Source organism: Salmo salar, chromosome ssa27 (genome assembly GCF_905237065.1).
Source record: "Salmo salar chromosome ssa27, Ssal_v3.1, whole genome shotgun sequence".
Taxonomy (NCBI): domain Eukaryota; kingdom Metazoa; phylum Chordata; class Actinopteri; order Salmoniformes; family Salmonidae; genus Salmo; species Salmo salar.
This window is the reverse complement of record NC_059468.1, coordinates 22,451,361-22,715,000: the sequence shown is the minus strand read 5'-3', so window position 1 is coordinate 22,715,000 and position 263,640 is coordinate 22,451,361. Positions and strand designations below refer to the sequence as shown.

Below are 263,640 nucleotides of genomic sequence, written 5' to 3'. Positions count from 1 at the left end.
AGTCCGTCTGGTGTTCAACCTTCCCAAGTTCTCTCACGTCACCCCGCTCCTCCGCACACTCCACTGGCTTCCAGTTGAAGCTCGCATCTGCTACAAGACCATGGTGCTTGCCTACGGAGCTGTGAGGGGAACGGCACCTCCGTACCTTCAGGCTCTGATTAGTCGCTACACCCAAACAAGGGCACTGTGTTCATCCACCTCTGGCCTGCTCGCCTCCCTACCTCTGCGGAAGCACAGTTCCCGCTCAGCCCATTCAAAACTGTTCGCTGCTCTGGCACCCCAATGGTGGAACAAGCTCCCTCACGGCAGCAGGACAGCGGAGTCAATCACCACCTTCCGGAGACACCTGAAACCCCACCTCTTTAAGGAATACCTGGGATAGGATTAAGTAATCCTTCTAACCCCCTAACCTCCCCCCCAAAAATATATAGATGTACTATTGTAAAGTGGTTGTTCCACTGGATATCATAAGGTGAATGCATCAATTTGTAAGTCGCTCTGGATAAGAGTGTCTGCTAAATGACGTAAATGTAAATGTAAATGTAAAGTAACTATTTTTAGATTGATCAAGTGCAGATGAAGTAAATGGGATGAAAAGAGAAAGCCACGTTTAGATTATTGAGATGCAGCGATCTATCAGGTGATATTGCAGCCAAAGATCTGTATAACTAACCCAACATAGACCACAGTCTGTCATTTCCAATGGGAGCAAATTAATCATAGTGGGCAGAACAAGCAAGGAGGTGGACAGAGCCAAACATGAGATAGTGAAAACCTACAGTATAGGCATGTTCTAGCATGCATTTTTCCGTTAGGGAACGCATGCTATGTGAAGTGCCCGTGTGCAATAACTAAATTCACCCTTGCACTCTTTCTAAACAATGGCAATTTAAAAAAACTTGGCAAAGGGTAGTCTACAAAACTTAGTCCACTCTGTTCGTAACAGATTCTACTGTAGATCAAATGTTTAATTGAGAAGATTTGCAGAATGTTGGCCCAAATCCAACTCGCACCATCTTCTCCCACTGCCGGGTGCTGGGCTTCCTCTCGCCACCATATTTGGTAGTGAGTGAAAACGCCAACCGGATGCTTCACATTTATACATCCGGTGAAATATCTGTCTCATTGTTCTGTCTGTGGTGCAGCTGTGGAGTGTGCACTGGATTCGAATCTTATCAGCCATACGCGCCCCTTTTTTTTAGGTTAGCTAATTAGCTAAGCTAGTTTTAGCTGGGGAAAGTTTTTTTTGTTAGACCTAGATAGCTATAGTCTAAACTTGCTTTGTTATCCTATCTGTGTATAGTTACATTCCACCATGACGAACTGAACCAAAAGAGATAACCTATTATAATGGTGACTCCAAGGTATGGATGGTTGCTAAGTTACTTGCTAGCTAACGTCAGCTAACGGTTTAGCTAACTTTCTTAGCTAGCTAGCTATAAAATATATTTATCTATTTTTTGTCCGTCTTACCCTCACCTATTTCTCTTTCTCTCCCTAACCCATTTGTCTCCCCCTCTCTCTTTTCTCTCTCTCTCTCCCTTTACCTTTCCTCTCTCCCTCTCACTACGGTAGTTTTGAAACCCGACCCAAGGCCATACTAGGGTGGTGTTTTCGAGACTAATGTTGCTCCCTCACCCCCTCTTATCTATCACACCTCTTGCTGTAACACATTTAGCTAGCTAGCTACAGTATATAATCACTAATGTTATATCCCACTGTCTTCCACGTCCTCCCTGTGTGTCTGTCTGTTTGTCTGCAGCTGCATCTCTCCACCCTCCTCTCTGTCATACACACACATGTGCGCGCACACGCACACGCACACACACACACACACACACACACACACACACACACACACACACACACACACACACACACACACACACACAAACACATCCAGCAACCTATAATTAATATTTCTTATCCAATAATCCATAAGCAAGAGAGGCATCCTTATGCGACTGCATATACCTGCGGTGGAGGACTATGACAACAAACTGCACCTCAACGATAGAGAGCACTCCAACAGCAGGGGACTAGACATGTAGTCTGAGCTAACTACCCACTGGGCACACACTGGTAGAATCAACGTTGTTTCCACATTATTTCAATGAAATTACGTTTAACCAACATAGAATAGACGTTGAATTGATATGTGTTCCCAGTGGGTAGCTAGCTACATATGCTGCATCTTAATTTGGTCATCCTGTTGTTGCAGGATAAAAAAAAGTTTCTAATGATTACAATATCTACTTTAAAATGTCATACTTGATTTGCCCTAACAGAAAATCTATCAATCTCAAAAAAAATCTCCATTAATTGTAATCCACATAATAATTAATAGTTTCTGTTGCTGCAGGATTATTTTCCGGCTGTGAGTAACTGGAGCAAATTAAGATACTGCAGCTGTACAGTAACACCTGTTGCGCTTACGCTGATTTGGGGAGGGTAAAGGGATGTAGCCTCCCTGTATGCCATGAAACGGTTATTATGACCACTATGTGTACTTAAACCATAGTGTGTTATAACCTCTGCCAATGGGTTTGGACCTTTAAGGCACAGGTGTTAATGCGCTCACTCTGAAACCACAGAGTTTTGGCTCAAGTCCCTAGACCTCTGTCTATGACAATTCCTACCAGGCACATTTGAATAGCCTGTTATTAGACCAGTCCAAATCTAGCTGTAGTTTCATGAAACTAGTCCTACATTTTCCCAGTTGACAGTGTGTTTGACTGGAAGCAGGTGTGGCAGCATCTGCTCTAGCCGGCAAGTGCATAGTTAGGTGAATGGAGTAAATAGCTACAGCTAACAGCTGGCTGTCACTGTATGCCACTGGTGGTTGTTAGCGAGGTGGATGTTTCCCAACGCCTGCTGTGCTGCAACTATGTCAGAGTTATTATGCTTGTCAGGTAGGAAGCAGCACCAGTGTTTGGTCTATTTTCTGGGTCAGTGAAAGCGGAGAAGTTGGCTAGCTAAACGAGTGGACGCACACACACATACATACAGTACGTACACGTCCTTGTAGAGTTACAGTAAAGTTAAATCAAATCAAATCAAATTTATTTGTCACATACACATGGTTAGCAGATGCAAGTGTAGCGAAATGCTTGTGCTTCTAGTTCCGACCATGCAGTAATATCTAACAAGTAATCTAACCTAACAATTCCACAACAACTACCTTATACACACAAGTGTAAAGGAATGAATACGAATATGTACATACAAATATATAAATGAGTGATGGCCGAACAGCATAGGCAAGATGCAGTAGATGGTAAGAGTACAGTATATACATAGTATATACATATGAGATGTGTTATCTTTCTGAGAGTGGTGTGAACTGGGGGAGATAGACACACAGATATGATCAAACTCAGCTACAGCATAAACCAACCTCCAATTACAGTTGTAAAACACAGAGATTCTGGGTCGTTCCACCAATTTGGTACCTTTTGAATGTGTAATTTGGTAAAAAAAACTTTAGATCTAACCTAATTTTAACATTCTGTCAAAAAGACCACATTTTCCCATCTCGAGAGGTTAAATAAAAACAAATACTCTAGTAAGTGCCTATTAAGTGGCAAAAAAATATATTAACAGCCCAGCTAACAATTCTAGGGAGTGAGGACATTTTTGTAATGTTACCCGTAATATTCCCCTAGTGTTTGAGTGTTCAGTTTTCTGTTAGTTAGGGGAACATTCTATCTACTGTTTGTTAGCAAAACTCTACTGAGAACCTTTTAAACATGTTTTAGTGTTAAAGTTAGGAGAACATTAACTTAATGTCAAGCAGAAATGATCTAGTACATGATTACAATGTTCTCAGAACATACAACAATGTTCTAGACATATTTTATGGGACATTAATGTGTCCAGTTTTCTGAGGTTTAGGAAAATATTCCATCAACGTTCCACCAAACCAGTGGCGACCCGGGATTCAGGTTTTGAGCCCCACCTGTTTAGCAAATAAATATACAGTACTAGTCAAGGACACACCTACTCATTCCAGGATTTTTCTTTATTTTTAATATTTTCTACATTGTGGAATAATAGTGAAGACATCAAAACTATGAAATAACACATATGGAATCATGTTGTAACCAAAAAAGTGTTAAACAAATCAAAATATATTTTAGATTTTAGATTCTTCAAAGTAACCACCCTTTGCCTTGATGACAGCTTTGCACATGCTTTGCATTCCCTCAACCAGCTTCACATGGAATGCTTTTCCAATAGTCTTGAAGGAGTTCCCACATATGCTGAGCACTTGTTGGCTGCTTTTCCTTCACTCTGTGGTCCAACTCATCCCGAACCATCTCAATTGGGTTGAGGTCGGGTGATTGTGGAGGCTAGGTCATCTGATGCAGCACCATCACCATCAACACAATGACTGTAGTACTCGCGCTGCGAAAACACTCAACCACTGCTACTCCAACTTACGGGATATTTTGGCATGAATACGTGTCACATATCAGTTTGTTAACAATGTAAAAAATATATGTATCCTTGAGTTAACAAAGCCACATACAAACATGGTGTCTTTTTTGTTTTCTTGAGTAAGGCAGCTCCAAAATGCAGGTGTTTCAGCCTAGCTCAGTGCTTTCTGTGGTGGTGGTGGGGCAGCCAGTGGAAAATACGGAGCGTTGTGCCATGATTGGCTCAGTGTTCTGTAACTCATGGGGACACTACATCACCGCCAAGTCTAAGGTTAGACCTCAACATTTTCTAGCCCCTTGGGTGCTGCCATAGAGTTACATTAGAAGTGCCCATCCAAGAAGGCTCAAGGTCATTGGCCACAGATACAATTACGTCAAATCACAGTAGCTTAGATTGGATTGATCATGTCAACATCATACATTCAAAAACGTAGATAGCAGTCATCATCATGAATCAAGTCGACAATCTACTGACAAATCCTTTTTAATCTTTGTCATATGAATATAAATAATGGAGAGAAATTATAGATATGAGTATTGGTACTCATTGGCCATTGGACATAAACATTACACAACAAGTTGGAAATCGCAAATTAAAAAATGTGTGGTTCAGATTGAATCGGTGGCTAACTGCAAGCATTGCAAAGCAATCAATATCCTGCTATTCAGTGGAATGGGTGTATGGTCCAAGTCTGCGTTTAAGGGTCTCTTTTCCAAGCTTAAAAAAAGGATAAACATTCAACACTGGCCATGCTGTCAATCCAGCACGACTTCTGCCGCATTCAAAACAACTGGAAACTCGGAACTGGGAAATCTCAGACTTCAGTGAGTTCAAGACAACTGGGAACTCTGAAAAAAACAAGCTCCGAATGGAAAAATATGTTTTGAACGGTCATCCAACTTGGAATTGTAAGTCGGGAACTCTGGCCTCTTTCTAGAGCTCTGACCTGAAGATCACTGACATCATGATTCAACCTTGTTTTTTCTGAGTTCCCAGTTGTCTTCAAAGCACCATAAATCTAGAGAATGCCAGACTTTGATGACAAAATTTGCACAAAAGAAGGCCCGCCGCACCACCTTCCTGTTCAAGTGAACACGGAACAACAAGGTGAGTCCAAACATGTATTGTATGTTGCTGTTTAAATTATGTTATATTCCAGGGAGCTATGTATACTGTAGCTAAGAAAGTAATACTAAGTGTATGTTGTGTGGTAAGTTGTTAGTAGCCCATGTGCCTCTTCCTAATAATTTGGTCTCTTTTCAAATAGTTATATTGACTACGTCCATCCTTGCTCACTCATTATTGTCTTAATCGAAATTACGGATGACCTCTTATCCGCTCGTCGTCCCTTTATGCCATAGTTTGTACATCTCAATTGTCAGTAGAAACCACATTTGTTTAAGCAAGTCAGCCATATCAGCTATGTTTTTTTAAAAGGCAGTAAATGAGACTGAATGAACTGTTTCGCTGCCAGACAAGGCTCTACTGATAGCCAGGTGTAGCGTGATAAGGTGTTGGGACTGATGTTGAGACTCTGCTGTTGGGACAGTTTTATGTAGGCCCTAACAGTTTGTGGGCACTGTTTGTCACCGTTATCGTGCAATTAATGTATTGTTTGGTGTTGGGTAGTGGCTTTGCTGGCATGCATAAACATTTTTTTTTTTTTACCCCACCAAGATTGACATGCTAAAATCGCCACTGCACCAAACATACAAAGGAAATGGTTACCATGTTCTCAGAATATATGATATTAATGTTCTAGACACGTTTCATAGGACGTTGCAAGAACATTCATGTGTCCAGTTTTCTGAGGGCTAGGAAAATATTCCATCAACGTCCCACCAAACATGCACATGACATGGTATTTAAATGAGGGGCTATGTGTTCTATAGAAAATAATGAGGTGCATTATTTTCCAGAGAACGCATAGAGCCCCAAGTTGATTATCCCTTTTATACCATTACTATAATTTAACACATTTGCCGCAAGAAATGTGTTCAACATCCACTGAAGTAGCTGGCAAGTTTAGCTACAGTAGTTGCCTTGGTAACCAAAAAAACAGACTTGCTCATTTAGCTAATCAAACCATCAGTCCTAGCTTGCTATTATGAAAATCAAATTAAACAAAACCCATAGTGTTTTTACTTCGACTTTTGTTTTCAAATGCAGCTCAAACAAAACATGTAAAATGAACTATAGCCATTGAATTCTACCATTATATGGTAAAATTTGTAATTGAGTTTGTATTTGACTAAAATGTTGTTCTCTTCTCCTCTATTAACTCAAAATAATGGGAGCATTTCCACAAGGAAAAGGTAACACCGCTGACGTCCTTTCTTTGATTTTCGGCTTTACAATAGCCTATTGGAAAAGAGTTAGCCTACAGCATGAATACCGTTAGCATTAGACAAGGGTTTAAAAATATATATATACAACACGTCGGTAGAAATATGCTTCTGAATGTAATAAACAGGTCACATGAAAAAGTAACTGTAATAATATTACAATATTTGAAGACAGTAACTCGTTTTATTACTCCGTTACTCATAAAATTAATATATATCTGTAAGTAATATATTACCCCAAACATTGGTCCCAATTGATTCTGTTGTAATTTGTCCACATTACATTTGTTCAAATGTTGTTTTTTCCACATTAAAACTTTGAGATGGAACTATGTGTTTTTGTTTTGGTATAACTGGCATCATCATCGCTTAAATGTCCAATGTGAGAAAATACAGACATGCTACTGTAAATATACCAATTTGTGAGAATATGGCAACCGTGTTCTGGGTATGTTTCTATCAGAAGCAACCATACCACCTGAGCCATGTTTCAGAAACAAATTAGGAATGTTCCAGATAGAAATGCAATGACCAGAGATGATGTGATTCCGTATCAGAGACACATGTTTGTTCTACATGTTATATTGGGTGTAAAAGATGATAGAGAGTTCTCTTTGAGATGCTCAGCTATCTAGAATTCTATCAACTCCATCTTTCAATGAGAAACTAATTAAGTGATAATGCCCGAGAAGCCAGTGTTTTGGAGGATATATTGGCATGGGTGTTGTTAGGCCCGAGACGAAGTCGATATATCCTCCAAACACAGGCTTCGAGGGCATTATCACTTTCATTCAACGGGTTACCAATATATTCAAATAATGATTGACATATTTTCATTAAAAACGTTATTTTGATTAATTTATTAATACTATTTCATCCTTCCACAAGATATAGTCCCGACACAAATCTAGTGTTGCTACCCAAGCCGGCTGGTCGTTAGTTCTATCAGTTCGGTTGCCAGAGACGCGACCCAGTCATTTTCTCTTTTTGTTCTGTATCTACTGTATGGATGCGACCCAGTCATTCGTTTTAAATGTTCCATTGCCATACTATCTGGCAACGTTCTTATCCCTTGCTTGCTAGCTAGCCAACTACGGCTAACTTAGTCACATCAAACAGTGCAGCCAGAATAACAACAGTAGCTGCATTTGCATTTGTTTAAGCTGTTTTCTAGTGAAATTTATTTGGATACATCCATAACAATGAGTTAATGAGGCGCGATTTTGCCTGGTATAGAAGATGTGCTCTCTCGTCAGAAACATGTTGTTCAGAGGAGCTAGCCAACAACACAGCTAACACAATCACTTCCAACTGAAGCTGAAAGACTGCAAACTAGCTGCACTTTGTTTCGTTGTACCTTTTTTCAATTGACATTTCTGTGTATATATCCTTAAAAACGATGCCAGCTGATTTATGATTTCGACTGGTTGAGAAACACTGCCTGCCTGTCTGTCTCGTCCCAACTCCCGACAAGTTCATTACTATTGGACAGCTGGAGATAGAATTTGAATATTGAAACAATGTTGCAAATGTCGGAGAGACAGACAGCAAGGTTTATATAAATCTCCGTTGTTGAAAACGAAATGTTAGTCTAAAAGAAATGTGAGATAATGTCTAGATGCTTTTTATAGTGGAGATCAAGTTTATAAATTTCCTGGCTGGGCTGATGAGACAGTGGATTGTGCGGTTAGATGGAACAGAGTAAATAGGCATTTTAACGTCATAGATGTGCATTCAGGAATGTGCATTCAGGATTAGACCCACCCATGGTATATTTAAGCAATAAGGCACAAGTATGTGTGGCATATGGCTAATATACTACGGCTAAGTGCTGTTCTTGGCCATATACCACAAACCCCGAGGTGCCTCACTGCTATTATAAACTTACCAACGTAATTAGAGGAGTACAAATAACTATTTTGTCATACCCTTGGTATAAGTTCTGATATAGTACGGCTGTCAGCCAATCAGCATTCAGGGCGCAAACCACCCAGTTTTATAATTTTAATTAGATCAGATAGGTGTGTTGTAACTGTTGCCAAATAATGACATGAACATGTGCTGAACAAAAATATAAATGCAACATGCAACAATTTCAAAGATTTTACTGAGTTACAGTTCATATAAATAAATCAGTCAATTTAAATAAATAAATTATACCCTAATCGATGGATTTCACATGACTGGGAATACAGATATAAATCTGTTGGTCGCAGATACACTATATATACAAAAGTATGTGGACACCCCTTCATCTGAGTAAATTCAGCTATTTCAGCCACACCTGTTGCTGACAGGTGTATATAATCGAGCACACAGCTATGCAATCTCCATAGACAAACATTGGCAGTAGAATTGCCTTACTGAAGAGCTCAGTGACTTTCAATGTGGCACTGTCATAGGATGACACCTTTCCAAAAAGTCAGTTTGTCAAATTTCTGCCCTGTTAGAGCTGCCCCGGTCCACTATAAGTGCTGTTATTGTGAAGTGGGAACAGCCGTAAAGAGGTAGGCCACACAAGCTCACAGAACGGGACCGCCTAGCGCTGAACCACAGCGCACGTAAAAAATTATCTGTCCTCGGTTGAAACTCTACCACGTTCCAAACTGCCTGTGGAAGCAACGTCAGCACAGTAACTTTTCATGAAATGGGTTTCCATGGCCGGGCAACCACACACAAGCCTAAGATCACCATGGACATGCCAAGCGTCGGCTGGAGTGGTGTAAGCTCATTGGACTCTGGAAACGAGTTCTCTAGAGTGATGATTCACGCTTCACCATTTGGTTGTCCGACGGAAGAATATGGGTTTGGCGGATGCCAGGAGAACGCTACCTGCCCGAATGCATAGAGCCAACTGTAAAGTTTGGTGGGGGAGGAATAATGATCTGGGGCTGTTTTTTATAGTTCGGGTTAGGCCCCTTAGTTCCAGTAAAGGGAAATCTTAACGCAACAGCAATGACATTCTAGACAATTATGTGCTTCTTTGTGGCAACAGTTTGGGGAAGACCCTTTTCTGTTTCAACATGACAATGCCCCCGTGCACAAAGAGAGGTCCATACAGAAATGGTTTGTCGAGATTAGTGTGTAAGAACTTGACTGGCCTGCACAGAGCCCTGACCTCAACCCCATTGAAACACCTTTGGGATGAATTGGAATGCCGACTGCAAACCAGGTCTAATCGCCAGACATCAAAGCCCGACCTCACTAATGCTCGTGGCTGAATGGAAGCGGGTCCCTGCAGCAATGTTCCAGTGGAAAGCCTTCCCAGAAGAGTGGAGGCTGTTATAGCAGCAAAAGGGGGACAAACTCCATATTAATGCCCATGATTTTGGAATGAGATGTTTGACGAGCAGGTGTCAACATACTTTTGGTCATGTAGTGTACCTTTAAAAAAAAGGTAGGGACATGGATCAGAAAACCAGTCAATCTCTCCTGTGACCACCATTTGCCTCATGCAGCGCAACATCTCCTTCACATAGAGTTGATCAGGCTGTTGATTTTGACCTATGGAATGTTGTCCCACTCCTCTTCAATGGCTGTGCGAAGTTGTTGGATATTGGCCGGAACTGGAACACGCTGTAGTACGTGTCGATCCAGAGCATCCCAAACATGCTCAATGGGTGATATGTCTAATGAGTATGCAGGCCATGGAAGAACTGGGACATTTTCAGCTTCCAGGAATTGTGTACAAATACTTGTGAAGTGGGGCCGTGCATTATCATGCTGAAACATGAGGTGATGGCGGCGGATGAATGGCACAGTATCTCTGTGCATTCAAATTGCCATCAATGAAATACAATTGTGTTCATTGTCCGTAGGTTATAACAACCCATACCACAACTCCACCACCACCATGGGGCACTCTGTTCTCAACATCAGTAAACTGCTCACCCACACGACGCTATACACGTGGTCTGCTGTTGTGTGGCCGTTTCGATGTACTGACGTTGGAGGCGGCTTATGGTAGCGAAATTAACATTTGGTTCTCTGGCAACAGCTGTGGTGAACATTCCTGCAGTCAGCATGCCAAATGCACTCTCCCTCAAAACTAGAGACATCTGTGGCATTGTGTTGTGTGACAAAACTGCACATTTTAGAGTGGCCTTTTATTGTCCCCAGCAGAACGGGCGCCTGTGTAATGATCATGCTGTTTAATCAGTTTCTTGATATGCCACACCTGTCAGGTGGATGGATTATCCTAGCAAATGAGAAATGCTCACTAACAGGGATGTAAACACATGTGTGCACAACATTTGAGATAAATAATATTTTTGTGCGTATGGAACATTTTTGTGACATTTTATTTCAGCTCATGAAACATGGGACCAACACTTCACATGTTACGTTTATATTTTTGTTCAGTGTATATTGCTAAGAATGTGAGAGTAGAGTCACAAACCCAGGCCACCTTCACAAATGAGGAACACCCTAACCTTTATGGCATGTGCTTATTGGGCCTGTACAGTCAGGCCCTGTACAGAATAAACTCTGTAACTCCTCCTTTATTGGTACTGTGCAGATCTGAAACAACTTGATAGGTGTAAGCAATAGGGTAACTGCACTTTGAAGTAAATCTCAGCTCTGTTAAAAGTACAATAACATATTGTATTGATCATAGTGATTCAGGAGTATGATTAAAACATGTTAATATACCACCAACATTAGACAACTATACAGAAAGCCCTTACATTTCTGAAATAAGCAAATAAAATCAATGATGGGAGAATAGTCAACTTAACTAATACCTGACACGGACATGGTGGCGAAGCAGGACAATCGGAGTATGCTGAACCAAAAGGTTATGAGTTCAAATCCCAGATGAGTTCATGTTGACTAATAATTACTGTATAAATGGACATGCACAATGTAATCATGTGTGCCAAATATTGAAGTTGAAAACACTGTATGTCAAAAACACTGTGTGTGTGAGTATCCCTAACCTTGCAAACAGACAAAGAGCTATGAATGACTCAGTGGTTCACCAATTAGGGCCTTGATTGGCTTAGCAACAGTAATTGACCATAGCTCAGCATTCAACACCATAGCATCTCCCAAGCTCATCATTAAACTTGAGGCCCTGGGTCTCAACCCCATCCTGTGCAATTGGGTCCTGGACTTCCTGACGGGCCACCCCCAGGTGGTGAAGGTATCAAAACAACATCTCCACTTTGCTGATCCTCAAAACTGGGGCCCCACAAGGGTACGTGCTCATCCCCCTCCTGTACTCCCTGTTCCCCCATAACTGCGTGGCCATGCACGCCTCCAACTCAATCATCAAGTTTACAGACGACACAACAGTAGTAGGCTTGATTACCAACAATGATGAGACAGCCTACAGGGAGAAGGTGAGGGCTCTCTGAGTGTAGTGTCAGAAAAATAACCTCTCACTCAACGTCACCAAAACAAAGAGATGCTCGTGGACTTCAGGAAACAGCAGAGAGAGCATCCCCTATCCACATCGACGGTACAGCGGTGGAAAGTTTTAAGTTCCTCGGCGTAGATATCACTGACAAACTGAAATGATCCACCCACACAGATAGTTTGGTGAAGAAGGCGCAACAACCTTCTTCACCACACTGCGCCTCTTCAACCTCAGGAGGCTGAAGAAATGTGTCTTGTCACCTAAAACCTTCACAAACTTTTACAGATGCACAATTGAGAGCATCCTGTCAGGCTGCATCAACGCCTGGTACAGCAACTGCACTGCCCACAACCGCAGGGTTCTCCAGAGGGTGGTGCGGTCTGCATAACGCATCACCGGGGGCAAACTACCTGTCCTCCAGGACACCTACAGCACCCAATGCCACAGGAAGGCAAAAAAGATCATCAAGGACAACAACCACCTGAGCCACTGCCTCTTCACCCCGCTACCATCCAGAATGTGAGGTCAGTACAGGTGCATCAAGCTGGGACCAGAGACTGAAAAACAGCTTCTATCTCAAGGCCATCAGACTGTTAAACAGCCACCACTAGCACAGAGAGGCTGCTGTCTACATACAGACTTGATATCATTGGCCACTTTAATAAATGGAACACTAGTCACTTTAATAATGCCACTTTAATAATGTTTACATATCTTACATACTCATCTCATATGTATGTACAGTACTGTATTCTACACCATCTATTGCATCTTAGCTTATGCATCTCTGACATTAATCATCCATATATTTATATGTCCATATTCCATTCCTTTACCTAGATTTGTGTGTATTTGGTAGTTTTTGTGGAATTGTTAGATATTACTTGTTAGATATTGCTGCAATGTTGAAACTAGAAGCCCAAGAATTTCGCTACACTCACAATAACATCTGCGAACCATGTGTATGTGAATAAAATAAAAATGGGATTTGATTTGAAACGTGTCTAGAACATTAATATATTTTGTTATGATAACAAGGCAACCATGTTCTGTGTATGTTTGGTGGGACGTTGATGGAATATTCTCCTAACCGTAACAGGCTGGATATCTTCTTAAATCAGCCATGAATCCCCTTGTGACAGGTAGAATGGATGTTGTGTGCAACAGTGTCATAATCTTCGTCGTCTGAAGAGGAGAAATCATCGGACCAATATGCAGCGGGTATATTGCTCATCTTCGCATTTATTGAAGGTAAACACACTTAAACAAAATAACGACAATAACAGTCCAGTAAGGTGCACAGACTAAATCGGAAACAACCACCCACAAACACAAGAGAAAACGAACACACTAAATATGGCCTCCAATTAGAGACAACAACCACCAGCTGCCTCTAATTGGAGGTCATTGAAAAAACACAACATAGAAAGAGAAACCTAGAATAAACATAGAAATAGAAAATATAGAACATACATCAAAACCCCGAAACACACAAAACAAACACCCCCTGCCACGCCCTGACCAAACTACAATAACAAATAACCCCTTTTACTGGTCAGGACGTGACAAACAGGGAGTGGCAAATGAATGCAAGTGTTACTGGCCTCAGTCTGTAGCTGAGGTGGCCTGTAATAGTAAAAAGAACGGACACAAGTTTATGTCTACAAAGTTCTGGTGCTTTCTTATTCTTAAGAATGGTGCGAGCGCTTGGCCAGAACTTGCTGTTTCTCCAACTACCACAGTGCAAAATCACCATCTATTGGCCTGATGGAGTACTAATGCTAAAGCATGTAGAATATACAATTTAGATTAATTAAGACAAATACATAAACAAATTGGTTAAAAATAATAATAATAAAGGGGTGTCTGTGTTTAATGACTGTTTTCAAACCTTTACACTCTCCCCTCCTCTCTTTGATGACTCCTGGAATCTATTTGTTTGTCTGTCTGTAGTCAAGTCAATTTATAGTCAATGTCTAGCATGTCCAGACAAGTGTTTTTCCTTCGTGCCAGTAACCTCCTTGTAACACTGGTTAAGTCATCATGTTTCCATGCACCATGTAAGAATTGAGCACAACTGCGTTTGCTCCTTGTCTCCATGACTGGTATGACAGTTGTCCCAGACTCTCATAGCTAAAAATGTATCTGGCCTTCCAGTGCACATGGATCTTCTCACAGGTAAGTCTTCCTTTCCATTGACCTCTTGCTGCTGTACTAGCACAACATCTTGGAGTTCCTCCTACACTTCATCCTTCACTCCATGCTGTTCAGGTCCTTCAGACTGTTGCTAGATCTGTTCTATTTCCTGTGCTGCTGAAGGATCTGAGCTCCTGAGCTGTAGCTTGCAGTCTGGTACGCCACTCTGGTTGACTTGGTTGTGGTCTGACATTGCTCTGATAGACCCGAGGACTGTGCTTGTTAGTATAGTAGCTTTCCTCTTCATCTGAACTGTCAGATTCTTGGTCAATTAGGTTACTGTTTCTTTTTGTTTTTGTCTTGGTGTTTTCACAGGTTTGGTTGGAGTGGCTTGATGCACTGGCAAGTCATTTACAGGTAACAGGAGGTTCGGTGCAGCACACAAAGAGCTTTGTCTCCAGACTCTGACTGGATATTACACACTGGACCCTTTCTAATTCTTTCCACAACTCTGTGTACTGTCATCTCCCAGTAAGCATGGAGTTTCCCGGGACTACCTCTTTCCGGTAGGTTCCTCACAAGGACTCGATCACCTGGCTGTAGAGTTGCACCTTTTACACCTTTATCGTAGTACTACTTCCCTTTCGGGGAGGACTTTTGACTCTTCTCAAAAGCGATTTTGTATGCGTCTTGCATCTTTGTTGCCCACTTCTCTGCGAATATTTGTTGGGTTCTTGTCACTGTTTCTGGTTCGAGGTTGAATAGGAAGGCGTTGGGCTCTGCCATACAGGAGGAAAAATGGTGAGTATCCCATTGCCTCGTGCCTTGTACAGTTATAGGCATGGATGATGTTTGGTAGCTGGTCTTTCCACTCTGTCTTCTTCTCTTCTTGCAGAGTACGGAACATCTGTAGGAGTGTTCTATTCATCCTTTCAACAGGGTTACCTTGTGGATGGTATAGATAGGGTAGTTCGAGAGTGTGAGATCCATGCAAGCTGCTGGAGTCTCTGGAACAAGTTGTTCTCGAACTCTTGCCCTTGGTCGTGGTGAAGCTTACTAGGATAGCCAAACCGAGGAATGAAGTCTTGGAATATCTTCTCTGCTGCAGTTTTTCCTGACTTGTTCTTCGTTGGGTAGGCCTGTGCTAAGCGTGTGAAATGATTGACCAGTACAATAATATATTCATAGCCTCCTTTGCTTGGCTCAAGGTACATGTAGTCAATGGAGAGAAGCTCAAAAGGTGCACTGGTGGTGATAGAAACCATAGCTGCTTTCTCTGGAACACAGGGACATTTCTGCTTTATACATTCACACTGTCTGATCACATAGTCTTCTACTTCACGCTGCATGAATCGCCAGTAAAATGTATTTTTTTCCCATGACAAGTTTGTTCCACTCATGGACTAGTCTCCTCATTTCTGACCCCATGAGATTTTTCTCTTTCTCATTTGAATTCCATCTTTTGTTTTTCAGCGAGATGATTTTCTGATTGCAGCATAACACGTGCTGTGCTCTGGTAATACAGTATTACGTATAAAACATTTATACAAAATAAAAAAAACAGTACAATGTGGAATGTATCAAGAGAACTCGAAAATAAGTTGTTGAAATTGTAGGGTACTAGCTATAGGTAAGCACCATCTCTATATAGGTTTGTATTGTGTGATGTCAGGCACGCCTTCAGGTGACACACCACCCTCTCTACAGTTGACTTGCAGCGCAGCCACCCATGGAATATCCTCATTTTTCACTGCTCTGCTTCCTTGCCATACTGCTGAGATGATTTCTGGTGGCATAGATTCTGTGTATTCACCCACGTGGTTGTGGAGAACGACAGGACAACGAGACAGTGCATCAGCGTCTGCATTCATTTTCCCAGGCATGTATTTCAGGTTGAAGTGGAAGTCGACCAACTCTACGAGCCAGCGGTGACCTACTGCGTTGAGTCTCGCTGTGCTCAGAACATAGGTCAAAGGGTTGTTGTCTGTGTATACGGTAAAGGTGGGTGCATAGCACTATAGGTAGTCTCTAAATCGGTCACAGATTGCCCATTTAAGTGCTAAAAACTCAAGTTTGCCAGAGGGGAGAAGGTAGTTTTTCTCTGTTGGAGTTAGCGTTCTGGACCCATACCCGATTACAAGTAGTCTCCTGTTGGTAAAGGACAGCTCCTAGACCCTCATTGGAAGCGTCAGTGTGTAGCACAAATGGTAAATCACAGTCTGGGTATGCTAGTATGGGTGGATTGGTTAGCATGTCCACCAACTTAGCTATGATGGCTCTGTGTACAGCTGTCCACTGGACTGGTTTCTTGGGATGCCGTTGTCCATTGCTAACCTTTTTGGCCTGGGTTTTTCCTCTGGTTGATTTGGGCTTGGCAGTTTTCTCATTTTCTTCTGATGGACTTGGTAGCAGCTCTAATAGGGTTTGGCCATCCTGGAGAAATCTTGGACGAATGACCTGTAGTAGCCAAAGAATCCCAGCAGTGTTCTGACCTCTCCGACTGTCTGTGGCTCCCTCTCCTTTAGCCGCAACACAACCTCCAAAAGTATTTTGGGTTGATTTGTACTCCCTTGCTGGATACGATCCGACCTATAATAAAGGGGTGTCTGTTTTTCGTGACTTTGTTTTCAACCCATTACACTCTCCCATCCTCTCTTTGATCACTCCTTGGATCTATTTGTTACACAAGCTTCACAAATTGTTTTTAATTGTTTTCTAGCCTGTCTATTTATAACAGGGTTGACATGTTATGTTCGACCTGCTCAGTTTTCCACGACAAAACACCATAAAATGGCCAAAAATAGTAGAACCAGCCCAGCTAGCAGATTTGCTTCCTTTCAAGTTTTGGGAATGTATGTTTTTGGTTTCCCATTGGTTCTGGGAACAAAGCCATACGTTTCCCGACCGGTAAAACGAAACATTTTTAGGTTGCATGGAGGTTCTGAGAACCGTCTTCCTGAAAGTTTTCCTGGGAGGTTTTATTAACATTATAGGTTATTTCAAGGTAATTAGACAACATTCTGAGAACATGTTTCAATAAGACTTTTAATAACACTGCCAGTTTAGTTTGGATTAACCGTTTTGAACTCCAAGCACAGATAGGACACTGTGACTGCATGTAGACAGGCAGCCCAATTCTGATATTTTTCCCACTAATTGGTCTTTTGACCAATCACATCAGAACTTTTCACATCAAATCTTTTCAGAGCTGATCTGATTGATCAAAAGACCAATTAGTGAGAAGAAAATCAGAATTGGGTGGCCTGTCTAAACACAGCCATGGAAATGTGTTTGTTTAGTCATTAATCATGCAATACATTTATTTTATATTGTGACATGGCGTCAGTGAGATTCAAACCTGTGATCTTCTGTTTTCTATCTGTGGAATTAGTCCACTGCGCCAACGGGATGCCATGCTGGCATGCCATGTAATTTTTTTTTACTAATAAAAAGCTGTTCATTTTAGTCTATTCAAACAGACCCAATTTCAAAGGAAACAAGCACTCATTAAGATCAAACGTGATTAAGATCAAACAACACATCTGAACACACTTAACAAGATAGAGGATATAGAGAGTTTTGTTCACACTAAGCTATACATAATTGTTTTAAGAAGGTCATACAAAGGATCACTTATCTATTTGATTTTGAATTTTAAGACCCCTTGAAATATCAAAAAATAATAATTATTATGTGATGAAAAATGTTTTTGGGCTTTACTGCTGTTAGCCCATACAAACGCAATGAATAACAGATTCACTACATGAAACAACAGATAGTTTAGTGCTAAAATAAGGGGACTACCTCCATATACAGTATACTTCCATTCATTTATTCAACTGGTACCAGGGGACCATCAGATGAGTCTTGTGAGGCTTGTGGGCATCCTAGAGCAAAACAACTAACATGTATAGTACCAGTCAAAAGTTTGGACACGACTGCACTTGAAGAAACTTTCAAAGTTCTTGAACTTTTCCAGATTGACGGACCTTCATGTCTTAAGGTAATGATGAACTGTTGTTTCTCTTTGCTTATTTGAGCTGTTCATGCCATAATATGGACTTGGTCATTTAAAAAATAGGGCTATCTTCTGTATACCAACCCTACCTTGTCGCAACACAACTGATTGGCTCAAACGCATTAAGGATGAAAGAAATCCCACAAATTAACTTTTAACAAGGCACACCTGTTAATTGAAATGCATTCCAGGTGACTTCATCATGAAGCTGGTTGAGAGAATGCCGAGCGTGTGCAAAGCTGTCATCAAGGCAAAGGGTGGCTACTTTTAAGAATCTAAAATCTAAAAAATGTTTTTTTTTGTTTAACACTTTTTTGGTTACAACATGATTCCATATGTGTTATTTCAGTGTTTTGATGTCATCACTATTATTCTACAATTAAGAAAATAGTAAAAAATAAAGCAAAACCCTTGAATGAGTAGGTATGTCCAAACTTTTGACTGGTACTGTATGTGCTCGTTAGAGAGATGCACTTTTCACAGAGGGGTCATATTAGTGTGTTTCCCAAACTGTGCAGACGCTACAGACAGAAGTTGACAGATTAGCTGTACTAACTTCAGACGAGTCCCAAGACACTTGTGGAGGTCGTAGAGTTAAACGGAGAACACCATCATGATATTTTGTAGGCCAAACCGTTCGGATGCGGAAATCAACACTTAAATAACATTCTTTGAACGTTCTTTGAATGTTACAAAAAAATGTTTGTGGTTTTTATGGAAAGTTTTCTTAATGTTATGAGAACATAATTTTAAACAGGACCATGATTCCTCAGAAATCTTTATGCTAAAGTACTGAAATTCCCACAGAAGAACGTTGTTTCTTAAAGTTTTCTGAATGTTCTGAGAACATGACTTTAAATAGAACCACGGTGAAACCTGTTGGAAGCGTTACGCTGAAGTACTGAAATTCCCACCTTAGAAACACATGGTTCTCAGAACGTTATGTGCTAGCTGGGCGCTTACCTGCTTTTACTGTATGATTTAACTATTAGATGTTCAATGGTTCTTTAAGAAATATATTTTATAAGGAATAGTTTCACCATACTAAAATAAGAGTTGAGTTCATGTAACATGATTTGCCTTAAAATGAGGGACAGACTAATCACATTAAGTAAATAATCATCTTCAGAAATTACTTTGTCAAAGCAACAAAATAACTAGAGCTTTACAATGATGGTGAAACTTGGAGCAAAGGGATTAAGAGGGTTAAAATCTTCCTAGACGTGACACAGGTTTGACGGAGAGACGTGTATAAATGCAGAATTGTGGCACTTTAGCAAGCCTTTATTCATATAAAAAGCCTTTAATCATATATCTGATTTATTGAATTATCCACATAGTCTATGATCACTTTAATATATATTATAACAGGCTTTTCAAATTCAAGGTTGGGGAACAATTTCTACTAACAATATCAAAGGAATGCAAAAGGAACTCATATCATGTAACAAATATACAATTGTTTGGGTGAAAAGCTGTGTAATGGTGTTCTGGTAAGGTCTCTCTTCTCTCTCTCTCTCTCTCTCTCTCTCTCTCTCTCTCTCTCTCATTCATCATTCACTATCATCCTCTTTCTCTGTCCCTTTCCCCCCACCTCATTCCGTTTTTCTTCTCTCTCACCCCTTTCAGGAGTCTTCCAGGCCTGCACCTGTCTTGTCCTCATCAGAGAATGGCAGACGCCTGCCTCCCCTCCTCTCCTCTACAAACCTGGCAGGCAGTTTGCCTGCGTCTCTCACATCCACGCTGAGTTCTTCAGGAAAAAACGTGATAACACACAATGTGGAGGAGGGCTACGGATCAGTGGTTCCTGTGTGAGTATTCGCAACACCAGAGATAGAGAGGGAGCAGTGGGGAAAGGAAAGTGGTGGTCTTATCAATGTAAATATGTACGGACAGAACAACACACCCAACTGATATACAGTCAGTGTGGTGCTGAGCAGTAAAGATATTTAAAGATAGAGATGATTATAGATATAGAGTATATTCAAAGAGAGATTATATATTTAAAGATAGATAAATCTGACTTTATATTTTAAAATACAAAGATTGTAACTTTACACACTATGGACCACATGTTTGTGAGATACAGTTGAAGTTGGAAGTTTACATACACTTAGGTTGGAGTCATTAAAACACATTTTTCAACCACTCCACAAATGTCTTGTTAACAAACTATAGTTTTGGCAAGTCGGTTAGGACATCTACTTTGTGAATGACAGAAGTAATTTTTCTAACAATTGTTTACAGACCGATTATTTCACTTATAATTCACTGCATTACAATTCCAGTGGGTCAGAAGTTTACATACACTAAGTTGACTGTGCCTTTAAACAGCTTGGAAAATTCCAGAAAATGATGTCATGGCTTTAGAAGCTTCTGATAGGCTAATTGACATAATTTGAGTCAATTGGAGGTGTACCTGTGGATGTATTTCAAGGCCTACCTTCAAACTCAGTGCCTCTTTGCTTGACATCATGGGAAAATCAAAAGAAATCAGCCAAGACCTCAGAAAAAAATGGTAGACCTCCACAAGTCTGGTTCATCCTTGGGAGCAATTTCCAAACGCCTGAAGGTACCACGTTCATCTGTACAAACAATAGTACGCAAGTATAAACACCATGGGACCACGCAGCCGTCATACCGCTCAGGAAGGAGACGTGTTCGGTCTCCTAAAGATGAACGTACTTTGGTGAGAAAATCCCAGAACAACAGCAAAGAACCTTGTGAAGATGCTGGAGGAAACAGGTACCAAAACGAGTAAACGAGTCCTATATCGACATAATCTGAAAGGCCGCTCAGCAAGGAAGAAGCCACTGCTCCAAAACCTCCATAAAAAAAGTCAGACTACGGTTTGCAACTGCACATGGGGACAAAGATTGTACTTTTTGGAGAAATGTTCTCTGGTCTGATGAAACAAAAATAGAACTGTTCGGCCATAATGATCATCGTTATGTTTGGAGGAAAAAGGGGGAGACTTGAGAGCCGAAGAACACCACCCCAAACGTGAAGCACGGGGGTGGCAGCATCATGTTGTGGGGGTGCTTTGCTGCAGGAGGGACTGGTGCACTTCACAAAATAGATGGCATGATGAGGTAGGAAAATTAGGTGGATATATTGAAGCAACATCTCAAGACATCAGTCAGGAAGTTAAAGCTTGGTCGCAAATGGGTCTTCCAAATGGACAATGACCCCAAGCATACTTCCAAAGTTGTTGCAAAATGGCTTAAGGACAACAAAGTCAAGGTATTGGAGTGGCCATCACAAAGCCCTGACCTCAATCCAATAGAACATTTGTGGGCAGAACTGAAAAAGCATGTGCGAGCAAGGAGGCCTACAACCTGACTCTGTCAGGAGGGATGGGACAATATTCACAGACTGGGAATTTTTACTTAGATTAAATGTCAGGAATTGTGAAAAACTGAGTTTAAATGTATTTGGCTAAAGTGTATGTAAACTTCTGACTTCAACTGTACATAATAAAGTACAATATTTGATCAAACTACCTCTTTATCAAACTACTTAGTGGACTTTCAGTGCAATCATAAATAGTTGACTTTCAACGACACGAGGCACATTGGTTCACTTATATACAAATGTTTTAATGAGTAAGAAAATGATGGCGTCAAAACATGGAAACATTCTCCTGTTGTTGATATTGTTTTCTCGTTTTCTTACAAAAGTCCAGTAGCTCTTGATTCCCCGACTGCTCTTGAGGTCCACGTCGCTTTCTGCTCCAGAGCCATAGAGAGAGGCTAGCCATAGACAGTTTGGCAAACTATCCTTCATGTTGGCAGCACATTTTAATTAGATTTCTGACTAAAAGTACTGTAATAGTGAAAGGACTATCGGTGCCAAGATGGCTTCGACTATCTGTGTCTGCACTGCACCACTCGACCGCTCAGGCAGTCAATGAAATCCACTCCAGGTAGAAATTTCCCTTGCGCACAGATCTAAGATCAGCTTACCCTAAACACATCCTAACCTTAACCATTAGGGGAGAGGGGAATGCAAAACTGACCTAAGATCAGTATCTAGGGACAACGTTACCCTGTGAAGTTCAGTTACTACTGTGTCCAGCTAAGGAGGAACGATGCAGGTAATACTGTATGTACAGCCGTCTGTCTGTTGTTCTAAATGTTGTCTGTCTGCCATTCTGTCTGGTTCAGATGAAGTGGTCTGGAGTTACTGTTGTAAACAAAGTCAGTTGTTTGATACGTTCTACTACAGCAGGCAGTACTGTGTGTTACGTGTGTGTAAGTTCTCGTATGTTTGTGTGTGCTTTATTTGTGCATGCACGTATGTGTGTGTGTATGTGTGTGCAAGTCTATCTGTGTGTATGTAGATACATTTGTTTGTATAGTTTAAGTGTGTTTGCATGTGTGTGTGTATGTGTAATGTTCAGTGTATGATGTTCAAGGCATCACAGTCCCTTGAGACAGCGATCTGGTCATCTCTGTGTGTACGAAGAAGGTTTTGAGCTCTCCCTTCCCCTTCACGTTGATGATGCCTCGACACGAACACATGTAGCCCAGCGTCGCTAGGATACGACTTGTCTCCTCAGTTACCTGGAAGCAGGGAAAACATACAGTTATGAATATAACTACTATTCCCTGAAGGAGGGAACATATTATGGGGAGTCAACGACCAGTCCTATTCACCAGAGGAAAACTGAAATCACGGAAGCTCCGCCTTCCTGGCTATAATATCAGGGCTCGCATTCATTCCTTCAATTCAGTAACGCTCAGGCACATGCGAACTGGCACCGAGTGCCCCAGCTGAAACCGTGCCAGACAGAGCAGTAATGCCAGAACCCGCCACTGGACGGAGCACTCTGCCAGTCTCCCTACATTATGTCCTGAAAGGACCGAGCACCACCATGAGGACTGGGATAATTTTTGTTGTTGTTGTCATGCTTGTTTTCAAATCCACCACTCTTGACAACCGTGTGTCTGAACGCGCGGGAGGAACTGTGTTTATTATGCCCACACCTGGACGATACCGCTCTCTCGATACCCCTGAACCCCAAGGAACCTTGGGTTGAAACAATGTGCTTTCATGGTACCGCATTTCTGATACCCGGCCCACACCGGGTTTGGGGACTTCGGCAACCAGTAACTTTTCCTGACAGCCAGGATAGTACCGCGGGACAGACGCAGCACAAAAACAGCCATAGCACAGATTTTGCCGAGAAGCTCTGAATCCAACTCTTCGCCTCCACGGTCTTATTTAGCTCATGTAGCATATCGATATGATGATACTGCTGTAGCATTGTGACCACATTTAACGACCGGGCCACCACACCCTCAGCCTGATACAGGTTGTCCAGGTGATCCGCTGAGAACTGTCACTGTATATTCAGAGAACGGTGCTAGGATTAAGCCCCTTGTTAGCATCTGGAGCTAAGTAACTCACCAGCTTAACATCCATCAGCGGTGGGAAAATGAGGCCCACCTCCTCAATACCCTCTACTTCAGGGATCATCAACTAGATTCAGCCGCGGGTCAATTTCTTCTTGAGCTGATAGTCGGGGCGCCGGAACATAATAACAACGAATTTGAACACCGCAAATTGACCACAAGAAGCCCAAACATATATAATATTTGACTAAAACATAACAATTTCAAACAATGCTAACATTTTTAAACCATCACGTGTCTCTCTATTATGTGGAGGAACACTTTGGAACAGATTTACAAAACTAAAATCACTTGGAACAGATTTCCTGGTGCTTTTACAGTCTTTTATGTCCATCAATAAAAATAAATATACAGTTGAAGTCGGAAGTTTACATACACTTAGGCTGGAGTCATTAAAACTCGTTTTTCAACCACTTCACAAATTTCTTGTTATCAAACTATAGTTTTGGCAAGTCGGTTAGGACATCTACTTTGTGCATGACACAAGTAATTTTTCCAACAATTGTTTACAGACAGATTATTTCACTTATAATTCACTGTATCACAATTCCAGTGGGTCAGAAGTTTACATACACTAAGTTGACTGTGCCTTAACTTCTTTGGGATAGGTGGCAGTATTTTCACGGCCGGATAAAAAACATACCCGATTTAATCTGGTTACTATTCCTGCCCAGAAACTAGAATATGCATATAATTAGTATATTTGTATAGAAAACACTCTAAAGTTTCTAAAACTGTTTGAATGGTGTCTGTGAGTATAACAGAACTCATATGGCAGGCCAAAACCTGAGAAGATTCCATACAGGAAGTGCCCTGTCTGACAATTTGTTGTCCTTCTGTTGCATCTCTATCGAAAATACAGCATCTGTGCTGTAACGTGACATTTTCTAAGGCTTCCATTGGCTTGCTAAAGCTGCCAGAAAGTGGAATGGGGTGTCTGCTGTCTCTGGGCGAAGAACAGCAGGAGAATTTGTAAGTGGTCAGCCTGGGGACAGTGACACTGGAGATGCGCAGTCACGAGACTACTCAATTTTTTTCTTTCAGCCTTTGAATGAATACAACGTCGCCCGGTTGGAATATTATCGCTATTTTACGAGAAAAATTGCATAAAAATTGATTTTAAACAGCGGTTGACATGCTTCGAAGTACGGTAATGGAATATTTTGAATTTTTTTGTCACGAAATGCGCTCGCACATCACCCTTCGGATAGTGACCTGAACGCACGAACAAAACGGAGCTATTTGAATATAACTATGGATTATTTGGAACCAAAACAACATTTGTTGTTGAAGTAGAAGTCCTGGGAGTGTATTCTGACGAAGAACAGCAAAGGTAATCAAATTTTTCTAATAGTAATTCTGAGTTTAGTGAGACACAAACTTGGTGGGTGCCAAAATAGCTAGCCGTGATGGCCGAGCTATGTACTCAGAATATTGCAAAATGTGCTTTCGCCGAAAAGCTATTTTAAAATCTGACACCGCGATTGCATAAAGGAGTTCTGTATCTATAATTCTTAAAATAATTGTTATGTATTTTGTGAACGTTTATCATGAGTAATTTAGTAAATTCACCGGAAGTTTTCGGTGGGTATGCTAGTTCTGAACATCACATGCTAATGTAAAAAGCTGTTTTTTGATATAAATATGAACTTGATTGAACAAAACATGCATGTATTGTATAACATAATGTCCTAGGAGGTCATCTGATGAAGATCATCAAAGGTTAGTGCTGCATTTAGCTGTGGTTTTGGTTTTTGTGACATATATGCTTGCTTTGAAAATGGCTGTGTGATTATTTTTGGCAGGGTACTCTCCTGACATAATCTAATGTTTTGCTTTCGCTGTAAAGCCTTTTTGAAATCGGACAATGTGGTTAGATTAACAAGAGTCTTATCTTTAAAATGGTGTAAAATAGTTGATTGTTTGAGAAAATTGAATTGTGGTATTTTAGTTGGTTTTGTATTTCGCGCCGTGCGATACCATTGGCTGTTGGCTAGGGGTTCCGCAGGCGGAACGGGGTTCCGCTAGCGGAACGTCTGTCCTGAACAGGTTAAACAGCTTGGAAAATTCCAGAAACTGATGTCATGGCTTTAGAAGCTTCTGATAGGCTAATTGACATCATTTGAGTCAATTGGAGGTGTACCTGTGGATGTATTTCAAGGCCTACCTTCAAACTCAGTGCCTCTTTGCTTGACATCATGGGAAAATCCAAAGAAATAAGCCAAGACCTCAGAAAAAAATGGTAGACCTCCACAAGTCTGGTTCATCCTTGGGAGCAATTTCCAAACGCCTGAAGGTACCACGTTCATCTGTACAAACAATAGTACGCAAGTATAAACACCATGGGACCACGCAGCCGTCATACCGCTCTATCAACTAGAGATGAACGTACTTTGGTGCGAAAAGTGCGAATCAATCTCAGAATAACAGCAAAGGACCTTGTGAAGATGCTGGAGGAAACAGGTACAAAAGTATCTATATCCACAGTAAAACAAGTCCTACATCGACATAACCTGAAAGGCCGCTCAGCAAGGAAGAAGCTTCTGCTCCAAAACCACCATAAAAAAGCCAGACTATGGTTTGCAACTGCACATGGGGACAAAGATCGTACCTTTTGGAGAAATGTCTCTGGTCTGATGAAACAAAAATAGAACTGTTTGGCCATAATGACCATCGTTATGTTTGGAGGAAAAAAAGGGGAGGCTTGCAAGCGAAGAACACCATCCCAACCGTGAAGCACGGGGGTGGCAGCATCATGTTGTGGGGGTGCTTTGCTGCAGGAGGGACTGGTGCACTTCACAAAATAGATGGCATTATGAGGGAGGAAAATTATGTGGCTATATTGAAGCAACATCTCAAGACATCAGTCAGGAAGTTAAAGCTTGGTCGCAAATGGGTCTTCCATATGGGCAATGACCACAAGCATACTTCCAAAGGTTTGGCAAAATGGCTTAAGGACAACAAAGTCAAGGTATTGGAGTGGCCATCACAAAGCCCTGACCTCAATCCTATAGAACATTTGTGGGCAAAACTGAAAAAGGGTGTGTGAGCAAGGAGGCCTACAAACCTGACTCAGTTACACCAGCTCTGTCAGGAGGAATGGGACAAAATTCACCCAACTTATTGTGGGAAGCGTGTGGAAGGCTACCCAAAACATTTGACCCAAGTTAAACAATTTAAGGGCAATGCTACCAAATACTAATTGAGTGTGTGTAAACTTCTGACCCACTGGGAATGTGATGAAAGAAATAAAAGCTGAAATAAATCATTCTCTCTACTATTATTTTGACATTTCACATTCTTAAAATAAAGTGGTGATACTAACTGACCTAAGACAGGGAATTTTTACTTGGATTAAATGTCAGGAATTGTGAAAAACTTAGTTTAAATGTATTTGGCTAAGCTGTATGTAAACTTTCAACTTCAACTGTATATATGTATGTACTGTATGTATGTATATGTATATTGTGTATACTTTATTCAGAAAACCTACGGAGCCGAATAAGACAACCCACGGGCCGCCAGTTAGGAAACCCTGCTCTACATTCAAGAACTCGCTATAACCTGGTAGCACCAGCCTGGCTGAATGAGGGGAATCCAAGATCACCTTTATCTCATCTGCAAAATCTTTAAACAGGGGTAAGCAACGCTTCCCTTCCCATGAGTATCTTTCAATTTTCATTGTGAAACCACATGCCCTTGAGCACGGTCGGAGGTTCAAACTTGCCATTTTTAACTTACTCTTACCACTGGCCATCTTACTCAAGCAAAGAAGCACAGTCTACACAAGTAGAGCAGAAAGTAGTGGGTTTTTAGCAAACACAAAAAACAATACCAAGACCCAAAACTCGCAATATCTAGAGGGACAAGTACCCTCTCCCCACCAACAGACACCTAAGTCGGAGCCGAATCTCGTAGCCTCGTGTGCTTGAAAAGTTTGTAAATTGCGTGACACGTTCTTCCTTCAGGCGAGATGAAGAGCGAAGAATTGAGGAAATGAATGCGCGCCCTGGTATTATAGCCAGAAAGGCGGGGCTTCTGAGGGTGGTCGCGACATTCATTAGCCCGTTGGGCGTAATTTCTTCAGGTGATTATGATTGGTCGTTGACTCCCCATATTGTGTTATACCAAGTGACCGACTGAAAGGGAACACAAAGCAGCATGTCCAAACAAATCACATGTAGGCAGGATATTCTATAGAAGTACATATCTAACTCAAATTAATTTAATAAGATCTCTGTGGTAAATTCATTTTAATAACTGGAGACTTAATCAGGAAAGGAGAGTAGTCAAAGAGATAAGTTTATCGTGGCTTTGAGTATATTGTATAGTTCTGCATTATTATATATCCACATTTGCATAACATCTGCTCTGTACCTGTATACCGTACTCATTAACCCTGATCTATTTCTGCAGCGACCCCTAGTGGTATAAAATACAACTGCATTGAGCTATTATTACTGTAGCAGCGTTTCCCTAAGGGGTGCACATTTTGGGTGTTGCCCTAGAACTACACTGCTGATTCAAATAATCAAAGCTTAATGATGAGTTGATTATTCGAGTCAGGTGTGTAGTGCTAGGGAGAAAAATAAACAAGATAGAGTTTGGGAAACTTCTGTAGCATTACTATTCGTATAACTGTATTAATTGAGTACCTGTATTTTTCCCAGTACCCCAGTACTCTCCATCCTGCTGGCCACATTAACACTGTTCCCCCAGATATCATACTGAGGCTTTTGAGCTCCGATCACCCCTGCAATCACCGGACCATGGTTTATCCCTGACACAACCAGGAAGAAGGGTTAGAGGTCACATGTAAGACAGAGTCGGACTGTACCAATTACACTATACCGTCTCTCTCTCTCCTCTCTCCTTCTCTCCTGTCTCTCTCATACACACACGCACTCTCTCTCTCTCCCTCTCTCTTACCGACTCGTAGCCTGAAGTCATTGAAAGAGTGTTTGTTGATAACGTCTAGTTTCCCAACCAGAGCGAAGGCAAACTCCATCATTGTGCCGATGTGCATGTACTGACGGTCATGTTCCTGAGAGGTAGAAGATTGAGTGAGGGAGAAAGAAAAAATGGAAAGGAACAGAGAGAGGAAAGATACAAGGGAGACAGAAAAGGGCAAGAGAGAGGAGGGGGGTAGAGGAATGGAGAGAGAGGGAGAATCATTCAGTTGTTTAGCACCATCACACAGCTTTAAACCTGTAATTGGAGGTGAGTTGATGCTGTAGCTGAGTTTGATCATTTCTGTGGGTTTCAAATATATGTCATCCAGTTCCCACTGTGTGTGTGTGTGTGTGTGTGTGTGTGTGTGTGTGTGTGTGTGTGTGTGTGTGTGTGTGTGTGTGTGTGTGTGTGTGTGTGTGTGTGTGTGTGTGTGTGTGTGTGTGAGATGTACCTGTGTGTATTCAGGTCCAGGTGTTGCGTTGAGACCAGTAGCAGCCATATAAGTGCTGCCAATAGTCTTTATCTTCTCCACCCCGCTGAACTTAGGCTTGGACAGCAGCTATCACACAGAGATAGAGAGGGTAGAATTTAGCCTTGGACAGCAGCTGTCACACAGAGATAGAGAGGGTAGAATTTAGCCTTGGACAGCAGCTGTCACACAGACAGAGAGAGAGAGAGAGGGTAGAATTTAGCCTTGGACAGCAGCTGTCACACAGAGATAGAGAGGGTAGAATTTAGCCTTGGACAGCAGCTGTCACACACACAGAGAGAGAGAGATAGAGAGAGAGAGAGGGTAGACAATTAGCAAGAATACTGTAACAAGGGTGTTACAGACAGTTTGGTTACAGATGTATTCCTGTTATCAGTGAAGATGCTCTGTATTGTCTAACATCCCGTTATAATCAGTAGTAACGGATATATTATTACTGTGACACATTCCACAACAGCCCAACACACAGATGTGATTAGTAGCCAATGAGGACAGAGTAACTCACCTCGTCAAAGTCAGCGATGATCTCGTTGAGGAGTCTGAGACATTCCAGGCCCTCCTTGTTGACGTCTGACTCTGTGTAGAACTCCTTAAAGTCTGGGATGGAGGCGAACATCACACACACCGACTCATACGACTGGTGGTACAGATCCTGGAGAAACAAGCACACAGACACAGGTCAGTGGAATGGATCAGTGCTACTGGTTCCATATAGGGTTAGAATGTGTGGTTCTAAAGTTACTTCTAGAATGCATTCATTTTGTGTCTTCTTTGAAGAATTTTAGAATGGGAATGTGCTTCGTTCTATGATTGTGAGTTCTCAAGGTTCTGATGTCCTGTGAATGGTCGCTGCCTCACCTCGTTCTTCCAGTTACGTCCCAGGAAGTGTTCTGCAACATGGGCCGGTAGAACGTTCTCTAGTAGAACCCTGTTCAGGTTCTCCATGGTCTCAATCTCCTCACACTCTCTCTTGAACTTGTCCCTCCACAGGAAGTCCAACCTACAGTAATATTCATTCTGTTAACAGGAGGACACAGAGACGGTAAAGATATGGTGGTAATAAAGTAAATAATAAATCATTTTACTTTACTCTCTGAAATGACTAAGCTTGAGTGAAGGTTTACCAATAATAGCATCAATTAAGTGATGATATTTTATTACTGTAAATGTAGGAGGTCCATTTTTTATGAATTTGCTGAACAGATCAAGTTAATTAAAATGAGACTGGACTTGACTCACTGCTGACTAGACTTCTGAAACAATGAAATAATTGAAAACAGAACACATGGGTCAATGTGCTGCATGGTCAAACATATCGTTCTCAAAGTGTTTTTTAAATTTTTTATTGTCCACTTGGAGAGTCACTGCTTCAAGCTACATCTGTAATCTATAACTGTTCCTCTCACACATTCTCCTAACTTTAACGTCATGGACAAAATATCATATTTTGGGCATTTTCCTCCCCCATAGACCTACAATACTCCTACTGTCAACTAATCATCCCCCTTCCATCCAAAATTGAGATAATCTGATGGCAGAATAAGAGACTCTGTCCCAAATGGGACCCTTTTCTCTATATACAGTAGTGCACTACTTTTTACAAGGGCCCTGGTCAAAACTACTGCACTTTATAGGGATTAGAGTGCCGTTTGGGACGTAGAACTATCTCACCAACTGGCCCTTAAGAGCATGTTTTGTATTCATGGAAAATGAGCGCTCCGGTAAAAAGACAATGAAGCAGAGGATAGCGGCTTCACTCCAGGAAACGCTGAACACCAGCCTGATTAGCATAAAGTATAGGTGCTGGTTTCTCATTGGTTATTCGTGAGATGGTGGTCAAAACGCCCAGGTGTGTGTGTGTGTGTGTGTGTGTGTGTGTGTGTGTGTGTGTGTGTGTGTGTGTGTGTGTGTGTGTGTGTGTGTGTGTGTGTGTGTGTGTGTGTGTGTGTGTGTGTGTGTGTGTGTGTGTGTGTGTGTGCGCCCTGTATTAGAGCTTATGTGGGCCGGCGTTTATATACGTGTGTGTGTGTACTAGTTAGGTCATCCTTGTGAAGAGCTGAGAAAGCCTAGTAACTAGGTCAGGCAGGAACAGTGGTATTATCAGAGGCTGTTTAGAAGGTAATTACTGATGACGCTTAATGAATGAATCATTCATCTGTTCTTTAGGGATTCAGCATTACCTCATGTTTAGAGCCAAATGCTGCAAGGGAGAGACTATTTAACACCTCCAGAAAATATTTGCAATAAACAAAGGCTTACCATTGTAAAATCGTTTAAAATACAGCTAACCAAATACTGCAATTAAATGAAACATGTACGTCATCCCCAAAACACAGCCCCTACCCTACTGGTGACTATAACCCAGTTTGTCAACAGGGTGAACTGTATGGGCAGGCTCTTGTCCAATGGGAATGGTATATTTGGGTACACAAAACTGTCTCTGAAAAGCTCTGATGGATGGTACTCGAGAGCAGTGGCTTAGGCAAACATTTGATGATGGCAGGGCCAGCAAAAATGTAGGTCGGACAAAATTTAGGCACTCAAATCATAATTTCATTATCATAAAAGCATAGCCTATCCTATACCCTAGACAGCAAATTCTCCAATGTTAAATCATCACTGACATCAGGCCTTTAAGTGACATTATTGTCACGACTTCTGCAGAAGTCGATGCCTCTCAATCTGTGTTGATGTATGCGCACGTTAGTCTGGTTGCACTGGGTTATGTATACCCATTTTGTATTTTGTGTTCATTGTGCCGTGTGCTTTTGGTTCGCCTGAATAAAAGTCTCCGTGTGCTACCAAATACATGCTCTCCTGCGCCTGACTCCCTTGCAGCCACTTCCGCATACCTGACAACTATGCTGGCTTGTAAAGTGATGTTATTCCTACTGAAATACAGACAGTTAGCACATCCAACAGTTAGAATTTTTATTCATCTGCAACCTGCTTCCGAAATAATTGTCAGGATAAGGAATATTAAGAAAGGAGACTACCTAAACCATTTTAACTGTAACACCCACTTCAGTAATGGGTGCAATAAATCTAACTAACTGATTGAATTAGTTGATAAAAATGTATGCTATTTGTCTTTGTGTAGCATAAGATTAATAAATCAATCAATGTACATGTAAAAACACAGATATTAATTCAAAACAATCCTAAAAAGTCTAGCTGCAGTAGAGCACACTGTGAAATAAGATCATGATGGGCAACGTTTTGATGGGAACATTTTACTCTCCACTCGACACTGGTTATTAACACTAACACTAGGATTCTTTTACACCTGAGTGTTAATTTAACTCCTTATTCAACACTAGAAATGTTACACTGAAAAATCAATACTAGGTAACACTGGCCTATTTGCTTTGTACTTTAATCGATCGCACACAACAAACCATCTAATAAGTGATTTCACATTATAGATAAATAGTCTTGTAGGCCTACGTTAATCCATGAGTCTTGCTCTTAACATGCGACTCACATAGACCTACACATAATAAACCATAGGTCTATAAATAATAGACTGAGACTAGAGCATAATGTCCTGATATAACAGTAATAATCACAATAGGCAGCCATAGCCTACAGTGCCTTCAGAAAGTATTCATACCCCTTGACTTTTTCCACATTTGTTGTGTTATAGCCTAAATTCAAAATGGATTAAATTGCTTTTTTTCCTCACCCATCTTCACACAATACCTCATAATGACAAAGTGAAAAGATGTTTTTAGAAATGTTTGCAATTTATGTTAGAATTACTGTCACATCCTGACCATAGAGAGCTCTTATTTTCTATGGTAGAGTAGGTCAGGGCGTGACTGGGGGGTTTATCTAGTTTATTTATTTCTATGTTGTGTTCTAGTTTCTTTTTTCTATGTTGGGTTTTTTGTAAGATTCCCAATTAGAGGCAGCTGGTCATCGTTGTCACTAATTGGGGATCATATTTAAGTAGTTGTTTGCCCACCTGTGTTTGTCTTATTTTGAGTTAGTGCATGTTGCACCTCTGTCGTCACGTTTTGTTTATAGTTTATTGTATGTCTTGCATAGTTTCACATATTAGTAAAGATTTGGAACAATACTCACACTGTGCCTTGGTCCTTCTCTACAAACAATCGTGACAATTACTTTTGGCAGCGATTACAGCTGTGAGTCTTTCTGGGTAAATCTCAAAGAGCTTTGCACACCTGGATTGTACAATATTTGAAAATGTTTCTTTAAAAATATCTTCAAGCTTTTTTCAAGTTGGTTGTTGATCATGGATAGACAGACATTTTCAAGCCTTGCCATAGATTTTGAAGCTGATTTAAGTCAAAACTGTAACTAGGCCACTCAGGAGCATTCACTGTCTTCTTGGTAATCAACTCCAGTGTATATTTGGCCTTGTGTTTTAGGTTATTGTTCTGCTGAAAGGTGAATTTGTCTCCCAGTGTCTGTTGGAAAGCAGACTGAAACAGGTTTTCCTATAGCACTTACTTATCTCTATTCCGTTTCTTTTTATCTTAAAAAAAACTCCGTAATCCTTGACGATGACAAGCATACCCATAACATGATGCAGCCACCACCATGCTTGAAAATATGAAGAGTGGTACTCAGTGATGTGTTGAGTCGGATTTGCTCCAAACATAACGCTTTCCATTCAGGACATCAATTTCATTTTTTTTGCCACATTTTTTGCAGTTTTACTATTAATTTAGTATTGTGGAGTAAGTACAATGTTGTTGATCCATCCTCAGTTTTCTCCTATCACATCCATTAAGCTCTGTAACTGTTTTAAAGTCACCATTGGCCTGTTGGTGAAATCCCTGAACAGTTTCCCTCCTCTCCGGCAAGTAAGTGTCTTTGTAGTGACAAATACTTGTATGAGTGGGGTACAGAGATGAGGTAGTCATTCAGAAATCATGTTAAACCCTATTATATAAACTCCATGTGATGTATTATGTGACTTGTTAAGCTCATTTTTACTCCTAAACGTATTTAGGCTTGCCATAATAAATGGGTAGAATACTTATTAACTCAAGACATTTCAACTGTTAATTCTTAATTAATTAATAAACATTTCGAAAAACATAATTACACTTTGACATTATTTGCTATCGTGTGTAGAACGATGACACAAAATCGCTATTTAATCAGTTTTAAATTCCGTCTGTAAGACAACAAAATGTGAAAAATCATAGGCTATTTACATTGACTGTAAATAAATATTGTTTCATACATTTGCCAATTTTCTTCATGTAGGCCTACCTCTTATTATAAATGACATAGAGTCCCTATTTCAAAACTTGAGTCTCAAGCTAGGCTATATGATAACACTGATCAGTGGTCAGTTGTTGTATCTAGGCTATATGATAACACTGATCAGTGGTCAGTTGTTGTATCTAGGCTATATGATAACACTGATCAGTGGTCAGTTGTTGTATCTAGGCTATATGATAACACTGATCAGTGGTCAGTTGTTGTATCTAGGCTATATGATAACACTGATCAGTGGTCAGTTGTTGTATCTAGGCTATATGATAACACTGATCAGTGGTCAGTTGTTGTATCTAGGCTATATGATAACACTGATCAGTGGTCAGTTGTTGTATCTAGGCTATATGATAACACTGATCAGTGGTCCGTTGTTGTATCTAGGCTATATGATAACACTGATCAGTGGTCAGTTGTTGTATCTAGGCTATATGATAACACTGATCAGTGGTCAGTTGTTGTATCTAGGCTATATGATAACACTGGTCAGAGGTCAGTTGTTGTAGCCTACTACTTGCGAGCCACATCGGAGCTCCCGAGTGGCGCATCGGTCTAAGGCACTGCATCTCAATGCAAGAGGCGTCACTACAGTCCCTGGTTTGAATCCAGGCTGTATCACATCCGGCCATGATTGGGAGTCCCATAGGGCGGCGCACAATTGGGCCAACGTCGTCCAGGTTTGGCCGGGGTAGGCCATTATTGTAAATAAGAATTTGTTCTGAACTGACTTGCATAGTTAAATAAATACATTTAAAAAAATTGTTGTTGAAATAACTATTTTTTTTATTTCACTGGACTGATGGTCATGTCTCAGTGGAGGATGGGACAGAGTGCGAATTGAAGTGGAGAGGCGTGTTCCATGGTTTCTAAAAGTGTGGGAAAAAAACAGTGTTGTAGTGCTTATCGTTGTCTGATGGAAAACACTTTCTGTACATAGTCCCCCATAAGTATTGGCACAAATTCACTTATACAGTATGTGTATTAAGTACAGTGCCTTGCAAAAGTATTCATCCCCCTTGGCGTTTTTCCTATTTTGTTGCATTACAACCTGTAATTTAAATAGATTTTTATTCGGATTTCATGTAATGGACATACACAAAATAGTCCAAATTGGTGAAATGAAAAAAATTACTTGTTTCCAAAAATTCGAACAAATACAAATCGGAAAAGTGGTGCGTGCATATGTATTCATCCCCTTTGCTATGAAGCCCTTAAATAAGATCTGGTGCAATCAATTACCTTCAGAAGTCACATAATTAGTTAAATAAAGTCTACCTGTGTGCAATCTAAGTGTCACATGATCTGTCACATGATCTCGTTATATATACACCTGTTCTGAAAGGCCCCAGAGTCTGCAACACCACTAAGCAAGGGACACCACCAAGCAAGCAGCAGCATGAAGACCAGGAGCTCTCCAAACAGGTCAGGGACAAAGTTGTGGAGAAGTACAGATCGGGGTTGGGTTATAAAAAAATATCAGAAACTTTGAACATCCGACAGGGCTCCATTAAATCCATTATTAAAAAATGGAAAGAATATGGCACCACAACAAACCTGCCAAGAGAGGGCCGCCCACCAAAACTCATGGACCAGGCAAGGAGGGCAGTAATCAGAGAGGCAAGAAAGAGACCAAAGATAACCCTGAAGGAACTGCAAAGTTCCACAACAGAGATTGGAGTATCTGTCCATAGGACCACTATAAGCCGTACACACAGAGCTGGGCTTTACGGAAGAGTGGCCAGAAAAAAGCCATTACTAAAAGAAAAAAATAAGCAAACATGTTTGGTGTTCACCAAAAGGCATGTGGGAGACTCCCCAAACATATGGAAGAAGGTACTCTGGTAAAATGAGACTAAAATGTAGCTTTTTGGACATCAAGGAAAACACTGTGTCTAGCGCAAACCCAATACCTCTCAACTTGAAGGGGCTGGAGCAGTTTTGCCTTGAAGAATGGGTAAAAATCCCAGTGGCTAGATGTACCAAGCTTATAGACATACCCCTAGAGACTTGCAGCTGTAATTGCTGCAAAAGGTGGCTCTACAAAGTATTGACTTTGGGGGGGTGAATAGTTACGCACGCTCAGGTATTATTATTATTTTTTTACTTATTTCTTGTTTGTTTCACAAGAAAAAATATTTTGCATCTTCAAAGTGGGAGGCATATTGTGTCAATCAAATGATACAAACCCCCCAAAAATCTATTTTAATTCCAAGTTGTACAGCAACAAAATAGGACAAATGCCATGGGGTGTGAATACTTTTGCATGCCACTGTAGTCATACGCTTAGCATTTGGTCCCATGTTCCTATTACACCATGATTACATCAAGCTTGTGACTCTGCAAACTTCTTGGATGAATTTAATGTTTGTTTTGTGTGTGTTTTAGATTATTTTGTGCTCAGTATAAATGAATGGTAAATAATGTACTGTGTCATTTTGGAGTCACTTTTACTGTAAATAAGAATATAATACGTTTCTAAACACTTCGACATGGATGATTACGGATAATCCTGAATGAAGCATGAATAATGATCAGTGAGAAAATTACATTTCCCCCAAGAATGCTAACTGCCCCTGTTATTGTAATGGTGAGAGGTTAGCATATCTTGGGGGTATGATATTCGTGCCTCTCTAATTTAGGTAAAAAGACAAATAATGTCCCGTTTGGAACACTGACACATAGAGCAATCAATCAGATTGGGTGGGCCTGGCTCCCCAGTTGGTGGGATTGTGCCCACCCATGCCTAAGCCCCTGCCTCAGTGAAGAGACAGTACAACACCCTCCATCTTGCTGTCTCTCTCTGTCCTCCATCTGTGTGAATTACTGAGTTCTATTTTCACCTGCTACTATTGACGCAGGCAGAAGTCAGTTGTTATATAGTCAGTACATAGCTATCACGTAGATACTACATAGTTACAACATATTTAGTACATGGTCCATAGCTGCTGGTGATTCTCTGATCCACCTCTACGAAGACTCTGTATACTTCTGGCCCTTCTTTGGACACTGTGTTAACTAAGTTCCAAATGAGCTTCAATGCCATACAACTCTCCTTCCGTGGCCTCCAACTGCTCTTAAATGTAAGTCAAACTAAATGCATGCTCTTCAACCGATCGCTGCCCGCACCTGCCCGCCCATCCAGCATCACTACTCTGGACGGTTCTGACTTAGAATATGTGGACTGCTACAAATACCTAGGTGTCTGGTTAGACTGTAAACTCTCCTTCCAGACTCACATTAAGCATCTCCAATCCCAAATTAAATCTAGAATTGGCTTCATAATTCGCAACAAAGCCTCCTTCACTCATGCTGCCAAACATACCCTCGTAAAACTGACTATCCTACCGATCCTTGACTTCGGCGATGTCATTTACAAAATAGTCTCCAACACTCTAGTCAGCAAATTGGATGCAGTCTATCACAGTGCCATCCGTTTTGTCACCAAAGCCCCATACACTACCCACCACTGTGACCTGTATGCTCTCGTTGGCTGGCCCTCGCTTCATATTTGTTGCCAAACCCACTGGCTCCAGGTCATCTATAAGTCTTTGCTAGGTAACGCCCCGCCTTATCTCAGCTCACTGGTCACCATAGCAGCACCAACCCGTAGCGCGCGCTCCAGCAGGTATATCTCACTGGTCACCCCCAAAGCCAATTCCTCCTTTGGCTGCCTTTCCTTCCAGTTCTCTGCTGCCAATGACTGGAACGAATTGCAAAATCACTGAAGCTGGAGACTCATATCTCCCTCTAACTTTGAGCACCAGCTGTCAGAGCAGCTCTCAGATCACTGCACCTGTACATAGCCCATCTGTAAATAGCCCATCCAACTACCTCATCCCCATAAAGTTTTTTTTTCTCCTTTGCATCCCAGTATCTCTACTTGCACATTCATCTTCTGCACATCTATCACTCCAGTGTTTAATTGCTAAATTAATTATTTCACTATGGCCTATTTATTGCCTTACCTCCCTTATCTTACCTCATTTGCACACGCTGTGTATATAGACTTTTCTAATGTGTTATTGAATGTATGTTTGTTTATTCCATGTGTAACTCTGTGTTGTTGTTTGTGTCGCACTGCTTTGCTTTATCTTGGCCAGGTCACAGTTGTAAATGAGAACTTGTTCTCAACTGGCCTACCTGGTTAAATAAAGGTGAAATACATTTTTTTAAATAGCTATAACAGGTACTGTACCTGTCGTGCTAACACCAGTAGAGTGATGAAGAAGATGAAGAGAGAAACAGAACCCATCGTCTTCAGATCCTTTAGAATGCCTGGCCTGAGGAAAGAGGGATGAGAGAGAAAAAGAGAGATGAAAGAACAAAAACAAAACAATGAAAGTCTTTCACCACCATAAAGTGCAACTTTCAATCAATGTAATAACTTGATCGGTCTCAGGAGTGAATCCCCTGCTCTGTTCTCTCTCGCTCTCTCTCTCTCTCTCTCTAACCATCATTCATATCAGCAAAATAAATTCCACTCTATGAAGACAAAAACCCAATATCATAGAACCTGTCAGATCCGAACAACAATTACCCCGGCAACCGAGTTCTATTCCATAGCGACAACTTTTGATTGACAGTTGAAAGGAATATCGCTTTGACAGACATTCCCTAATGACTTTGTCTGTGGCTCTGAATATTGGGCTATTATTGCACAAATAACAGTAAGGGAAGAAACAGTGTTAACAGTGTGTGTGTGTGTGTGTGTGTGTGTGTGTGTGTGTGTGTGTGTGTGTGTGTGTGTGTGTGTGTGTGTGTGTGTGTGTTTGTTTTGTGTGTGTGGGTGGGTTGGTTGGTTTCTGTGTGCTTGTGTGTGTATGTGCCTCAACCCTACACACATATGCACAGTAATTCCCTGAAGGCTGTATGTCTATGGCTTCTACCATATATATTACATCAGGGCCGAAGGAAAGGAGTATTGTGTTAATACCAAGGTTTTCATAAAAGGAAAGCTGTCTCTCTAGCCTGTTCAGTGTGTGTGCATGTGTTTGTGTGTGTACCTATCCAGTGTCTGTGTGCTGTAGAGTGCAGTACTGTATCCGTCCAGCAGGTGTGCGTGTGTCTGGAGGATGATGATGTTGTAGGTCACCACGGCAACTAGCATGACAACCATCTTCAGCTCGTAGTTGATCCTCAGGAACACAGAACATGACACCAGACCCAGGATACAACAGTAGATAAAATACTACAGAGAGAGAGAGAGAGAGAGAGAGAGAGAGAGAGAGAGAGAGAGAGAGAGAGAGAGAGAGAGAGAGAGAGAGAGAGAGAAAAGGGGGAGAGAGAGAGAAGGAGGGCGGAGAAGGAGCGTGGGAGTGAGAGAGAGAGAGAGAGAAAAGGGGGAGAGGGGAGAAAGAGAGAGCGAGAGAGAGAGAGGAGGCGGGAGAGGGTGGATGGGAGGGAGAAAGAGGAGGGGAAAGGCATGAGAAGTCAATAAAATATTTTATCCAATCTTTTGAGATGATATACAGTGCCTTCAGAAAGTGCCTTGACTTTTTCCATATTTTGTTGTGCTATAACCTGAATTTAAAATTGACTACATTTAGATTTTGTCACTGGTTCTACACACAATACCCCCAAATGTCAATGTGGAATTATGATTTTAGAAATTCTTACAAGTTCATTAATAATGAAAAGCTGAAATGTCTTGAGTCAATAAATATTCAACCTCTTTGTTATGGCAAGCCTAAATAAGTTCAGGAGTAAAAATGTGTTCAGTAAGTCACATAATAAGTTGCATTCATTCACTCCGTGTGCAATACTAGTGTTTAACATGATTTTTGAATGACTACCTCATCTCTGTACCCCACACAATAATCTGTAAGTTCCCTCAGTCGAGCAGTGAATTTCAAACACAAATTCAACCACAAAGACCAGGGAGGTTTTCCAATGCCTCGCAAAGTAGGGCACCTATTGGTAGATGGGTCGAATAAAAAAGCAGACATTAAATATCCCTTATAGCATGGTGAAGTTATTAATTACACTTTGGATGGTGTATCAATACACCCAGTCACTACAAAGATACAGGCGTCCTTCCTAAATCAGCTGCCGGAGAGGAAGGAAACCGCTCAGGGATTTCACCATGAGGCCAATGGTGACTTTAAAACAGTTACAGAGCTTAATGGCTGTGATAGGAGAAAGCTGAGGATGGATCAACAACATTGTAGTTAATCCACAATACTAACCTAAATGACAGAGTGAAAAGAAGGAAGCCTGTACAGAATACAAATATTCCAAAACATGCATAAGGCACTAATGTAAAATTGCTAAAGATGTGACTAAGAAATTTACTTTTTGTCCTGAATACAAAGAGTTATGTTTGGGGCAAATCCAACAGAACACATCACTGAGTACCACTCTTCATATTTTCAAGCATGGTGGTGGCTGCATCATGTTATGGGTATGCTTGTCATCGGCAAGGACCAGGGAGTTAAAATAAATGGAATGGAGCTAAGCACAGGCAAAATCCTAGAGGAAAACCTTGTTCAGCCTGCTTTCCAACAGACACTGAGAGACAAATTCACCTTTCAGCAGGACAATAACCTAAAACAAGGCCAAATATACACTGGAGTATATTACCAAGCCAACATTGAATATTCATGAGTGGCCTAGTTACAGTTTTGACTCAACTCCGCTTGAAAATCTATGGCAAGACTTGAAAATGGCTGTCTCGCAATTATCAACAACCAACTTGACAGAGCTTGAAGAACTTTCAAAATAATAACGTGCAATTATTGTACAATCCAGGTGTGCAAAGCTCTTAGAGACTTACTCAGAAAGACGCACAGCTGTAATCTCTGCCAAAGGTAATTCAAACATGTATTGACTCAGGGGTGTGGATACTTATGTAAATTAGATATTTCTGTATTTCATTTTAAATAAATGTGTTTTAAATAAATGTGCACTTTGTCATTATAGGTTATTCGTTGGAGATAGGTGAGAAAATGTTTATATTTAATCCATTTTGAATTCAGGCTGTAACACAACAAAATGTGAAATAAGTCAAGGGATATGAAAACTTTCTGAAGGCTCTGTAGACAGATGGAGAGAGTCAAACAATAGACTAGACTCTACTTAATGAGTCTACATTAGCAAGCCATAACAACAGTTCCTCCCAAAAATGTCCAGTCAACATTTCCCCCCCAAAACTATAATGGACATCATATATCCTGGCCTATAAAAAATGGAATATGGCTCTTTATGGGCTGAGTATCACTTCACTGAGGGAGTATTATGGTCCATTAAGGGAGAGCTGGGCCAACACAGGGCAATGGATCAGAAAAAGTTACTGAACTAGAGGAAGGAGAGTAGGGAGCGAAGGAAGGAAGGAAGGAAGGAAGGAAGGAAGGAAGGAAGGAAGGAAGGAAGGAAGGAAGGAAGGAAGGAAGGAAGGAAGGAAGGAAGGAAGGAAGGAAGGAAGGAAGGAAGGAAGGAAGGAAGGAAGGAAGGAAAGAAAGAGTCAGCTATTAAGAGGGAAGTATATAGTATAACTGAATATGTGGAGAGCAGTGAATGAGGACTAGCTATTACTGGCTGACGAGGGTAAACACCATTCATTTAGAAGATAGGAGAAATGGGTCCGGGCTATTAGCAAAGAGAGGTGTCTAAGTGAAAAAAAAAGAGAGAAAAAATAAAGGAATATTACTGATGCAGAAAATAGATGGAATTGGCTCCCAGTCAAGACTAATGGTGAAGGGAGGTGTGTGAATGAAAGCCTGAACTAGAAGTAGGGGCCACATTAAATCAGATTTTGGGGTGAGAATGGCCACAGGGGCATATGCATCAGTCGTGAAAAGTGGATAACTACAATTATTCCAAAGAAATCGGTCCACTGTATAAAGAAAAACTATTTATAAAATAGGGGAATGAGATTGAGGTGTTGGACACTATGGAGGAGGGTAATGATGTGTAAGATATTATTGTTAACTATTAGATAAAGTTGTACACAGAAGGTAAAAAATTAAAATGAAAACTGTGTATGAAAATGGACTGGATCTGTTCATTCATTGTTTCTGTTCACTTATGAGTTCCTTGAGGTGTAAAACATCAGTAATGAGCTTGTCTAAGCCCTGTTCAGCAAGGCTGTTCTCTAGTGCTGATAAACACTAAATCAATACTAAATCTCAGGAGGACAGAGTTTTTGTTTCTAACAGACAGAGATGATCTTGCCTCAGATGTAGCTAGGAGTGAGTGATTATGTAGGCTGTGTGTGAAGTGTGTGAAGCAAGGCAGGAAGACTAGGGCTGTCGCACAAGTAATTCAAATGCAATTGAGGGAAAAACACCGTTACGACACCACACCAGATGCGAGCCAGTTTCCCATGAACTTGAACTACTTTTGACTATCGATATGAAGGAGAGGAGACAAGGAGAGAAAGCCACTTTAGACTATTGAGATACTATCCAAGTCAACAACCAGGCCACTTCTAGAGCCCTCTCAGTGTCACCACGACACATTGACAGCAGCACAGTGTCTCTCGGTTCTCTGTCAGCTGTTGTAAGCCTGCTGTGAAAAAACACTGAGTAGATCAACAGTCTACACAGTCACACACAAACACAAACGGTTTGATTGTGATTGATGTAACGCAACGTTTATGATAGACAATGTAAACAAACATTACTTTTGTGCCCCTGGTTAAAGAAATATGAGTGTTGACTTAACATGATTTACAAAGGAGTGACTTTTCTACTATGAACTAATAAAAACAGAACGCTAGTGACGAACGCTAACTTAATGAAATCCAATATTGGAACCATGGAATAATCCCCAAAATTCAGACTCTTCCAGAAAGGAAAGCAAAAGCTAATTTTTCACCTGAAGTATTGTAAATATTTGAAACCCAGGTCTGACCCAGAGTAGACGTTAGTAGCGTAGCCAGACATTTGTTGGTGGGTAGGCCTGCAGATATTTGGGTGGGTGAAAAAAAGTTACAATATATACAATACCAGTCAAAAATTTGGACACACCTACTCATTCAAGGGTTTTTCTTTATTTGTTACTATTTTCTACATTGAAGAATAATAGTGAAGACATCAAAACTATGAAATAACATAAATTGAATCATATAGTAACCAAAAAGTGTTAAACAATTTAGATTAATCAAAGTAGCCACCCTTTGCCTTGATGACAACTTTGTACACTCTTGGTATTCTCTCAACCAGCTTCATGAGGAATGATTTTCCAATAGTCTTGAAGGAGTTCCCACATATGCTGAGAACTTACTGTTTTTTCAGTTTTTCTTCACTCCGTGGACCAACTCATCCCAAACCATCTCAATTTGGTTGAGGTCGGTGATTGTGGAGGCCTGGTCATCTGACGCAGCACTCCATCACTCTCCTTCTTGGTCAAATAGCCCTTACACAGTGTGTTTTGGGTTATTGTCCTGTTGAAAAACAAATGATAGTCCCACTAAGCGCAAACCAGATGGGATGGAGTATCACTGCAGAATGCTGTGGTAGCCATGCTGGTTAAGTGGGCCATGAATTCTAAATAAATCACCAACAGTGTCACCAGCAAAGTACCCCCACACTATCACACCTCCTTCATGCTTCACGGTGGGAACCATACATGCGGAGATCATCCGTTCACCTCCTTCTCGTCTCACAAAGACACGGCGGTTGTAACCAAAAATCGCAAATTTGGACAGATTTCCAGACCAAAGGACAGATTTCCACCGGTCTTATGCCCATTGATCGTGTTTCTTGGCCCAAGCAAGTCTCTTCTTCTTATTGGTGTCCTTTAGTAGTGGTTTCTTTGCAGCAATTTGACCATGGCCTGATTCATGCAGTCTCCTCTGAACAATTGATGTTGAGATGTGTCTGTTACTTGAACTCTGTGAAGCATGTATTTGGGCTGCAATCTGAGGTGCAGTTAACTCTAATGAACTTATCCTCTGCAGCATAAGTAACTCTGGGTCTTCCTTTCCTGTGGCGGCCCTCACGAGAGCCAGTTTCATCATAGCGCTACATGGTTTTTGCGACTGCACTTGAAGAAACTTTACAAGTTCTTGAAATGTTCAGTATTAACTGACCTTCATGTCTTAAAGTAACGTATGTTTCTCTTTGCTTATTTGAGCTGTTCTTGCCACAAAATGGACTTGGTCTTTTACCAAATAAGGCTATCTTCTGTATACCACCCCTACCTTGTCACAACACAACTGATTGGCTCAAAAGCATTAAGATGGAAAGAAATTCCACAAATGACTTTTATCAAGGTACACCTGTTAATTGAAATGCATTCCAGGTGACTACCTCTTGAAGCTGGTTGAGAGAATGCCAAGTGTGCAAAGCTGTCATCAAGGCAAAGGGTGGCTACTTTGAAGAATCTAAAATATAAAATATATTTTGATTGTTTAACACTTTTTTTGGTGACTGGATGATTCCATATGTGTTATTTCAAGAAAAACCCTGGAATGAGTAGGTGTGTCCAAACTTTTGACTGGTTCTGCATTTTTTAGGGGAGGAAACAGCTAATCTCATGCTATTCTACACATTTTGCCATGAGGCAGAGAGAACATATTGCATTTTTAAGCTAATTAAAGTTAAAATATAGGTGTGTTTACTGTGATAAAGGCACTGGATTATGAGCTGTCTTGTTTGCTAAATGAACAAATGAAGCAGGCAGTGGCATGGTGCATATAGCCATAGAAGCACAGTGACATATCCCACTGGGCACAGACATCAATTCAAATCAAATCAAACTGTATGTGTTACAATGCGCCGAATACGACAGGTGTAAACCTTACCGTGAAATGCTTACTTACAAACACTGAACCAACAATCAGGTTCAAGAAATAGAGTTAAGAAAAGATTTACTAAATAAACTAAAGTAAAAAAGAAAAGAAAACATATCACAATAAAATAACAATACCGAGGCTATATTCAGGGAGTACCGGTACCGAATCAATGTGCGGGGGTACAGGTTTGTCAAGGTAATTTGTACATGTAGGTAGGAGTAAAGTGACTATGCATAAATAATAAACAGCGAGTAGCAGCAGTGTAAAAACAAAGGGAGAGGGTGTCAATGTAAATAGTCCGGGTGGCTATTTAATTAATTGTCCAGCAGTCTTGCAGTTTGGGGGTAGAAGCTGTTAAGGAGCCTTTGGACCTAGACTTGGCGCTCAGGTACCGCTTGTTGTGCTGTAGCAGAGGGAACAATCTATGACTAGGGTGACTGGAGTCTTTGACATTTTTTGGGGCCTTCCTCTGACGCCTAGTATATCTTGTTAATAAGCTATATTTTTAGCACGTAGGTTAGGACATCCACTTTGTGCATAACACAAGTAATTTTTCTAACAATTGTTTACAGACAGATTATTTTTTTTCGACGCGTTCTGTCTCCTAGAGATGAACGTACTTTGGTGCGAAAAGTGCAAATCCATCCCAGAACAACAGCAAAGGAACTTGTGAAGATGCAAACGTATCTATATGCACAGTAAAACGAGTCCTACATCGACATAACCTGAAAGGCCGCTCAGCAAGGAAGAAGCCACTGCTCCAAAACCTCCATAAAAAAGCCAGACTATGGTTTGCAACAGCAACAAAGATCATACTTTTTGGAGAAATGTCCTCTGGTCTGATGAAACAAAAATAGAACTGTTTGGCCATAATGACCATCATTATGTTTGGAGGAAAAAGGGGGAGGCTTGCAAGCCAAAGAACACCATCCCAACTCTGAAGCACAGAGGTGGCAGCATCATGTTGTGGGGGTGCTTTGCTGTTGTGGATATATTGAAGCAACATCTCAAGACATCAGTCAGGAAGTTAAAGCTTGGTCGCAAATGGGTCTTCCAAATGGACAATGACCCCAAGCATACATCCAAAGTTGTTGCAAAATGGCTTAAGGACAACAAAGTCGAGGTATTGGAGTGGCCATCACAAAGCCCTGACCTCAATCCTATAGAAAGTTTGTGGGCGGAACTGAAAAAGCATGTGCGAGCAAGAAGGCCTACAAACCTGACTCTGTTACACCAGCTCTGTCAGAAGGAATGGGACAAAATTCACCCAACTTATTGTGGGAAGCTTGTGGAAGGCTACCCGAAACGTTTGACCCAAGTTAAACAATTTAAAGGCAATGCTACCAAATACTAATTGAGTGTATGTAAACTTCTGACCCACTGGGAATGTGATGAAAGAAATAAAAGCTGAAAGAAATAATTCTCTACTATTATTCTATTATTATTCTGTACAGCTGTAATCAGACAGCAAAACATTTTCCTCTATCACAGTTATATACATCCTACTTAAGACACTCCCTCTCTCCAATCCTTACAGTTTATGCCCAACAGGAAGAAGGTAACCAGATACGAAACCCTGATTACTCCCTTAAGGGGAACTGACCTCACCCCTCACCTCCTGACCTCAACCCCTCCTTCACCTAATCCACAGCTATCCATCTGTCTTCCCTATATCAACACGTCGCTCTCCTCTCCTCCATCAAACACATTCCAAAGCCTTCTGGCTTTCTACAGACTCTTTCTATTCAAAGCTTCTTCTCTATAATTTATTTAATATCTCAATGTTCAAAGTTTAGCCGATTCCAACAGGATGCTCTTAATGGTGCAGCTGTAGAACTTTTTGGGGATCTGGGGACCCATGCCAAGGTCTGTAATACCAACTTGTTTCAAGCAGACCCCCATAGTCCCTGTGCCCAAGAACACCAAGGTAACCTGCCTAAATGACTTTCACCCCTTAGAATGCACATCTATAGCCATGAAAGGTTTTGAAAGGCTGGTCATGGCTCACATCAACACCATCATCCCAGACACCCTGGACCCATTCCAATTCACATACCGCCCCAACAGATCCACAGATCAAAATCAAATCAAATCAAGATGATGCAACCTCTATTGCACTCCATACTACCCTCACCCACCTGGACAAAAGGAATACCCATGTAAGAATGCTGTTCATTGATTACAGCGCAGCATTCAACACCATAGTCCCCTCCGAACTCATCATCAAACTCGGGACCCTGGGACTGACCACCTCCCTCTGCAACCGGATCCTGGACTTCCTGACGGGCCTCCCCCAAGCGGTGAGGGTAGGCAACAACACATCCGCCACACTGAGCATGAACACGGGGGCCCCTCAGGGGTGTGTGCTTGGTCCTCTCCTATAATCCCTGTTCACCCACGACTGCACAACTCCAACACCATCATACATTTTCCCCCCTTATTTTACCAGGTAAGTTGATTGAGGACACATTCTAATTTTCAGCAACAACTTGGGGAATAGTTACAGGGGAGCGCATGACTCCAACACCATCATCAAATTTGCTGACGACACAACAGTACTGGTACTCCCTGTATATAGCCACGTTATTTTTATATTTCTATAACTATGCATGGTGGGAAAAGGAGCCGAAAGTAAGCATTTCACTGTTAGTCTACACCTGTTGTTTACGAAGCATGTGACAAATGATATTTGATTGATAAGTAAAGAGCATACATTTTTTTAACACATTTTCCAGTTTGATTGGATGGGCTTGGCTTCCCTGTGGGTGGCCCACCTGTGCCTACAAGGCTGGTAGATGTACTCACAGGTAAGTAGAATTTATTTCCATCCGTGAGGTGGGCGTGGCTGTGGGAGCTGAGAATGCTGTCATTGGTCTGGTTCATGGAAGGGGGTGTGGTCAAAACCTCATCTTCCAGGAAGAACTGGAAAGAGGTTTAGAAGAGAGAGAGGAGAAGACAAGTTAGACTTTAGCCCTACTAGGCTGTATTCCAGTGTGATCTACCAGTGGAATGACATTCATTACATTGCAAGTACCATTTTGATGGCTATAACGGAAGACTCGCCTGCCAGTTTTGCCTGGCACATCCTCTACACTCATGCACACACACACACACTTACACACACACACACACACACACACACACACACACACACACACACACACACACACACACACACACACACACACACACACACACACCATGTTGAACACAGCCATGACCAGTATAAGAGCGGTGGTTGTCATGGTGAGGACCAATCGGAGCCAGGGTTTGTTGGCGATGATGATGCGTGAGGAAGTAGGGAGCCAGGGGAGAGAGCACCACGATCCTTTACCTCCCTGCTGAGAGAGACAGAGAGAGAGAGAGGGAGGAAGGAAGGAAGGAAGGAAGAAAGGGAGGGAGAGAGGGGACAGAGAGACAAGCAGGTGACAGATAAAATGACAGTGGGACAGGGAAAAGAGATCAGAATAGTGAGTAAAATCTTAAATAGAGAGAGAGAAAGAGAGAGAGACCAGAGACAGAGAGACCAGAGACAGAGAAACAGAGAAAGAGAGAGAGACCAGAGACAGAGAGACCAGAGACAGAGAAAGAGAGAGAGAGAGAGACCAGAGACAGAGAAAGAGAGAGAGAGAGACCAGAGACAGAGAGACCAGAGACAGAGAAAGAGAGAGAGAGAAATAGAGAGACCAGAGACAGAGAGACCAGAGAAAGAGAGACCAGAGAAAGAGAGAGAAGGCAAGGGACAGTCCTGTATTGCCATAGTGCAACGGGAGAAGCCATGAAATTGAAGACTATGGGGGACAAGAACAAGAACAAACAACAGCTGCAGCAACAGATCTTAAAGAATGCCAGTGCAATGGATAGCTACCGTTTTACGGGCTTCTGACCAACTCTGCAATTTTATGGGGCTTTTTTGTTGGCTGATCTTAATTGTACTTAATGTTTCTGCCATCGTTTCCTATGACTGAAAAGAGCTTCTGGACATCAGAAGAGTGACCACTAACCTCGATTTGGATGAAGATTTCTACTTTACAATTACATAAATCCTATCAACGGGACGTGAAGAACTGCAATATCCTATGATTCTCGGAGTTGTGGCTGAATAAGGACATGGATAATATGCATCGGCAAGACAGGACGGCAGCGTCGGGTAAGCTCAAGGTGGGAGGTTCTGCTCGCCGGAGTTAGAATAGCTTATAATAAGCTGTAAATTATACTATTTACCAAAAGAGTTTTCATCTATATTTTTCGTAGCTGTCTATTTACCATCACAAACTGATGCTGTCACTAAGACCGCACTCCACGCAATGAGCTGTATAGGGCCATAAGCAAACAAGAAAATGCTTATCCAGAGGCGTTGCTCCTAGTGGTCGGTGATATTAATGCAGGAAAACTCAAGATCGTCTTTATTCCACACACAGAAACACATACAAAGCTCTCCCTGGCCCTCCATTTGGCAAATATGACCATAAAAGGCTCTACATGGTCAATCCGATGTCTGCAGCGGCCACACAGCCTTTACTACAATATGGCTTCTGCAGAAGTCATGGCATTCATACTTCTTGTGCTTCGCATAGCAGAGCAGACCTGTTGTGAAGGAAGTTGTCAAGGAAGTGAGTTCGTGTTTATACAGCCACCATCAACCGTCAACCAAACATGTCAATGCAGAGCTATACGGAGCACTCCGCATTGTTACAACATTTTTGAGACACACGGCGATGCGTCACAGCCTCAATACGGAGCCTCCGACCACATTTTTGGATCAAGCATAAATTGCCTTTAACTCTATCCTCCTGATTCCTGCTTACACGCAAAAACTCAAACAGTACCAGTGACGCGCTGAATACAGAAGTGGTCCGATGAAGAGGAAGCTAAGCTACAGGACTGTTTCGCTAGTACAGACTGGAATATGTTCCGGGATTCATCCGATGACATTAATGAGTTTACCACATCAATCACCAGCTTCATTAATAAGTGCATTGATGATGTCGTCTCCATAGTGACGGTATGTACATATCCCAACCAGAAGCCATGGATTACAGGCAACATCTGCACTGAGCTAAAGGCTAGAGCTGCCGCTTTCAAGGAGCGGGACACTTATCTGGATGCTTCTAAGAAATCCCGCTACCACCTCCAATGAAACTACTACTACGCCGGCTCTGAGGATGTGGCAGGGCTTACAAACTATCATTGAAGCTGATTACGTTCTCTGTAGCTGTTGTAAGACCTGTAGCTCTTTCCTGCAGTCAATTACCAAAAGTGCCCTCTTTGGCCTCATGGGTGGAATGAATTATTCAAATTATGAAAATCCGGTGTTTCTGTCAAACACTTTTGTTATATTTCAGTCTTATGAGATGTATATAAAGTGTAATATTGGAATGCAACCTCAAAATGTTATGCATTTCAACTGTATAGCCGACATGGTACAGTTGTCTTCCTTTTTGTGGTAGGGAAATAAAGTACTTTTGTTTCAAAGTAGATTTGTTTAAGACTACTAATAATCACTCTGTGTGACCCTGATTTAGCCCATGCAGTAAAAGGATAAACAGGTTAACATTCACAAGACCACAGGGCCAGACGAATTACAGCTGGCAAGTGTTGTCACTGACATTTTCAACCTCTCCCTGACCAAGTCTGTAATACCTACATGCTCAAGCAGACCACCATAGTCCCTGTGCCCAAAAACGCTATGATAACCTGTATAAATGACTATCGCCTCATAGCACTCACATCTGTAGCCAAGAAGTGCTTTGAAAGGCTGGTCATGGCTCACATTAACACCATCATCCCAGACACCCTGGATCCACTCCAATTTGCATACCACCCCTACATATCCACAGATGACACAATCTCTATTGCACTCCACACTGCCCTCTCCTACTTGGACAAGAGGAACACCTATGTGAGAATGCTGTTCATTGACTACAGCTCAGCGTTAAACACCATAGTGCCCTCCAAGCTCATCATTAAGCTAAGGACCCTGGGACTGAACACTTCCCTCTGGAACTGGATCCTGGACTTCCTGATGGGCCGCCCCCCCCAGGTGGTAAAGGTAGGCAGCAACGCATCTACCACGTTGACCCTCAAACCCAGGGGACCCTCAGGGGTGAGTGCTTAGTACCCTCCTGTTCACCCACGACTCCCAACACCATCATACATTTTTACCCCCTTATTTAACCAGGTAAGTTGACTGAGGACACATTCTCATTTTCAGCAACAACCTGGGGAATAGTTACAGGGGAGCAGGAGGGGATGAATGAGCCAATTGGAAGCTGGGGATGATTAGGTTGCCATGATGGTATGAGGGCCAGATTGTGAATGTAGCCAGGACACCGGGGTTAACACTCCTACTCTTACAATAAGTGCCATGGGATCTTTAATGACCACAGAGAGTCAGGACACCCATTTAACATCCCATCCGAAAGACAGCACCTTACACAGGGCAATGTCCCAATCACTGGCCTGGGACATTGGGATATATATTTTTTTGGATGAGAGAAAGAAGGGCCTCCTACTGGCCCTCCAACACCACTTCCAGCAGCATCTGGTCTCCCATCCAGGGACCAACCAGGACCAACCCTGCTTAGCTTCAGAGGAAAGCCAGCATTGGATGCAGGGTGGTATGCTGCTGATGACAGAAAGGTGGTAGGCCTGATCACCAACGACGATGAGACAGCCTATAGGGAGGAGGTCATAGAGACCTGGCAGGGTGGTGCCAGGACAACTACCTCTCCCTCAACGTCAGCAAGACAAAGGAGCTGACCGTGGACTACGGGAAACGGAGGGCTGAGCACGCCCCCCTTCACATCAACAGGGCTGTAGTGGAGCGGGTCGAGAGCTTCAAGTTCATCTGTGTCCACATCGCTAAGGATCTATCATGGTCCACACACATAAACACAATCGTGAAGAGTCAACTCTTTTCTCTGTATATATCAATTATGTCGCTCTTGCTGCTGGTGATTCTCTGATCCGCCTCTACGCAGACGACACCAATCTGTATACATCTTGCCTTTCTTTGGACACTGTGTTAACAAACTTCCAAATGAGCTTCAGTGCCATACAACTCTCCTTCCGTGGCCTCCAAATGCTCTTAAATGCTAGAAAAACGAAATGCATGCTCTTCAACCGATCACTGCCCGCACCCGCCCGCCCGACTAGCATCACTACTCTGGACGGTTCTGACTTAGAATATGTGGACAACTATAAAAACCTAGGTGTCTGGCTAGACTGTAAACTCTCCTTCCAGACTCATATTAAGCACCTCCAATCCAAAACTAAATCTAGAATCGGCTTCCTATTTCACAACAAAGCATCCTTCACTCATGCTGCCAAACATACCCTCGTAAAACTGACTATCCTACCGATCCTTGACTTCAGCGATGTCAATTACAAAATAGCCTCCAACACTCTACTCAGCAAACTAGATGTAGTCCATCACAGTGCCATCCGTTTTGTCACCAAAGCCCCATATATTACCCACCACTGCAACCTGTTGGCTGGTCCTTGCTACATATTCGTCACCAAACCCACTGGCTCCAGGTCATCTATAAGTCTTTGCTAGGTAAAGCTCCGCCTTATCTCAGCTCCCTGGTCACCATAGCAACACCCACCCGTAGCACTCGCTCCAGCAGGTATATCTCACTGGTCACCCCCAAAGTCAACACCTCGTTTGGCCGCCTTTCCTTCCAGTTCTCTGCTGCCAATGACTGGAACGAATTGCAAAAATCACTGAAGTTGGAGACTTATATCTCCCTCACTAACTTTAAGTACCAGCTGTCAGAGCAGCTTACCGATCGCTGCAGCTGTACCCAGCCCATCTGTAAATAGTCCATCCAACCAACTACCTACCTCATCCCATATTTGTTTTTGTTTTTCTGCTCTTTTGCACACCAGTATTTCTACTTGCACATCCTCATCTGCACATTTATCACTCCAGTGTTAATTGCTAAATTGTAATTACTTTGCCACTATGGCCTATTTATTGCCTTACCTCCTTACTTAATTTACACACACTGTATACAGATTTTTCTATTGTGTTATTGACTGTACGTTTGTTTATCCCATGTGTAACTCTGTGTTGTTGTTTTTGTCGCACTGCTTTGCTTAATCTTGGCCAGGTCGCAGTTGTAAATGAGAACTTGTTCTCAACTGGCCTACCTGGTTAAATAAAGGTGAAATAAAATTAAAAGAGGGCACGACAATGCCTCTACCCCCTCAGGAGGCTGAAAAGATTTGGCATGGGCCCTCAGATCCTCAAAAAGTTCTATAGCTGCACCATTGAGAGCATCTTGACTGGTTTCTTCACCACTTGGTATGGAAACTGCTTGGCATGCAACCGCAAGGCGATACAGAAGGTAGTGCATACAACCCAGTACATCACTGGGGCCGGGCTCCCTGCCATCCAGGACCTCTATACAAGGCGGTGTCAGAGGAACGCCCTAAAAATTGCCAAAGACTGCAGCCACCCTAGTTATAGACTGTTCTCTCTGCTACCGCACGGCAAGCGGTACTGGAGCACCAAGTCTGGAACCAACAGGACCCTGAACAGATTCTACCCCCAAGCCATAAGACTGGTAAATAATTAGTTAAATAGTTAACCAATAGCTGCCCAGACTATCTGCATTGACCCTTTTTGCACTAACTTTAACTCATCACATACTCTGCTGCTACTGTTTATTATCTGTTACTTTATCCCAACCTATATGTACATATCTACCTCAGTTACCTCGTACCCCTGCACATCGACTCGGTACTGGTACCCCGTGTATAGAGCCAAGTTATCGTTACTCATTGTGGATTTATTATTACATGTTATTACTTTTCTATTATTTCTCTATTTTCTTTCTCTCTGCATTGTTGGGGAAGGGAGCGTATGTAAGCGTTTCAATGTTAATCATAATCATTTGTAATTCAACCATTGAAAACAGTTTGGCTTGTTTGCAGTCTTGAGCACTATCCCATGTCCTTCCATCAGTCTTTTGTTCTGTCTTTCTGTCTATACTGTTTTTACTACCAATCACAGGATCTGGGTTGGCTCAGATGCAGTATACAGAGACACTCTGAGACATCACAAATGGTTTAAGGAGAAATCTCAAGGTAGAACACCATGCAGGGACCAGGGACACACAGACTGTGTTGTATAATAATGAGTCCCAGACTACTGTCTTTCAAGCTCCATCACTCCTCCACTGTCTGGTCTCAGGTTAAAGTCTTCAGAGAGGATGAGAAAAGTGTTTATAGGTTCTTTGTTATTTCTTTACTTTCTAGTCTTTCTTATCGTCTCATCTCATCTCACCCTGCTGTTGTAAGGACACAGCTAATGCAGTGTGTGTGTGTGTGTCTTGTGTGTGTGTGTGTGTCTTGTCGTTTAAAACCCAATGTTCCAGGCTGAATACAGCCTGTCTTTGAAGCAAACACGCACACCACACACACACACACACACACACACACACACACACACACACACACACACACACACACACACACACACACACACACACACACACACACACACACACACACACACACACACACACACACACACACACACACACACACACACACACACACTGTCTCATTTGTAAATGGTGTTCTCTGTTCTCCTGTGCTTGTGTGACAGACACAGCTGTTGCAATCTGAGAATCCATATCCTGATAAATGAATGATAGGGTGTGACTGCAATACCATGCAGATTTAATCAAATATACACTGTAAGCCTTCTCCATAGTTTCTCTCTCTCTATCTTCCTGTCTCTTTCTCTCTCTATCTTCCTGTTTCTTTCTCTCTCTAGCTTCCTGTCTCTTTCTCTCTCTATCTTCCTGTCTCTTTCCCTTCTCTATCTTCCTGTTTCTTTCTCTCTCTAGCTTCCTGTCTCTCTCTCTCTCTATCTTCCTGTCTCCTTCTCTCTCTATCTTCCTGTCTCTTTCTCTCTCTATCTTCCTGTTTCTTTCTCTCTCTATCTTCCTGTCTCTTTCTCTCTCTATCTTCCTGTCTCTTTCTCTCTCTATCTTCCTGTCTCTTTCTCTCTCTAGCTTCCTGTCTCTCTCTCTCTCTATCTTCCTGTCTCCTTCTCTATCTATCTTCCTGTCTCTTTCTCTCTCTATCTTCCTGTCTCTTTCTCTCTCTATCTTCCTGTTTCTTTCTCTCTCTATCTTCCTGTCTCTCTCTCTATCTTCCTGTCTCTTTCTCTCTCTATCTTCCTGTCTCTTCTCTCTCTATCTTCCTGTCTCTTTCTCTCTCTATCTTCCTGTCTCTTTCTCTCTCTATCTTCCTGTCTCTTTCTCTCTCTATCTTCCTGTCTCTTTCTCTCTCTATCTTCCTGTCTCTTTCTATCTTCCTGTTTCTTTCTCTCTATCTTCCTGTCTCCTTCTCTCTCTATCTTCCTATCTTTTTCTCTCTCTATCTTCCTGTCTCTTTCTCTCTCTATCTTCCTGTCTCTTTCTCTATCTTCCTGTCTCTTTCTCTATCTTCCTGTTTCTTTCTCTCTATTTTCCTGTCTCCTTCTCTCTCTATCTTCCTGTCTCCTTCTCTCTCTATCTTCCTGTCTCTTTCTCTCTCTATCTTCCTGTCTCTTTCTCTCTCTATCTTCCTGTCTCTTTCTCTCTCTATCTTCCTGTTTCTTTCTCTATCTTCCTGTTTCTTTCTCTCTCCATCTTCCTGTCTCTTTCCCTTCTCTATCTTCCTGTTTCTTTCTCTCTCTATCTTCCTGTCTCTTTCCCTTCTCTATCTTCCTATCTCTTTCTCTCTCTATCTTCCTGTCTCTTTCTCTCTCTATCTTCCTATCTCTTTCCCTTCTCTATCTTCCTGTCTCTTTCTCTCTCTGTCTTCCTGTCTCTTTCCCTTCTCTATTTTCCTGTCTCTTTCTCTCTCTATCTTCCTGTCTCTTTATCTCTCTACCATCCTCTCTCTCCCTTCTCTATCTTCCTGCTTCTTTCTCTCTCTACCATCCTCTCTCTCTCCCTCTATCTTCCTGTTTCTTTCTCTCTCTATCTTCCTGTCTCTTTCTCTCTCTATCTTCCTGTCTCTTTCTCTCTCTATCTTCCTGTCTCTTTCTCTCTCTATCTTCCTATCTCTTTCTCTCTCTATCTTCCTGTCTCTTTCTCTCTCTATCTTCCTGTCTCTTTCTATCTTCCTGTCTCTTTCTTTCTCTATCTTCCTATCTCTTTCTCTCTCTATCTTCCTGTCTCTTTCTCTCTCTATCTTCCTGTCTCTTTCTCTCTCTATCTTCCTGTCTCTTTCTCTCTCTATCTTCCTGTCTCTTTCTCTCTCTATCTTCCTGTCTCTTTCTCTCTCTATCTTCCTGTTTCTTTCTCTCTCTATCTTCCTGTCTCTTTCTCTCTCTATCTTCCTGTCTCTTTCTCTCTCTATCTTCCTGTCTCTTTCTCTCTCTATCTTCCTGTCTCTTTCTCTCTCTATCTTCCTGTCTCTTTCTCTCTCTATCTTCCTGTCTCTTTCTCTCTCTATCTTCCTGTCTCTTTCCCTTCTCTATCTTCCTGTCTCTTTCTCTCTCTATCTTCCTGTCTCTTTATCTCTCTACCATCCTCTCTCTCCCTTCTCTATCTTCCTGTTTCTTTCTCTCTCTACCATCCTCTCTCTCCCTTCTCTATCTTCCTGTCTCTTTCTCTGTCTATCTTCCTGTCTCTTTCTATCTTCCTGTTTCTTTCTGTCTCTATCTTCCTGTCTCTTTCTCTCTCTATCTTCCTGTCTCTTTCTCTATCTTCCTGTTTCTTTCTCTCTCCATCTTCCTGTCTCTTTCCCTTCTCTATCTTCCTGTTTCTTTCTCTCTCTATCTTCCTGTCTCTTTCCCTTCTCTATCTTCCTATCTCTTTCTCTCTCTATCTTCCTGTCTCTTTCTCTCTCTATCTTCCTGTCTCTTTCTCTCTCTATCTTCCTGTCTCTTTCTCTCTCTATCTTCCTGTCTCTTTCTCTCTCTATCTTCCTGTTTCTTTCTCTCTCTATCTTCCTGTCTCTTTCTCTCTCTATCTTCCTGTCTCTTTCTCTCTCTATCTTCCTGTTTCTTTCTCTCTCTATCTTCCTGTCTCTTTCTCTCTCTCTATATATCTTCCTGTCTCTTTCTCTCTCTATCTTCCTGTCTCTTTCTCTCTCTATCTTCCTGTCTCTTTCTCTCTCTATCTTCCTGTCTCTTTCTCTCTCTATCTTCCTGTCTCTTTCTCTCTCTATCTTCCTGTTTCTTTCTGTCTCTATCTTCCTGTCTCTTTCTCTCTCTATCTTCCTGTCTCTTTCTCTCTCTATCTTCCTGTTTCTTTCTCTATCTTCCTGTTTCTTTCTCTCTCCATCTTCCTGTCTCTTTCCCTTCTCTATCTTCCTGTTTCTTTCTCTCTCTATCTTCCTGTCTCTTTCCCTTATCTATCTTCCTATCTCTTTCTCTCTCTATCTTCCTGTCTCTGTCTCTCTCTATCTTCCTGTCTCTTTCCCTTCTCTATCTTCCTGTCTCTTTCTCTCTCTATCTTCCTGTCTCTTTCTCTCTCTATCTTCCTGTCTCTTTATCTCTCTACCATCCTCTCTCTCCCTTCTCTATCTTCCTGTCTCTTTCTCTCTCTATCTTCCTGTTTCTTTCTCTATCTTCCTGTCTCTTTCTCTCTCTATCTTCCTGTCTCTTTCTCTCTCTATCTTCCTATCTCTTTCTCTCTCTATCTTCCTGTCTCTTTCTCTCTCTATCTTCCTGTCTCTTTCTCTCTCTATCTTCCTGTTTCTTTCTCTCTCTATCTTCCTGTCTCTTTCTCTCTCTATCTTCCTGTCTCTTTCTCTCTCTATCTTCCTGTTTCTTTCTCTATCTTCCTGTTTCTTTCTCTCTCCATCTTCCTGTCTCTTTCCCTTCTCTATCTTCCTGTTTCTTTCTCTCTCTATCTTCCTGTCTCTTTCCCTTCTCTATCTTCCTGTCTCTTTCTCTCTCTATCTTCCTGTTTCTTTCTCTCTCTATCTTCCTGTCTCTTTCCCTTCTCTATCTTCCTGTTTCTTTCTCTCTCTATCTTCCTGTCTCTTTCCTTCTCTATCTTCCTATCTCTTTCTCTCTCTGTCTCTTCTCTCTCTCTATCTTCCTGTCTCTTTCTCTCTATCTTCCTGTCTCTTTCTCTCTCTATCTTCCTGTCTCTTTCTCTCTCTATCTTCCTGTCTCTTTCTCTCTCTATCTTCCTGTCTCTTTCTCTCTCTATCTTCCTGTCTCTTTCTCTCTCTATCTTCCTGTCTCTTTCTCTCTCTATCTTCCTGTCTCTTTCTCTCTCTATCTTCCTGTCTCTTTCTATCTTCCTGTTTCTTTCTCTCTATCTTCCTGTCTCTTTCTCTCTCTATCTTCCTGTCTCTTTCTCTCTCTATCTTCCTGTCTCTTTCTCTCTCTATCTTCCTGTCTCTTTCTCTCTCTATCTTCCTGTCTCTTTCTCTCTCTATCTTCCTGTCTCTTTCTCTCTCTATCTTCCTGTCTCTTTCTCTCTCTATCTTCCTGTCTCTTTCTCTCTCTATCTTCCTGTCTCTTTCTCTCTCTATCTTCCTGTCTCTTTCTCTCTCTATCTTCCTGTTTCTTTCTCTATCTTCCTGTTTCTTTCTCTCTCCATCTTCCTGTCTCTTTCCCTTCTCTATCTTCCTGTTTCTTTCTCTCTCTATCTTCCTGTCTCTTTCCCTTCTCTATCTTCCTATCTCTTTCTCTCTCTATCTTCCTGTCTCTTTCTCTCTCTATCTTCCTATCTCTTTCCCTTCTCTATCTTCCTGTCTCTTTCTCTCTCTGTCTTCCTGTCTCTTTCCCTTCTCTATCTTCCTGTCTCTTTCTCTCTCTATCTTCCTGTCTCTTTATCTCTCTACCATCCTCTCTCTCCCTTCTCTATCTTCCTGCTTCTTTCTCTCTCTACCATCCTCTCTCTCTCCCTCTATCTTCCTGTTTTCTCTCTTCTGTCTCTCTCTATCTTCCTGTCTCTTTCTCTCTCTATCTTCCTGTCTCTTTCTCTCTCTATCTTCCTGTCTCTTTCTCTATCTTCCTGTTTCTTTCTCTCTATTTTCCTGTCTCCTTCTCTCTCTATCTTCCTGTCTCCTTCTCTCTCTATCTTCCTGTCTCTTTCTCTCTCTATCTTCCTGTCTCTTTCTCTCTCTATCTTCCTGTTTCTTTCTCTATTCTCTATCTTCCTGTCTCTTTCTCTCTCTATCTTCCTGTTTCTTTCTCTATCTTCCTGTTTCTTTCTCTCTCTATCTTCCTGTCTCTTTCCCTTCTCTATCTTCCTATCTCTTTCTCTCTCTATCTTCCTGTCTCTTTCTCTCTCTATCTTCCTATCTCTTTCCCTTCTCTATCTTCCTGTCTCTTTCTCTCTCTGTCTTCCTGTCTCTTTCCCTTCTCTATCTTCCTGTCTCTTTCTCTCTCTATCTTCCTGTCTCTTTATCTCTCTACCATCCTCTCTCTCCCTTCTCTATCTTCCTGCTTCTTTCTCTCTCTACCATCCTCTCTCTCTCCCTCTATCTTCCTGTTTCTTTCTCTCTCTATCTTCCTGTCTCTTTCTCTCTCTATCTTCCTGTCTCTTTCTCTCTCTATCTTCCTGTCTCTTTCTCTCTCTATCTTCCTATCTCTTTCTCTCTCTATCTTCCTGTCTCTTTCTCTCTCTATCTTCCTGTCTCTTTCTATCTTCCTGTCTCTTTCTTTCTCTATCTTCCTATCTCTTTCTCTCTCTATCTTCCTGTCTCTTTCTCTCTCTATCTTCCTGTCTCTTTCTCTCTCTATCTTCCTGTCTCTTTCTCTCTCTATCTTCCTGTCTCTTTCTCTCTCTATCTTCCTGTTTCTTTCTCTCTCTATCTTCCTGTCTCTTTCTCTCTCTATCTTCCTATCTCTTTCTCTCTCTATCTTCCTGTCTCTTTCTCTCTCTATCTTCCTGTCTCTTTCTCTCTCTATCTTCCTGTCTCTTTCTCTCTCTATCTTCCTGTCTCTTTCTCTCTCTATCTTCCTGTCTCTTTCCTTCTCTATCTTCCTGTCTCTTTCTCTCTCTATCTTCCTGTCTCTTTATCTCTCTACATCCTCTCTCTCCCTTCTCTATCTTCCTGTTTCTTTCTCTCTCTACCATCCTCTCTCTCTCTTCTCTATCTTCCTGTCTCTTTCTCTCTCTATCTTCCTGTCTCTTCTCTCTCTATCTTCCTGTTTCTTTCTGTCTCTATCTTCCTGTCTCTTTCTCTCTCTATCTTCCTGTTTCTTTCTCTATCTTCCTGTTTCTTTCTCTCTCCATCTTCCTGTCTCTTTCTCTTCTCTATCTTCCTGTTTCTTTCTCTCTCTATCTTCCTGTCTCTTTCCCTCTCTATCTTCCTATCTCTTTCTCTCTCTATCTTCCTGTCTCTTTCTCTCTCTATCTTCCTGTCTCTTTCTCTCTCTATCTTCCTGTCTCTTTCTCTCTCTATCTTCCTGTCTCTTTCTCTCTCTATCTTCCTGTCTCTTTCTCTCTCTATCTTCCTGTCTCTTTCTCTCTCTATCTTCCTGTCTCTTTCTCTCTCTATCTTCCTGTCTCTCTCTATCTTCCTGTCTCTTTCTCTCTATCTTCCTATCTCTTTCTCTCTCTATCTTCCTGTCTCTTTCTCTCTCTATCTTCCTGTCTCTTTCTCTCTCTATCTTCCTGTCTCTTTCTCTCTCTATCTTCCTGTCTCTTTCTCTCTCTATCTTCCTGTCTCTTTCTCTCTCTATCTTCCTGTCTCTTTCTCTCTCTATCTTCCTGTTTCTTTCTCTATCTTCCTGTTTCTTTCTCTCTCCATCTTCCTGTCTCTTTCCCTTCTCTATCTTCCTGTTTCTTTCTCTCTCTATCTTCCTGTCTCTTTCCCTTATCTATCTTCCTATCTCTTTCTCTCTCTATCTTCCTGTCTCTTTCTCTCTCTATCTTCCTGTCTCTTTCCCTTCTCTATCTTCCTGTCTCTTTCTCTCTCTATCTTCCTGTCTCTTTCTCTCTCTATCTTCCTGTCTCTTTATCTCTCTACCATCCTCTCTCTCCCTTCTCTATCTTCCTGTCTCTTTCTCTCTCTATCTTCCTGTTTCTTTCTCTATCTTCCTGTCTCTTTCTCTCTCTATCTTCCTGTCTCTTTCTCTCTCTATCTTCCTATCTCTTTCTCTCTCTATCTTCCTGTCTCTTTCTCTCTCTATCTTCCTGTCTCTTTCTCTCTCTATCTTCCTGTTTCTTTCTCTCTCTATCTTCCTGTCTCTTTCTCTCTCTATCTTCCTGTCTCTTTCTCTCTCTATCTTCCTGTTTCTTTCTCTATCTTCCTGTTTCTTTCTCTCTCCATCTTCCTGTCTCTTTCCCTTCTCTATCTTCCTGTTTCTTTCTCTCTCTATCTTCCTGTCTCTTTCCCTTCTCTATCTTCCTGTCTCTTTCTCTCTCTATCTTCCTGTTTCTTTCTCTCTCTATCTTCCTATCTCTTTCCCTTCTCTATCTTCCTGTTTCTTTCTCTCTCTATCTTCCTGTCTCTTTCCCTTCTCTATCTTCCTATCTCTTTCTCTCTCTATCTTCCTGTCTCTTTCTCTCTCTATCTTCCTGTCTCTTTCCCTTCTCTATCTTCCTGTCTCTTTCTCTCTCTATCTTCCTGTCTCTTTATCTCTCTACCATCCTCTCTCTCCCTTATCTATCTTCCTGTTTCTTTCTCTCTCTACCATCCTCTCTCTCTCCCTCTATCTTCCTGTTTCTTTCTCTCTCTATCTTCCTATCTTTTTCTCTCTCTATCTTCCTGTCTCTTTCTCTCTCTATCTTCCTGTCTCTTTCTCTATCTTCCTGTCTCTTTCTCTATCTTCCTGTTTCTTTCTCTCTATTTTCCTGTCTCCTTCTCTCTCTATCTTCCTGTCTCCTTCTCTCTCTATCTTCCTGTCTCTTTCTCTCTCTATCTTCCTGTCTCTTTCTCTCTCTATCTTCCTGTTTCTTTCTCTATCTTCCTGTTTCTTTCTCTCTCTATCTTCCTGTCTCTTTCCCTTCTCTATCTTCCTATCTCTTTCTCTCTCTATCTTCCTGTCTCTTTTCTCTCTATCTTCCTATCTCTTTCTCTTCTCTATCTTCCTGTCTCTTCTTCTTATTCTCTCTCTCTATCTTCCTGTCTCTTTCTCTCTCTATCTTCCTGTCTCTTTCTCTCTCTATCTTCCTGTCTCTTTTCTCTCTATCTTCCTCTCTCTCTCTCTTTCTCTATCTTCCTGCTTCTTTCTCTCTCTACCATCCTCTCTCTCTCCCTCTATCTTCCTGTTTCTTTCTCTCTCTATCTTCCTGTCTCTTTCTCTCTCTATCTTCCTGTCTCTTTCTCTCTCTATCTTCCTGTCTCTTTCTCTCTCTATCTTCCTATCTCTTTCTCTCTCTATCTTCCTGTCTCTTTCTCTCTCTATCTTCCTGTCTCTTTCTATCTTCCTGTCTCTTTCTTTCTCTATCTTCCTATCTCTTTCTCTCTCTATCTTCCTGTCTCTTTCTCTCTCTATCTTCCTGTCTCTTTCTCTCTCTATCTTCCTGTCTCTTTCTCTCTCTATCTTCCTGTCTCTTTCTCTCTCTATCTTCCTGTTTCTTTCTCTCTCTATCTTCCTGTCTCTTTCTCTCTCTATCTTCCTATCTCTTTCTCTCTCTATCTTCCTGTCTCTTTCTCTCTCTATCTTCCTGTCTCTTTCTCTCTCTATCTTCCTGTCTCTTTCTCTCTCTATCTTCCTGTCTCTTTCTCTCTCTATCTTCCTGTCTCTTTCCCTTCTCTATCTTCCTGTCTCTTTCTCTCTCTATCTTCCTGTCTCTTTATCTCTCTACCATCCTCTCTCTCCCTTCTCTATCTTCCTGTTTCTTTCTCTCTCTACCATCCTCTCTCTCCCTTCTCTATCTTCCTGTCTCTTTCTCTCTCTATCTTCCTGTCTCTTTCTCTCTCTATCTTCCTGTTTCTTTCTGTCTCTATCTTCCTGTCTCTTTCTCTCTCTATCTTCCTGTTTCTTTCTCTATCTTCCTGTTTCTTTCTCTCTCCATCTTCCTGTCTCTTTCCCTTCTCTATCTTCCTGTTTCTTTCTGTCTCTATCTTCCTGTCTCTTTCTCTCTCTATCTTCCTATCTCTTTCTCTCTCTATCTTCCTGTTTCTTTCTCTCTCTATCTTCCTGTCTCTTTCTCTCTCTCTATATATCTTCCTGTCTCTTTCTCTCTCTATCTTCCTGTCTCTTTCTCTCTCTATCTTCCTGTCTCTTTCTCTCTCTATCTTCCTGTCTCTTTCTCTCTCTATCTTCCTGTCTCTTTCTCTCTCTATCTTCCTGTTTCTTTCTCTCTCTATCTTCCTGTCTCTTTCTCTCTCTATCTTCCTGTCTCTTTCCTCTCTATCTTCCTGTTCTCTCTCTCTATCTTCCTGTTTCTTTCTCTCTCTATCTTCCTGTCTCTCTCTTCTCTATCTTCCTGTCTCTTTCTCTCTCTATCTTCCTGTCTCTTTCTCTCTCTATCTTCCTGTCTCTTTCTCTCTCTATCTTCCTGTCTCTTTCTCTCTCTATCTTCCTGTCTCTTTCTCTCTCTATCTTCCTGTCTCTTTCTCTCTCTATCTTCCTGTCTCTTTCTCTCTCTATCTTCCTGTCTCTTTCTCTCTCTATCTTCCTGTCTCTTTCCCTTCTCTATCTTCCTATCTCTCTCTCTCTTTCTCTTCTCTCTCTATCTTCCTGTCTCTCTCTCTCTATCTTCCTGTCTCTCTCTCTCTATCTTCCTGTCTCTTTCTCTCTCTATCTTCCTGTCTCTTTCTCTCTCTATCTTCCTGTCTCTCTCTTCTCTATCTTCCTGTCTCTTTCTCTCTCTATCTTCCTGTCTCTTTCTCTCTCTCTATCTTCTCTCTCTACCTTCCTGTCTCTCTCTCTATCTTCCTGTCTCTTTCTCTCTCTATCTTCCTGTCTCTTTCTTCTCTATCTTCCTGTCTTTCTCTCTCTATCTTCCTGTCTCTTTCTCTCTCTATCTTCCTGTTTCTCTCTCTATCTTCCTGTCTCTTTCTCTCTCTATCTTCCTGTCTCTTTCTTTCTCTATCTTCCTGTCTCTTTCTCTCTCTATCTTCCCTGTCTCTTTCTCTCTCTATCTTCCTGTCTCTTTCTCTCTCTATCTTCCTGTCTCTTTCTCTCTCTATCTTCCTGTCTCTTTTTTCTCTATCTTCCTGTCTCTTTCTCTCTCTATCTTCCTGTCTCTTTCCTTCTCTATCTTCCTGTTTCTTTTCTCTCTATCTTCCTGTCTCTTTCTCTCTTTCTCTATCTTCCTGTCTCTTTCTCTCTCTATCTTCCTCTCTCTCTCTCTATCTTCCTGTCTCTTTCCTTCTCTATCTTCCTGTCTCTTTCTCTCTCTATCTTCCTGTCTCTTTCTCTCTCTATCTTCCTGTCTCTTTCTCTCTCTATCTTCCTGTCTCTTTCTCTCTCTATCTTCCTGTCTCTTTCTCTCTCTATCTTCCTGTCTCTTTCTCTCTCTATCTTCCTGTCTCTTTCTCTCTCTATCTTCCTGTCTCTTTCTCTCTCTATCTTCCTTTCTCTTCTCTCTCTCTCTATCTTTCTGTCTCTCTCTCTCTATCTTCCTGTATCTTCTCTTCTCTCTCTATCTTCCTGTCTCTTTCTCTCTCTATCTTCCTGTCTCTTTCTCTCTATCTTCCTGTCTCTTTCTCTCTCTATCTTCCTGTCTCTTTCTCTCTCTATCTTCCTGTCTCTTTCTCTCTATCTTCCTGTCTCTCTCTCTCTTTCTCTATCTTCCTATCTCTTCTTCTCTATCTTCCTGTTTCTTTCTCTCTCTATCTTCCTGTCTCTTTCCTCTCTATCTTCCTGTCTCTTTCTCTCTCTGTCTCTCTCTCTATCTCTCTCTTCTCTTCTCTTTCTCTCTATCTTCCTGTCTCTTTCTCTCTCTATCTTCCTGTCTCTTTCTCTCTCTATCTTCCTGTCTCTTTCTCTCTATCTTCCTGTCTCTTTCTCTCTCTATCTTCCTGTCTCTCTCTCTATCTTCCTGTCTCTTTCTCTCTCTATCTTCCTGTCTCTTTCTCTCTCTATCTTCCTGTCTCTTTCTCTCTCTATCTTCCTGTCTCTTTCTCTCTCTATCTTCCTGTCTCTTTCTCTCTCTATCTTCCTGTCTCTTCTCTCTCTATCTTCCTGTCTCTTTCTCTCTCTCTATCTTCCTGTCTCTTTCTCTCTCTATCTTCCTGTCTCTTTCTCTCTCTATCTTCCTGTCTCTCTCTCTCTTCTCTCTCTCTCTATCTTCCTGTTTCTTTCTCTCTCTATCTTCCTGTCTCTTTCTCTCTCTATCTTCCTGTCTCTTTCTCTCTATCTTCCTGTCTCTCTCTCTCTATCTTCCTGTCTCTTTCTCTCTCTCTCTATCTTCCTGTCTCTTCTCTCTCTTCTCTATCTTCTCTGTCTCTCTCTATCTTCTTTCTTTCTCTCTCTATCTTTCCTGTCTCTTTCTCTCTCTATCTTCCTGTCTCTTTCTCTCTCTATCTTCCTGTTCTCTTTCTCTCTCTATCTTCCTGTCTCTCTCCTCTCTATCTTCCTGTCTTCTATCTTCCTGTCTTTCTCTCTCTATCTTCCTGTCTCTTTCTCTCTCTATCTTCCTGTCTCTTTCTCTCTCTATCTTCCTGTCTCTTTCTCTCTCTATCTTCCTCTCTTTCTCTCTCTATCTTCCTGTCTCTTTCTTCTCTCTATCTTCCGTATCTCTCTCTCTCTATCTTCCTGTCTCTTTCTCTCTCTATCTTCCTGTCTCTTTCTCTCTCTATCTTCCTGTTTCTTCTCTCTCTCTATCTTCCTGTTTCTTTCTCTCTCTATCTTCCCTCTTTCTCTCTCTATCTTCCTGTCTCTTTCTCTCTCTATCTTCCTGTCTCTTTCTCTTCTCTATCTTCCTGTCTCTTTCTCTCTCTATCTTCCTGTCTCTTTCTCTCTCTATCTTCCTGTCTCTTTCTCTCTCTATCTTCCTGTCTCTTTCTCTCTCTATCTTCCTGTCTCTCTCTCTCTATCTTCCTGTCTCTTTCTCTCTCTATCTTCCTGTCTCTTTCTCTCTCTATCTTCCTGTCTCTTTCTCTCTCTATCTTCCTGTCTCTTTCTCTCTCTATCTTCCTGTCTCTTTCTTCTCTATCTTCCTGTCTCTTTCTCTCTCTATCTTCCTGTCTCTTTCTCTCTCTCTATCTTCCTGTCTCTTTCTCTCTCTATCTTCCTGTCTCTTTCTCTCTCTATCTTCCTGTCTCTCTCTCTATCTTCCTGTCTCTTTCTCTCTCTATCTTCCTGTCTCTTTCTCTCTCTATCTTCCTGTCTCTTCTCTCTCTCTATCTTCCTGTCTCTTTCTCTCTCTATCTTCCTCTCCTTTCTCTCTCTATCTTCCTGTCTCTTTCTCTCTCTATCTTCCTGTCTCTTCTCTCTCTATCTTCCTGTCTCTTTCTCTCTCTATCTTCCTGTCTCTTTCTCTCTCTATCTTCCTGTCTCTTTCTCTCTCTATCTTCCTGTCTCTTTCTCTCTCTATCTTCCTGTCTCTTTCTTTCTCTATCTTCCTGTCTCTTTCTCTCTCCATCTTCCTGTCTCTTTCCCTCTCTATCTTCTCTTTCTCTCTCTATCTTCCTGTCTCTTTCTCTCTCTATCTTCCTGTCTCTTTCTCTCTCTATCTTCCTGTCTCTTTCTCTATCTTCTGTCTCTTTCTCTCTCTATCTTCTCTCTCTTTCTCTCTCTCTTCTCTTCTCTCTCTCTCTGTTCTCTCTCTCTATCTTTCTGTCTCTCTTCTCTCTCCCTTCTTCCTATCTCTCCGTCTCTCTCTCTCTATCTTCCTGTCTCTCTTCTCTCTTCTCTATCTTCCTGTCTCTTTCTCTCTCTCTCTCTCTATCTTCTCTCTCTCTCTACTTCCTGTCTCTCTCTCTATCTTCCTGTCTCTTCTCTCTCTATCTTCCTGTCTCTTTCTCTCTCTATCTTCCTGTCTCTTTCTCTCTCTATCTTCCTGTCTCTTTCTCTCTCTATCTTCCTGTCTCTTTCTCTCTCTATCTTCCTGTTTCTTTCTCTCTCTATCTTCCTGTCTCTTTCCTTCTCTATCTTCTGTCTCTTTCTCTCTCTATCTTCCTGTCTCTTTCTCTCTCTATCTTCCTGTCTCTTTCTCTTCTCTATCTTCCTGTCTCTTTCTCTCTCTATCTTCCTGTCTCTTTCTCTCTCTAATCCTCTCTCTCCTTCTCTATCTTCCTGTCTCTTTCTCTCTCTATCTTCCTCTCTTTCTCTCTCTATCTTCCTGTCTCTTTCTCTCTCTATCTTCCTGTCTCTTTCTCTCTCTATCTTCCTGTTTCTTTCTCTCTCTATCTTCCTGTCTCTTTCTCTCTCTATCTTCCTGTCTCTTTCTCTCTCTATCTTCCTGTCTCTTTCTCTCTATCTTCCTGTCTCTTTCTCTCTCTATCTTCCTGTCTCTTTCTCTCTCTATCTTCCTGTCTCTTTCTCTCTCTATCTTCCTGTCTCTTTCTCTCTCTATCTTCCTGTCTCTTTCTCTCTCTATCTTCCTGTCTCTTCTCTCTATCTTCTGTCTCTCTCTCTATCTTCCTGTCTCTTTCTCTATCTCTATCTTCTCCTCTCTCTCTCTCTCTATCTTCCTATCTCTCTCTGTTTCTTTCTCTCTCTATCTTCCTGTCTCTTTCTCTTCTCTATCTTCCTGTCTCTTTCTCTCTCTATCTTCCTGTCTCTTTCTCTCTATCTTCCTGTCTTTCTCTCTCTATCTTCCTGTCTCTTTCTCTCTCTATCTTCCTGTCTCTTTCTCTCTCTATCTTCCTGTCTCTTTCTCTCTCTATCTTCCTGTCTCTTTCTCTCTCTATCTTCCTGTCTCTTTCTCTCTCTATCTTCCTGTCTCTTTCTCTCTCTATCTTCCTGTCTCTTTCTCTCTCTATCTTCCTGTTTCTTTCTCTCTCTATCTTCCTGTCTCTTTCTCTCTCTATCTTCCTGTCTCTTTTCTCTCTATCTTCCTGTCTCTTTCTCTCTATCTTCCTGTCTCTTTCTCTCTCTATCTTCCTGTCTCTTTCTCTCTCTATCTTCCTGTCTCTTTCTCTCTCTATCTTCCTGTCTCTTCTCTCTCTATCTTCCTGTCTCTTTTCTCTCTCTCTATCTTCTGTCTCTCCTGTCTCTTTCTCTCTCTATCTTCCTGTCTCTTTCTCTCTCTATCTTCCTGTCTCTTTCTCTCTCTATCTTCCTGTCTCTTTCTCTCTCTATCTTCCTGTCTCTTTCTCTCTCTATCTTCCTGTCTCTTTCTCTCTCTATCTTCCTGTCTCTTTCTCTCTCTATCTTCCTGTCTCTTTCTCTCTCTATCTTCCTGTCTCTTCTCTCTCTCTATCTTCCTGTCTCTTTCTTCTCTATCTTCCTGTCTCTTTCTCTCTCTATCTTCCTGTCTCTTTCTCTCTATCTTCCTGTCTCTTTCTCTCTCTATCTTCCTGTCTCTTTTCTCTCTCTATCTTCCTGTCTCTTTCTCTCTCTATCTTCCTGTCTCTTTCTCTCTCTATCTTCTTCTCTCTTCTCTATCTTCCTGTCTCTCTCTTCTCTCTCTCTATCTCTATCCTGTCTCTTTCTCTCTCTATCTTCCTGTCTCTCTCTATCTCTCCTCTCTCTATCTTCCTGTCTCTTTCTCTCTCTATCTTCCTATCTCTTTTTCTCTCTCTCTATCTTCTGTCTCTCTCTATCTTCCTGTCTCTCTCTATCTTCCTGTTCTTCTCTCTCTTCTCTATCTTCCTGTCTCTCTCTCTCTATCTTCGTCTCTCTCTCTCTATCTTCCTGTTTCTTTCTCTCTCTATCTTCCTGTCTCTTTCTCTCTCTATCTTCCTGTCTCTTTCTCTCTCTATCTTCCTGTCTCTTTCTCTCTCTATCTTCCTGTCTCTTTCTCTCTCTATCTTCCTGTCTCTTTCTCTCTCTATCTTCCTATCTCTTTCTCTCTCTATCTTCCTGTCTCTTTCTCTCTCTATCTTCCTGTCTCTCTCTTTCTCTCTCTATCTTCCTGTCTCTTCTCTCTCTCTATCTTCCTGTCTCTCTCTATCTATCTCTCTGTTTCTCCTCTCTATCTTCCTGTCTCTTTCTCTCTCTATCTTCCTGTCTCTCTTTCTCTCTCTATCTTCCTCTCTCTTTCTCTCTCTATCTTCCTGTCTCTTTCTCTCTATCTTTCTTCTGTCTCTCTCTCTATCTTCCTGTCTCTTCTCTCTCTCTATCTTCCTGTCTCTTCTTTCTCTCTTTCTATCTTCTCTGTCTCTCTCTCTCTCTATCTTCCTGTCTCTTTCTCTCTTCTTCTTCCTGTCTCCTCTCTCTCTATCTTCCTGTCTCTTTCTCTCTCTATCTTCCTGTCTCTTTCTCTCTATCTTCCTGTCTCTTTCTCTCTATCTTCCTGTCTCTTTCTCTCTCTATCTTCCTGTCTCTTTCTCTCTCTATCTTCCTGTCTCTTTCTCTCTCTATCTTCCTGTCTCTTTCTCTCTCTATCTTCCTGTCTCTTTCTCTCTCTATCTTCCTGTCTCTTTCTCTCTCTATCTTCCTGTCTCTCCTTCTCTATCTTCCTGTTTCTTTCTCTCTCTACCATCCTCTCTCTCCTTCTCTATCTTCCTGTCTCTTTCTCTCTCTATCTTCCTGTCTCTTTCTCTCTCTATCTTCCTGTCTCTTTCTCTCTCTATCTTCCCTGTCTCTTTCTCTCTCTATCTTCCTGTCTCTCTCTCTATCTTCCTGTCTCTTTCTCTCTCTATCTTCCTTTCTCTCTATCCTCTCTCTCCATCTCTATCTCTCTCTCTCTCTATCTTCCTGTCTCTCTCTCTCTATCTTCCTGTCTCTTTCTCTCTCTATCTCCTGTCTCTCTCTCTCTATCTTCCTGTCTCTTTCTCTCTCTATCTTCCTGTCTCTTTCTCTCTCTATCTTCCTGTCTCTTTCTTTCTCTATCTTCCTGTCTCTTTCTCTCTCTATCTTCCTGTTTCTTTCTCTCTCTATCTTCCTGTCTCTTTCCCTTCTCTATCTTCCTGTTTCTTTCTCTCTCTATCTTCCTGTCTCTTCTCTCTCTATCTTCCTGTCTCTTTCTCTCTCTATCTTCCTGTCTCTTTCTCTCTCTATCTTCCTGTCTCTTTCTCTCTCTATCTTCCTGTCTCTTTCTCTCTCTATCTTCCTGTCCTTTCTCTCTCTATCTTCCTGTCTCTTTCTCTCTCTATCTTCCTGTCTTTTCTCTCTATCTTCCTGTCTCTTTCTCTCTCTATCTTCCTGTCTCTTTCTCTCTCTATCTTCCTGTCTCTTTCTCTCTCTATCTTCCTGTCTCTTTCTCTCTCTATCTTCCTGTCTCTTTCTCTCTCTATCTTCCTGTCTCTTTCTCTCTCTATCTTCCTGTCTCTTTCTCTCTCTATCTTCCTGTCTCTTTCTCTCTCTATCTTCCTGTCTCTTTCTCTCTCTATCTTCCTGTCTCTTTCTCTCTCTATCTTCCTGTCTCTTTCTCTCTCTATCTTCCTGTCTCTTTTCTCTCTATCTTCCTGTCTCTTTCTCTCTCTATCTTCCTGTCTCTTTCTCTCTCTATCTTCCTGTCTCTCTCTCTCTATCTTCCTGTCTCTTTCTCTCTCTATCTTCCTGTCTCTTTCTCTCTCTATCTTCCTGTCTCTTTCTCTCTCTATCTTCCTGTCTCTTTCTGTCTCTATCTTCCTGTCTCTTTCTCTCTCTATCTTCCTGTCTCTTTCTCTCTCTATCTTCCTGTCTCTTTCTCTCTCTATCTTCCTGTCTCTTTCTCTCTATCTTCCTGTCTCTTTCTCTCTCTATCTTCCTGTCTCTTTCTCTCTCTATCTTCCTGTTTCTTTCTCTCTCTATCTTCCTGTCTCTTTCTCTCTCTATCTTCCTGTCTCTTTCTCTCTCTATCTTCCTGTTTCTTTCTCTCTCTATCTTCCTGTCTCTCTCTCTCTATCTTCCTGTCTCTTTCTCTCTCTATCTTCCTGTCTCTTTCTCTCTCTATCTTCCTGTCTCTTTCTCTCTCTATCTTCCTGTCTCTTTCTCTCTCTATCTTCCTGTCTCTTCTCTCTCTATCTTCTGTCTCTTTCTCTCTATCTTCCTGTCTCTTTCTCTCTCTATCTTCCTGTCTCTTTCTCTCTCTATCTTCCTGTCTCTTTCTCTCTCTATCTTCCTGTCTCTTTCTCTCTCTATCTTCCTGTCTCTTTCTCTCTCTATCTTCCTGTCTCTTTCTCTCTCTATCTTCCTGTCTCTTTCCTCTCTCTATCTTCCTGTCTCTTTCTCTCTCTATCTTCCTGTCTCTTTTTCTCTCTATCATCCTGTCTCTCTCTTCTCTATCTTCCTGTTTCTTTCTCTCTCTATCATCCCTCTCTCTCTCTCTATCTTCCTGTCTCTTTCTCTCTCTATCTTCCTGTCTCTTTCTCTCTCTATCTTCCTGTTTCTTTCTGTCTCTATCTTCCTGTCTCTTTCTCTCTCTATCTTCCTGTCTCTTTCTCTCTCTATCTTCCTGTTTCTTTCTCTATCTTCCTGTTTCTTTCTCTCTCTATCTTCCTGTCTCTTTCCTTCTCTATCTTCCTGTTTCTTTCTCTCTCTATCTTCCTGTCTCTTTCCTTCTCTATCTTCCTATCTCTTTCTCTCTCTATCTTCCTGTCTCTTTCTCTCTCTATCTTCCTGTCTCTTTCTCTCTCTATCTTCCTGTCTCTTTCTCTCTCTATCTTCCTGTCTCTTTCTCTCTCTATCTTCCTGTCTCTTTCTCTCTATCTTCCTGTCTCTTTCTCTCTCTATCTTCCTGTCTCTTTATCTCTCTACCATCCTCTCTCTCCTTCTCTATCTTCCTGTTTCTTTCTCTCTCTACCATCCTCTCTCTCCCTTCTCTATCTTCCTGTCTCTTTCTCTCTCTATCTTCCTGTCTCTTTCTCTCTCTTTATCTTCCTGTCTCTTTCTCTCTCTATCTTCCTGTCTCTTTCTCTCTCTATCTTCCTGTCTCTTTCTCTCTCTATCTTCCTGTTTCTTTCTCTATCTTCCTGTCTCTTTCTCTCTCTATCTTCCTGTCTCTTTCCTTCTCTATCTTCCTGTTTCTTTCTCTCTCTATCTTCCTGTCTCTTTCTCTTCTCTATCTTCCTATCTCTTTCTCTCTCTATCTTCCTGTCTCTTTCTCTCTCTATCTTCCTGTCTCTTTCCTTCTCTATCTTCCTGTCTCTTTCTCTCTCTATCTTCCTGTCTCTTTCTCTCTCTATCTTCCTGTCTCTTTATCTCTCTACCATCCTCTCTCTCCTTCTCTATCTTCCTGTCTCTTTCTCTCTCTATCTTCCTGTTTCTTTCTCTATCTTCCTGTCTCTTTCCTCTCTATCTTCCTGTCTCTTTCTCTCTCTATCTTCCTGTTTCTTTCTCTCTCTATCTTCCTGTCTCTTTCTCTCTCTATCTTCCTGTCTCTTTCTCTCTCTATCTTCCTGTCTCTTTCTCTCTCTATCTTCCTATCTCTTTCTCTCTCTATCTTCCTGTCTCTTTCTCTCTCTATCTTCCTGTCTCTTTCTCTCTCTATCTTCCTGTTTCTTTCTCTCTCTATCTTCCTGTCTCTTTCTCTCTCTATCTTCCTGTCTCTTTCTCTCTCTATCTTCCTGTTTCTTTCTCTATCTTCCTGTTTCTTTCTCTCTCTATCTTCCTGTCTCTTCCTTCTCTATCTTCCTGTTTCTTTCTCTCTCTATCTTCCTGTCTCTTTCCTTCTCTATCTTCCTGTCTCTTTCTCTCTCTATCTTCCTGTTTCTTTCTCTCTCTATCTTCCTATCTCTTTCCTTCTCTATCTTCCTGTTTCTTTCTCTCTCTATCTTCCTGTCTCTTTCTCTCTCTATCTTCCTATCTCTTTCTCTCTCTATCTTCCTGTCTCTTTCTCTCTCTATCTTCCTGTCTCTTTATCTCTCTACCATCCTCTCTCTCCTTCTCTATCTTCCTGTTTCTTTCTCTCTCTACCATCCTCTCTCTCTCCCTCTATCTTCCTGTTTCTTTCTCTCTCTATCTTCCTGTCTCTTTCTCTCTCTATCTTCCTGTCTCTTTCTCTCTCTATCTTCCTGTCTCTTTCTCTCTCTATCTTCCTGTCTCTTTCTCTCTCTATCTTCCTGTCTCTTTCTCTCTCTATCTTCCTGTCTCTTTCTCTCTCTATCTTCCTGTCTCTTTCTCTCTCTATCTTCCTGTCTCTTTCTCTCTCTATCTTCCTGTCTCTTTCTCTCTCTATCTTCCTGTCTCTTTCTCTCTCTATCTTCCTGTCTCTTTCTCTCTCTATCTTCCTGTCTCTTTCTCTCTCTATCTTCCTGTCTCTTTTCATCCTCTCTCTCTCTATCTTCCTGTTTCTTTCTCTCTCTATCTTCCTGTCTCTTTCTCTCTCTATCTTCCTGTCTCTTTCTCTCTCTATCTTCCTGTCTCTTTCTCTCTCTATCTTCCTGTCTCTTTCTCTCTCTATCTTCCTGTCTCTTTCTCTCTCTATCTTCCTGTCTCTTTCTCTCTCTATCTTCCTGTCTCTTTCTCTCTCTATCTTCCTGTCTCTTTCTCTCTCTATCTTCCTGTTTTTTTCTCTCTCTATCTTCCTGTCTCTTTCTCTCTCTATCTTCCTGTCTCTTTCTCTCTCTATCTTCCTGTCTCTTTCTCTCTCTATCTTCCTGTCTCTTTCCCTTCTCTATCTTCCTGTCTCTTTCTCTCTCTATCTTCCTGTCTCTTTCTCTCTCTACCATCCTCTCTCTTCCTTCTCTATCTTCCTGTTTCTTTCTCTCTCTAATCATCTCTCTCCCTTCTCTATCTTCCTGTCTCTTTCTCTCTCTATCTTCCTGTCTCTTTCTCTCTCTATCTTCCTGTTTCTTTCTGTCTCTATCTTCCTGTCTCTTTCTCTCTCTATCTTCCTGTCTCTTTCTCTCTCTATCTTCCTGTTTCTTTCTCTATCTTCCTGTTTCTTTCTCTCTCCATCTTCCTGTCTCTTTCCCTTCTCTATCTTCCTGTTTCTTTCTCTCTCTATCTTCCTGTCTCTTTCCCTTCTCTATCTTCCTATCTCTTTCTCTCTCTATCTTCCTGTCTCTTTCTCTCTCTATCTTCCTGTCTCTTTCTCTCTCTATCTTCCTGTCTCTTTCTCTCTCTATCTTCCTGTCTCTTTCTCTCTCTATCTTCCTGTCTCTTTCCCTTCTCTATCTTCCTGTCTCTTTCTCTCTCTATCTTCCTGTCTCTTTATCTCTCTACCATCCTCTCTCTCCCTTCTCTATCTTCCTGTTTCTTTCTCTCTCTACCATCCTCTCTCTCCCTTCTCTATCTTCCTGTCTCTTTCTCTCTCTATCTTCCTGTCTCTTTCTCTCTCTATCTTCCTGTTTCTTTCTGTCTCTATCTTCCTGTCTCTTTCTCTCTCTATCTTCCTGTTTCTTTCTCTATCTTCCTGTTTCTTTCTCTCTCCATCTTCCTGTCTCTTTCCCTTCTCTATCTTCCTGTTTCTTTCTCTCTCTATCTTCCTGTCTCTTTCTCTCTCTATCTTCCTGTCTCTTTCTCTCTCTATCTTCCTGTCTCTTTCCCTTCTCTATCTTCCTATCTCTTTCTCTCTCTATCTTCCTGTCTCTTTCTCTCTCTATCTTCCTGTCTCTTTCTCTCTCTATCTTCCTGTCTCTTTCTCTCTCTATCTTCCTATCTCTTTCTCTCTCTATCTTCCTATCTCTTTCTCTCTCTATCTTCCTGTCTCTTTCTCTCTCTATCTTCCTGTCTCTTTCTCTCTCTATCTTCCTGTCTCTTTCTCTCTCTATCTTCCTGTCTCTTTCTCTCTCTATCTTCCTGTTTCTTTCTGTCTCTATCTTCCTGTCTCTTTCTCTCTCTATCTTCCTGTTTCTTTCTCTCTCTATCTTCCTGTCTCTTTCTCTCTCTCTCTTATCTTCCTGTCTCTTTCTCTCTCTCTCTATATCTTCCTGTCTCTTTCTCTCTCTATCTTCCTGTCTCTTTCTCTCTCTATCTTCCTGTCTCTTTCTCTCTCTATCTTCCTGTCTCTTTCTCTCTCTATCTTCCTGTCTCTTTCTCTCTCTATCTTCCTGTTTCTTTCTGTCTCTATCTTCCTGTCTCTTTCTCTCTCTATCTTCCTGTCTCTTTCTCTCTCTATCTTCCTGTTTCTTTCTCTATCTTCCTGTTTCTTTCTCTCTCCATCTTCCTGTCTCTTTCCCTTCTCTATCTTCCTGTTTCTTTCTCTCTCTATCTTCCTGTCTCTTTCCCTTATCTATCTTCCTATCTCTTTCTCTCTCTATCTTCCTGTCTCTTTCTCTCTCTATCTTCCTGTCTCTTTCCCTTCTCTATCTTCCTGTCTCTTTCTCTCTCTATCTTCCTGTCTCTTTCTCTCTCTATCTTCCTGTCTCTTTATCTCTCTACCATCCTCTCTCTCCCTTCTCTATCTTCCTGTCTCTTTCTCTCTCTATCTTCCTGTTTCTTTCTCTATCTTCCTGTTTCTTTCCCTCTCCATCTTCCTGTCTCTTTCTCTCTCTATCTTCCTGTCTCTTTCTCTCTCTATCTTCCTGTCTCTTTCTCTCTCTATCTTCCTGTCTCTTTCTCTCTCTATCTTCCTGTCTCTTTCTCTCTCTATCTTCCTATCTCTTTCTCTCTCTATCTTCCTGTCTCTTTCTCTCTCTATCTTCCTGTCTCTTTCTCTCTCTATCTTCCTGTTTCTTTCTCTCTCTATCTTCCTGTCTCTTTCTCTCTCTATCTTCCTGTCTCTTTCTCTCTCTATCTTCCTGTTTCTTTCTCTATCTTCCTGTTTCTTTCTCTCTCCATCTTCCTGTCTCTTTCCCTTCTCTATCTTCCTGTTTCTTTCTCTCTCTATCTTCCTGTCTCTTTCCCTTCTCTATCTTCCTGTCTCTTTCTCTCTCTATCTTCCTGTTTCTTTCTCTCTCTATCTTCCTATCTCTCCCTTCTCTATCTTCCTGTCTCTTTCTCTCTCTATCTTCCTGTCTCTTTCTCTCTATTCCTGCTCTCTATCTTCCTGTCTCTTTCTCTCTCTATCTTCCTGTCTCTTTCTCTCTCTATCTTCCTGTTTCTTTCTCTATCTTCCTGTTTCTTTCTCTCTCCATTTTCCTGTCTCTTTCCCTTCTCTATCTTCCTGTTTCTTTCTCTCTCTATCTTCCTGTCTCTTTCCCTTCTCTATCTTCCTATCTCTTTCTCTCTCTATCTTCCTGTCTCTTTCTCTCTCTATCTTCCTGTCTCTTTCTATCTTCCTGTCTCTTTCTCTCTCTATCTTCCTGTCTCTTTCTCTCTCTATCTTCCTGTCTCTTTCCCTTCTCTATCTTCCTGTCTCTTTCTCTCTCTATCTTCCTGTCTCTTTATCTCTCTACCATCCTCTCTCTCCCTTCTCTATCTTCCTGTTTCTTTCTCTCTCTACCATCCTCTCTCTCCCTTCTCTATCTTCCTGTCTCTTTCTCTCTCTATCTTCCTGTCTCTTTCTCTCTCTATCTTCCTGTTTCTTTCTGTCTCTATCTTCCTGTCTCTTTCTCTCTCTATCTTCCTGTTTCTTTCTCTATCTTCCTGTTTCTTTCTCTCTCCATCTTCCTGTCTCTTTCCCTTCTCTATCTTCCTGTTTCTTTCTCTCTCTATCTTCCTGTCTCTTTCTCTCTCTATCTTCCTGTCTCTTTCTCTCTCTATCTTCCTGTCTCTTTCTCTCTCTATCTTCCTATCTCTTTCCCTCTCTATCTTCCTGTCTCTTTCTCTCTCTATCTTCCTGTCTCTTTCTCTCTCTATCTTCCTGTCTCTTTCTCTCTCTATCTTCCTATCTCTTTCTCTCTCTATCTTCCTGTCTCTTTCTCTCTCTATCTTCCTGTCTCTTTCTCTCTCTATCTTCCTGTCTCTTTCTCTCTCTATCTTCCTGTCTCTTTCTCTCTCTATCTTCCTGTCTCTTTCTCTCTCTATCTTCCTGTTTCTTTCTGTCTCTATCTTCCTGTCTCTTTCTCTCTCTATCTTCCTGTCTCTTTCTCTCTCTATCTTCCTGTCTCTTTCTCTCTCTCTCTATATCTTCCTGTCTCTTTCTCTCTCTCTCTATATCTTCCTGTCTCTTTCTCTCTCTATCTTCCTGTCTCTTTCTCTCTCTATCTTCCTGTCTCTTTCTCTCTCTATCTTCCTGTCTCTTTCTCTCTCTATCTTCCTGTCTCTTTCTCTCTCTATCTTCCTGTTTCTTTCTGTCTCTATCTTCCTGTCTCTTTCTCTCTCTATCTTCCTGTCTCTTTCTCTCTCTATCTTCCTGTTTCTTTCTCTATCTTCCTGTTTCTTTCTCTCTCCATCTTCCTGTCTCTTTCCCTTCTCTATCTTCCTGTTTCTTTCTCTCTCTATCTTCCTGTCTCTTTCCCTTATCTATCTTCCTATCTCTTTCTCTCTCTATCTTCCTGTCTCTTTCTCTCTCTATCTTCCTGTCTCTTTCCCTTCTCTATCTTCCTGTCTCTTTCTCTCTCTATCTTCCTGTCTCTTTCTCTCTCTATCTTCCTGTCTCTTTATCTCTCTACCATCCTCTCTCTCCCTTCTCTATCTTCCTGTCTCTTTCTCTCTCTATCTTCCTGTTTCTTTCTCTATCTTCCTGTTTCTTTCCCTCTCCATCTTCCTGTCTCTTTCCCTTCTCTATCTTCCTGTTTCTTTCTCTCTCTATCTTCCTGTCTCTTTCTCTCTCTATCTTCCTGTCTCTTTCTCTCTCTATCTTCCTGTCTCTTTCTCTCTCTATCTTCCTATCTCTTTCTCTCTCTATCTTCCTGTCTCTTTCTCTCTCTATCTTCCTGTCTCTTTCTCTCTCTATCTTCCTGTTTCTTTCTCTCTCTATCTTCCTGTCTCTTTCTCTCTCTATCTTCCTGTCTCTTTCTCTCTCTATCTTCCTGTTTCTTTCTCTATCTTCCTGTTTCTTTCTCTCTCCATCTTCCTGTCTCTTTCCCTTCTCTATCTTCCTGTTTCTTTCTCTCTCTATCTTCCTGTCTCTTTCCCTTCTCTATCTTCCTGTCTCTTTCTCTCTCTATCTTCCTGTTTCTTTCTCTCTCTATCTTCCTATCTCTTTCCCTTCTCTATCTTCCTGTTTCTTTCTCTCTCTATCTTCCTGTCTCTTTCCCTTCTCTATCTTCCTATCTCTTTCTCTCTCTATCTTCCTGTCTCTTTCTCTCTCTATCTTCCTGTCTCTTTCCCTTCTCTATCTTCCTGTCTCTTTCTCTCTCTATCTTCCTGTCTCTTTATCTCTCTACCATCCTCTCTCTCCCTTCTCTATCTTCCTGTTTCTTTCTCTCTCTACCATCCTCTCTCTCTCCCTCTATCTTCCTGTTTCTTTCTCTCTCTATCTTCCTGTCTCTTTCTCTCTCTATCTTCCTGTCTCTTTCTCTCTCTATCTTCCTGTCTCTTTCTCTCTCTATCTTCCTGTCTCTTTCTCTCTCTATCTTCCTGTTTCTTTCTGTCTCTATCTTCCTGTCTCTTTCTCTCTCTATCTTCCTGTCTCTTTCTCTCTCTATCTTCCTGTTTCTTTCTCTCTCTATCTTCCTGTCTCTTTCTCTCTCTCTCTCTATCTTCCTGTCTCTTTCTCTCTCTATCTTCCTGTCTCTTTCTCTCTATCTTCCTGTCTCTTTCTCTCTCTATCTTCCTGTCTCTTTCTCTCTCTATCTTCCTGTCTCTTTCTCTCTCTATCTTCCTGTCTCTTTCTCTCTCTATCTTCCTGTCTCTTTCCCTTCTCTATCTTCCTGTCTCTTTCTCTCTCTATCTTCCTGTTTCTTTCTCTCTCTACCATCCTCTCTCTCTCCCTCTATCTTCCTGTTTCTTTCTCTCTCTATCTTCCTGTCTCTTTCTCTCTCTATCTTCCTGTCTCTTTCTCTCTCTATCTTCCTGTCTCTTTCTCTCTCTATCTTCCTGTCTCTTTCTCTCTCTATCTTCCTGTCTCTTTCTCTCTCTATCTTCCTGTCTCTTTCTCTCTCTATCTTCCTGTCTCTTTCTCTCTCTATCTTCCTGTCTCTTTCTCTCTCTATCTTCCTGTCTCTTTCTCTCTCTATCTTCCTGTCTCTTTCTCTCTCTATCTTCCTGTCTCTTTCTCTCTCTATCTTCCTGTCTCTTTCCCTTCTCTATCTTCCTATCTCTTTCTCTCTCTATCTTCCTGTCTCTTTCTCTCTCTATCTTCCTGTCTCTTTCCCTTCTCTATCTTCCTGTCTCTTTCTCTCTCTATCTTCCTGTCTCTTTATCTCTCTACCATCCTCTCTCTCCCTTCTCTATCTTCCTGTTTCTTTCTCTCTCTACCATCCTCTCTCTCCCTTCTCTATCTTCCTGTCTCTTTCTCTCTCTATCTTCCTGTCTCTTTCTCTCTCTATCTTCCTGTTTCTTTCTGTCTCTATCTTCCTGTCTCTTTCTCTCTCTATCTTCCTGTCTCTTTCTCTCTCTATCTTCCTGTTTCTTTCTCTATCTTCCTGTTTCTTTCTCTCTCCATCTTCCTGTCTCTTTCCCTTCTCTATCTTCCTGTTTCTTTCTCTCTCTATCTTCCTGTCTCTTTCCCTTCTCTATCTTCCTATCTCTTTCTCTCTCTATCTTCCTGTCTCTTTCTCTCTCTATCTTCCTGTCTCTTTCTCTCTCTATCTTCCTGTCTCTTTCTCTCTCTATCTTCCTGTCTCTTTCTCTCTCTATCTTCCTGTCTCTTTCTCTCTCTATCTTCCTGTCTCTTTCTCTCTCTATCTTCCTGTCTCTTTATCTCTCTACCATCCTCTCTCTCCCTTCTCTATCTTCCTGTTTCTTTCTCTCTCTACCATCTCTCTCTCCTTCTCTATCTTCCTGTCTCCTCTCTCTATCTTCCTGTCTTTCTCTATCTTCTGTCTTTCTGTCTCTATCTTCCTGTCTCTTTCTCTCTCTATCTTCCTGTTTCTTTCTCTATCTTCCTGTTTCTTTCTCTCTCCATCTTCCTGTCTCTTTCCCTTCTCTATCTTCCTGTTTCTTTCTCTCTCTATCTTCCTGTCTCTTTCTCTCTCTATCTTCCTGTCTCTTTCTCTCTCTATCTTCCTATCTCTTTCTCTCTCTATCTTCCTATCTCTTTCTCTCTCTATCTTCCTGTCTCTTTCTCTCTCTATCTTCCTGTCTCTTTCTCTCTCTATCTTCCTGTCTCTTTCTCTCTCTATCTTCCTGTCTCTTTCTCTCTCTATCTTCCTATCTCTTTCTCTCTCTATCTTCCTATCTCTTTCTCTCTCTATCTTCCTGTCTCTTTCTCTCTCTATCTTCCTGTCTCTTTCTCTCTCTATCTTCCTGTCTCTTTCTCTCTCTATCTTCCTGTCTCTTTCTCTCTCTATCTTCCTGTCTCTTTCTCTCTCTATCTTCCTGTTTCTTTCTGTCTCTATCTTCCTGTCTCTTTCTCTCTCTATCTTCCTGTCTCTTTCTCTCTCTATCTTCCTGTTTCTTTCTCTCTCTATCTTCCTGTCTCTTTCTCTCTCTATCTTCCTGTCTCTTTCTCTCTCTATCTTCCTGTTTCTTTCTCTCTCTATCTTCCTGTCTCTTTCTCTCTCTCTATATATCTTCCTGTCTCTTTCTCTCTCTATCTTCCTGTCTCTTTCTCTCTCTATCTTCCTGTCTCTTTCTCTCTCTATCTTCCTGTCTCTTTCTCTCTCTATCTTCCTGTCTCTTTCTCTCTCTATCTTCCTGTTTCTTTCTGTCTCTATCTTCCTGTCTCTTTCTCTCTCTATCTTCCTGTCTCTTTCTCTCTCTATCTTCCTGTTTCTTTCTCTATCTTCCTGTTTCTTTCTCTCTCCATCTTCCTGTCTCTTTCCCTTCTCTATCTTCCTGTTTCTTTCTCTCTCTATCTTCCTGTCTCTTTCCCTTATCTATCTTCCTATCTCTTTCTCTCTCTATCTTCCTGTCTCTTTCTCTCTCTATCTTCCTGTCTCTTTCCCTTCTCTATCTTCCTGTCTCTTTCTCTCTCTATCTTCCTGTCTCTTTATCTCTCTACCATCCTCTCTCTCCCTTCTCTATCTTCCTGTCTCTTTCTCTCTCTATCTTCCTGTTTCTTTCTCTATCTTCCTGTTTCTTTCCCTCTCCATCTTCCTGTCTCTTTCCCTTCTCTATCTTCCTGTTTCTTTCTCTCTATCTTCCTGTCTCTTTCTCTCTCTATCTTCCTGTCTCTTTCTCTCTCTATCTTCCTGTCTCTTTCTCTCTCTATCTTCCTATCTCTTTCTCTCTCTATCTTCCTGTCTCTTTCTCTCTCTATCTTCCTGTCTCTTTCTCTCTCTATCTTCCTGTTTCTTTCTCTCTCTATCTTCCTGTCTCTTTCTCTCTCTATCTTCCTGTCTCTTTCTCTCTCTATCTTCCTGTTTCTTTCTCTATCTTCCTGTTTCTTTCTCTCTCCATCTTCCTGTCTCTTTCCCTTCTCTATCTTCCTGTTTCTTTCTCTCTCTATCTTCCTGTCTCTTTCCCTTCTCTATCTTCCTGTCTCTTTCTCTCTCTATCTTCCTGTCTCTTTCTCTCTCTATCTTCCTGTTTCTTTCTCTATCTTCCTGTTTCTTTCTCTCTCTATCTTCCTGTCTCTTTCCCTTCTCTATCTTCCTGTCTCTTTCTCTCTCTATCTTCCTGTCTCTTTCTCTCTCTATCTTCCTGTTTCTTTCTCTATATTCCTGTCTCTTTCTCTCTCCATCTTCCTGTCTCTTTCCCTTCTCTTTCTTCCTGTTTCTTTCTCTCTCTATCTTCCTGTCTCTTTCCCTTCTCTATCTTCCTATCTCTTTCTCTCTCTATCTTCCTGTCTCTTTCTCTCTCTATCTTCCTGTCTCTTTCTCTCTCTATCTTCCTGTTTCTTACTCTCTCTATCTTCCTGTCTCTTTCTCTCTCTATCTTCCTGTCTCTTTCTCTCTCTATCTTCCTGTTTCTTTCTCTATCTTCCTGTTTCTTTCTCTCTCCATCTTCCTGTCTCTTTCCCTTCTCTTTCTTCCTGTTTCTTTCTCTCTCTATCTTCCTGTCTCTTTCCCTTCTCTATCTTCCTGTCTCTTTCCCTTCTCTTTCTTCCTGTTTCTTTCTCTCTCCATCTTCCTGTCTCTTTCCCTTCTCTTTCTTCCTGTTTCTTTCTCTCTCTATCTTCCTGTCTCTTTCTCTCTCTATCTTCCTGTCTCTTTCTCTCTCTATCTTCCTGTCTCTTTCCCCTCTATCTTCCTGTCTCTTTCTCTCTCTATCTTCCTGTCTCTTTCTCTCTCTATCTTCCTGTCTCTTTCCTTCTCTATCTTCCTGTCTCTTTCTCTCTCTATCTTCCTGTCTCTTTTCTCTCTACATCCTCTTTCTTCTCTATCTTCCTGTTTCTTTCTCTCTCTACCATCCTCTCTCTCTCTCTATCTTCCTGTTTCTTTCTCTCTCTATCTTCCTGTCTCTTTCTCTCTCTCTCTCTATCTTCCTGTCTCTTTCTCTCTCTATCTTCCTGTCTCTTTCTCTCTATCTTCCTGTCTCTTTCTCTCTCTATCTTCCTGTCTCTTTCTCTCTCTATCTTCCTGTTTTTTTCTCTCTCTATCTTCCTGTCTCTTTCTCTCTCTATCTTCCTGTCTCTTTCTCTCTCTATCTTCCTGTCTCTTTCTCTCTCTTTCTTCCTGTTTCTTTCTGTCTCTATCTTCCTGTCTCTTTCTCTCTCTATCTTCCTGTCTCTTTCTCTCTGGGTGCAGGGAGGTTACTATGGTGTTTTTAATCAAATGAAGATGGCTCATTAAATAAAGACAGAAAGTCTAAAGTGTCTCTCGCTCTATTCCTCTCTATTCTTCCCTGACTCTTCCCCAGCTCGTTCTTCCTCTCTCTCTCCCCCTCTTCATCCATCTCTCTTCTCTCCCCCTCCCACTTCTCTCTCTCTCTCTCAGTGTGTTCCACACTTGCATACAATAGACAGGATTTTCAGTTTCAACAGTAAATCCAAGGTCATCACTGACAACCTCGTTCATTCAGCCTGACCCATTGAGAGAGAGAGAGAGAGAGAGAGAGAGAGAGAGAGAACAAGAGAGTGCAAGAGAGACAGAGATTCACTATGGTGAATCACTAAAACAATACAGAAATACACTATGGAAAAAGAAGGAACAGCACATCAGAAATCAGCTCAATGTAATTGAAGAATCCATAGAATCTAACCACTTCTGGGAAAATTGGAAAACTCTAAACAAACAACAACACAAATAATTATCTATCCAAAATGGAGATGTATGGGTTAACCACTTCTCCAATCTTTTTGGCTCTATAACAAAGAACAAACAGCAAAAACATATAGATGATCAAATACAAATCTTAGAATCAACTATTAAAGACTACCAGAACCCACTGGATTCTCAAATTACATTGAATGAACTATAGGACAAAATAAAAACCCTCCAACCCAAAAAGGCCTGTTGTGTTGATGGTATCCTCAATGAAATGATCAAATATACAGACAATTGGCTATACTAAAACTCTTTAACATTATCCTTAGCTCTGGCATCTTCCCCAATATTTGGAAACAAGGATTGATCATCCCAATCCACAAAAGTGAGGACAAATTTGACCCCAATAACTACCGTGGGACATGCGTCAACAGCAACCTTGGGAAAATCCTCTGCATTATCATTAACAGCAGACTCGTACATTTCCTCAGTGAAAACAATGTACTGAGCAAATGTCAAATTGGCTTTTTAACAAATTATCATACGACAGACCACGCATTCACCCTGCACACCCTAATTGACGAACAAACAAACCAAAACAAAGGCAAAGTCTTGTCATGCTTTGTTGATTTCAGAGAGAGAGAGAATGAGAGAGAGAGAGATCAAGAGAAAGTGCAAGAGAGATAGAGAGAGAACAAGAGAGAGAGAATGAGAGAGAGAGAGACCGAGAGAGAGAGAGTGCAAGAGAGACAGAGAGAGAGAGCAAGAGAGAGATAGAGACAGAGAGAGAACGAGAGAGAGAGAGTGAGAGAGAACGAGAGAGAACGAGAGAGAGAACAAGAGAGAGAGACAGTGAAGAGAGAGCAAGAGAAAGAGAGAGATAGACAGAGAGAGAGAGAGAGAGAGAGTGAGAGAGAGAGAGAGAGAGAGAGACAGGGAGAGAGTGCAAGAGAGACACAGAGAGAGAGAGAGCAAGAGAGAGAACGAGAGAGAGAGAACAAGAGAGAGAGAACGAGAGAGAGCAAGAGAGAGAGAGAAGAGGTATGAAGAGAAAGGAGTAGATGATGTGGGTACTCTAATAAATAGTGTGTACGTGTTTGTGTGCAACTTACCAAGATGTGGCTAGAGAAACATATGACCAAGATCAGAGCTAAAAGGAGGAAAGACATGCCGAAGGAGATCCCCAACACTGCTGTTCTGTAACACACACACACACACACACAATGTGTTAACTACCTCCAGATGGGAACTATAGAGAGCAGTAAAACGATAATGTATTTGAATTGGAACCAGTGAACTGCGACCCACTTCCACTAAGTACTACATACTTCCCCCTATTATGCAGTAGGGCAGGCCTATATTTCCTGAATACAGTTTATATTTTCTAAAAGGAGTTAGCCAAGTAGACGGCTGATTTAGGTGCGTCATAAAATGATGATGTCATGTCTAAATGGAAGAGACGTTAGTCTGAATGAGAAAATCAATGATGCTTTCAGATGCTAGAGTATCTCTGTCTATGGCTCTACCTCTCCTGGCTCTGTAACTAAATGATGACGCAGTGCATTGGACCTTTTTTCCTTTCATAACGAGAATTTATCATCATCATTATCCTTGTCATCATCAAAGTAATCTTCATCATCATCATCGACATCTCAGACTCCTTTTGATTCACATTCTAACCATCGGACGTTATTCATATCTTTTCATCTGTGTTTTCGTTCATTCGTTCGTTCTTTCTTTCTTTCTTTCTTTTCTTTCTTTCTTTCTTTCTTTCTTTCTTTCTTTCTTTCTTTCTTTCTTTCTTTCTTTCTTTCTTTTTTCTTTCTTTCTTTCTTTCTCACTCTTAATTGCTGTATCTTAAGGCGTATCATTTGCAGCTGCAATTGGGGACCTTATTGATGTGAGACTCAATCGATCAAAGATGTATTCCGTCTCCTGACACTGTAATTGCAAAGTTCTGGGTTTTTATAGAGAAAAGAACACTGACTTGAATGGCTTTTAGCACATCTAGTATTCCCACTAAGAGGGCTACTATAAGACCATACTATGCAGATTGTATGCTAAGTAGTATTCAACAGGTGGGTACCATGAAGAGTACTATGAAAGGTACTGTGAAGAGTACAGATGCACAGGACAAGTACTGTATCCGTACTATGTAGTGTACTATGTAGTCTACTATGTAGGGTCCAGACTTACTTGGGCAGGACCAGTATCTGCACTATGAAGATGCAGCAGAAGATGAGACAGGCACAGGTGACGTAGTATTTAAAGGCTGGCAGAGTGGTAGCTCGATACTGGGGACATCAACACACACATGGTCAACAGGTGATGGTCAAAATGAATATTTTTTTACTGTAACTTCACATTCTAACTCTCTAACACATTCTAACTCTCTAACACATTCTAACTCTCTAACACATTCTAACTCTCTAACACATTCTACCTCTCTAACACATTCTAACTCTCTAACACATTGTAACTTCCACAGCAATCGTCTTTCTTTTTTTTTATGGAGTCACTGCATTTTTGTCTGGGGCAGCAGTGGGCCACTGGCAGAATATGACATTTTCATTTTTCAATTTCATTTGCATTTGACTGAACTGCAGTGTTGTTGTCCTACAGCACCTCCTTCTCCAGAGTCTTGTTGTGAAAGAACAGTGAGATCCTCTGGATGTCCTCAGACTTCAGCCACTGCCTACAGAGAAGAGAACACAGAGACACTCAGACAGCGGTTCACACAGACACTAGCAATCCATCAGTGATATTAAACAAGACACCTCGGAATTTCCTCCCTTCCAAACATCATTTCGATGCATTTGGGACGTTTTTTTCCCCCATTACACGTCATGTTTTTAATAACTATTGTTTCGTCTGTTATTTTATGTTGCTCTTTAAGTATCTGCACTCCTGAATTGAATTGAATTTAACGTAAATCCACTTGTCACATAGAAGGTAGTGAACTAAGTGCTTCATACAAATGATAATGAATGGATTATACAGCAGGCTTTTCACTAGGTCTCAAAGAGCTTTAGTTAGTAAGGTGGGGAATTCACCTCATCTACCACCAATGTGAAGCACCTACCACACTTGATGATGCATAACAACAACATGGCTGTCACTGTTCTATAAATAAAGCAGGTGTGTAGTCGTACTAACTTTTGTGAGTTGATGCCGTCGATGGTTCTGATCATCCTCTCTTCCAGTTCCTCTTCAAACCGTCTCTTCTGAGATTTAGTCCTGAGGAGAAGAACAAGATACAGCATACTCAAGGACAAACATAGATAGCCCTACAAGGAGAGAGGATGACCTGTAATGAATGGGAATCATGTACCGATCTAGGATCTTAATTTGATCACCCTGTTCCAGAAGAACTTTCCTGCAATGAAGGAAATGTAAAAATTGTAGTGCATTTCAGGTTTAAAAAAGCTTCTGAAGTTTGTAATTTCCACTTTGAAATTTCAGACTTGATTTTCCCTTACGACATTTTTTTAGCAACCCCTAAAAGAAAATCCACATAATAATTCACATTTCCTGTTGCTGCAGGATTATTTTCCTGCTGTAGCAAACTGGCTCAAACTAAGATCCTACATCTGTAATGGAATCTATAGTGGTGTAGAAAGGAGCCATAGGTTGGTGTCTATAGATAGATCTATTCCTGGAGGAGGATGAGAGAACAATATTACTCAGATGGGTAGACAGTCTCGACACAGGAAATAGTGATATCAACTATTGTCAACTAGTGTATTGTTCAACACAACCAATAACATAACAGTAATAACATTAAACCAAGGTTAGGCCTGAATGATCAAACCCTTCTTTAATACCTTTTGATATGCGAACAATAACGACAAGCAATTTTCTGTATACAGAACCTATAGTACAGCGATGCCAACAATATGAGTATGTTGATCAATATTATATCCTGTTTGGTGTCAGGTTCTTAAGATATGACTGGTGTAAAGTAAAGATGACTGATCTGTAGGGGTAAAGTCTGGTGGTCTGGTGTAAAGTAAAGATGACTGATCTGTAGGGGTAAAGTCTGGTGGTCTGGTGTAAAGTAAAGATGACTGATCTGTAGGGGTAAAGTCTGGTGGTCTGGTGTAAAGTAAAGATGACTGATCTGTAGGGGTAAAGTCTGGTGGTCTGGTGTAAAGTAAAGATGACTGATCTGTAGGGGTAAAGTCTGGTGGTCTGGTGTAAAGTAAAGATGACTGATCTGTAGGGGTAAAGTCTGGTGGTCTGGTGTAAAGTAAAGATGACTGATCTGTAGGGGTAAAGTCTGGTGGTCTGGTGTAAAGTAAAGATGACTGATCTGTAGGGGTAAAGTCTGGTGGTCTGGTGTAAAGTAAAGATGACTGATCTGTAGGGGTAAAGTCTGGTGGTCTGGTGTAAAGTAAAGATGACTGATCTGCAGGGGTAAAGTCTGGTGGTCTGGTGTAAAGTAAAGATGACTGATCTGCAGGGGTAAAGTCTCACCTCTCTCTTCTCTGGTAGTGATACTGGCCCATTGGAACATCCTGAAACACACAATCACAGAAGGTGAGGCTGGACACGAGTGTGTTTCAATGTGTTTGTATGTGTGTGTGTGTGTGTGTGTGTGTGGTGTGTGTGTGTGTGTGTGTGTGTGTGTGTGTGTGTGTGTGTGTGTGTGTGTGTGTGTGTGTGTGTGTGTGTGTGTTTACTTACAGTAGTGTTAATCTTGCCATTGTCAGTAGTCATGCTGTCTCTGTGGTGCAGGTTAGCAAAGGGTTTTGCCGCCCCCCACGACTCCAGGTATCGAGTCATTCTGACAGATGCCCTCATCTTCCCTCCGTCCAATGTAGAACGAGAACGCGTACACAGGTGGGGGCTCCGCCTCTCAGCCTGGTGAACCAATCAAAATGGAGAGGATGTCACGTCCTGACCAGCAGAGGGTGTATTGTGTTAGTCTTGGTCAGGATGTGGCAGGTGGTTTGTGTTTGTTAAATGTTGTGTGGGTGATTGGGACTTCCAATTGAAGGCAGGTGTGTTGAGTTGCCTTTGATTGGAAGTCCTATATAGGTGTGTGTGTTTTTCTTTGGGGTTGTGGGTGGTTGTTTGTGTGCACTGCGTTGGTTTGAGCCTGCCACACTGTTACCGGTGTAAGTACTGTTTATTGTTTTTTTGTTCAAGTGGATGCTTTACATGTTTCCTTTAATAAACATGAGTGTCCACAATCCCGCTGCGCCTTGGTCCTCTTCTCTACATGACAACTTCTGTGACAGAACCACCCACCAAACCAGGACCAAGCAGCGGAAGAGGAAGGAGCAGCGACAGGAGAGAAAAAGGGAGGAATGGACATGGGAGGACGTCCTGGACGGCAAGGGAGCCTACACCTGGGAAGAGATCCTGGCCGGAAGGGATCGCCTCCCATGGGAACAGGTGGAGGCACTCAGGAGAGTGGAGGCAGCTGGACAGATGAACCATCGGGAACGTTACGCTGGAACACGGTTGGGTAGGAAACCCGAGAGGCAGCCCCAAGATTTTTTTGGGGGGGGGCACACGGGTAGCTTGGTCAGGCCAGGGAAGAGCCGTAAGCCAGCTACCCGTGACTACAGGAAGGTGCATAGGAGGTGGAGGGCGCCATGTTACACGGAGGTACGCACCATCTCGCCTATACGGACGCACAGCCCAGTTCGCCTAGTACCAGCGCCCCGCAGGTGCCAGGGCAAGGTGAGCATCGAGCCGGAAGGGGGGATGCCAACCCTGCAATCAAGACCGCCAGAGCGCCCTTTCGGTCCGGTGTTTCCCGCCAGACGCACTAGCATGGAGGTGCGTGTCTCCAGGCTGGCACGTCCTATACCAGCCCCACGCATCAGGAGTCTAGTGTGTCAGCCCAGCCCCGCCAGTCAACAGTCACCAGAGCTGCCCGCCAGTCAACAGTCACCAGAGCTGCCCGCCAGTCAACAGTCACCAGAGCTGCCCGCCAGTCAACAGTCACCAGAGCTGCCCGCCAGTCAACAGTCACCAGAGCTGCCCGCCAGTCAACAGTCACCAGAGCTGCCCGCCAGTCAACAGTCACCAGAGCTGCCCGCTAGTCAGAAGCTGCCAGAGTGGCCAGACTGCCCGGTTCTGCCAGAGTGGCCAGACTGCCCGGTTCTGCCAGAGTGGCCAGACTGCCCGGTTCTGCCAGAGTGGCCAGACTGCCCGGTTCTGCCAGAGTGGCCAGACTGCCCTGAACTGCCAGAGTGGCCAGACTGCCCTGAACTGCCAGAGTGGCCAGACTGCCCTGAACTGCCAGAGTGGCCAGACTGCCCTGAACTGCCAGAGTGGCCCTCCTGCCCTCCGGTCCAGCCCGAGTGGCCCTCCTGCCCTCCGGTCCAGCCGAGTGGCCCTCCTGCCCTCCGGTCCAGCCCGAGTGGCCCTCCTGCCCTCCGGTCCAGCCCGAGTGGCCCTCCTGCCCTCCGGTCCAGCCCGAGTGGCTCTCCTGTCCCCCGGCCCAGCCCGAGTGGTCCGTCTGCCAGGGTCAGCCCGAGTGGCCCGTCTGCCCGGCGCAGCTATCGGCGCCATCAAAGTGGGCGACGCCGAGGGTGGAGCGAGGTCCACGGCCTGCACCTGAGCCACCTCCAGGATAGGTGGGTTGGGGAGGGAGGGTGTAGCACAGCCGTGGAGCCACAGCCACGGCAGCCACCCTCCCTTCCCTCCCTTATTTGTTAGGGGTTATTGTTTGTTGGGGTATTGGGGATTTTCTGGTGTTTTTCTTTTTTTAGGTGCATCCCGGGGTCTGCACCTTGAAGGGGGGGTACTGTCACGTCCTGACCAGCAGAGGGTGTATTGTGTTAGTCTTGGTCAGGATGTGGCAGGTGACGTTTTCGTCTTTTGAGCTTCTAGTCATGAAATCTATGCAGCCAACTCACTCACTTTTTATAGCTACTGTTTACAGGCCTCCTGGGCCATATGCAGTGTTCCTCACTGAGTTCCCTGAATTCCTATCGGATCTTGTAGTCATAGCAGATAATATTCTAATTTTTGGTGACTTTAACATTCACATGGAAAAGTCCACAGACCCACTCCAAAAGGCTTTCGGAGCCATCATCGACTCAGTGGGTTTTGTCCAACATGTCTCTGGACCTACTCACTGCCACAGTCATACTCTGGACCTAGTTTTGTCCCATGGAATAAATGTTGTGGATCTAAATGTTTTTCCTCATAATCCTGGACTATCGGACCACCATTTTATTACGTTTGCAATTGCAACAAATAATCTGCTCAGACCCCAACCAAGGAGCATTAAAAGTCGTGCTATAAATTCTCAGACAACCCAAAGATTCCTTGATGCCCTTCCAGACTGCCTCTGCCTACCCAAGGACGTCAGAGGACAAAAATCAGTTAACCACCTAACCGAGGAACTCAATTTAACCTTGCGCAATACCCTAGATGCAGTTGCACCCCTAAAAACTAAAAACATCTGTCATAAGAAACTAGCTCCCTGGTATACAGAAAATACACGAGCTCTGAAGCAAGCTTCCAGAAAATTGGAACGGAAATGGCGCCACACCAAACTGGAAGTCTTCCGACTAGCTTGGAAAGACAGTACCGTGCAGTATCGAAGAGCCCTCACTGCTGCTCGATCATCCTATTTTTCCAACTTAATTGAGGAAAATAAGAACAATCCGAAATTTCTTTTGATACTGTCGCAAAGCTAACTAAAAGCAGCCTTCGCAAATGGAGGATGGCTTTCACTTCAGCAGTAATACATTTATGAACTTCTTTGAGGAAAAGATCATGATCATTAGAAAGCAAATTACAGACTCCTCTTTAAATCTGGGTATTCCTCCAAAGCTCCATTGTCCTGAGTCTACACAACTCTGCCAGGACCTAGGATCAAGGGAGATACTAAAGTGTTTTAGTACTATATCTCTTGACGCAATGATGAAAATAATCATGGCCTCCAAACCCTCAAGCTGCATACTGGACCCTATTCCAACTAAACTACTGAAAGAGCTGCTTCCTGTGCTTGGCCCTCCTATGTTGAACATAATAAACGGCTCTCTATCCACCGGATGTGTACCAAGCTCACTAAAAGTGGCAGTAATAAAGCCTCTCTTGAAAAAGCCGAATCTTGATCCAGAAATTATAAAAAACTATCGGCCTATATCGAATCTTCCATTCCTCTCAAAAATTTTAGAAAAAGCTGTTGCACAGCAACTCACTGCCTTCCTGAAGACAAACAATGTATACGAAACGCTTCAGTCTGGTTTTAGACCCCATCATAGCACTGAGACTGCACTTGTGAAGGTGGTAAATGACCTTTTAATGACGTCAGACCGAGGCTCTGCATCTGTCCTCGTGCTCCTAGATCTTAGTGCCGCTTTTGATACCATCGATCACCACATTCTTTTGGAGAGATTGGAAACCCAAATTGGTCTACATGGACAAGTTCTGGCCTGGTTTAGATCTTATCTGTCGGAAAGATATCAGTTTGTCTCTGTGAATGGTTTGTCCTCTGACAAATCAATTGTACATTTCGGTGTTCCTCAAGGTTCCGTTTTAGGACCACTATTGTTTTCACTATATATTTTAACTCTTGGGGATGTCATTCGAAAACATAATGTTAAATTTCACTGCTATGCGGACGACACACAGCTGTACATTTCAATGAAACATGGTGAAGCCCCAAAATTGCCCTCGCTAGAAGCCTGTGTTTCAGACATAAAGAAGTGGATGGCTGCAAACGTTCTACTTTTAAACTCAGACAAAACAGAGATGCTTGTTCTAGGTCCCAAGAAACAAAGAGATCTTCTGTTGAATCTGACAATTAATCTGGATGGTTGTACAGTTGTCTCAAATAAAACTGTGAAGGACCTCGGCGTTACTCTGGACCCTGATCTCTCTTTTGAAGAACATATCAAGACTGTTTCAAGGACAGCTTTTTTCCATCTACGTAACATTGCAAAAATCAGAAATTTTCTGTCCAAAAATGACGCAGAAAAATTAATCCATGCTTTTGTTACTTCTAGGCTGGACTACTGCAATGCTCTACTTTCCGGCTACCCGGATAAAGCACTAAATAAACTTCAGTTAGTGCTAAATACGGCTGCTAGAATCCTGACTAGAACCAAAAAATTTGATCATATTACTCCAGTGCTAGCCTCCCTACACTGGCTTCCTGTTAAGGCAAGGGCTGATTTCAAGGTTTTACTGCTAACCTACAAAGCATTACATGGGCTTGCTCCTACCTATCTTTCCGATTTGGTCCTGCCGTACATACCTACACGTACGCTACGGTCTCAAGACGCAGGCCTCCTAATTGTCCCTAGAATTTCTAAGCAAACGGCTGGAGGTAGGGCTTTCTCCTATAGAGCTCCATTTTTATGGAATGGTCTGCCTACCAATGTGAGAGACGCAGACTCAGTCTCAACCTTTAAGTCTTTACTGAAGACTTATCTCTTCAGTAGGTCCTATGATTAAGTATAGTCTGGCCCAGGAGTGTGAAGGTGAACGGAAAGGCTGGAGCAACGAACCGCCCTTGCTGTCTCTGCCTTGCCGGTTCCCCTCTTTCCACTGGGATTCTCTGCCTCTAACCCTTTTACAGGGGCTGAGTCACTGGCCTACTGGTGTTCTTCCATGCCGTCCATGGGAGGGGTGTGTCACTTGAGTGGGTTGAGTCACTGACGTGGTCTTCCTGTATGGGTTGGCGCCCCCCCCTTGGGTTGTGCCATGGCGGAGATCGTTGTGGGCTATACTCGGCCTTGTCTTAGGACGGTAAGTTGGTGGTTGGAGACATCCCTCTAGTGGTGTGGGGGCTGTGCTTTGGCAAAGTGGGTGGGGTTATATCCTGCCTGTTTGGCCCTGTCCGGGGGTATCATCGGATGGGGCCACAGTGTCTTCTGATCCCTCCTGTCTCAGCCTCCAGTATTTATGCTGCAGTAGTTTATGTGTCGGGGGGCTAGGGTCAGTCTGTTACATCTGGAGTATTTCTCTTGTCTTATCCGGTGTCCTGTGTGTATTTAAATCTGCTCTCTGTAATTCTCTCTTTCTCTCTTTCTGTCTTTCTCTCGGAGGACCTGAGCCCTAGGACCATGCCTCAGGACTACCTGGTATGATGACTCCTTTCTGTCCCCAGTCCACCTGGCCGTGCTGCTGCTCCAGTTTCAACTGTTCTGCCTGCGGCTATGGAACCCTGACCTGTTCACCGGACGTGCTTGTTGCACCCTCAACAACTACTATGATTATTATTATTTGACCATGCTGGTCATTTATGAACATTTTAACATCTTGACCATGTTCTGTTATAATATCCACCCTGCACAGCCAGAAGAGGACTGGCCACCCCTCATAGCCTGGTTCCTCTCTAGGTTTCTTCCTAGGTTTTTGGCCTTTCTAGGGAGTTTTTCCTAGCCACCGTGCTTCTTTCACATGCTTTGCTTGCTGTTTGGGGTTTTAGGCTGGGTTTCTGTACAGCACTTTGAGAATATCAGCTGATGTACGAAGGGCTATATAAAAATAAATTTGATTTGATTTGTTAAATGTTGTGTGGGTGATTGGGACTTCCAATTGAAGGCAGGTGTGTTGAGTTGCCTTTGATTGGAAGTCCTATATAGGTGTGTGTGTTTTTCTTTGGGGTTGTGGGTGGTTGTTTGTGTGCACTGCGTTGGTTTGAGCCTGCCACACTGTTACCGGTGTAAGTACTGTTTATTGTTTTGTTTTTTGTTCAAGTGGATGCTTTACATGTTTCCTTTAATAAACATGAGTGTCCACAATCCCGCTGCGCCTTGGTCCTCTTCTCTACATGACAACTTCTGTGACAGAGGAGTATAACTTTTTTCCCCCCTTTTTAATCTTCTCTAAGATCTATTTCTCAATTCAAGCAAACAGCTTCATGCAGTTTTTATGTATTATAATCAGTAGTATATACCCAATAAATCGGTAGTTTATAAACGTGAGTTTTTAGAGTATGTTATATCTGTGGTTGTGTTTGGACCACGTTTGGACCACATTCTCATGTCTCACCTTGGGGTTGATGACCAGGTAGGTGATGACTTCGTGTTCCTTCAGGTAAAAGTCTCTGCTTTGTCCCTCCCCTGGTTCCACCTTATAGGAGCCCTTCAGATGCTCCAATGTTACTGAGGAGATATGGACACGCCTGGGGGAAGAGAGAAGAGGGAGAGGAGAGAGGGAGGAAGGATGAGAAAGGAAGAGGTGGAGGGTGATTAATAAACATAAGCCAAATGATTTGTGAATGCAAATATGTCTTGGGAAATATTTCAAGAAACAGCAGACCCCCTATTGGTTGATCTTACCCTGGCACGCCCCCTGCCTCCATGTGATTGGCTAGAGTGACATCATGTGACCAGACATCGTATTGCCACTTCTGGAGGCCGATGACGCCACACAGCACGTTCCCAGAATGCACCCCGACTCGCATATTGATGTCAACCCCAGTAGCATCCCGCACCTTCCTAAGGTCAAAATGTATAACCTCAAATGAACCTCTGCTTTTTCTATGGAGTGAAAATTATTCTGAGTTTGAGTGTGTGTGTTTGAGGACAAAGGTTGTCTGAGTGAATGCGTAGTGTGTGTGTGTGTGTGTGTGTGTGTGTGTGTGTGTGTGTGTTTAGCCCACTGGCGCAGTAGAGAGGATTAGTTTATCATCACTATTTCACATTGTATTTGCACTACAGCTCACACACAGCTGAGACCCAGTCTGGCTGGGATAGAGGCTTGTGTGTGAGTGTGTGTGTTTGTACGTGTCTATGTGCCTGCGTATGAGTGTGTGTGTGTTTGTACATGACTACATGCCTGTGTTTGTGTGTGCATGTGCTCATGCATGAGTGTGTGTGCGTGTGTCTGGTAGTGCATACAGTTGAAGTTGGAAGTTTACATACACTTGGGTTGAAGTCATTAAAACTCGTTTTTCAACCACTCCACAAATTTCTTATTAACAAACTATAGTTTTGGCAAGTCGGTTAGGACATCTACTTTGTGCATGACACAAGTAATTTTTCTAACAATTGTTTACAGACAGATTATTTCACTTATAATTCACTGTATCACAATTCCAGTGGGTCAGAAGGTTACATACACTAAGTTGACTGTGCCTTTAAACAGCTTGGAAAATTCCAGAAAAAGATGTCATGGCTTTGGAAGCTTCTGATAGGTTAATTGACATCAATTGAGTCAATTGGAGGTGTACCTGTGGATGTATTTTAAGGCCTACCTTCAAACTCAGTGCCTCTTTGCTTGACATCATGGGAAAATCAAAAGAAATCAGCCAAGACCTCAGAAAAATAATTGTAGACCTCCACAAGTCTGGTTCATCCTTGGGAGCAATTTCCAAATGCCTGAAGGTACCACATTCATCTGTACAAACAATAGTACGCAAGTATAAACACCATTGGACCACACAGCCGTCATACCGCTCAGGAAGGAGACGCGTTCTGTCTCCTAGAAATTAACGTACTTTGGTGCGAAAAGTGCTAATCAATCCCAGAACATCAGCAAAGGACCTTGTGAAGATGCTGGAGGAAACAGGTACAAAAGTATATATATGCACAGTAAAACGAGTCCTATATCGACATAACCTGAAAGGCCACTCAGCAAGGAAGAAGCCACTGCTCCAAAACCGCCATAAAAAAGCCAGACTACGGTTTGCAATGGCACATGGGGACAAAGATCATACTTTTTGGAGAAATGTTCTCTGGTCTGATTAAACAAAAATAGAACTGTTTGGCCATAATGACCATTGTTATGTTTGGAGGAGAAAGGGGGAGGCTTGCAAGCCGAAGAACACCATCCCAACCGTGAAGCACAGAGGTGGCAGCATCATGTTGTGGGGGTGCTTTGCTGCAGAAGGGACTGGTGCACTTCACAAAATAGTTGGCATCATGAGGGAGGAAATTACAGTGCCTTGCGAAAGTATTCGGCCCCCTTGAACTTTTCGACCTTTTGCCACATTTCAGGCTTCAAACATAAAGATATAAAACTGTAATTTTTTGTGAAGAATCAACAACAAGTGGGACACAATTATGAAGTGTAACGAAATTTATTGGATATTTCAAACTTTTTTAACAAATAAAAAACTGAAAAATTGGCCGTGCAAAATTATTCAGCCCCTTTACTTTCAGTGCAGCAAACTCTCTCCAGAAGTTCAGTGAGGATCTCTGAATGATCCAATGTTGACCTAAATGACTAATGATGATAAATAGAATCCACCTGTGTGTAATCAAGTCTCCGTATAAATGCACCTGCTCTGTGATGGTCTCAGAGGTCCGTTTAAAGCGCAGAGAGCATCATGAAGAACAAGGAACACACCAGACAGGTCCGAGATACTGTTGTGGAGAAGTTTAAAGCCAGATTTGGATACAAAAAGATTTCCCAAGCTTTAAACATCCCAAGGAGCACTGTGCAAGCGATGATATTGAAATGGAAGGAGTATCAGACCACTGCAAATCTACGAAGACCCGGCCGTCCCTCTAAACTTTCGGCTCATACAAGGAGAAGGCTGATCAGAGATGCAGCCAAGAGGCCCATGATCACTCTGGATGAACTGCAGAGATCTACAGCTGAGGTGGGATACTCTGTCCATAGGACAACAATCAGTCGTATACTGCACAAATCTGGCCTTTATGGAAGAGTGGCAAGAAGAATGCCATTTCTTAAATATATCCATAAAAAGTGTCGTTTAAAGTTTGCCACTAGCCACCTGGGAGACACACCAAACATGTGGAAGAAGGTGCTCTGGTCAGATGAAACCAAAATCAAACTTTTTGGCAACAATGCAAAACGTTATGTTTGGCGTAAAAGCAACACAGCTCATCACCCTGAACACACCATCCCCACTGTCAAACATGGTGGTGGCAGCATCATGGTTTGGGACTGCTTTTCTTCAGCAGGGGCAGGGAAGATGGTTAAAATTGATGGGAAGATGGATGGAGCCAAATACAGGACCATTCTGGAGGAAAACCTGATGGAGTCTGCAAAAGACCTGAGACTGGGACGGAGATTTGTCTTCCAACAAGACAATGATCCAAAACATAAAGCAAAATCTACAATGGAATGGTTCACAAATAAACATATCCAGGTGTTAGAATGGCCAAGTCAAAGTCCAGACCTGAATCCAATCGAGAATCTGTGGAAAGAACTGAAAACTGCTGTTCACAAACGCTCTCCATCCAACCTCACTGAGCTCGAGCTGTTTTGCAAGGAGGAATGGGCAAAAATGTCAGTCTCTCGATGTGCAAAACTGATAGAGACATACCCCAAGTGACTTACAGCTGTAATCGCAGCAAAAGGTGGCGCTACAAAGTATTAACTTAAGGGGGCTGAATAATTTTGCACGCCCAATTTTTCTGTTTTTTATTTGTTAAAAAAGTTTGAAATATCCAATAAATTTCGTTCCACTTCATGATTGTGTCCCACTTGTTGTTGATTCTTCACAAAAAATTACAGTTTTATATCTTTATGTTTGAAGCCTGAAATGTGGCAAAAGGTCGAAAAGTTCAAGGGGGCCGAATACTTTCGCAAGGCACTGTATGTGGATATATTGAACTAACATCTCAAGACATCAGTCAGGAAGTTAATGCTTGGTCGCAAACGGGTCTTCCAAATTGACAATGACCCCAAGCATACTTCCAAAGTTGTTGCAAAATGGCTTAAGGACAACAAAGTCAAGGTATTGGAGTGGCCATCACAAAGCCCTGACCTCAAGCTTATAGAACATTTTTCAGGCAGAACTGAAAAAGGGTGTGCGAGCAAGGAGGCCTACAAACCTGACTCAGTTACACCAGCTCTGTCAGGAGTAATGGGACAAAATTCACTCAACTTATTGTGGGAAGCTTGTGGAAGGCTACCCGAAACATTCTTCTGACATTTTACATTCTTAAAATAAAGTGGTAATTCTAACTGACCTAAAACAGGGAATTTTTACTTGGATTAAATGTCAGGAATTGTGAAAAACTGAGTTTAAATGTATTTGGCTAAGGTGTATGTAAACTTCCGACTTCAACTGTATGTACGTGTGTGTTGTATGTGTGTTTGTGTGTGTTAAGTGTGTGTGTGTGAAAGCAGAGAGCTGGTGTTTTACTTGATGGCCTCACACATGTCCAGTCCCATCTTGACACAGTTGCCTGCGTGGTGGGGGAGAGACTCTGGTAGGCCTGATACACAGTAGTAACAATCACCCAGGATCTTTATACGCATACACTCATTCTCCTGGAGAGAGGAGCGGGAGCGAGTGAGAGAGAGAGAGAAAGTGAGAGAGAGAGAGAAAGTGAGAGAGAGAGAGAAAAAGTGAGAGAGAGAGAGAAAGTGAGAGAGAGAGAGAAAGTGAGAGAGAGAGAAAAAGTGTGAGAGAGAGCGAGAGAGAGAGAGAGAGAGAGAGAGAGAGAGAGAGAGAGAGAGAGAGAGAGAGAGAGAGAGTAGGTGAGAGAGAGAGAGAGAGAGAGAGAGAGAGAGAGAGAGACATGAGTTAGTAGGGAGAGGAGTAGGGAGAGGGGGCAACAAATGCACAGAGCTTGGGAGAGAAAGAGAGAGAAAGAAAAAGTGAATTTCAGAATCAGAATAAAAAACTTACCTTGTCTAAATAAAATATAAAACATCCAGAGAAAATCTAAATATGACCTGGGGTTTACAGATTATGCAAATAACCATTAGCCACCATATTCAAAAATCTACTTTTCATCAACTTGGTATGAACTTTGCATAGCTTGTGGAACTTCATTACTGTGCATCCCTAGTGAACACATACACCTACACAGATGTGCTAATGCCCTCTCACATACACAACGATGACCAAAACACACTCCCACTAGATGTGAGGCTGCTTACAGCAATGCCCAAACATCCAAACTCCTCTGTCTATTATATAACAAACAAATTGCTGGGGCACTAGGCAGTGTGTGTGTGTGTGTGTGTGTGTGTGTGTGTGTGTGTGTGTGTGTGTGTGTGTGTGTGTGTGTGTGTGTGTGTGTGTGTAGGCCTGTAGCTGCACTGACATGAATCAACAGCTAACACTCCATCTGAGAAAACACAGCAGACAGATCAGCAAGAGAGAAAACTTCCTACGGATATTACGCACAACTACCGTTATGTGGTATGGTGTGCTAGTTTGTCTGTGTGCGTGTGTCCATGTGTGTGTGTATGTGTGTGTGTGCTAGCATGTGTACATCCGTGTGTGTGTCATCCGTGTGTGTGTCATCCCTGTGTGTGTGTCATTCATATGGGTGCGTGTAACATTACCTTGGCGATCTGGTCAAACTTGCCGAACAGTTCATTCAGCATGTGCACCAGTTCTCCGGGTGAGCAGTCACCAGCAAGTTTAGTGAACCCTACTATGTCTGCATACAGAATGCTGAAACAAACAGAGAGAGAGAAACAGAGAGAGAGCGTGTGAGAGAGAGAGAGAGGGAGAGAGAGAGAGAGAGAGGGGGGAGAGAGAGAGAGAGAGAGAGAGAGAGAGAGAGAGAGGGGGGAGAGAGAGAGAGAGAGAGAGAGAGGGGAGAGAGAGAGAGAGAGAGAGGGAGAGAGAGAGAGATAGAGAGAGAGAGAGAGAGAGAGAGAGAGAGAGAGAGAGAGAGAGAGAGGGAGATAGAGAGAGAGAGAAAGAGAGAGAGAGAGAGGGAGAGAGAGAGAGAGAGAGAGAGAGAGAGAGAGAGAGAGAGAGGGAGATAGAGAGAGAGAGAAAGAGAGAGAGAGAGAGAGGGAGAGAGAGAGAGAGAGAGAGAGAGAGAGAGAGAGAGAGGGAGAGAGGGAGATAGAGAGAGAGAGAGAGAGAGAGAGAGAGAGGGGGAGAGAGAGAGAGAGAGAGAGAGAGAGAGAGAGGGGGAGAGAGAGAGAGAGAGAGAGAGAGGGGGAGAGAGAGAGAGAGAGAGAGAGAGAGAGAGAGAGAGAGAGAGAGAGAGAGAGAGAGAGAGAGAGAGAGGGAGATAGAGAGAGAGAGAGAGAGAGAGAGAGAGAGAGAGAGAGAGAGAGAGAGAGAGAGAGAGAGAGAGAGAGAGAGAGAGAGAGAGAGAGAGAGAGAGAGAGAGAGAGAGAGAGAGAGAGAGAGAGAGAGAGAGGGGGAGAGAGAGAGAGAGAGAGAGAGAGAGAGAGAGGGGAGAGAGAGAGAGAGAGAGAGAGGGGGGAGAGAGAGAGAGAGAGAGAGAGAGAGAGAGAGAGAGAGAGAGAGAGAGAGAGAGAGAGAGAGAGAGAGAGAGAGAGAGAGAGGAGATAGAGAGAGAGAGAGAGAGAGAGAGAGAGAGAGAGAGAGAGAGAGAGAGAGGAGAGAGAGAGAGAGAGAGAGAGAGAGAGAGAGAGAGAGAGAGAGAGAGAGAGAGAGAGAGAGAGAGAGAGAGAGAGAGACAGAGAGACAGACAGGGGGGGAGAGATTCAAAGGGCTTAAAACAAAGTAAAAAACAAGTGTCTTCTACTTTCCTCCTCTCTTTCTTTTCTTATGCTCTGCAGAATACTGCAGAGAGAGAGAGAGAGAGAAGGGACAGAGGAATACCCATTCAGTAAAAGGCCCAGCAGTCTTTTCTTTTCTCCTCTAATCTGAGATTTCAGCACCAAGGACAGCGACAGTGATGCCGTCAGAATCTGAATAAGAGCTGCCTTTCAGCACCACATGACGTTGGACAGCAACCTTCTGAGGTGCAGCCATTCCCAACTGCCTGGGAGAATCTCAGTCCTTGAAAACCCATTAGCTATAATCATAGAGGTCAATGGTAAACTACTTCTGAGCTCTACACTCTTGAGAAATATTCACGTACACAGACAGACGATTTTGCATACACACAAACTTGTGAGACCCACTCCAAACCGAGGACATTGCTACATCCCTCTCAGTTATACCACCATGATGGAAAAGGCATTACTAACAACAACACAATAGAGTTTCAATACATTGATGATGATTGGACTAGCCTTATGATTACAGATTGGAGCTGAGTGGAGCTCCTTGTCCTTCAATCTACAGAAGGAGATCATTGACTGTATGTATATAGGATCTACTTGACTCTCTATTTCAACAGTAATCACCAATATAATCCAGTAGACTGGAGCCTGGATTAACTGAGCTCCACAGTACCACTACAGAACACTAAGGAACACAAATAACACAAACAGGACACAGCATAGATGACCTATCTAGGATGGAGAGGAGAGTAGTGTAGTGCAGTGCAGTGTAGAGCAGAGCAGAGTAGAGTAGAGTAGAGTAGAGTAGAGTAGAGTAGAGTAGAGTAGAGACAGATGTTTACCTAACGTTGGTGTGTCGTTGGACATAGAGGTTGTGAAAGTTGTTGGTGCCCTCTGCCCGGCCGAAGTCCCTGTCCCTTGGTCCCTGTAACCTCTGAATGATCTCTGCCTTCATCACACGGGCAATATGGGCCGGGAGCAGGGACAACAATAACCTTTCCTGTTGTGAGAGGGAGGGATAGAACGGGGGAAAGAGAGAGAGAGAGGATAAGTCCTGTGAAGTCCAAATTAACTGCTTTCGGTACGCATACACACACACAAAACATACACATACACACACAAAACATACACATACACACACACACACAAAACATACACATACACACACAAAACATACACACACACAGACTGATATTTATGAGTGGATAATTCAGTATCAGGACCAGGCCTCTCGATGGGTAATAACAGTAATACTAATGGAAGGTTACTAAAATATATGTCCTGCAGAGGAGGCTGGTGAGAAGAGCTATAGGAGGATGGGCTCACTGTAATGGCTGGAATGAGATAAATTGAACGGAGTCAAAAATGTAGTTTCCATATGTTTGATATTGTTCCATTTCTTCCTTTCCAGCCATTACAATGAGCCCATCCTCCTATAGTTCCTCCTACCAGCCTCTACTGATTTACTGTGTTCAGTCTCTTTTAAATGGCAGAAAATGCACCGGACTCACAGTCTGCAATTAACCTTGTCTGTGTGTGTGTGCGTGAGTGTGAGTGTGTGAGTGTGTGTGTGTGTGTGTGTGTGTGTGTGTGTGTGTGTGTGTGTGTGTGTGTGTGTGTGTGTGTGTGTGTGTGTGTGTGTGTGTGTGTGTGTGTGTGTGTGTGTGTGTGTGTGTTTGCATGCTTGTGTGTTTGTGGTTGCATTGATTGCAGTAGGCCTTGATTGCAGTGAGTGTAAATCAGACTGACTAGTACTCATCACAACGTGGTCAATTATCTCTCCAGCAGCAGTCTGGGAAGGGAAGCAAACGTTTAGATGTTCCAGCTCAACTCTAGGAACGCAGATAATTTTATCTCATTTAATCAATGCGTTTCCTCCAGTTTCTACTGTCATGAACATGATTATAAGTCTCCATTTACTTACGCCAATAATGGTTTTCTCAACCCTGGCCTGTCCTTTAGGACACTAGTTCAACGGGCCATTTTAAGTGATTTATCAACTACAAATCATGTAGTTACTCTAGTTCCAGCTTCTAAGAGTAACAGTGGTAGGTAAGTAATGTGGTGGTAGGTAAGAGTCAGCCATGCGTTATAATGCCTTAACGCAGTGACATAAAGGTGAAATGAATGTCTATGTAGTGACATAATGAGGCAGAAAAAAAAGTGGGTCTGCTGGACAGAGATACCCTGTTACACACCATGTGTGTGTGTGTGTGTGTGTGTGTGTGTGTGTGTGTGTGTGTGTGTGTGTGTGTGTGTGTGTGTGTGTTATATATATATATATATATATATATATATATATATATATATATATATATATATATAGTAGGGAGATAGTGATTAATTAAGCTGAAACCAGCCCAAACCAGAAAAGTAGTCTGTAATTTTATAGTAATGACTGGACTTCAAAGTGAGGAGATTATGATTTTTGGGAGATTTTTGTTTTTGTAAAAAACACAAACATAATTTCCTAACAAAAATAGATCAACATTTTTTTTCAATTCAGAGTTGTATGGAGGGAGAGGAGAGCGGGGGAGGGAGTGAGGGAAGAAAATGGAGGTTAACAAGCAAAGTCTATTTTTAGCCACCAATCCCATGCAGTTCCCCATCCAGTCCCCAAACCTATTCTGGAGTTAATTTGCTGCTGTGTTTTAGGAAATGGGTTCAGAGTTTGTGTATGTGTGTATGTGTGTGTATGTATGTGTGTGTGTGTGTGTGTGTGTGTGTGTGTGTTTGTACGTGCATACAAGTGTATGTGTGTAAGTGTGTTAATTTGCCTCTGTGTTTTAGGAAAATTAGCCTGTGGTTTGTGAAGGATATAATGGCCCTCTATACCTTCTACATCCCCTAAGGTGCCCATACACACACACACACACACACACACACACACACACACACACACACACACACACACACACACACACACACACACACACACACACACACACACACACACACACACACACACACACACACACACACACACACACACACACACACACACCAACACAGACACACACACACACAATACTTAATATGCTTTATACGCTGGAACCCTTTTTGGTTACATGTAGTACCCTCTGTGGAAAGAGTTCTACATGGAACCCAAAACGGTGCTACTTGGAACCAAAAGGTTTCTAACTGGAATCAAACAGGGTTCTTCAAAGGGTTCTCCTATGGGGACAGCCGAATAACCCTTTTAGGTTGTAGATAGCATCTGTTTTTCTAAGAGTGTCTATACTGTCTGTGTCTAGCAGGCCTACCTGCTGGTGTTTCTCAAACTCCAGTTTGATGGGGGACTTGATGCAGTTGCAGGTGTCCTGGTAGGTCTGTCTGAGGGCCAGGTTCATCAGGTGCTTATGGTACGCTCCAGCCAGGTTACCACACGTAAAGATAATGATGTTAGCCAGGATCTGATAGAGGAGAGGAGAGGGTATATGGTATAGGGTAGAGGAGGGGAGGACGGGACAGGACAGGGTATATGGTATAGGGTAGAAGAGGGGAGGACGGGACAGGAGAGGATATATGGTATAGGGTAGAGGAGGGGAGGACGGAACAGGGTATATGGTATAGGGTAGAGGAGGGGAGGACGGACAGGAGAGGATATATGGTATAGGGTAGAGGAGGGGAGGACGGGACAGGGTATATGGTATAGGGTAGAGGAGGGGAGGACGGGACAGGAGTGGGTATATGGTATAGGGTAGAGGAGGGGAGGGGAGGACGGGACAGGAGAGGGTATATGGTATAGGGTAGAGGAGGGGAGGACAGGACAGGAGAGGGTATATGGTATAGGGTAGAGGAGGGGAGGGGAGGACGGACAGGAGAGGGTATATGGTATAGGGTAGAGGAGGGGAGGACGGGACAGGAGAGGGTATATGGTATAGGGTAGAGGAGGGGAGGACGGGACAGGAGAGGGTATATGGTATAGGGTAGAGGAGGGGAGGACGGGACAGGAGAGGGTATATGGTATAGGGTAGAGGAGGGGAGGACGGACAGGAGAGGGTTTATGGTATAGGGTAGAGGAGGGGAGGACGGACAGGAGAGGGTATATGGTATAGGGTAGAGGAGGGGAGGACGGGACAGGACAGGGTATATGGTATAGGGTAGAGGAGGGGAGGACGGACAGGAGAGGGTTTATGGTATAGGGTAGAGGAGGGGAGGACGGGACAGGGTATATGGTATAGGGTAGAGGAGGGGAGGACGGGACAGGGTATATGGTATCGGGTAGAGGAGTGGAGGACGGACCGGAGAGGATATATGTTATAGGGTCGAGGAGGGGAGGACGGGACAGGGTATATGGTATATGGTAGAGGAGGGGAGGACGGGACAGGAGTGGGTATATGGTATAGGGTAGAGGAGGGGAGGGGAGGACGGGACAGGAGAGGGTATATGGTATAGGGTAGAGGAGGGGAGGACGGGACAGGAGAGGGTATATGGTATAGGGTAGAGGAGGGGAGGACGGGACAGGACAGGGTATATGGTATAGGGTAGAAGAGGGGAGGACGGGACAGGAGTGGGTATATGGTATAGGGTAGAGGAGGGGAGGACGGGACAGGACAGGGTATATGGTATAGGGTAGAGGAGGGGAGGACGGGACAGGAGAGGGTATATGGTATAGGGTAGAGGAGGACGGGACAGGAGAGGGTATATGGTATAGGGTAGAGGAGGGGAGGACGGGACAGGGTATACGGTATAGGGTAGAGGAGGGGAGGACGGGACAGGGTATACGGTATAGGGTAGAGGAGGGGAGGACGGGACAGGGTATACGGTATAGGGTAGAGGAGGGGAGGACGGGACAGGGTATACGGTATAGGGTAGAGGAGGGGAGGACGGGACAGGAGAGGAGATGAGAAGAAAAGAGAATAGAATACAATTAGTCCTCCTAGAAGAAAAAAAATTATTCACAGACTGGTATATTTTACCAGTCAACCAACCTAACAATTTCCAATAGCATTCCATCGCATCCGCTGTGCATGCAGTCACCTTAGATGTGGACTCGAGACACATGACTTGACATTTGACGACTTGAGACTCGACTTGATTGAAAATTCAATAACTTGTGACTTGACGTCGACTTGCAGGGGACTTGACTTTGACTTGAGACTGATTACTTGAAATTATGTGGCCATGTTTTGTAACGTTTTGGCACTCATTTCGTGGCACAGAGTCTAGGCGGATTAGGCTACTCTCCACGCATCCAGAGACAGTGTAGCACGTTCTCCCAGTCCTCCCCTCCCCTCTCCTTGCAAAAACATCGTCTAGTGAAACTCACACTCGGCCCTCTGATTGGACCAGAAAACTGTCAATCAACAGTCCCTTTGTTTATTCGATCTGGTTACCAACATAGGCCTACGTCAATGCACCACATTTTGTTTAAAAAAACATCTGTTTTCAGAACCAATAAAAAGGCGGGTTCACATATCCAGTTTAGTGACAAGAAAGAGCTTGTTTTATTATCTCCGGTTTAACACATTATCCTGCCTACCTATGTTAATATTATCCATATAAATACAGTTTAGCAACGTGCTTTGGACGCATCTTTGCCAGAACAATAGGTTGCCTGGTGATTTCATTGATCATATTTCAGATAGGCCTAGTTTGGGTGGGTTATAATGATGTACCTCTGTGATATCTGTAACATCACACTACCTTTAATACGTAGCTATGGGATGATGATGTAACATTTTCTGGCGAATTAATTACGATATTTGTGAGGAAGAAAAAGGCCACAGACAGATCATGCTTTCCTTCCGATCCTGCAACCCCCGTTGCATAGAGGTAGGCCGTATGAGCCTACTTGGTCTGGACTCCAGAGAAGATCCAAGGTGACATGATATCCCTAGTTGACATTGACTACTAACATGAATGACTTTAAGCTCAAAATGCTGGTGTGAAACGCAGTTCATTTATGTATCTTGCGTTTTTTAAATGCATCACCGTTTATGGCTGTAATGACAGACTACCTTTGCGCATCGATTGTGCGCGCTTTTTCATTTCATCCTGTGCGCACTTTTCGCTGTGTGCGCGCGTGCATGTCGGGCGCTGTGGTCTCAAGCTTTCAAACGCTCCTTTTAAGGGGGTCGCGGGTCAAAGCGTTAAGCGAATAGAGTGATGATTTGATGTGCAGCTATAGGATCGGGTGCAGCGCCACCGTGAAATTGTAGGGAGAGAAGGTTTCCATAAATAAATATGCAGTTCCAAAACTTGATTAAGAATATTAACTGTTTACTTTGCGAGCTCACCAGCAATGGGGCGTCAATCAACAATTACTAGCATGGGCTTAGTGGTCTTTTGGTATGCCAAAATTGCTTGGAATGTATAATTTACTTATGAAGCTTGCATTTTGAATTTGTTTTTAAAAGTAATTATTATGTAATGAAAATGTTCTGTAGAAAAAAAATATAGAAAGGGCTCTCTGGTAGCCTCGATAAATAGACAAAAATGTTGTGACCTTGGGACAATAAGGTTCTATCTGCACAAAGCGTAGTTCTGAGATATTTAGCATCAAAGCTTTCACATCCCAGATTTCAGAACTTTTTGGTAGTGAATTCTTCTTTCATAACCCACGAAGGTCCTCACCTTAAAGGTACCTAAAGTACAGAGTATCAAAGTCCTGAGACATTTGTACATCAGATTTTGTAGGGGTGTGCAATCTCAGATAGAACCTTTTGGCTCTGACATGTCAATCTGGGTTCAGCTTTACGGTTCCAGCTGACTCTTCTGAGTTAGACATGTTCAGTTTGTAAGAAGACCAGTGGCGACGTGTCATTCAGGGCTGTTTTTTTTTTTTTTTCCTGTTTTGCAAGTTATTTTGGCATTAATATATGTCACATATCCGTTTGCAAACAATGTCAAAAATAAATAATCATTGAGTTACAATTTTTTCCAACTGCTTACACATGTTTTCAAAACTGTGTCTCCTTTTTTCAAAACTCTACACACAATTCCCTAAACTGCACACACAAAATGCAAAATGCCTCACATCTCCTTCAAAATGTAACGCTGCATTCAAAATGGCATAAACACATGTCAGAATGAAGCATTTGCATCAAATGGCAAACACTGCTTTCATAATAGTACATTTTTGGATATACCATGTAAACACTGTTCTAAATCTAAAGCTCTTTGGTCTTTCATAGGCTTATATCTACATTTCAATACAATGTTCTACAGTGAAAGTAATCTGCTGAGAGGGGTAACAAGTACACTGTAAACACCAATGCAATGTAGAAACAGAAAATATTTATTAGGCCAAACATTACTGTTGTATACAGTAGCATACAACAAAACCATAAACATATGTAAACCAAAAGTATATTCTTCAGAATACAGTAAAGAACACAATTGTGTGTGTGGGGTCCAGGGGGGGCAGTCCAGGAATTGGTGGGGGGGGGGGCAGTCACCAGTGCTAAGCTACGCTTCATCTCTTCTCCGGGCTGGGTCTGGCCACAATACTTCGTCCACATCACAAGATACGTTTTCTCTTGCCAAACATCGAGGGAAGTATCTCCTAGCATGGCATATCCAACCTTGGACAGAGGCAACCTCTATGTCCCCACATGCGTCCTCCATTGCCTGGAGAAGCGGCATGCGGGCATAGGGTTGGCGATCATACACTTTTCAGCGCCAGGCTGAGAAGAATTCCTCTATGGGATTTAGAAAAGGTGAATATGGGGGTAGGTACAAAACTACAAATTGTGGATGGGTGGCAAACCAGTTTTGGACCAGAACAGCCCATTGAAAACTAACATTGTCCCATAAAACCACAAATCTAGCAGGCTCCTGATCTGGATCAGGGACAAGCATTGTGTAAATTGTATCCAGAAAATTGAGCATATGGCCGGTGTTGTACGGACCAAGTGTGGCATTGTGATGGAGGACCCCGTTTTGAGTGATGGCAGCACACATAGTTATATTACCCCCACGCTGTCCAGGGACATTGGTAATTTCCCTCTGTCCTATTGTGTGTGTGACCTGGTGAATAAGTGTAGCATTTTGATTGGTTGTGTTTGGAAAAGGAAAGCAAGTCACTTCCTGTTAGATTTTTGTGTTTTAGGTAGAGAATTGTGTGTAGTGTTTTGAAAAAAGTGTTTTATGCAATTGACAACTGAGTCAAAGGCTGAGAAATAGCTTATGGTTTTGGATATTTGGTGTGTAGTTTTGCACTTTGAGTGAGAGGTTTCAAAACTCGTGTGACATGAAAAGATTTTGTGTGTAAGCAGTTGGAAAAAACTGTAATAGCCGCATACAAACATGGTCTCTTTTGCTTTCTGAAGTAGGGCAGCTCCAAAATGCAGGTGTTTCAGCCTAGCTCAGTGCTTTAGCCTAGCTCAGTGCTTTAGCCTAGCTCAGTGCTTTAGCCTAGCTCAGTGCTTTCTGTGGTGGTGGTGGTGGGGTAGCCTGTGGAAAACACAGAGCGTAGGGGTTGGTAATGTTCTCTAGCTGCGCCGTGATTGGCTCAGTGTTCTGTCACTCATGGGGACACTATGTCGCCACAAAATTTACAGGTAGAGCAAGAAAATTCAAGCCCCTTGGGTGCTGACGTGAACTTACATTAGAAGTGCCCATCCAAGAAGGCTCAAGGTCATTGGCCACAGATAAAATGACATCAAATCACGTTATATCTACCGTAGCTTTGATTGGACTGATCATGTCAACATCATACTTTCAAAATCTTAGCTAGCAAGCTAGACAATTGACCCAGCATCGTCCGGGTTCGGGGAGGGTTCAGCCGTCCGGGATGCCCTTGTCTCATCATGCTCTAGCGACTCCTTGTGGTGGGCCGGACACCGGCAAGCTGACTCCGGTTGTCAGTTTGACAGTGTTACCTCTGAGACATTGGTGCGGCTGGCTTCCGGGTTAAGCGAGCAAGAAGCAGTGCGGCTTGGCTCTCAAATTTTGGCAAGTCCGTAGGGGAGTTGGAGCGATGAGACAAGATCGTAACTACTAATTGGATATCACAAAAAGGGGGTAATGCCATGGGCTAGGAAAGTTTGAAAACATTGGCCATGCTATCAATCCAGCATGACGTCTGCCGTGTTAAAAACAACTGGAAACTCAGAACTGGAAAATCTCAGACTTCAGTGAGTTCAAGACAACTGGGAACTCGGATAAAACTAGGTCTGACTGGGAAAATACGGAAAATAATTTTTAACGGTCATCCAACTGTGAATTCTAAGTCGGGATTTCGGGCCTCTTTCTGGAGCCCACAAGAAGGACCGCCGCGCCACCTTCCTGTTCAAGTGAGCACAGCACAACAAAGTGAGTCCAAAAATGTCTTGTATGCTGCTGCATAAATTATTTAATACGCAACGGAGATATGTATACTGTAGCTAAGAAAGTAATACTAAGTGTATGTTGTGTAGTAATCTGTTAGTAGCCCATGTGCCTCACCCAAATCATTTGTAATGCTTAGTGCTGTGTTGTGTAGTGGCTTTGCTGGCATGCATCCACCCAGAAAAATGTGTTTGCCCCACTAAGATTTACATGCTATTTTACCAAGTTAGTCAGAACACATCATCAAATACATTAAGAAATGTATTATGATCATCAGACAAATTTTTGTCATCACTGAAAAACGATGTGACAACATAATTTACTTGAAGATTTCTGACGTTGTTTTTTTGCTTGCGGGCCATTATTGCTGGCTAGACCATACTTAGAGGGAAATGGTAAAGACGTTTTCTGATTGGTCCATCTGTATTTGTGCAGGCTTGTGATTGGATTGCATATATAAGCTTGAAGCGTCAAGTTCAAATGGGTTTATGCAGATAGAACTTTCTAGTTTTTACATAAAATGTACTTTCAGAAATCTCCACAGACATATAAAGAACCATCTAAAGATCTGTTATATGTGACTAACTCATTTCTGACTAAAATGTCAGAGAGAACCTGTGACGATCATCGTAAGGAGTAGACCAAGGTGCAGCGTGTTGAGTGCTCATCATAAATATTTATTATACTCAGAACACTATACAAAAACAACAAACAAAGAAACACGAACGTCACGTTCTGCAGGCTTCACGGAGCAATACAAAAACAAGATCCCACAACACCAGGTGGAAAAAAAACCCTACTTAAGTATGATCTCCAATTAGAGACAACGAGGACCAGCTGCCTCTAATTGGAGATCATCCCAAACAAAACCAACATAGAAATACCAAAACTAGGACATGATCATAGAAATACAAAACATAGAAAAACACCCCCTGTCACGCCCTGACCTACTCTACCATAGAAAATAACATCTTACTATGGTCAGGACGTGACAGTACACCCCCCAAAACAAAAGGGAGGGTAACTAATGTCTATGGCGGCTCTGGTGCAGTACACATACCCTTATCCCGCGGATCCTCCAACAGAGGATGCGGCTCTGGTTCGGGGCGTAACCCCCGCTCCGCCCGCTGAACCCATCTGGTTCTGTGCCACCGGACCGTGGATCATCGCAGGAGGTTCCGGGCTGCAGGCCGTCGCTACAGGCTCCATGACATGGATCATCACTGCAGGCGCCGCGCCTTGGATCACCCCAGGAGGCTTTGTGCCATGGATCATCACTGGAGGCTCGGGGCCATGGATCATCTCTACAGGCTCTGGGCTATGGATCATCCCTACAGGCTTCTTGCCATGGATTATCCCTACAGGCTCCGGGCCATGGATCATTACTGGAGGCTTCGTACGTGGAGCCGGAACAGGTCTCACCGGACTAGGGAATGTCGCTGGAGGCTCTGGACTGGGGAACGTCGCTGAGAGCTCTGGACTAGGGAACGTTGCTGGAGGCCGGGTGCGCAGAGCAGGCACAGGGTATACTGGGCCGTGGAGGCGCACTGGAGGTCCGGAGCTTAGGGCTGGCACAACCCGTCCTGGCTGGATGCTTGCTTTAGCCCGGCAAGTGCGGGGAGCGGGCACAGGACAAACTGGGCTGTGCAGGCGCACTGGCGACACAGTGCGTAGAACTGGCGCAGGATATCCTGGACTGAGAAGGTGAATTGGAGACCAGGAGCGCTGAGCCCGGAAAGTGCGGGGAGCGGGCACGGGACGAACTGGGCTGTGCAGGCGCACTGGCGACACAGTGTGTAGCGCCGGCGCAGGATATCCTGGACTGAGAAGGCGAACTGGAGACCAGGAGCGCTGAGCCGGCACCACCCTTCCTGGCTGAATGCTCAACCTAGCACGGCGAATGCGGGGCGCGGGCACAGATCGCACCGGCCTGTGAATGCGCACTGGCGACACAGTGCGCATCACCGCATAACACGTTGCTTGCTTCTTCACTAGCTCCCCATGGTAAGCACAGGGAGTTGTCTCAGGTCTCCACCCTGACTCTGCCAAACTCCCCATGTGCACCCCCCAAATATTGTTTTTGGGGGTGCCTCTCGTGCTTCCGTCGTTGCCGTGCTCGTTCCTCGTAACATTGCTGTTCTGCTCTCGCTGCCGCCACCTGTTCCCATGGGAGGCGATCCCATCCAGCCTGGATCTCCTCCCACGTCCAGGATCCCTTGCCATTCAAAATGTCCTCCCAGGTCCACTCCTGATCACGCTGCTTGGTCCTTTTGTGGTGGGATATTCTGTGCCGATCGTCGTAAGGAGTAGACCAAGGTGCAGCGTGTTGAGTGCTCATGATAAATATTTATTATTATACTCAGAACACTATACAAAAACAACAAACAAAGAAACACCAACGTCACGTTCTGCAGGCTTCACGGAGCAATACAAAAACAAGATCCCACAACACCAGGTGGAAAAAAAAACCCTACTTAAGTATGATCTCCAATTAGAGACAACGAGGACCAGCTGCCTCTAATTGGAGATCATCCCAAACAAAACCAACATAGAAATACCAAAACTAGAACATGAACATAGAAATACAAAACATAGAAAAACACCCCCTGTCACACCCTGACCTACTCTACCATAGAAAATAACATCTTACTATGGTCAGGACGTGACAGAACCTTATAGTCCCAAGGTCACAATTTGTAGTTGAACGAGACATTGCATGTATAGATTTTTTTTACTTGACTTAAGACTTGACTTGAAGAAACTTGTGACTTGACTGAACTTTCTCTTAGAATGCACGACTTGGACTTGACTCGAGATTTGACACGTTCTACTTCTGAGTCAACTTGATACTCGGACGTTATGACTTGAAACTAGCTCATGACTTGAATATTAGTGACTTGGTCTCACCTCTGGCAATCACAGTGGCATCACACATCAGAGAGACCCCCAAACTGGACCTCATACTGACATGATAAAACTTCACAATGGTCAGCTGGTGAAAAAGCAGGGGAATAGAAGAAGACAGATGCTATAGGAAACTTGAATCGAATACTGAAAGAGTCACCTGTGAATGACTCAATCAAGAGAAATACAAATCTCTCTCTCTCATCTCCTCCCTCTCTCTAACACACACGAAGATGAGACTCATAAAGATAAGGTCAGTGTCTGACGCCAGTGCAGATGAAGTCTCCTATATTCTAATCACTCAATGTCCATCTATACAACTCAATAACACATTATTGCCCTATAAACCTGCCCCAGTACACACATCTTGTTCATTTAGTTCCCCACTAGGTCAACATCAGGCTCATCAAAGCCCTGTAAATAAATAGACACATGTCTTTAGAAGACCAGGCAATATGTATGTTTATTACATTTACGTTTATTTACAGAGACCTCGAAAGGGTTTTTCCAGTAAACCATGGTGTGTGTGTGTGTAGTGTGTGTGTGTGTGTGTGTGTGTGTGTGTGTGTGTGTGTGTGTGTGTGTGTGTGTGTGTGTGTGTGTGTGTATGCAGGCACACAAACATGCACCCTTCAAAGTCTGTCACACGCTCACACACACGCACGCACACACGCACAGACAAACACATACACGTTTCTTTACCTGAGAGGGATTGAGACTGGTTGTGGCTGTGTGTGTGTGTGTGTGTGTACCTGTGTGTGCATGTGCACTTGCCTGCCTACCTGCACGCACACGTATGTGACAGACTTTGTGAGCAACATCCTAGCCTTTTATTTCTGTGTAGGCACTAATATTGTTAGCATTGACCAGCAGTACAGGCGTAATGACGCACTAAGGCCTGCTGTAGCTCCACTGACCTAGCTAGCTTCTGTAGTGCAGATTATTGTGATCAGTTCATTTATTCCGAGGCTGCAACCCAGATGGCAGCCTATCCCCTATGTTGTGCATTACTTTTGACCAGGGCCAACAGAGAATAGGATGCTATTTGGGACAGAGGCTCAGCCTCTAGCCTCGGCCCCAGTCAGTCTTTATAGGACAGTTCATTTAGACTGAGAGCTCTACTCTGGTAATGAAGAGTGTACTGAGGACACACACAGAGTAGAGGGAGACAGAGAGAAAGAGAGAGAGAAGAGAGAGAGAGAAAGAGAGAGAGCGAGAGAGCGAGAGAGAGAGAAAAAAAGAGCGAGACAGGGAGAGAGGGAGAGAGAGAGAGAGAGAGAGAGAGCCCCTGGATAGAAGCAGTTTGACGTTTCTTGTCAAGAGTCTTGCCCTGGGGTCAGAACTGAGTGGTTTCCGCTAGGTAGGCCAGGCAAAGTTGATAGGCTCATAAAAAGGAGCTTTTTGGTCTTAATTTAAGGTTAGGGTTAGCAGTGTGGTTAAGGTTAGGGATAGATTTAAAATCAGATTTTATGACTTTACGCCTGTTCCAGCTAGAGACCAATCTGCAGAGCTGCCTCCAGTACATGAGTCATCTCAATAAATGCCAATGTGCTGGATAGAATGGGTCTCCATGAGTCACACACACTCAGTTATTCCAGCTCTGTTCGAGGGCACTCTGTAAAGGTATGAGTCATCATCCGGTGCTCAGACTGACTTACCATTAGGCAGAAGAGGCAATTGCCTCAGGCCTCACATCATCAAGGGGCCTCATGAGCTGGGCATAAAAAGTAAATACACAAATATACATATATAATAAATCAATAAAAATACAATCATTTCTTTATTTGAGCCCCCCCCCCCCATGTGCCCCTTGAGGCATAATAAATAATAATAATAATTTTTAAATCCCAATCAAAATCCTTCTGTTCAAGCTAGAGATGTCTTTTTTTGCATGGTCTGCATCTCAATTCCATCTGAGGGGAAAGGTGGTCGAGCCATGGCGTGTTTGTCAGACCAGGAGATATCCCGAAAATCGGTCTTCTCAAGAAAACGCCTATAGCGTCCGAGTGGATTGGGCTACATACTAATTTGAATGGAAAGATGAGACTCTCACGCCCATGATGGTGTTTTTCTGTTTTGCTCTACGACCCCCACAAGTGTCACGGGACTCGTCTGAAGGTAAACCGGTACATGGGCCGAAAAATGTATGGAGTTAATAGGGCTTTTCCATGTAAAAAAGGTATACAGGTAATTCCACTGTAAAAAATAATAATAATAATCCTGAGCTTTCTTATATCTCAGATATAGGACAGACACATCAAAAACGACTTCCTTTTGATAAAATGTTTGACTATCTGTTTTTCCATGTGTGAATTTGTTATTCAATGTGTTTCTATGGGCAAATATCAGTAAGGCAAAATTCAGTGTTTCATCAAATATTTTTTTATATATTTTGTGGGGATTTCTACAAGGGTCCTACAATTCTAAATCAAATAGCTAAATGATCCTTGGTATGACCATCTTAAAACAATTTCATATAATAGCTTAGTAGAAACCCAGTCCTGGGCCCTTAGACTCTAGGGGGATAGAATATGCATTTTTTTTTGTAAAAAAAAGATTGCTGCTGATAATACTGCTATCGTTGTCACGGCAGAGGCAGTGGACATGTACTGTATGTGTAGCCCATGTATCTGATGCTGGCATGTCATACTATTTTTGGCCAGACAGCATCAGATACATGGGCTACATATGTCAAGACAGAGGGGCGCTGTTTCGCTCTCTCGGAAGCTTCCTCCAGTGAGATAGTTTCAGCCACTTGCGAATTGAAGGAGAGTTAGTGGTTGCACAGTGCACTGTTCAGATGCTGTAATGATTTTGGATGAATGTGCGAAGGTAGCCTACTTTTTGAAGTGATTTGTTTGACAATCAGATGAAAACATCATGCTGGTTGTGTTCATGACACATTAAAAGGTAATACATTTTTACAGTTAAATGTCTTTAATTTAAATCCCATGCCTGGGGGCTCCAAATCATTAAGTCCGCCCCTGGGTGCTCAAACAGCAGATCAGAACGAGTGTGGTGTTTGTGTGTGTGTGTGTGTGTGTGTGTGTGTGTGTGTGTGTGTGTGTGTGTGTGTGTGTGTGTGTGTGTGTGTGTGTGTGTGTGTGTGTGTACTCATCCATCACTTTGCATCCGTGCGTGTGTGTATGTGTTTAACAAATGTGTGTGTGTGTGTGTGTTCTCTTACCTGCCACACCAGTGGTTCAAAGGCCTCTGCAGTAGACGCCAGACACACACTGAGTGTGATTGTGTGTGATAAACATGTGATGATGCTGGCTATGACTGCTCCTCTCATGGAGAACGGCAGCATGGTGTAAACCACAAACACTATGAACAGGAAGAAGGAGACCTGGGAGAAAGGAAGACACAGGATATTACAAGGGGACACTTTAACTTGTTACACCACAAACAGTGTGAACAGGAAGAATGAGATCTGGGAGAGAGGATGACGTAGGATGTTACAGAGGGACACTTTAACATGTTACACCACAAACACTATGAACAGGAAGAAGGAGACCTAAGAGAGAGGAAGATACAGCATATTACAGGGGGACACTTTAACATGTTACATCACAAAAAGTAGGAAGTCATAGGGAGATTCTCAATTGGGGAAAAGTTTGTCCTCTCCTCGACTCCTCAGTCCTCCTCTCCTCCATGACCCAGAAAGTGACAAGTGGTTGAGTGGTCAAGCAGAGTGTCAATTCTTTAGTAGGCAAACAAAGGAGTCTGCTCCCCTCCTTGATTATCTACTTTGGCAGAGGATGCACAAGATTATCCTCGCGGTGTCCACTGTCATTATATCCGCCACACCCTATTTGAATCAGCTGTTGTTTTCTCGAAGGAGAAAAGCATGCACACGTTTTCAAAAATGATACGCGTCTTGTCCTTTTAGCATTAAAATATCTTGCTAAATTAGTTTTTATCACTTTACACATTTATTGTGGGATTCCACCCCTTTAAACATCCTTTGCCTGATGGAGAAGGAGGGTCTCATTTCATACAAGCGCATTTGTTTCCATGTTTCCTCTTCTCGCCTCTGCTCCTCAATTACCTTTGACCTGTTTCAAAGTGGAGGAGAGGACGGAGGAGAGCAAAACAAATTGAGATTCTCCCATTGAATATTACATGGAGACAATTTAGCATTGTTGGATGCAGGGTAAACTTTGAACATTGAGATATTAAAGACATGATAGATCAGACGCATAGTATATAAAGGATTGAGATCTGTAGAAAGACAGAGTGGCTGTGGAATGTGCTGGGTGGATGGGAGAGAGTCACGGGAGTGCGATAGGTGATAGGAGAGGACATCTGTGGATTAGGCGAATGAGGGGTTGAGGTCAGGACGTCAGGAGGTCAGGTCAGATCCCCTGAAGGGAGAAATAATGGTTTATTATCTCTTCCTGTCTAACCATAAGATGTAAGGATTGGAGAGAAGGAGGGGTGTCTAAAGTGGAGTATATATACTTGTGATGGTGAGTACATGTTTTTGGCTGAATTACAGCTGTAAGGACCCTTTGAAAATAATTAAACTTGGTTAAGCTTCTCCAGTGTCCGTGAGTTATTTACTCTGAAAAATTAGAACTTAACAACATGTTACACGATGACAACCTGGGAGAGAGGAAGTCACAGAATGTTACAAGGAGTCACTTCTGTCACTGCTCTCTGTTCCACCAGGCATCAGCATAAACTTTTCTGTGACTCAGTTTGGTCTACTGCATGAATCATGACTAATGGATCAAGTGTGTGCATTAGCCTACCGAGCTAAAGCCTTACATAGAAACTACACCGGCCACATTGTGTGCGAGAGCATTGCAAAATAAATGTACACACACACAGTGCCGTGAAAAAGTATGTTCCCCCTTTCTGATTTTCTCTATTTTTTTATATTTTTGACACTGAATGTTATCAGATCTTCAATCAAAACCGTCAGACATAATGGGACCTATCTCGTCCAAAACTGTTATTCAATCATTGTTTCAATCATCATCATTGTCTTTTTTTTGTCAACAATCTACACAAACCGATGGGGTAGTATTAGGGCCAAGTAAAGAGGGAAATAAATTGCAAAAGGTGGTGGTACTTGGATTTATTTGATATTTTTGCACAATATTACTTTAAAAAAGAAAAAATGATTAGACAATAAAGTGGCAACATTTTAAGAATAAGCAGCAATAAACTCCACATTTTATTTAGGGAATAAAGTAAACATTTTAAGAATAAAGTCACAGTTATATTTCAAGATTAAAGTAGGGGATTTGGTTAACTGCATGTCTCCCTGGCTCCCTGCTGCTGTGCATGCCACCACTGGACACTATGTAGTGCCTGGCCTTAATAAACTGAAAGTTCTGTCAGTCACCACACTATTTTGTTGATGTAGCCTAAACGTAGGTCTAAAATATTATGAGGTTATTCGCCTCCAACAGTGGTCACCAACCTTTCGATTGCGATCGGCAGGTCGATCTCCAAGGCATTCCTAGTCGATCACCAAACATTTCTGTAAAAAAACTATGTTAAAGCCTTGCATTCCTATTTTTTTATTTGTTTCATTCTGCTTGAAGTAGGTGCACTTGATTCAGCAGCCATAGCGCCGGAAGGCAAATTGTTCCCATTTTGAATAATTGTATGTGTCTGAAGGTAGAACATCGGCTACCCGGCAGGCCCAGAGAGCGTATTGCCAACCTTAATACAATGGCAGCAAATATTCTTATGAATTCAGCAACACATAATGAAAGGAAATGTTATTAATATCACCCCTTTTCATGAAGTGAATGGTTTCACCCACTACTCTAACCGCGAACTGTGGCGTTCTTTGATATCTACATTGCACGCAGCGCGAGCGAGGTTGATGGAAACTCTACATTTTCACTTTGTCACACTCACCCCTGCAGAATTCCATGTCTTTAAGGTCTGTATGGGTTGATGGAATTCTGCAGGGGTGAGTGTGACAAAGTGAAAATGTAGAGTTTCCATCAACCTCGCTCGCGCTGCGTGCAATGTAGATATCAAAGAACGCCACAGTTCGCGGTTAGAGTAGTGGGTGAAACCATTCACTTCATGAAAAGGGGTGATATTAATAACATTTCCTTTCATTATGTGTTGCTGAATTCATAAGAATATTTGCTGCCATTGTATTAAGGTTGGCAATACGCTCTCTGGGCCTGCCGGGTAGCCAATGTTCTACCTTCAGACACATACAATTATTCAAAATGGGAACAATTTGCCTTCCGGCGCTATGGCTGCTGAATCAAGTGCACCTACTTCAAGCAGAATTAAACAAATAAAAAAATAGGAATGCAAGGCTTTATCATAGTTTTTTTACAGAAATGTTTGGTGATCGACTAGGAATGCCTTGGAGATCGACCTGCCGATCGCAATCGAAATACCTGAAGAGTACACCTTAGCCATAGGACTATAGAAAACATTGTACAAAGTAATAACGTGTCTTTTACGCATCACCTTTACCCTTTCTTTCCGTAATCTAAAGTGTCACGTGGACTCAACACTGAATACACATAGCCAACTTAATACTCCCCATCACGGATATCCTTGACTTTGAATAGGACATTTAAGAGTGTTGCTATGGTCTCTGACATGTCAGGCTCTAACAAGCATTTTCATGGCTTCAACGAGTCTCTTTACTAGTCTAACAACCATTCCGTACCCTGTACGTGGCACACTACCCTCCCCTAAAGGATTCTTAGAGCTTTGTGAATCGACTGTATTGTGGGACTTGTCCTTAACACTGTCTTTTAAGCAGATAGTCTGCTGATTTGGGCCTGCTCACTTGGGCCAATTTTACTGAACCTGGTACAATTCCGGGTGGGCAATTTGCTTGCTTGAACATGATCACTTGGGGCAAAGTCACTGACCCTTATACTGCTCTTGGAAAGTGTTTCTATCTCATCAGCAAAGGGTTGCAAGCTATCATCCTCAGAGTGGGAATGGTCTTCTTCTGGGACTCTGTCACTATTGCTCGGAAATACGGAATGCTCCATGTGACCGGAATCACTTCTTCTAGATTCCTGCTCACTTTCAGCATCTCCTATTGACTCAGTTTATTCATTACACCCGTGTCCTATCAACGAGGACCCGGAGGTATCCATAGCCTCATTGAATACTTTTGGACTTTGACTGCGGAGGATCCAGACTGCAGTTCTCTGGTCATCACTGCCGACATCCACATCCGGTTTGCGGGTTTTGTCTCATAGTTCTGGCATCTGTAAAACTCTCTTCTGAAAGGATGGAGGGAACAGTTGTATCCTCTTCAGGCTCTCCAATTGGAACAAAGTTCACAGGAAGAAGTTGCGGTGTACAACCTTGCTCTTGTCTGTGGAAGTGTTGACTACTCTGTAGATGTGCATATCTGGGTTGCTTCAGCTGATGACATAGATGGTAGATTCCCACACATCTGCCAATTTCCGTTTGCTCCTTTCCTTCTTGTTGGCTAACAGAACTTTGTCACCAACCTCCAGGGTGGACCCTCTCACCTTCTTGTCATATTCTCTTGCCTTCTTCGTCTGTGCCTTTGATGTGTACTTCTGTGTGACACGCACTGCCTCCTGAAGATCTCTTTGAAAGGAGTCTACAAATTCACTGTAACCCAAAACAGTCATGTCTCTCAGAACCCGTAGCTGTGGGGTCCGCCCAAACATTAAGTAAAAAGGGGCGAACCCGGTCGTCTCATGTATGGTAGAGTTACATGCAAACGTGAGAGTTTGTATCATCTGAGGCCATTTCTCTTTCGTCCGTGGAGGCAAGGCTTGAATCATATTCCCCAAACTACGATTAAATATTTTTGTATGCCCATTGCACATTGGGTGATATGGAGTTGTGTGAGATTTCTTCATTCTTGCCAAGTCCATTAGCTCTGATATCAGCTTGCTTTCAAAGTTGGCCCTTTGGTTGCTTAAAACTGTAAATACAGAAAAAGTTGTTCCACAGTTTCTGGGAAACTTGTTTTGCTGTCTGATTTGTACAAGGGAAGGAGTGAGCTGCTTTGATAAAATTGTCTATTACTACTAGAATTGCAATACTCTATCCATCCTTTCCTTCAGCCAACCAGAAATCGATGCAGAACAACTCTAGTGATGCACTTGTCTTAATCGATTCAAGAGGAGCTCTTGCCTCAAGTCTTCTTGCTCACAACACAGCATCTACGTCTCCTGACATAGTCTTTCAACTGTTGATCCATACCAACCTAAAATAACCTCTGTTTGATGATGTGTAAGGTTCTTGCTTGGCCTTGGTGTGCAGCATCATCATGTGTTCCCTTCAACACATCCGCCTTCGGGGACAAAGGTATAATGAACTGATATCTCTTCTTTCCGATTTTGTCCTTTGATTTCCTGTACGGTATTCCATCCTTGTGTTCCAACTTCTCCCAATGTGTCAAAGGTTTCTGCACATCCACTGTCTCATGTTCTCTTTCACGATGTGATGGTCTCTGTTTTCTGTCTACATAATAGGTAGCACGAGTCAATGTCTCATCTGCTTGCTGCTTCTCTTTGAGATCTCCTAGTGAAAAAGTGGGGAGCGGATGTTGGGAAAGCTGCATCAGAGGGACAGTGCACATGGATATGATCCCCTGTCGGTCTAAGCTGTTGTCTAGGAGTGCCTTCACTTAATCACCAGAGACTTCAGCAGACTGTGCACCTTGATTGGACCCTGTCATGCCACTGTCTGGTGGGCCTTGGTAATTCACAGACAGCCGGAGCGCTGAGTGGTACCATCCCTGACAAACGGTACACGGCTGAGTAAGTCGGAGAGTATGTTCTGTGGCCCAGATATGTATTTCAGATCAAAGTCATACGGACCTAGCTTCGCCACCAACCTCTGCTCACTGGCATCAAGTTTAGGCTTTGTCACTATGTGAGTGAGTGGGTTATTATCTGTCAGGACAGTAAACTGGGCATCCTTTAGCCAGTGACAACATTTTTCACACAAGAAACTCTAGACGATGGGCTGGATATCTTGCTTGGGATTTGTTGAGGGATTTACTAGCAAACACGATGGGTCTACTTTTACACTCAACCTCTGGGATCTGGCTCAGAACAACGCCTAGGTTGTCAATTGAAGCATTAGACAAAAGTATGAAGGGTTTACTAAAGTCTGGGTGCGATAAAACTTTTAACTTCAGGTGTCAGCCTGTGGGATGGCCTACTCTGAGTCTGGACATTTTTATATTTTTGTTTGGTTTTCTGTCCCGCTGTTAAACAGTACAGTGGCTTAGCGATTTCTGAAAACCCTTTGATAAAGTGGGAGTAATAGTTCATCATTCCGAGAAATGACTGGACCCTCTTCAGTCCAGGGGTTTTCCCATCCATCTCCATGAGGATGTCATCTCACTGATGGCCGTCACTTTTCCCTCATAAGTCTGGATCCATTTTTGAGATGTCACATGGCCCAAGAATTTCACAAAACGCCGAAGGAAGTGCCACTTATTTGGGGAAAGCTTCAAATTGTTGTTTGAGAGTCTACTGAAAACCAGCTCCAACTGTTCAAGTGCTTCTTGTTCACTTTTAAGAAAGACTAGTAAATCATCTAGATAGCACAAAAGGGAGAGATAGTTCTGGTCTCCAAAGATTGACATCATCATCCTGGCAAACATAACTGGGCTGTTGCAGAGGCCCTGAGGCATTCTGTTATATTCGAAAAGGCCAACTGGTGTGGTAATGACTGTGTATTTACGATCCTCTTCCTGTATGGGAATATTGTAAAATCCAGATGTCAGATCCATTGTGGAGGCAATGTCAACATCAGTCAGACTCATTTCTTTCAACACATCAGCATATGTACGTTTTTCTGTCTGTTCAGTTGTGGTTCCAATGATTTTCTATGAAACATCTTGTTTATCATAACATTGTCCACAGCATCTGCTGTTTAACTCCAGGTCTTCTAATGGTATACAGGAATATACTGTACATCTGCCAGTTTTGCATTGTGCTTCAGTGTAACCGGGCAATCTTGGAGATTAACCACCTTCATGGGGATCCATTTGTCACCTCAGAGTGGGCATACAGTACGACACACTAACAAACTCCTCAGGGCTCCACGGTACGTTGTGGGCTCTACAATAACAGGACTGCCAATGGAAAAGGGCCCTTTTCCTTTCAGCCTACCCCAGACTAATTGTTCATGTTTTGGGGATAGTGTCACACACCGGTTGAGAATGACAGTGGCAACTTTTTTTTCAGGCATTTTACTTCGTTGCCAGCGGTCAACATTTGCCAGTATGCTTAGAAGTGCATCTGATTCATCAGAAAGGCCATTGGCTGGTTGTGATATTGTTTTCCAATATCCCTCTGTACTTTTCAATAGATGGAAGACATGTTTCAGTACATTTTATTGTTAGATCAGAATCGCCGTTATAATCATTGGCCTGTACAGAGAATTAAGTCAAAACCACAGGTCCAAGTCCCCATCTCCTTCCATTTTTGAAAAGGGCCGATGTAGCAAGCTAGCTACAGCAGGACATCAACACAAGCATACCAGAAACAGACATGTTTTTCTGAAAATGACATTTCGCTTTTTACAAATTGGCCCCCCTTGAGGGGAATTTAACTGCTCAAATGCTTGTTGGCATCAATCAATAAAATGCTACGGCAGCAACATGTCATACTCTTTTGGTACAGGTAGCATCAGCTACATGGGCTACACATACTGAGAAAGAGAGGTTTCCCTTGCTCGGATGCTTTTTCTGGTGAGATTCAGCCACTTGAAAATTGACGGGAAATTATGAAAACACAGAGACCAAAGACAAATTATTATTATTATTATATATATATACACACTACCGGTCAAAAGTTTTAGAACACTTACTCATTCAAGGGTTTTTCTTTATTTTTACTATTTTCTACATGGTAGAATAATAGTGAAGACATCAAAACTATGAAATAACACATATGGAATCATGTAGTAACCAAAAAAGTGTTAAACAAATATGTTATATTTGAGATTCTTCAAATAGCCACCCTTTGCCTTGATGACAGCTTTGCACACTCTTGGCATTCTCTCAACCAGCTTCATGAGGTAGTTACCTGGAATGAATTTCAATTAACAGGTGTGCCTTGTAGCGATACGCCTTCCCATCTGCTATGGGTTTAGGCAGACTATCATTTGTTTTTAAACAGGACACTGACAGGTTGTGTAAGGGCTATTTGACCAAGAAGGAGAGTGATGGAGTGCTGCATCAGCTGACCCGGCCTCCACAATCCCACAACCTCAACCCAATTCAGATGGTTTGGGATGAGTCGGACCGCAGAGTGAAGGAAAAGCAGCCAACAAGTGCTCAGCATATGTGGGAACTCCTTCAAGACTGCTGGAAAAGCATTCCAGGTGAAGCTGGTTGAGAGAATGCCAAGAGTGTGTAAAGCTGTCATCAAGGCAAAGGGTGGCTATTTGAAGAATATCAAATATAAAATATATTATGATTTCTTGAACACTTTTTTGCTTACTCCATGATTCTATATGTGTTATTTCATAGTTTTGATGTCTTCACTATTATTCTACAATGTAGAAAATAGTAAAAAATAAAGAAAAACCGTTGAATGAGTAGGTGTTCTAAAACTTTTGGGTAGTGTATATATATTATTTTTTTATTTGGGGAAGCCTGGCTTCCCTTGGCATCCATGAATACACGCCACTTGTAAAATAACAACCCAATGTTAATCTCCCAGGGACAAATTAGCTAGCAATAACAAGCTAGCTAAATGTCCATGAATGTTTCATATGTGTTTGACATGCCCCCAAATGAATATAGTTGTTTCACAGTTGTTTTTTATCTTTTAACCTGTGTGTGATGATCGTATCTGGTGTGGATGGACAAAATGAACATGTGTGCGATAGCGCACATGGACTCACGCATGTGAGTGGCCGGTGTAGTCAGCATGTTAGGCAAGTCTACTCATCATACAACAGTGGTATTGTGAACCTTTAGCAGCACAGAGCTGTTAAAAACAGCACAAATATCACATGTTATAGATATAGCAATACTGATATACCAGGATCAGAACAGGAAAGGAGGAGCTGGACACAGGAAGGAAACAAAACAGATAGGGGGCTCATGGCTCAGAGCGTAACCCATCACAACCTGTGAGCCTGACTCCCCGCAGCACCATGGACAATAACCAACAGTGGTGTCTGACAGGGACCGAAAGTAGGAAGTGGAACAGGAAGTCAACAGAAGGTCAGGATTAGGGTTCAGGAGGACAAAAGGAAAGACAGAGATGACAGAGACTGACTACTAGAGGGAGAGAGAGGTTGTTGAAAGAGAGATATAGAGAGATAGTGAGTAGAGAGAGGGGTTGACAGTGACACTATATAGCCCAGCTATTTTCCAACACAGATGCAATTCTTACCACCAACCCACAACTCTGACCTCCAACCCAATCATAAAACAAAAACAAAAAGCTTAGTTGCTGCTAGCACATAATTTCTGCAAATTCTTTCATACACTTTATTTGCTATAGTCAAACGTTCGATGGCCTACTTTTCCAACAGCTTATATAGTGTGAGACTTGGGGGGATAGAAATGCTAAAGAAAAAAAATAGAAAAATAAATGTTTTCTCATTGCTGACTACCAAAAAGTTTGAAGAGACATGCTGACTGGGCTGGGTGCATATATTCATGAGCTCGCCTTGACTGACAGCTGTTTGGAGCGCCAATGCCAGGAAACTTGAATGCAGTGAGCAGTGTTCCAGTAAAATAATCTCAAGCAAATTTGGTGATACACAAAGCAACTCAAACAACGTTGAAATTGCATTTTCTTTATACATCTCCCGTTTTGCATGTCTCTTGTGATGTGGTTCACAGCAGCACTGACGAATGTGTTGACATGACAACTGCGTCAGAGTTTTGAGCGACCTTTCCCCGCCCTTTGTTCCATGCTGCCTGAAGTCCTAGCAAGCCAGTAACCAGATACAGATAAAAGTGGAGACATAAGTACAGTATCTTTGCCATAGATGAATAGTGTAAACTTTCTATTATAATTGCTGACACCCTACAGTCAAATTTTGGCACCAGTAGAGTAGCTATCTAGCTATATAAACCACGCCCCTCCACAAACACACCTTCCCCGAAGTTGGTTACAAGGCGGTACTTATTTAAATTAGCTAAGATAATATCATGTTAGCATAATTGTATTAATAAAATGAGAGTTAGGGTGATGTCACCCTATCCCCTTAATAATCCCAGCTCCTGTCTTCCAAGTTTTGACATTGGAGAGGGGACAAGTAACTGTCACGACTTCCGCCGAAGTCGGTCCCTCTCCTTGTTCGGGCGGCGTTTGGCGGTCGACGTCAACGGCTTTCTATGTCACGGATATAAGAGACGGACCAAGGCGTAGCGTTTGTTGAGTTCCACATATTTATTTAAAGTGAAACTTCTTAAACCAAAACAATAAACAAGCAACACAACGTGACTACGTGGTGACACAAGCACCAATACAAACAATATCCCACAAACACAGGTGGGAAAAATGGCTACCTAAATATGATCCCCAATTAGAGGCAACGATTACCAGCTGCCTCTAATTGGAAACCATACAAAATACCAACATAGAAATATTGAACTAGAACACCCCCTAGTCACGCCCTGACCTACTACACCATAGAGAGCCCTTGACAGTACCCCCCCTAAAGGTGCGGACTCCGGCCGCAAAACCTGAAACCAACTGGGGGGGTAGGGGGGTGACTAGTGTCAGTGGTGGCTCCGGTGCAGGATGCCATGCCTGGACCGGGCACCGGCGCAGAGGAAGGCTCCGGCCTTGGAGCGGTACTGGATGCCATGCCTGGACCGGGCACTGGCGCAGAGGAAGGCTCCGGCCTTGGAGTGGGACTGGACACCGTGCCTGGACTGGGCACCGGCACAGAGGAAGGCTCCTGCCATGGAGCTGGACTGGGCGCCGTGCCTGGACTGGGCACCGACGCAGAGGAAGGCTCCGGCCATGGAGCTGGGTTGGACGCCGTGCCTGGACTGGGCACCGGCGCAGAAGAAGGCTCCGGCCATGGCACCAGAAGCTCCGGACCGTGGACCATCACTGGAGGCTCCGGACCGTTGACCGTCACTGGAGGCTCCGGGCCGTTGACCGTCACTGGAAGCTCCGGGCCGTTGACCGTCACTGGAAGCTCCGGGCCGTTGACCTTCACTGGAAGCTCCGGGCCATTGACCGTCATTGGAAGCTCTGGACTGTGAACCGTCGCTGGAAGCTCTGGACTGTAAACCGTCGCTGGAGGTTCCAGGCTGTAGAGGCGCACTGGAGGCCTAGTGCGTGAAGCCGGCACATGACGTACCGGGCTGGGGAGGCGCACTGGAGGCCTGGTGTGTGGAGCCGGCACAGGTGGCACCGGACTGGTGACACGCTCTTTAGGGCGAGTGCAGGGAGCAGGCAAAGGACGTACCAGACTGGGGAGGCACACTGGAGGCCTGGTGTGTGGAGCCGGCACAGGTGTCACCTGACTGATGACACGCACTTCCGGGAGGGTGCGGGGAGCTGGCCCATGACGCACCAGACTGCTGACAGGATCTTCAGGTCGAATGTTGTGCCGAACACACCTGACCAACATCTCTCTCCTCTCTTTCTCCTCTTATCCATTGCCTCCCTGACAGTCTCTGGCCCTTCAGGACGAGTGTGGGAATCTGGCACAGGGCGTACCGGACGGGGGAGGCGCACTGGAGGCCTGGTGCGTGGAGCCAGCACAGATTTCACCGGACTGATGACACGCTCCTCCAAACGCCTCCGTTGCCGCATACTCCTAGCTAAGCCCTCTCTCCGGTATCCTTCCTCACACTGTTTCATCGACTCCCAGGCAGGCTCTGGCACTCTCCTTGGATCGGGCAACCACCCCTCATGCCCCCCCCACAAAAAAATCTTGGGGTTTCTGTGGCCGGGTGGACAGTCGCCAGGTAGAGCTCCAGCTGGAGTAGAAACGGGCGTGAGAGCGTGTCTGCCCTCATCTCCTGCCTCTCAGGCAAAGCCCTGGAGTTGGCCAACGCCGTAGGGAGTGAGGGAGACGCGGCGTTGGACCATTACGCAGAGTTGAAAGTCTGTTCCACCTGAGGCAGGGGACGAGGAGCACGCAGGATTTTGCCTTGGACTTCCGGAGCCTGGCCGCCAGCGCGGGATGGAACAACAGGGCCCTGATCGATTACTACTGGTGCAGTCTGCGCGAGGACGTCCGTCGGGAGTTGGCCTGACTAGACACCACCCTAACATTGGACCAGCTGGTGGACCTGTCCATCCGGCTGGACAACCTGCAGACTGCCCGCGGACGTCCGGATCGGGGCCTGTCAGTTCCATCCCCCAGCACCTCCGCTCCGACGTCCATGGAGCTGGGAGGTGCTGCACTTAGGGTGACCAGAGGAGGGGCCATTCCCTGCACCATCTGGGGCCGCAGAGGGCACACTGCTGGTCGGTGCTGGGGGGGTTCCTCAGGGAGTCGAGGCAGCAGGCAGGGCACTATCATGTCACCCCAGGTGAGTCGGCACCAGGCTCACCCAAAGCTCCCTGTTGCTCACATGTATGTGTTTATTTCATTTCCTGAGTTTTCCCCGCATTCCCAGCATAAGGCGCTAGTAGATTCAGGCACAGCTGGGAATTTTATTGACCGTTCATTTGCCCATAGTTTAGGGATCCCCTTTGTTCCTGTGGATATGCCCTTCCCTGTACATGCCCTAGATAGTCGACCATTAGGGTCAGGGTTGATTAGGGAGGCCACCACTCCACTAGACATGGTTACGCAGGAGGGTCATAAGGAGAGAATCAGTCTCTTCCTTATTGATTCTCCTGCGTTTCCCGTGGTGATGGGCTTACCCTGGTTGGCCTGTCATGACCCCACTATTTCGTGGCAACAGAGGGCTCTCAATGGGGGGTCACGAGAGTGCTCAGGGAGGTGTGTGGGGGTTTCCATCGGTGCGACTACGGTGGAAAGTCCAGACCAGGTCTCCACCGTGCGCATCCCCTCAGAATATGCCAATTTGGCTCTTGCCTTCTGTAAGAAGAGGGCGACTAAATTACCACCTCATTGACAGGGGGATTGTGCGATAAATCTCCTGGTAGACGCAGCACTTCCCAGGAGTCACATGTATCCTCTGTCACAGGAGGAGACTGTGGCTATGGAAACATATGTCTCCGAATCCCTGGGGCAGGGATACATTCGGCCCTCCACTTCACAGGCCTCCTCGAGTTTATTTTTTGTGAAGAAGAAGGATGGGGGTCTGCGCCCATGTACTGACTATTGAGGTATAAATCAGATCACTGTGAGGTACAGCTACCTGCTGCCTCTCATCGTCAGTGCGATGGAGTCAATGCACGGGGCGCGCTTCTTCACAAAATTGGATCTCAGTGGAAGTGGAAGACGGCATTTAGTACCACCTCAGGGCACTATGAATACCTCGTCATGCCGTACGGGTTAATGAATGCTCTATCAGCCTTCCAGGCCTTTGTTGACGAGATTTTCCGGGACCTGCACGGGCAGGGTGTAGTGGTGTATATCGACAACATTCTGATATACTCCGCTACATGCGCCGAGCATGTGTCCCTGGTGCGCAGGGTGCTTGGTCGACTGTTGGAGCATGACCTGTACGTCAAGGCTGAGAAATGTCTGTTCTTCCAACAATCCATCTCCTTCCTAGGGTACCGCATTTCCAAGTCAGGGGTGGAGATGGAGAGTGACCACATTTCAGCCGTGCGTAATTGGCCGACTCCCACCATGGTAAAGGAAGTGTAGCAGATTCTAGGGTTTGCCAACTACTACCGAAGGTTTATCCGGGGTTTTGGTCAGGTAGCAGCTCCCATTACCTCACTGCTGAAGGGGGGACCGGTGCGGCTGCAGTGGTCGGCTGAGGCGGACAGGGCTCGCCACCAAAGCTCCGCCCCTGTGCTTTCTTTTCGAAGAAGCTCAGCCCGGCGGAGCAAAACTATGATGTGGGAGACCGGGAGCTGTTGGCTGTTGTCAAGGCTCTGAAGGCGTGGAGACATTGGCTTGAGGGGGCTAAACACCCTTTTCTCATCTGGACTGACCACCACAATCTGGAGTACATCCGGGCGGCGAGGAGACTGAACCCTCGCCAGGCAAGGTGGGCTATGTTCTTTACCTGTTTTGTTTTCACTCTATCCTACAGACTAGGTTCCCAGAACTCTAAGGCAGACGCACTGTCCCAGATGTATGACACAGAGGAGCGGTCCATGGATCACACTCCCATACTTCCGGCCTCTTGCCTGGTGGCACCGGTGGTGTGGGAGCTGGACGCGGACATCGAGCAGGCGTTACGCACAGAGCCCACTCCCCCCCAGTGTCCAGCTGGGCGCCTGTACGTTCCGTCTGCTGTCCACGACCGTTTGATCTATTGGGCCCATACGTCACCCTCCTCTGGTCATCCTGGCATTGGTCGGATGGTGCGTTGCCTTAGTGGGAAGTACTGGTGGCCCACCTTGGCCAAGGACGTGAGGGTTTATGTTTCCTCCTGCTCGGTGTGCGCTCAGTGCAAGGCTCCTAAGCACCTGCCCAGAGAGAAATTACAACCCCTTCCCGTTCCACAGCGGCCTTGGTCACACCTGTCGGTGGACTTCCTGACCGATCTTCCGCCGTCACAGGGCAACACCACGATCCAGGTCGTTGTGGATCGGTTTTCTAGTCCTGTCGTCTCCTCCCTTTGCCCGGTCTCCCTACGGCCCTACAGACTGCGGAGGCCCTGTTTACACACGTCTTCCGACACTACGGGGTGCCTGAGGACATAGTTTCTGATCGGGTCCCCAGTTCACGTCCAGGGTCTGGAGAGCATTCATGGAACATCTGGGGGTCTCGGTCAGCCTCACCTCAGGTTTTCACCCCGAGAGTAACGGGCAGATGGAGAGAGTAAACCAGGATGTGGGTAGGTTTCTGTGGTCATATTGCCAGGACCGGCCGGGGGAGTGGGCGGCGTTCATCCCCTGGGCAGAGATGGCCCAAAACTTACTCCGCCACTCCTCTACTAACCTATCACCTTTCCAGTGCATACTGGGGTATCAGCCGCTTCTGGCACCTTGTCATCAGAGCCAGATTGAAGCTCCTGCGGTGGACGAATGGTTTAAGCACTCGAAGGAGACCTGGGATGCCGCCCATGTGCATCTACAACGGGCCATGAGATGGCAAAAAGCGAGTGCCAACCTCCACCGCAGCGAGGCCCCGGTGTTCGCACCGGGGGACTGGGTCTGGCTCTTGACCCGAAACCAGCCCCTCCGCCTGCCCTGCCGGAAGCTGGGTCCGCGGTTTGTAGGGACATTTAAAGTCCTGAGGAGACTGAACGAGATACGCTACAGGTTACAGCTTCCCCCAGATTATCGTATTAATCCGTTGTTCCATGTGTCTCTCCTCAGACCGGTGGTGGCTGGTCCACTCCAGGAAGCTGAGGTGTGGGAGGTTCCTCTGCCCCCTTTGGACATCGAGGGGGCCCCGGCGTATGCTGTTCGAGCCATCCTGGACTCGAGGCGTTGGGCGAGGGGCCTTCAGTGGGAGGGGTACGGTCTAGAGGAGAGATGCTGGGTGCCGGTGGAGGACGTCCTGGACCCTTCGTTGCTGCGAGATTTCCACCGTCTCCATCCGGATCGCCCTGCGCCTTGTCCTCCGGGTCATCCCTGAGGTCGTTTTGAGGTCATCCCTGAGGTCGTTTTGCTGGAGCCGCGCACCAAGGGGGGGGGGGTACTGTCACGACTTCCGCCGAAGTCGGTCCCTCTCCTTGTTCGGGCGGCGTTCGGCGGTCGACGTCACCGGCTTTCTAGCCACTGCTGATCCACTTTTAATTTTCCATTTGTTCTGTCTTTGTCTTACACACCTGGCTTCACTCAACCAATTACTTGTTTATTATTTAACCCTCTGTTCCCCATGTTGTGTTTGGGAGTGATTGTTTTTTGTAATTCGGTCCGTCTTTGTGGGCTCGTGTTTTTACCTTGTATTTTTGTCTTTTTTTGAGTAAAGTACGTTGATTACTCATATCTGCTGTCCTGCGCCTGACTCTCTACACCAGCTACACACAGGACCCTTACAGTAACTTTATCAATGTAGAAGCAACAGTCATTTTTCATACGTTGGTCATCATACTTGGATTTGGTTTCATCCAAATATCATCCAATTTCATGAAAAACATGATTTTGACTGTTGACCTTTAAAATAGAGACACTTCTCTCCTGAGTTTTCCAGAAGCCAATTTGTGTGCGTGAGGTCTGGAAAGAGTTAAGTTGGAACAGGGGGAATTGATATACCCTATCATTTCTCTACTCCTTCTACCTTCCTTATCTCGCTTTCTCCCTGTTTCTTCTCAACCCTGCATTCTAATACCCTATCATTTCTCTAGTCCCTCTGCCTTTATTATCTCCCCGTCTCCTCTCAACCACCCTCCCAGCCCTGCATCCCGTCTCCCTGTTTATTCTCAACCCTGCATTCTAATGACCCCTGTCCCATTCACTGAATCATACCTTTCTCCCTTTTTTCTCATTCTTTCTCTCTCCCATTCGCTCTCACACTCAATGCCTCTGACTTTCTCTTTTTTTTCTTTCTTTCTTTCTGTAGCGCTCTGTCTTTTCCCTCCTGTTATCTCCATCTCATCTCTCTCTCTCTTTCTCATCTCTAGCTCTCTCCTATTTTCCCTTCCTTCTCTCTCCTTTTGTCTCTCCATCTCCTCTCTCCCCACCCCTTCTCTCTCCTTCTGTCTTTCTATCTCCTCTCTCCCCACCCATTCTCTCTCCATCTCGTCTCTCCCCACCCCTTCTCTCTCCTTCCCTTTCTCCATCTCTTCTCCTCTGTGTGGTAGGCTCCAGAGCCAGCCATCCAGCCGGGTTAGTGTGAGGGAGGGTTGTATTGTTTTAATGGTACCAGGTGTGTGGAGCTCTAGTCCAATCTGCCTTCCACTAATACCTGCTCTCTCCTGAGAGATTCAATCAGGCCCAGACACAACCAACTCTTCAGCTGAAAGGGCTGCTGTGTGTGTGTGTGTGTGTGTGTGTGTGTGTGTGTGTGTGTGTGTGTGTGTGTGTGTGTGTGTGTGTGTGTGTGTGTGTGTGTGTGTGTGTGTGTGTGTGTGTGTGTGTGTGTGTGTGTGTGTGTGTGTGTGTGTGTGTGTGTGTGTGTGTGTGTGTGTGTGTGTGTGTGTGTGTGTGTGTGTGTGTGAGAGACAGATTGTGAGAGCCTCTATTACTAAGCAGAACATAACCTGTTATAAACTTGCAGATTATTTTTCTCTCTCTGGCCTGTGATCTTTCTGTCTCTCCAGAGTCCCCACCCTATTTTTCTGTTTATCCCTACCCACTCTCTCTCTCTCTCTCTCTCTCCGTATGAGGACAGACTGTAGTCGCAGCAGTAGTTACAGACAGTGTTATTTAGCTCATTGGTTCCATCAGTATGGTTGAGAGTGTTCTTCCTCCTGGCTCCAGGCTGGTTGTCTCACAGCAAAAAGCCATTTTTCTCCTTCTTATAGTCTGAGGCATTTACCATCATCACAGGACACATGAGTGGTGTTCTATACCTGACCTACCTGTCGTACAGTGCCTTCAGATAGTATTTCCACATTTTGTTGTGTTACAGACATTGAATATTCCTTTGAACATGGTGAAGTTATTTATTACACTTTGGATGGTGTATCAATACAACCAGTCTCTACAAAGATACAAGTGTCCTTCCTAACTCAGTTGCCGGAGAGGAAGGAACTGCTAAGGGATTTCACCATGAGGCCAATGGTGACTTTAAAACAGTTACCGAGTTTTAATGGCTGTGTTAGAAGAAAACTGAGGATGGATCAACAACATTGTGACAGAGTGAAAAGAAGGAAGCCTCTACAGAATAAAAATATTCCAAAACATGCATCCTGTTTGCAACAAGGCTCTAAAGTAATACTTCAAAAAATGTGGCAAGCAATTCACTTTTTGTCCTGAATACAATGTGTTATGTTCAGGGCAAATCCAATACAATACATTACTGAGTACCGCTCTCCATATTTCCAAGCATAGTGGTGGTTGCATCATGTTATGGGAATGCTTGTAATCATTAAGGACTGAGAAGTTTTTCAGTATGAACAAGATACAGAATGGAGCTAAACACAGGCAAAATCCTAGAGGAAAACCTGGTTCAGTCTGCTTTCCACCTGAAACTGGGAGATGAATTCACCTTTCGACAGGACAATAACCTAAAAAACAAGGCCAAATCTACACTGGAGTTGCTTCCCAAAAGTCAGTGAATGTTCCTGAGTGGCTGAGTTACATGTTTGACTTAAATCTGCTTCAAAATCTATGGCAAGACTTAAAAATGGTTGTCTGGCAATGATCAACAACTAGTTTGACAGAGCTTGGAGAATTTAGAAAATAATACTTTGCAAATATTGTACAATCCAGGTGTGCAACGCTCTTAGAGACTTACCCAGAAAGACTCACAGCTGTAATTTCTGCGAAAGCTGATGTAAATACACTTATGTCAATTTGATATTTCTGTATTTCATTTTCAATAAATTTGCAAACATGTATAAAAACATGTTTTCACTTTGTCATTATGGGGTATTGTGTGTAGATGGGTGAGAAGAAAAAACTCAGGCTGTAGCACAACATCACTGTATAATAACACTCGTTCTCCTTTCAACATGTTACCTCCTCAAGCTGCCTGCTAAGAATGTGGAATAACCACTGGAGTAATGATACAAGATTACTGTCTGTTTAAGGAGGAAACAGGAAGAGAGAGAGAGGTAGAGAGATGGAAAGAGAGAGAGTGAGAGAGAGAGAGAGAGAGAGAGAGAGAGAGAGAGAGAGAGAGAGAGAGAGAGAGAGTGAAAGAGAAAGAGGGAGAGAGAGAGCGAGAGAGAAAGAGAGAGAGCGAGAGAGAGAGAGAGAGCGAGAGAGAGAGGGGGAGGGAGAAAGAGAGAGAAAGAGAGAAAGCGAGAGAGAGAGAGAGAGAGAGAGAGGGAGGGAGAAAGAGAGAAAGCGAGAGAGAGAGAGAGAGAGAGAGAGAGAGGGAGAGGGAGGGAGAAAGGTTGTTTAATAATGCAGTATGATTATGCTCTCACAGATGGAGAGATGGATAAAAATAGCTCCACCACGATGAGAGAAGCTAGGAGGAGAGAGGGTATGAGGGAGGGAGGGAGCGAGGGAGAGAGGGTATGAGGGAAGGAGGGTGGGAGGCAGTGCCGCCTCTAGCCTTTTGAGGGCCCTAAGCGAGATTTAGTTGGGGGTCCCTCCCACCTCATGGGCAAAACAGTTTTGGCAGTGGATACATTTTTTGCAGGATTAAAGTAAATTTCCTGCAATTCTATACATTTTACCAAGGGGTGTAGAGAAAGTGTTGCAGTTTTAAGCACACTTTCTACAATTCTTCACATTTTGCTATGGGGTGGAGAACATTTCGCAGTTTTAAAACACATTTTCTACAATTTACACATTTTGCCATGACTTATGCCATGGTCATATGATATATGAGTGACTAACAAAATCAACAGGGGCCCCCTGGAGGTCAGGGCCCTGAACACATGATCTGTGTGCCCGGTCGGTAATTTAGTGATGATTATGCCTACTACATGGTTTAGATAGCTGGCTAGACAACCTCACCTAGCAACCTACATTTTTTTTTTGCTGAGATGGGCTAATTGAGTGACTGACACAACAAGTGGAAACTGCTGATGCACTACCCGTCTGAGTTCCTTTTTGGTCGGGGGCCACCAAGCAGCCGCAGGACCCTGCACTCAGCGCATGGTCTGCGTATAGGAAAAGGCGGCTCTGGAGAGTGGGATGCAGAGAGGGAGAGGGGGATGGAAGAAGAGAAACAGAGGGGGAGGGAGGGAAGGAGAGAAGGTAGGAGAAGGAGAGGGAGGTGAGGGAGAGGATGAGTGCGAGGGGGAGCGAAGGAGTGAGAGGTAGAGATGGAGAGGGGGAGTGAAGAAGAGGAACAGAGGGGGAGAGAGGGATGGAGAGAAGGTAGGAGAAGGAAAGGGGAACAAGGTTGAGAGAGAGGGAGGGAGGAGAGGAACAGAAGGGAAAGGAGGGACAGAGAGAAGGTAGAGAAGGAGAGGGGGAGTGAGGGTGAGAGAGGGGGAGAGAGGGTGAAATGGAAGGAGACCTGGTAAGGTGAGGTAGAGGGGCAGAGGGATATAAATAGAATTTGCGAAATAGGTTGAGGCAGAGAGACGTGGGAGGGACTGGGAGAGAGCGAGATAAAATGGAAAGGAAATTGGAATGAGAAAGGTAAGGAGGGAGGGTAAGGAGAGTAACATGAATAGGCCTATAATTAGAAAGGTCATGTATCAGTCTCCTGATCGTTCACCTCCTGTGACCTAACACTTAATCACACATGAGGAACAATTAGCACACACCTTATTATCTCTCAAATACATTCAAGACACACACAAGCACATACGCACACAAAACAAGCTGGTAGCATAGAGGTTAGGGAGGAGGGTCGCCGGGTCAAATCCCAGATCTGACAGGAAAATCTAGTGGTGAATGATTCTAAATACCATCTCCAGCCACTGTGGTCTTGAGCAAGGCACTCAACCACTAAAAGAATGGTTCCAGGAGTGCTGCACCGTGGCTGGCACTTGAATGTGTATCTCCAGGGATTGTGTTGAAAAGCAAAAAAGCTACGTTCACTTTTATGGACAAATGGACAATAAAGTATTAATGGACAATATTTTTCATCTTCTACACAAACATGTACACACAACTCTGACCAACACGCACGGCTGACGCACACACACACACACACACACACACACACACACACACACCCCACCCCACCATCTCACCTGGTCCCAAGGACAGAGGATCCCCCCGGAGAACATGAAGAGGTAACCCATGGCAACCAGGCAGGCCCATATAAGGAGGGAGAAGAGCCGGAGCATGCGGTTGAAGACGGACTCTATGCAGACCAGGATGAAGATGGAGAGGAAGAGGAAGAGGGTGGTGGGCACGGTGATCAGGAACGCTAGGTGGTCCTCCATGTTCTGGAGAGAGAGAGGGAAGGAGAGAGGAAGGGAAGTAAAGAGAAGGAGAGAGGGAGGGAAAGGGGGAGGGAGGGCGAGACAGAGGGAGCGGATGGGGGAGAGAAGGGAGGGTGGGAGGAGTGGAGGGAAGTAAGACTAGGAGAGAAAAACGAGACAGAAGCTTTTTGTGTCCTCAATTCCTGAAGGAGACAGTTTCACACCGCCTCTCTCTCTCCCCCCTCAGAACTGTAAATAGCTCCTTCAAGCCTATAGAACCAAATGTGTGTGTGTGTGTGTGTGTGTGTGTGTGTGTGTGTGTGTGTGTGTGTGTGTGTGTGTGTGTGTGTGTGTGTGTGTGTGTGTGTGTGTGTGTGTGTGTGTGTGTGTGTGTGTGTGTGTAAAATTGGTTTTGGTTTTGTGTTCAATTCCCCCAGGGATCACATACACCTAGCCTATTAAAAATGTTTGCACTCATTGTACAGACAGACAGACAGACAGACAGACAGACAGACAGAGACCAGAGAAGGTGCTACTATGTCACTTCTATCCTCCCACTGTCACTGTCAGCATTTAAAACCTGTCAACACACATGCCAACACACCCTCTCTCTCACACACACATGCACGCGCGCACACACACACGGTCTGCATTCATCACTGCTCTACTCATCATCACTAGCTATGGGCGGCAGGTAGTCTAGTGGTTAGAGCGTTGGACTAGTAACCGGAAGGTTGCAAGATCAAATCCCTGAGCTGACAAAGTAAAAATCTGTTGTTCTGCCCCTGAACAAGGCAGTTAACCTAGGCTGTCATTGAAAATAAGAATGTGTTCTTAACTGACTTGCCTAGTTAAATAAAGCTAAAAAATGCTATCAGACTCTATTGACATGACCTGGCTACTGCCTGTGTGTGTCTCCTCTCATACACACCCAGGATAAAGTGACAGGTGTTGGGTAGCCTGATGGTGTGGTAGTGTAGTCAGAGGTCCATTAGCAGGGAGATCCCTCCAGATTCAAGGTGACATTTGACATTTTTGTAGGTCCCCAGGATGTCGGGAGGCGGCGTCAAATCGTCCACTGGAGCAGAAAGATGAAGCCCAGAGCTTGGATTTAACCCAGGTCTATATAATGAGAGACTGCAATTTAGACCGCTGAACCATCCACAATGAATTAACAGAGCCAGTCTTAATCAATTGCTAAACTAAACACTGGAGTTGTTTTTCTGAACTCAACCAATTGGAATTAATGCATGAATTTAATTAAGCCTATTGCAAACCCTAACCAATCAGAATTCATGCCTAGATTTAACCGTATCCCAAACCCTAACCAATCGGAATGAATGATTTTCTGTTTTACTTAACCAAGTCGTAATTAACGCCTAAATCAAGACAAGTCAAAACTGGCCACTAGAGGCAACAGTGAGCGCTAGTACAATCTAGTAGGCTTGGGTTTTGCTAGGGCATTGTGGACATGGATGGCGGTGTAATTCCAGGGTCTCGTGTTCAATCCCAGTTATTGGCACTGAGGTATAAATAAACTATTTGAAATTTGACATTTGGAGAAATGTGGACAAATGTCTAATTTTGCAGTGAGACTATGAGAGCTTGTTGGCTTTAGAGCTAGAGGCCGGATGGAGGTCAAGGCCTAATTCTCTGACATCCAGAGTACAGGGTCTGAATCAAATATTTACCCTTCCCTTCTGACCCTCTAAGAGTTTATTAATTATAGAACAATGCAAAAATCTCCATCATTTTCCAAGTGAAGAACATTTTGCATAAGCACATTGAGAGCCTAGAATATCATCAGAAGTCCCTGCGTATGGTGATCCTGTGAACACGTCAGTAGAATACAGTCTATCATTCTACAGCTCTATGATTTGTATTTCATGATAGAATAGTGTTGTTCTGTGATGATTGTATTGTAGAATACAGTGGTGTTATAAGGTTCTATGGTAGAATAGTGCTGCTCTGTGATAGAATACACTGGTGCTCTCTGGTTCTATGGTAGAATAGTGCTGTGATGATTCTATGGTAGAACACAGTAATGTTCTAATATGCTTCAATAGAGTTCTATTTTATTTTTAGTCATTTAGTAGAGCAACTTACAGGAGCAATTAGGGTTAAGTGCCTTGTTCAAGGGCACAGAGAGACGTTTCACCTAGTTGGCTCTGGGATTCAAACCAGCAACCTTTTGGTTACTGACCCAATGCTCTTATCTTCTACTGCTAGGCTACATGCCACCCCTCTTTGGTCAAATAGATTGTTGCCCTATGTTTCTATGCTAGAACACATAGGTGCTTTATATTTCTATGCTAGAACATCTACATTTTAATCATTTAGCAGAAGCTCTTATCCAGAGCAACTTACAGTAGTGAATGCATACATTTCATACATTTTTCTTCTCTGTACTGGTCCCCCGTGGGAATCGAACCCACAACCCTGGCGTTGCAAACACCATGCTCTACCAACTGAGCCACACGGGTGCTATATATTTCTATGCTAGAACACATGGGTGCTCTATATTTCTATGCTAGAACACATGGGTGCTCTATATTTCTATGCTAGAACACATGGGTGCTCTATATTTCTATGCTAGAACACATGGGTGCTCTATATTTGTATGCTAGAACACATGGTTGGTTTATATTTCTATGGTAGAACACGTGTGTGTAATATTTCTATGGTAGAACACATGGGTGCTTTATATTTCTATGCTAGAACACATGGGTGCTCTATATTTCTATGCTAGAATAGGATGGTGCTCTACGTTTCTATGCTAGTATAAGTATGAGTCAGGGTGTTTGGAGCCAGGCTGAGGTGATGGGGACACATTGTTAGGGGGTAGAGAAATGCATTAACAGCAGTAAATTTACTCAGGGGACTACTAGCTAGCTACTGATGTCCCAAGTATCACAGAGAACAAACACCCAGACAGAATTATAATGAGCTTTAAATATATATACACTCACAATGCATACACAGAGCGCAGACACACATGTACATACAGTGAGGGAAAAAAGTATTTGATCCCCTGCTGATTTTGTACTGTAACGGGCGTCATATAGAGGAGACCAAGGCGCAGCGTGTTGAGTGCTCATCGTTATATTTTAATGAAAACGAACACTAGACAAAATAAACAAAATGACAGCCAACAGTTCCGTCAGGTTATACAAACAAAACAGAAAGCAACTACCCACACAAACCAAGGGAAAAAGGCTGCCTAAGTATGGCTTCCAATCAGAGACAACGATAGACAGCTGTCTCTGATTGGAAACCATACCCGGCCAAAACATACAAAACAAACACATAGAATGCCCACCCCCTATCACCCCCTGACCTAACTAAACAGAGAAAAAACAGCTCTCTTAGGTCAGTGCGTAACATGTACGTTTGCCCACTGACAAAGCAATTATCAGTCTATAATTTTAATGGTAGGTTAATTTGAACAGTGAGAGACAGAATAACAACAACAAAATCCAGAAAAACGCATGTCAAAAATGTTATAAATTGATTTGCATTTTTATGAGGGAAATAAGTATTTGACCCCTCTGCAAAACATGACTTAGTACTTGGTGGCAAAACCCTTGTTGGCAATCACAGAGGTCAGATGTTTCTTGTAGTTGGCCACCAGGTTTGCACACATCTCAGGAGGGATTTTGTCCCACTCCTCTTTGCAGATCTTCTCCAAGTCATTAAGGTTTCGAGGCTGACGTTTAGCAACTCGAGCCTTCAGCTCCCTCCACAGATTTTCAATGGGATTAAGGTCTGGAGACTGGCTAGGCCACTCCAGGACCTTAATGTGATTCTTCTTGAGCCACTCCTTTGTTGCCTTGGCCGTGTGTTTTGGGTCATTGTCATGCTGGAATACCCATCCACGACCCATTTTCAATGCCCTGGCTGAGGGAAGGAGGTTCTCACCCAAGATTTGACGGTACATGGCCCTGTCCATCGTCCCTTTGATGCGGTGAAGTTGTCCTGTCTCCTTAGCAGAAAAACACCCCCAAAGTATAATGTTTCCACCTCCATGTTTGACGGTGGGGATGGTGTTCTTGGGGTCATAGGCAGCATTCCTCCTCCTCCAAACACGGCGAGTTGAGTTGATGCCAAAGAGCTCCATTTTGGTCTCATCTGACCACAACACTTTCATCCAGTTGTCCTCTGAATCATTCAGATGTTCATTGGCAAACTTCAGACGGGCATGTATATGTGCTTTCTTGAGCAGGGGGACCTTGCTGGCGCTGCAGGATTTCAGTCCTTCACGGCGTAGTGTGTTACCAATTGTTTTCTTGGTGACTATGGTCCCAGCTGCCTTGAAATCATTGACAAGATCCTCCCGTGTAGTTCTGGGCTGATTCCTCACTGTTCTCATGATCATTGCAACTCCACGAGGTGAGATCTTGCATGGAGCCCCAGGCCGAGGGAGATTGACAGTTCTTTTGTGTTTCTTCCATTTGCGAATAATCGCACCAACTGTTGTCACCTTCTCACCAAGCTGCCAGCCTTGTGTAGGTCTACAATCTTGTCCCTGACATCCTTGGAGAGCTCTTTGGTCTTGGCCATGGTGGAGAGTTTGGAATCTGATTGATTGATTGCTTCTATGGACAGGTGTCTTTTATACAGGTAACAAACTGAGATTAGGAGCACTCCCTTTAAGAGTGTGCTCCTAATCTCAGCTCGTTACCTGTATAAAAGACACCTGGGAGCCAGAAATCTTTCTGATTGAGAGGGGGTCAAATAATTATTTCCCTCATTAAAATGCAAATCAATTTATAACATTTTTGACATTCGTTTTTCTGGGTTTGTTTGTTGTTATTCTGTCTCTCACTGTTCAAATAAACCTACCATTAAAATTATAGACTGATCATTTCTTTTTCAGTGGGCAAACGTACAAAATCAGCAAGGGATCAAATACTTTTTTCCCTCACTGTACGTATCTACGTACGCATGCACGGCGCACACATACAACAAACACACCGCTCCGGTCACAGCCATTAATACCAATGCTCATTTCCTCCCTAAACCACGCTCATGAATATTTCATCCTGTGTATAAAAGACCAATTAATGCAGTGACTCACTAACTGTGTGATTAGCAACATAATGCCTTACTTTACCTTTGTCACACACACACACATGCTCGCAGGAACACACATTCAGACACACACATACATATGCACACACCAGTGGCGTGTATTCATGGATGTCAAGGGAAGTCAGCCCCCCCCCCTCCAAAATACTTATCTTATCTTTCGTCTCTCTATGTTTCATAATTATCCTTCAATTCACAAGAGGCTGAATGTATCGCACCGGAGAAAGCATCTGAGCAAGCGAAACAGTGCCCCTCTGTATGTGCAGGCCATCTTTCTGATGCTGTCTGGTCATAAAGAGTATGACATTGTTGCCGCCCATAGCATTGAATGAAATGCAAGGGAAGCCAGCGAGCATTTGGCCTCCCTTGATAAAAAAGTATACAAAATTAGCGAGCTTAACTGTGAATGATCCTGGCACACCAAAAAAAAGTGTCATTGGAAGCCAGCTTGGATTGTTGCATCTAATTGTGTTCCTAAATTAGCCATGGATAGATATAGGGATTTGGACTTTTGGTTTGACTTAATTCTTCGTACTGGCCGATGATTATAAAGGCGATTCTGTTCCAACAATTAATTCATACATTGTGCCCCTGGCCTGAGAGGATGGAAGTTCAATATGTAGCTAGATGTATAAGGCTAATGTTAACTAGCTAACGTTACCCATGAATGGAAGTTTGGAAGCATTTTAGCCAGGTAGCCTAGGATAACAAAAAAATAGACAGGTAGCCTAGGACAACAAAAAAATAGCCAGGTAGCCTAGGACAGTAAAAAATAAAAGCGTGTACTGTATGACAGAGTCACAGACCGTTTCGACAACATGAAAGAGAGGATGATGGCATTGGCGTTTCTCTAGTAGGGAGAGTCAACTTATTTTTCTTCTTGCACGAACACGCACGCACATGCACAAAGAAATCAGAACCATGGACAGCCACAATCATATTTAGTTTATGTTGATTGGACTAAATAGTTTTTGGTATCTTCTAGTTGTCACTGAATTAGACTTAGCAGAGGGGATTTGATGATGTTGAAATGTTGAAGTTGAAATGGTGCTGGAATAGTGGAGGCAGCTCCTGTTTTCTTTGTGACTTGCTGTAACTCTCTGTGGTTCTAAATCAATAGTTGTTTAGTGGTCCGAAAATGTCAGAAAAAATGAACTTGCTTGACCATGCTGTAGGTCATGTAACTGTCTGTTGCATTCAATATGCTTTGTAGAGGTTGCTATCCAGTTTTGTGAAAAAACAAAGGTGTGCTTGAGTTTATTCTGCCACTGTGTTTTCTTATTGTCTCAGTCTTAGGTCTGTATATCACGGTGTCAAGGCATATGAACTAATAGGTTATAGAGCAAACAACCCAATTATCACAACACATAGTTTGTAAAATTGCTTTTTTTATGGCTTCCCCAGTGATTTTACCCACGCACTGCTATTGACACACACACTCATACAAGCAAACACACATGCTTGCAGGAACCCACATGTGTACACACACACACATACACATACACATACACACACACACGCACATTAAACACACAAACCGAACAACTCATCTCTTCCCGGTCTGTAACTAAATAACTGAATAGTCCTGCTCTTCACCACTTTACTGCTCTCACTAAGCCTATCTGTGGTGAAAACTCCTGCCATTTGCACATTTCATACTGTTAACTATTTAAAACCATTTACAGCTATTTAAGCCTATTTCCCAGGCAGGATAAAGAGAGAGGGGGGAGGTTACCAGCTGCCGTTCTCTACAAGAACAATTACCTCCCTTTTACCTCAGACTGACTGAATCCACCTTTATAAAAGGGGGAAGAGGGAGGGAACATTATGTCAGTCAGCAAGAGGGAAGGGTGTGTGCATGTGTGTATGCGTACCGCCATGTGTGTGTGTATATGAATAGCATAGGTAGCATGATTTATAAAATAAATATGAAATTTCCATGTTTTCTGAAAGTGTTGAATATTTATCTGTCACGCCCTGACCAGGTGAACTCGGCTATTTTGGGTCAGGGTGTGTCATGTTGGGTAATTTTCCTTGGTTTGTTTTCTATGTTTGGGTTATAGCCTTGTGTTAGCTCTATGTGGTTTATTTCTATGTTGGGTTCTGTCGATTCCCAATCAGAAACAGCTGTCGCTAGTTGTCTCTGATTGGGATCACATTTAAGTTCCTTTTCCCCCACGCTGTTTGTGGGGTGTTGCCTCTTTGTGTTTGAGCAAGTAACGTATCGGCATTTTCTTGATTTTGTGTACGTGTTTATTTCAGTGCAAAGAATAAACATGTGTTCGCTCCCAGCTGCGTTTTGGTCCGCTTCCTCGTCACCCGACGACGACATGCCCAGCACATGCCGTGCTAGGATGGGCATCCAGCCAGGACGAGTGGCTAAACCGGCTCCACGCTTCAGTTCACCAGTGCGTGTTCACAGTCCTGTCTGGCCCGTTCCTGTTCCCCGCACCAAGCCCACGGTGCGTGTCCACAGTCCTGTCCGGCCCGTCCCTGCTCCCCGCACCAAGCCATGGGAAGCGGAGTTGCGCGCTGTGTCGCCAGTGCGCCCGCACAGCCCGGTGCGTCCGGTGGACATGCCCAGCACATGCCGTGCTAGGATGGGCATCCAGCCAGGACGAGTGGCTAAACCGGCTCCACGCTTCAGTTCACCAGTGCGTGTTCACAGTCCTGTCCGGCCCGTCCCTGCTCCCCGCACCAAGTCAGTGGTGCGTGTCCCCAGTCCGGCCCGGCCCGTTCCTGCTCCCCGCACCAAGCCAGTGGTGCGTGTCCCCAGTCCGGCCCGGCCCGTCCCTGCTCCCCGCACCAAGTCAGTGGTGCGTGTCCCCAGTCCGGCCCGGCCTGTTCCTGCTCCCCGCACCAAGCCAGTGGTGCGTGTCCCCAGTCCGGCCCGGGCCGTTCCTGCTCCCCGCACCAAGCCAGTGGTGCGTGTTCCCAGTCCGGCCCGGCCCGTCCCTGCTCCCCGCACCAAGTCAGCGGTGCGTGTCCCCAGTCCGGCCCGGCCCGTTCCTGCTCCCCGCACCAAGCCAATGGTGCGTGTTCCCAGTCCGGCCCGGCCCGTTCCTGCTGCCCGCACCAAGCCAGTGGTGCGTGTTCCCAGTCCGGCACGGCCCGTGTCCGGTCCACCGGTGCCCAATCCTGTTCCGGTCGACGGCTCCGCTCCAGAGCCTGAGCATGCCGCTCCACAGTGGTCCAGTCCGGGCCAGAGGGGTAGGGCTAAGGTGGAGGCGGGGGAAAGAACACGCCCGGGGCCAGAGCCTCCACCGAGGGTGAGGCGCCCACCCGGGTTCCCCCCCCTAATAGACTTAAGTTTGGTGCGCCGGGAGTACGCACCGTTGGGGGGGGGGTACTGTCACGCCCTGACCAGGTGAACTCGGGTATTTTGGGTCAGGGGATTTCATGTTGGGTAATTTTCCTTGGTTTGTTTTCTATGTTTGGGTTATAGCCTTGTGTTAGCTCTATGTGGTTTATTTCTATGTTGGGTTCTGTCGATTCCCAATCAGAGACAGCTGTCGCTAGTTGTCTCTGATTGGGATCACATTTAAGTTCCTTTTCCCCCACGCTGTTTGTGGGGTGTTGCCTCTTTGTGTTTGAGCAAGTAACGTATCGGCATTTTCTTGATTTTGTGTACGTGTTTATTTCAGTGCAAAGAATAAACATGTGTTCGCTCCCAGCTGCGTTTTGGTCCGCTTCCTCGTCACCCGACGACGATCGTTACAGAACACCCCACCAAACCAGGACCAAGCGGCGGGAGGATAAGGAGCGCGAGAGATGGGCTCGCGAGGGTAAGGAGTTCTGGACCTGGGAGGAGATCATGTCGGGGAAAGGACCCTTGCGAAAGGATTCCCAGGTCGAGGAGGTAATGCCAGCCGGTGGACGGAGTCGCAGGCGGCGGTCGAGGAGGCCCGGAAGACACCCCCAAGAACATTTTTTGGGGGGGCTAATGGGGTGGTCCGGAAGGGCAGAGGAAGAGCCCAGACCACTGCTCTCGTGGGGGATGACGGCGGAGGAGGAGACGGAGATGAGGCGGTTGATTAAGGACCTGCTGAGGGAAGATCTGGAGGAGGAGCCATGGGATGCGGAGTTGCGCGCTGTGTCGCCAGTGCGCCCGCACAGCCCGGTGCGTCCGGTGGATATGCCCAGCACATGCCGTGCTAGGATGGGCATCCAGCCAGGACGAGTGGCTAAACCGGCTCCACGCTTCAGTTCACCAGTGCGTGTTCACAGTCCTGTCCGGCCCGTCCCTGCTCCCCGCACCAAGTCAGTGGTGCGTGTCCCCAGTCCGGCCCGGCCCGTTCCTGCTCCCCGCACCAAGCCAGTAGTGCGTGTCCCCAGTCCGGCCCGGCCCGTTCCTGCTCCCCGCACCAAGCCAGTGGTGCGTGTCCCCAGTCCGGCCCGGCCCGTTCCTGCTCCCCGCACCAAGCCAGTGGTGCGTGTTCCCAGTCCAGCCCGGCCCATCCCTGCTCCCCGCACCAAGTCAGTGGTGCGTGTTCCCAGTCCGGCCCGGCCCGTTCCTGCTGCCCGCACCAAGCCAGTGGTGCGTGTTCCCAGTCCGGCACGGCCCGTGTCCGGTCCACCGGTGCCCAATCCTGTTCCGGTCGACGGCTCCGCTCCAGAGCCTGAGCATGCCGCTCCACAGTGGTCCAGTCCGGGCCAGAGGGGTAGGGCTAAGGTGGAGGCGGGGGAAAGAACACGCCCGGGGCCAGAGCCTCCACCGAGGGTGAGGCGCCCACCCGGGTTCCCCCCCCTAATAGACTTAAGTTTGGTGCGCCGGGAGTACGCACCGTTGGGGGGGGGGGGTACTGTCACGCCCTGACCAGGTGAACTCGGGTATTTTGGGTCAGGGTGTGTCATGTTGGGTAATTTTCCTTGGTTTGTTTTCTATGTTTGGGTTATAGCCTTGTGTTAGCTCTATGTGGTTTATTTCTATGTTGGGTTCTGTCGATTCCCAATCAGAGACAGCTGTCGCTAGTTGTCTCTGATTGGGATCACATTTAAGTTCCTTTTCCCCCACGCTGTTTGTGGGGTGTTGCCTCTTTGTGTTTGAGCAAGTAACGTATCGGCATTTTCTTGATTTTGTGTACGTGTTTATTTCAGTGCAAAGAATAAACATGTGTTCGCTCCCAGCTGCGTTTTGGTCCGCTTCCTCGTCACCCGACGACGATCGTTACATTATCCGACACGTGATGCAGATTATTAGACATATCTCACCTCGCTCTCCCTGTCATGTTTAATGGACAGCCACCATTGTATTGCCTGGAGCTTTCTATTCTAGAAGTGTTACAACATGACTGTGTGAAGTGTGAAATTGTCAGAGTGTTAAGAGTGCCACAGTCTGTGTGTGTGTGTGTGTGTGTGTGTGTGTGTGTGTGTGTGTGTGTGTGTGTGTGTGTGTGTGTGTGTGTGTGTGTGTGTGTGTGTGTGTGTGTGTGTGTGTGTGTGTGTGTGTGTGTGTGTGTGTGCGCGTGTTTGACGTTGTGTGAAGTGTGAAGACAAGTGTGTGAAGAAGACTATCACAGATCACTGTCTCTTCCTGGGATATCTTGGAATAGAGACAGAGGGTGCAGCGACATCAACAACAACAGAAGTGTCCAGACTAATGCTGCGGGGGTCAGCTGTTTGTTCACCCACATCCGCCCGCAATTGCTAATAACCCATCCGCAAGCTCCAGACTATCAGCGACTATATGTGATAAAGTGAAAATCTGAGGCTAAAATCTGAGGCCCGCAACTGACCCTAACCCGCTAATATACATTACAAGACCAAAAGTATGCGGACACCTGCTCGTCAAACATCTCATTCCAAAATCATGGGCATTAACATGGAGTTTATCCCCTCTTTGCTGCTATAACAGCCTCCACTCTTCTGGGAAGGTTTTCCACTAGATGTTGGAACATTGCTGCAGGGACTTTCTTCCATTCAGCCACAAGAGCATTAGTGAGGTTGGGCACTAATGTTGGGCGATTAGGCCTGGCTCACAGTCGGCGTTCCAATTCATCCCAAAGGTGTTCGATGGTTTTGAGATCAGGACTCTGTATGGACCATTTCTGTATGGACCTCACTATGTGCACAGGGGCATTGTCATGCTTAAACAGGATAGGGCCTTCACCAAACTGTTGCAAGAATGGTATAGTATGTCATTGTGTGCTGTAGCGTTAAGGTTTCCTTTCACTGGAACGAAGGGGCCTAGTCTGAATCATGAAATACAGCCCCAGACCATTATTGCTCCTCCACCAAACATTACAGTTGGCACTATGCATTCGGGCAGGTAGCATTCTCCTGGCATCCACCAAACCCAGAGTCGTCCCTCAGACTGCCCGATGGTAAAGCGTGATTCATCACTCCAGAGAAAGTGTTTCCACTGCTCCAGAGTCCTGGCAGCCCCCCGCACCTCTCTGATTCAGAGGGGTTGGGTTAAATGCGGAAGACACATTTCAGTTGAATGCATTGTCCCCCTTTCCCTTTCCTATCCCTTTCCAATGGTGGCGAGCTTTACACCACTTCAGACGACACTTGGCATTGCGTATGGTGATCTTAGGCTTGTGTGCGGCTGCTCGGCCATGGAAACCCATTTCATGAAGCTCCCAACGAACAGTCATTGTGGTGATGTTGCTTCCAGAGGCAGTTTGGAAGCAACGAGTGTTGTGAGTGTTGTAGTGAGAGTTGCAACCGAGGACAGATGATTTGTACACGCTTCAGAACTCTGCGGTACATTTCTGTTAGCTCGTGTGGCCTACCACTTCACGGCTGAGCCGTTGTTGCTCATAGACGTTTCCATTTCACAATAACAGCATTTACAGTTGACCAGGGCAGCTCTAGCAGGGCAGACATTTGACAAACTGAGGTGACATCCTATGACGCTGCCACGTTGAATATTACTGAGCTCTTCAGTCAGGCCATTCTACTGCCAATGTTTGTCTATGGAGATTGCATGGCGGTGTGCTCGATTTTATACAATGGGTGTGGCTAAAATAGCAGAATCCACTAATTTGACAGGGTGTCCACATACTTTTGTATATAGTATATAACAAATGTTTTTGTCCACATACTTTTGGTCATGTAGTGTAACTGCAGGGACTGCGGGTTATGAGTCAACCCTAACAACACTAGTCCAGACAAGGGTTTCACCATTACAGTAGTAACCCACACTGACATTAATAAGTAGTTCAACAGCCAAATATGTTCCAATATACAGGTAGGCATACAGTAGTTCAACATTCTTACTATCTGTTCCAATAGCAGTCCTTTTCACAACCAGAGATTGCCAGGGTGTGGAAACATAAACAAATGGACTAAACAGGGAAATAAATAGCAACCTACAATGGGTGGCTGGTATTCTGTCACAATGCGTTACCCCCTGAACTGTATAATGCACACACACAGTCTGGTACAATTACTGCATTATCACTTTTTTCCATGTTATCACTTGGTTACAAACACACACACACACACACACACACACACACACATTTTTAAAGCAATGCAACCTCAGGACTATATGAGAGAACAATCTTCAGGGATATTTTCTCTGAAAACACAAGATAAGCTTCGATAGGAAATGAGAGACTTCCTGAGATACAGCACAGGCAGGGTTTCAGGGTAAAACTTCACGACACACACACACGCAAAGGCACAAACGTACACACACACAAACGTATGAACGTTCGAGCATGCATGCACACACACACACACACACAAAGAAAATCTCAGATCAGTTGTTTTTGTGTCTGACATTTCAGCAGTACTAGTGGTGCTTTGGTTAGGATTCTGTGGTTGTACTGACCACACAAACATCCACATCCTCTTCAGAATGCACAGGTACACAGAGTGCATTAAACACAACTCTTACTGGAGTGCTTTCTGTCTATTGTTTGTTTGCTAGTATGTAAGATATGTTACAGAGACAGAGAGGAAAAGAGTGAGAAAGAAAAGAGAGAGAATCAGGGAGAGAGAGGTGAGGTAGAGAGAGATAGAGCAGAGATAGAGACTCAGGGCCAGTTCCAGGCATAAGCAACAGAAGTGGTTGCTTAGGGCCCCCGGCTGCTAGGGGGCCCCCGAACCTAGATATTTTTTGGGAACTCAGTCAGGGTCTCAACTTACTGTTGAGAGTAAAAATAGTAGAATACACAAGGTGCAATTTCTAAAATGTTTAGATAGGTAGTTAGTCTAGCCAGCTATCTAAACTTGTGGTAATAATGGCCGAAAACCGACCGGGCATGCAGGGCATGTGCCCAGGGGTCCTGACCTCCAAGGGGTCCCCATTGATTTGGTTAGTCATTCCTACTCAGATATAATGTACAACTGCCCCCCACCCAAATCTCTCTGGGGGCCCCCAAAAGGCTAGAGCCAGCACGGGGAGACTGACGGTATTTGATTGTGCCATTCTTGTTGGCTGATGGGTAACGTAACTATAACATTCCTATTGGAACAATACATGAACCATAGAAATATTTTATTTCTATGACAGGAACATTACACAGTAATGACAATAATACACAGGTTGTTATCAATAAACGTCCCAATAAGGTGCAGAACATTTGTTTTGCCTGCTGGGGTGCAGGGAGAACCCCAGTTCCGCTAAAACTATTGACAACTGCTTGCGGTTTTCAACGGATTGTTTAAGAAATGTTACAGTTATTTGGTTGTAATATGATCACCTCTTTAAAAGCAGAACTACTCATTTCATATTTTTACATACAATGCAATTGCGCACATTTAGCTCTATTTAGCTCTACAGCATATAACTGCATGCTTTTCGTAATTAGTATTTATGTCATTTCGGAGGGTAGCCTATCTTTTTGACATGTAGGTCTAGCTAGCTAGCTAGCTAAGCAAACAACTTCTGTCATTTAGCTTGGTTCATCAGAGATAGCTAAGGCTTTTGTAAAGAGATGGACATGTAAGATTTATTTTGAGTCCAAGCCTGTCCTAGATGTCTGTCTGATTACTGTCAGCTGGCAAGCAAATCAAGCAATATTTAGATAACTAGCTAGATAGCTAACCTAGTTGTATACACTGAAAGTTAGCTTATTACCTAGCTGGCCAAATTGACATGATCTATCATTAGCTAGTTATTCAATTTGACTTGGTCCATCAATCAATGTCATGTCTGTCTCATTGCACAGCAGCAACAGTGATTTTAAAAGGTCTTAACACAATGTAAATAAGGGGATGGAGATAAATATGTTAGCTATACTAGGTACGTTGGTTGGAGAAAAATGTACTTAGCTAACTTGCCACAATGTTTAGGCAACTTTACAAAGTCCCTAGCTGGCTTGCAAACAATTTCTCTAGCTACCTAGCTACATTACATGGGCAAATGCACCCTTCTGCTGCTTGATCGGCAGAGCCCACAATGGATGGAAAATGTATATAAACTACACATACTTGTCAGGTATAGCTAGTATACTTCTATTTAAATCTAATTAAATGGTGGCTTATATTGAGAGATAGAGGTGTACTCCAGCGGTGTTTTGCGCTGTAATGCACTGGAGCAGGCTACGGGCTTTTGCCCTCCCAGCTGAGAATGGAATGTTTGAATTGGAACGGGATATGACCTCATTGATAACAACCTGTGAGGCGACATCGTAATCAAACATTCAGGATTTAGCCAAGAGTGTTATTCCAGGAATGTTTTTGACTAGGTGAAAGGAAAACGTTCCAAGAACAACCCACTGTGGTCCATACTTTGTAAGAACAACCCAGTGTGGTCCATACTTTGTAAGAACAACCCACTGTGGTCCATACTTTGTAAGAACAACCCAGTGTGGTCCATACTTTGTAAGAACAACCCAGTGTGGTCCATACTTTGTAAGAACAACCCACTGTGGTCCATACTTTGTAAGAACAACCCACTGTGGTCCATACTTTGTAAGAACAACCCACTGTGGTCCATACTTTGTAAGAACAACCCAGTGTGGTCATACTGTAAGAACAACCCAGTGTGGTCCATACTTTGTAAGAACAACCCAGTGTGGTCCATACTTTGTAAGAACAACCCAGTGTGGTCCATACTTTGTAAGAACAACCCAGTATGGTACTGTTGCTGGAGTGTTCCATGAATAGATCAGAGAGAGAAGACTGAAGAAATGGCATGAAGATACACCTAGAAACTAACAGCTAGCTTTGATTATATAATAGTATTCTGGCAGCCTGATAATATGAGATGGCTGGAGTTTTTATTTAAGACAGTGCATGGCAGAGTTCAACTCAGTATAATGTATTCCGTCCTGTGTTGCTCATTTGGTAAGAGCATGGCACTGGCAATGCCAAGGTTTTGGATTTCAGTTCCCACTGGAATCATACATAAAGATGTACGCATTCATTATACTGTAAGCCACTTTAGATAAAAGCATCTGATAGGTTTATATGATTACTAAGCCTATATTACAACTTTATTTCCTTCAGAGGCAGTAAAGAAGGAATTGTTGTTGAACAGTTACATTTTAGTCATTTAGCAGACGCTCTTATCCAGAGCGACTTACAGTAGTGAATGCATACATTTTATAAGTGTTTTTCTCTGTACTGGTCCCCCGTGGGAATCGAACCCACAACCCTGGCGTTGCAAATACCATGCTCTACCAACTGAGCCACACGGGACCGTTACATACAGCACATGCTCCACATTGACCCACTTATACATGCTATATTGTCACGGTCCTTGATAAATCTCCCATAGTCAACAGTGGCAGAAAGACCTAGGGCTGAATCCCACATTGAATCACACTCTATGTTATTTTTTCACATCCATCCAGAACTATCATGAGTTATGCATTGATATTCTGCTGTTACACTGAAAACAGTGTTTGGACCTTTCTGGCTCTGTTGCTGATGCTGCAATACTGTAACTTTTCTGCTGCGGTGGCGAGGTGTGTGCGTGTGTATGTGTGCGTGTGTGTGTGTGTGTGTACACTGTGGGAGGCGAGACATGTTATAACACTCTGCAGAGGAAAACACATCAATGGACTGAATGATAAATCACACAGTCTGACCATGTCTCTCTCTCTCTTTTCATCACTCTTTCTTTCTCTCTCTCTCCGCCCTCTCTCTCCCTGTTCATCTCTCATTGTCACATACATGCTGAGACGCAAACAATAGTGAACACACTTCAGTAATAGGCAGCGCTCTTCAAGTGTGTGTGTGTGTGTGTGTCCCACAGCAGAAACAGCACTTGAAATAAGCCCTGTTGTCATATTCTGCACCACTCCAATCAGTCAGTACAGCTCTGCATTTCATATCAACATGACACACACACAGTCCCTCCCCACCCCGCTTCCACACACACACACACACACACACACACACACACACACACACACACACACACACACACACACACACACACACACACACACACACACACACACACACACACACACACACACACACACACACTCACCAGTCCGGAGGCAAAGAACACGGCCAGTAGAGCGAGGCATGCTCCCATCACTATGAGCAGTAGGAACACGATGAGAGGGTGTTGTTGGCTCATACGGTAGTAGGACTCATACAGCCAGTCCTGGGTCTTCTGTCCCGGCGCACCCACACACACCTGTCCCTGTGTCGGGGTCTCCCCAAAACCTACGAACACATCCCCCAGGGCATCTCCTACTTCTCCCCCGTCTCCCCCCTCTCCCCCGCGCTCCAAAAGGTAGCGCCCCCGCGTCCGTAAGGCCTCCTGCCACATGGTAGCAACTTTGGGGGGTGTGCAAAACCCACTATCCCAGTCCAAACCCACTAGCTCTTTCTCTTTTTCCTCCTCCTCTTCCTCTTTGTGGAGTTTTGTTAGATAAACAAACAAATCTTGACTCCTTTCCTCCTCCTTTTCCTCCTCCTCTTCTTCCTCTCGCTAGTCCACCTCTGTGAGTTTGGTCAGACTCACAGTCACAATCAAATCCTGAATCCCTCTGTGTACTGATCCTTTTCCTGTCTTCCTTCTCCTCCTCTTCCTCAATGAGTCTGGTCAGACAAGGAAAAAAGAGACCGGTCCTTCTTTCTTCCTCCTGTCCCTGGTTTATTACAGAGAAAGGTTGTCTCCACGTGTACCACACTGCTGCTGCTGCTGCTGCTCCTAGGCAACATGTTCCCTCGTCAGAGAGGAGAGAGAGACTGAGAGAGAGAGAAAGCGTGTGCGTGTGTGTATTTGTGGGAGGGAGAGAGAGAAAGAGAGAGAGTGTGTGTGTGTGTGTGTGTGTGTGTGTGTGTGTGTGTGTGTGTGTGTGTGTGTGTGTGTGTGTGTGTGTGTGTGTGTGTGTGTGTGTGTGTGTGTGTGTGTGTGTGTGTGTGTGTGTGTGTGTGTGTGATTGCAGAAGAGAGAGAGAGAGCATGAGAGAGAGAGAAGAGAAGGAGGGAAAGTGTCAAAGTGGCTCAGAGAGATGGAGCGAAAGGAGAGAGAGGGAGAGTCAGAAAAACGGGGCAAGAGAGAACAAGAGTGTGAAAGAGACTAAGAGCTAGACAGAAGGAGAATGTAGCACTAGAGAGTCAAACAGGGAGGCAGAGTTAGAGATAGGGGTTGGTATAGAGGGGAGTGGGAGAAAGAGAGAGGGGTAGGGAGGGATGTAAGCTGTGCTAATGTGAGAGGAACGAGGGAGTAAGGGAGATTTGGAAAAGACAGTATGTAACAGCTGGAGAATGAATGGAAGAGACAGAGACAGAGAGAGAGAGAGACGAAGGAAAAGGAGGGGAAAGGGAAATATGTGCAAGATCTGGAAGGGAAAAGCGAGAGTGAAAGAGAGAGAGAGAGGTTGAAATTTAAAGGTAATTTTCAATTGAGATGACATATGCATAGTTTACCGTGAATGCAGTTTCTGCGAACGCGGAAACATTGCCTTTAAATTTCAATTGCTCTATAGTGCTGAACTTTGGCATTACAGATTGAATTCAGCCCTATAGAATAATAGATTTAGTGTAGAATGAAAGAGACAGGGATCCCCAGGTTGTCGTGACTCATTCTACAATATGTCCCGCGCCACACTCTCTCCTCCTGTCTGCCCCTCCCTCCCTCCCTCCCTCCCTGCTCTCTCCATTTTTTTCTGTATCTCTTTCTCTCTTCCTCACTCCTTTTCCTTTCATGTCTCCACCACATGACAATATCTGAGGTGTGAAAACTGTCATCCGGATCGATCGCCGAGAACTCCCTCTTAGCAGTCTAAACACTTCTCCCTTCCCAATTATTTTTCTCAAGTAAGACTATTCATTCATCTATTCTCCGTTTCTCTCTCTCTCGTGTCTGACGTTTTCACAGTTGATGAGCTAACCTGTATGATGTCATTGCACTGGGCACTCTGTCAATTAAATACCATTGGTTATGCTCACACTTTATTTCAAATCCACACTGCACCAAATGTGAACCAACTGGAGCATGCATTCCATTCCATTTTCACAGATACAATTGATTTCTACGGTGTTATGGATTGTGCTCAAGGAATTGCATTCCATTTTAGAAATATTCCTTTTTATACATGATTTGAAGCTAGATTTAAGAAGTCAAATTCTTCCAAATCAATGGCTATATCTCATGAGTTGAGTTTACTGGGAATGTTACAGACTGTGGCTCTAAGTGTGTTTGAAATGTATTTGAACTAAGGTAATTCCAATGGTGGTACACTGTAGTACACATTGTGATTTGGAGGCTAATAACTGACTTGCTTGGTTAAATTAAAAAATTAAAAAATTCTGTCCAAGACACCAGTTCTCTCCTGTTGACTCAGTTCTGTAGTTAGTTTCTTCAATATGTTCACTGTCTGATAAGGACATGAGTGTGTGTGGGTTGGTTATTCTATCCTTGTGGGGATCTTAAATCCCCAAAGGTTCCCACAAGGATAATAAAATAAGGAAAATGATGCCTTATGGGGATGTGGGAAATGTCCCCACGAGTACAAAGGCTATTTTAAACATAGGGGTTAGGTTTAGGGTTAAGGGTTAGGAAACATAGATGTTAGATTTAGGGTTAAGGTTTATGGTTAAGGGTTAGGTTTAGGGTTAAGGTTTAGGGTTAAGGGTTAGGTTTAGGGTTAAGGTTTAGGGTTAAGGGTTAGGTTTAGGGTTAAGGTTTAGGGTTAAGGGTTAGGTTTAGGGTTAAGGTTTAGGGTTAAGGGTTAGGTTTAGGGCTAAGGTTTAGGGTTAAGGGTTAGGTTTAGGGTTAAGGTTTAGGGTTAAGGGTTAGGTTTAGGGTTAAGGTTTAGGGTTAAGGGTTAGGTTTAGGGTTAAGGTTTAGGGTTAAGGTTTAGGGTTAAGGGTTAGGAAAAATAGGGGTTAGGTTTAGGGTTAAGGGTTAGGAAACATAGGGGTTAGGTTTAGGGTTAAGGGTTAGGGTTAAGGGTTAGGTTTAGGGTTAAGGGTTAGGTTTAGGGTTAAGGGTTAAGGTTAAGGGTTAAGGGTTAGGAAAAATAGGATTTTGAATGGAAATTAATTTTAGGTCCATACGAGGATAGAAGAACATAACATGTGTGTGTTTGTGTGTAAGTGAGAGAGAGAGAGAGAGTGTGTGTGTGTGTGTGTGTGTGTGTGTGTGTGTGTGTGTGTGTGTGTGTGTGTGTGTGTGTGTGTGTGTGTGTGTGTGTGTGTGTGTGTGTGTGTGTGTGTGTGTGTGTGTGTGTGTGTTGGGAGAGAGTGAGGAGTGAGTGAGTGAGTGAGTGAGTGAGTGAGTGAGTGAGTGAGTGAGTGAGTGAGTGAGTGAGTGAGTGAGATAGAGAGAAAGTGAGAGAGCGTGTGTGTGTGTGTGTGTGTGTGTGTGTGTGTGTGTGTGTGTGTGTGTGTGTGTGTGTGTGTGTGTGTGTGTGTGTGTGTGTGTGTGTGTGTCTAATTGGACTCACTCAGTTCACACTGGTTCTCTCTATACTGTAATTTCATGATGTGTCACAGATGGGAGTATGAGTGACAGGGTTCTCTGTTAAAAAGTGAATCTAATTAGCAACACATCTCTATCTATCAGCTTAGGAACATAGCCTACAGTTACAGCAGCGTCTATGTTAGTTGCATCCATTACATTTAATTGATGTAAATCCGTCGGTTTAATCCATAGTCCTTTACATTATATGATAAGCTCAAATCCACCTTCAAGCATATGCATTTGATATGATTTGAGCTAGTCAATTTATAAAAGACACGCTTGAAGGGAACAGAGTACCATTTGGGACACAGACTAGATTTAAGTATATACAGTATAATCAACATCATGTAATGTAGTATCTAACCCAGGCTGCATGTGTCCCCATCATTTATAAATATTATATATCATGGTGTGGAAAGTGACCTAGAAAACCACTGGTAAATGTTTGTATGTGTGTGTGTGTGTGCGTGCGTGTGTGTGTGTCTTCCCTAGACCATTGGTGTCAGTTCACCTGTGATTAAACCATCCTGTGGACAGTGTGGTAAATTGATGGGTTGGGAGTCAATTACACTGTTGTAGATATATACCAAGAGAGAGAGATACCTAGAGAAAGAGAGGTGGGAGAGAGATAGAGTGAGGCAGAGGTGGGAGAGAGAGAGAAAGAGAGAGAGAGGTAGTGAGCTCATGGGCTCCTGAGTTCTTCTGCAAAAATATAGAATTAGAGTTGGATAAATGTAGATAAACTTGATTTTTTTTCGCAAACTACTTCAAACCCTTCTATCCAAATCAAAATGACTTACCTAAAACCTTGATTTTGTTCAAAATTACATGAATTAACTATTACTATCAAGGACTATCAAGATCAAACTTCTAACAAACCAAAGCCTGCAGAAGAAACACAGTGGAACCTGGAAACACCATCCAACACAAAACTGAGTGAGTAATGTTCAGTCTGAAGCTAATTCCAAAGTCAAAAAGTAAAAGACAATAATCTCTAGGTAATTTTGTTATATAAAGCTTAATAAATAAGGCTACTAAGCTACCAAGCTGCTAGGACAGAACTGACCTGGCTGCAACTTCAATTAGCACTGAAGTGTGTGAAGTGAGAGGTGTGAAAATTCAGAGCCCCAATGGCTTATCCTTGTGCAGAGGTCATTACAATACAGTGCCCCATGGATATAAAAAATAACACTGCATGGAATAAGTACAAAAAAAAGCTCCTCAAGGATGATCCAGAGAAACTATTTGCTGACTGCTACAAAGAGGGGAACGTAAGCAACTTAATTTCCCACACAGACCATCCCCTGGCATGGCACAGTGCTATATTAACCAGACCATCCCATGGCATGGCACAGTGCTATATTAACCAGACCATCCCCTGGCATGACACAGTGCTATATTAACCAGACCATCCCCTGGTATGGCACAGTGCTATATTAACCAGACCATCCCCTGGCATGGCACAGTGCTATATTAACCAGACCATCCCCTGGTATGGCACAGTGCTATATTAACCAGACCATCCCCTGGCATGACACAGTGCTATATTAACCAGACCATCCCCTGGCATGGCACAGGGCTATATTAACCAGACCATCCCCTGGCATGGCACAGTGCTATATTAACCAGACCATCCCCTGGCATGGCACAGGGCTATATTAACCAGACCATCCCCTGGCATGGCACAGTGCTATATTAACCAGACCATCCTCTGGCATGGTACAGTGCTATATTAACACAGACCATCCCCTGGCATGGCACAGTGCTATATTAACACAGACCATCCCCTGGCATGGCACAGTGCTATATTAACCAGACCATCCCCTGGCATGGCACAGTGCTATATTAACCAGACCATCCCCTGGCATGGCACAGGGCTATATTAACCAGACCATCCCCTGGCATGGCACAGTGCTATATTAACACAGACCATCCTCTGGCATGGCACAGTGCTATATTAACACAGACCATCCCCTGGCATGGCACAGTGCTATATTAACCAGACCATCCCCTGGCATGGCACAGTGCTATATTAACCAGACCATCCCCTGGCATGGCACAGTGCTATATTAACCAGACCATCCCCTGGCATGGCACAGTGCTATATTAACACAGACCATCCCCTGGCATGGCACAGTGCTATATTAACCAGACCATCCCCTGGCATGGCACAGTGCTATATTAACCAGACCATCCCCTGGCATGGCACAGTGCTATATTAACACAGACCATCCCCTGGCATGGCACAGTGCTATAAGAGTACACTACCCCCATATCAAGAGAGAGGGTATTGGCCCAGGGTGGAAATTCAGAATACTAGACATTGAGGAAATTGAAGCAACTTCTACACGTCAACGTGTACAAGTCTGGGACAGTAATGGTGCAGGGCATCCTCAAGCAGGACTTTTACGGGATCAAAGAGAGAACACAGCAGGAAAAGCTCTCTCTCTGTGACAACTCACCCATTCTGAGTGAGTCTGATCACACCTCTTCAAACTGTCCTGCAGACGAGGAGTCACCCCCCCAGCACTGAACACACCCAGGTCCCACAGCTGCACTGCTACTCCATCATTGAGAGGGATAAATTCACAGAGCTGGAGAGAGACATGGTGGAGCTCAGAGAGCTAGTCCACACAATCCAGACAGAACCAACCCACAAAACAGACCAGCACAACAACACCCCCCACAACAAGGGCCGAAGGTGGAGATGGACGGCTGTCTGAGAGAGCTGGTTGCTCTACAGTCTGAGGTGAGAGAACACAAAGTGGCACACATGGCACTGAAGGAGGAGGTGAAAAGCTGAGGTGTGATAGAGCAGGACACTCCCCTGGAGAACCAGCAGAACAGCCCACCTCAGACAACACAGGACCCACCAACCCCATCCCCTCCTAACAGCCCCCTGTCAGCTTTCTTGACAACCCCTACACATCCACTGAGGACACACAAAAGCCAGAGGATAAACTTTTTCCCAAACACAAAGTGGCTAAACGCTGGTGCCCAAACACTAGGCATGCCCTGGAGCTGTTGCCAGAGGACAGACTAGTGTTCCCCAGCCACATCATAATTCACACTGGCACAAATGACCTGAAGGCCCAGCAGGAAAGGGTGGCCACAGCACTCAAGGGAGTGATTGAAAAAGACTTCTTCCACTTTCCCCAACGCACAAGTGGTCATCTCCACCCTGCTACAGTACCAGGAAAAGAAAATCGCCTTGCCACCATACAGCGGGTGAATGCAAGCATTTCCAGGAACTGTGCCTCAAAACCTAACGTCTACCTGGCCCACCACTCCACCCTAGACTTGAACAGCCTTTATGACCAGGTCCACCTCTACAAGGCAGCAATCCCAACTTTTGCCAGGACCCTGGAGAAAGTCACCCTCAACCGTAGCCCCAGCACCTCACACAGGAGCAACAGAGCAACGGACATCTCACCCAGACCAGCGAGACACCCTCCCAGACCTGCAAGACCCCTCCTGAAGGACCTGCCCCCCAGAGAAGCCACGCCAAGAGGACCTATACCCAGACCACAGCATCACCACCCACACCCCAACCAGCTAAGACCATCCCAAGCAAACACTGGCCACACCCCATATCAGATCTATGCCCCTTCTGCCCACCCCATGCCCCCCGCAGCAAGGACCTCAACATGACAGCAGGACATATGTCCAGGCCATGAGCAGAGCAACAGGCCCAACCCCCACTATTACACCCGCCCAAGCCCCATCATGCAACCCAAGAGGTATGTATCAGATGCTCAACATGCTCTGCTCACACCTACTGTAATGGTCCAGGCCTAAACCACACAAAAACAACACTAGACACTATGGAACACAAAGCTTTTACTATCTTATCCTGGAATATTCAAGGTCTGAGGTCATCTGCCTTTGGCCTAAAGAGCAGGAACACAGACTTAATCAAAGACATTGGAAATACAGACATTGTCATCCTACAAGAAACATGGTATAAAGGAGACGGACCCACTGGTTGCCCTCTAGGTTACAGAGAGCTGGTAGTCCCATCCACCAAACTACCAGGTGTGAAACAGGGAAGAGACTCAGGGGGTATGCTAATTTGGTATAGAGCAGACCTAACCCACTCTATTAAATTATTCAAAACAGGAACATTTTACATCTGGCTAGAAATTAATGAGGAAAGAATCTCAACAGAGAAAAATGTCTTCATGTGTAATACCTGAATCCCCATACTTTAACGATGACAGCTTCTCCATCCTAGAGGGGGAGATCAACAATTTCCAGGCCCAGGGACATGTACTAGTCTGTGGTGACCTAAATGCCTGAACTGGACAAGAACCTGACACCCTCAACACACAAGAGGACAAATACCTACCTGGAGATGACAGCATTCCCTCCCCCATATTCCCCCCCTAGACACAACTATGACAACATAACCAACAAAAATGGGTCACAACTCCTGCAGCTCTGTCGAACGCTGGGTATGTACATAGTCAATGGCAGGCTTCGAGGGGACTCCTTTGGTAGCTACACCTATACCTCATCTCTTGGCAGTAGTACTGTAGTACTGCACTCCATCAGATCACAGCAAAATCACACTCTACTTGAACAGTGCTATGCTCAATCATGAGGCATCAAAGCCAAAGGAACTGAATAATATTAAGAAGCTATAGATGGAAGGAAAGTAGTGTGGAAAAAAACAATTGGGCAACCACAAATTCAATCCCTTCTAGACAATTTACTGGACAAAATGCTTCACTTTAATAGTGAAGGTGTAAACTTGGCAGTAGAAAACCTAAACAGTATAACATCTTGACCTCTCAGCTTCCCTATCAAATCTAAACATTTCAAGCAGAGAACTTAAGAAAATTAACAACAATGACAAATGGTTTGATGAAGAATGCAATAACTTAAGAAAGAAATTGAGAAACCTATCCAACCAAAAAACATAAAGACAGAGAAAACCTGAGCAATACAGAAATAAACAATGGAAAAAGAAGGAACAGCATGTCAGAAATCAGCTCAATGTAATTGAAAAATCCATAGAATCTAACCACTTCTGGGAAAATTGAAAAATTTGAAACAAACAACACAAAGAGTTATCTATCCAAAACGGAGATTTATGGATTAACCACTTATATATTAAAGACTACAAGAACCCTCTGGATTCTCCAATTACATTAAATGAACTACAGGACAAAATACAAACCCTCCAACCCAAAAAGGCCTGTGGTGTTGATGGAATCTTACATGAAATGACAAAATATACAGACCACAAATTCCAATTGGCTATATTTAAACTCTAACATCATCCTCAGCTCTGGCATATTCCCCAATATTTGGAACCAAGGACTGATCAACCCAATCTACAAAAGTGGAGACAAATTTAACGCCAATAACTACCGTGGGATATGCGTCAACAGCAACCTTGGGAAAATCCTCTGCATTATCATTGACAGCAAACTCGTACAATTCCTCAGTGAAAACAATGTACTGAGCAAATGTCAACAACAACAAAAAAATCTCCACAAATTACCATATGACAGATCACATACTCACCCTGTTGCGTAATCGTACTGAAGGTAGCTAAGGAGTCAAGCACAGGAGAGCAGAGATGTCAATCTAGCGTCTTTAATAGGCAAGTCCCAAAACGGTACAGGTACAAGGTCCATTAACGCCCGAGACAATGGAACACACAGTTATTCACGGAAGGAGGAAAACAACGCTCCAACTATAATTAACACACTGTACACACGTGAATAAACTGAGGAAAAACCCTCCACGAGCAACATGAAAATAACCCCACACAAACCTAAGCGGGGAAACAGAGGTAAATATAGAGACAGAAATATAAGCAAATGAAAACCAGGTGTGAATGAATCAAAGACAAAACCAACAGAAAAGGAAAATGGATCGGTGATGGCTAGTAGGCCGGTGACGCCGACTGCCGAGCACCGCCCGAACAAGGAGAGGAACCACCTTCGGTGGAAGTACCCCTTGAGTTCTGGGCCATCTCTGCCCATGGAATCAACGTCGCCCACTTCCCTGGCCGGTCCTGGCAATATGACCGCAGAAACCTACCCACATCCTGGTTTACTCTCTCCACCTGCCCATTACTCTCGGGGTGAAAACCTGAGGTAAGGCTGACCGAGACCCCCAGACACTCCATGAACGCCTTCCAAACCCTGGATGTGAACTGGGGACCCCGATCAGAAACAATGTCCTCAGGCACCCCGTAGTGTCGGAAGACGTGTGTAAACAGGGCCTCCGCAGTCTGTAGGGCCGTGGGGAGACAGGGCAAAGGGAGGAGACGACAGGACTTAGAAAACCGATCCACAACGACCAGGATCGTTGTGTTGCCCTGTGACGGCGGAAGATCGGTCAGGAAGTCCACCGACAGGTGTGACCAAGGCCGCTGTGAAACGGGAAGGGGTTGTAATTTCTCTCAGGTGCCTAGGAGCTTTGCACTGAGCGCACACTGAGCAGGAGGAAACATAAACCCTCACGTCCTTGACCAAAGTGGACCACCAGTACTTCCTACTAAGACTTCGCACCGTCCTACCGATGCCCGGATGACCAGAGGAGGGTGACGTGTGAGCCCACCAGATCAATCTGTCGCGAACATCGAACTGAACGTACATCCATCCAGCTGGACACTGTGGGAGAGTAGGCTCTGAACGTGACGCCCGCTCGATGTCCGTGTCCACCTCTCATACCACCGGTGCCATCAGACAAGAGGCCGGGAGTATGGGAGTGGGATCGATGGACCACTCCTCTGTATCATACAGTCGTGACAGTGCGTCTGCCTTAGTGTTCTGGGAACCTGGTCTATAAGACATCGTAAACCTAAACCGGGTGAAAAACATAGCCCCCCTTGCCTGGCGAGGGTTCAGTCTCCTCGCCGCCCGGATGTACTCCAGATTACGGTGGTCAGTCCAGATGAGAAAAGGGTGTTTAGCCCCCTCAAGCCAATGTCTCCACATCTTCAGAGCCCTGACGACAGCCAACATCTCCCGGTCCCCCACATCATAGTTTCGCTCCGCCGAGCTGAGCTTCCTCGAAAAGAAAGCACAGGGGAGGAGCTGAGCTCTGTGAGAGCACAGCTCCAATCCCAGCCTCGGACGCGTCCACCTCCACTATGAATGCCAAAGTGGGATCCGGATGCGCCAGCACGGGAGCCGAGGTAAACAGAGCCTTCAGGTGACCAAAAGCTCTGTCCGTCTCAGCCGACCACCGCAGACGCACCGGTCCCCCCTTCAGCAGTGAGGTAATGGGAGCAGCCACCTGCCCAAAACCCCGGATAAACCTCCGGTAGTAGTTGTCAAACCCTAAAAACCGCTGCACTTCCTTTACCGTGGTGGGAGTCGGCCAATTACGCATGGCTGCAATGCGATCACACTCCATCACCAACCCTGATGTGGAAATGCGACATCCTAGGAAGGAGACGGACTGTTTGAAGAACAAGCATTTCTCCGCCTTGACGTACAGGTCATGCTCCAACAGTCGCCCAAGTACTCTGCGCACCAGAGACACATGCGCGGCACGTGTAGCGGTATATATCAGAATGTCATCGATATAAACCACCACACCCTGCCCGTGCAGGTCCCTGAGAATCTCATCTACAAAGGATTGGAAGACTGCTGGAGCATTCTTCAACCCGTACGGCATGACGAGGTACTCATAATGGGCGGATGTGGTACTAAACGCTGTCTTCCACTCATCTCCCTCCCGGATACGCACCAAGTTATACGCGATCCTGAGATCCAGTTTTGTGAAGAAGCGCGCCCCGTGAAATGACTCAATCGCCGTGGCGATGAGAGGTAGCGGGTAACTGTACCCCACTGTAATGGAATTTAGACCTCTATAGTCAATGCACGGACGCAGACCTCCCTCCTTCTTCTTCACAAGAAAGAAACTCGAGGAGGCAGGTGACGTGGAGGGCTGAATGTACCCCTGCCCCAGAGATTAAGAGACATATGTCTCCATAGCCACCGTCTCCTCCTGTGACACGTGACTCTTGGGAAGTGCGGCGTCTACCTGGAGATTTATCGCACAATCCCCTCGTCGATGAGGTGGTAATTGAGTCGCCTTCCTTTTACAGAAGGCGATAGCCAAATCGGCATATTCTGAGGGAATGCGCATGGTGGAGACTTGGTCTGGACACTCCACCGTCGTTGCACCGATGGAAACTCCTACACACCTGCCTGAGCACTCCTCTGACCACCCCTTCAGAGCCCTCTGTTGCCACGAAAGCTTGGGGTTGTGACGGGCCAACCAGGGTATCCCCAGCACCACGGGAAACACAGGAGAATCAATAAGGAAGAGACTAATTCTCTCCCCATGACCCTCCTGCGTAACCATGTCCAGTGGAGCCGTGGCCTCCCTGATTAGCTCTGACCCTAATGGTCGACCATCTAAAGCATGAACTGGGAAGGGCTTCTCAATCTGAACAAGGGGATCCCTAAACTATAAGCAAAACCACGGTCAATAAAATTCCCCGCTGCGCCTGAATCTACTAGCGCCTTATGCTGGGAATGTGGGGCAAACTCAGGAAAAGAAATCAACACATACATGTGAGCAACAGGGGACTCTGGGTGAGCCTGGTGCCTACTCACCTGAGGTGACCGAACAATGTCGTCTCGACTCCCAGAAGAGCTCCTCCAGCATCGGTCAGCAGTGTGCCCTCTGTGACCACATCTGGTACAGGAAAGGACTCCTCCTCCAGTCGCCCTCGCTGCAGCACCTCCTAGCTTCATGGGTGTCAGAGTGGAGGCGCTGGGGGATGAAACTGACAGAGCCCAATCCGGACGTCCATGGGTAGCCAGCAAGTTGTCCAGCCGAATGGACATGTCCATCAGCTGGTCCAAGGTGAGGGTGGTATCTCTACAGGCTAGCTCCCGACGGACATCCTCGCGCAAACTGCACCTATAGTGATTGATCAGGGCCCTGTCGTTCCATCCTGCACCGGTGGCCAAGGTCCGGAACTCCAGTGCGAAGTCCTGCGCGCTCCTTGTTTCCTGCCTCAGATGGAACAGACGTTCACCCGCCGCTCGGCCCTCAGGTGGGTGGTCGAACACTGCCTGAAAGCAGCGGGTGAACTCTGGGTAGTGGTCCCTCGCCGAGTCTAACTCATTCCACACCGCGTTGGCCCACTCCAGGGCTTTGCCTGAGAGGCAGGAGATGAGGGCGTTCATGCTCTCACGTCCCGAAGGAGCCGGGTGAACGGTTGCCAGGTAGAGCTCCAGCTGGAGTAGGAACACCTGGCACCCGGCAGCCGTCCCATCGTGCTCCCTCGAGAGCCGAATACCACTGGAACCAGGCGGATGAGAGGGTTGTGGGGCTGGTTGTAGTGTGGCTGGTGGAGGTGTAGGAAGGCCACCTCTCTCCCACCTATCCATCGTCGCCATCACTTGATCCATCGCTGTTCCCAGACGTTGCAGTACTGCCCTGTGTTGTTGAACACGCTCCTCCATAGATATCGGGAGAGCGTCTGCTCCTGCTGACTCCATAATCCTAGGTGCGGGTTCTGTTGCGTAATCGTACTGAAGGAAGCTAAGAAGTCAAGCGCAGGAGAGCAGAGATGTCAATGTAGCGTCTTTAATAAGCAAGTCCCAAAACGGTACAGGTACAAGGTCCATAAACGCCCGGGACAATGGAACACACAGTTATTCACGGAAGGAGAAAAACAACGCTCCTACTATACTTAACACACGGTACACACGTGAATAAACTGAGGAAAAACCCTCCACGAGCAACATGAAAATAACCCCGCACAAGCCTAAGCGGGGAAACAGGGGTAAATATACACACAGAAATTTCAGCAAATAAAAACCAGGTGTGAATGAATCAAAGACAAAACCAACAGAAAAGGAAAAATGGGTCGGTGATGGCTAGTAGGCCGGCGATGCCGACCGCTGAGCACCGCCCGAACAAGGATAGGAACCACCTTCGGTGGAAGTCGTGACACACCCTGAACACCCTAATTGACAAACAAACAAAGCAAAACAAAGGCAGTCTTCTCATGCTTTGTTGATTTCAAAAAAGCTTTTGACTCAATCTGGCATGAGGGCCTGCTATACAAATTCATGGAAAGTGGTGTTGGAGGGGAGGGCTGCCGTCTGAAAGCACGTTTATCCTATCAATGGGACATTAAAAACTGTAATATCTTATGTTTCACCGAGTCGTGGCTGAACGACGACATTAAGAACATACAGCTGGCGGGTTATACACTGTATCGGCAGGACAGAACAGCAGCCTCTGGTAAGACACAGGGCGGGGTCCTACACATATTTGTAAACAATAGCTGGTGTACGATATCTAAGGAAGTCTAAAGGTTTTGCTCGCCTGAGGTAGAGTATCTCATGATAAGCTGAGGACCACACTATCTACCTAGAGAGTTTTCATCTGTATTTTTCATAGCTGTCTACATACCACCACAGACTGAGGCTGGCACTAAAACCGCACTTAATGAGCTGTATGCCACCATAAGCAAACAGGACATCAATCATCCAGAGGCGGCGCTCCTAGTGGCCAGGGACTTTATTGCAGGGAAACTTAAATCAGTTTTTACCTAATTTCTATCAGCATGTTAAATGTGCAACCAGAGGGAGAAAAAAATTCTAGACCACCTTTATTCCACACACCGAGACACTTACAAAGCTCTCCCTCACCCTCCATTTGGTAAATCTGACCATAACTCTATCCTCCTGATTCCTGCTTACAAGCAAAAATTAAAGCAGGAAGCACCAGTGACTCGGTCTATAAAAATGTGGTTAGATGAAGCAGGTGCTAAACTACAGGACTGATTTGCTAGCACAGAATGGAATATGTTCCAGGATTCTTCTGATGGCATTGAGGAGTACACCACATCAGTCACTGGCTTTATCAATAAGTGCATTGAGGACGTCGTCCCCACAGTGACTGTACGTACACACCCCAACCAGAAGCCATGGATTACTGGCAAAATTCACACTGAGCTAAAGGGTAGAGCTATCGCTCTCAAGGAGCGCTTCACTGACATTTTCAAACTCTCCCTGACCGAGTCTGTAATACCAAAATGTTTCAAGCAGACCACCATAGTCCCTGTGGCGAAGAGCACCAAGGTAATCTGCCTAAATGACTACCGACCCGAAGCACTCACGTCTGTAGCCATGAAATGCCTTGAAAGGATGGCCTGGCTCACATCAACACCCTTATCCCAGAAATCCTAGACCAACTCCAATTTGCATACCGCACCAACATATCCACAGATGATGCGATCTCTATTGCACTCCACACTGCCCTTTCCCACTTGGACAAAAGGAACACCAGCACAGCGTTCAACACCATAGTGACCTCAAAGCTCATCACTAAGCTAAGGACCCTGGGACTAAACACCTCCCTCTGCAACTGGACCCTGGACTTCCTGACGGGCCGCCCCCAGGTGGTAAGGGTAGGTAACAACACATCCGCCATGCTGATCCTCAACACGGCCGCCCCTCAGGGGTGCGTGCTCAGTCCCCTCCTGTACTCTCTGTTCACTCATGACTACATGGCCAGGCATGACTCCAACACCATCATTAAGTTTGCTGATGACACAACAGCAGTAGGCCTGATCACTGACAACGATGAGACAGCCTATAGGGAGGAGGTCAGAGACCTGACCGTGTGGTACAAGGACAACAACCTCTCCAACAAGTGATCAAGACAAAGGAGATAATTGTGGACTACAGGAAAAGGAGGACCGAGCACGCCCCCATTCTCATTGACGGGCTGTACTAGAGCAGGTTGAGAGCTTCAAGTTCCTTGGCGTCCACATCACCAACAAAATAACATGGTCCAAGCACACCAAGACAGTCGTGAAGTGGGCACGACAACACCTATTCCCCTCAGGAGACTGAAAAGGTTTTGGGTTCTCAGATCCTCAAAAGATTTAACAGCTCCACCATCGAGAGCATCCTGACTGGTTGCATCACTGCCTGGTATGACAACTGCTCGGGCCTCCGACCGCAAAGCACTACAGAGGTTAGTGCGTACGGCCCAGTACATCACCGGGGCCAAGCTTCCTGCCATCCAGGACCTCTATACCAGGCGGTGTCAGAGGAAGGCCATAAAAATTGTCAAAGACTCCAGCCACCCTAGTCATAGACTGTTCTCTCTGCTACTGCACAGCAAGCGGTACTGGAGCACCAAGTCTAGGTCCAAGAGGCTTCTAAACAGCTTCTACACCCAAGCCATAAGACTCCTGAACAGCTAATCAAATGGCTACCCAGACTATTTGCATTGCCCCCCACACACTGCTGCTACTCTCTGTTATTATCTATGCATAGCCACTTTAATAACGCTACCTATATGCACATAATTACCTTCATTACCTCGACACCAGTGCCCCGACACATTGACTCTGTACTGGTACCCCCTGTATATAGCCCCGCTATTGTTATTTACTGCTGCTCTTTAATTATTTGTTATTCTTATCTCTTACTTTTTGGGGGGGATTTTCTTAAAACTGCATTGTTGGTTAAGGGCTTGTAAGTAAGCATTTCACTGTAAGGTCTACGGTGTTGTATTCGGGCATGTGAAAAATAACATTTAATTAGATTTAGGGGGAAAACATACAACATTATAAAATCCATGTACACAAACAACAAGTGTGCGGTTCAAATTGGCAAAAAACACGTACATTTCTTTCCACAGGGCCAGGGAGTGAGACAGGGATGCAGCTAAAGCCCCACCCTCTTCAACAGCATCCCGGAGTCACCTCTTCACCGTTGACATTGAGACTGGTGTTTTGCGGGTACGATTTAATGAAGCTGCCGGTTGCGGACTTGTGAGGCATCTGTTTCTCAAACTAGACACTCTAATGTACTTGTCCTCTTGCTCAGTTGTGCACCGGGGCCTCCCACTCCTCTCTGACGAGTTTCAGAAGAAAGGTCTTTGTTTCTGGCCATTTTGAGCCTGTAGTCGAACCCACAAATGCTGATGCTCCAGATACTCAACTAGTCTAAAGAGGTCAGTTTTATTGCTTCTTTAATTAGAACAACCGTTTTCAGCTGTGCTAACATAATTGAAAAAGGGTTTTCTAATGATCAATTCGCCTTTTAAAATGATAAACTTGGATTAGCTAACACAACGTGCCATTGGAACACAGGAGTGATGGTTGCTGTACGCCTATGTAGATATTCCATTAAAAAAACCTGCTGTTTCCAGCTACAATAGTCATTTACAACATTAACAATGTCTACACTGTATTTCTCATAAATTTGATGTGATTTTAACGGACAAAAGCAAATTTTTTCATTCAAAAACAAGGACATTTCTAAGTGACCCCAAACTTTTGAACGGTAGTGTAAATATCAACGAATTGGTGAGGGCACTAGAACAGTCTGCAGCACCCAACCTCACCCTACTCAAATCTGAAGTCAAATGTCTACTGTTTGCTGATGATCTGGTGCTTCTGTCCCCAACCAAGGAGGGTCTACAGCAGCACCTAGATCTTCTGCACAGATTCTGTCAGACCTGGGTCCTGACAGTAGATCTCAGTAAGACTAAAATAATGGTGTTCCAAAAAAGGTCCAGTTGCCAGGACCACGAATACAAATTCCATCTAGACACCATTGCCCTAGAGCACACAAAAAACTATACACACCTCGGCATAAAAATCAGTGCCATAGGTAACTTCCACAAAGCTGTGAACGATCTGAGCGACAAGGCAATAAGGGCCTTCTATGCCATCAAAAGGAACATAACATTTGACATACCAATTACTGTAGGATCTGGCTAAAAATACTTGAATCAGTTATAGAACCCATTGCCCTTCATGTTTGTGAGGTCTGGGGTTCGCTCACTAACCAATAATTCACAAAATGGGACAAACACCAAATTGAGACTCTGCATGCAGAATTCTGCCAGAAGATCCTCTGTGTACAACGTAAAACACCAAATGATGCATGCAGAGCAGAATTAGGCCGATACCCGCTAATGATCAAAATCCAGAATAGAGCTGTTAAATTCTACAACCACCTAAAAGGAAGTGATTCCCAAACCTTCCATAACAAAGCCATCACCTATAGAGAAATTAACTTGGAGAAGAGCCCCCTAAGCAAGCTGGTCCAGGAAAGCAACACAACTTGACCCAACCAAATCATAATTACTTGACACATTGGAAAGAATTTACAAAAAAAACTGAGCAAACTAGAATGCTATGTGGCCCTAAACAGAGAGTACAGAGTGGCAGAATACCTGACCACTGTGACTGACCCAAAATTAAGGAAATCATTGACTATGCACAGACTCAGTGAGCATGGCATTGCTATTGAGAAAGGCCTGGTTCTCATTTTGTGTGCACACTGCCCACAAAATGAGGTGGAGAGCCATAGAGACACATTTTTCCCTCAGATTACACAGACCGACAAAGGATTTGAAAACAAATTCAATTTTGATAAACTCCCATATCTACTGGGTGAAATACCACAGTGTGCCATCACAGCAGCAAGTTTGTGACCTGTTGCCACAAGAAAAGGGCAACCAGTGAAGAACAAACACCATTCTAAATGCAACCCATATTTATGTTTATTTGTTTTCCCTTTTTTGTACTTTAACCATTTGCACATTGTTACAACACTGTATATATACATAATAAGACATTTTAAATGTCTTTATTCTTTTGGAACTTTTGTGAATGTAATGTTTACTGTTCACTTTTTATTGTTTATTTCACTTTTGTTTATTATCTATTTCACTTGCTTTGGCAGTGTAAACATATGTTTCCCATGCCAATAAAGCCCTTCAATTGAGAGAGAGAGAGATTATACATCCCCCCACATTTGTAAGGTGTCATTATACTGGAGGATGTGATTAAACACACACACACACACACGCACACACGCACGCACGCACGCACGCACGCACGCACGCACGCACGCACGCACGCACGCACGCACACACACACACACACACACACACACACACACACACACACACACACACACACACACACACACAGCCGTATGAATATCCCTTTCTGTCTACTGCTAGTTACACTAGTTACACACACTCCAACCATCATGCATCAACATGTCCATGCTGGAGGGTGCTGTGACCAAATTAGCACCCCGTAACAACGTGTGTTCTGTTTAGGAAGTAAGGTCAGTATTTTTCCCGGCGCTCTCATTCTGTCACTACAGCAGCAGTGGGTACAACAGGGGAGCAGGTGTTTTGCATACAGAGTGATATAAGTAAAGAGAATAGTCAATTAAAATTAACACGGTAAAATATGAATGTGCTTACCCACTGTCACATAGCTGCTCCAAAAGTAGGTGGCATACTTACTGATGTTTGCTTTCTACTGAACATATTTTATTGCAGCATGATTCGTTCTTTTTTCTCTCGCTCTTCCTTCTTTTCTCTCTCTCTCTGTCACGCTATGACCTTAGAGATCCTTTTAATTCTCTATTTGGTTAGGTCAGCGTGTGACTAGGGTGGGCAATCTAGTTTTTCTATTTCTTTATTGGCCTGTTATGGTTCCCAATCAGAGGCAGCTGTCTATCGTTGTCTCTGATTGGGGATCATACTTAGGCAGCCTTTTTCCACCTTTAATTTGTGGGATCTTGTTTTTGGTTAGCTGCCTGAGAGCAGCCCAGAACTTTACGTTATGTTTGTATTCTGTTGTTTTTTGGTGTTCATTTATTAAATGAAAATGTACGCCTACCACGCTGCACCTTGGTCCGATCCTTCCATTGACGAGCGTAACACTCTCTCCCTCGCCCACACTCTCTCTTTCAAAAGAAGGAATTAAGTAATGAAATTCTATTACATTGCTCTTTGCAAATATCAGCAAAAACCTGGGTTTCAATTCTTGAATGAGCAAAAGTGGGGTTCTACTCTCTCATCACTGTCCTTTCTTCCAAACCTCTCTCCTCCTGCCCCTCCGTATCCCTCTCGCTCCCTCTCTGATTTAATTGTAAATGCAGTGAAGCGCTGGACAGGCTAGTGCCCTTCTCTGACAGATCTACTCCCCCAGCCTGTCACACACAAAATTCCCTCAGACGCAGGCTGGTGGGTCTGGTGGAACTAATCTTTCAAGTATAATTTAAAGTGTTTGATAGAGGAAAGGAGGGAGGGGATATGGAGGGAGGAGGAGGAGTGAAAGAAGAGAATATGGAGGTGAGGTTGAAACTAGGTTATTCTGGACAGAGGAGAGCAGTGAGAGGAGAGGGGGAGCGAGGAGATGAGAAAGAGGGGGGAGGAGAGAAACAGAGGTTGAAGGGAGAAGAGTTTAAATAAAGAGTCTAGTTTTAACATGGTTTTATTGTTATAGAAATTAAAGAACGGAGACAGAGTGACAGAGAGAGCGAGCCAGAGAGACTATACAATACATCAAATGTGCGTTTGCACACGTGTGTGTGTGTGCACATGTGTGTGTGTCTAACGACATGCTCGAGATGAGTGCTGCAGTGTTAATCAGGGATTGTTAAGCCAGTCAACTAATCAGGCTTTTAATGATGTGATGTCATACAGGGAGATTTCTGTCTTTGTCTGAAGCAGCTCAGTAAGAACATGCTGCTGGGCTATCAGATACACACAGACACTTCAATTCACATCAATGAAGTCTGTTCATTCATTTGTTTGTTCATTTGTTAGTTAATTCGTTCTTACTCACTGAACCTGCTTCGTTCCTATGTGAAACATAAGGTTTTCACGAGTGAGTGACACTGCTGCCAATCTTTTGGGATTGTTTTGCATAACAGGCCCAGTTCTTCATCTCCTTCTCCCCAGTCCTTTGCCAGGTTTCTTTGGGCAGCCGGCCACGCTTCCTTATCCCATCTGCTGTCCATCTGGGGCTGTCTTTGTGAGTGCAGTATAAGATCAACTTTATTGTCTTGGACACAGTGCTGCTTAGGGTTTCAAAATTCTGTTAACTTTCTCAAAAATACCAGTATTCCCATAAATCCTGGTTAGAATATTTCTGGAATCAGTAAGGAATAAGCAGGAAATCTGGAATCCTCCAAACAGCATTTCTGGAAAATATGGGAATATGGGGAAAATTGCCTGAATTTATTATAAAAACATTAATAACATTCCAAAACATACATCCTGTTTGCAACAAGGCTCTAAAGTAATATTGCAAAAAATGTGGCAAAGCAATTAACTTTCTGTTCTAAATACAGTATTATGTTTGGGGAAAATCCAATATAACACATTACTGAGTACCACTCTCCATATATTCAAGCATAGTGGTGGCTGCATCATGTTATGGGTATGCTTGTAATCGTTAAGGACTGGGTTTTTCAGGATAAAAAAATTAATGGAATGGAGCTAAGCACAAGCAACATCCTAGAGGAAAACCTGGTTCAGCCTGCTTTCCACCAGACACTGGGAGATGAATTCCCCTTTCAGCAGGACAATAACCTTGTCACGGTTGTCGTAGGAATGAGCGGACCAAAGTGCAGCATGTGTTGTTCCACATTTTATTTATACTGTTATTTATAAAATTAATCTCCCACAAACCCAGGTGGAAAAAAAACCTACTTAAGTATGATCTCCAATTAGAGACAACGAGGACCAGCTGCCTCTAATTTGAGATCATCCCAAACAAAACCAACATAGAAATACAAAACTAGAACATGAACATAGAAATACAAAACATAGAAAAACACCCCCTGTCACGCAATGACCTACTCTACCATAGAAAATAAAATCTTACTATGGTCAGGACGTGACAAACCTAAAACACAAGGCCAAATCTACACTGGAGTTGCTTACCAAGAGACAGTGAATGCTCCTGAGTGGCCGAGTTACACTTTTGACTTAAATCTGCTTGAAAGTCTATGGCAAGACTTGAAAATGGTTGTCTAGCAATGATCATCAACCAACTTGACAGAGCTTGAATAATTTTGAAAATAATAAATGGGCAAATATTGTACAATCCAAGTGTGCAAAGCTCTTAGAGACTTACCCAGAATGACTCACAGCTGTAATAGCTGCCAGGTGATTCTAACATGTATTGACTCAGGGGTGTGAATACTGTATTTCATTCTCAATAAATTTGCTAAAATGTCTAAAAACATGTTTTCACTGTCATTATGGGGTATTGTGTGTAGAAACATCTATTTAATCCATTTTGAATTCAGGCTATAACACCACAAAATGTGGAATAAGTCAAGGGGTAGGAATACTTTCTGAAGGCACTGTATATGAACAGAAGGCAGGCTGGCACAGGACTGTCATGCCATTTCCAATATTTATCCCCGTCTTGGAACGGTGACAAAACTTAGCTTTCCCAAGGATCTATTCTCTGTGTGTATTTGGCATGGATAGTTGACAGATACTGTGTTTGTATTTGTGATGGAAATATGACAACACTTGTTGGGGAGAGGAGAAATATGACAAATTGCATCTGTCTACCTCCCTCTTATTGTTATTATTTATCTGTCTTTCTCTCTCTCTCTCATGTTATTACCTAGAGGTGCTCAGTCTTATCTGAGAACCTTTGATTCTCTTCTCCCTTTCTTCTCTTTCGAGTCATCTCTCTCCCCATCCATCCCTCCCTCCCTCATCCCTCTCTCTCTGAACACTAATCCAGATGAGAAACCCTTATAGGCTGGCTACTTTACAACGCAGAGGCATCTCTCATTCTCCATCTCTCTCTCTCCCGCTCAGCCTCTACTTCCTTCGCTCTCCTTCTGGAAAATTATTCAGCTCAGAAACGTAATAAGAGAACACACTTGTCATATTTATTTTGATTTAAAAGCCTTTGTAATGGGGTAAGAGAGCGTCAGAGAGAGAGAGGGGGAGGGAGAGAGAGATCAATATAAAACAGAAACACAGACAGACACAAACAACATGGGCACATACATATTGTCAGGCAGGTATCTCAACACGATGCTGCCCATTCCTGCGGAAACACAGAGGAGAAAAACATATAAAACACTTACAGTACTAGTAGAAACATGACTGGGCCATCAGTCAAACAGACACAGATCATGGCTTTCAGTTGAGGCTCAACACACCCCTACAGTCAATATCTAGTGAAATTCTACACACCCCTCCCACTGGGCAAAGATGTCAATTCAACGTCTATTCCACGTTGGTTCAACGTCATTTCATTGAAACGATGTGGAAACAACATTCATTGAACTAGTTTGTGCCCAGTGGGGTGGCAGAGTCTTCACATTTTGCTGCCATAAAAATATATTTTAAAAAAGTATTAAATTGGATTTTCTTCCTATCAATGTACAACCTTTCAAAAATGAAAGATAAATTATGTACAATTTTCCAAATTAATAAAAAAAAAATGAAGATGTCTTGATTGCATATGTCTTCACACCCCAGAGTAAATACTTGGTGGAAAGCACCTTTGGCAGCCATTACAGCTGTGAAACATTTTGAATGAGAATCAACCAACTTTGGACAACCATTAGGGCAACACACAAAAACATTGTTTTTGTCAAAATTGCTCAAGCTTAGTATATTTGGTTGGGAGTCATTGATGTCAGAACTGAGACAGGACCATCCAGGTACATCCACTTATTGGAAACTGTCCTGCTGAAAAATAAAACTGTATGCCAAGGTTAGGTATTAAGAAGCTTGAGGCAGGGTTTCCTCGACATTTTTATCTGGACTTTGCTCCTTTCATATTTCTTTTCATCCTGACAAACTCCCCTGTCCTTGCTGGTAACAAGCATACCCATAACATCAAATCAAATCAAATGTATTTGTCACATACACATGGTTAGCAGGTGTTAATGCAAGTGTAGCGAAATGCTTGTGCTTCTAGTTCCGACCATGCAGTAATATCTAACAAGTAATCTACCAATTCCACAACAACTACCTTGTACACAAGTGTAAAGGAATGAATACGAATATGTACATAAAAATATATAAATGAGTGATGGCCGAATGGCATAGGCAAGATGTAATAGATGGTATGGAGTACAGTATATACATATATATTTTTTTTAAATCCACTCTGTTTGCAACAAGGCTGTTAAAGTAATTGTCCGGTGTTTCCAGATTTCTATGAATTATGACCTATAATTAATTACAATATGAGGTTAACACTATAGTTTTCCTACACAAAAATGATTAAGTATGTTAAAAATCTGCTTTTCTGTGTTGAACTGGTGTGGGCATACCCCAACAACAGAATGGTGGGCGTATACAGTCATTAAACATATTAATGGTAAGTAGACCGCTAATTGGCCAGCTCATCGTGCACGGGATAAGGACATCATCCTCTATGAGGAAGCATTTTTGAAACTTCTGTTTAAGGTACAAGTTTGAAGTGGAGTTTAAGTGTTTTATTTTCTTCAATTTATGCTTTGGCCACAAATATGAGTATAGGATGAGTCAATAACATTATTTGGTTATGGGTTAACAGAATATGAGCTATTAAATGTAAGACTTTCAATGGACAGTTCCTTTAAAGGTCCAATGTAGCCATTTTTATCTCAATATCAAATTACGTACCTTATTGTGATTGATGAACCTGGGTTGCAGGTAGCCTGGTGGTTAAGAGCATTGGGCCAATAACCAATAGGTTGCTGGTTCAAATTGCAGCGCCAACTAGGTGAAAAATCTGTTGATGTGCCCTTGAGCAAGGCAGTTAACCCTAGCTGTTTTGGACAAGAGTATCTACACATTGTTTAATTACATTTTTCAATTAAAATGGTCAACAACAACAAAAAAATGCTTCTTTGCAAAGAGCAATTTCTCAAGCAAGAATTTTGCTAGCTGTCTGGGAGTGGTCTGAGTGGGGAGGGGAAAACTGAAAACTAGCTGAGAGGTTTGGAAGTGTCTTTATTGGTCTATTAACTAATTTACCACCTGGTGAGGCAGAGTGAGGCTAAAACTCCTTCCCACCAAAACAGGCTGAAATTGGCCGAAATTAAAAACTGCATGCTTCGGTCACGTCCAATACAACAAAACAGAATGAACCCCTCTGTTTTTTTAAGTATTGTGGTGGCAGCATCATGTTATGGATATGCTTGTCACCGACAAGTACATTTCAGAAACAGATGCCTCAAGTCCTCAACTGGCAGCTTCATTAAATAGTACCTGCAAAACTCCAGTCTCAACGTCAACAGTGAAGAGGCGACTCCGGGATGCTGGCCTTCTAGGCAGAGTTCCTCTGTCCAGTGTCTGTGTTCTTTTGCCCATCTTAATCTTTTATTTTTATTGGCCAGTCTGAGATATGGCTTTTTCTTTGCAACTCTGCCTAGAAGGCCATCATCCCGGAGTCGCCTCTTCACTGTTGATGTTGAGACTGGTGTTTTGCGGGTACGATTTAATGAAGCTGCCAGTTACGGACTTGTGAGGCGTCGGTTTCTCAAACTAGACACTAATGTACTTGTCCTCTTGCTCAGTTGTGCACCGGGGCCTCCCACTCCTCTCTGACGAGTTTCAGAAGAAAGGTCTTTGTTTCTGGCCATTTTGAGCCTGTAATCGAACCCACAAATGCTGATGCTCCAGATACTCAACTAATCTAAAGAAGGCCAGTTTTATTGCTTCTTTAATCAGAACAACCGTTTCCAGCGGTGCTAACATAATTGCAAAAGGGTTTTCTAATGATCAATTAGCCTTTTAAAATGATAAACTTGGATTAGCTAACACAATGTGCCATTGGAACACGAGTGATGGTTGCTAATAATGGGACTCTGTAGACCTATGTAGATATTCCATAAAAAAATCTGCCGTTTCCAGCTACAATAGTCATTTACAACATTAACAATGTCTACACGGTATTTCAGATCAATTTGATGTTATTTTAATGGTCAAAAAATGTGCTTTTCTTTCAAAAACAAGGGCATTTCTAAGTGAACCCAAACTTTTGAATGGTAGTGTATACGGTACAGTTAAAATATATTTTTAGAGAGAGAGGCGCTGTGATACAAGACATTTATCTGTTTTTTTTTAAGCTAAACTTGCTTTTTGCCGGAGTATGATGAGTATGATGACATAACTGAGCGAAGCATTAAATCTGTTTTTGGTTTGGGTATGGTGTCTGGTGGGGTGTGTTTGAAGTGTATGCAAATAGATTATACAAGTGGTTAGGCAATTTCAACACTCAAATGTTTCTTAAAAAGACTAGAAGAGAAGTAGTCAATTTCTCCTCAGCCCTCAACCATGAAAGACTATGATGCATGTTGTTGATGTTAGTTCTGTGTGTGCGGTTAAAGGCGTGCTGCTCTGTTTTGAGCCAGCTGCAGCTTTGCTAGGTCTTTCTTTACTGCACCTGACTATATTACCAGACAGGAAAACCCACCTCAGTAGGTTGTGTAGATCAATAGGAAAAACCATCTTATTTATTCCTTTTAAGATTAAATTTGAAAAAAGGCAGCAAAATGTGAAGACTGCAAGGGGTGGGTAGACTTACACTAGCAACTATTTTCTTGGCCTGTTGGTGAGTGTCGGGACTCTTGATTATACGCCACAACATCGAATAGAGCCTAGGGATCTCTGAAGAATAGTTTGGAAGATCAGCAATTTGCCATGTTGCAAACTGGATTCAAGGCTATGGGCACAGATAGAACAATGAGACATATATTTCCCCGGATGTATAAATGTGAAGCATTCGTTTGTCGTTTCCACGCACTACCAAATATAGTGACGAGAGGAAGCCCAGTGGCCAGCAGTGGAAGAAGATGGAGCAAGATAGATTTTTGCCGCCATTCTGCTAATTTTCTCATCGATGAAACATTTGATCTCCATACAGTTATGGTTCCAAAACTAAAACCTGTAACAAAGTGTGGACTGCATTTTGTAGAGTTAACACTTTGCCAAAGTTTTTAAAAATATAGTTATTGCACACGTGCAGTTCAGAGTAGGCAGTCCCTAATGGAAATATGCAAATAAATACTTGAACTGGCCAATAGGATCTCACCAGCTCATGCTTGTTCTGCCTACTATGAAATGACTCTGGTCCATCTTGGGTTAGTTATAAAAATCTTTGCTATGGGTGTGCCACCTAGTGTAGATGAGCATTAGTACAGGATCACATTTGACCTAATTTTATAATCACGCTTTTCTGGATCTTGTAGAGAAGGGACTTAAGGACATACAAAAACAAGACAAGATCACTATGATAACTGGCAGTTTTATGATGTTTATTAAAAAATAAAATAGAAAAAAATATACTGGTACATAAAAAAAATGTTCAAAACAAAAGCCAGGCTGTCACTCCGTGACCGCCGCTAGTTTGGCAACCATTTTAGGAGTTCCTCTTCAGATGAGTTGGCCATGACAGAAGAGCCGCCACCTTTCACAAAATGGCGGCCGTTAAGTTTAAAATCCCTCATTGTGATGCAATGGAGTGCATTACATTGCATCTATGTGTACATGTGTTTCTTGTTCTCAATGGTCTAAAGAGGCTTCCTCTCCTCCACATCTCTCCGATCAGTAGGGTTTTAGATCGGTGAAAACAAAACGGCAGATCTACCAAAGAATTGGCTTTTACCTGTTCCAATTTCTTTCAGATCAGATAAAGGACAAGAGGGGAGGAAGCTTGTGTAGACCATTGGGATACACACAGAGTTGAATCCATACAGACTTCACACTGCATTTCAGTCTTAATAGAATCTGTAAAAATGGTGGACAACTGACAGGCTTGACAAATCTCTAACTAGAGATAGTGTTTGAGCTCTTCTCTCTGACAGATGCTGGTTCTATTCTCTAAAAGCAGACACAGCTTGAGTCCCAAATGGCACCCTATGTCCTATATAGCCCAGCTACCTTCCACAAGACACTACAAAGATCTAATCAAAAGTAGTGCAATACATTCAGAACAGGATGCCATTTGGGGCCGACGACCCTGTCAAAGGCGGTATATTGGCCAGGTCGAGTTTTGATTGGTGGTTAAAAGTTTCTATAGCAACATTACAGAGAGTGACGTTGGCGCCTAATACAGTCTCAGTAAGGGTAGAGGACTCTAGTGCACTACGAAGGGTATGAAGTTGTCCACTACAGAGTGCAAGTCGCTCCTCATGTGCACTCAAATGACACCCTAACCCCTATATAGGACACTACTTTAGAACAGCACTAGGGTACAATAGCATGCACTATATAGAGAAAAGGGTGTCATTTGGAGAAAAAAATAATAAAGTCTTGCTATTCGCTCAGACAAGCCAGACATACAGATACCCGACCACTTAAACACACATCCCCTTCCATAGACTTTCTGCCAGATAGAAATACAAAACTAGAGACTTTTAAAACATCAGGACTTGCATACAAAGACAGTTTTGTGGTTCACTTGTAACTGGGCTGAGGCTGGCTAACCACCATCTAGCCTAGCCCACCAATTACAGGCCTAGTCATTCAAACTGGAGTTTACAGTAACGTCACTCCGATCCAAGAAGCAGTGGTTGTCATTGGAAACAGAAATACTGGGGCACTCAACAATAACCACTTGCATAGTAATAACATCATATGTTCAGTGTGCAGCTACCGCGCTGAGCCTCAGCCACACAGTCACTCGTGTGTGTGTGTGTGTGTGTGTGTGTGTGTGTGTGTGTGGGGCTGTATACTTGCAGAGACGACACACACACACACACACACACACACACACACACACACACACACGACAAATAACTAGCGGAAGTACCTGGCAATCAAATATACACTAGATTCCAGAATGGAATCAAAATGATTCCCTTTCCTCCATTGTTCCAGAACTTTCTCCCCCACTAAGAAGAAAGACCCTTTAGCCTTTAGAGCACCTAGTCTTTTAGGGCATGTCTAAATGGTACCCTGTCCCCTATGTAGTTCACTACTTGACATAGGGGCTAGGGTGCCATTTCACACCACTCACCAATCTTCAGGTCAGTTTGGCTGTTCCTTCATCTAACTCCACCCCCACAGCCACTAGACCATGCACATCTTTAAACAATGACAGGCATACAGACACACACCAACAGAAACACACTTGGGGCATACAATATGTACTTGGCCTTGTGCCAAACTCCTGCAATGGGGAAGAGTTTTCAGCCCTAGTCTACACTAGGACTGAGTAGCAGAAATGGCACAAACGTTAGGTGACTAAGTCCTCCTGACTGATACACGCACACAGGGTTTTAAAAACAACAGCTATGGTATTGGGCGTGATTAAGAGCTCAGTCAGTCAGTCCACTGTTTCTCTGCTATAGTAAGAGCTCAGTCAGTCAGTCCACTGTGACTCTGCTATAGTAAGAGCTCAGTCAGTCAGTCCACTGTGACTCTGCTATAGTAAGAGCTCAGTCAGTCAGTCTACTGTGACTCTGCTATAGTAAGAGCTCAGTCAGTCAGTCCACTGTGACTCTGCTATAGTAAGAGCTCAGTCAGTCAGTCCACTGTGACTCTGCTATAGTAAGAGCTCAGTCAGTCAGTCCACTGTGACTCTGCTATAGTAAGAGCTCAGTCAGTCAGTCCACTGTGACTCTGCTATAGTAAGAGCTCAGTCAGTCAGTCCACTGTGACTCTGCTATAGTAAGAGCTCAGTCAGTCAGTCAGTCCACTGTGACTCTGCTATAGTAAGAGCTCAGTCAGTCAGTCAGTCCACTGTGACTCTGCTGTAGTAAGAGCTCAGTCAGTCAGTCCACTGTGACTCTGCTGTAGTAAGAGCTCAGTCAGTCAGTCCACTGTGACTCTGCTGTAGTAAGAGCTCAGTCAGTCAGTCCACTGTGACTGTGCTGTAGTAAGAGCTCAGTCAGTCAGTCCACTGTGACTCTGCTGTAGTAAGAGCTCAGTCAGTCAGTCCACTGTGACTCTGCTATAGTAAGAGCTCAGTCAGTCAGTCCACTGTGACTCTGCTGTAGTAAGAGCTCAGTCAGTCAGTCAGTCCACTGTGACTCTGCTGTAGTAAGAGCTCAGTCAGTCAGTCCACTGTGACTCTGCTGTAGTAAGAGCTCAGTCAGTCAGTCCACTGTGACTCTGCTGTAGTAAGAGCTCAGTCAGTCAGTCCACTGTGATTCTGCTGTAGTAAGAGCTCAGTCAGTCAGTCCACTGTGACTCTGCTGTAGTAAGAGCTCAGTCAGTCAGTCCACTGTGACTCTGCTGTAGTAAGAGCTCAGTCAGTCAGTCCACTGTGACTCTGCTATAGTAAGAGCTCAGTCAGTCAGTCCACTGTGACTCTGCTATAGTAAGAGCTCAGTCAGTCAGTCCACTGTGACTCTGCTATAGTAAGAGCTCAGTCAGTCAGTCCACTGTGACTCTGCTATAGTAAGAGCTCAGTCAGTCAGTCCACTGTTTCTCTGCTATAGTAAGAGCTCAGTCAGTCAGTCCACTGTGACTCTGCTATAGTAAGAGCTCAGTCAGTCAGTCCACTGTTTCTCTGCTATAGTAAGAGCTCCATCTAGTGAGACAATGTGAGATTACAGACGTTTAACCTGCCAACAATAGAGGTTGCATTGCAGTAGTCTGAAGTGACTTAGCTGCTTATGATTCTTCATTTTCACACATTATAAAACACCCATGGGGGGGTTCAACTATACATTGACACCAACAAGATACACACAACTCAGCAATTGACACACACTCTTGACACAGACACACACTCCGTCACACACTCTCCAGACCGGAGGCCATCTGGGGAAAGGTTCTGTAAACTCTTGGCAATTTTTTTTTTTTAAACTACAATCTTAAAAACATAACACCAAAATGCCTTTACATACACGAATAATAAAATTAAATAAAGATTGATAAGATAAAAAAAATCGAACACATTATTGCACAAATTAGAAACCGTCCATAGTGTGAACACTGAAAAAGATACAGCTTGGCTGCAGGGTTCAAGGACAAAGGCCTTCACAACGCAACCCAGTCCAAAAAACTAAAATAAACTCAATTTACCACACGACACTGGGCTTCACTACTTCCACCTGGCAAAGATGTCACTATCCTCAGTCTCCTCGAACGCATGTGAAAAAGGGCAAAGCAGAATTTTTTTTATATTAATGTGAACAATAAACATTAACGAAAAGAAAACAAAGGTGGATCCCAAACAGGAAGTGAAAGACTGGAGAGCTGCGGAAAAGTCCTGGGGTCAGAATGCACGTTGGGTTGCGCTGCGTTCTGTTCGCTAGCCGCACTGCTCGTTCCTGTATCGTTGGCCGTTGGTTCATTGCGCAGTAAAAAACATGCAGAGATGGGGAGAGGATGAGCGATGGAGAAGGAGTTTTCCCAGAGCTACACTTCTTTCCCTCCTTGGGGCCAAAGTTCAGCAGCCCAAAGTGTTGAATGAATCCCAATGCTGGTCTGGTGCCTCTGCCTGCCTGTCCTCCAAGTTGAACAGCAGGGAGCATTGTCTCATCAAGTTGTCTTCCCAATAAGTCAGAATGAGAGAGGGATGAAGGGAGGACGAGAGGAAAAAGGGGATGTTTTATCCTTCATCTGCTCAGGCTTACTGGCAGGCTGTCCCTCTTCCGACGGCGCCAGGTGTTGCGGTACTGCGTGTGTGAGTGTGTGTGAGCGTGTGTGAGAGGGTGTGTGTGGGCGCGGTTGGCCAGGGCGGGACTGTGGACCATAGCTGGATTGTGGAAGCCTTTCACGTGAAACTTAGGACCATTCTGGAGAGAGAGAGAGAGAGAGAGAGAGAGAGAGAGAGGATGAAGAGTTAGAATTCAAGTCACTGAGTGTTTGAAACCTGAAACAAAACAAACAAACAAACAAACAAACACAGCAAAGTGCTCTACGAAAGGAATCCTATAATCAGTTAAATCTTGGAGATATTCAATAGAACAATGTAATCATGAAACCAAGAGGGACAGATTGAGAGAACAGAGAGAAACAGGGGGAGGAGAGAAAGAGGGAGAAGAGAAAGCAAGATGCGTTGGAAAGCAAAAAAGAGAGCAGAAATAAGAAAGTGAGAGGTGAGGAGAGGAGAGTTTTAAAGGAGAGAGAAAGACAAAGAGGTTGTCCCAGTCTAGTGTGTGTAGCCGTTATTGCGGCCAGCGCCTACCTGGTGTGTGTGGCTGGTGGGGTGGGGGCTGGACAGAGGCTGGGGGTTGGAGGGGGCATGAGGGTTATGGTGGGCAGGGTGGTGGGTAGGGGGGGTCATGTCTATACCCACCTGTCTGCCAGGTAAGGAGTGCATCGTCAGGCCACTGGGCAAAGACATACACGCCTGGAAGGAAGGGGAGGGAGAGACATTTTGAGCCATCACACGTCCAATCACAAACCGCTTTAGATCACCATTTCACAATCCCTGTTACTGGGATGTGAGTACTAAAAACACAAGGCATGGAGACCATTTCATAGAAATATATATGACAAATCTTAATGATAAGATGGAGCTGGAAATTGAGGAATGCTGTTTTTTTATAAACGTAAAAGGTAGACTGTGGTATGATGCTGGCAGAAGCAGCACCCCAGACATTAAGATGCCAGACTTTGTGGATACCTGTGGATGTGCACGGATGCACTTCACCCTGCTACAACGTGGTGTCTGCGGGACCAAAACAGCAGAAGTTTAGCCTCGTGCTTCAACACTCTTAGATGTTGCGGAAACTGGCCAGATATCGTTTATACTTAATGCGTCGCTGAGTCTACCTTTCATGTCCCACTCACAGAACATGTTGATCCATCACGCTAAACTCTCCCATCTCTAACAACACAAAGGTCAGTAGTTGCTAGGTTCTGTACCTGTGAGCCAGGGGACATGATGAGGTGCTGCTGGTTGATGCCAGGCTTGCCCAGTGCCAGGCCCAGGGGTAGAGTCATACCCAGAGACTGGAGGGTGTAGGGGGGCAGCGCCGGAGGGCGGCCAGGGCATGGCGTCGAATCAGAGTCCTGGAACACACAGCAGAGGGGAGGGGTTAAAACATGATCAGCTGTCAAATCATTAACACAATTGCATTTAGATAGTTCATCATAAAGACTGCAGTGTGTGTGTTTATTGTGTGTGTCTGTGCCCTTACGTTGTCTGACCCGGACAGAGAGGAGACCGAGGAGGCTGAGGAGTGTTGGTGAGGACTGGACAGGGACATGGGGGAGTCTGCACTGTGAGGGGAGACTGAGTCCCTCTGTTCCTCCACACCTAAACCCAACACACACCGTGCTGGGTCCTGCTCCAGGACAGAACCTAAAGAGAGAAACAGGTTATTATACACAGCAACACACACTTCCCAAACAAGACAACAAAAGGTTACCCTTGCACACACAGGCCAATATACACACACACAAAACCTGCCATAAAAGACAGTCAAGACTTTTTTTTACTCAGGGGTTACACACACACACTTCTCTTACCCTGGCTCTCCATGCGGGCGAGGTGCCTTCCTCCCCACTTCGTCATGATCCACTCCCTGTAGTCAATCACTTCCTGGGTTACCTTGATTATCCTCCCCAAAGTGCTGCAGGGATAGTGAGAAACAGGAAAGGGCAGGATTTAAAATGTTGCACAGCAGTGGATGAGTTACACTTTCCAACATAACCACCATATTTATTTGACAATCTTTACTTTGATAACTTCTGTACTTATTCATGTACAAACATTTCTAGGCCCGGCTGGACACAGAAGACATTCTGAAAGAGAGGGGAACCAACCTGTCGAAGTCCTTATTGGGGTAGGAGCGTGCTAGCGGTGACACGGCGTGACCAAGGACGATGTAAGCGTAGTCAAACACCTGCTTGACTTGCATGGCTCCGTACGAACTCCTGCCAACGTCGTTACCTGGAACACACACACAGTTAAAACACCTAAATCGGCCCATACAAACGATGGCCAACACCATTACCAATGGAAAACACACACATTCGCTCAAACACTGTCCAGCACACCGTCAGATGCACGCACATACACATCGTCACTCAAACACTCAGTCCTGCACACCATCAGATGCGCACACACACCTGGCATCAGTGGGTCCTCTATACAGAGCATGGAGGGTCTGTAGCCATTGGTCATAACCTTCGTCATATCCTCCTTGGCCATGTAGGCCCCTCCGTTCTTGACGCGGATGCCCGTCTTCAGGTAGTTAAAATGGCGGCCGTACAGCTCAAAGAACTCAATCAGCAGAATGCCAAGGTTGATGTTGGGGCTACTGGCGTCAATCCTTGGGTGGAGCTGGATGGATGGATAGATGGATAGATAGAGAGAGAGAATAGGCAGACATGTTATGACAACATTACAAGTGCCATAACTGTACACTGTCATACTAGATTATACAAAGTGTGTGTGTGTGTGTGTGTGTGTGTGTGTGTGTGTGTGTGTGTGTGTGTGTACGTACCTGGAGGAAGCTAATGACCATCAGGATGAGGCTGTAAGAGCTGATTCCTCCAGTGAACACCTCGTTGAGATCTCTCTGGAGCAGAAACTGCTTCAGCACAAAGATCAGGTAAGGCAGCACGGGATACCTCTGTAGGGGGCCCGAGAGCAAAAGGGGGGAAGGAGGGCGAGAGAGATTAAAAACAGTAAGGAGAGAATCGAATCCCTGCTCAATTTACACAGTCATTGAGGAGCAGAGCACCTATTAAAAGCAGGAATTATTTAAAATTAAAGACGATGAAAAAGTCTTTATTTAATGAAAATATGTAACTTAGTATGAGGATCACTACTTGAAATACAATTCGCCTCCTTTTTACAGGTTCTCATTTTTAAATCATATGCTGATTTTGGGGCTGCGGTTGTCAATGGGACAAAGACTCGTACGTTATGCTTCTGGTGACTTACAGAAGCATGTTGGGTTATGTCATTGAATAAAGGACAGGTCAGAGAAATTCCTTTACTGACAGCATATTGTAGGCCTATCACCAAATCTCCACCTAACCCCTAGGGCATAGGCACTACTGCAGAACTAATAAGATTGGCTAGAGAAGTAAAAGCACGGTTCATTTGAGCGGGAAAACCCTACATTACAGCAGACGACACCACTCTGAACCAATGTGCAGGTGTACATTCTCTGTTCTCGCCCAATCTGGAACACTCCATCTCAAATCCAAAATGCTGGAGTATAGAGTCAAATTTAAAATGCATACAGTGTCTTCAGAAAGTATTCACACCCCTTGACTTTTTCCAGATGTTGTTTTACTGCCCGAATTTAAAAATGATTACATTTAGTGTCACTGGCCTACACACGCACATACAACATCCCATAATGTCAAAGTGGGATTATGTTTATTTGATTTTTTTACTAATTAACTCAAAATGAAAAGCTGAAATGTGTTAAGTCATTAAGTATTCAAACCCTTTGTTATGGCAAGCCTAATAAGTTCAGGAGTAAAAATGTGCTTAAGTTAAAATAAGTTGCATGAACTCACTCGGAGTGCAATAATAGTGTTTCACGTGATTATTAAATGACGACCTCATCTCTGTCTTGGGAAAATAAAGCTAAAACAAAAACTACAAATGCTAGTGTTCTCACCTTGGTGTAGTCCTTGATGAAGAGAGCAGCTTTGACTCCCGTCTCCACATTGAAGCTGATGTCCACTTTGACGTCTGTCTCCTGGTCAGTCAGCTTGATGATTGGCACCTGGGAAAAAGAGAAACATTGACTTTTTATAAAAATAAACAAAGTTTATTTCACATCCATTTCAATTTCATTCCCGCTCAATTCAAAGATCCAATCCTTACATTCAACTAAGTCTCATCTACTTGTTAATCCTGTTCAATTCTGACGCTCTCTGGTGTCATTTTCTAAGCGACACAAATTGTAATCTACCATAATTAGATATCATTTTGAAATTGAAATGTAAGTCCTACAAACACATGCTTAGCACTGTTAGAAGGGAAAGTGCCGTGGGATTCTGATATAGCTGTACAGCAACGTCATGACTATTAAAGGGGGCAAAAACGGTTTAGCCCCCTCAGTTTAAACTTGTGCCCCCTCAGCTTAAGTTTTATGTCCCTATATAAAAATAGCAAAAATGTTTAAATGATGATTGAGTGACAGGTTGGCGCAAAACCTGTATTTCTCGGCTGCACTGCGTCAGTACAATGGACAGAGTGCACCGCAGTGTGTGAATGGGGATATGGAAAGCCACTGGGGCGGTTAGACTCCTTTGGGTGATTGGCTAAATGGATAACGTGATACGCCTCCGCCTGTAATATTTCATTTATAAGGGTGGGGTCATGTTTACCGTTGAAGCTGCTTCACGCAACTCTGCTTCACGCCCTACCACTACAGAGTTTAGTTAGCTTCTTAGCTAGCTGTAAAAAGTGCTAGTGTTATTAGCAGTACAGTAGTCCAGCAGGACAGAGGAGACTGAGTGTAAAAGACTTCTTGGATGCCGTCATTGGTGAAATGTCAGAACGATTCAGCGAACACAACAGCCAAATGGTGGAGGCCCTGTGTGCCTTTGACCTGGAGAGCCATGACTTTCTAGATGGGAAAAAGGTGAAACCCCTGCTGGAGCTAAGCAAAACAGATTTGGTGGAAGCAGAGTTTAGTGTCGCTCGCCAGTTGGGCCGAAAAGTCACCCGCTCCAGCTCCAATGAGGACCCCACTATATACTGCAACGATTCTCTGGTTCTCTCTCCACTACGCTGACCGTGTTTACTGCACTGACACATGGATCTCATTTTCCACTGACAAACGTGTTCAGACAGCACAGAAGAAGCATGCTACATCTGAGGAAAGCTCAACTAATTCAACTGTCATTTGAAGGGGATCTTACAAGAATATTTCAGGGATAATGGAATGATCAATAACTCAGGAAGTTCCACAGAGCATCAAGGCGGCTGCAACTCTTCTGAAAAGAAACAATCTTGCTGGTTGGTTTTTATCAAAATGTTGGTGGTATAGCCAGTGGCGTCATTTCAGCAAAAACCAAGGGTATGGAATGGCAAAATGACTACCTTAGCCAACAGCCTAGGTTTTCAACAGCCTGGTTTAGTGTGTAGAGGGCTGTCCATGGTGGTGATAGAGCGCAGCGAACAATTCACACCAACCGGTCACTTCTTGGTCAAATGCACTCAAATGGTCTCGGCAATTAAACGGGCGTCTATTGTGGTACAGCACAATATAAGCGGAAATCTATATAATTCCAATGCAAGAATCCAAAAGATTCCACAGGGTATAGCTACAGTACATACAGTTGAAGTCGGAAGTTTACATACACCTTAGCCAAATACATTTAAACCCAGTTTTTCACAATTCCTGACTCTTAATCCGAGTAACAATTCCCTGTCTTAGGTCAGTTAGGATCACCACTCTATTTTATGAATGTGAAATGTCAGAATAATAGTAGAGAGAATTATTTAATTAAGCTTTTATTTCTTTCATCACATTCCCAGTGGGTCAGAAGTTTACATACACTCAATTAGTATTTGGGTGCATTGACTTTAAATTGGTTAACTTGGGTCAAACGGTCCAGGTAGCCTTCCACAAGCTTCCCACAATAAGTTGGGTGAATTTTGGTCCATTCCCCCTGACAGAGCTGGTGTAACTGAGTCAGGTTTGTAGGCCTCCTTGCTTACACACACTTTTTCAGTTCCGCCCACAAATTCTCTATGGGATTGAGGTCAGGGCTTTGTGATGACCACTCCAATACCTTGACTTTGTTGTCCTTAAGCCATTTTGCCACAACTTTGGAAGTATGCTTGGGGGTCATTGTCCATTTGGAAGACACATTTGTGACCAAGCTTTAACTTCCTGACTGATGTCTTGGGATGTTGCTTCAATATATCCACATAATTTTCCTCCGTCATGATGCCATCTATTTTGTGAAGCGCACCAGTCCCTCCTGCAGCAAAGCACCCCCACAACATGATGCTGCCACCCCCGTGCTTCACGGTTGGGAAGGTGTTCTTCAGCTTGCAAGCCTCCCCCTTTTTCCTCCAAACATAACAATGGTCATTATGGCCAAACGGTCTCTCTTTTTGTTCCATCAGACCGGAGGATATTTCTCCAAAAAGTACGATCTTTGTCCCCATGTGCAGTTGCAAACCGTAGTCTGGCTTTTTTATGGCGGTTTTGGAGCAGTGGCTTCTTCCTTGCTGAGCGGCCTTTCAGGTTATGTCGATATAGGACTTTTTTTACTGTGGATATAGATACTTTTGTACCTGTTTCCTCCAGCATCTTCACAAGGTCCTTTGCTGTTGCTCTGGGATTGATTAGCACTTTTTGTACTAAAGTACGTTCATCTCTAGGAGACAGAACACGTCTCCTTCCTGAGCAGTATGATGGCCGCGTGGTCCCATGGTGTTTATACTTGTGTACTATTGTTTGTACAGATGAACGTGGTACCTTCAGGCATTTGGAAATTGCTCCCAAGGATGAACCAGACTTGTGGATGTCGACCATTTTTTTCCTGAGGTCTTGGCTGATTTCTTTTGATTTTTCCCATGATGTCAAGCAAAGAGGCACTGAGTTTGAAGGTAGGCCTTGAAATACATCCACAGGTACACCTCCTCTAATTGACTCAATTGATGTCAATTAGCCTATCAGAAGCTTCTAAAGCCAAGACATAATTTTCTGGAATTTACCAAGCTGTTTAAAGGCACAGTCAACTCAGTGTATGTAAACTTCTGACCCACTGGAATTGTGATACAGTGAATTATAAGTGAAATAATCTGTATGTAAACAATTGTTGGAAAAATTATTGTGTGATACACAAAGTAGATGTCCTAACTGACTTGCCAAAACTATAGTTTGTTAACAAGAAATTTGTGGAGTGGTTGAAAAACGAGTTTTAATGACTCCAACCTAAGTGTATGTAAACTTCTGATTTCAACTGTATCTGTATGTTTCCGTATGGAAATAGATCAATTCTATTATGGTTTCAATGGTAGCTTAGTGGTTTTTGTGATTGTAAATGGAAATGTACATATTAGAAACATGGTTATGGTAGGCTGGCATTGCTTAATTGATTGTGTGGGTCAAATTTGATCCACAAAAGTGGAATGTGTCATATGAAAACATGTTGCTGAACTCATGAGCGCCATGATTTTCCATGTTTGAAGCGGGCCTATAGGCCTATTTATTTAGCAAGACAGCTGTGCGTGGCTGCATCTCACTGGAGTAGGATGTTTTGGTTATTTGGATCTCCATTCGCCTTTTATTTAATGCTTTGTTTACTGTTAATGTAACTAGCCTAAATATAGATTGTGTTATGCCTTTATTGATCTGATATTTTGTTTACCTCAGCCTACTTGGTACCAGTGTTTCTTTCGCATTAATCTGTTCGCATTCGCAGTTGCCAAACTGCTATTCACCAAAAAATCATGTGCATGCATGAATGAATAACTAGGCTACTACTTTCAGCATTTCATTTGCATTATTTTGGTAAGACAGCGGTGTGTATAGGCTGCATTCACATAGGAAGTTTAATAAGTTAATTACCCCATCTACAATGCCTTCAGAAAGGATTCACATCCCTTTACTTTTTTAACATTTTTAGTGTTACAAAGTGGGATTAAAATGGATTTAAATGGTAATATTTTATTAACGATCTACACAAACTACTAACATCAAAGTGGAAGAAAAATTCTAACATTTGTAAAAAAAAATAATAATAATAATAATAATAATAATAATACAGCATCAGTCAAAAGTTTGGACACACCTACTCATTCAAGGGTTTTTCTTTATTTTTTACATTGTAAAATAATAGTGAAGACATCAACTATAAAATAACAGATAAGGAATCATGTAATAACCAAAAAAAGTGTTTAACTTTTTGAGGAAAGGGGGGCAGTATTGAGTAGCTTGGATGAAAAACATGCCCAAAGTAAAATGCCTGCTACTCAGGCACAAAAGCTAGAATATGCATATAATTAGTAGATTTGGATAGAAAACACTGAAGTTTCTAAAACTGTTTGAATGATGTCTGTGAGTATAACTCATATGGCAGGCAAAAACCTGAGAAAAATCCAACCAGGAAGTGGGAAATCTGAGATTTGTAGTTTTTCAAGTGATTGCCTATCTAATACACAGTGTCTGTGGGGTCATTTTGCACTTCCTAAGGCTTCCACTAGATGTCAACCGTCTTTAGAACCTTGTTTCAGGCTTCTACTGTGAATGGGAAGAGAATAAGAGCTGATTCAGTCGTGTGTCTGGAAAATTGGCATGAGCTCAAAAATGCGCGCGGCCGTGAGAGCGAGCTGCCTTTCCTTTCAATTCTAAAGACAATAGAATTGTCCGGTTGGAATATTATTGCAGATTTATAATAAAAACATCCTAAAGATTGATTCTATACATCGTTTGACATGTTTCTACGAACTGTAATGGAACTATTTTAACTTTTCGTCTGGAATAAACTCACGCGCTTAGTGAATTTGGAGTGCTGGACTAAATGCGCGAACAAAATGGAGGTATTTGGACATAAATATGAACTTTATCGAACAAAAACGAACATTTATAGTGGAACTGGGATTCCTGGGAGTGCATTCTGATGAAGATCATCAAAGGTAAGTGAATATTTACAATGTTATTTGTGACTTCTGTTGACTCAAATGGCGGGTATCTGTACGGCTTGTTTTGATATCTGAGCGCTGTACTCAGATTATTGCAAAGTGTGCTTTCGCCGTAAAGCTTTTTTGAAATCTGACACAGCGGTTGCATTAAGGAGAACTTTATCTATAATTCTGTGCATAACACTTGTATCTTTTATCAAAGTTTATGATGAGTATTTCTGTAAATTGATGTGCTCATTCACAGGAGGTTTGAGGCAAAACATTTCTGAACATTACACGCCAATGTAAAATGGGGGTTTTGGATATAAATATGAACTTTATCGAGCAAAACATACATGTATTGTGTAACATGAAGTCCTATGAGTGCCATCTGATGAAGATCAAAGGTTAGTGATTAATTTTAGCTGCATTTCTGTTTTTTGTGACACCTCTCCTTGCTTGGAAAATGGCTGTGTGGTTTTTCTTGTCTAGGTGCTGTTCCCTTACATAATCTAATGCTATGCTTTCGCCGTAAAGCCTTTTTGAAATCAGTGAAAGTGGTTGGATTAACGAGAAGATTATCTTTAAAATTGTGTATAATACTTGTATGTGTGAGAAATTTGAATTATGAGATTGTTGTTTTGAATTTGGCGCTCTGCTATTTCACTGGCTGTTGGCGAGGTGGGACTCTACCGTCCCATATGTCCCAGAGAGGTTAACAAATGAAAATATATTTTAGATTCTTCAAAGTAGCCACCCTTTGCCTTGATGACAGCTTTGCACACTCTTGGCATTCTCTCAACCAGCTTCACCTGAGATGTTTTTCCAACAGTCTTGACGGAGTTCCCACACATCCTGAGGACTTGTTGGCTGCTTTTCCTTCATTCTGCGGTCCAACTCATCCCAAACCATCTCAATTGGAGGCCAGGTCATCTGATGCAGCACTCCCATCACTCTCCTTCTTGGTCAAGTAGCCCTTACACAGCCTGGAGGTGTGCTGGGTCATTGTCCTGTTGAAAAACAAATGATAGTCCCACTAAGCGCAAACCGGATGGGATGGCGTATCACTGCAGAATGCTGTGGTAGCCATGCTGGTAAAGTGTGCCTTGAATTCTAAATAATTCACCAACAGCATCACCAGCAAAGCACCCCCACACCTCCTCCTCCATGCTTCACGGTGGGAACCACACATGCGGAGATCATCCGTTCACCTACTCTGCGTCACACAAAGACATGGCGGTTGGACTCATCAGACCAAACACATCAAATTTGGAGGACAGATTTCCACCGGTCTATTGTCCATTGGGCGTGTTTCTTGGCCCAAGCAAGTCTCTCCTTCTTATTGGGTCCTTTAGTGGTTTCTTTGAAGCAATTCGACAATGAAGGCCTGATTCACACAGTCTCCTCTGAACAGTTCATGTTGAGATGTGTCTGTTACTTGAACTCTGTGAAGCATTTATTTGGGCTGCAATTTCTGAGGCCAATCACTCTAATGAACTTGTCCTCTGCAGCAGAGGTAACTCTGGGTCTTCTTTTCCTGTGGCGGTCCTCATTAGAGCCAGTTTCATCATAGAGCTTGATGGTTTTTGCGACTGCACTTGCAGAAACTTTCAAAGTTCTTGAAATGTTCAGCATTGACTGATCTTCATGTCTTAATGTAATGATGGACTGTCGTTTCTCTTTGTTTACTTTAGCGGTTCTTGCCGTAATATGGACCTGGTCTTTTACCAAATAGGGCTATCTTTTGTATTCCACCCCTAGACAAATCATTTTTCAGGCATTAAGAAGGAAACTAATTCCACAAATTAACTTTTAAGAAGGCACACCTGTTAATTGAAATGCATTCCAGGTGACTGATGCAAACTCAGCATGAAGCTGGTTGAGAGAATGCCAAGAGTGTGCAAAGCTTTCATCAAGGCAAAGGGTAGCTACTTTGAAGAATCTCAAATCTATTGGTTACTACATGATTCCATACATGTTATTTCATAGTTTTGATGTCTTTACTATTATTCTACAATGTAGAAAATAGCAAAAATAAAGAAAAACCCTGGAATGAGTCGGTGTGTCCAAACTTTTGACTGGTACTGTATATAAATAAACAGTAACACATCTTTATTTTATAAGTATTTAACCCAGAGTCAATACATGTTAGAATCATCTTTGGCAGCAGTTACAGCTGTGAATCTTTCTGGGTAAGTCTTCAAGAGCTTTCCACATCTGGATTGTACAACATTTGCACATTATTCTTTTTTTTAATTCTTCAAGCTCTGTCAAATTGATTGTTGATCATTGCTAGACAACCATTTTTCAGGTTATGCCATAGATTTTCAAGCAGATTTAAGTCAAAACTAACTCTGTCATGGTCTTCTTGGTAAGTAACTCCAGTATATGTTTGGCCTTCTGTTTTAGGTTATTGTCCTGCTGAAATGTGTATTAATTTCCCAGTGTCTGGTGGAAAGCAGACTGAACCAGGTATTTCTATAGGATTTGCTTAACTCCATTACGTTTCTTTTTTATCCTGAAAAACTCAGTCCTTAACGATTACAAGCATACCCATAACATGATGCAGCCACCACTATGCTTGAAAATATAGAGTGGTACTCAGTAATGTGTTGCATTGTGTTCAGGACAAAAAGGGAATTGCTTTGCCACATTTTCTGCAGTATTATTTTAGTGCCTTGTTGCAAACAAGACGCGTGTTTTGGAATATTTTTTATTCTGTAGAGGCTTCCTTCATTTCACTCTGTCAATTAGGTTAGTATTGTGGACTAACTACAATGTTGATCCATCCTCAGTTTTCTTCTATCCCAGCCATTAAACTCTGTAACTGTTTTAAAGTCACCATTGGCCTCATGGTGAAATCCCTGAGCGGTTTCCTTCCTATCTGGCAACTGCGTTAGGAAGGACGCCTGTTTCTTTGTAGTGACTGGGTGTATTGATACACCATCCAAAGTGTAATAACTTCACCATGCTCAAAGGGATATTCAATGTCTGCTTTTTTTTACCATCTACCAATAGATGCCTTTGTTTGTGAGACATTGGAAAACCTCCCTGGTCTTTGTGTCTGAATCTGTGTTTGAAATTCACTGCTTGTCTGAGGGACCTTAAAGATAATTGTATGTGTGGGGTACAGAGATGAGGTAGTCATTAAAAAAATTATGTTAAACACTATTATTATACACAGAGTCAATGCAACTTATTATGCGACTTGTTAACCACATTTTTACTCCTAAAACGTATTTAGGCTTGCTATAACAAAGGGGTTGAACACTTATTGACTGAAGACATTTCAGCTTTTCATTTAATTTGTAAAAAAAAAGAAAAATCCTTAAACATAATTACACTTTGACATGAGGGGTTATTGTGTGTAGGCCAGTGACAATTAGTTTTTTACAAAATAGTCCCTTAGTTGGGGAATAAGAGATTTGAATGTCTAGGTTTGAAATAAAATAACCAATTACCATTCCAAAAGGACACAGCCATGTTAAAAGCGCAGGGCTTGTGGAAAGTGCCATGCATACATTTTTAATCTTACAGGAATGATATACATAAAGCTGAAGTTGTAATCTTTTTACTGGTATAATCAGATCTCATGTCTGATTTCCAGTTCGTCCATTGCAAGATCACATGTGACTTTGGAACACAAAAAATAGATGCGTCTGGTTTGATCTGGTTTGGGTAGTACCTCACTGTGCAAAAATGGCTGAACGGATTTTGAAGCCTGACATCTTAAAATGACCCTACTGATCAGGACTTTCTAGTTATCACGTATTGTTTTTAAATAACACAGACAGCCAAGGAAACTTCAAACTACTTTTCCCATTGGAAACGAGTTGAGATTGATCAACGGCGAATATGGAGGAATCATTCAAGGTAATGTTATATTATATATGGATGGAAAAGAAATGCATTGCATTATGAGGACCACCAGGGTGTACCCTTTCCATGCATACAATTATTTTCCACTTTTTGTCACTTGACCCAAATTATACACACTATGTATATGACCTTTGCACGTGATTTATGGCCTGTAGGGTGGACGGTAGTGGGGGCATTCTTATGACATCACCAGCAGTGAGATTTGAGATCGATTTCCAAAAAGACAAGTGCTGTAGTTTTCGAATGATAGGTCACTTTCTATTTTCTGAATGAAATTGACTGAATGAGTACAGAGCCCAAAACACTGAGTTTAACAGGTTATCAGTTTGAACAGCATTGAAGCTATCCCAACAGATCGTGTAAGCATTCTTTTAAAACACAGCACCAACTCACCGTAGCTTTGTCCAGCACTTTGATGGAGAAAGGTTCCGCCACGTTGTGTTTCCGGAGGGCCTGTTCCAATTGCTGCAACGGGGGGCGTTCCCATTTCCCAAACACCACCAGGTCTATGTCACTATGGCAACAGAGAAAGATGGTGGTAGGTCAACTGGTGGCCAAGCACCTGGAGAAAATTCTGAGAACAAGATTCAACACATTACACAACAAGGCTGCTATCTTACCTTGTGGGTAGGTAGAGTCCAGTGCTGAAGCTGCCAAATATCTGCACCTGGAGAGAGAGAGAAAGTTAGAAGAAAAAAAACTGTATTGTACCAATATTTGTAAACAAATGGCTAAAATGTCTGATGTGCTGGTTCAACGCCAGCTCTGGTGTGTGTGTGTCCTCACGTCAGCAGTAGGCCACAGCTCCTTGATAACAGTCTCGATTCTGTTGACCACCTCCTTCCTCATAGAAGCCTCCTCGGGTTGGGGAGACATGAAGTTGTAGAAGTCCACCACCTCCTCATGGAGACTAGGGAGGGACAGGGGAACAGGGAGAGGAGAGGGTTAATTTCTTTGGGATTGGGGGCAGTATTTTCACATCAGGATGAAAAGCATGCCCAGAGTAAACTGCCTGCTACTCAGGCCCAGAAGCTAGGATATGCATATTATTAGTAGATTGGGATAGAAAACACTCTGAAGTTTCTAAAACTGTTTGAATGATGTCTGTGAGTATAACAGAACTCATTTGGCAGGTGAAAACCAGAGAAAAATCCAACCAGGAAGTGGGAAATCTGGGATTTGTAGTTTTTCAAGTGATTGCCTATGCAATATACAGTGTCTGTGGGGTCATATTGCACTTCCTAAGGCTTCCACTAGATGTCAACAGTCTTTAGAACATTGTTTCAGGCTTCTATTGTAAAGGGGAGAGAATAAGACCACCTTGAGTAAGTGGACCAGCTGAAAGCTATGAGTTGTTTATCGCGAGCGGCCGTGTGCACGAGCTCCATTCCTTTTCATTTCTAAAGACAAAGGAATTGTCCGGTTGGAATATTATTGAACATTTATGATAACAACATCCTAAAGATTGATTCTATACATCGTTTGACATGTTTCTACAAACTGTAATATAACTTTTTTTACTTTTCGTCTGGACTTCGTGCGCGCGCCTTGTGCATTTAGAATAGTGAACCTAACGCGTGAACAAAATGGAGGTATTTGGACATAAAGATTAACTTTATCGAACAAAACGAACATTTATTGTGGAACTGGGATTTCTGGGAGTGCATTCCGATGAAGATCATCAAAAGGTAAGGGAATATTTATAACGCTATTTCTGACTTTTACTGACTCCACAACATGGCGGTTATCTGTATGGCTTGTTTTGGTGGCTGAGTGCTGTACTCAGATTATTGCATGGTGTGCTTTTGCCGTAAAGCTTTTTGGAAATCTGACACAGCGGTTGCATTAAGGGAAAGCTTATCTTTAATACTATGAATAACACATATCTTTCATCAAAGTTTATGATGAGTATTTCTGTAAATTGATGTGGTTCTCTGCAAATTCGCCAGATGTTTTCGAGGCACAACATTACTGAACATAACGCGCCAATGTAAACTGAGATTTTTGGATATAAATATGAACTTTATCGAACAAAACATACATGTATTGTGTAACATGAAGTCCTATGAGTGCCGTCTGATGAAGATCATCAAAGGTTAGTGATTAATTTTATCTCTATTTCTGCTTTTTGTGACTCCTCTCTTTGGCTGGAAAATGGCTGTATTTTTTTGTGACTAGGCGCTGACCAAACAATCGTATGGTGTGCTTTCGCTGTAAAGCCTTTTTGAAATCTGACACGATGGCTAGACTTAGAGCTTACTTGTGAATGTATGAAAGTTAAATATTTGAAATAATTTTTGGGGAATTTCGCGCTCTGCCATTTCACTGGATATTGTCGAGGGGTTCCGCATAACAGGTTAACTCGGAACTACAAAAACTTGACTTCAGTGAGTTCAAGACAACTGGGAATTCAGGAAAAAACGGGCTCCGACTGGGAAATACGTTTTGAACGGTCATCCAACTCGGAATTGTTAGTCGGGAACTGAGGCCTCTTTCTAGAGCTACGGCCTGAAGATCAATGACGTCATCATGACTCGACCTTGTTTTTTTTCTGAGTTCCCAGTTGAAAGCACCATAAATCCAGAGAATGCCAGACTTTGATGACCAAATTTGCCCACTAAGGACCGCCACGCCTCCTTCCTGTTCAAGTGAGCACAGCACAATAATATTGTATGCTGCTGCATAAATGATGTAATATGCCAGGGAGATATGTATACTGTAGCTAAGAAAGTAATACTAAGTGTATGTTGTGTAGTAAGCTGTTAGTAGCCCATGTGCCTCACCCTAATAATTTGGTGTATTTAGCCCTCTTAACTTAACCCACTGTTCTGACTTGGCGGAGCACAGGTAGTCTACAGCCTGTTTTAGAGAATTATTGAATATTGTAAAAGCTTTCATTGTCTGCTTATATGTCCCTGTTATTTATCCTACGGTTCTGACTTTGTATACAGGGAAAACACTAAGAACGGCCCATATTCTGAATTCTGTCACTGTACATTTCAAAAGTACCAAACAAATAGTTAAATTGATTATGTATGTCCTAGCTCGCTTATTAATGTCTTAATCGAAATTACAGATTGCCTCTTATCCGCTTGTCGTCCCCTTATGCCATAGTTTGTATATCCCAATTGTCATTAGAAATCACATTTGTTTAAGCAAGTCAGCCATGTTTTTTGTTTTTTTTTACAGGCAGTAAATGAGAATGAATCAACTGTTTCACTGCCAGACAAGGCTCTGCTGATAGCCAGGTGTAGCAGTGGTAAGATATTGGGATAGCTTTATATATGCCCTAACAGTTTGTGGCCACCGACCGTGTGTCACCGTTAGAGTTCAATGAATGTATTGTTACGTGTTGTGTATTGGCTTTGCTGGCATATGTCCCACTTTTAGTGGTATTTGTTTTTCCCCACGAAGATTTACATGCTAAAATCGCCACTGGGTGCTTCCTCCGTCACATGGTCGCGTCATGCCCTTGTTATGAACGTTCTCAAGTCGCCCTCTGCCGGCGGACCCAAAGTGATGCCCTAAAGTGGTGATAAACCCAGTCATTCTGGACGGAGGCTAAATACTATTGCTTCTAGATTACACTATTGCTAGGGCACTAAAACATTTAGTAGGAAACAACTTTGCCAGCATTATCACGTCGTCAAATTTACTTGACGGATCTCAATGTTCTCGTCAGCTAGCAAAGTTCGCCAAAAATAGCTAGCTAAAATCCGGTGGCCTTAATTTTATAACGTTAGCTAGCTTTCTACTACATCTAAAGTAAATCTGGCGACATCAAAATTAAGACAGAAGGTTTCCCTACTAACTATTTGACTCATTTGGAATGACAGTATTTCCAGGCCACTGTAATGCACTTTTGACTAAATCTTCATCGACGATGCATACGAGTAGAACGTTCAACCGGGCATCAGTCCAAAAGAATATTGTGACGAAACATGCGACACGTGATCCTTTGGGATGCTTCTGTGCATACTAAAAGTAAATAATGAGAACTCTTGTATGCATGTTTTTGGCAACAAACTGATTTATTGTTAAACCATGATTTTGTATTTTCAGCAAATCTGATAAAATGTAATTTATTGATAGCTTTCTTACTCCTAATATAGTAGTTATCTAGGTATCTTAAATAGAGGTCGACCAATTATGATTTTTCAACACCGATACCGATTATTGGAGGACCAAAAGGCCCGATACCGATTAATCGGACGATTATTTTCTTTTTTTATATATATAATGACAATTACAACAATACTGAATGAACACTTATTTTAACTTAATATAATACATCAATAAAATCAATTTAGCCTCAAATAAATAATGAAACATGTTCAATTTGGTTTAAAAGTGTTGGAGAAGGAAGTAAAAGTGCAATATGTGCCATGTAAGAAAGCTAATGTTTAAGTGCCTTGCTCAGAACATGGGAACATATGAAAGCTAGTGGTTCCTTTTAACATGAGTCTTCAATATTCCCAGGTAAGAAGTTTTAGATTGTAGTTATTATATTATTATAGGAATTATAGGACTATTTCTCTCTATACAATTGTATTTCATATACCTTTGACTATTGGATGTTCTTATAGGCACTTTAGTATTGCCAGTGTAACAGTATAGCTTCCGTCCCTCTCCTCGCTCCTACCTGGGCTCAAACCAGGAACACATCGACAACAGCCACCCTCGAAGCAGCGTTACCCATGCAGAGGAAGGGAAAAAAACTACTATTAGCGTGCACCCGGCTAACTAGCTAGCCATTTCACATCGGTTACACCAGCCTAATCTTGGGAGTTGATAGGCTTGAAGGGGTGGGTATAATTTGTGGAACGTTCCAACAGGAATCTGTTCCAAAAAACGTAAAGTAAAAGGTTGCCAACCAACAACGCATACAAAGTAGCAACGCATACAAACCTAGCTAACTAGCTGCCGAATAGGCATCAACTCACCACGTAGATTATTCTTAATGTTTGTCCATAGGCAAACAGACATGTGAGGACAGACATTTTTCGGAATAAACGTGATGAGTGAAAAACGCAATGAAATTAGACCACTCCCTACCCGGTATCTCATTCTGCCGCTATACAACTTTGTATGCGTTGTTTTTTGGAAACCTTGTTATTTACAAAGTTTTTGGAATAGATTCCTGTTGGAACATTCCACAAATTATACCCACCCAGGTTGAAGTCATAAACAGCGCAATGCTTGAAGCACAGCGAAGGGCTGTTTGAATGAATGCTTACGAGCATGCTGCTGCCTACCACCGCTCAGTCAGACTGCTCTATCAAATCATAGACTTAATTATAATATAATAAACACACAGAAATACGAGCCTTGGGTCATTAATATGGTCGAATCTGGAAACTATCATCTCGAAAACAAGTTTTTGTCTTTCAGTGACATACGGAACCGTTCCGTATTTTATCTAACGGGTGACTAAGTCTAAATATTCCTGTTAGGCATTGATGTTTATGGTTAGGTACATTGGTGCAACGACAGTACTTTTTTCGCAAATGCGCTTGTTAAATCAACACCCGTTTGTCGAAGTAGGCTGTGATTCAATGAAAATTAAGGCACCGCATCGATCATATGCAACGCAGGACACGTTAGATAAACTAGTAATATCATCAACCATGTGTAGTTAACTAGTGATTATGTTAAGATTGATCGTTTTTTTATAAGTCTAATGCTAGCTAGCAACTTACCTTTGCTTCTTGCTGACCTCGCGTAACAGGTAGTCAGCCTGTTAATCCTTGTGGAGTGCAATGTAAGGCAGGTGGTTAGAGCGTTGGACTGGTAACCGAAGGTTGCAAAAACGAATCCCCCCAGAACAAGGCAGTTAACCCCCGTTTCTAGGCAGTCATTGTAAATAAGAATGTGTTCTTAATCTGACTTGCCTAGTTAAATAAAGGTGTTAAAAAAATAAAAAATAAAATATATAGGCTAATCGGTGGCCAAAAATACCGATTGTTATGAAAACTTGAAATCGGCCTTAATTAATCGGCCATTCCGATTAATCAGTCGACCTCTAATCTTAAAGTCACCTGGCAGTACTTGTTGCAGCCTCTGATTTTATAGCAGTGGTCACCAACTTGTAAATATATAGCTAGCTAATCTAATCAACAATAATATATGGAATGTAGTTAGCTAGCAAGCCAACTAGCTAGCTATAGTTGAATAACTTAAGATTGAGTCAGAGGTTCATCCTCAGTGGCTAACTATGATCCCCTTTTTAAGTTTGTGTGACTTAAACTTATATTCTAGAATTTACACAACCATTCATATGTTAAATAAACAAATAAGTTAGCAAGCTAACCCTACCAAAGCATTAGTTAGCCGCTACCTGCTTAGCAAGCTAGCTAACGCACTGCTAATAAGTAAAAACTGGTTAGCCACTGCAGTCCAATCTAGCTAAAAGTTAACATTCGAATTACTATCACCCGTGCAGCAAATCAAACAAACACAAATTACACGTTAACTGGTTGACTTTATGCATGACAAGATGACATATTTGTATAATCATAAATAAAAGTAGCTAACGTTAACTAATAGGAATAGGAAACCATGATAGCTAGCTATCGCGATTAACATTAGCAAGTTAGCCAAAGATTATAACAAACTCAAGATAAACTAGAGCCTGTTGTTTCCAATGGGGGCAAAATAATTCGTGGGCAGAGCCAAGCACGAGCTAGTGAGATTCTATTGGCGCGTTCCAGTATTTAATTGCATATTTCCGTTAAAGAACGCCTACTCTGTGAAACGTGTGTGTGCAATAACTCAATTCGCCCTTGCACTTCTAAACAACGCATTTTTTCCTCACTTTGGCAAAGGGTAAAGTCTACAAAACTCAATCCACTCTGTTAGCTACATATTATAGTTAAGCATACAGAAAACTGTATGGAGAAAATATTTAATCGGCACAAAATTCATATTGCTCAATCTTCTCCCACAGCCGGCCAATGGGCTTCCTCTCATCACCATATTTGGTAGTGAGTGGAAGGCCAACCGGATGTTACATTTATACATCCGTTGAAATATCTGTTTCATTGTGCGTTGGCGTCAAACAATCCCAGTGGGGCAATGACTCTATCAAAAATACTCACCCATCAACACCGGGGCTGTATTTCCTCGTCTTCCAAGGAGTCCCAGTCCCCGAGCTAACATGGTTGTCATTAGTCCAGTTAGAAAGCAAGTAATTAATCCCATAGGTGCTCGCCTTGTTGTCACTTTTCCTTCGGCCTGGATGGTGAGTGTGGTTATTTAAGGGTGATGGCGGGTGACGCTTCACACAATTGTGTTGGAAATTGTACTGAGGGTGATACTGATGATGCCTTTGATGGTGGTGGTATTGGTTGACATTATTATGCACGCTTTCACTGAAGCTAAAAAACAGATTGGCACCTCCAGGGTTTTTATTACTATTTCCCGTTACATTGCCACCGCAAGTCCTTCTCAACGAGCAGTTCAAAGATGGACTGTCCGTTCCAGATTCCGTCTTTTGGGGCATTTCACTGTCTCCCAACAAATCTGTCGTTACACTGTTACCGTTCGAGTTGGATGGGGTCAATGTGTTCTGTACGTTGCCTTTGGGTAACGTTGACCCGAAGGAGGAAAATGCAGTGCCGTGATTAAAAGTAGTGCGGTTTGAAATACAGTGATGGCTGCTGCTCAGACTAGCAGTGGTGTTGCTGCAAATGCTATTGCTCGATGCCGCAACATTTTTATAAACGTCCAACGCTGGATAATTCACACACAGGTTGTGGTTCTGATTATTATGATGCTGGCCGGAGGTCGCTCGTACCTGAGAAATCTCCCAGATTCGCATCCATAATGCGTTCGCAGGTCCTTTCTGCTCGGGCTGATTCCAAGCCACCCTCGGATCCATTCAACTTTTTTTCTGTACCCCCTTCAAGCAAATCAATGTGTCCGTTAAAAATACACTACTGCCCTGACTAAAGAAATGTGATAATAAACCGTGTTACAAAGACAGAGAGAAATGGTAACGCCAAATGAAGACCATTAGAAGACTTGTCCTTTTCAAACAGCTAGCTGAAAATCGCTAGCAGAAGTCTACGGTGATTCAATATGGCGTATTCTCTTCAAACCGAAGCGCCGTGCGCATGCCTGTAGGATTTTAAACGATCGGCTTGAACACACCCCGGTCGTCCCCAGTTACCACAGCCACAAAGTCATAAACCCTCGCCTAATTCTACAATTTCTCTTATTAAAATCAGATTTGAAACCTAACCACACTGCTAACATTATGCCTATCCTTAAGTTAAGACCAAAAAACGCATTTTAGTTTATTATATATTTTTAGATATAGCCAATTTTGGCTTTGTAGCTGTGGTAACGACACACCTCGCTCTCAGCTGCCACACAATTTGACTCATTACAAACCACCCAATGCTGTTAAAAGTAAATATTTGAAGAATTTGTGACCATGTTTATACAGCAAAATATGTATTATGAATAATTCAATACCAGCACCCAGTATCATAACAGGAGTAGACAGCTAAGAAAGTTAATTTGAAATAAGTAATTAGTCAACATGGTAATGAGAAATTGTAATAACCCTTGCAAAATGTTGGACAGCCTTTGTGCATGACAGATTGGCAATAAAAAAAATACATTTAATTGATTACATTAAGAAACAGGTCGTTTCATTTGGAGCATCCCTCTTATATCAGAAGATACTTTTGTCTAAATGACTTCCTGGTCCTTGTAGAGGTAAAAAAAAAAAAAAGAGAATGTATTACCACAAGCTGGGTGACTTTTTAAAGTCATTGATCTTAGTCTCTCCCTGAATGACCCTGGTAAGCTAAGGAGCTCAACAACCCATTTACCTGCTTGCTAACAGCTCAGTGTGAGTACAATGCAATGCTGTCCTAAGACCATAAGGAATTCACAAGGTGAGCTCTTACCTCAGCCAAATATGTTGCTTGGGGCAATGGGTGTAATAGCTTGAGTCTTGAACACTACACACAGAGAGAGAGGGAGTCCACAGTGCAGTTCAGCATTTCCAATTCAGTTACTCATTTTGATTCCATTCCTGACATATCATTGAAATGAATCCAATGTTTCAGTAAAAAAAAGTATTGCTGCCCAATTAGAAATATACTATCCTCACTTACAGGATTTATACTATAAACTACATGTGAAGAGAGGGCTGGGAAGGAGACGGGGAACACATAACTAGAGGTGTTCATCATTACACACGCAAAGAGAGAGCGATTCCAGACACCATTTGCAGTCAACCCTACACACAGCCATCTTCCAGCCCATTAAACTCTGTAATGGAATGAGGCAAGCTGGAGCCTACTGGCAGCACCTTCTGTACTGTGTGTGTGTGCTCTTTGCATAATGTCTGCTTTCTTCCCTGCTCACATGCTTCATGTGACAGAGTCAAGGAAAACCCCCAGAGCAAGAATGTCAGGTTGAGTATTGCTCACTCCCTCACTAGCCCACTCTCTCTTCCTCCATCACTATCTCCATCACTAGCCCACTCTCTATATTTTCACTCTCCCTTTCTTTTGGTCTCTCTATGGCAGCAACAAGCTCTGGGTGATAGGCTAATCCAGTGGCCTTACTGACTGAATGGAGCATTTCTCTAATTTGTATCTCTTTGGTTCAGAACCTTATTTTCAGCCCTAAGGTTGGGGTCGCCTCACTAAGTGTGTGTGTGGCGAAGGGTTGGTTCGGTTCATCCTCAGTGCTACTAGCACTACAAATCATAGGGGAAGACTACAGCACTGCTCATGACAGATTACTCTAACACGCACATGAGTGCACCAATATACAAAGAGCTAGTTTCTTCCACAAGCAGTGAAATCTGTCTGTGCATTCCTGTGTGTTGACAGTAAGTTAATTCTCAGTCCTTCTAGCACTGGGTTGTCTCACCGGGAAAACTAGAGCTCTACTGACAGATTGAGCCAACCATCAAAACACACAATCTCAGCCTGCACGCAACAGAGAGGGTGAGAGATGCACATGCTGCTTCAGGGAGTTAGGGGAAGGGTAGAGGTTAGGGGACGTGTTGAAATGGAGCTGAACCTTTGTAAGATGGATTGGTACTGTTGGTTGGTCTGCGGTGAACTTATCATAAAAGTCACCACATACTATAGTAAATCTCATTGCGGGACATATCCAAGTTGATGGTGATATGAGGTGCAACCATGTGAAAAATATATCCAGCCACTCTTGGAGGAACATTTTAAATGTAATAAATTGTCTCTACTTGGCATTGTAGCCTTCATCAGGGAATGTCTAATCTTGTCAGTGGTGTTGTGGTTTCTAGAGCTCTTCATATCTTCCCAGTGAATAGAATTGTCAGTACTCATTGTGTTCATCCTTGTACATGTTCTCTTGAGGTAAACACAAACAAACAATAACAAACCTAACCAGACCCCAGCTGATGTAGCATAGGGTCACAGCTCGTTGTGTTGGGCTGTTGGAGGTTGGATTGTTGTAGTGAATCATTATAATACAAATGGTATCAACGCCTTCCTGGATTTGGGGTAGTCTTCGAATTTCTGAAGGTACCACCTAGAGAGAAGGAAAGACAGGAGGACATGAATTCACTATTATAGTATTACAAGTGTTAAAGGTGTAGTTCACCCCAAACCGTGTGTGTGCAGTGTGTCTTCATGTGTGTGCCTGTGGAATGTGTGTGTGTGTGTTTCCTACCTGTGGTGAGCGAAGGCTCTGCTGGCAAGAACAATGAGAGTGAAGATAGAGAAGGATGCGCTGTGGACAGAATGAGCCGCCAGGGCAAATCCCGCCCACTCTGTTATCTCGCCAAAGAAGTTTGCTCCAGACACATATTCAAACAGCCCACCTACAGGAGAGAACATAAGACAGGGTACAACCAGTGATGAACAGTATATAAACCCTGGATTGCTGATGCTATGTATTGACAAGTGAAAGGCTTTGAAGCCACCAGTCAACCATATTGGCACTGCCCAGGAGAATGAATGGCACCCCCTATCAGTCATCTAGTGTATATATAAATCATTTGGTAAAACCACAGGAACAGTCACGACAGCAATTTGATTAACCAGGCCTGTGTCGCATGTTTATCACCTGCGCCAGTCAAGATTCCACTGATCCAAGGTCTGGGTTTTAGTCTTAGCAAATGTGCTTATCCAGACCGACTTACAGTAGTGGGTACATACATTTTTGTACTTTTTCGTACTGGTCCCCCGTGGGAATCAAATCCACAACCCTGGCGTTGCAAGCGCCAAGCTCTACCAACGGAGCCACACGGTACATTCATGGAAGCGAACAGAGTTAATTGACTTTTAAAATATATAGATATATACACACAGTACCGGTCTAAAGTTTGGTCACGCCTACTCATTCAAGGGTTTTTTTATTTAAATAATTTTCTACATTGTAGAATAGTGGTGAAGACATCTGAACTATGAAATAAATAATCATGTGACCAAAAAGTGTTAAACAAATCAAAATATTTAATATTCTTCAAAGTAGTCACCCTTTGCATTTGACAGCTTTGCACACTCTTGGCATTCTCTCAACCAGCTTCACCTGGAATGCTTTTCCAACAGTCTTGAAGGAGTGCCCACATATGCTGAGCACTAGTTGGCTACTTTTCCTTCACTCTGCGGTCCAACTCATCCCAAAACATCTCAATTGGGTTGAGGTCGGGTGATTGGAGGCCAGGTCATCTGATGCAGCACTCCATCACTCTCCTTCTTGGTCAAATAGCCCTTACACAGCCTGGAGATGTTGGGCTATTGTCCTGTTGAAAAACAAGTGATAGTCCCACTAAGCGCAAACCAGATGGGATGGCGTAATGCTACAGAATGCTGTGGTAGCCATGCTGGTTAAGTGTACCTTAATCTAAATAAATCAGACATTGTCACCAGCAAAGCACCATCACACCTCCTCCATGCTTCACGGTGGGAACCACACATGCGGAGATCACCCGTTCACCTACTCTGCGTCTCAAAGACACGGCGATTAGAACCAAAAGTCTCAAATTTGGATTTCAGACCAAAGGACAGATTTCCACCGGTCTAATGTCCATTGCTCATGTTTCTTGGCCCAAGCAAGTCTCTTCTTATTATTGGTGTCCTTTAGTAGTGGTTTCTTTGCAGCAATTTGGCCATGAAGGCCTGATTCATGCATTCTCCTCTGAACAGTTGATGTTGGGATGTGTCTTACTTGAACTGTGAGGCATTTATTTGGGCTACAATCTTACGTGCAGTTAACTCTAATGAACTTATCCTCTGCAGCAGAGGTAACTCTAGGTCTTCCTTTCCTGTGGCGGTCCTCATGAGAGCCAGTTTCATCGTATCGCTTGATGGTTTTTGCGGCTGCACTTGAAGAAACTTTCAAAGTTCTTAATGTTCCGTATTGACTGACCTTCATGTCTTAAAGTAATGATGGACTGTTATTTCTCTTTTCTTATTTGAGCTGTTCTTGCTATAATATGGACTTGGTCATTTACCAAATAGGGCAATCTTATGTATACCACCCCTACCTTGTCACAACATAACTGATTGTCTCAAATTAACTTTTAACAAGGCACACCTGTTAATTGAAATGCAATCCAGGTGACTACCTCATGAAGCTTGTTGATAGAATGTGCAAAGCTGCCAAAGGGCGGACACTTTGAAGAATCTCAAATATAAAATAGATTTAGATTTGTTTATCACTCTTTTTGTTTACTACATGATTCCATGTGTTATTTCATAGTTTCTTTTATTCTACAATTTAGAAAATAGCAAAAATAAAGAAAAACCCTGGAATGAGTAGGTGTGGACACGCCTACTCATGCCAGAGTTTATTTTGACTATTTTCTACATTCAAAACTGAGATTTTTGGTTCCAAACTCAGTGTCTTTGAGACGCAGAGTAGGTGAATGGATGATCTCCGCATGTGTGGTTCCACCGTGAAGCATAGAGGAGGTGCTGTGATGGTGCTTTGCTGATGACACTGATTTATTTAGAATTCAAAACACACTTAACCATCATGGCTACCACAGCATTCTGCAGCGATACACCATCCCATTTGGTTTGCGCTAGTAGGACTATCATTTGTTTTTAAACAGGACAATGACCCAACACTCCTCCAGGCTGTGTAAGGGCTATTTGACCAAGGAGAGTGATGGGAGTAGTGCATCAGATGACCTGGCATCCACAATCACCCGACCTCAACCCAATTGAGATGGTTTGGACCATGGAGTGAAGGAAAAGCAACCAACAAGTGCTCAGCATGTGGGAACTCCTTCAAAACTGTTGGAAAAGCATTCCAGGTGAAGCTGGTTGAGAGAATGCCAAGAGTGTGCAAAGCTGGCAAAGGGTGGCTACTTTGAAGAATCTAAAATATATTTTGATTTGTTTAACACTTGTTTGGTTATGACATGATTCCATGTATTATTTTTGTTCAATGTAGAAAATGGAACAACTAAAGAAAAACCCTTGAATGAGTAGGTGTCCAAACATTTGACTGGTACTGTGTATGCATGTATGCATGCATGCAATTTTTTCTTTCTCCCCAATACGAATGTTTAGTGGGGAGCACCAATATTGGTAATTAATTTAATACTGATATGAGCACGGCATATCGTGATATCGGTTTATCCTTGCTGTTAACCTACACTATTGTGTAAAAGTCAATTCATGACTGTTCCTGCAATCACAGAACCTTCTCACAGGCTATTTACTTAGCATACTTAACAGCCTGCTGATGGGCCATCAACAGGCTTTCCATTGTTTTCAAGCTAGGTTAGGCCCCCGAACATTCACACCTGGCCCATGGGAAAATCAGGAAGCAGTTATCTGAACTTCAAAGCCTTGGAAGATAAATCCACACAGTTGCAATGTTATTCATTCAAACAGATATGTTTGATAAAATGCAACCGATTTTCAATATAGATTTTCCATATCAGTGCCCATCACAATTACATTTCTTGGACCCATATGTTTGTGTTGTCTTGCCAACATCTATTATCATTCACTGGCTTGTCAGTACGAAAAAGTACAAATGTATGCACACACACTATTTTAAGACACCCCGTACAAGAGCATCTGCAAAATAACTCCAATGTCAAGGAGTTGGCTATAAAGTACAAACATGTCTGGGACCAGGTTATCGTGAGCTCTATCCTAGGCTGCAATACAGAAAACCCACCTCTGATACAATTTCACACACTTGATTATTTTCATCAAGACCATTCAAATTATCATTGTGGTTGGATAATTGGAGAAAGAGATCCCTAATATAATTTTATAAACTGCAGTTAAGTAAAGCATTCAATAGAGGCATTATTACAAAAGGAAGAAAAACACTAAAGACAAACGTTAATCTACCCGTTTCAATTTCTTCAGGTCTCAGGTCAGTTTCCAGTGAAACTGTAGCATTGTATTTCAGATCCTTTCACAGTCTCTCTGGCTTCAACCCACTTCTAAGTAAAAAAAAAAAAAAAGGTTGATCTCAATTTTGAGTGTTAAGGTCATAGATTGATAAATACGGCAGCATAAAAAAAATTATGAATAAACACGGCACTAAAGACCATAGATGGCTGCAGTCCTCCCCCCTGCTTGAACACAGACTGTACAGCCACTGCCTTCACCACTCCTCTTCTAAAACCATCATGTTTCTCTGGATTCCAGGAGTGCCTAACGGTTAAAAACGTTGGGCCAGTAACTGAAGGTCATTGGTTCTAATTCCTGATCCGACTAGGTGGAAAATCTGTCTGTGCCCTTGAGCAAGGCACTTAAATGACTAAAATGTAAGAATGTTTCATACGGTCTGGCTAGACTTACTGCATTCTTCTCTACCGTAAAAACCTTCATTTCTACAAAGGCTTTAGGGTGGACAGGTTTCAACTGGTTCATCAGTTATGAACGGTTCACCTCAGGCACAAGGTGATGGTTTCAACCCTCTCTGGTGCTGTGTCATAGTGACACTGTACTCTCTGTAACCCTGGATTTAAAATAGAAAACCGGATCCACCCTCTGGAAAGAGTGAACTCCCTGTTTTAAGCAACACTGACCTATACTTGAACATCAGTGTGTTACTATGGTTGTTGCTAGCATAGACACATTTTACAGCCATTATTTACAATGTGTTCAGAAGGCCGTGAGAGAACTGATGTGAAAATGTTACAGCATGCTGTCCAAAACGGTCATGCCATCTGGTCAGGGGAAACCTGTCTCTCTATATCTCTCTCTGGTAGCAGGTATCTTACCTGTTGGTATCTTGTAGCCAGTCTCTCCAGGCTTCCGTAGGTTCCTCAGGATGTGGTCTGAGTGAAGGTTCACCAACCAACCCACCAACCATAGGACAGAGCCTGAAAATCAACCAATGGGGAAGCTGATTTATAATGAGTGTGTATAAGGCAACCAATGAGGTGAAAATGAGGAAATGTAAGGTATTTTTTGGATAGCATGACATGGATAACTCTAGAACAAGAAATTCATGGGAACATATAAAATAGACAACTGTGTTATTTGTGGATGTGTGGTTTATGCATTAATACAGACCCTATGCTGTATGTCATGTCAGCCATGTCTCTTACCTGTGATAAAGCAAGGGCTGGTAACCCAATCAGCAGAGTATTCTGCATAGTGGCTCAGGTATCTGACCTGCATGTAGCCATTATAGATGCAGAACACAAAGGCCAAGGCGAACGATGCAAATGGTGTAGATTTCCCCCCACGAATTAAAAATGGATAGATGAGAGATCTAGAAGAAAATAAATACAACCGATGAATAATTTCACCACCTGTTGTCTAGGATGCATGTGTCTCATGGCTGGGAATGCACTGCATTCCAGTTACAACGTTGGCACATAATTTAGCAATGTGTTTTTACAATTGAGAATTCAATTGCATATGAGGGGGTACTCTGGGCAGAGCAAACTGTACTTGGTGGTACAGTAACCAACAAAAAGTTTGAGAACCACTGACCTAGAAGATATGACAGTTAGTGTTTGTCAAAGTAACACAGTACTTTGTATGCATGTGAAGTACAATCTTCTAACCATTGGGTCTTACCTTTGCACATAGTGGCAGAAGTACATGACCAGCAGTAACTGATTGGGAAGATGAGTGGTTTTCGCAGCAGAAGTCCACAGCACAAGGCACAGTGGCACCAGAAAAGCAGGTAGTTCCTGCACGAACCAGGCGAATTTGACGTTGACGGGGAATCCATATCTGCTTGTTGCGTATCTGCCATAGGGGACGTTCTCAAAGAGTAAAGTTATGAAGGTACAAGCAGCCATGAAAATCATGAAGTATGCCAGGCAGTCCAAAACATACAACTCTTCTGTCTCGGAGGCGAAAAGCTTTGAAAGAATACTGTCCATCTTTACCAGATAAGCTGCAAATAGTGTAAGAAATTACATTTATATTCAAAACAATGTAAATAAAGTGAATGTATCCAAGGCAATAATGAACACATATGTCACTTGCACAAGTATGCGTACTGCGATCATCTCACTGGTCTGCTCAGTTCCATCGTCCAATCATAAGGATAAATAAAGGAGCCTGACTCCTAATGAACCAATCGAGTCACTTTGTTTTGCATCGTCATTATCTAGCCAATTGAAAATGGATACAATGTTATTCAACTACAAGGTGTGTTCAGGCGAAATCACCACACTGGTAAAAATATGAAATGAGTCATTTTAGATTCATTCCATTACATATTTATGCAAACTGCCGTTTAAAAAAAATAAATAGTATATAGCCATTGCCCCTTGTTTCCTTAACTGGCGAGGAATAAGCCAAGGACTATATCGCTGATCAGACATTGTTTGGAGGAAGGGGTATTAGTGCACACACAAAAAACACATCATTTGTTACTGTCTGACTATCTCCAAAACGAAAACATATTTGAGTGTGTTTTAGGTTTTAGTTGGCCAAAATGTTGCACTGATATTTTCTATTTCTTAGGCTAATACATCGCCACCCATAAACTGGGGTCCTGTCTCACATGTGTGCGTCAGAGGATGAAACAGAACACGAGTGCAGTACCATTCGCGTTTCAACCACCCTGTTAGTAAAATACATTTAGCTACACCAGAACGTTGCTTCGCAGGTTCATATTTAGAGTGGTGTGTGTTTCCAAAATGGGGAAGAGAAGTCGACTGAGAAAGAAGGAGCATCAAAATAATAGCAAGCCTGGTGGAAGGGATAACCGGGACAATGCTGTAAGTTTTGATAGCTCTTCATAGCTAGCCGGCTAATTAAGCGTACTGCAGCTAACTTGCCTAGGTCACCTCAAATTACTGTATGCCGAGTCAAAGAGATTTAATTTCTCCCCAGCAACTTTGATTTGATTACTACTGCACAACTCATTGCTTATAATGACTTGTTGACATAGCTATGTGTAGCTAGCTATTTTATCTTGGTCCCAAATGTTTGTGCTGGCATGTCAAGGAGTTGGCTATACAGTAAAAACCGATCTGGGACCAGGTTATAACTATTGTACTATGATAGTAAACTCTATCAATATCGATCCATCTGAGGCTGCAATTCAGAAAACCCACATCCATTCCTCTCCTCCCATGTCTCCTCTTCGGTTCCCCCCTCATCTGCTCTCCTCCCCCTGGCGTCTTCCCTCTCCTCCCATATATCTGACCTGTAGGGTTGGGGTGCAGGCTACGCTGACATCATCAAGGAGAACAAGCTGTTTGAGGCATACTACCGGGAGCTGGGCCTGGTGCCTGAGGGGGAGTTTGACCAGTTCATGGAGGCTATGAGAGAACCGCTGCCCGCCACCATCCGCATCACTGGATACAAGAGGTACAGAAGGGAAGCTACTAAGCTAGACCTCTGCCAAGTGGTCAGGGGTGTATTCACTAGGAAGTAAACAATACCGAACATGGAGGGACCTATCTAAATTTGTCCAATAGAAACTCTTGTTTGTCAGATGTTTTCTGTTGAGAAACGTTTTGTTACAGTGTGCAGTTACAGTGTGCACTAATAAATACATCCATGGACTCTGGATCCTCTATGGCACAGATGGAAGTGGTCTTTCTCACCCTGTAGGTGAGGTGACAAACTGTTAGTTGGAATTGACCACTGTATATGTTTTGTAAAGGGATGATGATTTATACACTCCCACTCTTGTTTTAGCCTGGTCCCAGATTTGTTTGTGATCATGATAATTTGACATGACAATGACCATAGGGGGGTTAGCGAGGCAGCAGACACAGGTCTAGGACCAGGCTATGCTTGCTCTACGTCAGGATTCATACTTATGAAGATTGCTTTCCAGAACACCACTCTGTTAAACCTGTAAGTGTATTAAAAAGGATTGTCAATTGGGTTGTCCCCATGTACTTCCTGACGGGCCGCCCCCCAGGTGTTGAGGGTAGGTAGCAACACATCCGCCACGCTGATCCTCAACACTGGAGCCCCTCGGGTGCGTGCTCAGTCCCCTCCTGTACTCCCTGTTCACCCAGGACTGCGTGGCCAGGCACAACTCCAACACCACCATTAAGTTTGCAAATGCCTGGAGGAGGTCCGAGACCTGGCCGGGTCTGCATTGTTTCCCACCACCCGCCAACCCCCCTTTTACACTACTGCTACTCTCTGTTCATCATATATGCATAGTCACTTTAACCATACCTACATGTACATACTACCTCAATTAGCCAGACTAACCGGTGCCTGTATATAGCCTCTCTACTGTTATTTTTCACTGTCTTTTTACTGTTTTTATTTTATTTCTTTACCTATCTATTGTTCACCTAATACCTATTTTTTACTTAAAAATCGCAATGTTGGTTAGGGCCTGTAAGTAAGCATTTCACTGTAAGGTCTACACCTGATGTATTCGGCGCACGTGACAAATAAACTTTGATTTGATGTAGCCATGCCAAGGAGATCCTCCACTGTCTGAAGAACAAGTACTTCAAGGAGATCCAGGAGGTAGAGATCGACGGGCAGAAGATAGAGGCTCCTCAGCCTCTGAGCTGGTACGTATATACACACACACACACACACACACACACACACACACACACACACACACACACACACACATGTTTGGGTCATCTGCTGTAATTGTGTGTGTAGGTACCCAGATGAGCTAGCGTGGCACACTAACATGAGCAGGAAGATCCTGAGGAAGTCTCCTCTCCTGGAGAAGTTCCATCAGTTCCTGGTCAGCGAGACCGAGTCGGTGAGGAAGACCAGTCTTGAGTGTTATTTAAGAATTAGAAAGTCATTTAAGAAGATCTCGACGGTTTCTTAGCTGTATGGCTGCCTTATGTACTGTGATGTTTCTTTCTCTACGTTGGTCTACAGGGTAACATCAGCAGACAGGAGGCTGTTAGTATGATCCCTCCTCTGCTGATGAAGATTGAGCCCCACCACAAGGTAAACGACACACTGGATGCCTTTCTGGCCAAGACCTGCTCCCATTGCTGTCCCTAGGCCCTAAATCTGGGAACATTATAGTGTGACTGTTTCTGTGGGTAGATTCCCTAGACCCTAAACCTTGGAACATGTATAGTGTAACTGTGTATTTCTGTGGGTAGATTCTGGACTTGTGTGCTGCTCCTGGATCTAAGACGGCCCAGTTGATTGAGATGCTCCATTCTGATATGGACGTACCCTTCCCAGGTAATCCGCATGCACAGGATCAAATCAATAGAAAAATGTAACAACACACACCTGATGCGTTGGAGTATCTGAATTGTGGCCCAATGGAAAAGGTGGTAAGTTGCTGAATGCATCTTTTCTGTTACTTTGTGACAGAAAAGATGGCGTTTAAGAAAGTTGGGACAGTAACCAAAACATTGCTGGTTCGAATCCCCGAGCAGACTAGGAGAAAAATCTGTCTGTGTCCTTGAGCAAGGCACTTAACCCTAATTGCTCCTGTAAGTCTCTCTGGATAAGAGCGTCTGCTAAATGACTAAAATGTGAAACAATGTAACAAAACATTGTAATCCTGAGCATCCTCATCTCCCCCCTCTCTTTCTCTCCCTCTTCCCCCTTCAGAGGGCTTTGTGATAGCCAACGACGTGGACAACAAGCGTTGTTACCTGCTGGTGCACCAGGCTAAGAGACTGAACAGCCCCTGTATCATGGTGGTGAACCACGATGCTTCCTGCATCCCCAGACTACAGATAGACACGGAGAACGGACAGAAGGGCACACTGTTCTACGACCGCGTCCTCTGCGACGTCCCCTGCAGGTGAACAAAGAGTTAACCTGGTTACCTGTTTAGCTGAGAGAAGGAAGTAAATAACGATTGAGAGAAGTAGGGGAGAAAGGTGGGGGGAAAAGGACTAGACATGATGTGTAGACAGTCAGATATATGGAGAGATATCAACCTCATGGTTCTACCCTGTGTCTTATGATTGGCTCTTCTGTCTGATTTATGATTGGTTGCTGCACTGGGTAGGCTACTGCTTGTTTTGTTTTTAGTAGGGGAAGCAAATGTGACCACAAGAATGAGACTGGAGAGAGAGCGATCTCCTGTAACCACATTGTTGGATAGTCTGTCCGGGAAGGCTGATGTGTAGTTAGATGATCCAGGGAAGCTGACAAACTCCTATTTAGTTTTTTTCTCATTTTTAAGTGTGTTCCTAAAAAGTTAAGTATTCTGTGTGTGTTTCTACAGTGGAGATGGCACCATGAGGAAGAACATTGACGTGTGGAAGAAATGGACCACCAGTAACAGCCTGCATCTCCATGGGTGAGGAGAGAAAGAGAGAGCAGGTGTGTGTGTGTGCCTGTATGTGTGTGTGTGTGTGTGTGATAACCTGTGTGTGTCTCCAGACTCCAGATCCGTATAGCAGTGCGTGGTGTGGAGCAGCTAGCTGTAGGAGGGAGGATGGTCTACTCTACCTGTTCACTCAACCCTATAGAGGACGAAGCTGTCATAGCAACGCTACTGGAGAAGAGTGAAGGTAACACACGCATGCATGCACACACAAATACAGTGTCACACACACACACACACAGGTGATAACTGCCTCTGTCTCCCTCTTTGTCTATCTCCAGGCGCGTTAGAATTAGCAGATGCGTCAGTTGATCTCCCAGGGTTAAAATGGATGCCAGGAGTCACCAAATGGAAGGTATATAACTGTTGGAACACATGACTGCTAGCTACTATTAGAGGTATTTGATAGACAGTCTGGCCACTACAATAGTCGAGATCTTCCACCACCATGTCAGTTTGACTACAGATTGAGCCCGTATTATAACTGAGTCTTTTGCGCTCTCTCCCATCCCATCCTCTCCTTCCAACCGCTACCTCTCACACACACTTAATCTCTCTCACCATCTTTCCTTCCATCTCTAGTTGATGACTAAGGAGGGTCAGTGGTATAAGGACTGGTCCGAGGTGCCAGCCAACCGACACACACAGATCAGACCCACCATGTTCCCTCCCACCGACACAGAGAAACTGGCCAATATGAAGTTGGAGAGATGGTACACTCACCTGCGTGCACACAAACACACAGGCCCCACTTTATTTGGTTAGAATATGCCTAAAATATCAGTCATGACAATCATGTATATGTATTTGCTACACCTGTGCACACAGCTGCATACCTAATCCTAATGAGATGAAAAATAAAAGCTGGACAGACTTTCAAATCCCTGTGAAGTGTTGCTGGTTTGTGTTGATTTGATTTCTACCAGCAGAGGGTGCTGTTGCCTCTAAATCATCTTTGTATATACCGTGTATACCTTTGTATATGTGTGTATTCAGTATGAGGATCCTGCCCCATCACCAGAACACGGGAGGCTTCTTTGTAGCTGTCCTGGTCAAGAAAGCCCCCATGCCCTGGAACAGAACATTCCCCAAGGTACACACACATGTACATGCACGACCACACACTCACGGATAAGCCCACATCTCAGATGGAATGCAACTCCATCCGGTAGCTCATATACCAGAGAGAAGTTCCTGTTAAAGTGAACTATGATCCATCTTTCTCCATCTCCAGTTGAAGAAGGAGCAGTCATCCAGCTCCGTGCCCCAGCCAGAGGACTCTCCAGTGGGCACCCCTCTTCCTGAGACGCCCTTGGAGGATGGAGAGAGAGATGGAGGGAAGGAGGCAGGAGAGGACTCGCCCAAAGAGCCAGAGGCAGGCGATCAGATCAAGGAACCCAACGTGTGTGGGTAAGTTGAGAGGGGTGGGGGGTGGGGGCGGAAGAGTGTGTGTGTGTGTGTGTATTCTGACTCTGTTCTGATTTCCAGGCCTCCTCCCAATAAAAAGATGAAGAGGCATGGTTTTAAAGAAGACCCCTTTGTCTTCCTCACTGAAGATGACCCTGTCTTCCCACCGATAGAGTGAGTGTGTCTGGTGGATTGTGTAGCCTATGTAAGCAGCTGCTCGAAATCAGCATTATCTGTACAGAGGGGACAATGTTTTGACCAAGCATAGATGGTATTACCTTTACATGTTTTGATTGATCCCTGGTTATTGATCTATTCCATTAATGTGTGTTTTGCAGGTCCTTCTATGACCTGTCTCCAGACTTCCCCAAGATAAACGTTCTGACCAGAACCCACGAGGGGAAGAAGAGACATCTGTACATGGTCTCCAAGGAGCTACGCAACGTCATGCTCAACAACAGTGAGCGAATGAAGGTAGGAAGGTGTGTGTGTGTGTGAGAGACACCTGTATGTTCTCTAAGGAACAATGTGGCACCCTGCCTAACAACAACTGTGTGTGTGTCACTGCCAGCCCATCAAGGGGAGCCCAGCTAACAGATGGGACCCTTTTCATCCCAAATCCCCCTTGTACACACAGCTCCTGCACAGGTGGCCGTGTGTGTGCGTCCAAGCAGACAGAGACACCCCCCCCCAATTCCGCTCTTTGTCTATTTTTTCTCCCCTCCTTGTCGTGCAAACAACAATAACAACGTTGAAATGAGAAGCAATTGTAAATATGTTGCTGAAACAGTCATTCTCAAGTGTAATGATTTCATTATTCTGTGTGTGTTGCAGGTGATCAACACAGGGGTGAAGGTGTGGTCTCGCAACAGTGACGGGGAGGAGTTTGGCTGTGCCTTCAGACTCGCCCAGGAAGTAGGTGCATGCACAAACACACACATTAATTCCTTGCTCTCCTCGTTCTGCTCTCCTCTCCTCGTTCTGCTCTCCTCTCCTCGTTCCGCTCTCCTCTCCTCATTCCTCTCTCCTCCTCCAGGGTATATATACTCTGTTTCCCTACATCCGCTCCAGGATGATCACAGTGAGTGTTGAGGACATCAAGATTCTACTGACTCAGGAGAACCCGTACCTCAGCAAACTGGAGGAAGATGCTCACCAACAGGCCAAGAAGATAGGTGTGTGTTCTCAACTGGAAAGCAATGATCTGTGTCTAAGGCCATGTTGGGTGTTGGCCCATTCATGTCTGTATTACTAGTAGTGCTTCATGTTTTCCTCCTCTGTTTCCACAGGAATGGGCAGCATTGTGTTAAAGTACCAGCCTGACAATAGGTAAGTGTCCATTTTGTTTGCCTGTCTGTGTGTTATATTATCTGTTATCAGGGAATTCACCCTGATCTCCCTCTCCCTCTATCCCCCCCCATCTCTCCCTCACCGTCCTCTCCCTTACCGTCCTCTACCCTCTCCCTTTCCGTCCTCTCCCTCTCTTTCCTCAGTAACCCTGATGGTCCTCAGTGTCCTATAGAGCTGTGTGGCTGGAGAGGCAAGACCTCCATCAGAGCCTTCGTGCCCCGCAACGAGAGGTTCCACTACCTCCGCATGCTGGGGGTCGAGGTATTCAGAGACAAACAGGGGCAGGGACCCAGGGAGGAAGAGGAGGTGAAGGACGAGGTGAAAGAGGGAGAGGGGGAGACAGAGAATGGAAATAAAGATGTCAGCACAAAACAGGAGTTGAGAGGTGAAAATCAAGGTGACGAGCACCTGAAAGGAGATGAGAGGGAGGGAGGAGGGGAGATTTTGACCAGCACCTGAGAGGAGATGAGAGGGAAGGAGGAGGGGAGATTTTGACCAGCACCTGAGAGGAGATGAGAGGGAGGGGAGATTTTGACCAGCACCTGTGGAGTAGAAAGAAATGTGTATCTCAATAGTCTTAACAAGTTTTCCTCTCTCTGGCTGCACTGATGTTGGTCATCCACCATAATTTTGTCACCCATGTTTTTGCAGATGGAGGAGAGGAGTTGAGAAGCCACTTTAGACTAGTAAGATACACGGAGGAGGGAGGAAGAGGTGCTGTATGAGGTTGAGCAATGCTGGCCAGACTAGAGCTAGACCAAACGTGAGAGAGAAGGGGTGTTGGGTAGCTCAGTAGTACTTCGAAACCACTGCCATAGCAGAATGGCCATCCCTCCCAGACAGGGCATGTGGACTCTTCCATGCTCCCCCTGACTTGGTGTGCTTCAATGCTTTAGTGACTTTTATTTTCTATTGTCGGTTTTATTTGATCAAAACTCAACTCCACTGGCAAAACATGGAGAGAGTGTTGTTTTTTGTTGTTGTATTGTGCATGTTTGAAGGTTTCTCTTAATGGCCATTTCATTTTTTTATCATTGTAAGTAAGAAGAAAGGTGGAATTGATTAAAAGTATTAAATTCATATAAAGTCTCTGTTGAAGTGCATTGAAATAGAATCTCAACCCCAACTCTGCTTCACACACACACACACACACACACACACACACGTTCAAACTCGCACACGTACACATGTAGGTGGTTGCCATGATGACTTAACTGCGTCATATCACACAACCATACACACACACCATCAGCCATACATCTGTTTCTAACCCATCTCTGCTGCCATGATGACAGGAGTCATGACGACTGTGCAGCCCCCTCACCTCTCACTGCAGCTGGAAGAGAGGAAAAGAAATGGAATACTCTTGCTTTTCTCATTCCATCCTTTTCTTCCTCCATCCTCCTGGAACTGGAAGAGGGACAACAGAGAAAGAATATTTGTCCTTCTCATCCCTTTCCATCCTTCTCTTTCATTCTGTCTCTGGAACTAGTGGAGACATAAGGAATGGAGAAAATATAGGGGGAAAATGGGAGGGGGATGTGCTGGAGCACGTGTCAAACTCATTCCACGGATGGCAGAGTGAGGGGTTTTGCTCCTCCCTTGTACTTGATTGATTGTCACTGATTAGTTAGGAACTCCCCTCACCTGGTTGTTTCGGTCTTTTAATTGAAAGGGAAAAACCAGCAGACACCAGGGCATCGGTGGAATGAGTTTGACACCCCTGTGTCAGAGGGAGACTGAAAAGGTGCAGTATGAGAGGGATACTGACAAGGTACAGTATAGGGGATGTGGGCTTGGAGGAAGAGGGAGACTGACAAGGTGCAGTATGGGGGATGTTAGCTTGGAGGGATACTGACAAGGTACAGTATAGGGGATGTGGGCTTGGAGGAAGAGGGAGACTGACAAGGTGCAGTATGGGGGATGTTAGCTTGGAGGGATACTGACAAGGTACAGTATGGTGTGTGTGGGGAGTTTTGCAGGAAGAGGGAGACTGACAAGGTATAGTATAGGGGATGTGGGTTTGGAGGAAGAGGGAGACTGAAGACCAACTGCAGGTCTATGTCCCAAATGGCACCATATTACCAATTTAGTTTAATACCACTACTTTTGACCAAACCCCAATGGGCCTTGGTCAAAAGTAGTGCACTGGGAAATCAGGTGTCATCTGGTACGTTGACTAGTTGTCATGGATGTGTGGCGTTTTGAGAGTATTTAACAGACAGAGGAACTTGTCTGTGTACCTTACTCTGCTCTGTCAGTGAGTGATGCCCAGTGCCTTTTAGCTGCAGCTCTCTGTGCCAGCTCACTAATACCATAATAACATGTTCCCTGTAGGAACACATCATTCACTCTCTACGCCTTCTACCTCACTCTCTACTGTAACTTCATTCCTGCTTTCTCTCCCTCTGCTCTCTAACCTCCATCCACTATTCTCCCCCCTACCTTCCTCTCTTTCTCCTCACACCTTTTGTTGATCCATTTCTACTTTCCCCCTATTTTCTCTTCTAATCTCTTGCTCTCTCCTGTGACTGAGCTTTTAAAGCAGGCCTCTGCTTCAAGCTCTGGACCCTAAATGTTCCAGACAGGCACTTTAATCAAATGGTCTCTCGGGACCAAGACAATCCACCATGTTTGCTATTCTAAACACACAAAACCTTCTCAGTTACTGTAAATACATCTGAGACGAGTATACTTTGTCTTACGTTAGCCATTTCAATGGCATTTGAAATGGCTATATCAAAACCCTATTATCTATCTAGTGCACTTCCTTCCATTGTTTGAGCCGTCACTTGTTTTCATTAGGCTGAACCGTCAACCCAGAATCAAGCAAGCGAACAGAATCTCATATCACCCCTTCCCCTCTTTGCCTACCCAACCACCTTCCCCTGTTTCCACTTCTCTCCTCTCCTTTCACCACCTCTTCTTTCCTCATCCACTCTCCTCCTCTTCTCCAATCTGCTGCTGTTGCATGCTTCATGCTCTCGGACTGCAAGCCTCGGCTCGTGGATATGAATATATGTCTCGGATTATATAATAGATGCCCTTACGCAACTCACAGATTCACATGGAGTGGAGGCATTTGGGGATAGAACTTGTGTTTCATGTTTGGATTAGGTCAAATCCCACTCAGCCTCCACCACACACACACACACACGTGTGGCTACAGGCTAACACAGACATTTCAAAATGATAAATACTTTTAGTCCACACGCTTCCACTTAAATTCACCCATACAGACCTTAAACACACACACACAGATTTTCATGGATTTACGTGTCATTTGTAATGCAGCTTTAGCTCTGACTCATCTTCTGCGAAAAGACAGGATTTGTGGTTTAAACCCCAAAATACATTCTCTGCATTTGTCTACAGAGACCATAGTGACCATATGCCCAAGAACAGAACACTTTAATATAATTGAGCTACACTGAACAGAAATCTAAACGCTACATGTAGTGTTGTTCCATGAGCTGAAATAAAAGATCCCAGACATGTTCCACCTGCACAAAAAGCTGTTGTCTCTCCATTTTTTTTTGTACAGATTTGTTTACATCCCTGTTTGTCAGCATTTTCCTTTGCCAAGTTAATCAATCCACCTGACCGGTGTGGCATATCAAGAAGCTGATTAAACAGCATGATCATTACATAGGTGCACCTTGTGCTGTGGATAATAAAAGGCCCTTCTGAAATGTACATTGGCATTGCATTGTGTGACAAACACAATGCCAGAAGTGTTTCAAGTCTTTAGGGAGTGTCCAATTGGCCGGCTGACTGCAGGAATATCCATCAGAGCTGTTGCCAGAGAATTTAATTTTCATTTGTCTAACAAGCCACCTCCGTCATTTTAGAGAATTTGGCAGTACTTCCAATTGGCCTCAACCGCAAACCACGTGTATGGCGTTGTGTGGGCGAGTGGTTTGCTGATGTCAACGTTGTGAACAGAGTCCCACCATGGTGGCGGTGGGGTTATGGTATGGGCAGGCATAAGCTATGGACAACGAACACAATTGCATCTTATCGATGGCAATTTGAATGCACAGAGACAGTGATGAGACCCTGAGGCTCATCCACAACCATCACCTCATGTTTCAGCATGGTAATGCACAGCCCCATGTTGCAAGCATCTATACACAATTCCTGGAAGCTGAAAATGTCCTAGTTCCTCCATGGCATGCATAATCACCAGATATGTCACCTATTGAGCATGTTTGGGATGTTCTGGATCGATGTACACGTTCCCACCAATATCCAGCAACTTCACACAGCCATTGAAGAGGAGTGGGACAACATTCCACAGGCCATAATAAACAGCATGATCAACTCTATATGAAGGAGATGTCGTGCTGCATGAGGCAAATGGTCACACCAGATACTGACTGGATTTCTGATCCACTCCCCTGCCTTTTTTAAATATATCTGTGACCCAACAGATGCATATCTGTATTCCCAGTCATGTGAAATCCATAGATTCGGGCCTAATGAATTCCTTTCAATTGACTGATTTTCTTATATGAACTGTAACTCAGTAAAGTCTTTGAAATTGTTGCATTTATATTTTAGTTCAGTATAAATGTTCTAGAACAGGTATCTTTCATGTCATTGGGATAATCACAGACCATTGTTAACAATATCTGGTTCCTGTTGCTGACTAGTCTCCATGGTGATGGGGTTTATTTCCTGTAGAGATTCAGCTAGCAGGGTCCACAGGGTTTACCTCCTTACTCTTCTCTCTACTGTCGTTTGCCCTCTATCTAATAGTCGTTCTTCAGAAATCACGGTCAGAGAGAAAAGAAGCTGTCAAGGAAAATGTGTTCTGCATTCATGGTAGAACATGACAAAGACAAACTGCCAAGGTAGCTCTGAAGGTTCAAGGCCTTGCTGTGGATATCCTCTGCTTTTTGCTCAGGGACAATTTGAAGCTGAGGAGGGGCGAGAAAAGGATGGAGGGAAGGGGTGAGGGAGAATAAGATGGGGTTAGAGATTATGGTGGTGAGAGAGGGATGAATACTGGGAGCGAGAGAGGCGGTGAGGGAGAGAGATGAAGGATGGAGATAGAAAAGGGGGTTGAAGAGGGAGGGGGTGAGTGGCTGGTGCAAGGCTTTATTTAGCCCATGCCTGCAGGTGTTGCCTAGTAACAGAGACAAAACAGAATGGAGGAAGAGAGACGGAGTGTGCATATCACCTTTTTCTCTTTCACTGTATTTCCTCCCTCACTGCGTCTCTCTCCGTTTCTGCTGTTTCTTCCCCCCTTGCCTTTCCCTATGTGTCACTCAGGTAAACACACAGCGATGACTCTGTGGCACTGCTGTTTTTCATTAGCAGTGAGAAAGGCTGCAATTATCTGGACAGGAGGAAGAGAGGATGAGGAGAAGAGTATAGAAGAATGGGAATGAATTCCTCCGTTTTAAAATAACAGCCCCAGTTGGTTGCCATGGTTTTAGCGCTGTCTCTCTCGTTGCGTGCCGTTTATTTGCAGTTGTAGCAGTGTGCTGCCATCTTGCCTCTAGCTAACAGCTGTTAGATTGAAAGCAAGGTCATATCAAGGTAGAAGAAGGTTAGAGGTCCAGAAATGATCATCCAGGCCTGTGTGTTTGTGCGTGCATTCTGGACACTGACCCGATTACCTGCAGGCCTGTTTAAAAATGCAGGAGTTAACACAAAGAGAGACAGACACAGAGACCAACACAGACACAGAGAGAGAGCGAAGCAAGAGAGCAGAGAGAGAGAGACCTGGATTGCAGTTGAGATTAGACTAAAAGTACATAGTGCAAGTGATCAATGCCGTTCGAGTTTCTGCAGAGATTATTACAGCAATTGTAAATCTCCACAGACCCGCAATGACCTAAGTAGGCCATCTTGAACGCATTATATAAGAAAAAATGTATAGTGACAGTAACCTACAAAATGTTGATATGGATGTGTTACTCATTTTAAGGTTGAACATTACATTAGTTTGTAAGATAGCCTTAACTTTAGGCTATTTACTGTATTACAAAAGTAATATTGAATTCTGTTTGGTTGACAACGCAACCAAATATCAACATTTAAAGGAAATGTAAAATACTGCTTGGATAGTTCCATCTGAGCCATTAGCTTATTCCCATTCTTAAACTTTTATTTTTGGTTGAGTTTGTTAGCAGTTGATGTTACTCTTCAATAACACAGACCAAGGCAAATCAGAGGGAGAAAAATAGGTTTATTCAAAGAGGACAAATCATAGATGTTGAGAGGTAGATGTTCATTCTCCCCTGTCCTCAGTGATTCTCTCCACAGAACAAAGAGACAGGATGTAGTTTATAACCCAACCCTAGCCTGTGGTTGTTCCTCCCATGTCTCTGACCCGTTGATCATTAATTCCCTATTACCGAAAAACACTTTCCATTGATTGTTAATTCCCTCTTGACCTTTAGTACACTAATGACTTTTAGTCCTCTTGACCTTTAGTCCTCTAGTCCTCTGCGTTGTGAATTTATCTTCTAAATATTCTTACACTCCTCCCTAGACCATTTAAAAAGAAATATACTTAAAATGTATTTTTAGAAAACATGAAATAATACAGTATAAAAAGACATTAGCAGTAAGCATAAATCATTCACATTAAACACCTTGCATTTCTATGAAACACAAAGGGCATATTTTACTTGCTGTTACAATAAGAAATAGATTTCAAAGAAAGTTACAGAAAATAAGTATTAACCGGTGTAATGATGATGTCCCTTACAATTCCTACCTCATCCTGTATTAGGAGGAAACTCACCAAAAATTATTGTCTGCAAGACAATAATATTCAATTGTCCTATTGGTATCAGTCCCACATAGATAACTATTAGATAACTATTAGAGATTATGTTCTGACAGTCTGCCGGTAGTGAGGAATTCTTCTTCCGTTCCACTGGTTGATAAGGACGTCTCTAATGAACACTTCACCGGTGATCTTGTATCGTTTCAGGTACAGTCCTTCGGTCAAGGCATGTTGCTTCAGTTTCAGACAACAGCTTATCATAACCTGTAACGAAGGAAACAAAAAAGGGAAAGTAACATGTCCTGGTTTCAAGAGAATTTGATATTTCACATTGATTTCCATAAGTAAGCATGTCCCAATTTTCAGGAAGACGTTGGACATTTCACCTAGATATCCCTAATATGACGACTGCGGTGTACAACATAGAAGCTTATCAGGTTCTGATCATCTTACCATGCTTCTTCACCTGAGATTGGCCCCCGATTGCTAATCAATCAGTTCTTTATTCTCCAGGATCCGCTTTGTCATCGAAATGGACAACCTTGTGACATGTATCCATCGTGATTTTCCCTGGACTTTTACTGCTGACCTCGTTATGAGCAAAACTTGATAAGGACCTTCCCATTTTGGTCCTTATGTCTCTGTTACATTTTTTTTTTTTAACCATCACCCACTGTCCTGGTACTATGTCCTGTCCCCCCTCAGGAGTTATTCCCCACGCCTTTTTTACTTGTCTGTCTGCTTCCCCTAACGCATTAGAGAGTTGTATGCAATAGTTAAGCATTGTGTCACTCAAAAAGTGAACGTCTGCTTTTCTCAAATCTAACATGCCTGGTAGTGGCATTGGTCGACCTGTGACGACCTGAAAAGGACTAAACCCTGTGGTTTTGTTATGTGTTGCCCGTATAATACATAATACCTTAGGCAATGCATCCGTCCATGCTATCCCTTCTTTAATGCATCTTTGAAATTCTCTCTTTCAAAACTTGTTTTGTGCTTTCGAGGATGGTAAGGGCAGTGTAGTTGCCAGTCTACGTCCTGACACACTTTTTCTGTGAAATGAGTGCCTTTGGTTGAAATCTAATTGTTCCTGAAATCCCCATCGGGAAATTATTTCTCAAATCAGTATTTTAGCTGTGTGTTGTGCGGTTCCTTTCTTAGTAGGGTAGGCTTCAACCCATCGCGAGAAACGATCAACAACGACCAGCAAATCTTCCTGTCTCTTACATTTGGGCAGCGTAATGTAATCAAGCTGTAGATGTCTGAAGGGTCCTGGTGGGGCAGGCGCTCGTCGTGTCTGTACTTTCACTCGTCCCTTGGTGTTGTTTTCCATACAAATGTTGCAATTCGCCACAACAGCCTCAGCCTCTTTCCGCACACCAGGATTCCACCATTTCCCCACAAAATGATAAACTATCTTGTCCACACCAATGTGTCTCAAAGAGTGGATCTGTGTCACCAAGTAGGGTAAGAGTGCATTTGGCGCTACACATCTCAGGTTGTATTTCCACACACCTTCTTGATTGAGTTTGCATCCTGCAGCCATTCATTCCCACACTTCATCTTTTGGTGCACTGCTTTGCATGTCTCTAATGTGTTGCAATGTATCCAAGGTGTATTTCCTAATCAGCTTAGGTGACAGAGGCAGCCGCCTTGGCAGCTCTGTCAGCCAGATCATTACCTTCACTTCTCCTCTGTAAAGATTTTTCCATGTGCTTTCATTTTCAAAATCGCAACTTGTCCAGGTAACTGGAGAGCGTTCAGTAGAGCCATCTCCTCTGGTCCATTCTTCACAGGAGCTCCCAGTGATGTATCCTCTGTTTTTCCATATTTTTTCCAAAATAATGGGTAACGCCGAAAGCATACCTTGAGTCTGTGTAGATATTAGCTGTTTTTCCTTCAGCTTGTTTACATGCTTCTGTCAAAGCGACCAATTACGCCACCTGTGCTGATATTCCTGCCGGTAACGTGCCTGTCACTATCACATTGTCCATTGTAGTAACTGCCCAGCCTGCCTTCCTCACACCCCCCTCCACAATGCTTAAACCGTCTGTGTATAAGATAAACTCAGGGTTTTCCAACGGATTACTCTTAGTAAACCCATCAGAGAGCTGATCCAAAACCAACTCACAACAGTCGTGTTCAAGTAATGTGGTATCTGGAGGAAGCATCAGATTAGCTGGATTACTTGGTGTGCCACGTTGTATGATGATGTTAGCAGCCTCCAACATCGTTGACCATTTGTTCCAACGAGCAGCTGTGACCTGTGCAGCTCGATTCATTGTCAAAATAATATGAACAGCATGTGGACACTTGATGGTAAGATGTTGGTCGAGAACAAGCGATGCCACCATCAACACAGCGATGTAAGTAGCCTGCATACCTCTGAGACAGGGTCCCCATTTCTTCGAATAGTAGCCTACAGGTTTCTGACAATCACCATGGTCTTGTGTCAGTACTGAGGACATGTAGCCATCTTTTTCAGCCACAAAGATGGTGAACGGTTGGTTGCCCTGAATCCGGAATGCCCAAAGCCGGCACTGATGACATAGCTAGTTTGAGCTTCCCAAAAACCTCTTTCTGTTCTTCCGTGAAGGCTACAGAGTCTTTTGAATCAGGGTCTTCCTTGAGGAGGTCGTTAAGGGGTTGTGCAATTTCGGTGAAGGAGTCCACCCAGCATCTGTTGTAGTTGCACAACAGGGGGGAAGGGGGGGAAACCAAGTTAAACTAACAACAAATGAATATATCTTAATCAGTTAAATATAAATCATAAAGGTACGTACCTAATATTTCATCATATACATTCATATTCAATATATTACACAAATGTACATGGAACTCTGTATGTTCTGTCTTTTATACAAATATGTCCAAATCAGCTCTGACACATGCAATCACAGGTTTTCTTAGGGCTAGCTTTATGGCCTTTGGCATGCAAGTGGTCTAACAGTGATTTTAGATCCTTAGCATGTGTTTCCTCATCTTCTGATGCCAACAATATATCATCAACATATTGTATGACAACAGATGACATCGGAGGAAGATCTTGGAGATGTCTCTGCAATGCCTGATGGTAAATGGAAGGACTATTATGAAGGCCCATCGTGTTCCTAGTCCACTGATACTGTTGACCATCCACAGAAAAAACAAGCCATGGATGGACCTCTGGATGTAAGGGTACCGACCAGAACCCATTAGCCATATCAATGACTGAGAACACAGAGTGAGCAGGTGACAATGAGGAGAAAATGGTTGAAGTGTCAGCCACCAGTGGAGTGAGCTTGGAGATGGCTTCATTTGCATTCCTGTAGTCCAGCGTCACTCGCCAGTCACCACTTGATTTTTTTCACTGACCCTACTATTCGAGGCAGAATGTGTCTTTTCAACTATACCCATGTCCCATAGATCTTTAATCACTACTTTAGTAGCGGCCATAGCTTCCTTGCCAGTGAGATATTGTTTTGTGCAAGGTGGAGCAATACCTGTCAAGCACACTGGTTCTGTATCCAAAGTTCCAAACTCATTTTTCTTCGTAGTCTAAATAGGATGGTTCTGAACTGTAGATCCCTGCAGTTGTCTAATTTTCCACATCAACTTCCCTTCAGAGATGTTCAGTGTAGAGTCAAGTTGCATAATAACATCAGGGCCTAAAATAGGTTGTTCAAAGGAGCCTATCCACACCCCTGCATCAATCTTCATTGGACCAATAGAAACTGATAATGGTTTGGTCTGTTTCATATCTGTTTCCCCTCCCCCACTCCTGTTGCTCTCATCTTCTTGCCCGTGTACTGAGGACATATATGTTTTGCATACGATATGGGCAATACAGTGACTTCAGCACCCGTATCTACTAAAAAATATACTGCAACATTGTTAACCATCATGTTCACGTATATTCCATCAGATTTCATATGTACACCAGCTGAGATGTGAAAGAGGGAGTCTATTAGTTTACCTCCACGGCATCCAGCAAACTCTGCTGCTGAGCCGGAGAGAGCTTCTTACATTTCTGCATCAGCCTTATGTTGTTGGGGCTGTTGTCCTGCTTCCATTTTCACTTAGACGGAACCTACTTCTCCTGGCCATTCCTCATAAGGACACGTTTTCTTTTACAACAGTCTCGTTGCCAGTGACCAGAAATCCAGCAATAATGACACACCAGGTTTCTCTTCTGCTGAACGAATAATGTTGTTGGTTTCACTTGGAACCTGCACAACTCTGATAACAGCCGGTTTATTATGTTGATTGATGTCTCTGTCCAGTCGTAACAGTCTGTCGACGATGTCACCGTAGTTTTGTCTCTCCCAGTCATTATTTGTGGAAACAAAGGTTTTGTGTGGATTGCATCAGCTGATGGGTGATTACACTCAATTCCTCCAAAAATGGGGCATCTTCATCTTCCATGTCGGGTAACACACTGTGTCTAACCACCTCTGCTCTAAATCTTTCTTTAAATTCAACAAACGGTTCTTTTGGTTTTTGGACACATTTGGTTCTCTCCGCAAATGGTGGTTGCATTGGTCAGACCCTTAAGGTAAACATGTGTGGCTCTCCATCCATCGGCCACATCTTGCTCTTCACCACCCACAGCTCTATGAACCTTTTCTTCAAGTACACCATGTTCACGGCTGTTCAAAACAAAGGCTAGTAACTGTAACCCAACATAAGGATAAGGATGTAGATTGTAGAGTTTCTTATAACGCTTCAAATGGTTCCGTGTCTTCATACCCATGTCTCGTGGATGTTTCAACATTTTTGGCCATTCATCCAACTGTTTTGGAGATGTTTATTTATGTGTGATTACTGTCACTGGAGGTTTGTCTTTACTTCATTTTACCTCCTGTGTTCTGGTTGGCCTAAGTTCGTCACTGCTGTCAGAATATGTTGACTCAAAGCCAGGTATTGCTGACCAGATGCTTGAAACCTGAGACTGGCCAATGAAAAGATTAAGATGAGCAAAAGAACACAGACACTGGACAGAGGAACTCTGCCTAGAAGGCCAGCATCCCGGAGTCGCCTCTTCACTGTTGACGTTGAGACTGGTGTTTTACGGGTACGATTTAATGAAGCTGCCAGTTGAGGACTTGTGAGGCATCTGTTTCTCAAACTAGACACGCTTATGTACTTGTCTTCTTACTCAGTTGCTGCACCAGGGCCTCCCTCTCCTCTTTCTATTCTGGTTGGAGACAGTTTGCTCTGTTCTATGAAGGGAGTAGTACACAGTGTTGTACAAGATCTTCAGTTTCTTGGCAATTTCACACATGGAATATCCTTCATTTCTCAGAACAACAATAGACTGATGAGTTTCAGAAGAAAGTAATTTGTTTCTGGCCATTTTGAGCCTGTAATCAAACCCACAAATGCTGATGCTCCAGATACTCAACTAGTCTAAAGAAGACCAGTTTTATTGCTTCTTTAATCAGGACAACAGTTTTCAGCTGTGCTAACATAATTGCAAAAGGGTTTTCTAATGATCAATTTGCCTTTTAAAATGACAAACTTGGATTAGCTAACACAATGTGCCATTGGAACACAGGAGTGATAGTTGCTGATAATGGGCCTCTGTACGTCTACGTAGATATTCCATAAAAAAATCTGCCGTTTCCAGCTACAATAGTCATTTACAATATTAACAAAGTCTACACTGAATTTCTGATGAAGTTGATGTTATTTTAATGGACAACAAAATGTGCTTTTGTTTAAAAAAACAGGGCATTTATAAGTGACCCCAAACTTTTGAACGGTAGTGTATACAAACTCATCAAAAAAAGAAACGTCCCTTTTTCAGGACCCTGTCTTTCAAAGATAATTCGTAAAAATCCAAATAACTTCACAGATCTTCATTGTAAAGGGTTTAAACACTGTTTCCCATGCTTGTTCAAGAACCATAAAAATTAATGAACATGCACCTGTGAAATGGTCGTTAAGACACTAACAGCTTACAGACGGTAGGCAATTAAGGTCACAGTTCTGAAAACTTAGGACACTAATAAGGCCTTTCTACTCTGAAAAACACCAAAAGAAAGATGCCCAGGGTCCCTGCTCATCTGCGTGAATGTGCCTTAGGCATGCTGCAAGGAGGCATGAGGACTGCAGATGTGGCCAGGGCAATAAATTGCAATGTCCGTACTATGAGACGCCTAAGACAGCGCTACAGGGAGACAGGACGGACAGCTGATCATCCTCGCAGTGGCAGACCACGTGTAACAACACCTGCACAGGATCGTTACATCCGAACATCACACCTGCGGGACAGGTACAGGATGGCAACAACAACTGCCCGAGTTACACCAGGAACGCACAATCTCTCCATCAGTGCTCAGACTGTCCGCAATAGGCTGAGAGAGGCTGGACTGAGGGCTTGTAGGCCTGTTGTAAGGCAGGTCCTCACCAGACATCACCGGCAACAATGTCGCCTATGGGCACAAACCCACCGTCGCTGGACCAGACAGGACTGGCAAAAAGTGCTCTTCACTGACGAGTCATGGTTTTGTCTCACCAGGAGTGATGGTCGGAATCGCGTTTCTCGTCAATGGAATGAGTGTTACACCAAGGCCTGTACTCTGGAGCGGGATCGATTTGGAGGTGGAGGGTCCAATGATGCTGTGCCACTGACTTAGTCTGGCTTTAATTCCAGTTTGTATAAAAATATATAATTGATTTTGGATTCATGTCATTTCACCCATAAACCAAAGTTAAAGGACTAAATTAAACTTTAAATGCGCTTCAAATAAAGGTTGCTTTGGTCTCCCAAGTGGTGCAGCGGTCTAAGGCACTGCATCGCAGTGCTTGAGGCGTCACTACAGACCCGGGTTTGATCCCAGGCTGTGTCACAACCGGCCGTGACTGGGAGTCCCATAGGGTGGTGCACAATTGGCCCAGCGTCGTCCGGGTTAGTGGAGGTTTTGGCCGGGGGGGGGCCTTTACTTGGCTCATCGCGCTTTAGTGACTCCTTGTGGTGGGCCGGGCACCTGCAGGCTGACTTCCGGTCGTTAGTTGAACAGTGTTTCCTCCGACACATTGGTGCGGCTGGCTTCCGGGTTAAGCAGGCGGGTGTTAAGAAGCGTAGTTTGGCAGGTCATGTTTCAGTGGACGCATGACTCTCCAGAGCTTTTTGGGGCGTTGCAGCAATGAGACAAGATCGCAATTGGATATTACGAGAAAAGGGGTATAAAATAAAGGTTGATTTGACCCTATTCTTTAACTTTGCAATATTGATGATATGAGTGATAAAGTATGGCCAAATTGTATTTGCTCTGTTAAACCTAGACTTAGGAATAACTTTGATAGCAACAGTTAATCAATTAAGTTAAGTGGCAATCTCAACTATTCTCATGGTAGCACATTGGTAATAATCAGTGACAAATATTATACCTAAGCAGGGCTGGGCTTGGTTAAAACCCTGGATGGGAGACCAGGGTAGCTGTAGATCAGTGGTCACCAACCTTTGAGTCGAGATTACTTTCTGAGTCAAATTACAAGCCAAGATCTACCATTGATTGTTTTTTTTAACATGATTTAAAAAATGTATGCCTATGCAACATTAACCTATTAAAAACAGTACTGTAGTAATGAGGTTTGTGCAGTAAGTTGTTGGCCCAAAACACCACAGCATATTGGCTGAATTGCCCTGCCAATGCATTCTTGTTTATCTCAGATCATTTAAAAAAAAGTATATTTCAACAATTGAAGTAGGCTATATGATCACACCGGTAATAGACCAGTTGTTCTATTACTTGTGAGGCACAGCTGAGGTAACAAATAAAAATTGGCTTTTATTTTAGGGGGCTGATTGAGCCTGCATCTGATGGTCAGTCTCAGTGGAGGGAAAGGGTAGCAGACCAGGTGCGCTCCTCATCCTCCACTCTCAATATCCTCCGCTGACACTGACCAAGTCCTACTTAAGTAGTTTTTGGGGGAATCTGTACTTTACTATTTATATTTTTTTCAACTTTTACTTCACTACATTCCTAAAGAAAATAATGTACTTTTTACTCCATACGTTTTCCCTGACACCCAAAAGTACTCATTACATTTTGAATGCTAATAGGACAGGAAAATGTGGTTTAAATCACATACTTATCAAGAGAACATCCCTGGTCATCCCTCCTGCCTCTGATCTGGCGGGCTCACTAAACACATGCTTCGTTTGTAAATGATGTCTGAGTCCGCCCCTGGTTATCTGTAAATAAAATAAACGCAAATGTGGCTGTCTGCTTTGCTTAAGACAAAGAATTTGAAATGATTTATACTTGTACTTTTGATACTTAAGTATATTTTAGCGATTACATTTACTTTTGATACTTAAGTATATTTAAAACCCAGTACTTTTAGACTTTTACTCAAGTAGTATTTTACTGGTTTACTTTCACTTTTACGCAAGTATGACTATTGGGTACTTTACACCACTGCGCCTATGTCCAGAGAAAGTGAAATATTCCTTGATATTAAAAAGACCCAAGCCGCTAATAATAAGCCTATCGATACATTTTCCTAATCAGTCATTGCAGCTGCAGTGCTGGTTGTAGCACAAGTGCATTTTATAACTTATGTAAGTGTTGAATAGAAAGTGTTGACAGTGCCGAGTAAACTTAAGAGCTCAAAAACAGCAGCTCTGCTGTATTTGTTGACAGTCTAGTCATAGATTTTATACTTTTTAAACTGTCTCAACTTTGCAGTAGCTTTGTTTTACGTCTGCTACATTACTGTAGAGAGTAATCTGAGCCATCCGATTGGCCAGTGGTAGGCCTATAGTGCACTTGATTTGCTCCCCCAGGAGCACTGTGTGCCGGGTAGGCGCGCAGTGCAGCTGAATCTGGTGCACCTACCCCCAACATTACAAGATGAAGAAGGAAAAAAAAATTGGAACGCAAGGCTTATCTCTTGTTTTTTTTTACAGAAATGTTTGGCATCGACTAGGAATGCCTTGGAGATCGACCGGTTGTTGACCACTGCTGTATATCAGTTCCCCAGTAGGAGGTGCTGACCAGCCTATTGTTTTGTTTTCTGATAGTGGATATAATGTTGACGATCTGACGTAAAGTTACAAATTCAACAAGGTTTGTCTGTTTTAATTTGATTTCCATGACTATCTTGTGGTTGAAATATCACCTTCAAAACAGTTGATAACTTTTTTCAAATGCAATGTATTTTTCACAGATTCCACATCACAATATTGATTCAACCAGTTTTTGCACACTGGGACTCTGGGTCTGCCCTCAATGTGTCCCGTTAAGATGACCTGTTTGAGCCATGATGAGGGAGGGTGTGTGCTCACATGCAATTTAGGAGTCCCACCTCAGGCAAACAGGGTATTATAAATCAAGCCATTCTTCAGGGATAGAGAGTCTAGAGAGAAGATCACCTTGAGGATCCCCAGTGCAGTCTGCATACACACATATGCAATGGAACACCCCCCCCCCCATCCACACACACACACTACGATCCATGCATCTGAGAGCGTTCAGAAAAGTGTCTAAAAATATATTTTTTCCCACATGCACTGTGCCATATAAAATATTTATAGTGACTCACAGTCCTTTAGCTCTGGCATTGATGCAGCAAGACTCAGAGGGGGTGCATGTGTGTGCGCATGAGTCAAGTTCAGGTTCTAGATCCCAGGCCACCACACAGACAAGGTTTAAGGAAGTTTGTTTACATCAAAATAATAATTTTGGTTACACCATTGCACACAAATACTGAGTCCCAAAGATAATGTACATGCTTCTACTCATGGTGGCGCTTCTACTCAAACACTCATCCAGTATTTGCCCGTCGGTAGTCGGTTGCCAGTCGTTCCTCATCGTCCATTTTCATCAAGTGTCTATGGGGGGGGGGTAGTAAAACATGCATGAGCAGGGAGACATTCTGAACAGAAGGAGAGTGTGGTCGACTCTGGTAGGAGAGTGTGGTCGACTCAGGTCCCCATCTGGCTGCAAGGTCATTGGTGGCTGGGGTGACGGCGGCAGCAGCAGTTTGGCACTAGTCTTACTCCTATAGCAGCAGTCCAGAAATGAGTTAGAAGCTCTATTATAACCAAGCAGGTTCTTGTTAGGTCAATGAGGCCCAGGTGTGGCAGACCGAGGCCAATTCCCGTCTCCAAGGAGAACAGCTGTTATGTTTGAAAAGAAGCAAACAAACACTTGTTCTCAGTTGAGGCTGACGTTTATCTAAACGAGTAGCATCTCACATACAACAGAAATAGAACAACTAAATCACCTAATGACTTCCGATAACAGATAAAACAGACTGTGCAATCGATAATGCCAATCATGGATGCTATACTAATCAATCAGTGATAAACACAACAGAACACCAGCCAAAGGGGAGGGGTCTACATTAAATCAAATAAGAAAACTAGTAAGAGAAACACAGCAAACCAAGGTAAATCATGCAAAGTGAAATGGCAGACGTTTTGGAAATGAAAAGTCACTGCAAACTCTAAATACATATTAAATACACACAAAGAAGGCGTGTCTATAATTAGGGAAAATCTAGGGAGGGCAGCATGTGTCAAGTGTGTACCAGATTAAAAGAAAGGAGACAAGGATACAGCAGTTTGTTTATATTTTTGATGGAAGTCATATAAAAAGTATGGCTCATTTCTTTAATGAGTCTGACGCAAAGGATATAATGTTGCTCCCGGACAAGGCCCAAATCCCTGTCATTTGCATCAAGGAAAGAAGAAAATACAGGGGGCGCAGATCATGGTGCCTTGTGAGAATTTGTTCGCGAGTGGGTAACCCGCCTCTACTATCCGTTCTATTGGCCAACATGCAATCACTGGAGAATAAACTGGATGAGCTCGGGTTCGAGACTATCCTACCAACAAGACATTAAAAACTGTAATATCTTATGTTTCACCGAGTGGTGGCTGAACGACGACACGGATAATATACAGTTGGCTGGGTTTTCCGTGCATCGGCAGGACAGAATAACAGCTGGTGCGCGATGTCTAATAATAAGGTAGTCTCGAGGTATTGCTCGCCTGAGGTAGAGTACCTCATGATAAGCTATAGACCACATTATCTGCCAAGAGAGTTTTCAGCTATATTTTCATAGCCATCTATTTACCACCACAAACCGATGCTGGCACTAAGACCGCACTCAATGAGCTGTATAAGGCCATAAGCAAATAAGAAAATACTCATCCAGAAGTGGCGCTCCTAGTGGCCGTGGACTTTCATGCGGGCAAACTTAAATCCGTTTTACTTAATTTCTACCAGCATGTCACATGTGCGACCAGACGAAAAAAAACTCTAGACCACCTTTACTCCACATACAGAGACGCGTACAAACCTGTCCAATTTGGAAAATCGGACAAAAATTATATCCTGATTCCTGCTTACAAGCAAAAACTAAAGCAGGTAGTACCAGTGACTCGCTCAATACGGAAGTGGTGAGATGACGCGGATGCTACACTACAGGACTGTTTTGCTAGCACAGACTGGAATATGTTCTGGGATTCATCCAATGGCATTGAGGAGTATACCACCTCAGTCACCGGCATCATCAGTAAATGCATCGGCAATGTCGTCCCCACAGTGACCGTACATGCATATCCCAACCAGAAACCATGCATTACAATTAACATGCACACTGAGCTGCCGCTTTCAAGTAGCGGGACACTAATCCAGAAGCTTATAAGAAATCCCGCTATGCCCTCAGACGAACCATCAAACAGGCAAAGCGTCGATACAGGACTAAGATTGAATCCTACTACACCAGCTCTAACGCTTGTCGGATGTGGCAGGGCTTGCAAACTATTACGGACTACAAAGGGAAATCCAGCCGTGAGCTGCCCAATGACGCGATCCTACCAGACGGGCTAAATGCGTGTTATGCTCGCTTCGAGGCAAGCAACACTGAAGTATGCATGAGAGCACCAGCTGTTCTGGACGACTAAATGATCACGCTCTCTGTAGTTGATGTGAGCATGACCTTTAAACAGGTCAACATTCACAGGGCCGTGGGGCCAAATAGATTGCCAGGACGTGTACTGAGAGCATGCGTGGACCAACTGATGTCACTTCACTGACATTTTCAACCTCTCCCTAACCGAGCCTGCAATACCTACATGTTTCAAGCAGACCACCATAGTCCCTGTGCCCAAGAAAGCGAAGGTAACCTGCCTAAATGACTACTGCCCAGTAGCACTCACATCGGTAGCCATGAAGTGCTTCGAAAGGGTGGTCATGGCTCACATCAACACCATCATCCCGGAAACCCTAGACTCACTCCAATTCACATACTTTCTCAACAGATCCACAGATGACGCAATCTCAATCGCACTCCACACTGCCCTTTATCATCTGGACAAAAGGAACACCTACAGTGGCAAGAAAAAGTATGTTTACCCTTTGGAATTACCTGGACTTCTGCATAAATTGGTAAAAAATGTGATCTGATCTTCATCTAAGTCACAAAAATAGACAAACACAGTCTGCTTAAACCAACAACACACAAACAATGATATGTTTTCATGTCTTTATTATACACACCATGTAAACTTATGTATCTGAACCCTTGGATTTAACAACTGGTTGAACCTTCTTTGGCAGCAATAACCTCAACCAAACGTTTTCTGTAGTTGTGGATCAGACCTGCACAACGGTTAGGAGGAATTTTGGACCATTCCTCTTTACAAAACTGCTTCAGTTCAGCAATATTCTTGGGATGTTTGGTGTGAACCGCTCTCTTGAGGTCATTCCACAGCATCTCAATCGGGGTGAGGTCAGGACTCTGACTGGGCCATTCCAGAAGGCATATTTTCTTCTGTTGAAGCCATTCTGTTGTTGATTTACTTCTGTGTTTTGGGTCGTTGTCCTGTTGCATCACCCAACTTCTGTTGAGCTTCAATCGGCGGACAGATAGCATTACATTCTCCTGCAAAATGTCTTGATAAACTTGGGAATTACTTTTTCCGTCGATGATAGAAAGTTGTCCGATGTTGGTGTGCTGTGCCTTTTTTTCCCCACACAGTGTTCTGTGTTCCTTCCAAACAACTCAACTTTACTTTCATCTGTCCACAGAATATTTTGCCAGTTGCACTGTGGAACATCCAGAAGCTCTTTTGTGAACTTCAGACGTGCACAATGTTTTTTTGTGGACAGCAGGGGCTTCTTCCGTGGTGTCCTACCATGAACACCATTCTTGTTTAGTGTTTTATTTATCGTAGATTCGTCAACGGCGATGTTAGCATGTTCCAGAGATTTCTGTAAGTCTTTAGCTGACACCAGGATTCTTCTTAAAACCTCATTGAGTATTCTGCGCTGTGCTCTTGCAGTCATCTTTGCAGGACGGCCATTCCTAGGGAGAGTAGCAACAGTGCTGAACTTTCTCCATTTATAGACATTTTGTCTTACTGTGGACTGATGAACATCAAGGCTTTTAGAGATACATTTGTAACCCTTTCCAGCTTTATGCAAGTCAACAATTCTTAATCTTGGGTCTTCTGAGATCTCTTTTGTTCGAGGCATGGTTCACATCAGGCAATGCTTCTTGTGAATAGCAAACTCACATTTTGTGAGGGTTTTTTATAGGGCAGGGCAGCTCCAACCAACATCCCCAATCTCATCTCAATGATTGTAGTCCAGGTTAGCTGACTCCTGACTCCAATTAGCTTTTGGAGAAGCCGTTAGCCTAGGGGTTCACATACTTTTTCCAACCTACACTGTGCATGTTTAAATTATGTATTCAATATAGACAAGAAAAATACAATTTGTGTGTTATTAGTTTAACCTCTATGGGCTAGGTGGGACGCTAGCGTCCCCCCCGTTGTGCACTCCATCAACAGCAGGTGCATTTCAAGAGCGGCAAATTTGAAACCAAATAAATGTCAAAATTCAAATTTTTCAAACATACAACTATCTTACACCCTTTGAAAGATAAACATCTCCTTAATCTAACCACGTTGTCCGATTTCAAAAAGGTTTTACGGCGAAAGCATAAAGTTAGATTATGTTAGGAGAGTACATTGACAATAGCTGTGTGTAAGGGTTTTGTCAATTCAAAGACAGGGTCACCAAAACCATAAAACCAGCTAAAATGATGCACTAACCTTTTACAATCTCCATCAGATGACACTCCTAGGACATTATGTTAGACAATGCATGCATTTTTTGTTCTATCAAGTTCATATTTATATCCAAAAACAGCGTTTTACTATGGCATTGATGTTGAGGAAATCGTTTCCCTCCAATAACCGGCAGTCAAGTCAGCACCACAAATTAAATAATTAAAATTAGAAAACATTGGTAAAATATTATATTGTCATTTAAAGAATTATAGATTTACATCTCTTGAACGCAATCAACTTGCCAGATTTAAAAATAACCTTACTGGGAAATCACGCTTTGCAATAATCTGAGCACTGCGCCCAGAAAAATACGCGTTGCGATACAGACTAGCCGCCATGTTGGGGAGATCTAAAATCGAAAATACTATGTAAATAATCCATTACCTTTGATTCTCTTCATCAGATGTCACTTCCAGGTATCACAGGTCCATAACGAATGTAGTTTTGTTCAAAAAAGCTCATCATTTATGTCCAAAAATCTCCGTCTTGTTAGCACATGATCTAAGCCCCCGGACTTCACTTCATGAACGAGGGGAAAAAATATATTTACGTTCGTTCAAACATGTCAAACGTTGTATAGCATAAATCATTAGGGCCTTTTTAACCAGAACATGAATAATATTCAAGGTGGACGAATGCATTCTCTTTTATAACGTATTGGAACGAGGGTACCCAACATGAACTCGCGCGCCAGAGTCTAATCGGCCATCACCGTTCCATGGCTCTTGTTCGGTCAGATCTCACAGTAAAAGACTCAAAACACTTTGTAAAGGCTGGTGACATCTAGTGGAAGCAATAGGAAGTGCCAAAACATTAATCAACCCCTGTGTGTTTCAATGGCATAGGCTTAAAGGTAATTCAACACATCAGGTATCCACTTCCTGTCAGAAAATGTCTCAGGGTTTTGCCTGCCAAATGAGTTCTGTTATACTCACAGACACCATTCAAACAGTTTTAGAAACTTTAGGGTGTTTTCTATCCATATATAATAAGTATATGCATATTCTAGTTACTGGGTAGGATTAGTAACCAGATTAAATCGGGTACGTTTTTTTATCCAGCCGTGAAAATACTGCCCCCTAGCCCCAACAGGTTAAGCAGACTGTGTTTGTCTGTTGTTGTGACTTACAGTAGATGAAGACCAGATCAAATGTGATGACAAATTTATGCAGAAATCTAGATAATTCCAAAGGGTTCACATACTTTCCACTGTATGTGAGAATACTGTTCATTGACTACAACTCAGTGTTCAACACCACAGTGCCCACAAGGCTCATCACTAAGCTAAGGACCCTGGGACTAAACACCTCCCTCTGCAACTGGATCCTGGACTTCCTGACGTGGTGCCCCCAGGTGGTAAGGGTAGGCAACAACACATCTGCCACGCTGATCTTCAACACAGGGGCCCCTCAGGGGTGCGTGCATAGTCCAGTCCTATGGAGTGGACTCCCTGTTCACCCACAACTGCGTGGCCAAGCACAACTCCAACACCATCATTAAGTTTGACGATGACACAACGCTGGTAGGCCTGATCACCTACAACGATGAGACAGCCTATAGGGAGGAGGTTAGTGACCTGGCAGTGTGGTGCCAGAACAACAACCTCTCCCTCAACGTGAGCAACAAACTATCATGGTCCAAACACACCACGAAAGTTGTGAAGAGGACACCACAATGCCTTTTCCCCAGATCCTCAAAAAGTTCAACAGCTGCACCATCGAGAGCATCCTGACCGGTTGCATCACCGCCTGTAATGGCTACAGAGGGTAGCGCCTTACTGGGGCCAAGCTTCCTGCCATCCAGAACCTACAGTTGAAGTCGGAAGTTTACATACACCTTACCAAATATATTTAATCTCAGTACTTCACAATTCCTGACATTTAATCCTAGTAAAAAATCCCTGTTTTAGGTCAGTTAGGATCACCACTTCATTTTAAGAATGTGAAATGTCAGAATAATAGTAGAGAGAATGATTTATTTCAGCTTTTATTTCTTTCATCACATTCCCAGTGGGTCAGAAGTTTACATACGCTCAATTATTATTTGGTAGCATAGCCTTTAAATTGTTTAACTTGGGTCAAATGTTTCGGGTAGTCTTCCACAAGCTTCCCACAATAAGTTGGGTGAATTTTGGCCCATTCCTTCTGACAGAGCTGGTGTAACTGAGTCAGATTTGTAGGCCTCCTTGCTCGCACACGCTTTTTCAGTTCTGCCCACAAATGTTCTATAGGATTTGAGGTCAGGCTTTGTGATGGCCACTCCAATACCTTGACTTTGTTGTCCTTAAGCCATTTTGCCACAACTTTGGAAGTATGCTTGGGGTCATTGTCCATTTGGAAGACCCATTTGCGACCAAGGTTTAACTTCCTGACTGATGTCTTGAGATGTTGCTTCAATATAGCTACAGCATTTTCCTTCCTCAAGATGCCATCTATTTTGAGAAGTGCACCAGTCCCTCCTGCAGCAAAGCACCCCCACAACATGATGCTGCCACCCCTGTGCTTCACGGTTGGGATGGTGTTCTTCTGCTTGCAAGCCTCTCCATTTTTCCTCCAAACATAACAATGGTCATTATGGCAAACAGTTCTATTTTTGTTTCATCAGACCAGAAGACATTTCTCCAAAAAGTACGATCTTTGTCCCCATGTGCAGTTGCAAACCGTAGTCTGTCTTTTTCATGGCTGTTTTGGAGCAGTGGCTTCTTCCTTGCTGAACGGCCTTTCAGGTTATGTCGATATAGGACTTGTTTTACTGTGGATATAGATACATTTGTACCTGTTTCCTCCAGCATCTTCACAGGGTCCTTTGCTGTTGTTCTGGGATTGATTTGCACTTTTCGCACCAAAGTACGTTCATCTCTAGGAGACAGAACGCGTCTCCTTCCTGAGCGGTATAACGGCTGAATGGTCCCATTGTGTTTATACTTGTGTACTATTGTTTGTACAGATGAATGTGGTACCTTCAGGCATTTGGAAATTGCTCCCAAGGATGAACCAGACTTGTGGAGGTCTACCATTATTTTTCTGAGGTCTTGGCTGATTTCTTTTGATTTTCCCATGATGTCAAGCAAAGAGGCACTGAGTTTGAAGGTAGGCCTTAAAATACATCCACAGGTACACCTCCAATTGACTCAAATGATGTCAATTAGCCTATCAGAAGCTTCTAAAGCCATGACATCATTTTCTGGAATTTTCCAAGCTGTTTAAAGGCACAGTCAACTTAGTGTACGTAAACTTCTGACCCACTGGAATTGTGACACAGTGAATTATAAGTTAAATAATCTGTCGGTAAACAATTGTTGTAAAAATTACTTGTGTCATGCACAAAGTAGATGTCCTAACCGACTTGCCAAAACTATAGTTTGTTAACAAGAAATTTGTGGAGTGGTTAAAAAACAAGTTTTAATGACTTCAACCTAAGTGTATGTAAACTTCCGACCTCAACTGCCCAAAAAATTGTCAAAGACTCCAGTCACCCAAGTCATAGACTGTTTTCTCTGCTACCACACGGCAAGCGGTACCGGAGCGCCAAGTCCAGGTCCAAAAGGCTCCTTAATAGCTTTTATCCCCAAGCCATAGGACTGCTGAACAATGAATCAAATGGCCACCGGACTGGCAACCCCCACCTTTGTTTTTACAATGCTGCTACTTGCTGTTTATTATCTATGCATAGTCACTTTACCCCTACCTACATGTACAAATTACCTCGACTAACCTGTACCCACGCACATTGACTCGGTAGCCCCTGTATATAGCCTCATTATTGTTATTTTATTGTTACTTTTTCATTTTTTTTACTTTCTATCTCTATTTTCTTAAAACTATATTGTTGGTTAAAGGCTTGTAAGTAAGCATTTCACGGTAAGTTCTACACCTGTTGTATTCGGCACATTTGACAAATACAATTTTATTTTATTTTGAATGGTAAGTATGTGACGTGATATGATTCAAATATATGTAAAGCTGTGTTGATGATGACAAGTCAAACAATAACCCATTGCGGTAGGATTTATATACAGTGCTTCATATATTATTAATTACACACACACCACACGTTCATGTATTAAGAGGGCGATAACATTCATTATTTAACATTATGTCCACAGAAAGCAGCGGTTGTTGTGGGCCTGAATTAATAATGTATAAAATCAAGAATGAAGACTACTCAAAGACTATTTGAAGTGTCATGGATTCATCTGTATCACAGAAGATGCATACAGTGCATTCGGAAAGTATTCAGACCCCTTCCCTTTTTCCACATTTTGTTACATTACAGCCTTATTCTAAAATTGATTAAATAGTTTTTCCCCCCTCATCAATCTACACACATATCCCATAATAACAAAGCAAAAACAGGTTTTTAGAAATGTTTGCAAATGTATTACAAATAAAAATGAAAATATCACATTTAGATAAGTATTCAGACCCTTTGCTCGAAATTGAGTTCAGGTGTATCGTTTCCATTGATCATCCTTGAGATGTTTCTACGACTTTACTGGAGTCTACCTGTGGTAAATACAATTGATTGGACATTATTTGGGAAGGCACACACCAGTCTATATATGGTTCCACAGTTGGCAGTGCATGTCAGAGCAAAAACCAAGCCATGTGGTCAAAGGAATTGTCCATAGAGCTCCGAGACAGGATTGTGTCGAGGCACAGATCTGGGGAGCTCTGACAGAACTCCAGAGTTCCTCTGTTGAGATGGGAGAACATTCCAGAAGGACAACCATCTCTGCAGAACTCCACCAATCAGGACGTTATGGTAGAGTGGCCAGACGGAAGCCACTCCTCAGTAAAAGGCACTTGACAACCTGCTTGGAATTTGCCAAAAGGCACCTAAAGGACTCTCAGACCATGAGAAACAAGATTCTCTGGTCTAATGAAACAAAGATTGAACTCTTTGGCCTGAATGCCAAGCGTCACGTGACACGTCTGGATGAAACCTGGCACCATTCCTACGGTGAAGCATGGTGGTGGCAGCATCATGCTGTGGGGATGTTTTTCAGCAGCAGGGACTGGGAGACTAGACAGGATCGAGGGAAAGACAAACGGAATAAAGTACAGAGAGATCCGTGATGAAAACCTGCTCCAGAGCGTTCAGGACCTCAGAATTTGGCCAAGGTTTACCTTCCAACAGGACAATGACCCTAAGCACACAGCCAAGACAACGTAGGAGTGGCTTTGAGACAAGTCTCTGAATGTCCTTGAGTGGCCCAGCCAGAGCCCAGACTTGAACCAGATCGAAAATCTCTGGACAGACCTGAAAATATCTGTGCAGCGACGCTCCCCATCCAACCTGACAGAGCTTGAGAGGATCTGCAGAGAAGAATGGGTGAAACTCCCCAAATACAGGTGTGCCAAGCTTGTAGCGTCATACCCAAGAAGACTCAAGGCTGTAATCGCTGCCAAAGGTGCTGCAACAAAGTACTGAGTAAAGGTTATGAATACTTACTTGATATTTCAGGTTTTTATTTTTAATACATTTGCAAAAATTTCTAAAAACCTGTTTTTGCTTTGTCATTCTGGGGTATTGTGTGGAGATTAATGAGGGAAAAAATCAAATTAATCCATTTTAGAATAAGGCTGTAACGTGACAAAATGCGGAAAAAGTCAAGGGGTCTGAATACTTCCCGAACGCGCTGTACATGTAGATACACCAAGAGCCCATAGTGGTGGTCAAGAAATATCTAACTGAACATTCCTAGATAACCTCTACTTAGGTGGTGATGGCTATTATCACTCTCTTTGGCTTTTTTTTCTAGAATGGCTGTAAAATTCCGTCTACAAATGAGTAATAGAATGTGATTCTATGGGGCCTCCCGAGTGGCGCAGCGGTCTAAAGCACTGCATTGAAGTGCTTGAGGTGTCACTGCAGACCCGGGTGTGATTCCAGGTTCTGTCACAATCGGCTGTGACTGGGAGTCCCATCGGGCGGAGCACAATTGGTCCAGCGTCGTCCGGTTTAGGGGAGGGTTTGGCTGGGGGGACTTTACTTGGCTCATCGCTCTCTAGTGACTCCTTGTGGCAGGTCAGGTGCCTGCAGGCTGACTTCGGTCGTCTGGTGAACAATGTTAAGGAGCGCGGTTTGACGGATCATGTTTCGGAGGATGCATGACTCAACCTTCACCTCTCCCAAGCTCGTTGGGGAGTTGCAGCAATGAGACAAGATCGTAATTTGGGAGAAAAATTATTCATTCTCATTCCTTATACCATGGCATTGTTGAATACTCATTTCTGATTGGATTGAAGGGCATTCTAGAGTGTGCATTATTTCCCTATAAAGCATTGGTATATTTGCACGGTATAATTCAATGGCTATAGTTCATTTTTACAAATGTTTTGTTTGAGCTGCTTTAGAAAGCTAAACACGAATTGAAACCTGGACTGGAGTGTGGACCTCAGTTCATCTTTCAATCACCCATGTGGGTATTTGCTCCTAAAAACCAATGAGGAGATGGGAGACGCGGGACGTGCAGCGTCAGGCGTCACATAGAACCAAGTTGTAACATGCTGACCACACCACTCACGTCGAGTTGCAAAATAAATGTACACACATATTATTCAATCATTGCACCCACACTGCTCGTGCGCGTCAATGCGGTTCTATTGGTTTTACTCGTGAATCTTGATGTGCTGCAAGTCCCGCCTCTCCCATCTCCTCATTGGTTTTTAGGAGCATATACCCATGTGGGTGATTGAAAGATGAACTGAGGTCCACACTCCAGTCCAGTTGGTTGTGGTAATGCACCTTAAAGTTGGTTGCCAACCGCCATATGAAGCCCAAAGAAGAAGAAGAACCCTGAAGGAGGAGAGATTACTAGAAATTAACTCGGTTTACCCTTTTATCTGTGGATTAATTGTCTGAGTAGAGGACCTTGTGCATTTCAGGTCAAATAACAACCCGATGTTTATATCCCAGGACAAATGAGCTAGCAACAGCAAGCTAGCTAAATTGCCATTAAATGTTTAATGCTTTTTGACCTATCCCCAAATTAATGTAGTTGGTTCAGAGTTCGTTTTGATATTTCAACCTGCGTGTCTTGATCGGTCCGGTGTGGGTGGACAATATCAACTTGCGCGCGATGGTGCACGTGGATGAGCTGTCTGGTCAGCATGTAAGGAAGAATTTAACATCCTTCTCCAACTATTTTATAGAAATGGGAAGGGTGAGCAGTACAGCATAAGTAGCTACCTGGCACTCCGGAGAGCACTGAACCAGTTTCTGACTAACCCACCCATCGGTCGCAGCTGGTGCCTTAAGAAGGACACTGAATTTACCACCTCGAATCATGTATTTCTGGGCAAAATCAAACAGCTAATAAGGCAAGGAAAATATATCACAAACAGACACCCTCCCATCACCGATAAGGACATGGCCCAGCTCCAAAACTCCCAGGCTTTGAATCCCGCAACACCAAGGGGTCTGGCCCAGAAAGTGTGGTTAGACCTCCAGTTACATCTGGGTCAAAGAGGGTAACAGACAACTAAAGCCCAACTCCTTCCTCGTAAAAACAGATGAGAACGGTCTACGATATGTTGTTCATAGCCTGTTTGTGTTATTTCTAAGTTGCACTCATTATTAGGCTACTAGAAAACAATATTATAACAACGCATTCACTCTCAGATACACCACTTTCCCATATAACAAGGCCACAAAGAATCCTCTGGACCCAAGGGGAGATTCATGTTTGAGCAGCCAGGGAACCCACTATGCCCGGTTGCATCACTGGGGAAATATCTATCGAAATGCCCGGAGAACGCCCTTACATTTTATCTCCACCCAAGGAGAGGAGAGTGTATCAGGGACTTGATCTGGTACACGTCAGAGCCGATGTGCGTGACCTATCTGGCAGCACTTTTACCCAAGATCTGCAGGGCAGCGGGAACAACTACATACACAAATCACAGCATCAGGACCACGACAGTCCAGAAACTGGCCAATGTTGGTTTAGAAGCGAGGGAGATTATGTCAGTGAGTGGGCATCGGTCCATAGCTACTGGCGTTCCTCACTTATAGACAGAAAATGCTGGAGCAACATCCTGGCCGAAAACTTAGAATACTGCAGCACCATCAACACCCAAAAGGCTGAAATCGAATCAAATCAAATTTTATTTGTCACATACACATGGTTAGCAGATGTTAATGCAAGTGTAGCGAAATGCTTGTGCTTCTAGTTCCGACCATGCAGTAATATCTAACAAGTAATCTAACAATTTCACAACAACTACCTTATACACACAAGTGTAAAGGAATGACTAAGAATATGTACATAAAAATATATGGATGAGCGATGGCCGAACGGCATAGGCAAGATGCAGTAGATGGTATAGAGTACAGTATATACATATGAGATGAGTAACGTAGGGTATGTAAACATTATATAAAGTGGCTAGTGATACATTTATTACATCCAATTTTTTATTATTAAAGTGGCTAGAGATGAGTCAGTATGTTGGCAGCAGCCACTCAATGTTAGTGATGGCTGTTTAACAGTCTGATGGCCTTGAGATAGAAGCTGTTTTTCAGTCTCTCGGTCCCCGCTTTGATGCACCTGTACTGACCTCGACTTCTGGATGATAGCAGGGTGAACAGGCAGTGGCTCGGGTCGTTGTTCAAATCAAATCAAATTTATTTATATAGCCCTTCTTACATCAGCTGATATATCAAAGTACTGTACAGAAACCCAGCCTAAAACCCCAAACAGCAAGCAATGCAGGTGTAGGAGCATGGTGGCTAGGAAAAACTCCCTAGAAAGGCCAAAACCTAGCAAGAAACCTAGAGAGGAACCAGGCTATGAGGGGTGGCCAGTCCTCTTCTGGCTGTGCCGGGTGGAGATTATAACAGAACATGGCCAAGATGTTCAAATGTTCATAAATGACCAGCATGGTCAAATAATAGTAATCACAGTGAACAGGTCAGGGTTCCATAGCCACAGGCAGAACAGTTGAAACTGGAGCAGCAGCATGGCCAGGTGGACTGGGGACAACAAGGAGTCCTCATGCCAGGTAGTCGTGAGGCATGGTCCTAGGGTTCAGGTCCCCCGAGAGAGAGAGAGAGAGAGATATTTCTTCAGCCTCCTGAGGTTGAAGAGGCGCTGCTGCGCCTTCTTCACCATGCTGTCTGTGTGGGTGGACCATTTCAGTTTGTCCGTGATGTGTACGCTGAGGAACAAGGCAGCAGAAGTAGTAACACAGACTCCAACAGATATTTCAACCAATGCACAGTCCAGGGGAATGTACAGATAAATGTGACATACAATAAGTAGCAATATCTATGTCAGCTGTAGTGGACACAAAGAGAATGTATGGTTTCATTTATTAAAATCAGTTCAAATAAATGTCTTGGATTGTCTTTATTTTGTGTGAACAGTGTCCTGACAAGAGAGCACATTTTCTCTGCATGGCAAAATCGCTCACCATAAGCTCATTGTTATAAATGTATCAACATAAATCTAACTAGGAAATAGCTACTTGCTGTTATTCTGGCTGCACTATTTGATGTGACTGTAAGTTAGCCGTAGTTGCATAGTTAGCAAGCAAGGAATAAGAATGTTGCCAGCCAGTATGGCAATGGAACATTTAGAACGAACAACTCGGTCGCGTCCATGGATACAGTATATCATTAATACATAGAGGAAGAAACATGATTTATTCAACAATGATGCATATGTAGCGCCCTGTGGTGTAGATGATGGATTGGGCCTTGGGACACCTCAGTTATCCTGTACCAAAGTCTAAACTACATTTCCTATCTCTTTTTAATGCACTGGGAGTCCTAACTTAGTCACATGAGTATACATCCTATTTCTTTTTAATGCACTGGGCCGTGATCTCACTCGCAAAAGAACACAGACAATCTTTTTTTTCATGTAAATGGTTTAACTACACTGAACAAAAATATATACGCAACATGTAAAGTGCTGGTTGCATGTTTCATGAGCTGAAATAAAAGATCCCAGAAATGTTCCATATGTACAAAAATCTTATTTCGCAAAGATGTGGTGCACAAATATGTTACATCCCTGTAAGTGACCATTTTATCCTTTGTCACGATAATCCATCCACCTGACAGGTGTGGCATATTAAGAGGCTGAATAAACAGCATGATCATTACACAGGTGCACCTTGTGCTGGGACAATAAAAGGTCACTCTAAAATGTGCAGTTTTGTCACACCTCACAATGCCACAGATGTCTCAAGTTTTGAGGGAGCGTGCAATTGGCATGCTGACTGCAGGAATGTCCACCAGAGTTGTTGCCAGAGAATTAAATGTTCAATTCTCTACCATAAGCCGCCTCCAACGTCGGAGGATTAGGAGTATTTCTGGCTGTAATAAAGCCCTTTTGTGGGGAAAACTCATTCTGATTGGCTGAACCTGGCTCCCCAATGCGTGGGTCTATGCCCTCCAGGCCCACCCATGGCTGTGCCCCTGCCAAGTCGTGAAATCCATAGATTAGGGCCTAATGAATGTATTTAAATCGACTGATTTCCTTACAGGCTGAGTACACCGCTCGCATCGCGTGCGCGAGCGTTGCAAAAATAAATGTAAAAATCTATATTATTCAATTATTGCACCCACACCGCGCACGCGTCAACGAGCATCTGCATTGCCAATGGCTAAAATAGAAGTCAGTTTTATTTCTGACGCAGATCGTGCCTCAAGTCCTGCCTCTCTAATCTCCTCATTGGTTTATAGAAGCAGGTACCCACGTGCCATCTCCTCGTTGGTTATACCCACATGGGTGACTGAAAGACGAAATAGGTCAGTGGCAGTAATGCACGTAATTTATGAAAGTTGCCAATCGCAATATAAAGTCAAGAGAAGAAAATCCTGGAAGGAGGAGAGATGACTAGAAATTATTTGGTTGACCGTTTTATGTGTGGATTAATTGGTGGAGTAGAGGACCTTGTGCATTTCAGGTAAAATAACAACTCAATGTTTATATCACAGGACAAATTAGCTAGCAACAGCAAGCTAGCTAAATAGGACAAATTAGCTAGCAAGTGCAAGCTAGCTAGCTACATTTCCATAAATGTTTAATGCTATTCGACCTGTCGCCAAATTAATATAATTGGTTCAGAGTTTGTTTTGATATTTTAACCTGCGTGTCGTGATCGCGTTTGGTGTGGGGGGACAAAATACATTTATGCACGATGGTGCATGCGCGCAGCCAGTTTGGGTTCCGTGTTTTATGAACTGCAACGAATCAAAATCTTTGAAATTGTTGCATGTTGTGTTTATATTTTTGTTCAGTATAAATAATAATTTACTGGTATTCATGTATCTTTTTATCATGTATTATGTAATTCAGAATGAATTGTAAAAGTCCTAAATGGATCATGTCTAGTTTATCTATGTACACTACATGACCAAAAGTATGTGGACACCTACTCGTCCTACATCTCATTCCAAAATCATGTGCATTAATATGGAGTTGGGCCCCCCTTTGCTGCTATAACAGCCTCCACTCTTCTGGGAAGGCTTTGGAACAATGCTGCGGGGATTGCTTACATTCAGCCACAAGAGCATTAGTGATGTCGATCACTGATTTTGGGCGATTACGCCTGGCTCTGAGTCTGCGTTCCTATTCATCCCAAAGGTTTTCAATAGAGTTGAGGTCAGGGCTCTATGCAGGCCAGTCAAGTTCTTACACATCTATCTCGACAAACCATTTCTGTACGGACCTCGCTTTGTGCATGGGGGCATTGTCATGCTGAAACAGGAAAGGGCATTTCCCAAACCTTTGCTACAAAGTTGGAAGCACAGAATCGTCTAGAATGTCATTGTACAGTGCCTTGCAAAAGTATTCATCCCCCTTGGTGTTTTTCCTATTTTGTTGCATTACAACCTGTAATTTAAATGTATTTTTATTTGGATTTCATGTAATGGACATGCACAAAATAGTCCAAATTGGCAATGTGAAATTAAAAAACGAACTTGTTTCAAAAAATAAAGTACAAATTAAAAACGTAAAAGTGGTGCATGCGTATGTATTCACCCCTTTGCTATACAGCACCTAAATATGATCTGGTGCAATCAACTACCTTCAGAAGTCACATAATTAGTTAAATAAAGTCCACCTGTGTGCAATCAAGAGTGTCATATGAGCTGTCACAGGAAATTAGTATATACAGTTGAAGTCGGATGTTTACATACACTTAGGTGGGAGTCATTAAAACTCGTTTTTCAACCACTCCACAAATTTCTTGTTAACAAATTCTAGTTTTGGCAAGTTGGTTAGGACATCTACTTTGTGCATGACACAAGTCATTTTTCCACCAATTGTTTACCGACAGATTATTTCACTTATAATTCACTGTATCACAATTCCAGTGGGTCAGAAGTTTACATACACTAAGTTGACTGTGCCTTTAAACAGCTTGGAAAATTCCAGAAAATGATGTCATGGCTTTAGAAGCTTCTGATAGGCTAATTTACATAATTTGAGTCAATTGGAGGTGTACCTGAGGATGTATTTTAAGGCCTACCTTCAAACTCAGTGCCTCTTTGCTTGACATCATGGGAAAAATCAAAAGAAATAAGCCAAGACCTCAGAAAAAAAAATGGTAGACCTCCACAAGTCTGATTCATCCTTGGGAGCAATTTCCAAATGCCTGAAGGTACCACGTTCATCTGTACAAACAATAGTACACAAGTATAAACACCATGGGACCACGCGGCCGTCATACCGCTCAGGAAGGAGACACGTTCTGTCTCCTAGAGATGAACGTACTTTGGTACAAAAAGTGTGAATCAATCCCAGAGCAACAGCAAAGGACCTTGTGAAGATGCTGGAGGAAACAGGTACAAAAGTATCTATATCCACAGTAAAACGAGTCCTATATCGACATAACCTGAAAGGCCGCTCAGAAAGAAAGAAGCTACTGCTCCAAAACTGCCATGAAAAAGCCAGACTACGGTTTGCAACTGCACATGGGGACAAAGATTGTCATTTTTGGAGAAATGTCCTCTGGTCTGATGAAACAAAAATAGAACTGTTTGCCATAATGACCATCGTTATGTTTGGAGGAAAAAGGGGGAGGCTTGCAAGCCGAAGAACACCATCCTAGGAGGTTTCTAGGCTTTTTCGGTTTAACATCTCCAGATGTTCTTCACAAATTCCAGAGCTCTGAAATATTCTATTGTGTTCTATTCTATTGTACTTTTTAAATATTATTTTCTATTCAGATTACTTGTGATAGGTACATGTGAGATGTACCCTCCCTACCTTAGGTGATTTGGCTGTATGTGTACTTGTAAATGATCAAATTAAATCAATCAATAAATACAATCAATCGACCTCTTCCTCTCTGCTGAGCCAATCCAACCTGGCACAGCTGGCTGTGAAGGACTCTGGGAAATCTCATCAGCAGTCTACGGGAAACAGTGAAGTCACTCAGCTAGTCACATATAATATAGATAATGCTATTCTGATAGAGAGAGTGGAAGGCATCCCCTCTCTTTCTCTCTCTCTATCTCACTCCCTATATATCTCTCTGTCACTCCCTTTCTCTCAATCTGGTTCTCTATCCTTCTCTCTGTCTCTCTCTCTCTCTGTTTCTCTCGCTCTCTGTCTCTCTCTCTCTGTTGTTGTTGTTTTCTATGGTTCTTGTGTCAAGGTAACCTTCAGGGGCTTGTTCCTTGTCTCTGACATTTTAGTGCCTTGTTGTGCGTCACAGTGTGTGTGTGTGTGTGTGTGTGTGTGTGTGTGTGTGTGTGTGTGTGTGTGTGTGTGTGTGTGTGTGTGTGTGTGTGTGTGTGTGTGTGTGTTTTCTCCTGTTGTGAGAGAGCCACTGCCCAAACAGAGACACTGCTCGGCGGACAATATTAACTGCTGTGTAGAATAATATAATAATATCACAATAATATGATAATCAAGTCTTATAGCTGATCGCTAATTTGTTTACATTGTTGTTTCCTCTTTAGTGAGCACAATGTGTTGTCATACAATACAGCTGCTCTCCTTTCCCTCTGTCTGTCTGTCTGTCTGTCTGTCTGTCTGTCTGTCTGTCTGTCTGTCTGTCTGTCTCTCTCTCTCTTTTCTCTGTCTCTCTCGTTCTTCTCTGTCTCTGTTTGTCTGTATCTCTCTCTTTCCCCTCTGTCTCTGTCTGTCTTTCCACACTGTCTTTCTCTCTCTCTCCTTCCCCTCTGTCTCTCTGTATTTAATTGGGTGATGAGAGACAGAAACAAGTGTGCCCATGGATCAATTAAAGGTTTGTGTGTGTGTCCTTCTGCTGCTAATGAAGGTGACTAGGTCACTGTTCACTCTCCTGAAACTATCAATTAGACCGTGAGGTGCTGAACTTGTGTAGCCCACATATGAGTCACACACACACACACACACGAAGGCACTCTAACACCAGCAGTCCTTGAGATATAGTCATCCATTCCACATAGTCATCCATAAATGATGTGTTAGTGCAGTATGAAGCTATTACTCATCCACTCCGCCCAAACTATCTCACTGTGCTGCACCTCGTCCTCCTCTCCCTCCTGTTTTCAACCTCCCTAACTGAGCACCCTATCAAACCACTGGGCCAGCTAGAAACCTGAGCTGCTTCACCGTTTGTGTACTGCATTTTTGGTATGACACCATCACCTAAAAAGGTATACACAAGACCCTTAGAGAACCATTGAGCAACTGCAATATTTCCTTGTATGCCTTGGAACTTTTTATTTTTATCCCTAATTACTTGTTCCTTCTTGACTTTTCTGGGTCACGGTTATTGACAGTACTTCTTTGTGTTGTGTTGGTGTGTAGACGGTTGTGAGTTGGTGCCCAGATTGGGATGGAAACTCTCTTACATGTATTTGAGAGGATGAAGTAGTATGGCAGGTAGTCTAGTGGTTAGGAACTTGGTTAGGAAGGCTTCTGGATCGAATCCCTGAGCTGACAAGGTAAAAATCTGTCGTTCTGCCCCTGAACAAGGCAGTTAACCCACTGTTCCCCGGGCGCTGAAGACGTGGATGTCGATGAAGGCAGCCCCCTGCACCTCTCTGATTCAGAGGGGTTGGGTTAAATGTGGAGGACACATTTCAGTTGGACAACTGACTATTAATAACTGAGTGACTGTAGAAACATAGCATGCTAGCCTAGTGGGTTAACACACACACACAGAGGATGAAAGCTCATAGAAGACATTCTGTTCTGATACCACTTGAACCAGACCTGATGACTCTTCAGATACCAGAGACAAAAGATGAATTTAGCTAAGCTCTGAGACAATGGAGAAAGATCCTGTGTTTCAATATAAAACTGGAGCACAATGGAGACCAAAGTGGGTCTAAAGTGTCTAAAGTGGGCCAAGAAAATGTGTGCAGCAGTATGTAAGTTTACCTCTTAAGGACGAACTTTTCCCTCTGAAAAACAGGTGAAAACTTGGTAAGTCAATGCTTAGTACATTTTTGGTAGAGATCCTAACATTGGACGCTGTTGGCTGTGTCTGTCACGATCTAGGAAATGAACGGATCAAGGCGCAGCGTGAGTATAGTTCCACATATTTATTTAAGTGAAACTAACAAACACAAAATAACAAAACATACTAAGACCGTGAGGACGTAGTGCCCAAGCACACTAACAAACAATCAATATCCCACAAAACACAGGTGGGGAAATAGCTACCTAAATATGATCCCCAATAAGAGGCAACGATAAACAGCTGCCTTTAATTGGGAACCATATTAGCACCAACATAGAAATAGATATACTAGATCACCCCCTAGTCACGCCCTGACCTACTACACCATAGAGAACCAAGGGCTCTCTATGGTCAGGGCGTGACAGTACCCACCCCCAAAGGTGCGGACTCTGGCCACAAAACCTGAAACCAAATGGGGAGGGTAGGGGGGGTGATTAGTGTCGGTGGTGGCTCCAGTGCAGGTCGTAGCCCCCGCCCCTCCCCCGGATCCGGCCAAGTCGCCGGGCTGAACGCCGTGCCTGGACATCGGCGCAAAGGAGGGCTCCGGCCATGGAGCTGGGCTGGACGCTGTGCCTGGACTGGGCACCGGCGCAAAGGAGGGCTCCAGCCATGGAGCTGGGCTGGACGCCGTGCCTGGACTGGGCACCGGCGCAGAGGAAGGCTCCGGCCATGGAGCTGGACTGGACACCGTGCCTGGACTGGGCACCGGTGCAGAGGAAGGCTCCTGCCATGGAGCGGGACTGGACACCGTGCCTGGACTCTCTGGACCGTTGACCTTCCCAGGAAGCTCCGGGCCGTTAACTTTTTAAGGTATAGGGGGCAGTATTGTCATATTCGGATGAAAAGCGTGCCCAGAATAAACTGCCTAATACTCGGGCCCAGTGTCATATATTTGCATATTATTAGTAGATTTGGATAGAAAACACTCTGAAGTTTCTAAAACTGTTTGAATGATGTCTGTGAGCATAACAGAACTCATATGGCAGGCAAAAACCTGAGAAAAATCCAACCAGGAAGTGGGAAATCTGAGAATTGTAGTTCTTCTTTTGAATCCCTCTCGAAACTACAGTGTCTGTGGGGACACGTTGCACTTCCTAAGGCTTCCATTGGCTGTCAACAGCCTTTAGAAACGTGTTTCATCCTTCTCCTGTTACTGGGCAGAAAATAGGAGCTCAGTCAATGAGTGGACTGCCTGGGACCAGTGAGTTGTTTACTGCGCTGGCACATTTGGTGCGCCGCTCCTTCTTTTTCCTCTGTAATGAATACGCTATTGTCCGGTTGAAATATTATCGACGTTTTATGTTAAAAAGACCCTAAGGATTGATTGTAAACAACGTTTGACATGTTTCTACGAACGGTAATGGAACTATTTTACTTTTCATGTTTGGATTTACGCTTGCGCGTTATGCCTTTGGATAGTGATCTGAACGCACGAACAAAACGGAGGTAGTTGGACATAAATATGGAGTATTTTGAACAAAAAGAACATTTCTTGTGGAAGTAGGAGTCCTGGGAGTGCATTCTGACGAAGATCAGCAAAGGTAAGAGAATATTTATAATACTAATTCTGAGTTTAGTTGACCCCAGAACTTGGCGGGTATCTGTATAGCTTGCTTTGATGGCTGAGCTATGTACTCAGAATATTGAAAAATGTGCTTTCTCCGTAAAGCTATTTTAAAATCCGACACAGCGGTTGCATTAAGGAGAAGTATATCTATAATTCTTTCAATAACTGTTGTAAATTTTATCAACGTTTATGATGAGTATTTTTGTAAATTGATGTGCTCATTCACCGGAAGTTTTGGTGGGAATACATTTTCTGAACATCACGCGCCACCTAGCCCATAAAAGTTCACCGTCCCTGGAAGCTCCGGTCCGTTGTCCGTCGCTGGAGGTTCCGGACTGTTGACCGTCGCAGGAGGAGGCACAGGACGTACCGGACTGGGAACACGCACTTCAGGGCGAGTGCGAGGAGGAGACACAGGATGTATCGGACTGGGGAGGCGCACTGGAGGCCAGATGCGTGGAACCGGCCCAGGTTGCACCAGACTGCTAACCGGATCCTCTGGTCGGATGTAGAGCAGAACACACTTAAACAACATCTCTCTCTCTCCCAGCTTCCTCATTGCCTCCCTGATGGTCTCTGGCTCTTCAGGGCGAGTGCAGGGAGCAGGCACATGATGCACCAGGCTGGGGAGGCGCACTGGAGATCTGGTGTGTGGAGCCGGCACAGATGGCACCGGACTGATGACCCGATCTTCAGTCCGCCTGCGCTACAGCCTACTCTTCGCCAACATCATTCTCCGATATCCTTCTTCACATTGCTCCATTGACTCCCAGGTGGGCTCTGGCTCTCTCATTGGGTTGACCGACCACTTCTCTATCGCCTGCTCCATGTGCTCTGGCTCTTCCCGTGGCTCAGCCGGCCACCCCTTGTGCCCACCCCAAAGAAATCTTGGGGTTGTCCTTGTGTTTTCTGTGGCCGCGAACCCTGGCGTCGTCGCTGTCCTCCATTATTACCTTCCGTCTGCCACCAAGGAAGGGTTTCGCATCCACCCATCACTTCTTCCCATGTCCAAAACTCCTTTACCTTGTGGATGCGCTGCTTGGTCCTCTTTTGGTGGGATATTCTGTCACGATCTTGGAAATGAGCGGACCAAGGCGCAGCGTGAGTATAGTTCCACATATTTATTTAAGTGAAACTAACAAAAACAAAATAACAAAACTTACTAAGACCGTGAGGACGTAGTGCCCAAACACACTAACAAACAATCAATATCCCACAAAACACAGGTGGGGAAATGGCTACCTAAATATGATCCCCAATCAGAGGCAACGATAAACAGCTGCCTTTAATTAGAACCATATTAGCACCAACATAGAAATAGATATACTAGATCACCCCCTAGTCACACCCTGAACCAAGGGCTCTCTATGGTCAGGGCGTGACAGTGCCTCAGTTACGTCCACTATTCAATGTACCGTAACTACTCCAGAATAGCTCTAAGGAAAAAGAAAGTGAAGAGATAATGATTCACATGAGTTAAAACAATAGCTCTAGTTTGGTCATGATGACATGAAAAACATCAACAAAGATCTTGAATAGAGAAGAGATCAATAGATAAATGTTTGTGTATCATGTGAGTGAATGCAAACAAAACCAGGTCCATTCATCAGTTTCAATAAGCTGTAACTTTTATTGCACATTCCTGTTTGGTCTTGCAACGACCTTTCACCTTTTGAACTTTTGACCTCGGCCTGGACTAGACACTTCAGTCGGGAGTTGGGTGAAGTTGCCCCAAGAAGCTGATCTGGGGGCAGATGTGCGTATTCCATTCTAATCGTGAAGGTTAGGATTTAGGCAGGGTAAGCTGATCCTAGATCTGTGCCTAAGGGCAACTTCTACCCGAGCAGTACCGAAGTCTGGAACCAGAAAAAGAAGGATGGACATCAGTGATATCACAGAAGACAGTAGGAAATACACGTGAGAGCCGAGAATTCCGATTGATCCTTCAGTTCCATTGAGTTCCATAGAGTTCTGCTCCCAGTGAGATTAGTTCCTGGAGAATGTTTACATCATTGTCTAGTCCTTCTTAATCTGGTTCTTGGAAAGTCTCCCACAAAATATACAACTGAACACCCTCCTTCTGACACAGATAAGCATCATCATTCTTAGTTAGGATTTTTTTTTTCTCTTTTTCTGTGACAATACCTGCGACATGCTTCAACATCTTCATTTTGGCAAACCACAAATAAATTAAAACACAAACATTCAAAGAACATAACGTGAAAGTATTTTTTTAGGATGTCGGAAAGAAAAATATAAATACAGAAAACGGAAATCAAGAGAACAAGAGAAGAGAAGCATTTTGCTGTTCGTTTTTTACCCCGTCGTCATTTTTTCCTTTGTTTTTCTTGAAAAAAGATAGCTAGCTACCAATCACTTACCACATGCAGATATAATACAACAGAATCGATTCACCCAGTTAGTGTCTGCAAACTACCGATCTAAACTATATCACAAAATGATTCTCTTTAAACCAGCAAACACCCAATTTGGAGATATTTTGTCTTATATTAATTCTTAATTTTACAGTAGTTTTCTCCTCTCATCGTAAGCACAGAGAAACGCCTACAGCCAACCCTGACTTGACTGTCCCCAACAGAAAAGGAAGAAGACCGTCCGCACTGACTTAGGCTTCATCCCATTGGCACCCTATTCCCTACATAGGGCTCTGGTCACATGTAGTGCACTACACGGGTAATACAGTAGGGTACCATTTTAAAACGTACCCTTTCTCATGATTAGATACCAGATGGGGATGTCTTTAACTGTGTCCAAGAGACCGTCACACACACGACAACCACTCTCACACACATATCATCCCCCTGATGATGAACATAGTCTATAAGGATGTAGTGTATGAACATTGCTTTACACACAATGTAAAACAAAAAGTGAGTTTGTCTAGAACTCCCGACCCAGCAGTGCAGGATTGTGTGTGTGTGTGTGTGTGTGTGTGTGTGTGTGTGTGTGTGTGTGTGTGTGGGTGGGTGAGTGAGCGAGCAGCGCAGGTGTGACGTCATCACTCTCACTAGTTATTCTTCTGACAACTCTCTGGTCAAATGTCACGGCAATTAGCAACTAGCTCTTTGTGGTGCTCATTCCCAGCCACACATATACTGTACGGCATAACAAGAGGAATGTGGAGGCTACAGTGTGTGTGTATGTACACACACACACATGCTTTTTTTCAGCCATTCTGGATTCCAGCTGACATTTCGAGGAGCTGGCGGTAAACATCAAAGTTTGCATCCCTCTCTCTTCCTCCCTCTCTCCTTCCATCTCATCCTCCCTCTCTCCCTCCCCCTCCCTCTCTCCCTCCCTCTCTCCCTCTCTTCCTCCCTCTTTCCTTCCCTCTCTCCTTCCCTCTCTTCCTCCCTCTCTCCTTCCCTCTCTTCCTCCCTCTCTCCTTCCCTCTCTCCTTCCCTCTCACCCTCCCTCTCATCCTCCCCCTCTCCCGCCCTCCCCCTCTCCCTCCCTCCCTCCCTCCCTCCCTCCCTCCCTCCCTCCCTCCCTCCCTCCCTCCCTCCCTCCCTCCCTCCCTCCCTCCCTCCCTCCCTCCCTCCCTCCCTCCCTCCCTCCCTCTCTTCCTCCCTCTTTCCTTCCCTCTCTCCTTCCCTCTCTTCCTCCCTCTCTCCTTCCCTCTCTTCCTCCCTCTCTCCTTCCCTCTCTCCTTCCCTCTCACCCTCCCTCTCATCCTCCCCTGCTCTCTCCCCTCCTCCCTCCCTCCTCCCTCCCTCCCTCCCTCCCTCCCTCCCTCCTCCTCCCTCCCTCCCTCCCTCCAGACATTAATCAGGAGCTCACTGAGACAGTCATCTCTGAGGGCACTTGTTTATTATTCCACCACTCCATCCTCGCCAGGGTTCTGCTCTGTCCTAATTTAGGAGTGTTATTATCACACACAGCCACGCTGACAGGTGTGTGTGTGTGCGCGCGTAACAACGCTAAATGTTGAGTGTGTATGTGATGTGCCAATGCAAAATAGCCACAGTCCTTCACACAACGACACACACACACACACACACACTCTGCAGTCTTAATGTGTGGTGTATAGTCCCATAGGGAACTGTCAGAGATGATCATTACCTCTGGTCAGGACATCACCATCACCATTAGCATTGTAACAACATCCCATGAGGTAATGTACTAATACTATTACTGGGTTACTGATAGTAAAAGGATCTGCATTGTACAGTTGTCTTCACATAGGAACACAATGAAAAGCCATGGTGAGACACACACACACACACACACACACACACACACACACACACACACACACACACACACACACACACACACACCTTTCAGGGGCCTGATTATTAGCTTGACCATCTGGTATCTAAATCATGGATTATGAATTATAGCTCCTGGTCTTCATCTATACATGATAATATGACCAGAGAGAGAGGATAAAGAGAGAGAGAGAGGAGAGAAACAGCGAGAGAGAGAGGAGAGAGAGGAGAGAGAGACAGTGAGAAAGAGGAGAGAGGAGAGAGAGACAGTGAGAGATAGAGACAGTGAGAGAGAGGAGAGAGAGACAGCGAGACAGCAAGAGACAGCAAGAGAGAGAGGAGAGAGAGACAGTGAGAGAGAGAGAGAGAGAGACAGCGAGAGAGAGAGAGACAGCGAGAGAGAGAGAGAGACAGCGAGAGAGAGACAGCGAGAGAGAGAGAGCGAGACAGCTAGAGAGAGAGCGAGAGAGAGAGAGCGAGACAGCTAGAGAGAGAGCGAGAGAGAGCGAGAGAGAGAGCGAGAGAGAGAGCGCGAGAGAGAGAGAGAGAGACAGAGAGAGAGGAGAGAGAGAGAGAGAGAGGAGAGAGAAAGAGAGAGAGAGGGGAGAGAGAGCGCTGTGGTTGACTGTCATTCTATTAATCGTACAGTCTCTGCATATAAAGCAAGTGATTTTTTTCTCTCGTTAGAAATCAATAACCGTCTACGCAACACAGTGAGGTCTAAATTTAGCCACAAAGAGAGAGCGAGAACGAGAGAGAGATGAGAATTAACGATAGATAGCGAGATGGAGAGAGAGCACAGCTCTACATACATTACAATCTTCATGTTGCATTGAACTGTGAAAAACAGCACAGTCAAAAGAAAAGAACAGAGGAGAGAAAAATGAAATAAAAATGAAGGGGTGAATGCATGAGCTGCCGTCCTGCACTGCCTGTCTGTTAAACATCAACAGCCTGGTCTGTATTTAAACAATCAGGCAGACTGGATGGACTTCAGTTCAGTGCATTGTAGTGTCAGCTTAGACAGAGCGATGAGGGATGAGAGGAAGGAAGGTGAGATGGGAGGGTGGGATAAAAGAGGACAGGAAGGAAGGTGAGATGAGATGGGAGGGTTGGATAAAAGAGGACAGGAAGGAAGGTGAGATGGGAGGGTGGGATAAAAGAGGAGAGGAAGGAAGGTGAGATGGGAGGGTGGGATAAAAGAGGACAGGAAGGAAGGTGAGATGGGAGGGTGGGATAAAAGAGGAGAGGAAGGAAGGTGAGATGGGAGGGTGGGATAAAAGAGGAGAGGAAGGAAGGTGAGATGGGAGGGTGGGATAAAAGAGGACAGGAAGGAAGGTGAGATGGGAGGGTGGGATAAAAGAGGACAGGAAGGAAGGTGAGATGGGAGGGTGGGATAAAAGAGGAGAGGGGATACATCTCCCTCTTCTCAGTAGTCTTTCACAGTCTTTCCACAAATCCCCACACAGTGGGTGTGGGTGTGTGGTTGGTGTGTGTGTGCGTGTGTCGGAAACCCAATCCATCAACCGCTGTGACAAACACTCCGTGGACACA

The 263,640-nt window shown here is 43.5% G+C and overlaps 4 protein-coding genes across 10 annotated transcripts; 1 reads left to right on the top strand and 3 right to left on the bottom strand.

Annotated features, from left to right (window-relative positions):
- Positions 1-21,879: 21,879 nt before the first annotated feature.
- LOC106588693 (adenylate cyclase type 2) lies at positions 21,880-153,727 on the bottom strand. 3 transcript variants are annotated; one of them, XM_014177944.2, is made up of 25 exons: positions 153,017-153,727; positions 136,357-136,554; positions 115,795-115,956; positions 103,691-103,840; positions 101,270-101,427; positions 99,276-99,387; positions 98,122-98,249; positions 94,340-94,498; positions 94,050-94,182; positions 87,765-87,941; positions 87,555-87,595; positions 86,235-86,315; positions 85,704-85,773; positions 85,275-85,372; positions 84,191-84,275; positions 48,350-48,490; positions 47,955-48,071; positions 39,418-39,602; positions 38,610-38,694; positions 30,020-30,178; positions 29,667-29,813; positions 29,123-29,230; positions 28,648-28,762; positions 28,374-28,498; positions 21,880-22,866 (listed from the first exon to the last, which is right to left on the bottom strand). In XM_014177944.2, the coding sequence occupies exons 1-25, from the start codon at positions 153,302-153,304 to the stop codon at positions 22,714-22,716; spliced, it is 3,375 nt and encodes a 1,124-aa protein (XP_014033419.1). In that variant the 5' UTR covers positions 153,305-153,727; the 3' UTR covers positions 21,880-22,713. The 3 variants fall into 3 exon arrangements, with proteins under 3 accessions (XP_014033419.1, XP_045565538.1, XP_045565539.1); XM_045709582.1 differs by having other exon boundaries at positions 48,350-48,487; XM_045709583.1 differs by lacking the exons at positions 21,880-22,866; positions 28,374-28,498; positions 28,648-28,762; positions 29,123-29,230 and adding an exon at positions 29,244-29,422.
- A 29,045-nt stretch (positions 153,728-182,772) lies between these two features.
- On the bottom strand, positions 182,773-205,567 carry LOC106588695 (terminal nucleotidyltransferase 4A). 3 transcript variants are annotated; one of them, XM_014177955.2, is made up of 13 exons: positions 205,502-205,567; positions 197,370-197,493; positions 197,204-197,250; positions 196,977-197,097; positions 187,735-187,842; positions 186,601-186,729; positions 186,224-186,437; positions 185,918-186,044; positions 185,621-185,724; positions 185,290-185,453; positions 185,015-185,161; positions 184,332-184,496; positions 182,773-183,939 (listed from the first exon to the last, which is right to left on the bottom strand). In XM_014177955.2, exons 2-13 carry the CDS (start codon positions 197,457-197,459, stop codon positions 183,760-183,762), a joined length of 1,596 nt encoding a protein of 531 aa, XP_014033430.2. In that variant the 5' UTR covers positions 197,460-197,493; positions 205,502-205,567; the 3' UTR covers positions 182,773-183,759. The 3 variants fall into 3 exon arrangements, with proteins under 3 accessions (XP_014033430.2, XP_014033431.2, XP_014033433.1); XM_014177956.2 differs by lacking the exon at positions 205,502-205,567 and adding an exon at positions 201,226-201,284; XM_014177958.2 differs by lacking the exon at positions 205,502-205,567 and adding an exon at positions 201,145-201,189.
- On the top strand, positions 203,651-221,123 carry nsun2 (NOP2/Sun RNA methyltransferase 2). Of its 2 annotated transcripts, none has more exons than XM_014177953.2 (19): positions 203,651-203,823; positions 214,197-214,354; positions 215,428-215,532; positions 215,633-215,738; positions 215,864-215,935; positions 216,097-216,181; positions 216,560-216,755; positions 217,185-217,259; positions 217,343-217,473; positions 217,568-217,641; positions 217,869-217,999; positions 218,283-218,379; positions 218,521-218,696; positions 218,775-218,867; positions 219,032-219,167; positions 219,528-219,608; positions 219,730-219,868; positions 219,983-220,022; positions 220,187-221,123. In XM_014177953.2, the coding sequence occupies exons 1-19, from the start codon at positions 203,740-203,742 to the stop codon at positions 220,500-220,502; spliced, it is 2,295 nt and encodes a 764-aa protein (XP_014033428.1). In that variant the 5' UTR covers positions 203,651-203,739; the 3' UTR covers positions 220,503-221,123. The 2 variants fall into 2 exon arrangements, with proteins under 2 accessions (XP_014033428.1, XP_014033429.1); XM_014177954.2 differs by lacking the exon at positions 203,651-203,823 and adding an exon at positions 213,488-213,759.
- srd5a1 (steroid-5-alpha-reductase, alpha polypeptide 1 (3-oxo-5 alpha-steroid delta 4-dehydrogenase alpha 1)) lies at positions 204,985-213,072 on the bottom strand. Of its 2 annotated transcripts, XR_001324698.2 has the most exons (6): positions 212,603-213,072; positions 212,125-212,291; positions 211,795-211,896; positions 207,264-207,414; positions 206,974-207,122; positions 204,985-205,555 (listed from the first exon to the last, which is right to left on the bottom strand). XR_001324698.2 is itself a non-coding variant. In XM_014177960.2 (5 exons), exons 1-5 carry the CDS (start codon positions 212,911-212,913, stop codon positions 207,056-207,058), a joined length of 798 nt encoding a protein of 265 aa, XP_014033435.1. In that variant the 5' UTR covers positions 212,914-213,072; the 3' UTR covers positions 204,985-207,055. The 2 variants fall into 2 exon arrangements, 1 of the variants encoding a protein (XP_014033435.1); XM_014177960.2 differs by having other exon boundaries at positions 204,985-207,122.
- Positions 221,124-263,640: the final 42,517 nt, after the last annotated feature.

Coding starts and splice junctions, on each gene's coding strand:
- LOC106588693 (XM_014177944.2), bottom strand. CDS start 153,304: ATGTGGCAGGAGGCCTTACGGACGCGGGGGCGCTACCTTTTGGAGCGC. Junction 115,957..136,356: donor TCCTCTGTCCTTGGGACCAG/GTGAGATGGTGG, acceptor CCTTTCTCCCAG/GTCTCCTTCTTCCTGTTCAT. Junction 94,499..98,121: donor GACATGTGTGAGGCCATCAA/GTAAAACACCAG, acceptor TTTTGACCTTAG/GAAGGTGCGGGATGCTACTG.
- LOC106588695 (XM_014177956.2), bottom strand. CDS start 201,248: ATGTGTTCCTGGTTTGAGCCCAG. Junction 186,730..187,734: donor TCATCAAGGACTACACCAAG/GTGAGAACACTA, acceptor GGCCCCCTACAG/AGGTATCCCGTGCTGCCTTA. Junction 185,162..185,289: donor CTCTGTCCGGGTCAGACAAC/GTAAGGGCACAG, acceptor TGTGTGTTCCAG/GACTCTGATTCGACGCCATG.
- nsun2 (XM_014177953.2), top strand. CDS start 203,740: ATGGTTGTCATTAGTCCAGTTAGAAAGCAAGTAATTAATCCCATAGGT. Junction 215,739..215,863: donor TGGTCAGCGAGACCGAGTCG/GTGAGGAAGACC, acceptor GTTGGTCTACAG/GGTAACATCAGCAGACAGGA. Junction 219,609..219,729: donor CCTTCAGACTCGCCCAGGAA/GTAGGTGCATGC, acceptor CTCCTCCTCCAG/GGTATATATACTCTGTTTCC.
- srd5a1 (XM_014177960.2), bottom strand. CDS start 212,913: ATGGACAGTATTCTTTCAAAGCTTTTCGCCTCCGAGACAGAAGAGTTG. Junction 212,292..212,602: donor TTCTGCCACTATGTGCAAAG/GTAAGACCCAAT, acceptor ATTTTCTTCTAG/ATCTCTCATCTATCCATTTT. Junction 207,415..211,794: donor TGGCTACAAGATACCAACAG/GTAAGATACCTG, acceptor TCTCTCCTGTAG/GTGGGCTGTTTGAATATGTG.